We start from the raw sequence: 268,910 nt of genomic DNA on the forward strand, positions 1-268,910 counted from the left end.
AGGGTCTCTGGGCAGGAAAGGGGCAGACACAGGAGCAGGATGAGACAAAAAAGGGCTGGCTGGGTAGGGAAGAGAGTCCAAGGAAGACATGGAGACAGTGGAAGGGGACCAGGGAGACAAACAGGACGTTGAGACAGGGGGCGCTGCAGCTGGCTGCGGAGCCGGCGAGACAGGGGGCGCTGCAGCTGGCTGGGGAGCCGGCGAGACAGGGGACGCTGCAGCTGGCTGGGGAGCCGGCGAGACAGGGGGCGCTGCAGCTGGCTGGGAAGCCGGCGAGACAGGGGGCGCTGCACCTGGCTGGGGAGCAGAGTCTGTGGCAGGCTTGAGCTGTGGCGTGAGCCCTGGCAGAGGCTGATGTGGAGGACAGGCGATCCCCTTCTTCCTCTTCTTCCTCCGCGGCCATGGCGCAGATAGTGTGGCAGGTGAGGGGGATTCTGCCATGGTCATGGTGGGTGTGACAGGCTCTGTGGAGGACCCCTCAGACACCGACTCCCACGAGACCCTCCGCTCGCGTTTACCGCGGAGGCTGACAGGCTGGGACGAGCTCTCGGGAGCCGAAGTTGTGAGTGCCGGATCCTCTCGCGTCACCACTCCCATGACGCGACCCTCTGGAATAGAGGAAATAAGAGCTGCTGCCTTGGCTGAGACCCTGGGCTGAGGTCGGTTCATCAGATAGTTGATCATGTCCGGGAAGCCCAGGGGTCTTAGCATCCTCTGCTCACTGATCTTGAGGGGTTTGTTAAGGCAGCTACTAAAGATGACCTTCAGTTCCGCCTCTTTGAAGCCAGAGCCCCTAGCTGCCTTCAAAAAATCGAAGGCAAAGTCCTTGACTTCGGCCTCCCCCTGACGGAGACCAAACAATACATGAGGCTGGTGTGCCCGTTGTGCGGAGAGAGATGAGTCCATGCTGGCCTGTCTCCTGAAGGAAGTGCTATACTCTCTAGAAATCTGACCAATAGTCTTACTTTTGATATTGTCTGACTATCCAGGTCCCAGGTCAGGAAACAGACAGATCGGCTTACCCATCAGTCTGTTAGCTGCCTTGACATGTCAAGATCACATATATCCCAGCACATAGAGCCTTTTTTACCAGAGTACCAACACATCTCAACTGTGTATGTTCCTCGAACAAATTAATACAGAGCACCCTACCTCGTCTCGTACAAATCTTATTAACATAAAATTAGAACACAATACATTAACAGATGAAACTCAAATGTTAAAATTCGGCCTTCTTAACATTAGATCGCTTACCAATAAAGAACCTATTATCAATTAAATAATTACTGACCAAAACTTAGATGCACTCTCTTTAACAGAGACCTGGCTTAAAGCAGACAATTACATCAGTTTAAACGAATCCACCCCACAAGACTATTATTAGGGAGAGGGGGTGGTGTAGCTATAATATACAACAAAATGTTCAAAGTAAACCATAAATCCGAACTAAAATTTAATTTGTTTGAAATAATACTGTTAAATATGGAAATAACTGATCGTAACAACAAACAGCTTTCGTTCATTTTAGCTACCATATATAGGCCTCCGGGCCACCACACAGATTTTCTTAAAGAAATAGCAGACTTCCTATCTGAGCTTACAGTCACTGTAGATAAAGCTCTTATCGTTGGTGATTTTAATATCCATGTGGATAACTCAAAAGATGCATTAGGACGTGTGTTTATCGATGTTCTAAATTCTCTCGGTATTAAACAAAACGTGTCAGGGCCCACGCATCCTCGTAAGCACACATTAGACTTAATTCTGTCACTCGGACTCAATATTAATGACATCGAAATATCAGCCCAGAGCGATGCCGTTTCAGACTATTGCCTTGTGTCATACACAATACTTCTAGATAGGACCGCTCAGTCTACAACATGCTACAGATTAGCCAGAACAATAATTTCCACCACTAAAGATAGCTTTATTAGCACTCTTCCAGACCTGTCTCAAGTGAAACATGTAGCAGATAACCGTGAAGATCTGGATATTATAATAGAAAACCTGAACAACGTTTGCTCTAGCACGATGAATGCCGTTGCTCCCATTCGAAAAAAGAGAATCAAAGAAAAAACACCAGCTCCATGGTATGACCATCATACTGCAGCCCTTAAAAAAGTAGCTAGAAAAATGGAAAGAAACTACCGAAACACAAAGTTAGAGGTATGGCGTTCAGCATGTAAAGAGAGTGTTCAACACTACAGACAGGCTATTAAAACCGCCAGATCTACCTATCTCAGTACGCTTATTAAAGAAAATCATAACAACCCTCGTTTCCTGTTTAGCACAGTTGCGAAACTGACTAGAAACAAAGAACAAACAGAAACCAATAGTAAACTCCAACACATTAGTAACAACTTCATGAACTTCTTTACTAACAAAATTATGTTTATTAGGGAAAACATAGAAACTACGCAAGCAGCCACCACTCTACCCAATAGTACATTTACCACTAGATTATCATACGAACATCTTGAGTCATTTAAACCTACTACAATAGAAGAGCTCTCTAAATTAGTAACGTCATCTAAATCATCATCGGGTATATTAGACCCCGTTCCCACAAAATTACTAAAAGAGGTATTTCATGTAGTGTCAGACACGGTACTAAATATCTTTAACTCTTCGCTAGAATTAGGATACGTTCCAACAGAATCCTACTCAATAGACTAGAAAACTATGTTGGCATCAGTGGGCAGGCATTAGCCTGGTTTAGATCGTATCTAACCAATCGATATCACTTTGTTTATGTAAATGAGGAAGAGTCCTATCACTCCCCCGTTAAATACGGCGTACCTCAGGGATCAGTTCTAGGCCCTATCCTATTCTCATTATATATGTTATCTCTAGGAGACATTATCAGGAAACATAACATAAGTTTTCACTGCTATGTGGATGATACCCAGCTTTACATCTCATCACATCCTAGCGAAACACAGCAGTTTGCTAAGCTAACAGACTGCATTAGTGATATTAGGGACTGGATGGCACATAACTTTCTTATGCTAAACTTCAATAAGACTGAGATACTTAATATTGAACCAAATCGCTCCAAACATAATATGTCAGATTACAAGTTGCCCATAGATGGCTGCACGGTGATGCCATCTTCCACGGTTAAGAATTTAGGTGTAATGTTTGACAGCAATCTATCTTTCGATAGTCATATCTCCAACGTCTGCCGCACAGCATTCTTCCATCTTAGAAATATCTCAAAAATACGCCATATGCTGTCTGCATCAGATGCAGAAAAGCTTATCCATGCTTTTATGACCTCTAGAATGAACTATTGTAACTCGTTACTCGGGGGATGCAATGCAAATCAGGTAAACAAGCTACAGCTGGTTCAGAACGCCGCCGCAAGAGTGCTTACTCGATCTAAAAAGTTTGACCACATTAGTTCAATTCTGGCATCTTTACACTGGCTACCAGTTAAATATCGCATACAACTAAAAATATTACTAATCACCTACAAAGCTTTAAATGGCCTAGCGCCCAGCCGATGCGCGACCAACGACCACCGGCTGAACCAGTTTAATCCGCTTACCCGCTTCCTATCCCTACCGTGTCTATATATATAAATATATATTAATTTCTCCCTAGGGTTTTTTGTCCTTCTAGGAGTTTTTCCCACCGGGTTTTCTCCTAAGGGTTTTTTTTGTCCCAGGGAGAGTCAGCCAACTTTGGCTTAACTTAGCACTTTACTGTATGCGTTACATTATTAATACGCACGCTTGTACGGTTTATTCATAGCCGCTATATTCTACTTCTTATCCTATCTATTGATTTTCAGTGTCCTCCTCTACATCTACTCATGTAAAGCTGCTTTGCAACAATTAACAATTGTGAAAAGCGCTATATAAATAAAATTGAATTGAATTGAATAGATCATGGGTTGCTGCTCTAAAAAGCGCTCAAGCATTTCTAGTGCACTGTTCCAACGAGTCACCATATCAATTTTGAGCTTGTGTTCATTCAGTTGCAGTAGAAAAAAAGTAGAAATTATGTTTTTTTAAGGAAAACATTGCAGAATTTTTCTCATTTTAATGGACTTTAATAGAGCCCAACACTTAATACTTAACTCAACACTTAACAGTTTTTTTCAATGGAGTTTCAAAGGACTATAAACGATCCCAAGCGAGAAATAAGGGTCTTATTTAGCGAAACAATTGTCATTTTTGACAAGAAAATTAAAAAATATGCACTTTTAAAACACAACTTCTTGTCGAGGTCTTGTCCTGTGATGCGCCAGCACAACCTCATGTAAATGCGTAGTGACGTAGAGAGGTCACGTGTTACATATATGAAAGGCACATTTGCGGACCATTTTAAACAATAAACTGACACAAAGACATTAATTAGTATCATTCCACATACAACAACGTTGGAACAGTCTTCTTTCTCCACACTTGTAAACACTGGGGCGTATGTTTCACGTTCGTCCTCTGTGACCTCTTGACATCATGACGTATTGTGTGAGGTCGCGCTGGCGCTTTCAGGACAGGAAGATTTTAGCTGTTGCTGTTTATCTTGCTTTATTGTAATCATTATTAATTTTGGCATTCAATATATATATCATTCAACTATACAGAGGATGAAGCAGGAAAAATAAATACAGTTCCCAAAATTCATCTGAAACTTATTAAGTCAGCAGACGGAGAGCCCTATATTCTAGTTGTCAAAGGTTGCAACGCCCCAAAATTCGGCATGGCGTCATGGGCGCGGGAAGTGGGGGTGCTGCAGGGGCTGCAGCACCCCCTGGTGGCAAAGATTTAAAACTGCGATGACAATAAAATGATAGCTTATAAATATCTCTGATTGTTTGTTTCTGTTCCAAGACATTTTGTATGTCATGCTTGGGGTGTGTGATGAAGAGAAGGATAATTTTAGTAATTTTAAAATTATTTAATTTAATTCAGTGTTTATTAGCCAATCAGATTTGTTTTGACGACGTGATTGCGATTCAGCGCTGCAAAGAGACAGGTTGCACGGCAACATCATTAACTGGTTGCGCGCAACCGAGAGGCAGAAAGAAAAGATGTCCATTGCTGTGTCTGTAATGCCAAGGAGTTGTTGCGTGGGAAAATAGTACCAACAGAGTCAGTGCTGGGTACCTGATGTTAACATAGATGCGACTATTACGTTACTAGTCTAACATTATAATTCATACATGTATCACAGTAACACTGCAAAAATAAAGACAGAAAAACAGATCCAACTAAAATCAAGTTTTATTTATATACAAACAGTAAAGAACGCTTCAATAATTAAGGTTGTTGCAGTAGCGGATCAGCTCACCAAGCAGGCTTTCTGCCTCCTGGATGCGCGCTGCGCACCCTGTAATAAACCTGCAACCCACGAAACTTTGTGAGACTGGGTAGAAGCATAACAGACAAGCATGCACACTCAGAGCCACAATGACGAATGCATTTAGGCTATCTGTATCTATCAGCAATGTCTCAGAAGAGATTTTTGGATTTTTTCAATCACACAGCCCAAAAGTCCCGAGGACTAGCGTTATTTCTCCAACTGACTCCTCATCCTGCATATCAGAAAAAGGTCATCTTTTCAAAAACTATTTAAAAATATAGCCAAATTGTTTCGCGGTGTTTAACGCACATGTAAATGTTACAGAACATTTAAAGTAACATTTAAAGTAAAAAAGATTGAATTAAATGATTAAAATGACATGAAAGGAACTAAAGTGTAAAGCCTCTATGTACAACAAGGAATATGCGCATTTAATAAGAGTGGTGGGCATTTCAAAAATGTATATAAATTATTCCCATTCATCGATTTTAATGTTAAACATCTATAAATTCTAATGAATCTATATGGAATATATTCCGACAATTTAGGATATGATGTTCGAATTTTAAAGTCGAAAAATATCTTATTTTTACACCGCCGTGCAGGAGGCATGGCAAACTGAAACAAAAAATAACACACAAATATTACACTTACGTGTAAAAATAGAATTAAATGAAACCGGTGAATTAAAAGGTCCACTAATCGCCTTAACTCGAGTGATGTCATTCCATGTTAGAATTTAGAAATAGTAAAAACTTAAGCAAAGGAAAACAAAAAAGACATATAGGCTACTGGCACGAATGAGAATGTATACATAAACTGTTTCCATGCCTTCGACTTTCCTGCAAACTTGCTCAAAGTTAATTCTCCTGTTTTTCTTTTTTTTCTTTACATCTTTAAACTCCATGTTGCACTTAAGCTACAGAACAGCAGCCCCGGTGCGTGATGCGTGCCAGAGGAGACTCCGCACATGACTCGCGTTGCATTTTGTAACTTTTACAAAGCATTTTGTAATTTGTGTAACTTTTTGGACACCTTTGTTACTTTGGCCTAGTCTATATATAATATTTCTGATTATATGGCATAGCTTTCTCCCCACCCAATGAGACTAATAAAGTAATAATGAAAAATATGCTTAATCAATGGCCGGCTAGAGGATAGTAGCAGAAAATAACGACCCTGGCAGAGAATTAAAACTTTTCTATGTTGCAATAGGCTATATAGTTTGTATGCGCGGTCAGCTCATCTTTACTTTATGGATGGGAGGTGCGAGTGAGTTTTTAAAGAAGACATTTATAGGTAGAGTGGTCTGCAGAATAAAAAGCTTGTGAACAACTTTAAAATGTTATAACTCCATACCAACACCCCCTCCCCCCCGGTTGCATCCGCACCCCAGCACCCCCTACTGAAAATATCTTCCCGCGCCTCTGCATGGCGTAACACGAGGGCCCCCTGGTTGGGTCCCAAAGTTCCACGGCACTAGGCCGTTTCTGAGACTGTTTTGTCCTGGGAAAAAAACTGTTCCCTTTCAATACGGTTCACTTCGCATTGCGTCAGTTAGCTGATGCTATGGGGGGAAACTCCTGTTTACTCCGTGACTGAAGCCTATTGGTTAACGTCTGTACAAAGTACAGACCAATGACGTTTGAACCCGCGTGCGGGATGCACACGTCCTTATATAAGTGCGGTTCAATCGTCAGGAGCTCATTATTTTCTCCTTCAGCGCGAACCTCTCGCTGCTCCGAAGAAAAAGAAGAAGCCTTACCTCGCCTTTGACAAAGCCCTGCAGCGGAGTCCAGGCCTAGCGTCTTCCCCTGCTGTTTTCCGGCTGAGAACCGAAGATAGCAGAGTCCAGGTCTAGCGTCTTCCCCTGCCGCTTTCCGGCCGAGAACCGAAGATAGCCTTCGCTTGCTGTGGTACGAGCCCTGTGCACATGCCTGACGAGGTCTCCCCTGCGGCCGCCCGGTAAGATCAATATTTTTTATATAAAGCTATAAGCTAAAATAGCAGGCGCTGTTGTAATAGCGTCCAGCACAGCGGCTCGGTGAGCCTCTCTGCTATGAATTTCCTCCGAGCGCGTTACCGGTCTGGCACCTCCCACGCCGGGACCGCGCTTATATGCTTTGGTTGTCTTATCCATGTTTCGTGCTCCCCCTGCTGTTCCTCTCTCGCTGGGATGAACACACGGCGAGCCATGAGACTAGACGGATGCATAGACAAGCACACACGGACTACCCCCCTGTGTTCTGTCACACCGCAAACGTTCATGCTTACAGAGTCCCTTCGCTCCTCTCACATTCAGTGGCGAGATCTCTCGCACATATATTAATCCCCCGAATGCATCGGGTGATACCGTTCATACGACGCATGGCTGTTCTGTCTGTGTTGCTGCTCCCCTCTGCCGTTCCTCTCTTGTTGAGATGAACAAGCGGGGAACCGTAGAACTGGATGCATACGACAAGCAAACACGGGCGGTCTGCCCCTGTTCTCTGTCACAGCACAGCCACTCGTGCTCCACGCTCGCGGAGTCCCTCGCTCCTTTCCCCACAGTGGTGAGGTCTCTTAACGGCTTAGTTAGCACGCGGTTTTACGGCTCGCTGCCTCTAAATGCAGCTGTCTAGTGTTCAACGATTATAGAGCTTCATGCCCCTCCCCTCCTGGAGCGGCGCGATCTCATTCGTCTGCTCGATAGGGCGGATTCGCCGCTATTGGAGCACCAAGAACACTCATTATAAGAGAGCTTCATGCCCCTCCCCTCCTGGAGCGGCACAATCTCATTCGTCTGCTCGATAAGGCGGACACGCCTCTATTGGAGGGCTAAAACACTTATTATAGAACTTTACTGGCCTGAGCCTGTCTCACTTTGGATAGCTCACTGTTCGTCTGCCCGGTCATTTCTCTCTGGTTTAGACGGAATCAGAGGCAGAACGAATTTGTTTATCATATACTGAGGCCCGAATACCTCCCTTTATTCATTCCCGTCCTATATCAGTGCGCTGAATATTGGTACATTCTTATATACCCGGTTTTTCTGCCCTTTTAATAAACGGCAAAACCGCGGGCCTCATGGCAGACTTCCTCTCTGCGATGGGTTCAGTCTGACATTAAACCACGTAGACATACTGCTCTGCTCCATGAGCTGTTCGGTCACCTTCACTACTGAGGCTTGTGCACCTGAACGGCTGAGCTCTGGTCTCCGCAGCACAGCTGCATCAACAGAGAACGAAACTGTCTGGGAGAAAGGGTTAAGTCGCGCCTCGGCTGGACTGCCCTGAAATGTTGTCTGTGTGCTGTTTATCCAAACATACTGTGTAATACTGTCGGTTATGCGACCTCACTATAGTGGCGAACGGTATTTAATTCCTAAATTAAAAAGAGTAATTTCCGTGCTTACTATACTGTGTATTGACACCCACGGTTGTACAGTGTCTCTAAACACTTTATCGCCTTACTGACAAGCAATCAGTAATACGCACACACGGCCCGCTGTCCATAATTCTATCGACGCTTGCCGAAAAAACCCTGGTTTGGCCATATACTGTGTATTGACACCCCACGACTGTACGGTGTCTCTAACACCTTTCTGCCAAATTCGCTCGCAGCCCACCTCAGTTTCTCCGCTACGATGCTGATGGCGCAAACGAGCACGGTCTTACGGCTGTTATTCTCTCTTCCTAGAGAGACGTCAGCCTCAGACTTTTGCATGGCTCCAAGCGTTTGAATCGCGCCCTCTCCGGACGGCCACTCAAAGGCTTACAGCCAAGCGGTTTATGACGTTTTTCGGCCATATAGCTGATTTATATTAGCGGATCCGAAGACGCTCACACCTCCGCTCCAATACTCGGAGATATTAAGGGTAATATCAACCTCAAGTGAGCTTGCTACCCGCCACAATAAGTTTCAAAGCTCGCGCACAGTCAGACGCGCGCGGCATCTCGTTTAGGACGGGCACACGTACCCCTCTAACGAGCCTCAGAAAGCTGAATATCGTGGCATTCTGTTCATAAGTCCACTTCAGTTTGACTAAGCAAAGGTCCCGCCCCGAGCTGACGGCCGGGACGCTTATGCTTAAGTTACACACGGCTGCATGAAGTGCTGTCATTACGAGCTAGCCCAGCATCTGCTGTGGGTTGAACACGCTTTACGACGACAATCAGCCTTCGGCGCGTGGAACGCCGTTTGTCTCATATCAATCACCTTGTACTGCGAATACGGTACAATAAGGGGATGATTTAGCACTGCAGCACTCTCGACCGTGTTATTGTGATAATGCGGTCGGGCAAACTAGGGTGGTTTAATTATTTACCGAACCAGGCTGAGATCTCGCCCCCTGAACAAGCTGACGAGTCATCTCCTTTATAAACTCATTGCATCGCTTTATAAGCTATGTTCAATCAGAGTGATACGCATCTCATGCTTAAACTACCAAGATTCAAAATATTAACCCTTTACGATGGGCGTGCGGAGATGGCATCCGTGGGACACGACCTACATTACGTGCCTTATGACACATTGACACAAGCTGCTAGGACCCCTTTCACGAGGCGTCCTTATGCAAAGTCTGATTCATTCTGTCTAGTGACATTGAAAGTCTAAACCCCCCGCGAATCGTGGGTGGAACACTTTTCTCCTCACTACAGAGGCACGGCGGCTCTCTCCCCTACCTATATCTATGTGGCCGTGATAACAGCAAACCACGCTTTTACGACCGACCATTCATTTAATTCACAAGCCTGTCATCTCTCAGATACGGCGGCGGCAACAGCGAACCATGCTTTTATGGCTGGCCATTCACTTTATTCATAAGCCTGTCATTTCTCAGATGCGGACGGTGCCCGAGGCACAGCGCTCTGGAACTGTCCAAGGTCCTGTATGACAGATACGTCTGACGTACATCAGACGATCAGCTGTTCATCTGCGTCACAGATCACTCACTAGAGCACCTGTCAATACAGGTTAATTATGGATCGTTGACATTATCACCTCCCGTGACAATTATGCTCACTTGTCTTAGAGCATGGGCATGGTCTTAGAGGTTTCTCATTTGACAATTGTGACACGGCCGGCTGGTCCCCGCCGTCCACGTTGTCAGTTTACAGCTTCGACATCCCTGCTTCGCGCACTACTGAGGTTTGTTGCATTAAAGGTGCGCCCATTAGCTCACCTGTATGCACGATATGGTTTTTAATTATATGCGTCCACCGTGCGCTTAGAGAAGCTCACATGTACACGCTATAACATTTTGGTATACAATAAGATGCGCTTGGAAAAGCTCACCTGTATACACAGCTGTGTTATGCTTTGTGACACATACATTGTTGTTCATCTGTGTACGTTCACGGTGCGTTGGGTGCCCACCGTTACGTTCATCAATCATATCTATACACATCCACGGCGCGTTCTGTGCACTGATTTATCTATACGCATTCACGGTGCACTGAAGAGTTCACCCGTGTGCGCACAATTTATTATCAGAACACATGACGGCGCGCTCGAGAATCTTGCCGGCCTGTGCATTATAACACTCTGATTCATCTATATGCATTCACGATGTATTCAAGTGTTCACCTGTGCCCGTGCAATTTATAGTCAATACACATTTACTGCGCGCTTGGAAAGCTCACCGATCTGTGCACTATAATACTACCTATATGCATCCCGATGCGCTCGAGGGTGCACCTGGGTTCACACTATTGTGGTATCTGTATAATCCCACGCTACGAACCGTTCTGCCGCATATTATAGTCAGATCGGCCGTTCGTGAGCTTCGCAGATCACCCACTACGTATGGCTGTTGCTAACAGTGGTTATTTAGATGGATCGTTGAAACCATCGCACTGGCTCACGCCCCTCTATGTCCTATATAGAGCCCACTCTGTGCGAGTTTGGCTTCTTCATGAACTTGGTCTACAGGGGTATCTATATCTATATTTGATATCTGCTACGCGGCCGGCTGGTCTTCGCCGTCTACGTTGTCAGATTGTACAGCTTAGACGTCCCTGCCCTACGAGCGCAGGTTCTCTCGGCTCAATCATGCACGCTCATGCGTTTTATGTGTACACCACGGTGCGCTCAGCGAGCTCACCAACGTGACTCTGAATTTACTTATCTCGCACAGCTGCGGCGCGCTCGGTACCTCGCCGTCTTGTGCTATGTTATGTGCCCCCGGTGCGTTTAAAACCCCACCGTGTGCGCGTCAACAATTTATATGGTGCTTACACATTTGCTTTAAAGCTGTGAATATGCCGGGTATAGGGCCACACGCAGTGTCTCTCCGGTAAGGCACTTCAGTACGTTGTGTATGCACGGCGTGATGGGATTACGTTCCCCCATAGCGTCAGCTAACTGACGCAATGCGAAGTGAACCGTATTGAAAGGGAACGCTTAGGTTACTTACGTAACCCCGGTTCCCTGAAATAACGGGAACGAAGCATTGCGTCTCTTGCCGTGCTACAAACGTCTACGCAGCGAGTGTTATTCGGCTACGCGCTTCAGTCGAATAATAATGAGCTCCTGACGATTGAACCGCGCTTATATAAGGACGTGCGCATCCCGCGCGCGGGTTCAAACGTCATTGGTCTGTACTTTGTACAGACGTTAACCAATAGGCTTCAGTCACGGAGTAAACAGGAGTTTCCCCCATAGCGTCAGCTAACTGACGCAATGCTTCGTTCCCGTTATTTCAGGGAACCGGGGTTACGTAAGTAACCTAAGCGTTATGTATGTAAGCTTATGTGTTACTTCTGTGGACAATTTATGCTAACACCTTCAAAGCTGTTTAAACGTTCGTTCAGGTCTGCATCCCTCTCAGCTGTTACAGTACTACACTGAACACAGCACAAAACCATGAAGTTAAAAGACATATTCACACTTTTTGTGCATTACATTTATCTGGCAACTTGAGCCACATGAAGTTTGTGTAACAGCTCTTACTGTAGCAGAGCTCTGTTGTGTATCAGTTTCTAAGCATTGCTTGGATAAAGACCTTGTAAATGCCAGTCATGTGATGTTCACTTGAAACTGTTTTCCAAACTAGAGGTCTGCACTCCCGCGGGAGTCCCACGGGACCCGCGGGTCGCGATGCAAAACAGTGTGGCGCAGGACAAATTTTGAATGGTCATTGCGGGAGCGGGCGAATTATAGAGATGCACTAGTGCAGTGGTTTTCAAACTTTTTAGGAGCGACCCCAATTTTAAAAAATAAAAATTATGCGACCCACACTCTACCCCCCTAGTAAAATGAAGCATTGCGGGGCCGAAAGCCGTTAGATTGGAGTGAGCCCGGTGAAAGTGCACGTGCGCATCTGTATGTATATATAACTTACCTAATGAGCAGACCCCACGCCAGACACAAAATCACGGAAGGGAATTACATTTTTTCAGGGGGCACAATTGAGATCAACCTCGCTGCAATTCGTAATATCATTAATTATGATAATGGACAAAAAACGAGGAAGAACGTCTCGGTTACGTATGTAACCCTCGTTCCCTGAAGGAAGGGAACGGAGACGTCACGTCGTGACCGACGAATTGGGGAACCGCTCCGCGGGTGACCTATCTACTTCGAGAAACTATAAAAACGCCAATGAACTTGGCATGCAGGTATTTGCATAATGCCGGCGCCGCCCCGCCAGGTGCGTATATAAGCCGCAGGTGCACAATACCAAATTAGCTATATTATTGCTGAGAAGCCGAGCAACAGTGCCCGGCCTAAAAAACAGCAATGGAACAGCAAACTGTGGCGACGGGACGTGACGTCTCCGTTCCCTTCCTTCAGGGAACGAGGGTTACATACGTAACCGAGACGTTCCCTTTCAGTCGGTCACTACGACGTCACGTCGTGACCGACGAATTGGGAATCCCTACCAAAACGCCACTGCAGCTGAACCCTTCCAGTGTCTGTAAAAGCCCTCCGCCCTCCACGTAAGGGGCGGAACCTAAGGCGAAATGCAGAAGGCCGGTCACTACCTGTTCCTTAACCCACGATAGTGAAGCAGCGAACTGGGGAAGCGTCTAAACTGAGCGGAGCTAGAACACTGCGGAAGCCATCCCCTAAGAAGGTTGAATGGATGACATAAAATATGAAACAACCGATAGGTTGCTCATAAAAAGTCTCTGAACAAAACATAGTATGCAGAGAGATGCAGAGCAGGCTCTGCTAAGGAAAACGTGGAGGATTAGTACCCCACGGAGTATACACACAAATGAACCCCACGTAGGGGACAAATGTGGACGCCTAGCCTACACAGGTTTACAGAGAATACATCAGTGATAGGTTGACAGCGGATGCTCCGCAACACCAGCTATCAGGGCGGTGGAGGAGAGGCAAAAACAGTTTTTTAGACGTTTTTGCCCCGATGGCCTTCCATATTGGTGCAGATGTGCAGCACCAAAATAGAGGCTCCAAGCCGACACACGAGCCGACCCTCGGCATTCTTAACTAGTTAGTAGAAAGAACCCGAGTGGAAACCGGTTCGACACGAACACTATAGAATCTTGTGAACGTATTAGGTGTCGCCCAGCCTGCAGCTCTACAAATATCTGTTAGCGAGGATCCGCGAGCCAGTGCCCAAGATGATGCCACACTGCGTGTAGAGTGAGCACGTAAATTAAATGGACAAAGCACATTCTGCTTTTGATATGCAAGGGCTATAGTATCCACAATCCAATGGGACATCCTCTGCTTGGTGACAGCTTTTCCTTTCTGCTGACCACCGTAACAAACAAAGAGCTGATCTGAGGTCCTAAAACTTTGCGTCCTGTCTATATACACACGTAGTGCACGAACAGGGCATAACAAAGCCATGGCTGGGTCTGCCTCCTCCAAAGGCAGCGCTTGGAGGTTCACCACTTGATCTCTGAAAGGAGTGGTGGGAACTTTGGGCACAAAGCCGGGCCGGGGTCTCAGTGTTACGCTGGATGCAGCCGGCCCGAACTGAAGGCATGATTCGTCGACCGAAAATGCATGAATATCCCCTATCCTCTTAACAGAAGCCAAAGCAAGGAGAGTTAATGTTTTCATAGTAAGAAATTTAACACTCACACTATGCAGAGGCTCAAATGGGGCTTCCTGGAGTGATTTCAGCACCAAGGACAGGTCCCACGGAGGAATAGAGGGAGGACGCGAAGGATTCAGTCTTCGAGCGCCTCTGAGAAATCTAATGACCAGGTCGTGCTGACCCACTGTTCTACCGTTTACGGGTGAATGGTGAGCTGATATCGCAGCGATATCGACCTTAATAGTGGATGGTGACAGCCTATTCTCCAAACGACGCTGGAGATATAAAAGCACAACACTAATCGGGCATTCTCGGGGGTTTTCACTTTGGGAAGAACACCAGTCGACAAACAGGTTCCATTTAAGCGCGTAAGCCTGTCTCGTAGACGGCGCTCGCGCTGCAGCAATAGTGTTAGATACCTCTTGCGGTAAATCACTCAAATCCTCCGTGCCCCGTCCAGAGACCACACATGGAGGTTCCACAGGTCGGGGCGCGGGTGCCATAATGTGCCCTCTTGTTGAGAAAGAAGGTCCTTCCTCAGGGGAATCTTCCACGGAGGGGCTGTCGCGAGGAGAGAGAGTTCTGGAAACCAACTCCTGGTTGTCCAATACGGTGCCACCAACAGCACGCTCTCCTCGTCCTCCCGGATTTTGCATAGGGTTTGCGCAATGAGGCTCACCGGAGGGAACGCGTATTTGCGCATGTTTCGCGGCCAGCTGTGTGCCAATGCATCCACGCCGAGCGAGTCGTCGGCTAGTGAATAGAACAGGCGACAATGGGTCGTCTCTGGGGAAGCAAACAGATCTATCTGCGCTTTGCCGAAACGTCTCCAAATCTGCTGAACCGCAATGGGGTGGAGTCGCCATTCGCCGGGACGCGCAGCCCGAGAGAGCGCATCCGCCTCTACATTGAGCGCGCCCGGGATGTAAATGGCACGAAGAGACCTCAAATTCTTCTGACTCCAAGTGAGGAGATGACGGGCGAGATGCGACAGGTGACGCGAGCGTAAACCGCCTTGACGATTGATGTACGCCACGGTCGCAGTGTTGTCTGTGCGAACTAATACATCTTTGCCCTGTAACTCGTTGCTGAAACGGACGAGCGCAAGATATACAGCCCACATTTCTCGGCAATTTATGTGCCAATGCAGCTGGGGTGCCGTCCAGACCCCCGAAGCCGCAAGCCCATCGTACGTGGCCCCCCACCCCGTGTCCGAAGCATCTGTGCATACTATTGCATGCCTGGAGACCTGTCTCAGAGGCACACCGGCTCGGAGAAACGCACGGTCTGACCACGGAGTGAAAGTGCGACGACACGCAGGTGTAATGATAACACGGTGAATGCCGCGCAGCCACGCTCTCCTTGGGACTCGATCGTGAAGCCAATGCTGAAGCGGTCGCATATGAAGCAGTCCGAGCGGAGTTACAGCTGCGGCTGCTGCCATATGCCCCAGGAGCTTCTGAAATTGTTTCAGCGGGACCGCGCTCTTGCTCTTGAATGTATTCAGGCAAGTCAGAATCGACTGTACACGCGCTTCTGTTAGACGAGCTGTCAAATCGATCGAGTCCAGTTCCATACCGAGAAAAGAGATTCTCTGCACGGGGCAAAGCTTGCTCTTTTCCCAGTTGACCCGAAGACCCAAACGAGCGAGGTGTTTTAGAGTTAAATCTCTGTGATCGCACAGCGTCTGACGTGTTTGAGCTATTATGAGCCAATCGTCTAAATACGCGAGAATGCGCACACCTTTCTCTCTCAGGGGTTTTAAAGCCCCCTCCACTACTTTGGTGAATACACGGGGAGACAGAGAGAGCCCGAATGGGAGGACTTTGTACTGGTATGCTCGCCCCTCGAACGCAAAGCGGAGAAACGGCCTGTGCCGGGGGAGAATCGATACGTGGAAGTACGCGTCCTTCAGGTCGATGGATGCGAACCAATCGTTTGGACGAATGCATGGAAATATGCGCTTGGGCGTCAGCATCTTGAACGGCATTCTGTGAAGTGCACGGTTCAGCGAACGCAGGTCCAGGATCGGTCGCAAGCCGCCGCTTTTCTTGGGTACAATAAAGTAAGGGCTGTAAAACCCCGACCTCATCTCGGCTGGAGGGACCGGCTCGATCGCGTCCTTCGCCAGTAGGACAGCGATCTCCGCACGGAGGACGTGCGCATCGGCAGCTCTCACCGCAGTGAAACGAACGCCGGAGAATTTGGGGGGACGCCGGGCAAATTGGATCGCGTAGCCGAGACGAATCGTGCGTAAAAGCCAACGCGACGGGCTGGGAAGCTGTTCCCACGCCCCCAGACACCGTGCGAGAGGGACTAAAGGCACGATCGGTGTACCCGCGGCGGGCGCAACGGAGGTGATCGCCGGTGTGTGCGTATTGGCCGCACCGACAGCAGTGTTGTGCATGATAACACTCACCTGAGTCCGCTGCTGGGTGGGTGAGTAAGGGAGGCTCTGCTGAAGACACCTCACGCCACTCGATGCACCCTCTGGCGAAGGGGGAGGAAGACGATGGGTTATGAGCCCGTGATTGTCTTCTTTCCCCTGAGAAGTCAGAGAGCGCGATGGGGTTATGAGCCCGTGCGTTGCTCTCGTACTCCTCTGATGAGTCGGAGAACGAGGGGGGGTTATGAGCCCGCTCGTGTCTCCGGCGCTCATCTGAAGACCTAGAGATGGAAGTGGAATTCGCTCTTTTTGTGGAATTGTGGGTGCCGACTGAAAAGTCGGCGGAACAGAAAATTGAAACAAAGGATTCCCCAACCGGCCCTCCTCCGGTGGGGGGAGTGGTGCTTTCACCATCTCCCGAAGAGCGATCCCCTCCATCTCTAGGTCGCCCGTCTCAGGGCCGCTTCGATTTTCTTTTTCCACCCTTTGAAGCGGGCTGAGCGGGCGGGGCGGGCTGCTGACGACCGGTTCCTCGCTTCTTAGAAGAGCCCCGGGGAGGAACGGAGGCGGCCGCCGCAGGACGCCCTCGGCGAGGAGCAGGCTGAGGTGCCGACGTGGACGGGGCAGGCGCAGGACGCTTCCGACGTGGCATGATCTGAGCGATGGCCTCAGTCTGCTTCTTGGCCGCGGAGAATTGCTGGGCAAACTCCTCGACCGTCTCGCCGAACAGGCCGGTCTGGGAAACCGGAGCATTCAGGAGCCGGGTCTTATCAGCATCCTTCATGTCCGCCAGACACAGCCAGAGATGGCGTTCCTGGACTACCAGGGTAGACATCGCACGCCCGACGGCGCGTGCGGTGACCTTGGTCGCACGGAGCGCCAGATCCGTAGCCGCACGCAGTTCAGAGAACTCCGCCGAGTCGTGACCTCCCGCGTGCAGGTCCCTCAGAGCCTTAGCCTGGTGGACCTGCAGCAATGCCATGGCATGCAGGGCAGAGGCTGCCTCCCCACAAGCCTTGTAAGCAGCACCGGACAGCGCCGAAGACTGCTTACAGGCCCGTGAGGGGAGAGTAGGCTGGTCCCGCCAGGAGGAAGCGACACCGGCCGGACACAACTGCATCGCGACCGGCCGCTCCACTGACGGGATACCAGTGTACCCCTTGGCATCTCCACCCTCGAGAGAGGTGAGGGGTGAAGGCTGAAACGGTCGGTTCCGGGCGGAAAACGGGGTTTTCCACGACCGCGTCAGCTCTTCATGCACCTCGGGGAAGAAAGGCACCGGGGGCGAGGACTGAGAAGCCCTGGCACCCCCGAAGAACCAATCATCGAGGCGGGACGGTTCAGGTGGGGGAGGTTTAGTCCACTCCAAGCCGACCGCCTCCGCCGCCCGGGCGAGCATGGCTGCCATCTCGGGGTCGAACGCAGAAGCCGCAACCTGGCCCGAAGGCGGGAGCGGATCCGGATCGACGTCCGAGGCTGACAACCCCCCTTCCGATGTTACGGTGGACATCGCGTCGGGTGGAGGCTCGACAGAGCGCGAGGACACCGTAGAACACGGGCCGCTCGTCTCCATCGGGACCTCCGCTGGCAACGGATCAGGGCGCTGGGAGCTGCTGGACGAACCAGCAGACCGACCCAGCACCGTTATACGGAGATCATCCTTCGCAAGTCTGGTAGCTGCGCTCTTAGCAGCACCAGACTTGGAAGGCGGGCGCCGTTCCCGGAGAAACGACACCCGTCTCCGCAAATCCGCCATAGTCATGCCCTCACAGATGGAGCATGAACTATCACGCAACGCTGCCTCTGCGTGCTGGAGCCCCAGACACGAAAGACAACGCTGGTGGCCATCCCGGGGGGCGATGAACACACCGCATCCAGAAACCGAACACGGACGGAAATCCATCTTTAAAAAGACGACCCCGACCGTGACACGAATGAGTGGCTGTCTTTAAAAAGACACAAAGCTCAAACGTGCTGCTCTTTTAGGGAAATCACTCTTTTGTGCGAGCTGGTGAAACACACAGGGAGAGGCAACGCACTCACTCGAACTCAAGTCCTAAATTAAAGAGACAGAGAGAGAGAGAGAAAGGGTGGAGAAAAAACACTGCGAGCCTCCGCTGAGGTGTCTTTGCCCAACCAACTTCAGCAAGCTGAGATCTTATTTTCTTCCCTTCCAGAACAGGATCTACGAAGATCAGATAGAAAGCTTCTCGAGAGCAGATGTCTGCCGGCTTCGAAGCAATAAAAGCTAATTTGGTATTGTGCACCTGCGGCTTATATACGCACCTGGCGGGGCGGCGCCGGCATTATGCAAATACCTGCATGCCAAGTTCATTGGCGTTTTTATAGTTTCTCGAAGTAGATAGGTCACCCGCGGAGCGGTTCCCCAATTCGTCGGTCACGACGTGACGTCGTAGTGACCGACTGAAAGGGAACTGACATACGGAACACAACGGAGGAGTCGTAAAGATTGGACCTAGCCTATACTGAAGCAGTCTAAAAATCACGTCGCAGGGCTCTACATCAACACTTGTCCGCTTATCAGGGACAAGTAACGTTAGATTAAAACGCCAATAACAATCACCAAAACACGATAATGATTCTGCATCCTTTAGTCTCTATGGCAACCGAAAGTGCATAATGTAACAACGCTAAGTTAAACAAATAAGCGCAGCAAACACAAAGTGAGCTAACAGTGTGTTAAGAAAGTGTGTTAAACATACTGCGGTAAAAATGTGAAGTTTTTAATAACATGATACAGTTAAGCAGCATCACATCACGGTTGAAAATTTACAGATTTCATATGACAGTTCACTAAACAAGTAATTAATATTTAGTCACTTACATTTTAGACGCAATGTTGACTGTTTTTGTTGTTTCAGCAGCGAAAATAGTTCAAAGATAACAGCAGAACCATAACGTGTCAATCTCTCTGCAACACTCAACCGTGTCTTAACAGGGGCACTATGCTTAGCAAACAACTAAACATTTCCGTGCTCACTATCGACAAACCAATCAAATACATTAAAAATATATATTTTTTAAATCAGACCAAACACATTTTTTTATTTAGGAGTTTTTATTTCCCCTGCATCTTTTAAAAAATGTCTGTGACCCCATGTGCCATTTAATACAGTAAACTGTTTAATATAAGTGAGTTGTTTGTCATTGTAAGCCTACTATTTATTTGGTGTTGAGTTATATATATATATATATATATATAAAATATATATAATGAATAATAATGAACAAACATTTAACAAATTTATTTTATTAAGAAATGGAAATATTTAATAATCTAACATTAAATATCAAATGTAGCCTACTACAGATTTTAAACTTCTTTGCCAAATATATTTTCGTTTAAAATATGCAGTGGGTTTAATAAGTTTAGAAGGTGAAAAAAAATCCTCACCTGCATATCCCTAAATCCAACACATCTTTATAAGAACGTAAGTTAAGTGTCCATGTTATTTTTACATTCTGACTTAAAAGAACAATTTGGAAAAAGAGATCAGAGCAGAGGAGTGTGTAAATGCTGCAATGACACTTGCTCTGACGGCAGCTTATTTTGAAATGACGCTGTATTTTATTGCTCTATTCGCCAAGTGTATTTTAATTGGCCACACTATGAAATGTATATATAAATTCATAACTTTTTAAAATATTATTCAATTAAACTTATTCAAGAACTACTGAAAGGAAATAAATGTGTTTGTTTAAATTTTTTTAAATGGTGGGTCTTGAGATTACCTGTTGGGTTGAAAAAGTTTGCAAACCCCTATACAATACAAAAGCAAGATTGATCAAAGCTTTATCAAATCTTTTTAATTTTTTTATTAGTAATTATATCATGTTATTCGTGTATATAGGTAAATAACGTCGTAAGACAGGCATACTTTGTGTCCAAAAAGAATAAATATAGTGGAATTTTTTTTTACTTGACATCATATATAAAACTTACTTTATTTTCCAATAAACTGATGAGTTTTGCATCAAATAGATTTTTGATACTCTTGCAATAGACTATATATGACGATTCACAGACGATTCATTGTTACATCTATGACTTAAAAAATTAAGATTTTTATATCCTTTTCTTTTTAGAGACCGTATCACAGATGCGGGTGGGAGCGGGACAAAAAATTACAAATCTTTGGGGGAGCGGGCGGGAGTGGAACTGAACATTGCGGGTGCGGGCGGGAGCGGGACTGAAAATTGTGTCATGCGCAGACCTCTATTCCAAACTGACGCAAATTTGTCTGCTAAATGTTTGTGTAAAAAATGTACATTTGAATCCTATTAATTATATTTAATTTTATTGTACACTATTTTGTTATTAAACTACAAGCAATGTTTTTTTCTCTTAAGTCTCCTGAAATTCATTCTAGCACAACTTTAATGAAACTGTCTGTGTTTGCCCTGTGTTTCTGTCTGCCGTTTTTTTCCCCAGTTGATTGTTTGCACCGCCCACTTGTTTGTTGCCATGGACATTCATTAGACTCATTCATTCCCTCTTGTGTGTTGTCATAATAACTCATTGTCACTGCTTTGTGATTGGTTGTTGCCCTTTAAATCTACTCTGTTTGTTCACTTCCCTGTTGCTAGTCGTTGTTTAATGTTGTCACCAGTTAGCGCTGTGTTTTGCCTTTGTTTGCTCTGCCTTGTTTTGCCTGCCTGTTTTTGTGTAATTTGTTACTTTATTAACATAATTTACTTTAAAATGCAAACATGTACATACATGTTACTCACATATTATTTTATTTTAAATATAAGAGCATGTCAAAACCTCTGCCAGTGTCCCAAAATGGTCGGACCCCATGGGGTTAATCAAGTGACCGTCCTGAAATAAAAATAATGCAAAATGATATCTACATTTAGACATGCTGTTACCGGAAATGACTGAGCTGCATTGAGAAGAATGAGGAAGAAGCAAGTAGTCAATTGCTGCTTACTTTATTGTGTTTAACATTCACCTTCATTAAAATTAATTATATATAATTTAATTAAACATTACAGAAGAATCAAAAAGTGTAGAAAGAAAAAAATAAGTAAATTAAGTCAGTTAAGATATGTTAAACGAGTACAGTTTAAGCTATACTTTTAAGCATTATCTTTAAATTTGCAAATCATTTTTTTAAATTATAACAGAATCATGTTCAAATCTGAAATAATCAATGCAAGGTCTGATAGATAGCGAAATAATCTGTTATCTGGTCTTCATGTCTTCAACACTTGGTTGGAGTACATTCACAGCTGTCAACGTAGATGTATTTGTGCGAGATCACTTTGTTATCGGGACACTTCAGCTTCACCTCTTTAATGCTAGTTTTTAGCTCCCGGCAACAAGAACAGACGTGCATTATTGAGCCTTGCTCCATTGAATACCTGTGCCCAAAAAAGTTTAAATGAGTTTATAAGTGACTCCCATTTTTGGTTGGCGACCTGAAGTGTACAGCTTATTAAAATATAACATTTCATGCATTCTTACATTGACTTGGTACCACATTGGCCACTGCAGGACGTCATTTCTATAGGATCGATGGATATGCAGTTGTTTGCGCTCACTTTCTCTGTGGTCCTTACGACTGCACAGTTTTTACGATCACCTGAATAAGATAAGCAAGAGATAAGCGTTGGCCATTCAGACATTGCCTAGAATAAATCATCATTTTATGATTTATTTGATTAATCTGATATCTTATTTAAAGCAATGGCATTTTTGCATTTTTAAATGTCCAAACACATCTTGTCCATTGACTAGTTCATAGTCTGCTATAAACTTGAATGGTCAGAGAAAATATCTTACAGATTTTGCAGCATCCATTTTCATCCATTCTCTCAGTCCCCTATATGAAAACAACGCCTTATTACATCAGAGCCATACAATTTGTCTCAGGGATTAGGGGTACAGACTCGTACACTTCGCACAATATAAAAAATATAATGTTTATACAGATAGTGTACTTACTGGCACACAATCAACTGGATTAAAGGCCGGGCAATGCATTATTGACTTTTCAATCAAATACACTCCATCAACCTCCTGGCAGACCACCTCCTCGCATGCAGAACTGTGTATTTCTCCAACCTAATAAACGACAGATAGGGTACTGAAAACCAAGGATTTTTTTGGATTGGTGAAATAGAAGTTTGAAGAAAGACGCACCTTGAGAATTTGTGAGATGTTGTTTGCGTTTTTGTACAAACATCCTGTTGGCTTACATTTTCCACAACACTCTCCTTCAACCTTTACCTCTTCAAAGCCCTTTGGAGCAAAAAAAGGCAAGTTTAAAGGGTCAATAGACCAATGTCAACTTGATTCTTGTAAATCCATTGAAATATCATTGGATCTGTAACTCTTACATACTACTCAAACCTTTAATATTGATTAAACCTTCACTATTAGTATGTTAGATATTACCTCTCCACAGGGTTCACATTTTATTGGAGAACATTGCATAATATTTAGGTTAGTCTGTGGGTTCTTGTCCATTCCACATGTGCAATAGTTGCATGAATCTGTTGGGATTTCAACACCAGGCTAAAGAAAACGACAGAATAATTAAAGAGAAATGTTTGATTTGTGTGTTAGTATGCCAGTTGTGCATTTTGTGGTGTTATGATGTAACGTTCTTGTACTCACCTTGTACTCATTGTCATTGTAAACACAGACATTTTTGGGCACTGATCAGAAAAAATAAATGGAATTAGTGATTGATTGTTTAATAAAATATATTTAGAAAATATGGTCTTACAAAAATGATCAACACTGTTAAGGTGCTGTGTGTACAATTGCGTAGACCTAAGAAAAATGTGTATTAAATGTTCTAGTAAATGATTGTGCAACTTACCACAGGCTGGACAGCAGCTGTCCTCAGATTTAGTTGTTGCTAACTCGTATCCAGTGTCACATTTCTTCATAAGACACAGCTCCATATTGCATTCTGAAATGAAAAAAGAGGACAAGCTTTTTAAAAATGATTGTTGACTGTTATGGTCCATTTTAAAAAGGTTATGACATTTAGTTAAAAAGAGGTTGCATACTCATATAATGTATGATCTGAAATCATTGCATGTGGTAAAGATTGTGCATTTCAGTCTGAATATTTTTCATTTTCCCTGCACAGCTTAATCATCATGGGTCAGCGTACAATGTGGAATATGCAGTATGTAGGCCATGAGAGGTATATGCACATGCATTAAACGTCACCGCACACGTACGAGTCAAATTAACTATAATTTGCGTTTGACTATGCATGTACTCTCGCGTATGCGTACAAAACAGACTACACCCAGATCTTATGACTAAGAATGATTTAGAAAGTATGATAATTGTAAGTTCGTGTTTGTTTTATTTTTGTCTGCTAAGTCTAATTCTTCATTTTAAATTAAGACAATTATGTGGAATCAAGTGGCAATATACAGTACTTGCTTCTTATTTAGTTTATTACATTAAGATGTCAGACACAGAATATCCAATACTGAATTATTTACAATGTAATCATCTGTTATGATAAATCCTATAGGAGTTATCTGACATATCTAAGAGTGTCTTTGGTGCATTTGCTGAAGGTTTCTACAAAAGGGAGGCCGGGCAATTTGGGAAACCACTGTCTGTATTAGTTGTCTTGTACTGATAACTCACCACATGTTGGACAGCAGTTTGTTATAGTTGTTTTGTATTGTTCGCCACAGGGCTTTGTTTCTGGACACTTAACAGGCTCTTGCACAACACCAAAGCTCTCACTGGAACACCTATATGTTGTACAGTTGATGGTCCATGAATCCCCAGGCTACAGGAGATGAATATGTTGATGATAGTTAGTTATTGTAATGTTAATGTGTAAAGTTAATCGTATGAATGATTATAAGCCTGTTTAAATGATTCTGTGAAAAACACTTTAGTTATTTATTTCATGTAATTGTTATACTCCACTGTACTGAGACTGCAGAATTACTCCTATGTCAGAGCTACGGCTCAAGAGTTAAGGCCACAATCTCAGGAGGATATGACATGTAAATCATACCTGTCTAGATAATCCATCGGGGCCAATGCAATCTACAAGCATGGATTTAAAACACATCAACAAAAAATATTACATCAAAATGCATTAATCTTACAAACAGGGCGAGTAAATACAGTAACACTTCTTACCGCAGTTAGCTGTACATTGATCTGACGTTGAACTAAGTAGATATGTGTTATCTGGACAGAAACAGCCTTCCATATACTTTGGATCTTGGCATTCATTGTGGACAAACATTTCGTTGTATCTGGTTTTAGGTAATAAAAAGAAAGATGTTTCAAATGTGTTGAATACAGTACATTGAGGAGCATTGCAGGATTACATGTATTTAAACTCTCAGAAAGAAAGCTACAAAAGTTGTCACTGTAAAGGTACCTTTTTTTAAGGTCCTAATATGTACCATTATGGTAGCTGTATGTACTTCTAATGTGTACACCAATGTGTACCTTTAAGTTACCAATATGCACCTTTTAGGTACCAAAGTGTACTTTTTGATCTTTTAGGTACCTTCTTGAACCTTTATTTCTGAGATGACTTATTTTCGAATAGAAAGATTACCTTGTACTGCAGGTTTTTTCCACCTTTGGTCCACATGCCTTGTAGACTTTGTGATCGGCGCACTTGTAGTCTATTATGGAAATCAAAAGAAATGAAGACTATTATTGGCCTTCTTATATATAACATGCAACCATAAGTGTATGTTCATATTTTTATTAAAATGTTTTGCATGTTTGGCACAGTTTGGGTTGGTAGATTTTTGTGCTATTTAAGCTTCGCTGTATTAGGGAATGGATTTCCAGTGCCCAGCATACTTTGCATGGTCTAAACTGGAAGATTAAATATTATGTTATAAAATTAGTAAATTTTTAAGTTTTAACTAGCTGTATTGCTGTATTGACTAGCAATGAGTTGCTGCAACATATAAAAGTAAAGTTAACATAATGACTTGATTGAAATGACTTGTAAATCCTAGTTAATTTAACTTAAAACTGTAATTGTGAGAAGATTATGAGTACCACATATTAAACGTTTCTTTACTTAATGGGTGTTTTGTGGTAATGGACTGACTATTCTTTGATTTTTTTATTTGGTACATTTAATATGCTATTATGCATGAATTAATTAAGTTTATTCATCAAAAAAGATTTTTTTTAATGGACATAGGCTTTATGTACAAACAAAGTAACGCATTGGATTCTTCATGTTTTCTTACCGCATAGTCCTTTAGGTTCAGTTGAGTTCCTCCAGTCAATACAGATAGACGCCTCACCACACGTCCGTGCATAGGCCTCCAGACTGGTACAGGCCATTGATTCACTTTTCTTGTTGCATATGTCATATTTACATGCGTCATAGTAGCTTTGATAGGGCACCACTGCATGGCAACTCTTGAACAAACTGTATTAAATACAAACCATTGGGAATGAATAGATGTGAAGTGTATTGTGGTTTAGGCCTTAAAAAAGTCAAATGAGTGATTGTGTGGTTGTCTGTGGCTTACTCGCTTTTGATGAGTTCACAGTTTTGTGCATTGCAGCTGGAGCCTGTAGATGGTGGTTGTGGAGAGGCTTGACATTCTGGGCTGTCTGCCCACAGTTGTGCCATATTCCCACATGATTCGTCCGTTTGTCCATCGGGACGTCTGCAGTCATTTGCAGGGTTGTTGTCACAGACCCCTTGAATTAGCAATAAAATCGAAAATTTTATATTAACTTAAACACTTCGGACCTGCCAGCGAGTCCAAAACTGCATCATCAATGTTTTTTTTAAATATTGTTGTTTTTTAAATATTAAATACAAGTTGTGAAGCACAAATAAGACCATTTTTTTTAGCAATTTACTCCCAAGTATGCGAGTAGATGACTTTTTAAATTCAGGCATGCCCAATTCTGCGAAAATGTTAATTATATTGCAGAGTATAAGAATATTGAGGCACAGGCAACATGGAGTGAAACCCTGTCGTAGTCTCATCCACAAATAAATCAGTAAAATAATATTTTTGTCCCCTTATTAATGATTGTGGCATGAGAGATCTAATATATACTCACCACACTGTCCTTCTGTATTACCACTAAATTGAGAAAATGGAAGTTTGACCTCAAAACCATGATGATTAACTAAAATTTCTGCTTTAATTTCAGGGATGCTCAAAGTCACAGCCATTCCAGACGTGGTGATGGTAAAGTCTTCATTACTATATGTTGGGATCTTCACATCATTATTGACATAGACCTGTGGGTAAAAAGTCATAATAAATATATATTTTTATATTAAAATGTTATTTCGAACACAAATCTCTACATGGCATATGGATGTGCATTTTGTGTGCCCAGGATACACTGCAGGATTTTTGCAGTCCTATAAGATCATTACTATATCACACTGTGCAACATGGATCATTTTAACTTGGGTACGACAAGCATTTGGACTATATGATGATGACACCTATTACATCTAAAGGTACATTCACATTATAAACAACGTGCAGTAGTAGAGCGATGCAATCTCATTGATTTCAATGGTAGCTTTCCTTTTAGTAACTTTGCTTAACAAGTATGTTTGAACAAACTTGTCTGTATTAGTCCTGAAACTCACCTGAATATCCTCACTATAGCTTGTCATCTTGATATTATAGGATTTGTAGTTCACAATCACATACTCCGGGCAAGCAAAATTTTTTGCAGTGTTACAGTAATAGTTTTTAACGTGGACATTGAAATCATATTTAGGAACAATTTCTTTGACCAACACAAAGGAACAGTTTCCTTGGAAAGCATAATATGTTCCATCAAATGTTTTGTAGTGAGGGTCACCCCAGCCACTGCATTTACCTGTTGTTTCAGAAGAAAAAAAAATTAAATATATACTAAAGACAGTGGATAATAGAGTTATCATTTCTATATAAAACGGTAAACTTACATTGGCATTCATATTTAGAGCAGCAGCCATTGTTGTAATACACTTTCTCAGGTGTTAGTCCATTAGCACACGTAGGTACCACGGCATCATTTATGTCACACTGTACAGGGGTGGAGGTCACCGTCCCTTCTGTGCACGTTTTCGTCATACATTCTTCAGTCCACGATTCTCCATTCTGTTACAAATAATTCAAATAATATTGTTTGCCCCATTTTAAATGAACTTGATTTTTCATACACCAATTGAAACTGTACATATCAAATTCTGTTTGTTTTACTTTTTTTAGATTACCTTTCGGTTGACATCATTACAATCTTTTGGAACTGTTGAAACTGGAACTGTAGTAGTTTTATAACACGGGTTCTTCGTTACTTCAACAAAACAACTTGAGTTGCAGTAAGCAGTGTAGCACCAGTCTGCTTTATCAGTTTGGTTGTATATGATAGACCCTGGTTATACATGATAGATAGCACAGAGTTAAAGTTAACATACTAATAACTATTATAAATGGTTAAACAAACTGTCACATATAGACATTCTTCACACTTTCAGTCCAAATTAGATTTTTCCACACATTTCATCATATTTATGTGTCAATGGCAAAAAAACCAAAACAAATGTAATCTGATTTTTACTAATCCTTCATATGTGGTTTGAAATCTTATTCAAATCGCATTTCTGATTTTGCATAGCTTTTTACATCTCTCATGATGTAAATGTAAGCAATTCAGACATGGTTGTGTCACAAGCAAGGTTGATGTGCATTTGGAGAAGGCAGGAAGGAATAAAATCTTGTATGCCAGGATCCTATGTTCCTGCCACTGCTTAATTAGCCGCAGTAGTCTTGAACCGCAGCTACACATTGTCATATTGTAAGACAACCTGAAGTGTTTGAATTTATGTGGCACTGCGAAGACAGAGCGTTGTATGACATCAACGTAAGTCACGTAAGGGTGACTCGAAAACATATTGCTTTCATGCTAATTTGATGAGACATACCGATCAGTTTGCACTAGTTGTGATATGGATCACAAAACTCACGATTCATATCACATTACGGTTTTTAAAACACGGATCGGATCCATTTTTCAAATCAGCAAAAAGTGGTTGGGAAAAAAATAATAAAAAGAAATAAAGAAATTACAAGAATATATATAAAAAAAGACAAAGTTGCACATTAAGTGAAATATCGTTACAGGACACACAAGTTGGACCTGAACGCTGTGACACACAGTCAGTCATTCAAATCGGATATGCACAAAAATCTGATTTAAACTGATAGTATGACAAAACTCTGTCAGTGAGAAATTAACATGAATGTGTGTTTTACCTGGAGGGAATGTTTCATTTGCGAATGTGCAGTGACAAATTGTTATTTGGGGTAAAATGGAAGGAGATGTTCTTTTAGTTGATATTGTGAAGACTGTAAACTTTGTTGAAGTTTCTGTCACTGTAGTAGATAATGGTTTTGATGTTGTAGCAGTAATGGTGGAAGTAGCAGTTTCTTTTGTTAATTGTGTAGTTGGTTGTGTTGTTCCTGTTGACGTTCCTGCAGTTGTGGACGCACCAGTGGTTTGTGTAGCTGTTGTTGGTTTTGTTGGTGGTGGTCCTGTTGTTGTGGACAAACCAGTGGTATGAGAAGTTGTTGATACTTGTGTTGTTAATTGTGATGTTCCTGTTGATGGTCCTGCAGTTGTGGACGCACCAGTGGTTTGTGTAGCTGTTGTTGGTTTTGTTGGTGGTGGTCCTGTTGTTGTGGACAAACCAGTGGTATGAGAAGTTGTTGATACTTGTGTTGTTGATTGTGCTGTTCCTGTTGATGGTCCTGCAGTTGTGGACGCACCAGTGGTTTGTGTAGCTGTTGTCGGTTTTGTTGGTGGTGGTCCTGTTGTTGTGGACAAACCAGTGGTATGAGAAGTTGTTGATACTTGTGTTGTTGATTGTGGTGTTCCTGTTGATGGTCCTGTTGTTGTGGACAAACCAGTGGTATGAGAAGTTGTTGATACTTGTGTTGTTGATTGTGGTGTTCCTGTTGATGGTCCTGTTGTTGTGGACAAACCAGTGGTATGAGAAGTTGTTGATACTTGTGTTGTTGATTGTGCTGTTCCTGTTGATGGTCCTGCAGTTGTGGACGCACTAGTGGTTTGTGTAGCTGTTGTTGGTTGTGTTGTTGGTGGTCCTGCAGTTGTGGACATACCAGTGCTATGTGTAGCTGTTGTTGGTTGTGTTCTTGGTGGTCCTGTTGTTGTGGACAAACCAGTGGTATGAGAAGTGGTTGATAGTTGTGTTGTTGATTGTACTATTCCTGTGGATGGTCCTGATGTTGTGGACATACCAGTGGTATGTTTAGCTGTTGTTGGTTTTGTTGGTGGTGGTCCTGTTGTTGTGGACAAACCAGTGGTATGAGAAGTTCTTGATACTCGTGTTGTTGATTGTGGTGTTCCCGTTGATGGTCCTGCAGTTGTGGACGCACCGGTGGTTTGTGTAGCTGTTGTTGGTTTTGTTGGTGGTGGTCCTGTAGTTGTGGACAAACCAGTGGTATGAGAAGTTGTTGATACTTGTATTGTTGATTGTGCTGTTCCCGTTGATGGTCCTGCAGTTGTGGACATACCAGTGGTATGTGTAGCTGTTGTTGGTTGTGTTGTTGGTGGTCCTGTTGTTGTGGACAAACCAGTGGTATGAGAAGTTGTTGATAGTTGTGTTGTTGATTGTGCTGTTCCCGTTGACGTTCCTGCAGTTGTGGACGCACCAGTGGTTTGTGTAGTTGTTGTTGGTTTTGTTGGTGGTGGTCCTGTTGTTGTGGACAAACCAGTGGTATGAGAAGTTGTTGATACTCTTGTTGTTGATTGTGGTGTTCCTGTTGATGGTCCTGCAGTTGTGGACGCACCAGTGGTTTTTGTAGCTGTTGTTGGTTTTGTTGGTGGTGGTCCTGCAGTTGTGGAAGCACCAGTGGTTTGTGTAGCTGTTGTTGGTTGTGTTGTTGGTGATCCTGCAGTTGTGGACATACCAGTGGTATGTGTAGCTGTTGTTGGTTGTGTTGTTGGTGGTCCTGTTGTTGTGGACAAACCAGTGGTATGAGAAGTTGTTGATACTTGTGTTGTTGATTGTGCTGTTCCCGTTGATGGTCCTGCAGTTGTGGAAGCACCAGTCATTTGTGTAGCTGTTGTTGGTTGTGTTGTTGGTGGTCCTGCAGTTGTGGACATACCAGTGGTATGTGTAGCTGTTGTTTGTTGTGTTGTTGGTGGTCCTGTAGTTGTGGGAAAATGAGTGGTATGAGAAGTTGTTGATACTCGTGTTGTTAATTGTGATGTTCCTGTTGATGGTCCTGCAGTTGTGGAAGCACCAGTGGTTTGTGTAGCTGTTGTTGGTTGTGTTGTTGGTGGTGCTGCAGTTGTGGACAAACCAGTGGTATGAGAAGTTGTTGATACTTGTGTTGTTTGTGGTGTTCCCGTTGATGGTCCTGCAGTTGTGGACGCACCAGTGGTTTGTGTAGCTGTTGTTGGTTTTGTTGGTGGTGGTCCTGTTGTTGTGGACAAACCAGTGGTATGAGAAGTTGTTAATTCTTGTGTTGTTGATGGTGCTGTTCCCGTTGACGTTCCTGCAGTTGTGGACGCACCAGTGGTTTGTGTAGCTGTTGTTGGTTTTGTTGGTGGTGGTCCTGTTGTTGTGGACAAACCAGTGGTATGAGAAGTTGTTGATACTTGTGTTGTTAATTGTGATGTTCCTGTTGATGGTCCTGCAGTTGTGGACGCACCAGTGGTTTGTGTAGCTGTTGTTGGTTTTGTTGGTGGTGGTCCTGTTGTTGTGGACAAACCAGTGGTATGAGAAGTTGTTGATACTTGTGTTGTTGATTGTGCTGTTCCTGTTGATGGTCCTGCAGTTGTGGACGCACTAGTGGTTTGTGTAGCTGTTGTTGGTTGTGTTGTTGGTGGTCCTGCAGTTGTGGACATACCAGTGCTATGTGTAGCTGTTGTTGGTTTTGTTGGTGGTGGTCCTGTTGTTGTGGACAAACCAGTGGTATGAGAAGTTGTTGATATTTGTGTTGTTAATTGTGATGTTCCTGTTGATGGTCCTGCAGTTGTGGACGCACCAGTGGTTTGTGTAGCTGTTGTTGGTTTTGTTGGTGGTGGTCCTGTTGTTGTGGACAAACCAGTGGTATGAGAAGTTGTTGATACTTGTGTTGTTGATTGTGCTGTTCCTGTTGACGTTCCTGCAGTTGTGGACGCACCAATGGTTTGTGTAGCTGTTGTTGGTTTTGTTGGTGGTGGTCCTGTTGTTGTGGACAAACCAGTGGTATGAGAAGTTGTTGATACTTGTGTTGTTGATTGTGGTGTTCCTGTTGATGGTCCTGCAGTTGTGGAAGCACCAGTGGTTTGTGTAGCTGTTGTCGGTTTTGTTGGTGGTGGTCCTGTTGTTGTGGACAAACCAGTGGTATGAGAAGTTGTTGATACTTGTGTTGTTGATTGTGGTGTTCCTGTTGATGGTCCTGTTGTTGTGGACAAACCAGTGGTATGAGAAGTTGTTGATACTTGTGTTGTTGATTGTGGTGTTCCTGTTGATGGTCCTGTTGTTGTGGACAAACCAGTGGTATGAGAAGTTGTTGATACTTGTGTTGTTGATTGTGCTGTTCCTGTTGATGGTCCTGCAGTTGTGGACGCACTAGTGGTTTGTGTAGCTGTTGTTGGTTGTGTTGTTGGTGGTCCTGCAGTTGTGGACATACCAGTGCTATGTGTAGCTGTTGTTGGTTGTGTTCTTGGTGGTCCTGTTGTTGTGGACAAACCAGTGGTATGAGAAGTGGTTGATAGTTGTGTTGTTGATTGTACTATTCCTGTGGATGGTCCTGATGTTGTGGACATACCAGTGGTATGTTTAGCTGTTGTTGGTTTTGTTGGTGGTGGTCCTGTTGTTGTGGACAAACCAGTGGTATGAGAAGTTCTTGATACTCGTGTTGTTGATTGTGGTGTTCCCGTTGATGGTCCTGCAGTTGTGGACGCACCGGTGGTTTGTGTAGCTGTTGTTGGTTTTGTTGGTGGTGGTCCTGTAGTTGTGGACAAACCAGTGGTATGAGAAGTTGTTGATACTTGTATTGTTGATTGTGCTGTTCCCGTTGATGGTCCTGCAGTTGTGGACATACCAGTGGTATGTGTAGCTGTTGTTGGTTGTGTTGTTGGTGGTCCTGTTGTTGTGGACAAACCAGTGGTATGAGAAGTTGTTGATAGTTGTGTTGTTGATTGTGCTGTTCCCGTTGACGTTCCTGCAGTTGTGGACGCACCAGTGGTTTGTGTAGTTGTTGTTGGTTTTGTTGGTGGTGGTCCTGTTGTTGTGGACAAACCAGTGGTATGAGAAGTTGTTGATACTCTTGTTGTTGATTGTGGTGTTCCTGTTGATGGTCCTGCAGTTGTGGACGCACCAGTGGTTTTTGTAGCTGTTGTTGGTTTTGTTGTTGGTGGTCCTGCAGTTGTGGAAGCACCAGTGGTTTGTGTAGCTGTTGTTGGTTGTGTTGTTGGTGATCCTGCAGTTGTGGACATACCAGTGGTATGTGTAGCTGTTGTTGGTTGTGTTGTTGGTGGTCCTGTTGTTGTGGACAAACCAGTGGTATGAGAAGTTGTTGATACTTGTGTTGTTGATTGTGCTGTTCCCGTTGATGGTCCTGCAGTTGTGGAAGCACCAGTCATTTGTGTAGCTGTTGTTGGTTGTGTTGTTGGTGGTCCTGCAGTTGTGGACATACCAGTGGTATGTGTAGCTGTTGTTTGTTGTGTTGTTGGTGGTCCTGTAGTTGTGGGAAAATGAGTGGTATGAGAAGTTGTTGATACTCGTGTTGTTAATTGTGATGTTCTTGTTGATGGTCCTGCAGTTGTGGAAGCACCAGTGGTTTGTGTAGCTGTTGTTGGTTGTGTTGTTGGTGGTGCTGCAGTTGTGGACAAACCAGTGGTATGAGAAGTTGTTGATACTTGTGTTGTTTGTGGTGTTCCCGTTGATGGTCCTGCAGTTGTGGACGCACCAGTGGTTTGTGTAGCTGTTGTTGGTTTTGTTGGTGGTGGTCCTGTTGTTGTGGACAAACCAGTGGTATGAGAAGTTGTTAATTCTTGTGTTGTTGATGGTGCTGTTCCCGTTGACGTTCCTGCAGTTGTGGACGCACCAGTGGTTTGTGTAGCTGTTGTTGGTTTTGTTGGTGGTGGTCCTGTTGTTGTGGACAAACCAGTGGTATGAGAAGTTGTTGATACTTGTGTTGTTGATGGTGCTGTTCCCGTTGACGTTCCTGCAGTTGTGGACGCACCAGTGGTTTGTGTAGCTGTTGTTGGTTTTGTTGGTGGTGGTCCTGTTGTTGTGGACAAACCAGTGGTATGAGAAGTTGTTGATACTTGTGTTGTTGATGGTGCTGTTCCCGTTGACGTTCCTGCAGTTGTGGACGCACCAGTGGTTTGTGTAGGTGTTGTTGGTTTTGTTGGTGGTGGTCCTGTTGTTGTGGACAAACCAGTGGTATGAGAAGTTGTTGATACTTGTGTTGTTGATGGTGCTGTTCCCGTTGACGTTCCTGCAGTTGTGGACGCACCAGTGGTTTGTGTAGCTGTTGTTGGTTTTGTTGATGATGGTCCTGCAGTTGTGGACGCACCAGTGGTTTGTGTAGCTGTTGTTGGTTTTGTTGGTGGTGGTGGTCCTGTTGTTGCGGACAAACCAGCGGTATGAGAAGTTGTTGATACTTGTGTTGTTAATTGTGATGTTCCTGTTGATGGTCCTGCAGTTGTGGACGCACCAGTGGTTTGTGTAGCTGTTGTTGGTTTTGTTGGTGGTGGTGGTCCTGTTGTTGCGGACAAACCAGTGGTATGAGAAGTTGTTGATACTTGTGTTGTTAATTGTGATGTTCCTGTTGATGGTCCTGCAGTTGTGGACGCACCAGTGGTTTGTGTAGCTGTTGTTGGTTTTGTTGGTGGTGGTGGTCCTGTTGTTGCGGACAAACCAGCGGTATGAGAAGTTGTTGATACTTGTGTTGTTAATTGTGATGTTCCTGTTGATGGTCCTGCAGTTGTGGACGCACCAGTGGTTTGTGTAGCTGTTGTTGGTTTTGTTGGTGGTGGTCCTGTTGTTGTGGACAAACCAGTGATATGAGAAGTTGTTGATACTTGTGTTGTTGATGGTGCTGTTCCCGTTGACGTTCCTGCAGTTGTGGACGCACCAGTGGTTTGTGTAGCTGTTGTTGGTTGTGTTGTTGGTGGTCCTGCAGTTGTGGACATACCAGTGGTATGTGTAGCTGTTGTTGGTTGTGTTGTTGGTGGTCCTGTTGTTGTGGACAAACCAGTGGTATGAGAAGTTGTTGATACTTGTGTTGTTGATTGTGCTGTTCCCGTTGATGGTCCTGCAGTTGTGGAAGCACCAGTCGTTTGTGTAGCTGTTGTTGGTTGTGTTGTTGGTGGTCCTGCAGTTGTGGACATACCAGTGGTATGTGTAGCTGTTGTTGGTTGTGTTGTTGGTGGTCCTGTAGTTGTGGGCAAACGAGTGGTATGAGAAGTTGTTGATACTCGTGTTGATAATTGTGATGTTCCTGTTGATGGTCCTGCAGTTGTGGAAGCACCAGTGGTTTGTGTAGCTGTTGTTGGTTGTGTTGTTGGTGGTCCTGCAGTTGTGGACATACCAGTGGTATGTGTAGCTGTTGTTTGTTGTGTTGTTGGTGGTCCTGTTGTTGTGGACAAACCAGTGGTATGAGAAGTTGTTGATACTTGTGTTGTTGATTGTGATGTTCCTGTTGATTGTCCTGCAGTTGTGGAAGCTCCAGTGGTTTGTGTAGCTGTTGTTGGTTGTGTTGTTGTTGGTCTTGTAGTTGTGGACAAACCAGTGGTATGAGAAGTTGATTGTGGTGTTCCTGTTGATGGTCCTGCAGTTGTGGACGCACCGGTGGTTTGTGTAGCTGTTGTTGGTTGTGTTGTTGATGGTCCTGTAGTTGTGGACAAAGCAGTGGTATGAGAAGTTGTTGATAGTTGTGTTGTTGATTGTACTATTCCTGTGGATGGTCCTGCAGTTGTGGATGCACCAGTGGTATGTGTAGCTGTTGTTGGTTGTGTTGTTGGTGGTCCTGTAGTGGTGGACAAACCAGTGGTATGAGAAGTTGTTGATACTTGTGTTGTTGATTGTGGTGTTCCTGTTGATGGTCCTGCAGTTGTGGACGTACCAGTGGTATGTGTAGCTGTTGTTGGTTGTGTTGTTGGTGTTCCTGTTGTTGTGGACAAACCAGTGGTATGAGAAGTTGTTGATACTTGTGTTGTTGATTGTGCTGTTCCTGTTGATGGTCCTGCAGTTGTGGACGCACCAGTGGTTTGTGTAGCTGTTGTTGGTTGTGTTGTTGATGGTCTTGTAGTTGTGGACAAAGCAGTGGTATGAGAAGTTGTTGATAGTTGTGTTGTTGATTGTACTATTCCTGTGGATGGTCCTGCAGTTGTGGATGCACCAGTGGTATGTGTAGCTGTTGTTGGTTGTGTTGTTGGTGGTCCTGTAGTGGTGGACAAACCAGTGGTATGAGAAGCTGTTAATACTTGTGTTGTTAATTGTGATGTTCCTGTTGATGGTCCTGCAGTTGTGGACGTACCAGTGGTTTGTGTAGCTGTTGTTGGTTTTGTTGGTGGTGGTCCTGTTGTTGTGGACAAACCAGTGGTATGAGAAGTTGTTGATACTTGTGTTGTTGATTGTGCTGTTCCCGTTGACAATCCTGCAGTTGTGGACGCACCAGTGGTTTGTGTAGCTGTTGTTGGTTTTGTTGGTGGTGGTCCTGTAGTGGTGGACAAACCAGTAGTATGTGAAGTTGTTGATACTTGTGTTGTTGATTGTGATGTTCCTGTTGATGGTCCTGCAGTTGTGGAAGCTCCAGATGTTTGTGTAGCTGCTGTTGGTTGTGTTGTTGTTGGTCCTGTAGTTGTGGACAAACCAGTGGTATGAGAAGTTGTTGATACTCGTGTTGTTGACTGTGGTGTTCCTGTTGATGGTCCTGCAGTTGTGGATGCACTGGTGGTTTGTGTAGCTGTTGTTGGTTGTGTTGTTGGTGGTCCTGTAGTGGTGGACAAACCAGTAGTATGTGAAGTTGTTGATACTTGTGTTGTTGATTGTGATGTTCCCGTTGATGGTCCTGCAGTTGTGGAAGCACCAGTCGTTTGTGTAGCTGTTGTTGGTTTTGTTGTTGGTGGTCCTGCAGTTGTGGACATACCAGTGGTATGTGTAGCTGTTGTTGGTTGTGTTGTTGGTGGTCCTGTTGTTGTGGACAAACCAGTGGTATGAGAAGTTGTTGATAGTTGTGTTGTTGATTGTACTATTCCTGTGAATGGTCCTGCAGTTGTGGATGCACCAGTGGTATGTGTAGCTGTTGTTGTTGGTCCTGTAGTTATTGACAAACCAGTGGTATAAGAAGTTGTTGATACTTGTGTTGTTGATTGTGCTGTTCCCGTTGTGGGTCCTGCAGTTGTGGAAGCTCCAGTGGCTTGTGTAGCTGTTGTTGGTTGTGTTGTTGTTGGTCCTGTAGTTTTGGACAAACCAGTGGTATAAGAAGTTGTTGATACTTGTGTTGTTGATTGTGGTGTTCCTGTTGATGGTCCTGCAGTTGTGGACGCACCAGTGGTTTGTGTAGCTGTTATTGGTTGTGTTGTTGGTGTTCCTGTTGTTGTGGACAAACCAGTGGTATGAGAAGTTGTTGATACTTGTGTTGTTGATTGTGCCCTTCCTGTTGTTGGTTGTGTTGTTTCCCCTGTTAATGGTTGTGTTGTTGATTGTCCTGTTTCTGTTGTTGGTTGTGTTGTTTCCTCTGTTAATGGTTGTGTTGTTGATTGTGTTGTTGGTTGAGTTGTTTCCACTGTTGATGGTTGTGTTGTTGATTGTGTTGTTGGTTGTGTTGTTTCCTCTGTTAATGGTTGTGTTGTTTCCTCTGAAAATGGCTGTGTTGTTGATTGTGTTGTTGGTTGTGTTGTTCCCTCTGTTAATGGTTGTGTTGTTGATTGTGCTGTTTCTGTTGTTGGTTGTGTTGTTTCCTCTGTTAGTGATTGTGTTGTTGATTGTGTTGTTTCCTCTGTTAATGGTTGTGTTGTTGATTGTGTTGTTGGTTGTGTTGTTTCCTCAGTTAATGGTTGTGTTGTTGATTGTGTTGTTGGTTGTGTTGTTTCCTCTGTAAATGGTTGTGTTGTTGATTGTGTTGTTTCCTCTGTTAATGGTTGTGTTGTTGATTGTGTCGTTGGTTGTGTTGTTCCCTCTGTTAATGGTTGTGTTGTTGATTGTGTTATTGGTTGTGTTGTTTCCTCTGTTAATGGTTGTGTTGTTGATTGTGTTGTTGATTGTGCTGTTTCTGTTGTTGGTTGTGTTGTTTCCTCTGTTAATGATTGTGTTGTTGATTGTGTTGTTTCCTCTGTTAATGGTTGTGTTGTTGATTGTGTCGTTGGTTGTGTTGTTCCCTCTGTTAATGGTTGTGTTGTTGATTGTGTTATTGGTTGTGTTGTTTCCTCTGTTAATGGTTGTGTTGTTGATTGTGTTGTTTCCTCTGTTAATGGTTGTGTTGTTGATTGTGTCGTTGGTTGTGTTGTTCCCTCTGTTAATGGTTGTGTTGTTTCCTCTGTTAATGGTTGTGTTGTTTCCTCTGTTAATGGTTGTGTTGTTGATTGTGTTGTGGGTTGTGTTGTTCCCTCTGTTAATGGTTGTGTTGTTGATTGTGCTGTTTCTGTTGTTGGTTGTGTTGTTTCTTCTGTTAATGGTTGTGTTGTTGATTGTGTTGTTGGTTGTGTTGTTTCCTCTGTAAATGGTTGTGTTGTTGATTGTGTTGTTGGTTGTGTTGTTTCCTCTGTTAATGGTTTTGTTGTTGATTTTGTTGTTTCCTCTGTTAATGGTTGTGTTGTTGATTGTGTTGTTGGTTGTGTTGTTCCCTCTGTCAATGGTTGTGTTGTTGATTGTGTTATTGGTTGTGTTGTTTCCTCTGTTAATGGTTGTGTTGTTGATTGTGTTGTGGGTTGTGTTGTTCCCTCTGTTAATGGTTGTGTTGTTGATTGTGCTGTTTCTGTTGTTGGTTGTGTTGTTTCCTCTGTTAATGGTTGTGTTGTTGATTGTGTTGTTGGTTGTGTTGTTTCCTCTGTAAACGGTTGTGTTGTTGATTGTGTTGTTGGTTGTGTTGTTTCCTCTGTAAATGGTTGTGTTGTTGGTTGTGTTGTTTCCTCTGTTAATGGTTGTGTTGTTGATTGTGCTGTTTCTGTTAATGGTTGTGTTGTTTCCTCTGTTAATGGTTGTGTTGTTGGTTGTGTTGTTTCCTCTGTTAATGGTTGTGTTGTTGATTGTGTTGTTGGTTGTGTTGTTTCCTCTGTTAATGGTTGTGTTGTTGATTGTGTTGTTTCCTCTGTTAATGGTTGTGTTGTTGATTGTGTTGTTTCCTCTGTTAATGGTTGTGTTGTTGATTGTGTTGTTGGTTGTGTTGTTTCCTCTGTAAATGGTTGTGTTGTTGATTGTGTTGTTGATTGTGCTGTTTCTGTTGTTGGTTGTGTTGTTTCCTCTGTTAATGGTTGTGTTGTTGATTGTGTTGTTTCCTCTGTTAATGGTTTTGTTGTTGATTGTGTTGTTTCATCTGTTAATGGTTGTGTTGTTGATTGTGTTGTTGGTTGTGTTGTTCCCTCTGTTAATGGTTGTGTTGTTGATTGTGCTGTTTCTGTTGTTGGTTTTGTTGTTTCCTCTGTAAATGGTTGTGTTGTTGATTGTGTTGTGGGTTGTGTTGTTCCCTCTGTTAATGGTTGTGTTGTTGATTGTGCTGTTTCTGTTGTTGGTTGTGTTGTTTCCTCTGTTAATGGTTGTGTTGTTGATTGTGTTGTTGGTTGTGTTGTTTTCTCTGTTAACGGTTGTGTTGTTGATTGTGTTGTTAGTTGTGTTGTTTCCTCTGTTAATGGTTGTGTTGTTGGTTGTGTTGTTTCCTCTGTAAATGGTTGTGTTGTTGATTGTGTTGTTGGTTCTGTTGTTTCCTCTGTAAATGGTTGTGTTGTTGGTTGTGTTGTTCCCTCTGTTAATGGTTGTGTTGTTGATTGTGCTGTTTCTGTTAATGGTTGTGTTGTTTCCTCTGTTAATGGTTGTGTTGTTGAATGTGTTGTTGGTTGTGTTGTTTCCTCTGTTAATGGTTGTGTTGTTGTTTGTGTTGTTGGTTGTGTTGTTTCCTCTGTTAATGGTTGTGTTGTTGATTGTGTTGTTTCCTCTGTTAATGGTTGTGTTGTTGATTGTGTTGTTGGTTGTGTTGTTTCCTCTGTTAATGGTTGTGTTGTTGATTGTGTTGTTCCTGTTGATGGTCCTGCAGTTGTTGAAGCACCAGTTGTTTGTGTAGCTGTTGTTGTTTGTGTTGTTGGTGGTCCTGTAGTTGTGGACAAGCCAGTGCTATGAGAAGTTGTTGATACTTGTGTTGTTGATTGTGCTGTTCTTGTGGATTGTCCTGCAGTTGTGGATGCACCAGTGGTTTGTGTAGCTGTTGTTGGTTTTGTTGTTGGTGGTCCTAATGTTGTGGACAAACCAGTGGTATGAGAAGTTGTTGATACTTGTGTGGTTGATTGTGCTGTTCCTGTTGAGGGTCCTGTAGTTGTGGACGCACCAGTGATTTGTGTAGCTGTTGTTGGTTGTGTTGGTGGTGGTCCTGTAGTTGTGGACAAACCAGTGGTATGAGAAGTTGTTGATACTTGTGTTGTTGATTTTGCTGATCCTGTGGATGGTCCTGCAGTTGTGGAAGCACCAGTCGTTTGTGTAGCTGTTGTTGGTTGTGTTGTTGGTGGTCCTGTAGTTGTGGACAAACCAGTGGTATGAGAAGTTGTTGATACTTGTGTTGTTAATTGTGATGTTCCTGTTGATGGTCCTGTAGTTGTGGACGCACCAGTGATTTGTGTAGCTGTTGTTGGTTGTGTTGGTGGTGGTCCTGTAGTTGTGGACAAACCAGTGGTATGAAAAGTTGTTGATAACTGTGTTGTTGATTGTGCTGTTCCTGTGGATGGTCCTGCAGTTGTGGATGCACCAGTGGTTTGTGTAGCTGTTGTTGGTTGTGTTGTTGGTGGTCCTGTAGTTGTGGACAAACCAGTGGTATGAGAAGTTGTTGATACTTGTGTTGTTAATTGTGATGTTCCTGTTGATGGTCCTGTAGTTGTGGACGCACCAGTGATTTGTGTAGCTGTTGTTGGTTGTGTTGGTGGTGGTCCTGTAGTTGTGGACAAACCAGTTGTATGAAAACTTGTTGATACTTGTGTTGTTAATTGTGATGTTCCTGTTGATGGTCCTGTAGTTGTGGACGCACCAGTGATTTGTGTAGTTGTTGTTGGTTTTGTTGGTGGTGGTCCTGTTGTTGTGGACAAACCAGTGGTATGAGAAGTTGTTGATACTTGTGTTGTTAATTGTGATGTTCCTGTTGATGGTCCTGTAGTTGTGGACGCACCAGTGATTTGTGTAGCTGTTGTTGGTTGTGTTGGTGGTGGTAGTGTTGTTGTGGACAAACCAGTGGTATGAGAAGTTGTTGATAACTGTGTTGTTGATTGTGCTGTTCCTGTGGATGGTCCTGAAGTTGTGGATGCACCAGTGGTTTGTGTAGCTGTTGTTGGTTGTGTTGTTGGTGGTCCTGTTGTTGTGGACAAACCAGTGGTATGAAAAGTTGTTGATACTTGTGTTGTTGATTTTGCTGTTCCCGTTGATGGTCCTGCAGTTGTGGAAGCACCAGTGGTTTGTGTAGCGGTTGTTGGTTCTGTTGTTGGTGGTCCTGTAGTTGTTGACAAACCAGTGGTATGTGAAATTGTTGATACTTGTGTTGTTGATTGTGCTGTTCCGGTTGATGGTCCTGCAGTTGTGGACGCACTAGTGGTATGAGAAGTTGTTAATACTTGTGTTGTTGATTGTGCTGTTCCTGTGGATGGTCCTGAAGTTGTGGATGCACCAGTGGTTTGTGTAGCTGTTGTTGGTTGTGTTGTTGGTGGTCCTGTTGTTGTGGACAAACCAGTGGAATGAAAAGTTGTTGATAACTGTGTTGTTGATTGTGCTGTTCCTGTGGATGGTCCTGCAGTTGTGGATGCACCAGTGGTTTGTGTAGCTGTTGTTGGTTGTGTTGTTGGTGGTCCTGTAGTTGTGGACAAACCAGTGGTATGAGAAGTTGTTGATACTTGTGTTGTTGATTGTGCTGTTCCCGTTGATGGTCCTGCAGTTGTGGAAGCACCAGTGGTTTGTGTAGCTGTTGTTGGTTGTGTTGTTGGTGGTCCTGTTGTTGTGGACAAACCAGTGGAATGAAAAGTTGTTGATAACTGTGTTGTTGATTGTGCTGTTCCTGTGGATGGTCCTGCAGTTGTGGATGCACCAGTGGTTTGTGTAGCTGTTGTTGGTTGTGTTGTTGGTGGTCCTGTAGTTGTGGACAAACCAGTGGTATGAGAAGTTGTTGATACTTGTGTTGTTGATTGTGCTGTTCCCGTTGATGGTCCTGTTGTTGTGGAAGTCACAGTGGTTTGTGTAGCTGTTGTTGTTTTTGTTGTTGGTGTTCCTGTTGTTGTGGACAAACCAGTGGTATGAGAAGATGTTGATACTTGTGTTGTTGATTGTACTATTCCTGTGGATGGTCCTGCAGTTGTGGAAGCACCAGTGGTTTGTGTACCTGTTGTTGGTTGTGTTGTTGGTGGTCCTGTAGTTGTTGAAAAACCAGTGGTATGTGAAGTTGTTGATACTTGTGTTGTTGATTGTGCTGTTTCTGTTGATGGTCCTGCAGTTGTGGACGCACCAGTGGTTCGTGTAGCTGTTGTTGTTTGTGTTGTTGGTGGTCCTGTTGTTGTGGACAAACCAGTGGTATGAGAAGTTGTTGATACTTGTGTTGTTGATTGTACTATTCCTGTGGATGGTCCTGCAGTTGTGGAAGCACCAGTGGTTTGTGTAGCTGTTGTTGGTTGTGTTGTTGGTGGTCCTGTAGTTGTTGACAAACCAGTGGTATGTGAAGTTGTTGATACTTGTGTTGTTGATTGTGCTGTTTCTGTTGATGGTCCTGCAGTTGTGGACGCACCAGTGGTTCGTGGAGCTGTTGTTGTTTGTGTTGTTGGTGGTCCTGTTGTTGTGGACAAACCAGTGGTATGAGAAGTTGTTGATACTTGTGTTGTTGATTGTGCTGTTCCCGTTGATGGTCCTGCAGTTGTGGAAACACCAGTGGTTTGTGTAACTGTTGTTGGTTGTGTTGTTGGTGGTCCTGTTGTTGTGGACGAACCAGTGGTATGAGAATTTGTTGATACTTGTGTTGTTGATTGTGCTGTTCCTGTTGATGGTCCTGCAGTTGTTAAATCACCAGTGGTTTGTGTAGCTGTTGTTGGTTCTGTTGTTGGTGTTCCTGTTGTTGTGGACAAACCAGTGGTATGAGAAGTTGTTGATACTTGTGTTGTTGATTGTGGTGTTCCTGTGGATGGTCCGGCAGTTGTGGAAGCACCAGTCGTTTGTGTAGCCGTTGTTGGTTTTGTTGTTGGTGCTCCTGTTGTTGTGGACAAACCAGTGGTATGAGAAGTTGTTGATACTTGTGTTGTTGATTTTGCTTTTCCCGTTGATGGTCCTACAGTTGTGGAAGCACCAGTGGTTCGTGTAGCTGTTGTTGGTTGTGTTGTTGGTGGTCCTGTAGTTGTTGACAAACCAGTGGTATGTGAAGTTGTTGATACTTGTGTTGTTGATTGTGCTGTTCCGGTTGATGGTCTTGCAGTTGTGGACGCACCAGTGGTATGAGAAGTTGTTGATACTTGTGTTGTTGATTGTGCTGTTACGGTTGATGGTCCTGCAATTGTGGACGCACCAGTCGTTTGTGTAGCCGTTGTTGGTTTTGTTGTTGGTGCTCCTGTTGTTGTGGACAAACCAGTGGTATGTGAAGTTGTTGATACTTGTGTTGTTGATTGTGCTGTTTCTGTTGATGGTCCTGCAGTTGTGGACGCACCAGTGGTTCGTGTAGCTGTTGTTGTTTGTGTTGTTGGTGGTCCTGTTGTTGTGGACGAACCAGTGGTATGAGAAGTTGTTGATACTTCTGTTGTTGATTGTGCTGTTCCCGTTGATGGTCCTGCAGTTGTGGAAACACCAGTGGTTTGTGTAACTGTTGTTGGTTGTGTTGTTGGTGGTCCTGTTGTTGTGGACGAACCAGTGGTATGAGAATTTGTTGATACTTGTGTTGTTGATTGTGCTGTTCCTGTGGATGGTCCTGCAGTTGTGGATGCACCAGTGGTTTGAGTAGCTGTTGTTGGTTGTGTTGTTGGTGCTACTGTTGTTGTGGACAAACCAGTGGTATGAGAAGTTGTTGATATTTGTGTTGTTGATTGTGCTGTTCCCGTTGATGGTCCTGCAGTTGTGGACGCACCAGTGGTTTGTGTAGCTGTTGTTGGTTCTGTTGTTGGTGTTCCTGTTGTTGTGGAAAAACCAGTGGTGTGAGAAGTTGTTGATACTTGAGTTGTTGATTGTGCTGTTCCCGTTGATGGTCCTGCAGTTGTGGAAGCACCAGTGGTTTGTGTAGCTGTTGTTGGTTGTGTTGTTGGTGGTCCTGTTGTTGTGGAAAAAACAGTGGTGTGAGAAGTTGTTGATACTTGTGTTGTTGATTGTGCTGTTCCCGTTGATGGTCCTGAAGTTGTGGAAGCACTAGTGGTTTGTGTAGCTTTTGTTGGTTGTGTTGTTGGTGGTCCTGTAGTTGTGGACAAACCAGTTGTATGAGAAGTTGTTGATACTTGTGTTGTTGATTCTGCTGTTTCCGTTGATGGTCCTGCAGTTGTGGAAGCACCAGTGGTTTGTGTAGCTGTTGTTTGTTGTGTTTTTGGTGGTCCTGTAGTTGTGGACAAACCAGTGGTATGAGAAGTTGTTGATGCTTGTGTTGTTGATTGTGCTGTTTCTGTTGATGGTCCTGCAGTTGTGGACGCACCAGTGGTTTGTGTAACTGTTGTTGGTTGTGTTGTTGGTGGTGCTGTAGTTGTGGACAAACCAGTTGTATGAGAAGTTGTTGATACTTGTGTTGTTGATTCTGCTGTTTCCGTTGATGGTCCTGCAGTTGTGGAAGCACCAGTGGTTTGTGTAGCTGTTGTTTGTTGTGTTTTTGGTGGTCCTGTAGTTGTGGACAAACCAGTGGTATGAGAAGTTGTTGATGCTTGTGTTGTTGATTGTGCTGTTTCTGTTGATGGTCCTGCAGTTGTGGAAGCACCAGTGGTTTGTGTCGCTGTTGTTTGTTGTGTTGTTGGTGGTCCTGTAGTTGTGGACAAACCAGTTGTATGAGAAGTTGTTGATACCTGTGTTGTTGATTGTGCTGTTTCTGTTGATGGTCCTGCAGTTGTGGAAGCACCAGTGGTTTGTGTAGCTGTTGTTGGTTGTGTTGTTGGTGGTGCTGTAGTTGTGGACAAACCAGTTGTATGAGAAGTTGTTGATACTTGTGTTGTTGATTGTGCTGTTTCCGTTGATGGTTCTGCAGTTGTGGAAGCACCAGTGATTTGTGTAGCTGATGTTGGTTGTGTTGTTGGTGGTCCTGTAGTTGTGGAAAAACCAGTGGTGTGAGAAGTTGTTGATACTTGTGTTGTTGATTGTGCTTTTTCTGTTGATGGTCCTTCAGTTGTGGAAGCACCAGTGGTTTGTGTAGCTGTTGTTGGTTGTGTTGTTGGTGGTCCTGTAGTTGTGGAAAAACCAGTGGTGTGAGAAGTTGTTGATACTTGTGTTGTTGATTGTGCTGTTCCCGTAGATGGTCCTGCAGTTGTGGACGCACCAGTGGTTTGTGTAGCTTTTGTTGGTTGTGTTGTTGGTGGTGCTGTAGTTTTGGACAAACCAGTTGTATGAGAAGTTGTTGATACTTGTGTTGTTGATTGTGCTGTTTCCGTTGATGGTCCTGCAGTTGTGGAAGCAGCAGTGGTTTGTGTAGCTGTTGTTTGTTGTGTTGTTGGTGGTCCTGTAGTTGTGGACAAACCAGTGGTATGAGAAGTTGTTGATGCTTGTGTTGTTGATTCTGCTGTTCCTGTTGAAGGTCCTGCAGTTGTTGAAGCACCAGTGGTTTGTTTAGCTGTTGTTGGTTGTGTTGTTGGTGTTCCTGTTGTTGCGGAGAAACTAGTGGTTTTAGTAGCTGTTGTTGGTTGTGTTGTTGTCGATGGTTGTATGGTTGTTGGTGTTGTTGATGTTTTTGTACTTTGGAAAGTAAATGGTGTAGCTGTTGTGACACAAGTTTCCATATATCTAATTATTGTTGCATTTGATCCACACACAGCTTTGAAACACAAGCCATTTCCATCTGTGGTGTGGTACACTTCTTCTCCAATCATGAACTCCTTCCCATCATATACACACGTAGGAGCACACTCTATCTCTGTGACACATTTTTGGGTTTCTTCCTTTAAAAATGGCCTGTCAGAAGGGCACTGAGGAAAACACCCTAAGAAGTAAAAAAAGGGGGGAATGATTAAACAGAAATGATATATTACTTTAAATTTTGTAACAGCCCATTGGTCAATTAATTTATAGAGGTTTAAAAAGTTTGATACCTTCTAGTAGAGGAATTTGATTGGAACAGGTCCCTTCTGGGTTTTTGCATGTTTTCATGCAGGCTGAACCACAGGCTCTGTAGTGCCACTCACAGTCTCCCACTGGGCCATTATAGTAGTCACAGAATAAAGCTGCAATGTAGTTCAGATATTGTAGTCACAACTTTAATAGCAGACAACATAAAATGTTCTAGACAATATTACTAAGTCTTTTATAGAAGATTAGGTAATATACAATGGAATTGTAAATGGAATTTAAGTTAAGAGCTTTCCATTTTCTGAGAAATACCCCTGTGTAACAAGCATTCCCATAACACTTACGACAAATATGTGGAGTCCGCCATGCAATGCAAGCCTCTTTCTTTCGGCATTCAGCCGCATAAGCAGCCACTGCTGTACAGAAACAATCACAGTCTCCACCAGAATCACATGCACAGGTGTCCCTCACACAGGCGTCATAGTATGGGGCAGAGTCCACCTATAGACAAGAAAATGTACAACTTTATAACAGAACAGAGTAGATTATTTTCTTCTATTTTAGATACAAATGTAACAATTCATTTAAATGATTTATATTAAACTAATACGTTCAAAACGTTTTGATATGTTTACATACATGTGCATGGCAGTCTTGAAAGACATTGCTTGTAATGATGCTGCATTGTTTGATAGCCCAGACACTCCGGTGAGGGTTTTTCTCACAAGGGTCTTTCAAACTGTCCACTTCTGGGCAGCTTGGTTTCACTTTCCAGCTATTCCCAAACACCACCGCATCAGTGACTTCTTCTCCATCGTGCTTTACAAAGTCGTTGTTTGCATTACCGTCAAAGTCTCCACACAGTCCACACACTTTGCCCTGTAATAGAGATCATGAAGTTGTTTAGGTGAGTGGGTGAACATGTAAAATTTATAGTTTTATGCATACCTTTATATGTAATTCATACCTTTAAGCTGGGATGGAGTTGGAGCGTCAGGGTTGTTTTGCCGTCATAAATTAAGTTTAAAAGCTTTTTGATCTCAATGACTTTGTAAATCCCCACAGAATTGATTTGATATTGGAAGTCGGTTCCATTGGTTTCAATAACCTTTACTCCATCCGCTTCAGATAAAACCACTTTGTTTCTCTAAAGGATTTGAATAGGAAGTTGCATAAAATTGTCCACGATACAAATGAATGTAGCTCGCTGCTAGTATTATCAGAAATGTTGAAAGTGAAACTTGTCACTGCTCTTTAAACAATAATTTCAGAGATACATTTAATTGTATGTTGCATTCATGTTGACTTGAAACACTTTAGTAGCCTCACCCCAAAGAAAAGATTGATAGATTTGGAGCAAATGGAGTCGGTGGAGCCACAGGGAATGTTTTCTGTAACAATACGTAATGAGTATTGACTCTCCCCCATGTTGCAGTAATCCTGGTGGGATTTCACAGAGAAATTATGTATCAGGTCAGATTCAGATATTTGGACTAATATAATTGCTGTCGACATTTTACCAAGAAATAGTTCAGCAAATATTTACACATATATGACCCTGCCTGTGAAATTCAAAGTATTATAATCTAAATATGGGATTAGGAGGATCAATCAATTTCAGTTGTTGACATGATTTTACTCAGTCAATATTAAAGATATAAAGATTATATTCACAGAATGTTCTTTACATACTTTTGTTAAAATCTTTCTGTACAATACATGAATGTGACCAGTGGCTGCCAAATTTAAAAAATCAAAATCACTGTGAATGTGCCATAAAGAGTAGTCTAACTTTTTTCTTAGTACATCTTGGTTGTGTTCACATAAACAACTTTGCAACTACATGTCAACTAACTGTCATTAGAGTATTAGTAGACTGTAGGGGTTAGGGTAAGGAAAGAGGTTAGGGTTAGTGGAATAAGTTGACATCCACCTGCAAAGATACTTATAGACAGTTGAACGTCTGTTGAGGGATTATCACAATAAAGTGTTAATAGATATTAACTCTTTCCCCGCCATTGACAAGTTATCATGTCAATTATGAGAAAACATTTGCATGAAAAAGTGTTCCTGATAAATTTTTATGTTAATCTGCAATACCCTGATTATCCACTAGATGCACTTACCCAATTTATGGAAAAACTGAAGCCAAAATGTTATTTACTAATTTTAAACTCTGTGTATGTTTTGATAATCATTGTGAATCTGATCTCTAACAAAATTCCTTCACAAAAAATACACTAAATATTTTTTTTATTTTTTTTACCCATATTAAAATGTTTATAAGCAGAAAAAATATAGATAGGATGAAAATGTTGTCCCGTTTGTTTATTGTTTGTGTGAAAGCAAAGGGTCTGTTCTTTATTGGCTATATTTGTATGTTTATATATTTTTAGAAGAATATTGTCCTGGAAGGCATTTTGTAAAACTTTTGTGAAAAATAACAAAAAATGCTGGCGGGCAACCTTCGAAAAAAAAAAACAGCTGACAAGGAATGAGTTAAGCAGACAGTCTACTAATAATGTAAAAATTGGTAGTTGATAAGTAGTTGCAGTTACTTATAATAAGTACAATTTCTAAAGTGGACTATAGAAATAAAGTGTTACCATAAAGGATGACAATTTTAACTAGTTATTTATTTGTTTAATAATCATGAAACTTGAAAGAGCTGTTAAAAACATACTTGTGCTAAGATGTATTCACAGGCTCCGTGGTAAAAATATTTTCTTCCATCGAAAGTCTTATAATGTCCTTCACCATAGATGGTACAGGTGCCGTAACAATTTTTATCAGTACAACTCCACATCCCTTTTGTGCATTTGCTAAAAAAAAGATTAATTGCAAAATGTTTTACTTTTTTGCAAACTTTGCAGATTTTTAGCAAGCACATGGCAAATCTTTGCATGCATCTGTTCATGTTTGTCATATTACTTCTTCACAGAGTGTTTACAGTACATTATAATCTTTGATACAATGTATGAATGGCTTACCAGGTGTTGCATTCGTCTTGAATCTCATCCCCAGGTAAATAAGTTAATCCATCGTGAAAACAGGGACAGTTTTCCTTCTCTATACAGCCACCTTGGCCATCGGCTAGCAGGTTATCTGGGCACATACAACCTGATACACAACCTGTGCTGACCTGCAGTCAAAATCAGAAAGGTAAAATGTTTTCTTCTATATACATTCACCTAACTACCAATACATCCACTCAAATAATCAGTCCATCCTTCATTTTCACCAATCCATCCACTAAACTACAAACTCATAAACTCACGCAGTTATTTGGATCTTGGTTCTGGCATGTCATTTGACACTCTGCCCCTGTTTTTCCCTGTTCATTAATCAAACATTTGACGTAGACCATTGGAGCCACACAATCTAAAAACAAAACAGGCACATGGATGAGGTTTGTATAACTTGTACACACCATGCTAAAGTAGTGTTGTTTCAGTAATATCTTATTTTTTCTAGTTGTGTTTTAGAGGTTATGGTTTGAGCTCACCTTCTGGACGGTCGCAGTTTAATTTGCCGAGGGTGCAGGTGCTGTAATATGACAAAATCATGAAAATCCACAATAAGAAGTTTCATTCATTGTGTTTGTTAATTATGTATGTCTGTTAAAGTCTGTGTAAAAAGTGTGTAAAAGTAAATTCAGATAATTGTTTAGAAACACATTATAAATGGTAGAAATGTATTGCATGACAAAGACTACATGTAAACCATGTAGTACTGAATTATGGAGTAACACTGTTAAACACTTTTTCACCATTTCTGAGTTCTGGATTTTTTGGGTGGGCCAGAAATTATGTCTCGATGATGCACTGAATGAATGGCCCGCCTCTAATACTATAGACAGTTTCAGCAGAAATAACATAAACAAACTTTTTTGTGGACTAAACGCAACTTCCGGTAAACTTCAACATAGAAACAATAACAACAATGCCTCATTTAAGAGTAGTTTATTTCTGATAATAATTTAAATAAATTCTTAGTTCATATATAATGTATAGCGCGTATAAACTATTGCCCTCAGCTTGCATTAATGTGTAAAATGAATGTATACAATGTTAACTACAGGTCCTTGAATTCTTGCCTGGCTGCCAAACCTCTCTGCACAGTTGTGATCCACGCTCGTTGTCTCCCTTCGTCTATGGCAAACCAAAACATTTTATTTTCGACAAGGTATTTGTTTTAGAGATCAGATTAGCCACTAGCCAGACCAATAAATACAACCCCAAATCAGAAAAAGTTGGGACATGTTTAGTGTCCCAACTTTTTCTCATTTGGGGTGTAAATACAGACCCGGAAGATCACACGTTCAAATGTGAAACGGCGCCACAGCACATGCATCTGATGAAACTATCTATATCAACTAGAGTGCATTAGCATGAACGGTTTGTCTACTCAATCCCGAGTTCCCATCATTACCCTTACTACAGCCTACAGTTTTCTAGCTAGCTATGCCTTGGTCGCATAAATGAATACTATCTGATTGCGATAATTTACAAAACAGATTGGCATCCTTATTTAAATTACCTAAACGCATTAATTAATGGATTAAGAACATTTAAGAGCAGGGTTGATAAGAATTGGGCTTCTTTAATACAGTCCACAGGTTGAAGTGACCCCAAAAATGTTATATTTATCCCCCCAGGAATGAGAACTTTAGTAGATGGTCCCTGTCAATTACACCTCAGCATGCAATTTTTAATGGACTAACCCCCCTCACAGCCCAATTTTGAGTAGCAATTTTGCTGTGAAAGCTGGCAACCTTGTTTGAAAAAGACAGTATCTTTCCTGGAAGTGGGCATGGTTTAAGTGCTGACAGCGGACACGCCCCCAGCGTTTGAGAGCAGAGAACCCTGTTTATTTTTCCAGGATTTTGATAATTAGCTTTCATTACTTGCCGTTTATCATTCAAATTTGTCTGGGTGGTTAATAACCAGACTGTAAAAAATATGGACGTAGTATCTGTGATGTCACCCATAGGTTTGTGAAGAGATTTTTTGAAGCCAATAGTTGGTGGGGCTTGCCGTCATCTTAACATCGCATCACTGTGCATCACTCACAGAAAACCGAAAATGGGTAAAGATGCGCCTAGCTCAACTCTAGTGACATCAGTGGCAGTTCACCCGTCACTCAAAATCACTTTTTATATCAGGCTGTAAACATATTATTTCCTGCTGTAAAGTTAGTCATTTTAACACGGTGAATATGGGAACTGACTCTCTTTTGGATCTAGCGGCCCGTCGATAAATTGGAGTTTAAATCACTTCCGTATTGGCTTCATCAGTGAGATCGGAAGGTTGCCCCTGATTAATGACACATTTTCCTGTGACAAACTCAGAACACATAATTAATATTGCATTACACAGACAATATGTTGAAATATTTTCTTTACCAGTTGGCACCATCAATGTTTATTGATCCTGATGGCTCTATGAGCAGGTTGTTATAGTAACAAGGACACTGGTCAGCATTCACACAGTCGCCTGCATCGTTTAGGTAAGTCCCTTCAGAACAAACACAGCCTTCCACAGGTGTAGACATTTTGCAGATGTAGTCGGTCTTAAAGTTAGAACGACAGGTTTTGCTACAACCGGTCACATTGTAGGAGTACTTCATATTTTCTGAACACTCGGACACTTTGTCTGTACAATCAAAGGCAGAAAAGCACTTTTAAAACAGAGCAATAAGTAACTTTAAGAAAAATTAAGAAACTAGACAGAAATTGTGTATATAAATTAAATCCTCACCACAGGGGTATGAATCCATCCATCCGTGGAGAATGATCCCTCTTGCGGCACATGCATGGGCATAGGCGGAGAGGGCAGCACACATACACTTCCCAATATCAGCACACTTACAGGTGTCATAAACGCAGTTCTACAGAAGATGATCGTAAGCGTGTTAATTATTTGTCCATGTACAGTAAATTTAAAGAGTAAAGAGTATTCTGTGAGGTAAAGACTTACTTGATAGTAAATGTCAGGAGTTATTTCTGAATGACACGAGGAGAAGATTCCATTTGGATCCGTCAGACGGGAACACCAGTCTTTTGCAAGTCTTTCTAGATAAATAAGAAAAAAAACTTCAACATTTCTATAAAGTTTACACGGTCTATTCCCCCAAAAATGAGAATGGGAGGTAAAATTTAGCATGAATTTATGACCTGTTTCCACTCTCAGACTGCAGGGGTTGTCAAATGTGTTTTTAACATCTCGACAACTGTATGGGTTTTTTTTCCAAAAGTTGACAAAGGATGTTGGTGTTCCCTCTGTAACGCCTGAATTTGTTTTAAAGTCATCTTTCTGGACACCGTTATAGTTCCCACACAGACCTGAATGAAACATAATGCACAGTAATGTAATCATTAATACACCTTTCCTTTTTTAAAGGGTGTGGAGTCATTACTGTAAAATTGTGGTGTATTGTAGCCTAGGTCAATATGCACCAAATGACAAAACTCACCACTCAATTTGCCTTTCTCTGAGGTGCTGGCTACAATATACACCTGCATGATTGGAGACCTTTGGATTTCTACACGAAAATTCTTTGTTTCAGCGATAATGAAGGATGATGAGGGCTGGTAGATGACCAGTTGCTCTGTCACAGAAATTGTGTAAGAAACAAAATAGATGATATACTTAATCATGTAAATTTCAGATGAAGGACATTTTCTCATATTTGATTACACACCTGTGATTAGTGGCAACATATCTGGACTGATTCCATTTAGCGTGACAGTCCCACTGGATGAAAAAGTTACCTGTTTTATAGGTAAAGAAAAGTTTGATCACAAATGAGAAACAAGACTAATTTGAAAGCATTTTCACACTTTACTTATACTGTAAATAAAATATGCACTATGTATACAAAGCTCTTTATGCTCTAAAGGATACCCACTTAACTAACACAGTCTCACCCCATTTCGTCAATATTTGACGACACTTGACCATTCGTCAATATGTGACGCGGAGGGTATACCTTTCGCGTCATTTTTTGACGAACTGGGGACTTCAATACTATTACGTCCGTTGCATTCTCTTCTCCTATTTTCTTACCAATTTCGCGTCGGTTTAGGGTTAGATTACGCAAAATTAAACCGTGTACGCGAAATTAAACAGTGCACGCGAAATTAAACAGTTGTCACCTGGCGTTGGGGTTAGAAACAGTTTTCACCTGGCGTTGGGGTTAGAGTTAGGTTTGGGTAGGGATGTCATTATGTAAATCTAACCCTAAACCGACGCGAAATTGGTAAGAAAATAGGAGAAGAGAATGCAACGGACGTAATAGTATTGAAGTCCCCAGTTCGTCAAAAAATGACGCGAAAGGTATACCCTCCGCGTCACATATTGACGAATGGTCAAGTGTCGTCAAATATTGACGAAATGGGGTGAGACTGGGTTGTAACAGACTTAACATACTACATTTACTAAAACCTCCAGAGAGCATGTTGCACAGAAAACAGCATCCATATGATGCAGTTGAACATAATTAGGGCACTTTTGATTATTGCCTGATACTTATTATGCATGCTACTTTTAAAAATTAATAGTTCAGATGCAAAACCCTCTAAGTGTGACAGTGCTTTTATCAGGCTTTTATGATTAGATTCTGTAATTTCACTTCATGCAATAAAAAGGTTATTAGTCAGTAATAAAAATTTGAGGGAGTGCAGTCTCCGGTTGTTTTAAGCAACTATTCTGTCACAATTTTGTCACCACAACGGAAGGCCCACACAGAGTTGCCTTTTTTTTAACTTTAGGCACTAAGAGCACTTCTGCAAAAACGCATGGTGCAGCACACTCTAAAAATAACCTGTGTTAAATAGTACAAAAAGTGGTTCACTGGCTTGTAATCATAGGGGAACAATTTTAAATCCCCATATGGTTCTTCGTAGGTGCTATATAGTTGCTAGTTTATAGCACTAAAAATGGTTCCCCTATGATTACAAGCTTTTAGTGCTATTTAACACCAATTTTTTTAGAATGCATACCTAAACAGCATGCATAACACTGCAAAACCCTCCAAGTACAAGCAAAGTTTTTTTTTACTCAGGTCTAATTACTCAGAAAAGACCCAAGTTTGAATTCGATCCATGGTCATTTCACATTTATCTTCCGTGCACTTTAAGGACTTTGACGTGCCGTTTAAAGGATTCTACCACCAAACCGGTATTTCTGAATGGCCTAAGGTGGAGATATTTAAAGCAGAAGTATTTGATGAACTCTATAATACGGTCAATATCATTATCTAATTTTTGACGGAGGTGCAGTTATGCGGATTTTGAGAAAATTTTTAAATATTCTTCTAGGCAACATTCTGTATGGCTTATACTGTGAAGTATTCAGTCAGCGGTCATTCTGAACATAGCCACATTTGGCTGAACTTATAAGCTATAAGAATGATTTTTAGTTAGTTTAGTATTTTACAATTATGAAATGCTAAAAATATTAAATGAGAAATTTAAACACTTACAGTGGTCACTATGGTCCCTGACATGATCAGAGTAACAGAATTCAAACACGTGTCTGTTCGGCTCGGCTCACACTTCAGATTTCCAACAACAGCGATACTGCTGTCATTAGAGTGCTGAAATAAAAAAAATGATTTATGATTTTATTGATTTATTTGGGTTCTTGTTGATGTACATTTGTTGTATTGACAGTCACTGACCTTAGTGAGGATGTAGTCACAGTTGCCATTAAAGCTGAAGGTTTTTCCATCATAGGTGGTGATGTGAGAGCCTCCCACAACAGAGCAGATTCCAGGACATTCCAGATCCGTGCAACTCCAGCGTCCAGCAGCACACTCGCTGTTACGGTACGACAGCAATGTTATCACAATAAAATCTGTTAGATTTGTGTTGACTGATGCATGTGTGTGACTTACCATTTTTTACACGCTTGCTCGTATGACTCTCCAGTCTGGTATATTGTGCCGTCGTGTATACATGGGCATTTGTTTGTAGGAACGCAACCACTGTTACCAATGTTGTCTTCCACAGTGCCTGTAAAAATAATGGGGGAATTAAACACTTTTAATGTCTAGGATTAATTAAGTTAAATCTGGCTATTTTGACCCTTCTCCACAAAAGTTTCATTGAAGAGCGAGAAAACAGTATTGTTTGAAACAAGGCCTTACCCTCAGGGCAGAAACAGCCATCTGTACAGTGATCTGTACACAGCAGGGCTCCATTTGGGGCGGAGCAGGTGTTTTTGCATGGGCCAGCACACTCCATGTATACCATGTTTAGTGGACATGTCTTTGCTGCTCCACAGAACAACACATAAATAATAAATCAGATACAATCTATGTTGTCATTGCTTCTCTGTGTAATGTAGTAATCATACTCACGACATAGTTTGTCTGTTCTCCACGTTCCGGGCCTGCCACCAGCATGTGTGCACTGTCGTGATATTTCTGTAAGCGTGTTGCAGACACAGTCTTGGTTGCCAGGACATTGACACAGGTCGTCTGCACAAACTTTCTCAAATGAACTCAGGTCCATCAGAGGGCGACAGTCATCAAACCCTGAACTCTCCAGATACTGCTTACAAATGTCAACCTGCGGGATAAAATTCGTGTTAGACACCCCAAGGCAAAGGTAGCAGTTTTTCAATACTTCAATACTTTTAACATTTGTCACTGTACCTGGTTTTCACACTGATCGCTGGGGGGAAGTGGAACTTTTTCACAGGGTTCAGCTGATATGGACACCTTCCACGTCTCTGGATCTGAGAGGAATATCACGTCATGCTAATCATACATGTGATTTATTTGTAAAGTTAACATATGAAAATGACTTTTGTCTTTAACTAACTTTGGATAAAAGTGTTTGCCAAATGCATAAAAGCTTAAAAAAAAAAACATTTACTTTAAAACAAGCAAAAAAAGGTGATTCCCTGATTAACCTGTTAAAATCACGTCATCATTCGTGTTGCCATTGAAGTTTCCACAGAGTCCACATGTCTGACCTCGGTACATCTCAGCAAGTTCAATCTGGAGAAATTATATATGTTTATTTAGCTTATTTATGGCTAAAATTTTGTTTAATATTAGCTAAAAATGCACTCTTAAAAAAGTAATTTCAACGCAACGTTGGGTCAAAAAGAAACAAGCCCAGCCTTCGGGTTAAATTAAATGTTTATATTTGACCCAACATTGATTAAAACCAGAGTTTTTCCATCTTTATGATTGCAAGAACCCCCAAATATAATGTAATAAACCTTCTGGGGGACCCCAGTTTGAAAACCCATGTGTAAAAACAATCCAGCATTTTGGGTTGAAACAACTTAGCACACAGTAGGTTAAATAACAACCCCATGGGCAGGGCTCGTTCCTTTTTGCCCCATTGCTAGGTTGAAAATAACCCAGCATTTTTTTCCAGCGATAATATAACAATATATTCCCAATTTAAATGCTATAGTACCCTTGGACAAAATTCGCATTAAGCTTTTGAAGCTAAATTTGTCATGGTTCTGCCATCTTGTCCTTTTGTTTGATCTAGTCTTGTGGCAGAATCATGACAGACCCATGTTTTGTGTGGGTTCACGTGGTCTTAGTATTGATTTACTGGACCACGTGTTCCCAGTGTCTTGTCTCTTTTACCCCGCTCCCTTGTCATCCTCCTCATTATTGTTTAATTCCTGTCACCTGTTGCCCTCATTAGTTGTCCTCTATTTAAGATCCTTGTGTTTGTTGTCCTGTGCTTGTGCATTGTTACCATACCTGTGAGTACTGTGTTCTGCTGTCAAGTCAAGTCAAGTCACGTCACGTCACGTCACGTCACGTCACGTCACGTCACGTCACGTCACGTCACGTCACGTCACGTCAAGTCAAGTGTTATCTATATCAAGTGTTTAGTCTAGTTTATTGTTAAGTGTCATCCTGTTTAGTGTTTCAGTGTAGATTTGTATCTTGTTCTGTTTAGTGTCCACTCCATCTGTTTTAGTATCTTGTTTATGTTGTTTTGCCCCCTCGTGGGTTTTGTTTTCTGTTTTGTTACATATAATAAAAGTCTTTAGGTGTGTTCGAGATCATCCGGCGCTGCGCAGACCGATCGGCGAGGTTTGCCGCTTGCAGTCGAGGGAGCAACTGAAGACGGAGCTGTGAAGCCGGACACCTGCTGCTTGCCGTAGTGACGTGTGCGCCGTGTTTCCTTGTTATTAATCGCGAATGAAGTGAATTAGATGCTGAATTTGATAAAAACAAACCTTTTAATAAAACGTTGCAACCAGAAACATTTTATATCGAATATTTTAATTGCTGCTTATACTGTATACCCGAAAATAACGGGAAACAAGCCTATATTATTAAAATACCAATAGAGTTTGTTATTTTCCTTTTTATTTTATTACACGACAGAATATAACATATTTAAGCATATTAAAGTGTTTTTTCCTGTTTTAAAACATGAATTTATAATGTTTATTAGTGGAACTAAAGGTTGGATTAAACTTGAAACGCACGTGATCGTTGTCATCAGTGAGGCGACCAATCACGTCAAGCTGTTACGTCATTACAACTCCGGGCAGCCGCTCTGGAGAAGCTGCACCAGCTGAGCTAGCCGGCTACTCTCGAAACGCTCTCGCGGTACTTAAAAACCATATGACACAGTCACGTGCATGCAGCGCCAGCTGAAGTCGGACAAACTTACTAACCGGAATGCACTGCTTCAAGTCAGCCGCCGATCGGTCTGCGCAGCGCCGCATGAAGTCGAACACACCTTTTAAGTTACCAGCTGTCTGCACTTGGGTTCATCCTACACCACCATCATGACAAAATTTTGCATCTTTAATCATTTCACTTTCTTCAATATTTGATTTAATGTCTAAAACCAATATCCTGCTTGATATTAGCATAATTGGCCTCATTACTGAGAGCAAACATGAGGATGAAAGGGTGTGTTTATGAGTGCAATTATTCCCTAGATCAAAATTGCATGACATATTACTAAAGAACCTGGGCTGTTCTCAGAAAGCAAAATCTGTGATGTAGCTTACCACCATAGAGTGATCTTCTTCCTCCCAAATGACAGTCACTCCATATTTGGAGACCTTAACACTCGAAGAGCTTCCCTCGATTTTAATTCCATTTTGACTCATGGGAATAGATACCCTGCAGGAAGAAATTATGAAAACATATATCTATATAGGTATAAACTAAATGATGTAACCCTACATTACATTATTTCTGTGATATATAGAAACAAATGCAGTGTAAGGCAAACAAATATGTAACAACATTAAAAAATAAAATTTATAACAAACTTTCATATGAATTATGCACAGTATATGTTGTTTTTTTGCCAAACATATTTGTATATAATTTTAAATAGTGTTTTTTTTTCAGGACAAACCCTTTATATGAATCCATTAGGAAAAGTGTTTTTAAGTATTTTAGTACTTTAGGTGTTGTTTTATTTTTAGGGCAAAATATTTTCTTCAAAATATATTTTTCAAGCTTTGTAGTTTATGTTTGTAGTTTATGAATAAGTAGACTCCTTAAGAATCACATTTCGTGAGAATTTACTTGCCCTCTACAATCTAAAAATGACTGGATTATTTTTGACCCATAGTGGGTTAAAATTGACACAATGCTTGGTTGTTTTAACTCAACTGCAGGGTTATTATACCAAATGGTTGCATAACAACAACCCAACATTGGGTAATATTTAACCCAGCATGTGTTCTGTCCAATATTTACCCATTATGGGTAAAAAAACAGCCGTTTTTAGAGTGTAGCCATCCTAGATGTGTATGACTTGTATATGCCCCAGTGACAGCTTGGGACCATTTTTTTCTGACAGCGCACAGTTATTTACTAAACAAGTAAATACCTTAGTTCAAATAATAGTTATAGAGTATCATCTACTAAACCATGCTAACATTACTGTATAAAATGAATATATACAAAGTTAGCTACATGTGTTCTTGCCTGCCTGCCAAACCTCTCTCATGACAACGCTAAGCTACCTTCTGGATATGCGGGGAAGTTTAAACTTGTACTGTTTTATTTACAGGTCAACTAGTGGTTTACAAATGTAAATTATAATCTTCGCTCTTATGACACAATGTATCTCTTTGTTTTTTCGGGTCTGCACAGAGTTTGGAAAATATATTTATTGAAAAAGTATACATTTTTAAACTTTTAATCTAATATTTAACTTAATATTTAATCCAACCCTAGTTAACAATGAGAAACCAATATTTTGAAAATCGGCCTATGTACTAACTCATTTAAAGGGAGGAGATTCCTTGTGTATGGATAATTATAGACCGATTTCCAAATAACCAATTTTGGCTAAAGTTTTAGAAACATTGCTTGGTAATCAATTAAAGGAATATCTGGTTTCCAATCATATTTAGTCTAACGTACAGTCTGGGTTTTCAAGACAGCATAGTACTACTACTGCTGCAATAAAGGTCATTAATGACATTTTTGGGGCGATGGACTGCAAAAACACTTGTTTAGCTCTTTCTTTAGATTTGGCCAAAGCATTTGATACAGTAGACAATTGCATTCTATTGGCAAAGTTACGTAATATATTTTTCTGACCATGCTGCTGATTGGTTTGCCACCTATTTTGCAGATAGGACCCAGTGTGTTTATTTTGATAATTGCAAATCAGCAACTCTGAGTGTAACTTGTGGTGTACCGCAAGGATCAGTCTTGGGCACAAATTTATTTGCTAACCATATCAATAATTTGGGTGATGGCATTTTTACAAGCAAATTTTTAAAAGACGCAGGCGATTCCGTTATTTATTGTAAGGCTGTGACTTTACACCAAACTTTTCCTTTATACAATCTGCTTTTAACCTAGTTCACATACAACTGTATCAGCTTAAAATAGTTAAAAAAAAAATGTTGATAAAACTAAGACTATGCTTTTCTCAAAATCAAAAAAAAAAAAAACATTGGATAGTCTTCCTAGTATTTTTACTATGCGTTGTCAGCAGATTGAACAAAGTCAAAATGTACAAATATTTGGGTATATTAATTGACGATCAGCTCTCTTTTAAGTTGCATATTGATAAATTGTACAAAAGCTAAAGTTAAAAATAGGATTTTATTTTAGAAATAACTAACAGGTTTTTTTTGAAAACCAGGAGGAGATTGGTTGCAGCTACAGTTTTTTAGTAGTTTAATGTTATTTGTTCATGTATGAACCTGTAATCGCTATTGTACTTTGTCTATGGTATTTGTTGGCCAGGTCACATTGATTTGCGGAGTCATTGCTTAATGCATTCATGGTCATAGTGTAATGATTGGTTAACCAAAATATTAATACAATTGTCTAAACACAAAATGTGCAAAACAGTAAAGGACATTTTTATTTACACCTTTCAAAAAGATAAACTCACACTTTGTTGTCCATGAAGATTTTGCCTTGACTAAATTTGATGGACGTCCCCTCCAGCTCTAATTTGACTGAGGTGAAAGTAACCGAGCCATTCACAATCGTTCTTTGCATTTGGATGTTAAAATCTGAGGCATGCGTGTCACACATCCCAGCCAGAATGTGGTTACATGTGTCAGCCATTTGATAGAAATGACCATCAAAGGTCCTGAAGTGAAAATTTCCCCATGTGCTACAGATGGTGGATTGGTGATCCGGATTCAGTTCTGCAAATTCAAGAGAGAACATTTATTAACGTTTGTTTTTGTAGTAGACAATTTTAGTAAACCAATATGCACAATGTAGTTTTCTAATGACTGTAAAACTGAAACAATCTATTTTTTTATTTTTAATCCCTAATGTTTTCACCAGATTTGGCACAGTGGGGAAGACTGAAATTAGAAGACAAAAGAAATTGTCAATGTAAAAAGAACAATTTGATAAAACACTGATCTTAGTCAATAGTTTAGAATCTGTTGTAGCTTTTGCTTGTTTTAAGAAGTTACAAGGGATGTGCCTGAAGCGGATAACGGCTGTAAAATGAAAAATGAATTCATCAGAATAACAGAAAAAAATATTCAGCCAGACACAATCACGTGTTTGCTGGATCAGCACTGAATTATAAACTGAAGATTACTATGACATAAATTGCAAATAACATAAAAATAAAGTAAATAAATAATAACTAAAACATTCTATTTGAATGTTTCTAAAACCTCATTGTTTAAAATCATTTTGCTTGTTTTGAACTAATGGTCAAAACTGATTTTAAAATAATAGAGCATACTGTTATTTGAAATGTTAAACAAATATCTGATTATTTATTTTTTAAGATGAAGATCAATGAGAAAGTTTTTTTTTTTTAAACAATTTGTTATGTTCACACAAATGCTGTATGGACATAGATAAGAATGAGCTCAGCAAGTTTGTTGTAATGCTTATTATGCTTTTGTGAATTCCTGTCAAAACAGACGTTTTTGATCTATTCTGTGTATATGTGTATATCGGTGCGCGCACTTGCGCGTCTGTGCATTTTGGATCTGTCAGTCAGTTTTGTCTTGTCGATCTTAATAACTTTTTAACATAAATCAGTTCCAGAACTTTATCTCTCTTAATAACTCTTTAAACATCAAGCAAGTCCTGCATTTTATTTTCAAATTCCTGCATGTATTTAAACTGAAACAAAGATGTGGATGAAGACGCATCTTTGTAGTATTAGGTTAATAATTTAGAACGGGGCACCTATCAGAAAACGTATAAATAAATATCATTTTAGATGTTTAATTACCAGAGTATTGAGATGCTAGACAAGGGATTAATGTAGGCTTTTAATTTTTTATGAAAACCTCATTTAGACAGCATAGGTCACATATGGAACTGTGCTGACAGACACAATAAATGTTTAAAGGTGATGTATTGTACAATACTGACTCCGCTGCACACCCCTAGTAGTTACCCATTGTTGGCAAAAAAAAAACCATCTAATTCTTCTGACCCTGTGTGCCCAACATCTTTCAAATATCTTTAAGATGAATTTACAATATTTTATATGTCAGAACAGTTGAGCTATTTATGAATTGAGATAAGTTTTTGTAGTCTACTAACCTGCATATGCAGACTGCAGGGCCAGTAGGACTATGGCCCATTCCAGCATCTTCATCTGGAACATCTTCACTGATCCCATAGAGATCCGTTCTGCTCGAGCTCACCCGTTTCCAATGGCTTTTGCTTTGTGATCAGAGGGTGGAATTGAAGGTGGAACTTAAATTTTGCCTTGGGTCAAGTAGATGCTGGGAACCCAATAAATGTTTACTCTTTGTTGGTGTTTGAGATTAAACAATCTATTTAAACGATGAGTAACACATTCTGTCAAATGATACATTTGTTATTTGTTTAAAATAAACAAGGATGTGACGCTTACCCAACATGAAATACATTTTTTCACAGGCCACCAATATAGCATCCTAAACATGCTGTGCTATTTCCTAGAAGACATGATCAGTCTTGTTTTTTTATCAGAATATCACACTTAAAATGCCAACGAATCCTATTCAATGAGATAAGATAAGAATTGTTTTTTAATTAAACCTATGGCAAAGTGGACACATCTGGCAAGATCGTATTTGGAGATTAAATTGATTGATACATAATTCAAACAAACACTGTAAAGCAACAGCACAAAAATATATTAAATATAATGTTAGCAGAATCAGTTGTAATGGGCTGTTCATTGTAAGCCTGAATGCTCAAATTAGAGTGAATTTAATTTTATAAAGATATTATTTGTTGCTATAAAATATATTATGATTGTGATCAAGCACCACTTAAATGTGTAATTTCACTGTTCCATATGTGTCAGCATTACACCCTAAGAATCTATCAAACCCAACCAATTTAGTTGTTATGCTGGGGCCTCCCAAATAAAATCTATAACATAAAAAAATCCAAACTTAAATTTAATATTAGTAGTGGTTTAGCCTTATTTTTCTGAGGTTTGATTACACAGAATTTATGATAAATTAATGTGTTTTATAAAATGTCAAAAGTATTGCCCCCTTGTCGGAGCCGATGGTGTAGTGGTCAGCGCTCCGACATATGGTGCAAACGCACTTACGGCGACCCGAGTTCGAATCCCGGCTCGATGTCCTTTGCCGATCCTATACCCCTCTCTCCACCCTCTACTTTCCTGTCGTCTCTAAAAATCTACTGTCTATCAATAAAGGCAAAATGGCCCAAAAAAAAAAAAAAAAAAACTATTGCCCCCTTTGGCAACATCTCACGGCTCCCAGTTTGAGAACCACTGGGATAAATAACAACCCCATGGGTTGGGTTCGATCCTTTTTGATGGGTTGAAAATTTCACAAGTACAAAGAGTTCATCCTATTTTGAGGGTTATAAAAATCACACATTTGACTGATTAGTATCAAAGATTATTAAAGAAACTAGCTGAGTTTAGTTAACAGGTTCTGGGGTTTATTAAATGTGTAGAAAAACTATTAGTAACAGCAACTTAGTTTTTTAAGGAATACAATGTTGCAAGATATGAGTTTGGGAAATAAAATAATGCAGTTGGTTTCCTCAGTTGAGTAAACTTAACATAGGTTGTGCAGTGTTTGATATCCAGAAAGATCTACAACTACAATGGACTCAGGGATAAGACAGCAAACATCTGTGGCAAGCGTTTAATTGTTAAACATGTTCCTTCCAGTTCCCTTTCAATACGGTTCACTTCGCATTGCGTCAGTTAGCTGACGCTATGGGGGAAACTCCTGTTTACTCCGTGACTGAAGCCTATTGGTTAACGTCTGTACAAAGTACAGACCAATGACGTTTGAACCCGCGCGCGGGAGGAACGCGTCCCTATATAAGCGCGGTTCAATCGTCAGGAGCTCATTATTTTCTCCTTCAGCGCGAACCTCTCGCTGCTCCGAAGAAAAAGAAGAAGCCTTACCTCGCCGTTGACAAAAGCCCTGCAGCGGAGTCCAGGCCTAGCGTCTTCCCCTGCCGTTTTCCGGCTGAGAACCGAAGATAGCAGAGTCCAGGTCTAGCGTCTTCCCCTGCCGCTTTCCGGCCGAGAACCGAAGATAGCCTTCGCTTGCCGTGGTACGAGCCCTGTGCAGCGGACACACGCCTGACGAGGTCTCCCCTGCGGCCGCCCGGTAAGATCAATATTTTTAATATAAAGCTATAAGCTAAAAGAGCAGGCGCTGTTGTAATAGCGTCCAGCACAGCGGCTCGGTGAGCCTCTCTGCTATGAATTTCCTCCGAGCGCGTTACCGGTCTGGCACCTCCCACGCCGGGACCGCGCTTATGCTTTGGTTGTCTTATCCATGTTTCGTGCTCCCCCTGCTGTTCCTCTCTCGTCGGGATGAACACACGGCGAGCCATGAGACTAGATGGATGCATAGACAAGCACACACGGACTAACCCCCCCTGTGTTCTGTCACACCGCAACCGTTCATGCTTACAGAGTCCCTTCGCTCCTCTTACATTCAGTGGCGAGATCTCTGGCACATATATTAATCCCCCGAGTGCATCGGGTGATACCGTCACGACGCATGGCTGTTCTGTCTGTGTTGCTGCTCCCCTCTGCCGTTCCTCTCTTGTTGAGATGAACAAGCGGGGAACCGTAGACCTGGATAGATGCATACGACAAGCAAACACGGGCGGTCTGCCCCTGTCTCTGTCATAGCACAGCCACTCGTGCTCCACGCTCGCGGAGTCCCTCGCTCCTTTCCCCACAGTGGTGAGGTCTCTTAACGGCTTAGCTAGCACGCGGTATTACGGCTCGCTGCCTCTAAATGCAGCTGTCCAGTGTTCAATGATTACAGAGCTTCATGCCCCTCCCCTCCTGGAGCGGCGCGATCTCATTCGTCTGCTCGATAGGGCCGATTCGCCGCTATTGGAGCACCAAGAACACTCATTATAAGAGAGCTTCATGCCCCTCCCCTCCTGGAGCGGCACGATCTCATTCGTCTGCTCGATAAGGCGGACACGCCTCTATTGGAGCGCTAAAACACTTATTATAGAGCTTTACTGGCCTGAGCCGATCTCACTTCAGATAGCTCATTCTTTGTCTGCCTGGTAATTTCTCTCTGGTTTAGACGGAATCAGAGGCAGAACGAATTTGTTTATAATATACTGAGGCCCGAATACCTCCCTTTATTCAGTCCCGTCCTATATCAGTGCGCTGAATATTGGTACATTCTTATATATATACCCGGTTTTTCTGCCCTTTTAATAAACGGCAAAACCGCGGGCCTCACGGCAGACTTCCTCTCTGCGATGGGTTCAGTCTGACATTAAACCACCTAGACATACTACCCTGCTCCGTGAGCCGTTCGGTCACCGTCACTACTGAGGCTTGTGCACCTGAACGGCTGAGCTCTGGTCTCCGCAGCACAGCTGCATCAACAGAGAACGAAACTGTCTGGGAGAAAAGGGGTTATGTCGCGCCTCGGCTGGACTGCCCTGAAATGTTTTCTGTGTGCTGTTTATCCAAACATACTGTGTAATACTGTCGGCTATGCGACCTCACTATAGTGGCGAACGGTATTTAATTCCTCTAAAAAGAGTATTTTCCGTGCTTACTATACTGTGTTTTGACACCCACGGTTGTACGGTGTCTCTAAACACTTTATCGCCTTACTGACAAGCAATCAGTAATACGCACACACGGCCCGCTGTCCATAATTCTATCGACGCTAGCCGAAAAAACCCCGGTTTGGCCATATACTGTGTATTGACACCCCACGACTGTACGGTGTCTCTAACACCTTTCTGCCAAATTCGCTCGCAGCCCACCTCAGTTTCTCCGCTACGATGCTGATGGCGCAAACGAGCACGGTCTTACGGCTGTTATTTTCTCTTCCTATAGGAAGGACAGCCTCAGACTTTTGCATGGCTCCAAGCGTTTGAATCGCGCCCTCTCCGGACGGCCACTCAAAGGCTTACAGCCAAGCGGTTTATGACGTTTTTCGGCCATATAGCTGATTTATATTAGCGGATCCGAAGACGCTCACACCTCCGCTCCAATACTCGGAGATATTAAGGGTAATATCAACCTCAAGTGAGCTTGCTACCCGCCACAATAAGTTTCAAAGCTTAAAGCGCGCGCACAGTCAGACGCGCGCGGCATCTCGTTTAAGACGGGCACACGTACCCCTCTAACGAGCCTCAGAAAGCTGAATATCGTGGCATTCTGTTCATAAGTCCACTTCAGTTTGACTAAGCAAAGGTCCCGCCCCGAGCTGACGGCCGGGAAGCTTGCTTAAGTTACACACGGCTGCATGAAGTGCTGTCATTACGAGCTAGCCCAGCATTTGCTGTGGGTTGAACACGCTTTACGACGGCAATCAGCCTTCGGCGCGTGGAACGCCGTTTGTCTCATATAAATCACCTTGTACTGTGAATACGGTACATTAAGAGGATGATTTAGCACTGCAGCACTCTCGACCGTGTTATTGTGATAATGCGGTCGGGCAATCTACGGTGGTTTCATTATTTACCGAACCAGACTGAGATCTCGCCCCCTGAACAAGCTGACGAGTCATCTCCTTTATAAACTCATTGCATCGCTTTATAAGCTATGTTCAATCAGAGTGATACGCATCTCATGCTTAACTACCAATATTAACCCATTACGATGGGCGTGCGGAGATGGCATCCGTGGGACACGACCTACATTACGTGCCTTATGACACATTGACACAAGCTGCTAGGACCCCTTTCACGAGGCGTCCTTATGCAAAGTCTGATCCATTCTGTCTAGTGACATTTGAAAGTCAAAACCCCCCGCGAATCGCCGGTGGAACACTTTTCTCCTCACTACAGAGGCACGGCGGCTCTCTCCCCTACCTATATCTATGTGGCCGTGATAACAGCGAACCACGCTTTTACGACCGACCATTCATTTAATTCACAAGCCTGTCATCTCTCAGATGCGGACGGCGGCGGTAACAGCGAACCATGCTTTTACGGCTGGCCATTCACTTTATTCAAAAGCCTGTCATTTCTCAGATGCGGACGGTGCCCGAGGCACAGCGCTCTGGAACTGTCCAAGGTCCTGTATGACACATACGTCTGACGTACATCAGACGATCAGCTGTTCATCTGCGTCACAGATCACTCACTAGAGCACCTGTCAATACAGGCTATTTATGGATCGTTGACGTTATCACCTCCCGTGACAATTATGCTCACTTGTCTTAGAGCATGGGCATGGTCTTAGAGGTTTCTCATTGACAATTGTGACACGGCCGGCTGGTCCCCGCCGTCCACGTTGTCAGTTTACAGCTTCGACATCCCTGCTTCGCGCACTACTGAGGTTTGTTGCATTAAAGGTGCGCCCATTAGCTCACCTGTATGCACGATATGGTTTTTAATTATATGCGTCCACCGTGCGCTTAGAGAAGCTCACATGTACACGCTATAACATTTGGTATACAATAAGATGCGCTTGGGAAAGCTCACCTGTATACACAGCTGTGTTATGCTTTGTGACACATACATTGTTGTTCATCTGTGTACGTTCACGGTGCGTTGGGTGCCCACCGTTACGTTCATCAATCATATCTGTACACATTCACGGCGCGTTCTGTGCACTGATTTATCTATACGCATTCACGGTGCACTGAAGAGTTCACCCGTGTGCGCACAATTTATTATCAGAACACATGACGGCGCGCTCGAGAATCTTGCCGGCCTGTGCATTATAACACTCTGATTCATCTATATGCATTCACGATGTATTCAAGTGTTCACCTGTGCCCGTGCAATTTATAGTCAATACACATTTACGGCGCGCTTGGAAAGCTCACCGATCTGTGCACTATAATACTACCTATATGCATCCCGATGCGCTCGAGGGTGCACCTGGGTTCACACTATTGTGGTATCTGTATAATCCCACGCTACGAACCGTTCTGCCGCATATTATAGTCAGATCGGCCGTTCGTGAGCTGCGCAGATCACTCACTACGTATGTCTGTTGCTAACAGTGGTTATTTAGATGGATCGTTGAAACCATCGCACTGGCTCACGCCCCTCTATGAGCTATGTCCTATATAGAGCCCACTCTGTTCGAGTTTGGCTTCTTCATGAACTTGGTCTACAGGGGTATCTATATCTATATTTGATATCTGCTACGCGGCCGGCTGGTCTTCGCCGTCTACGTTGTCAGATTGTACAGCTTAGACGTCCCTGCCCTACGAGCGCAGGTTCTCTCGGCTCAATCATGCACGCTCATGCGTTTTATGTGTACACCACGGTGCGCTCAGCGAGCTCACCAACGTGACTCTGAATTTACTTATCTCGCACAGCCGCGGCGCGCTCGGTACCTCGCCGTCTTGTGCTATGTTATGTGCCCCCGGTGCGTTTAAAACCCCACCGTGTGCGCGTCAACAATTTATATGGTGCTTACACATTTGCTTTTAAAGCTGTGAATATGCCGGGTATAGGGCCACACGCAGTGTCTCTCCGGTAAGGCACTTCAGTACGTTGTGTATGCACGGCGTGATGGGATTACGTTCCCCCATAGCGTCAGCTAACTGACGCAATGCGAAGTGAACCGTATTGAAAGGGAACGCTTAGGTTACTCACGTAACCCCGGTTCCCTGAAATAACGGGAACGAAGCATTGCGTCTCTTGCCGTGCTACAAACGTCTACGCAGCGAGTGTTATTCGGCTGCGCGCTTCAGTCGAATATAATGAGCTCCTGACGATTGAACCGCGCTTATATAGGGACGCGTTCCTCCCGCGCGCGGGTTCAAACGTCATTGGTCTGTACTTTGTACAGACGTTAACCAATAGGCTTCAGTCACGGAGTAAACAGGAGTTTCCCCCATAGCGTCAGCTAACTGACGCAATGCTTCGTTCCCGTTATTTCAGGGAACCGGGGTTACGTGAGTAACCTAAGCGTTTTCTGTGTACATAAAATGAGCATCCTAAAATATGATATTTGATGCGTCATTTTCTTTTTAATATAGTAAAGTAAACTGATACGAATGAAGTATGTGTTTATAAAACATGTTCTTTAAACAACAGACTACACCTTTTGGACAGGAACGCCTTAATATAATGATACACCTTAATATCAGTATGGTAATTTATACAGTGTTAGATGTAATTAGTGGGTGTGCAAACTAAACAAACATAAATTAATGAATAGATTTAACCTTGCAAGACCCAAATATGGAAAAAACTTTAAAGGAAAGGTTTCACCTTTTATATGTTGTTGTAAGAGTCTTATGCAGAAATAAATGGGTTTTTACATTTTTTACATTTTAGTACATTTTTATGAAAATCTAATATTACAACATTGGGCCTTTGGGGTAGCAAAATTGCTGTGATTTAACTCACGGTCTGAACAAATGTAAATAACATCTAAGAGTTCATTAGTACTGTATGGTGTACTGCTTATTTACCCCAATAACAGTATTGTCATGATTCTGCCCTCTTGTCCTTGTTTTAGTATTAGTCTTGAGGCAGAATCATGACAGGCCCATGTTTTGTGTGAAAGCACTGGCCTTGTTAATTTAGCCATGTGCTTTCTGTCTCGTCTCCTTACCCCGCCCACTTGTTTCCTCATTAATTATCCCATTATAGTTTGATTCATGTCACCTGTTCCCCTCTTGATTTGCTCCCCTATTTAATGCCCTTGTGTTTGCTGTCTTGTGCGGATTCGTTTTGTTCATACCTGTTCTCACATGTGTGAATTCAAGTCTAGAGTATTTTGTCAAGTTAATGTTTCCATTTGTATATCCAAGTCTAGTTCCAGTTTGTTTAGTAAAGTCTTGTTAATTTAGTCATAGTCATGTTTTACCCCCTCGTGGGTCTTTTGTTTTGTGTGTCTTGTTTAATAAAGTTTCTGATTTCATCTACGCCTGCGCCTGGGTTCGTCTCCTGTTCCTCACAAGTATCCTAAATATACATCACCACACAATTCATAATAACCAGACGAACCATATTTTATGAAAAATCATTTATTATACAAATATGCTCAGATTGTATTTACAAAACCAGATAAACTGAAAGAAAACTGGTATTTACTGTGTTTACAGACATATTCAGTGATAGTAGTCCCATTTTGTTGTTATGAAAACTCCTCCCTTTTGGAAACCATACTCATTTGTATTATCTGTCAGAGCCGTGATCGTGTCTTCTGACGTAAACCTTCTGAGGTACTCCAGTGATCTAGACTCATAACTACTGTAATCACAGAAAAAAATATTTTAGGCATTTTATTTATATTATTGTTGATCTTTTTTAGTCCAGTAAACATTTTCTTCGAGGCAGGTTTGCAGGTTTTGTAAGGTCACGGCCAGGTAAACAAACTTATCTACAAAGTCTACCATTCATAACCATTGCAGGGTTAAACAATATGACTTTTTAGTGGTGTAAATGTGATTCTAAAGAGAAAAAACATGTATAGGTATATTTTATTAGACCTTAAACTGATGTTTTAATATTCAAGTCCCTTTTTGCTCTTCTGCGCTTGGGTTTAATGTTTGGGAGTAGCTCGGTGACTAAATTCACACTCTTAGAACACCGGAGACCCGGGTTCAATCCCAGCGTAAGGCAGCCCTGTTACAATGACATTGTTTAAGATATCTTTGCTATGACAATTTGGCATAAGCCAATACATCATAACTTGTCAGGACAATTTGAAATTACCAAGACGTCATGTCAATGACATCAAAGATGTCAATCTGTCATAAACATGACATAACAGGTTAATTAAGAAACTACCTAGCTTAATGGGTTAACATTACATTAAAATGGTTTAAGGTTGGTTTTGAAATGGTTACACTTTATTTTGATAGTCCACTTTAGACATTCTACTAACTATAAATAACTTTGCAACTACATGTCAACTAACTTTCAACAATTTGCAACTATACGTCAACTAACTTTAATTAGAGTATTAGTAGACTGTAATGGTTGGGGTTAGGGAAGAGGTTTGGGTAAGTGGAATAAGTTGACATGCACCTGCAAAGATACTTATAGTCAGTTGAATGTCTATTGAGATATCATCACAATAAAGTGTAAGTAGATATTAAGCAGACAGTCTACTAATTCTCTAAAGATTGGTAGTTGATATGTAGTTGCAAAGTTACTTATAATTAGTAAAATGTCTAAAGTGGACTATCAAAATAAAGTGTTACCTAAGTGCATGTCGATTCCCGTGGCTCTGCACCTTTTCCTGTCCAAAAATGGCAACCGTAGGGCCCGGGGCCCCAAAACTTTACTCGTATTTCTCGTTATATTCCCCCAAGGTCTGACCTTTCGGATTTCAGGGGCCCCTGTGACCTTTGACCCTTTGTAATGTACAGCATCCCATCTGCCGCCTTAAAATATAAGCTGTATGGGTCTTTCAGTCTTTAGCCCCGACTCCACCTCCCCTCTGCCCCGTTAAAGAGTAACTAAACCCCAAACCAACTTTTTTTAGTTAATGATCTGTAAGAATGATGCTTTATTAGTGCTGTTCATTGATTTTAGTAAGTTTTTTGACATTTGGATATAAAGTGTTTCAATACTACAATATATGGTGTAAAAACGTCTGAGTGCTGCCCTCTTGAGGTTGAACGGTGGCTACTGCAGTTGAATTTTCCTATTGGATGTTGGGTCCAAGAAATGACTCGTGACGTAAGCAGGTTCAAGCTCACCACGCCCTTGTTACGATCTCACCACACACTTGATACGAGCTTAGTTCGTCCCCTCTATCTCCGTTGGGATCTGCCCACTTTTCTTGCATTTTTCAAATATTGCAGTGGGTGGAGTCAGCCTCTGACCAGGGGTTTAGTTACGCTTTAAGCACTCAATTGGCCCTGAAAGACACGAACAGGTTATATTTTAAGTGGTAACCGGACACGCTGTAACTCGGGTTAAAGGTCATGGGGCCTCGAAACTTGGTAAGGTGGGAGCCCAGGGGCCCCCAGACGAATGCCTGAAGTTTCGTCTTTCTGTGTCATTCCCAAGTATAATTTTTTGCATCTTAGCCATAAATTCAAACTTGAGCAAATTTGCCATTCAAAGGGGTCTTGAGTCCTTAGTGAGCAAGAGGCCTGTGTGAGAGATTTCTTTGTAAAATTAAAAAAATTTTCACCTCACTCCCAGGAAAGATCCCGGGATGCCCGCAACTTATACCATTAGGCAGGTGGGCTGTTGAAGGATTGGTTAGGGAGGCTCCAGGCCCCAAACTTTGAGTGTTCATCTCGTCACCGGCTCCCAAGACGAAGCACGTAGTTCGGTGTCCCCTCGGCCTTGCGAAGCACGTGATTGGCCCCGAAAGACACAAACAACCTATAATTTTAAGTTGCAGATGGGATGCCTTGGATTACGGGTCGGGGCCCCGAGTCCGGCAGCTTCGCAAGCTTCCCCGTATCAATACAGCCGCGTTAGGGCCCAGAGTACCGATACTCTGTCTCGGATGTTTGGCCCCAACAGCATGAACAGCATATATTTTTAGATTGCGGTCACAATGCTCCAGATTTTAGGGTTCAAAGGTCCTCTGTGTAAACACTTTAGAGTAGGAGGACATGCTTTATGATGCACTGGAGATATCACCGGTCAAAAGTTCAACGCATTGTGGGTGGTTCGGGTTAAAAGTTAGACGGCATGTGGGTGGTCCCAGTCAAAGTACCCTGTCGACAGAGTTTGTCTCAAAACCATCTCTCTACGTCAGGCTTGCGTGTTTAGAATCAAGAAAATCCGTTTTTAGGAACGCTGCCAAAAGCAATCATTCTGGGGATGGTCGATAACAATGAATTTACCGGAGCTTATGATAAAAACTCATTCACTGTCAATCATTAAGACTACGGGCCCTATTTTAACGATCTAAGCGCATTGTCTAAAGCGCACAGCGCAACGTCTAAATGGGCGTGTCCGAATCCACTTTTGCTAATTTAACGACGGGAAAAATGGGTTTTGCGCCGAGCGCATGGTCGAAAAGGGTAGGTCCTATTGTAATGGGAGTATTTTGGGCGTAACGTGCAGTAAACCAATGAGAGTCACAGCTCTCATCCCCTTTAAAAGCAAGTTGCGCTGGCGCTATGTCTAATCCCTATTTAGATGACGGACTTTGTAAACTGAAAAACTAAGCGGAGGAAGAAGATCCCCAGTTTAAGATTAATGTTAAATAATTGTGTTGTTTTTCACTTGTATTGAAATTGTTATTTTTTTATTAAAACCTTTAAAACCCGTTTTCTTTTAGTCATGGAAGTAAAAAGCAGGCTTGTAATTGCTTTAAATGTATGGCTATCCAATATCATCAAAAAATAATTTACAAGTAGGTAAGATAAGGTTTGTACTCTAAAAATACTTTATTTGTAACAAACAGGAGGTAAAGAATTTACAAACGGTTCTCCTCACGTTTCAGCACTTTGGACAGCGTTTTTTTTAAGCATTACTTAAAAATGTTTCTCATCTCACCATATCCACAGCTACAGAGTAATCATATACAATAAATCTGTGAGGTAGCATTAAAAAAAACATTTAAAAACAGACGAATTTGTTCAAAGCAAAGCATTTATTTACTTACCAGGCTGCAGGTGAAGCAGCTCTTTACGCCTTCTAACGTCTCATAATTAGTCCTCAATTATGTCCAAGAGACTCAATAATAATCTTTTACATTCAATCCTTTAATCTTTCATATTTGAAAACATTTTTGTGCTGCTGCGCATTCATGTACCTTGTGATAAGCAAACCCGCGTTGTCCTCCCGTGTATAGGCGCATTTTACTAATGCGCTCTTTAAATAACATAAAACACTATTGCGCCATTGACTTTAGACTTTAGACCAGGTTTTTGTTGGTCAATGGCGTAGTCTATTTTAGTTGCCTCAAAATAGCAACGCGCCAACAATGCGCCTGAACACACCTCGTTTTCAGACCAGAACGCCCATGGGCGCAAAAGGGGGCGCAAATGCATTTGCTATTTAAACAACGCGGCGCTAAACGTGAAAATTAGGGTGGAAACTAGCGAAAGACACTTGCGTCGCGCATTGCGCTGCATTGCGCCGGGTGTAAGATAGAGCCCTCTGAGTTTCTAGCCATCTATGCTGACGGTCCACAAATACCATCAAAACCATTGCAGCCGGATTTTGAATCGGGTTCTGCTGTGTGAATATTACCAACTGGTAATGTCCACCGGGAGACATCTGAAAAACCGCACTCTTGCGATCAGTAGAGAGGATTTTCTGGGCTGATATGCCCTGTATGCATTTAGCCTCATGCCCGACGTTAAGTGCGGACAACATCTTTCGCTGGTCAAGTCTGCTACCACATACCAATAATTGTTTATGCAGTGTTTTATTTGATCATACAAATTTCCAACCTAGTGTTAATTTTGTCGCCTATTTTTAATTTAGTCTTAGTCTTGTCCCAAATGTCCTTGTTAGTTTTAGTTTTAGTCAACTAAAACACTGCAAAAGATGACTTTCTTACTTAGTGATTGCAACTTTGTTAAACGTGTCTGGTTTTCTGATTTAAGAGACACATTCACAAATGATGTCAGCGCTCGTCACTTGTGTTCGCTATCTATGGGTGTTGTTCTGCTCTGTGTAGTTTCTTGTTGCAGCCAGAGGTGGGTAGAGTACCCAAAATCTGTACTCAAGTAAAAGTGCAAGTACTCATACAAAAATGTACTCAAGTAAAAGTAAAAGTATCAATCTAATTATTTACTTGAGTAAGAGTAAAAAAGTATTAGATGAAAAAACTACTCAAGTAGTTAGTTACTCGTTAATTCCGATCTGATAGAGAAGTAGTGCAAAAGCACTGAATTTCAGACTACTTGGAGGTTTTTCACAAACCTCTCCTTAAAAGTCACATAACGTGTCATTTGAGAAAAAATCTCAAACACACACACAGATGTTTTTCTGACGGTTAACTCTGTATTTTATTTCATGTTCACAACACAAACTTGTCAGCATCTGCCTTTAAACATGCAAACAGTAAACAAAAAAGAACGTGTATGTCTGTTTGTTATGTTTTTATATGAATAGGTTATTTTCATTGCCATTAAAGTGCAATTACTGAACATTAACAGGAGCTTAATAAAAAATATCATTTTAGAATTTCATATGGAACTTATCTGTTTGTGCAAATCAACTCTACATTTATTATAATATATAATACATGTTTCTTTAAAATCAAAATTTATTCATTTATTTTTATACTTTAGGAAGGATTTAAATAAAATACAATCCCGTTTTTATTTGAATGTATTTTCTACACATTGGTGAGGTGTCCGGATTTGTGTATAAATGCAAGACGTCCTTACATTTTGCTGTTCAGTTTGTTTAGTTGTGGGGAAATTATACGGAAATGTGCAGATGAACGTGCTTGTATGGTTTAACTTACACTAGGTTTTGTCATCGCTTGCACAAGAGTGCATATGGCAAAAACACATTAATAGTGTTCAAATAGTGTTGGGAGGCTGAAGCTAGCATTTTCCGATCTAATGGCGGATTCATCTGATATATGCTTTTCTGACCTGTCCTCACCTGAGCGGGAAGCTGTGGAGGAGTTGTTTCCCGGTTTTAGCAGATCCAAGGCGAGGTACAGCGCCCACTTCACCCTGCCTTCCGACGTCCACAAGCGATCGAGGCGCGCAACAAACGAGCATTCCACGCGATGCAGCTTCACGGACCGTGAACGACATGAAAGCGATCGGGAAGCTGTGGAGGAACCGCTGCCCGGCCTTCGCAGATTCAGCAAGCCAAACATCACCCTGGCCCCAGACGTTCTCAGGCGACCGAGGCGTGTCACACCCGAACACCCCACGCGATGCAGCTCCGGGGACCGCGTTCGGGTAAACGAAGACGCCATCGCCCAGCAAGAAAGCGGTAAGACTCCGCTTGTTATTGTAACATGTACTACTTGCCACATGTATAGTTTAGCTTCTGCTGTTAGCATAGAGGGGTTTACATGCACTAAGTGTATTGAAGTATTAAGGTTAACTGAGAAGGTTGCTGAACTAGAATCGCGCATCCGAACGCTAGTTGAGGATAGCAAAACCGCTAATGTTACTGTTGTAAATACTGTATCGAGCGAAAAGACTAATGGCTCGGTTCCGACATCAGATGCTAATGTAAACATTACAAATACTGTATCGAGCGCGCATAGTGTTCCGACATCAGATGCTAATGTTAACATTACAAATACTGTATCAAGCGCGCATAGTGTTTATCATAATACACATGGCTCGGTTCCGACATCAGAGTCAAGTCGGCGGTCTAACTGGGTGACTGTCAGGCGGCATAGTCATAAATGGCGTCCTTCTAAGACCCATAACGTTACGGCACTTTCTAACAGATTCGATCCCCTAAGGAATACACTAGCTGAAACACCTGTTAAAAGTGCCCTGGTCATTGGAGATTCTTTACTCAGGAACACTAACATTGTGGCACCAAACACTATAGTCGACTGTATACCGGGAGCCAGAACGTCTGACATTAGATCCAAACTTAAAGTGCTGGCTAATGCTAAACGGAAGTTTTCTAAGATTGTTATTCACGCCGGAACAAATGACACCAGACTCCGACAGTCGGAAATCACCAAAGATACTATTAAGGAGATGTGTGAAATTGCAAAAACAATGTCAGACAATGTAATATGCTCTGGTCCCCTCCCCGCCAACCGGGGAGATGAAACACATAGTAGATTAGTGTCTCTCAATGGCTGGATGTCAAAGTGGTGCCCTCAGCATAATGTAGGGTTTATAGACAATTGGAAGCATTTCTGGGGTAGACAATTCCTCCTAACCCGAGATGGCTATTAGAAAAAGTAGTGGCAAGCCAGTTACGCACATTCTTGACAAATAATAGTACGTATGAAAAGTTCCAATCAGGATTCAGGCCCCACCATAGCACAGAGACAGCGCTGCTTAGAGTTACAAATGACCTCCTGTTAACATCCGATCGTGGTGAAATCTCAATCCTTATATTACTAGACCTTAGCGCAGCCTTTGACACAATAGACCACACAATCTTACTCAATAGACTAGAAAACTATGTTGGTATCAGTGGTCAGGCGTTAGCCTGGTTTAGGTCGTATCTAACCAATCGCTATAACTTTGTTTATGTAAATGAGGAACAGTCATATCACTCCCTGGTTAAATATGGTGTACCGCAGGGATCAGTTTTAGGTCCTATCCTGTTCTCATTATATATGTTACCTCTAGGAGACATTATCAGGAAACATAACATAAGTTTTCACTGCTATGCGGATGATACCCAGCTTTACATTTCCTCACATCCCAGCGAAACCCACACGTTTTCTAAGCTAACAGACTGCATTAGCGATGTTAGTGACTGGATGGCACATAACTTTCTTAAGCTCAACTCCAATAAGACAGAGATGCTTATTATTGAACCGAATCGCTACAAACATAATATGTCAGATTACAAGTTGCACATAGATGGCTGCACTGTGGTACCATCTTCCTCGGTTAGGAACTTAGGTGTGATGTTCGACAGCAATTTATCCTTCGATAGTCATATCGGCAACGTCTGCCGCACAGCATTCTTCCATCTTAGAAATATCTCAAAAATCCGCCATATACTGTCTACATCTTACGCAGAGAAGCTTATCCATGCTTTTATGACCTCTAGAATAGACTATTGTAACTCGCTACTTGGGGGATGCCATGCAAATCAGGTAAACAAGCTGCAGCTAGTTCAAAACGCTTCTGCAAGAGTGCTTACTAGATCTAAGAAGTATGACCACATAAGTCCAATTCTAGCATCTTTACACTGGCTACCAGTTAATTATCGCATACAATTTAAAATATCACTTACCACCTACAAAGCCTTAAATGGCCTAGCACCCTCATATCTTAGAGAATTACTATCAGAATACAATCCATCACGTGCACTGCGTTCGCAAAACTCTGGTCTCTTAGTTATCCCTAAAATATCAAAAGTGTCTAAAGGTGGAAGATCCTTTTCCTACTTAGCCCCTAAGCTCTGGAATGATTTACCAACCGTTGTCCGAGAATCAGACACAATAGATACCTTTAAATCTAGACTTAAAACTTTTCTCTTTAACAAGGCATTCACATAATTTGTTTTAGTAATGGTACTCATCTCACAATAGATAGCTTGTACAACCTGATAAATAAATAAACTAAATCCTCATTTTCGTCAACATTTCAAAGCATGGTAAATGCTATTAATAAACTTAAGAAAATGTTTAATCTCTCCTTACTTGTTTACATATGTGCAGCAAACCATGGGCCGAGGCATAAACTTTCAAAAACAAATTTCACGTATAAAATAGAAAAGGCTACATATAAGGAAAAGAAACACTACTTTGTGCACATACAAACCACAATACAAGGCCAAAACTTCAACACTAGACCAATAAAACCCCGAATCGGGCCATTAATTGCCAAGCGCAGAGGAGTGATTGAAAATTATGTATGGAATTATGTTATCACTTGTTCGGCCCTCCACCTGAGGTTTCTGAGTCGAGTAGGGGAGTACTGTGAAGCCTAGACAGGCATCAGGGAGATGACTGGCGCAGTCACGTCCCCGTCTCCCCTTTACTCCCTTGCTCGTCCGGATTTTAATAAAGCTCGGTGGGTATAGATTTGTGGTGTTAAGCCCACTAGTCGGGGGCGGGACTTCAGTCCTTAAAAGGGCGTCACTGCATCCATTTCCTAAAAACATTCGCTGTCCCGTGCATTTTTCTCGTTCTCCCTAAACCGAACTGTGCAGAGTCTGTCACTGGGATGACGTATCTTCAATACGTATATGTATGTGTGTGTGTATGTATGTATGTATGTATGTATGTATGTATGTATGTATGTATAAGTATATATATATATATATATATATATATATATATATATATATATATATATATATATATGTATGTTTGTGTATATGTACATGTGTATACATATGAATGGCCCCTACGCTAATTGGGTTTTGTTTTTCTTTCTTCATGTCTCGTCCTCGTCTCCGAGGACACTTGAGACAAACAGACCCAGTTCCGGTAAATGTGAAAGTTGGCACACCTCTGACTCACCGGCAGACCGTCAACGTGATGCCCAGCTGATGCATGACCAACGACCACCAGCAGAACCCGCTTTACCTCCGCCTAATCTCCTTAATCGTTTCAATGTATATATAAATATATCTCCCAAGGGTTTTTTCCTCCTAAGACTTTTTTTTACTTCCCCTGCTGAGTCTGGGGTTTTTTTCTCATAGGGGGTTTTTCAACCCGGGGAGGCAGCCTTCTTGGGCTTTACTTAGCACCCTCTTCTTTACGTTACATTAGCAATACGCACGCTTATAATGTTGATTCATAGCCGCAGCAAATTTAGCTGCTATCGTGTATTATGTTGTGCTATCTGTCGTTTTTCTATGCTTTCCACTGCTTCTATTATTGTAAAGCTGCTTTGAAACAATCACAAATTGTGAAAAGCGCTATATAAATAAAATTGAATTGAATTGAATTGAAAATAGACAATACTGACACTTACTTCAGGTTGGATCTTGAATTCCTGTAAGCTGAGATGTCAGCTCGTTCAGTGAACAAAGCATGCATCGCATCATGAAACTATTCTTTTTGACCTCTTGGAGTGAAAACATAGACCGAACTTGAAGCCGCCATGCATGATCTGCCTTCGATATCTCGCACACGCGCCCTCATCTGCTTCTCTTACCATCTACGCGCGGTTGCGCGCGCCAAAGGGTGACCGCGCGGTCATGCGCACTAAAGGGTGACGCAGCCTGTCTCGCGAAACTTTCGAACACGCCCTATAAACTTTAAAAAATATATATATTCATTAATTATTACCATTTGAAAGTAGCACAGTAACGCCGCCGAATGTAGCGAAGTAAAAGTACAGTTTTTTCACTAGAAATGTACAAAAAAAGTAAAAAGTACCTATCCTTAAATTTACTCTAAAAGTACTAGTTACACAAAAAATTTACTCAAGTACATGTAACGAAGTAAATGTAATTCGTTACTACCCACCTCTGGTTGCACCACCCTGGCAGTAACAGAGTATGAGACCTGTACTTACTTGAGCAACACAATCACAAAAATCTTGCATTTTACCTAGTTTACCACAAGATTGTATGTACATATTTTGCATTTTGTCACAGCTAAATAAGAATTTAATTGTGTTAATTATGGAGATGTATTGACACGTGTCTGGCACTAATGCCTTTTCCCCATTCTTTCTAACACTATCTAATCTATGCCCAAGAAACACTTCTGTTGGCTTCTAAAAAAAAATTTGTCAGAAAAGTACTTAGTTAGTTTAAATGGTGCATCTATGGTACTAAACATATTTCTAGTACTCTCAAAATCTTCCATAAGTGCTTGGACTTCAATGTTGTCTTGAGGAACATCCAAGTTCCTTAGTAAAGTATTAGTCTTTTCTTGCATATGACCTAAGGCTAGATCAATGATTTCCTTTGTGCAGGTTATACTTTTCTGGACATCAATATAAGTTGTATTAGCAGAAGCATACATGCGTGCAGCAAACGCAGCAGCACAATCTGTTAGGCTTAAACTACTTTGAGGCACTAGCTCTGTTTCCAACATTTGGTCATCATTTTCAATTATTTGTCTTTCATCAATTTGACACAATCCTTTCATTATTTCGGTGTTTTCTGGCTCTACAGAAAAACCTGAATTCATGTTAGGATGAGCTCTGCTAAGGTGTTTAAAAAATGAATTAAAACTATGATATGTTCTGGGGCAACCATTTTGACTACAAACTAATGTTAAATCTTGCCAAATTAATGGCCTTGTTTCAACAGAATTTTTTCTAAACATTTTGGACAGGTATACATTCTAGTTAGTTCAAGTACGAGATTGCATTTTTGCAATCAACTCCATTACCCTTTAATCTTTGGAAGAGGACTTGGACAAGGTTAGGTCATAAACATACTCAAAAAACAGAAGACAGTTGACAGGGATACTGAAGGTTACACAGACAGTAAAATTTGAAAAGTCTGTCCACCGCACAGGTCAGATTGGCAACATCAAGTGGAAGGGCAAAATAATCATTTTTTGCTACAATTACATACTGCGCTCCATGTCCTGGAGAACCGATGGAAACCAACTGTGGCTAAGCTGACTTCAGAGACCCTTTCATCGATTCAGTTAGCAAAGAGGTCACGCTGGTACCAGCCTACAGAAATAAAACAAAAACATTAGGAAATGTTGTGTGATAAAAATGTTTTATCTATAACTTAATTTTATAAAAAGTTCAACTCTTTTCCCGCCATTGACGAATTATCTCGTCAATTAAGAGAAAACGCTTTTATGCCAATTTGGTATTTTTAAAGAAATCTACCCATATCAGTGTTAATTTTGACAGCCATTTTTGATTTAGTCTTAGTCTTCATCTTCAGACAAAAATGCATTTTAGTCTTGTCTTTCATAGTTTTAGTCTAGTTTTAGTCGACGAAAAGTATTTGCATTTTTGTCAACTTTTAGTCAGTACTTTTAGTCAAACTGCAATTACCAACATTACTTTTGGTAGCCATGTAGTCTTTACAGTCATAATTTTTCTCTATTTAGACCAATAAAATTCGGAGAAATTTGAAACAAAGTAACAGGCTGTTTAAAATTTTTACTCTTAGCAGCAGCACATGTGCAATTTTACATATCTCTTTTCCTTAGTTAGTTAGCCTATATGCTGTGATTTCTGCTAATTTATAAAGTAGGATCATACATTAAGGGTAGATAAAATAACCAAGTTAAAAACTATTATTTAGCTGTTGTGGAAAACAACATTTACAGTATTTAGAACTTCAAATAAAAGTGCAACGAATGAACACATGTTCAAATGCAGTCAGTGCTGATGAACATATTCCTGAGTCTGACATCTGAGTCAAGAGGACAGTACTTTAAACTATTGTTCTGTTCATTTAAGTATAGTTTTCAAACATAATGTGATACAAACATTAAGGCTGTACACATTGAACACAATTACATTTGAAATCTTAAACAAAAGTTACTATTGGAAAAATAAACCTTCCTTTGGAAAAAAATTGGATTCAGATTTGGATCCTACTACATGGATCAAAAATGTGCAAAGTTATTGGCAGAGGTATTAATTATTTAGCAAGAAATTACATGAACACAACACTTGCTTTAAGAAATAACATGAACACAATACTTGCTTTAAAGTCTTCTGCAGTGCTACAAATGAAAAATAAGTTTAAAGTGCACAAGTGCCAACAAGATAACGTGGCCTAATAACATTACCACGAAGTAGTGGTAACAAAATTCAGGCTACTGAGGTGGATTCATTTTTAGAAATGTGCTTCTTTCCAGGATCAACCTGGCGCGATTCCAACGGCCCTGACTCAGGTCACCTGTGATACTGAAAACTCTTTCAGCAAATGCCTGAGATGCAGGCACAGCAAGAAGATCTTGGGCCAGGGGTTTTAGGAGCTGGTAGATAGAGCAATGTGCAGCCCAAAAGTCAAAGGCAGTCCCTTCGTTTATGGGCTGTGACAGCTGCTCCTTGTATTTTTTAATTTCCTGCTTTACAGTGAGCTTTGTGTGGCTAGAAGATGGCCGGTTTGCACTTACTTTGTTACTTAGAAATCTAAATCTGGATCGCTTTGTCTGTGGCTCATTTTCCTCACATCTCTTGTCTTCTGCCTCCTTTTCAGCAGCTTCCTCCTGTATTGCAGGGTACATCATTTGAGCAATGTAATTTTCTGCTATACTCAGTAACTCTTTAATGTGTTCATCATCATTTTCAATGAGTGCATCAGCTGAGACCGTTGGATCGACAAAGCATGCAGCAATAGCGAGGGGTGAGAACTTTGAATCGCTGGGATTAAGGAAGCAACTGAAGCGTTGGTCGAGGTTGGCCCTCATCTTCTTTGCCAGAGGAGTAAAGTCCTTGTGACTAGTACCATTGGCCTGGGAAAACTCAGATAAGTGAGCACTCAGGTCCAGGAGGGCAGGCACCACCAGACATAAGGACATTGTGTCACTTTGGAGCATCTGGGTGTGCTCAGCAAAGGGGAGGAGCAGATCCCTGAGTGTAGTTATCCTTTGCCACTCACTTGGCAGCAGACAATCCCAGCCCATCCTATCAGCTACTTGAGTCAGTGGGTCCTTTAAATCAATAAGACGTGTTATTATCAGGTAGGTGCTGGATCATTTTGTAATGCAGTCTTTGATCAGAGTAAGACCAGACAATTTCAGCAGTTGCTCTGTTGCCATGGATGACTTGCAGAAGAGCCTAACAAGTAGTCGAACTCTGTCTAGGAGGCGTTTGACACTTGCTTCTTTTTGGATTATGTTCACCACTAGTTGCAATGTATGTACGACACATTGCATCCTCTCTAGGGCTCCAAACCTAGGTAAAAACAAAAACAGAGAAAAGGACAGACACTTTATTAATCTTCTACAGGAAACTTATTTGCCATGAACAAACATAATTTCATATATTAAAGCACTGCATACTGACAGACACAACAGGCTGGTACTGTGGTACAGTACTAATTCTGTGGTACTAGCGCCATTCTCAAAGTCTTCTTCACTGTCATCCTGGGATTCTTCTTCCTTGGTGCTACTGTGGTCATCCTGTTCACTATTTTTGAATGCTGCAACCTTGTTGCTTCCATTATCAGTTATTACTGTTAGAATCTTGTTTTTTGGTATTCCCCACTCCTGTGTGCACCTGTCAACACAAGTTTTTAATACAGTCTGCTGTGTGGAGATGGGACAGCTGAACCAGATTCAGTAGTATATGCTTCGCTTTTTCCTCCTGAGGACAAAAGTAGCATGCACTTATGGCTAGAAATGATGCTGTAAGGCCTCTTTTCGTCCATATGTCCAGCCCTAAGTTTATTTTGCGAGCTGTGGCAAGTTGTTCTCTGAATTTTAGTTTTTCATCATTGTAAAGTTGGTCAACTAAGTTGTTTATTTTTGCTTTTTTAGGCACTGCTAACTTCTTATCTATGCTCTCTATCATAAGGATAAAATCATCATCCTCGACTGTACGAGCAGGTAGACCGGAGCGTCCAATCCACTGGGCAATCATCTTTTCTTTAGAGATTTGTTCTGGCGAGTCTGCTTTATATTTTGCCACTGATAAGAATGCCTCTGTTATACAACCCCAAAACAGAAAAAGTTGGGACACTGTAGAAATTGTGAGTAAAAAAGGAATGGAATAATTTACAAATCTCATAAACTTATATTTTATTCACAGTAGAATATAGATAACATATCAAATGTTGAAAGTAAGATATTTTGAAATGTCATGCCAAATATTGGCTCATTTTGGATTTCATGAGAGCTACACATTCCAAAAAAAGTTGGGACAGGTAGCAATAAGAGGCCAGAAAAGTTAAATGTGCATATAAAGGAACAGCTGGAGGAGGACCAATGTTTAGGAATGGGAATGTTGTCCTATTCTTGTCTTATACAGACTTCTAGTTGCTCAACTGTCTTAGGTCTTCTTTGTCGCATCTTTCGCTTTATGATGCACCAAATCTTTTCTTTGGGTGAAAGATCTGGACTGCAGGCTGGCCATTTCAGTACTCAGATCCTTCTTCTATGCAGTCTTGATGTTGTAATTGATGCACTATGTGGTCTGGCATTGTCATGTTGGAAAATGCAAGGTCTTCCCTGAAAGAGACGACGTCTGAATGGGATCATATGTATCTAGAACTTGGATAAACCTTTCAGCATTGATGGTGCCTTTCCAGATGTGTAAGCTGACCATGCCACACGCACTCATGCAACCCCAAACCATCAGAGATGCAGGCTTCTGAAAAGAGCGCTAATAACAACTTGGGTTGTCATTGTCCTCTTTAGTCCGGATGAAATGGCATCCCAGTTTTTCAAAAAGAACTTCAAATTTTGATTCGTTGGACCACAGAACAGTTTTCCACTTTGCCAAAGTCCATTTTAAATGAGCCTTGCCCAGGGAAAACGCCTGTGCTTCTGGATCATGTTTAGATATGGCTTCTTTTTTGACCTACAGAGTTTTAGCTGGCAACAGCGAATGACACGGTGGATTGTGTTCACTGACAATGTGTTCTGGAAGTATTCCAGAGCCCATGTTGTGATTTCCATTACAGTAGCATTCCTGTATGTGATGCAGTGCCATCTAAGAGCCCGAAGATCACAGGCATCCGGTATGGTTTTCCGGTCTTGACCCTTACGCACAGAGATTGTTCCAGATTCTCTGAATCTTTGGATGATATTTTGCACCGTAGATGATGATAACTTCAATCTCATTGCAATTTTTCTCTGAGAAACTCAGAAAACTATTTTTCGCCGCAGCATTGGGAGATTTGGTGATTCTCTGCCCATCTTGACCTCTGAGAGACACTGCCAATCTGAGAGGCTTTTTTATACCCAATCATGTTGCCAATTGACCTAATAAGTTGCAAATTGGTCTTTCTACTGTTCCTTATTTGTACATTTAAATTTTCTGGCCTCTTATTGCTACCTGTCCCAACTTTTTTTGGAATGTGTAGCTCTCATGAAATCCAAAATGAGCCAATATTTGGCATGACATTTCAAAATATCTCACTTTCAACATTTGATACGTTATCTATATTCTACTGTGAATAAAATATAAGTTTATGAGATTTGTAAATTATTCCATTCCTTTTTTACTCACAATTTCTACAGTGTCCCAACTTTTTCTGTTTTGGGGTTGTAGTTGATTGTGTTTTTGCACCCTGTTGCTGTTTTTGTGCAGTCTTCTTTTGGACCTGGTTGAAGAGAAAAAATATTGGATTTGCAATTACTCCCTAAAAGCATATTCTAAAAGCTACAAAAGAACTGAAATAGGCTAATATTAATTATAGATTTCTATTATCTTGAAGTTGAACTGTATCTTCTCTGAAATGTCCATTACTTTCACACACTCACATATGATAAAAAAATTTGTCTAAGATAGATAAAACTAAGTTAGCTAACATTAGTTCAAATGTTACTTATCACGTTAATTCAATTTCTATGTATTTGTATAAACTAGCTCTTTTCATAAAACATGTTTTCAACACAGCTTTACAGAAGATGCATGACATGTATTATTAAATTAAGACATGCATCTTCTGTGAAGCAGATTTAAAAACCATTGAAAAAAGCGCTATACAAATAACGTTACATCTCAATTTAATTGTATTAACGTTAGCTAACAACACTAGTTAGCTAACTTAGTTATGAAAGCATTTGATATGAACATTTTACGTCGTAGTCTTCATTAACGAAATTAACACTGACCCATATTTGAGAGGTGATAAAAATAGAACAAATAAGATAGGTGTAATATCTTTTGGTACATAAAGATGTGTAGTCAGGGAGAAAGATTAATATAAATCTTTATTCATGTGCAGAGCGGACAACCTGCATCTTAACACGGTGCTCAGTTCCCTTTCAGTCGGTCACTACGACGTCACGTCGTGACCGACGAATTGGGAACTCGCTTAGAGAGACCAATCTGCTTCGAATACTACTAAAACGCCAATGAACTTGGCATTGAGATATTTGCATAATGCTGGCGCCGCCCCGCCAGGTGCGTATATAAGCAGCAGGTGCAAATAGGGAAATTAGCTTTTTTATCGCTTCGAAAGCCGGCAGTATCTGCTACTGAGAAGCTACTTTACTCTGTTGGGATCTGATTGCGGAAGTTGGTTGGACTGGCAGTACCACAGCGGACGCTACGCTTATTCCATGGCTCTACATCTGTTTGTTTGTTTTGAGTTTAGTGTGTGCGTTGCCCTTCCCTGTGCGCATCATCAACTGAGCATCTGAGTGAATTTCCCTAAAAGAGTGATACGAGAGAGCTTTGTGCCTTGTTAAAGGCAGCCACTCTCTCGTATATCCGGACATCAGCTTCCTTTTCAGGATGGCTTTTCGTCCGTGCGATCTTGGGTGCGGCAAATACATGGGTCTGAAGGACGGTCACGAGCGTTGTCTTTCGTGTTTGGGCATCGAGCACGCAAAGGCAGCGTTCGCTGGGGGTAAGTGTTCTCACTGCGAGAACATGTCCCTTGCGGATTTGCGGAGACGGTTGTCTTTCCTCCGGGAAAAGCGCAACCCTCGTCCTGCGAGTGCTGAACGCCGCCACGGTGCGGCTGTGAAGCTCTCAAAGGACGACCTCCGCATCACTGTGCTGAGCCGGTCGGGGGATTCGTCCTCCAGCTCTCAGCCTCCTCATCCACAGCCGGTTGATGTGCCGATGGAGACTTCAGCGTCGTGTTCTACGATGACTCTAGAATCCATTGTGCCTCCCTCCGGGTCCACCGACGCCGCAGCATCCGAGGGTGGGCCTCCTCCCCCTGACGTGGACCCCGACGCCCTTCCTCCCTCTGGTCGGGTTGGGACGCCGGAGTTCGATCCAGAGATGGTGGCCGTGCTCGCTCGAGCGGCGGAGACCGTAGGGTTAGAGCCCGAGCCGTCCCGCCTGTATGATTGGTTCTTTGGAGCTGCCCGGGTTTCACAACCCTCTCCACCGGTGCCTTTCTTCCCCGAGGTGCACGAGGAGCTGACTAGAACCTGGAAGTCGCCGTTTTCTACCAGATTACGGCCGTTTCAGCCCTCCCCCCTCACCTCCCTCACCAGCGGAGCCGCTAAGGGTTATACGGGGATCCCTCCTGTGGAGCGCGCGGTCGCGATGCAGCTGTGTCCGGCTAACGCTCCCTCTTGGAAGGACCGCCCAACCCTCCCCTCTCGTGCCTGCAGACAGTCCTCCGGTTTAACGGGCGCTGCCCACCAGGCATGTGGAGAGGCGGCTTCAGCCCTGCACGCTATGGCGTTGCTGCAGGTTCACCAAACGAAGGCCTTGAGGGATCTGCACGAGGGAGGACACGACTCGCCTGTCCTTTCGGAGCTCCGGGCTGCCACTGATCTGGCTCTTCGCGCTACGAAGGTGACAGCGCAGGCAATTGGTCGTGCCATGTCCACGATGGTGGTCCAGGAACGCCACTTATGGCTATGTCTGGCGGACATGTCGGATGCGGAGAAGAACAAGTTCTTGGACGCTCCAGTGTCCCAGGCTGGCCTCTTCGGTGAGTCGGTGGAGTCTTTTGCCCAGCAGTTCTCCGCCGCCCAGAAGCAGACAGAGGTGATCGCTCAGATCATGCCCCGGCGCAAGCGACCTGCATCTCGGCCTCCAGCGCCGGCGGGCCCGTCTGCTCCTCGCCGAGGGCGCCCTGCAGTGGCTGCCTCCACCCCCCCCCCCACTAGAACATCTTCCAAGCCACGGAGGGGGAACAGCCATCGGCAGCCCGCCCCGCCCGCCCCACCCGCTTCCCGTGGTAAACGGAAATCGAAGCGACTTGGATTTGGATGGGATCACTCTACGGGAGACGGTGATGGCATCGCTCCCTCCACCGGTAGAGGGCCGGGTGGAGAATCTTTGGTTTCGTTTTGTTTCTGTTCCGCCGGCTTCTCAGCCGGCACCCACAAAACCACAAAAAGAGTGCATTCCTATTCCTTCTCCAGGTCTTCAGAGGATCGAGAGAGATGTGAGCGGGCATTCACATGCTCTTCCTCCCTCTCCTCTATCGCCAGCGGGTGTCCTGAGGAGTCCCAGCTCTCCGCTGAGGAGACGGGACCACCAGCACCCTCATCGGAGTCTGTGCTCTCCACTGAGGAGACCAGACGACCGTCACCCTCAGCGGGCTCAGGTCAGTGTCACACACACACATACTGTAGATACTTATGCTGTCACAGCAGACGTACCGGCAGTTCCGCCTGTCCCGCCTCGCCGCCCCACCGCGGGTACACCGGTAGTGCCGTTAATTCCCCTCGTACGGTCCCTGGGGGCTTGGCTTCAGCTTCCCAACCCGTCTCGTTGGGTTTTACGCACTGTCCGCCTCAGTTACGAAATACAATTCAACCGGCACACACCCAAATTCTCGGGCATTCGTTTCACCACGGTGAAAGCGTCCGATGCACATGTACTGCGTGCAGAGGTCGGAGTCCTGCTGGCGAAGGACGCGATCGAGCCGGTCCCTCTAACCGAGATGAGGTCGGGTTTCTACAGCCCGTATTTCATAGTACCCAAAAAAGGCGGTGGGCTGCGACCGATCTTGGATTTGCGCGTTCTGAACAAATCTCTGCAGAAGAGGTCTTTCAGGATGATAACACCGAAGCAAATATTCAATTCAATTCGCCCCCAAGATTGGTTTGCGGCAATAGACTTGAAAGACGCGTACTTCCATGTGTCCATTTTCCCTCGTCACAGACCGTTTCTCCGGTTTGCATTCGAGGGACGGGCATACCAGTACAAAGTTTTACCGTTCGGGCTGTCCCTCTCTCCCCGTGTGTTCACGAAAGTAGTGGAGGCGGCGTTAAAACCCCTCAGAGAGAGCGGCGTTCGCATATTGGCTTACCTCGACGATTGGCTTATAATAGCGCATTCTCGACGGACGCTTTGCGAGCACAGAGATTTAACGCTTCGGCATCTCGCCCGTTTGGGTCTTCGGGTCAACTGGGAAAAGAGCAAACTCTGCCCCACGCAGAGGATCTCTTTTCTCGGTATGGAACTGGACTCGATCGATTTATCGGCGTGTTTGACAGAAGAGCGCGTCCAGTCAATTCTGACTTGCCTCGGTTCATTTCGAGGGAAGAATGCGGTCCCGCTGAAACAATTTCAGAAGCTCCTGGGGCATATGGCAGCAGCAGCGGCCGTGACACCGCTCGGACTGCTCCATATGAGACCGCTTCAGCGTTGGCTTCACGATCGAGTCCCGAGGAGAGCGTGGCGCGGCGGCATCCATCGTGTACCTATTACACCTGCGTGTCGCCTAACATTCCCCCCGTGGTCGGACCCCGCGTTTCTCAGGTCCGGTGTGTCCATGAGACAGATCTCCCGGCATGCTGTTGTACACATAGACGCGTCCGACACGGGCTGGGGTGCCACGTACGACGAGCTTACAGCTTCAGGGGTGTATACAGCACCCCAGTTGCACTGGCATATCAATTGCCGAGAGTTGTGGGCAGTATATCTGGGACTTGTACGCTTCGCTACGGAGCTGCGAGGGAAGGATGTACTAGTACGCACCGACAACACTGCGACCGTTGCGTATATCAACCGTCAAGGCGGTTTGCGCTCCCGTCACCTGTCGCATCTCGCTCGTCATCTCCTCCTTTGGAGTCAGAAGCATCTGAGGTCCCTTCGTGCCATTCACATTCCGGGCTCGCTCAATACAGCGGCGGACGCGCTTTCTCGAGCTGCGCGCCCCGGCGAATGGCGACTCCACCCCCAGACGGTCCAGCTAATTTGGAAGAAGTTCGGTCGTGCGCAGATAGACCTGTTTGCGTCGCCGGACGATACCCACTGTCGCCTATTTTATTCACTGACCGAGGGCAGCCTCGGCGTGAACGCATTGGCACACAGCTGGCCTCGGGGGATGCGCAAATACGCATTCCCCCCAGTGAGCTTAATCGCACAGACACTGTGCAAAGTCAGGCAGGACGAGGAGAGCCTTTTACTGATCGCCCCATACTGGACGAGCAGGAATTGGTTTCCAAAACTAATGCTCCTCGCGACAGCCCCTCCCTGGCGGATTCCCCTGAGGAAGGATCTTCTTTCTCAAGGAGGGGGCACATTATGGCACCCGCGCCCCGACCTGTGGGATCTCCATGTGTGGTCGTTGAGCGCGCGCAAGGTTTAGGTGATTTACCACAAGCGGTATCTAACACAATCGACGCGGCTCGAGCTCCGTCCACAAGACGGTCTTACGCGTTTAAATGGAACCTTTTCGTCACCTGGTGCTCTTCGCAATGCGAAGACCCCAGAGAATGCCCTATTAACATTGTGCTTTTATATCTTCAACATAGGTTAGACGGTAGGCTGTCACCCTCCACCATTAAAGTTGATATCGCTGCTATTTCTGCTCATCACTCACTTATCAACGGCAGATCAGTTGGCCAGCATGATTTGGTTATTCGATTTTTAAGAGGCGCTCGTAGGCTAAACCCCTCGCGCCCTTCTTCTATTCCTCCCTGGGACCTGTCCATGGTGCTGAAAGCCCTTCAGGCCCCCCCGTTCGAGCCTTTGCAGTCTGCGAGTCTGAAGCTTTTGTCAATGAAAGCTCTGACCCTGCTAGCATTGGCCTCAGTGAAGAGAGTAGGGGATTTACATGCATTCTCTGTTGACGATTCGTGCCTTCAGTTTGGTCCTGCTGCCTCGAGTGTAACATTGAGGCCCAGACCAGGCTACGTGCCCAAAGTTCCCACCACTCCTTTCAGAGACCAGGTGGTGAGCTTGCAAGCGCTGCCCCCGGAGGACGCAGACCCAACCATGGCTTTGTTGTGCCCCGTACGCGCACTGCGATTCTACGTGGACCGCACGCAAAGCCTCAGGACCTCAGACCAGCTCTTTGTTTTTACGGTGGCCAGCAGAAAGGGAAGGCTGTCACCAAGCAGAGGATGTCTCATTGGATAGTTGATACTATCGCCCTGGCTTATAATCTTCAGGGCATTCCTTGCCCCTTTAATTTGAGAGCGCACTCCACACGGAGCGTTGCCTCATCTTGGGCTTTAGCTCGTGGTTCCTCGCTAACAGACATCTGTAGAGCTGCTGGTTGGGCGACACCTAATACGTTCATTAGATTTTACAGTGTTCGTATCGAGCCTGTATCCTCTCGTGTTCTTTCCTCACCAGGGAGGGCACGGAGAACAGTCTCGCAGGTCGGCTTGCAGCCTCCAACTGATGCTTCATAACTGTGTCAGTATGGAAGGCCTTCAGAGCAAAAATGCGTAATGGTTTGAATTGTTCTTCCTCCGCTGCCTTGGCAGCCTTTGTTGCGGAGCATTGGCTGTCAGCCTTCACTAGCTGTATCCTCGCGGACCTACGTGTTGGCTCGGGCTCCACATTGTGTCCCACCGGGTTCCTTTGTGAGTATTTTTCCGTGGGGTTAATCCTACCAGCCCACGTTTCCCTTAGCAGAGCACTGCTTTGCTTACACAGCCACGGCTGTCTTTATTCTTATCGTCCACCATTAGCCCTTAAGAGGGGCGGTGGCTTCCGCAGCGTTCCTATCCCGCTCAGGTAGGGCGCTTCCCAGTCGCTGGCACTTCTGTGGGTTAAAGGAACATCTAGTGCCCGGCCTTTCTGCCCTATCCTATTTCTCCATTTCCCCGAGGGGATTTTGGAGGATTTTCTGCAGACACTGGAAGAGGTCAGCCCCTAGTGGCGTTTTGGTAGGGATTCCCAATTCGTCGGTCACGACGTGACGTCGTAGTGACCGACTGAAAGGGAACGTCTCGGTTACGGATGTAACCCTCGTTCCCTGAAGGAGGGAACGGAGACGTCACGTCCCGTCGCCACAGGTGCTGCCACCTGCTGTTACGGCCGGTCACACTTCCGGCTTTCTCAGCGAAAAAGAAGCTAATTTCCCTATTTGCACCTGCTGCTTATATACGCACCTGGCGGGGCGGCGCCAGCATTATGCAAATATCTCAATGCCAAGTTCATTGGCGTTTTAGTAGTATTCGAAGCAGATTGGTCTCTCTAAGCGAGGTCCCAATTCGTCGGTCACGACGTGACGTCTCCGTTCCCTCCTTCAGGGAACGAGGGTTACATCCGTAACCGAGACGTTACACATACTGACTCGACAACCCTGCTCTCACTCTAGTGTAGCAAGAGTAAAAAGGTCACATTAACAGTCCTATGCTGCCCTCTATTGGACAACTTAGTACATAGCATCCCATTTATTACATCCCCTTCCCCTAGATCAGTGGTTCTTAACGTTATTCCTGGAGGCCCACTGCCCTGCACATTTTGTATGTCTCTTTTGTCTGACAGACTCAGTTCAGTTCATGGAGATCTCTTCTAATGAGCTGATCATTTGAATCAGGTGTGTTAAATAAGGGAGACATACAAAATGTGCAGGGCAGTGGGCCTCCAGGAATAACGTTAAGAACCACTGCCCTAGATAACACTAGATTCAAACAGTTATCTACATTATACTTCATAACTTATTTACTTTAGCAATAAACATTTTTTTTTATGGGAAATCACTCATGTATCTACACATATATCAAATCGTGTTATAACAATTGAAATTTGTACAAATTTTTTTTCATATGTAAGACATTTTAAATATATGAATATGAAAACAACACAAAACTATGACATTTGTGCATTCACAAAACTAACTAGGGACTTCGGGTGGACTACCTCCGTCCCAGAAAGTTCCAGGACGCATTCTTGCCCTGTGGCTGGGGAACTCACTTCTAACTACTCATAATCCTGTAAGTAACTCGGCGTTTTCTTCTGTCTCGTTGATCTTCTTAACTCAAAATTGTCCTTAACCACAGGAGTTTCAGATTTTAACACCTCCTTAGTAGCTTCCTCCGTCTGCTCCATATTAGTGTCTTTAGAGGACGTGACACCCGAAATTGATGTTAACTCAACTCCCTCTGTCACGGATGTTTTCTCCAACTCCAGCGTTTCCTTTGAAGGCACAACATGTCTGTTCCTCACTTGATCTATGTGTCGGCGCACTATTTGACCATTTCCAAGTTCCACAGTACAAGATACCGGACCTGTCTGTTTCTGAACTGTCCCAGGAATCCAAATAGGCCCTGAACCAAAGTTCTTTGTGTACACTTGATCACCTTCAGTCACCTGTCTCTTTTTAGCATGTTGATCATGGTAAAATTTTTGCTTCAGCTGTTTGTCCTGTACCTGACTTTTAAAATCAGGATGGATGAGATCCAAGGTAGACCTTAATTTCCTTCCACATAACAGCTCCGCAGGAGATTTCCCAGTAGTCGACTGCGGTGTAATCCTGTAACTGAATAATGCTCTGGCAAGCTTTATCTCAATGGAATCTCCTGTGCTCTTCTTCATCAGACTTTTGAACGTTTGCACTGCTCGTTCCGCCAGTCCATTAGAAGCTGCATGATACGGTGCTGTGGTGATGTGTTTGATGCCATTTCAGGTCATAAACTCTTGGAACTCTGCACTTGTGAAACTACTGCCATTATCCGACACCACAATTTCAGGTATACCGTGTTGGCTAAAACTTTGTCTCAGGCACTGAATGGTTACAGTAGAGGTAGACTTATTTAGCGGGTACACATCCAGCCATTTAGAGTAGGCATCCACCAAGATCAAAAACATCCTTCCTAACCACGGACCAGCATAATCAATGTGGATTCTTCTCCATGGCAGATTTGGCACCTCCCACGGGTGTAAAGGTGCACAGGGGGGAGAATTTCTATTCTCTTGGGATGTGGCACAAGTTTTTACCATGCTTTCTATTTCAGCGTCCATCTGTGGCCACCACATGTAACTTCTTGCCAAACCTTTCATTCGTGTGATCCCAGGTTGATTGATGTGTAACTGTTTCAAAAGAGCTGCCCGGCCTGGCGGAGGAATGACCACGCACGCTCCCCACAGAACACAGCCTCCCTGTACACTGAGTTCCTCTCGTTTTTTGGTATATGCTCCAAAAACTGACTCATCCGCTCTCTTTGGCCATCCTCTGAGTACTGTACATACTCTCGTACTCGAGATAACACTGCATCTTTGTCTGTCCATTTTCTCACTTGTCCTGCATTCACAAGAGGCACATCATTTTCTTCAAGTAGGAGTACCCTTTCTTCCTCCACTTCAGTCTCTAATCCTTTCTCTGTTAAAGGCAATCTGCTTAGTCCATCAGCATTTTGATGTTCCTTTCCAGCTTTGTAAACAATGGAGTACTCATATCCCCCCAATGTCACAGCCCATCTTTGTATACGTGGCGATGCCATTTGCGGCACTTCTCTCATTTCATTAAATAATGAAATCAACGGTTTGTGATCCGTTACGATGGTGAACTGCCTCCCATATAAGTATGTGTGGAATTTCTTCACACCAAAAATGACAGCTAGACCTTCCTTCTCTAATTGAGAATAATTCTTCTCTGCTGCATTTAGCGTTCGTGACACAAATCCGATCGGCCGCTCTGTGCCATCCTCCATCCTGTGCGACAACACGGCTCCGACCCCGTATGGAGAAGCGTCACAAGCCAAAATGATAGGTTTCTTTATGTCATAATGCACTAGTATGGCTGACGACTGCAGAAGACTTTTTGACTTTTCAAAGGCTTCTTTTTGTTCAGAGCCCCATGTCCATTTTGTCTCTTTCCTCAACAGGACATGTAAAGGTGCTAACAACGTGGATAGCCTAGGCAGGAACTTATGATAATAGTTCAACAAGCCTAAATAAGCCTTCAGTTCACTCACCGACTGCGGTGTGGGCGCTTCCTGGATCGCTTTGACTTTTTCTGCGACTGGTTGCACACCTGTGGCACTTATTTTGTGACCTAGAAATATCACCTCCTCTCCCAGGAACTCACACTTGCTCCGTTTCAGCCTAAGCCCACTTCTTTTTAACCGAGACAATACCTCGTCCAGGTTTCTTAGATGTTCTTCCTCACTAGTTCCTGTGACTAGAATGTCATCCAAATAAACTGTGACATGTGGCATGTTTTGCAAGATTCCCTCCATGGTGCGTTGGAAAATTGCAGGGCTTGACGCTACTCCAAATGGTAGCCTACAGTAAGTGTACAGTCCTTTGTGTGTGTTGATGGTGACATATTTCTTGGCACTTTCATCAAGCATGATCTGCTGATAGGCATGGCTCATGTCCAGCTTTGAAAATTTCTGCCCTCCAGCTAACTGTGCAAACAAGTCGTCCACTTTAGGAATAGGATATTGTTCAACACTGGATGCTCTGTTTACTGTGAGTTTATAATCTCCACAAATTCTAATGGAGCCATCTGGTTTTTTCACAGGTACAATGGGTGCTGCCCATTCGGAAAACTGTACTGGTTCTATGATTTTCTCTTCCACCAGTCTTTGAAGCTCAGCCTCCACCAGGGGTTTAACTGCGAAGGGTAGACGTCGTGGCTTATAGAATCGTGGTTGGGCTTCAGTGTTAACATGAATTTTTGCTGTGGTGCCTTTAAGCTGTCCCAGCTCTTCTTTAAACACTTCCGTGTGCCTGTCTAAAACATCTGACAATTTTAGAGCTGAAGTCGCTGTTACCTTGTTCACCAGCTGTGGCAGCAGCCCCAAGTCTCTTAGCCAGCCACGGCCCAACAAATTTGGCCCTGCCCCGTCTACTACGACCATCAACAGTTTTTTTTCTACTGTCGGGCATGTCACGGTTCCTGTGACTTGTCCCAGCACTCCCATCTTCTCACCTGTATAGGTCTTCAGGCTCAGTTTGCATGAACTCCACTCGGGCATGTCTGTTCTCTTCCATAGCTTGGAGTATTGTTCCTTGCTGATTATTGTAACACCACATCCTGTGTCCACTTCAAACTCCACTTCCATGCCGTTCACCTTTAACTTTTGTGTGATAGGAGCCACTTTAGGTAAGTTTTGTGACACACTGTAAATTGTATTGATGTTGCTTGCATCCTCAGCATCACTCACTTCCTCCTCTTTGACTAAATGTGATCTCCTACCTTTCTCTTTTTCCTTCCTCTCCATTCTTGGTCCTTTGTACCGTGCTTTCGGTGAAAAAGCCCTAGCTTGCTTCGACTTGCATGCTCGTTTTATGTGTCCACGCTTCCCACATTTATGACAGAGTTCGTTCAAAAATCTGCATTCCTCGGGCGCATGATTTCCTTTGCATCTATAACACACCAAGTCTTTTATCGGGCTTTTCTTTTCTGATGAGTATACTCTCTGCACCGAAGTTTGTCCCTTTAGCATTCTCGTTGCCTGCGCTGTCTCATCTGTTAGCATTCCTTGCAAATCTTTTACATTTTTGTTCGCCGATTCCATTGCCTGACAGATGTTAAGTGCTTTATCAAAGTTTAAGTCCGCTTCCGACAAAAGCCGTCTCTGCATCCTGTCGTCATTCACACCACACACGAGTCTGTCCCGCAGCATTTGTGAAAGCGTTGCCCCGTACTCACAATGTTGTGCTAGCTTTTTTAACTCAGCCACATAGTCAGCAACAGACTCTCCATTCTTCCGTGTGCGTGAATTAAATTTAAATCTTTGAACGATTTCACTCGGCTTTGGATTGTAATGATCTTTGAGCACTTTTATCAACCCATCATAAGTTTTCTCCCCTGGAGTCATCGGGCACAGTAAACTTCTCAATAAATTATAAGTGGTTGCACCTACCCCACTTAATAGCACAGCTTTCTTTTTCCCAGCGTCTTCAATGCCGTTTGCTTGAAAGAAAAACTCCAACATTTCGATGTATTCCTCCCATAATTGTCTCTCACCGTCAAAAGGGCTCACCGTTCCTACCAGCGCTGCCATCGTGTTTATCTCTGCACGTGCTCTGTACTCCATGTACAATTTTCAGCCTGGTTTCTTGGTGCCTTTTTATCCTCGTCGCCGATTATGTAATATCTTTTGGTACATAAAGATGTGTAGTCAGGGAGAAAGATTAATATAAATCTTTATTCATGTGCAGAGCGGACAACCTGCATCTTAACACGGTGCTCAGTTACACATACTGACTCGACAACCCTGCTCTCACTCTAGTGTAGCGAGAGGAAAAAGGTCACATTAACAGTCCTATGCTGCCCTCTATTGGACAACTTAGTACATAGCATCCCATTTATTACAATAGGATGAAATGTATTCTTTTTTTTTTAAAGCAGTGGGTCTCATTAGATGTATTGTATGTTTATATATTTAAAGAAGAAAGTTGCAGCTGGCTGGCATCTTATTTTAAAATGCTAGCAGGGAAAGAGTTAAAAGTAACAAAGCCTACAAGCACCAACTCCACCAGGTATGCGACAGCAGAATTCACACAGCATTTACTTCCGGCAACATCTCCCCCAGATGGTGTGGGTGGAAGAACATGAATGAGTATCTTCAACATTGTATAACACAGCTCATCTAGGTGTAGTTAACATGCAAGTCACATGCAAAACATAAATAAAAACATTTAATTAAAATGATTACATTTATATAATACATTGAATGTTACATTTTAAAGCAACACTATGTAGTTTTTTTACCTTTAAATAATGTCTCTAAAATTATTTCAGTGATAGAACAACTTTTAACTGGACAAATTGTACCGTTTCTGCAACCTGAGCAGCCTCCTAGCTGCTACAAGCACACTCTGTAAGTGGCAGTGGAGGGTTGGAAACACAGCCCCGCCTGCAGAAGAGTGTCTGATACCAGGCACTGTTGCGCTTTTCAACCACATGGGGGAGCTGTAAGTCATTTTTACATGGGAACTACATAGTGTTGTTTAAATGTTATTTTCCACATTAAAAATTGCACATGCCACACAGAGGCAGAATATCATACCATCATGTTTATTGTCAGCTTTCTCTAATAAATGTCTGATGTCCATATTATTCTCCAAAGATGCGATTTTCCTGAGTTTTGGAATGATTGTGCTTTCCCATTTCCTGATAAACATGTCTTCTTTTCCATCTGTAAGCCTGGACAACTCAATGTCTACCTTCAGTTGATATAAAAAGAAAAAATAATATTGAAATTATAGAACAATTTGTGTAATGTTCTTTGCAGTTAAGTATTTGTATTACCAAGGCTGGCATGTCTATTTTTTATTTTACCTTTATTTAACCAGGGAATAAAATCACATTGAGATAAATATCTCATTTACAAGTAATCTACAAGTAATTAACTTAAAATCTGGGATATTGCTTGAAGATTTCACCAACAGTTGCTGACGTTGTTGTTATCCATTTCCTTCGATGATTGACGGTTTTGTCTACTGCATTCTTTATTGATAGAACATTCTCTGATGATGGTCGCATCCTATTTATCGGGGTCAACAACTCACTTGGAACTGTTTCTACTAGACTTGGTATTGAAGGTTGCGCCGTACAGTGAAGACGCTTCAAACTGTAGGTCCGCTGGCTCTGTTGAAGCTTCCGCCTGATGTTCCGTAGTATAATTTCGATAAATCCGCTGTGTGATGGCCCATCAAAAAAATGCTCCTATCATAATCAATGCAAAAGTAGTACAAAGGTAGAGTCAAATAAACTTGAACAGTTTGTATAAACATTTTCAAGTAAGTAATTTCAAACACATAACTATGTAAAAGCATCCTTACATGTCCCTCATTTTCACCAAATGGGACCGTAACCCTTAACGAGTGGAACAACACCACAATCTCCTTTGCGAGTGCCAGCTTGTCTTTACCAGATGGATAGCTGAAAATTTTATTTTAATATAAGCAGAACGATTCAGAAATGGTTATAGTAAAAAAAATAAAAAATCTTTGTCACAAAAAATGTAAACACCTTGATTTACACTGTATTACTGGACAATATTTAAAACTCAATAGTGCAAAAAAGCACTTTACAGCTGTTTAACAACCATATACCCACAATTCATGTTTCTCTACAAGGTCACTAACAGCAACTTTTACAAGTAACTTTCTTGATGAAATAGACAGCGTCTTGGTCTCTTCATGTTCCCTTAGGACTTAGGGGCTTTTTCCTTAAGCAGTGCCAGCAGGCCAGATGTGGTGAATTTCAAAAGTGAAGGACAATAATGGTTTAACGGTAATGACTGAACACTCCTTTTTTAAGGGACCCTGTGTGATGCTTGTAGTATAATAAATCTGGAATTTGTCAAACTCCCTCACTTCTGCATTCACATCAGTATCAATGAACTCTTAAAAAATCTGTGTCAAATTTTAATATTCTTTCAACAAATACTTGTTGAGACAATTTTGTTTTGGCTGAGTTGATCAGTTCCCCAACACTTCCGACTGTGAAAGGTTTTCTCTATGTTTCCTTTCCGTCTATAAAGACAGTTGCAAGCACTCTGTTAACAAATGTTAAAGTAACTGAGGTTTGGTCCTCGTCTTCCATTTCCTGGATAAAATATATTATAAAAATCAGCTATATCCATACAATAAAACATTCTATATTATCACATGTGCATACAATATGTACAAATTTACATTATTGCCTTTGCTGCATTATATTAAATAGTAGGGTAGCACAAAATGGCGCCCATTTTATTCTACAAGAATGTTGATTACGTAGTACTTTAGTCTTTCTGTAGGCATTAAGAGGTTCGAGAAGTTTGACTTTTACCATTGGGTCATTGACGTTACTCTCCTTAGTAACTTTGTCTTCCTAGTGCACTCCCTAGTGCGCGAGCAGCGGCGGGACAATAGAAACCATTATTATCAACTATGGCATTTATCCAGTATGGACAGCATAACTGATTAACAATGAATTCTACTTGTCTTTTGCACCATGTGCTTAACCAAACACGACGAGGCGTTGTAACAATTGATATTTTAAAAGGCATAATTTCTAATTGACCCATTTACGCTCGTGGTGTATTACCATCAGGTAATTTGTGTATATTTAGGACACTGTGTTAAGAGATTTAAAGTGCTGAAAGGTCTATATGTCATGGGGTGACCATGTACAGGAGGAACTAAAGTGTTCGAAATATTTCCGCCTGGGCCGTTTTTGGTGTAACACCTGGCTGGTTCCGGTCAACTCCGGGCAATGATATCACACAAAATATGCATTAGGTGTGTGAAGGGAACGTGGCGATGAGTGATTGGATCATTGAGAGGGAGGAGGACTTATATAAAGGGCTGTTTGATAAGCAGGAAGTGTGAAGTTTGTTCCGTGTGTGGTGGAGAGAACGGATGTTTGGACTTACAGGCTGTGGTGGAAAGAAGAAGGAGATTTATACATGAATCACAAAATAGATAAGTGACAATCCATTTGTCTACATTGTGCTTTCATGACTGTGTGGTGTGTCTTGGAGGAATACTGGATGTTTGGAGGACACAAAGAACGGAGTTTATTGGATATGCATTAGAAGAGGAGCGAAGTGGATCTGGTGGGTTAATGCTTTTGAACATTTGTCATGTATCATGAGAAGTGAAGTATGGATATTTAAAGGGACAGTCCGACATTTTGGGGAATTTCCCGTTTGTATACTACCACTAGTATTAGCGCTGATTTCTTGCCAAAAGCCCAAATCCTCCTACACAACGAAGGTATTGCCCTGTGTTACTTTGAACTGAGGTGAGGACAACTGCTGTTTGGAGGCGGTACAGGAGGAGGAAGGAGTCCCCAGTTCGCGACCTCAATACCCTCTGTGTCTGTCCCACGCCTAGACTGCACTATTGGCTAGGACTCGGAACCCGGACTGGATACGTATCACTGGCCTTATATCACCATGAGTGTGTGGAGTGCGGTGGGTGATTTCTTTTGAGTGTATACACAAGGAAAATTGCAGTGCTGTGCATTTATCAGTGTTTGTCAGTGATCGTGTTCTAGACCGAGGGAAGAGCTCGGCCTGAGAAGTGCAGAGCGCTGGTGCTTAACAGTATTCCAACACATGTCCATGACTGGGGGACTGGTCGATCTTCCTCATAGTCCGGTGGTGGTGCTGTCGCCGTGGAAGTAAGAGTTGGCTTTGATTTTTGTCTTTACTTGCATACTGCTGTTGGGATATCCTCTGGTTATCTTCACGTCTAACAGCTCTATTGTTGAGTGTTTCTAGATGCCAGTTCATGCTATGACGCCACGCTCAGCTGTCTAAGAAAGGAGATTGGATGTTGCTTGTCTGAGTTTACGTGTCCAGTTTCGTCGAGATCCAGACATGACATTCGAAGATTTGAGGAAAGAGGCTTTGGCCTTGGAGTCTGATCAGGCTGAGGTGGTAGATTCCCCTGTGTGTGCGGGGGTTAGCGGAGCAGCGGCAGCCGCTTCTGGACCGGTGGACTGGAAACAAACTATATGCACTAAACTCCTGAAAGATGTCTGGGAACAGATGACTGAGTTGTCTAAGACACTCTTAGAGGAGTTACGTCTAGGCTCACAGAACCTACTGCCTGCACCTCGAGAACGGTCTTGCTCGGACGGAGGTGGAGACCCAGGGAGTTGCCCAGTCTGGCCCGCCCGATCTAGATTCCAGTGGGACGAACAGGGACATCCGATTTGTAACAGTTGTGGAGAGCCCGGACATTATAGTTGTCAATGTGGTTCTCGACGGAATTCAGAAGGGGGGTTTTTAGGTCGACCGGCCATTGTGGGTCAAGTGGTCGGGAACCCCTAATTGACTGGGACGCCCCTAGCGACTGCCCCCATAGACCAGCTGATTGGGCATAGCCCCGTAGTGGAGGTACATATCCATGCCGTAAAGTATGTTGCCTAGTATGCAGATGACACCGCTTTAGTGAGTCTTTCAAATGATCGGGAGGTTGAACATGGGCCTGTTCTGGACTTCTTTATAATATGGTGTGAAAATTCAAATCTCTTTCTAAATATTTTAAAAAATAAGGAAATGGTTATCGATTTTAGAGAGAAACAGTTAAGTGAAATTCATCCTACACTAATAAACGGGAGCAGATGCAGTTAGTAACAAATTATAAATACCTTGGTGTAATAATGGACAGTAAATTAAAGTGTGATGCGTGGTCAGGCTGTGTAAGTAAAAAGCTACAACAGAGAATGTACTTCTTAAAGAAATGACTGATTTTCAATGTCCATTGTAGAATATTGTTGATGTTTTATGAAGCTTTTATTGAAAGCATTGTGTCATTCTGTGTGAACTGCTGGTATGGTAACGCCTGTGAGGCACAGAAGAGATCATTGGGGAAGTGGTAGTAACTGCAAGTAAATTATTAGGAATAAAGTTAGAGAGTATAGATAGTATATATAAAGTAAGAGTGTTAAATAAGGTAATCGTCATTGTGAATGATAAGAGGCACCCTCTTTCCAATTCTATTAAACTGCTACCATCAGGTGACGATATATTGTTCCCAAATGCTCAAAAAATAGGTTTAAATTCTCTTTTATACCCAAGCAATTAAGTTTTTTAATTCCTCTCCTCCCAGTGGTAGTTGATGAATAGTCTCCAGACTACATGCAAAAATTAAGTTTTTTATTATTTTTTTATTTTTGTATTATTTTTTTACATATGTGTATGTGTGTGTGTACATTAGGCATGGGCCGATTACCGGTTTCAAGGTATACCGAGGTTTAAAACAGTCAAGGTTTCAAAACCACTAAAATGTTCTGTGATACCGTCTCCAAGGTATGAGCTGTGTTTATACAAAATTCATTAAATCATGAAGTCATGTGATTGATTTGATGTTTACATTTAATATACATTACGAAAATATTATATGTGTTGAAAGCATATTATAATTTAAAGGCTTTATTGTACCTGGCTTTTGAAAATAACACATTTTAGTGTTGCAATGGCAAAACCGCAACACCGTGAAACCGTGGTATTTTTGCTAAAGGTTATCATACCGCCAGAATCTTATACCGGCCCATGCCTAGTGTACATACACTCACCAGCCACTTTATTAGGTACACCTTACTAGTACCGGGTTAGACTCCCTTTTGCCTTCAGAACTGCCTTAATCCTTAACAGATTCAACAAGGTACTGGAAACATTCATCAGAGATTTTGGTCCATATTGACATGATAACATCACGCAGTTGCTGCAGATTTGTCGGGTGCACAACCAGGGCACGAAACTCCCGTTCCACCACATCCCAAAGATGCTCCATTGGGTTGAGATCTGGTGACTGTGGAGGCCATTTGAGTACAGTGAACTCATTGTCATGTTCAAGAAACCAGTCTGAGATGATTTGCGCTTTATGACATGGCGCGTTATCCTGCTGGAAGTAGCCATCAGAGGATGGGTACACTGTGGTCATAAAGGGATGAACATGGTCAGAAACAATAGACGATCCTCAATTGGTACTAATGGGCCCAAAGTCTGCCAAGAAAATATCCCCCACACCATTACACCACCAGCAGCAGCCTGAACCGTTGATACAAGGCAGGATGGATCCATCCTTTCATGTTGTTGACACCAAATTCTGACTCTACCATTTGAATGTCGCAGCAGAAATCAAGACTCATCAGACCAGGCAACGTTTTTCCAATCTTCTATTGTCCAATTTTGGTGAGCCTGTGTGAATTGTAGCCTTAGTTTCCTGTTCTTAGTTGTCAGGAGTGGCACCCGGTGTGGTTTTCTGCTGATGTAGCCCATCCCCCTCAAGGTTAGACGTGTTGTGCATTCAGAGATGCTCTTCTGTATATCTCGGTTGTAACGAGTGGTTATTTAAGTTACTGTTGCCTTTCTATCAGCTCCAATCAGTCTGGCCATTGTTCTCTGACCTTTGGCATCAACAAGGCATTTGCGGACTCAGAACTGCCACTCACTGGATATTTTCTCTTTTTCTGACCATTCTCTGTAAACCCTACAGATGGTTGTGTGTGAAAATCCCAGTAGATCAGCAGTTTCTAAAATACTCAGACCAGGCACCAACAACCATGCCACTTTCAAAGTCACTTAAATCACCTTTCTTCCCATTCTGATGCTCGTTTTGAACTGCAGCAGATCGTCTTGCCCATGTCTACATGCCTAAATGCAGTGAGTTGCTGCCATGTGATTGGCTGATTAGAAATTTGCATTAACGCACAGTTGGACAGGTGTACCTAATAAAGTGGACGGTGAGTATATATGTACATATGTATGCCAATGTGAAAATTGTCAAATGTCTGGGTGAGTGTTTCGCTGCAATCCAAATTTCCCTACGGGGATAAATAAATACTGAACTGAACTATATCGGTTATCTAGTTACAGATTTGAAGATCCATGGGATCACCGTGCCCCAGAAGGGGGTGGTTATTGTCCGGGACCATTGCCTGGGGACCCATCAAGCCCTTCTAGGTATGAACGTAATTTCAGATTGTTGGGAGGAATTGTTTCAGGCTAGGCCTGTGAAGACCATACCACCAGCAAAGAAACGAGAGTGGGAGCGGATTGTGGCTGATTGTCACCGGGTTCACACGGCCAGTGTTTGGAAGGGCCGTGAAGACATTGGCCAGATAGCTTGCCGGTACGCGTTGTCCATACCAGCCAGGAGTGAGGCTATCGTCTTGGCGAGAGTGCCCCTGCATGATTATGGGCCCGAAGGCTGGGTGTTGGTCAAACCCCATTTGGACTGTCAGAATGTGGAAGTGGCCCGAGGGCTGGCCGTAGCCCGTCGAGGCCAAATTCCAGTGAGAGTACGGAATGAGAACCCTTACCCAGTTAATCTACATCGTCATCAACGGCTGGCCCGAGTGACCATGGTAAACTCCCACCAAGTGAGAGAGGGGAGAGACGTCAGCTTTATGTCCTACAGTGGTGGAAGTGGTTTTGACCCAAACAAGCCCGCCCTTGGATAAGGCGAGGGAAGGGATGCCGGGCCATTTGTTAAGGGAGTCTCTGCAAGGAGAAGGGCTGGAAGAAGCCCAGACACAGCAATTACAGGAACTTCTGATGAAGCGGCAGCATATATTCTCCGAGCATGACGAGGACTACGATTGCACCAATGTAGTGAAACATGGGATCCCCACCGGCGATGCTGTGCCCAGTGGAAAGAGGTATTGCCCAGTGCCACCCACCCTGTATTCAGAAGTCCGCACCCTATTGCAAGGGATGCTAGACAGGGGGATCGTTCTGGAGAGCAGCAGCCCAGCAGCCCACGATTGTCCTGGTACAGAAGAAAACAGGAGCTTGGAGGTTTTGTGTAGATTATCGGAAACTGAACCAGGTAACCAAAAAGGACGCATTTCCGCTGCCTCGGATCGAGGATTCCCTTGCCAGCTTGACTCTGTCAGCATGGTATTCCAACTTGGATCTGGCTAGTGGGTATTGGCAGGTAAAGGTAGAAGAGGCGGACCGGGAGAAGACTGCATTCACAACTCCCTTTGGACTGTTTGAGTGGGACCGGATGCCCTTCGGCCTTGGCAACGCACTGGCCACTTTCCAACGGCTAATGCAGTGGTGTCTGGGCAGCCAGTTGATAGACAGAGGACCTAAGAAGTGTCATTAAAACCTGAGAAGTGTCATCTATTGTGTGAGTGCCACTGGAGTCTCTGTAGACCCGGAGAAAGTGTCAGCTGTGCAGGAGTGGGGTATACCCAAGACAGTGCGGCAAGTTAGGTCTTTCCTGGGCTTTGTAGGATATTACCGGCGCTTCATCAAGGATTTCTCTAAGATCGCCAAACCCCTTAATCAACTTCTGGCGAGGACAGGGCGCCTCCGGGGCCGTGGGTCCCCTTCTATTGCTTGGGACTCTAAGTGTGATCTGGCCTTTCAGAGGTTGAAGCAGGAGTTGTTGCCGGCCCCGATCCTGGCCTACGCAGACTTTACGCAACCCTTCATTCTGTACACCGATGCCAGCAATCTTGGCTTGGGGGCAGTGTTGGCCTAGCGGCAACAGGGAGTGGAGCAAGTGATAGCCTACACCAGCCGAAGTCTCCACCCAGCTGAAAGGAACGACTCCAATTATAGTTCATTCAAGTTGGAGCTGTTGGCCTTAAAGTGGGCTTTGAGTGAGAAATTCAAAGACTATCTATGGGTTGCTAAGGTACAGGTGATGACTAATCTACTGTAAGTTTCATCAGATTAAACTTACAGTAGATTAGTGTCTCTTCACGACTGGATCTCAAAATGGTGCCCTCAGCATAACATAGGGTTTATAGACAATTGGAAGCATTTCTGGGGGAGACCTGACCTGCTAAAGAGAGATGGCCTCCATCCGTCTCAGGAAGGAAATGTTATACTCTCTAGAAATCTGACCAATAGTCTTACTTCTAATAAAGTCTGACTATCCAGGGCACAGGTCAGGAAACGTGTCTGTTAGCTGCCGTGATATGTCAAGATCACTTATATCCCAACACTTAGAGTCTATCTTACCAGAATATCAACACATTTCAACTGTATCTGTTCCCCAAATAAACAAATACAGAGCACCGCTTGCCACATCTGGTACAAATCTGATTAACATAAAATTAGAAAACAATACATTAACAGATGAACCTCGAATGTTAAAACTTGGCCTTCTTAACATTAGATCGCTTACCAATAAAGAACTTATTGTTAATGAAATAATTACGGACCAAAACTTAGATTCACTCTGTTTAACAGAAACCTGGCTTAAAGCAGACGACTACATTAGTTTAAATGAATCCACCCCACAAGACTACTATTATAAACACGAACCTTATAAACACGAACCTCGATTAAAGGGGAGAGGGGGTGGTGTAGCTACAATATACAACAAATTTTTTAAAGTAAACCATAAATCTGAACTAAAATTTAAATCATTTGAAATAATGATGTTAAATATGGAAATAACTGATCGTAACAACAAACAGCTTTCTTTTGCATTAGCTACAATCTATAGACCTCCGTGCCACAACGCAGATTTCCTTAAAGAAATAGCAGATTTCCTGTCTGAGCTTCTAGTCACTGTAGATAAAGCTCTTATCGTTGGTGATTTTAATATCCACGTTGATAACACATAAGATACATTAGGATTAGCATTTATGGATGTTCTGAATTCTCTCAATATCAGACAAAACGTGACAGGGCCCACGCATACTCGTAAGCACACATTAAACTTAATTCTGTCACTCGGGCTCAATATTAATGACATCGAAATATCACCTCAGAGCGATGCAGTTTCTGACCATTGCCTTGTGTCATACACTGTACTTCTAGATAGGATCACTCGATCCACAACATGCTACCGACTAGCCAGAACAATAATTTCCACCACTAAAATAGCTTTATTAGCACTCTTCCAGACTTGTCCCAAATGAAACATGTAGCAGATAACCTTGACGATCTACTTTAGATATTGTAATAAAAAAACAAACAATGTCTGTTTTAACACGCTGGATACCGTTGCGCCCATTCAAAAAAAGAGAACCAAAGAAAAATCGCCAGCTCCATGGTATGATCATCACACTGCAGCACTTAAAAAGGTAGCTAGAAAAATTGAAAGAAATTATAGAAGCACAAAGTTAGAGGTATGGCGTGCTGCATTTAACACTAGAAGCGCCAGAATTCCAAGACTACTAGAACAGCCGTTAGCGGTCATTCTGACCGCTAGATTATAAACTCTATTGTCTCTAATGATAAATTCCCCAAATGAGAGATTAATGTATTAATTGTGTGAGGATATATTTTAAAAAACCAAATAACCCCAACATCTACATTTTTTATTTAGTTAAAAAGATAATTATACATTTATAAATATTCACACCATCTCATAAAGTAAAAAGTAATTATTGCATACGCTATATTCAGTATTTCTCTGTATTTATTTAACATAACTCGGAACAACAAAATAACAAATTAAAGGATCTATTTGACTATGAAAAAATGTGTTTTAACATTTATCATACACTTATAACACAGAACATAAACGGAAAAGCTGAAAACAAGCTGCTATAAAGTAAACAAAAAGAGCCACGAACAAAGTTTAGAACCATAAAACAATTAGGCTACAAATTTTATATTAAATAAACAGATCAATACCGTGCTCGGCTATTTAAGCTTCACAGTCAACACAAGTTACTTTTGTTCTCCTCGCACAATTTCCGCACAAGGGTTTGTGGCATCGTCAAACAAACACAGAAAGGCCGTGAGCGCATCTTCGATGTTGCGCTTCGTGTGCGCAGTGGGGCCAGCAGCTTCAGTCAGGACAAGGCTCTGCCTTCTCCCTGGATGTTCAGTTGACTGAAAGACGGTCCTAATAATAATAATAATAGTAATATTCTAATAATAATAATATGACCAGCGAACTAGTGAATATAACTTTCGCAGAGCAGCACTCGATAGGACAGCGGTGCATAGCGGAGAGCAGGGCAGCCGCAAGCTTGTCAGATGTGAATGAAACATCTGGATCCCTAATCTCCGATGAAGGTAGCCGCATCTTTTTCCTTGGTAAGGACTCTGACTCATTTTTTGATGAGGATGAACTGTTGTCTTGCACCCAGGAAAGGTTGCTGTCACAGCAGTCATATTTCTCTTCATTCTATTATTTGTATCACATTTCTAAAACGCTCCCTATAAACTCTTTATAAACCTATTTTTTAAAAGGCAATAATAATTTGTATTCCAATAATTTGCATTTGTAAGCAAACAAGCATATGCTAATAGTACTGCAGACGCTGACAGAGACAATAAACCGCAGGAAAGGACAATAGAATTGCGCGAAATTTAGAGCGGTCAATATGACCGCTATGGCTGAAATAGGTAGAAATGGTCAAATTTTCTTTGCCTTTTGTGTAATTTATATAAAATCTATTGTAAGTAAAAATACAAACACTTTTAGGAAAAGTCACAAACCAGCAAGATTGTATTTTTTTAATTAACAAAGTTATTGTAAATATAAATTTCAAAACGGTCATTTTGACCGTCATGGCTGTTCTAGTGTTAAAGAGAGTGTTCAACACTATAGACAGGCTATAAAAATCGCCAGATCTACGTATCTCAGCAATCTTATTAAAACAAATCATAATAATAAGTTGCGAAACTGACTAGAAACAAAGAACAAACAGAATCCAATAGTAAACTCCAACACAATAGTAACGACTTCATGACTAAGAAAATTGTGATTATTAGGGAAAACATCGTAGGTACGCAAGCAGCCACCACTCTACCCAATAGTACATTTAACACTAGATTACCAAACGAACATCTTGAGTCATTTAAAGCTACTATAATAGAAGAGCTCTCTAAATTAGTAACGTCATCCAAATCATCGCCCTGTATATTAGACCCCGTTCCCAGAAAAATTCAAAAAGGTATTCCCTGTAGTATCAAACCCAGTACTAAATATATTTATCTCATCACTAGAATTAGGCTACGTTCCAACAGCTTTCAAACTAGCAGTTATTAGACCGCTCATTAAAAAAACCACACCTTGACCAGGGAGATCTTAATAACTTTAGACCAATCTCAAATCTCCCTTTTCTTTCTAAATTATTAGAAAAAATAGTGGCATGCCAGCTACGCACATTCTTAGCAAATAATAGTACGTATGAAAAGTTCCAATCAGGATTCAGGCCCCACCATAGCACAGAGACAGCACTGCTTAGAATTACAAATGACCTCCTCTTAACATCCGATCTTGGTGAAATCTCACTCCTTATATTATTAGACCTTAGTGCAGCCTTTGACACAATAGATCACACAATCTTACTCAATAGGCTAGAAAACTATGTTGGCATCTGTGGTCAGGCGTTAGTATCTAACCAATCGCTATTACTTTGTTTATGTAAATGAGGAGGAGTCATATCACTCCCTGGTTACATACGGCGTACCGCAGGGATCAGTTTTAGGTCCTATCCTGTTCTCGTTATATATGTTACCTCTAGGAGATATTATCAGGAAACATAACATACGTTTTCATTGCTATGCGGATGATACCCAGCTTTACATCTCCTCACATACCAGCGAAACACACCAGTTTTCTAAGCTAACAGACTGCATAAGCGATATTAGTGACTGGATGGCACATAACATTCTCACGCTAAACTCCAATAAGACAGAGATACTTATTATCGAACCAAATCGCTTCAAACATAATATGACAGATTACAAGTTGCCCATAGATGGCTGCACTGTGGTGCCAACTTCCACGGTTAAGAATTTAGGTGTGATGTTCGACAGCAATTTATCCTTCGATAGCCATATCTCCAATGTCTGCCGCACAGCATTCTTCCATCTTACAAATATCTCAAAAATATGCCATATGTTGTCTGCATCGGATGCAGAGAAGCTTATCCACGCTTTTATGACGTCTAGAATAGACTATTGTAACTTGTTACTCTGAGGATGCCATGCAAATCAGGTAAACAAGCTTCAGCTAGTTCAAAACGCTTCTGCCTGAGTGTTTACTCGATCTAAGAAGTATGACCACATAAGTCTAATTCTAGCACCTTTACACTGGCTACCAGTTAAATATTGCATACAATTTAAAATATTACTAATCACCTACAAAGCCTTAAATGGCCTAGCACCCTCATATCTTAGAGAATTATTATCAGAATACAATCCATCACGAGCACTGCTGTCGCAAAATTCTGGTCTCTTAATTATCCCTAAAATTTAAAGTGTCTAAAGGTGGCAAATCCTTTTCCTACTTAGCCCCTAAGCTCTGGAATGATTTACCAACCGATGTCCGAGAATCAGACACAGTAGATACCTTTAAATCTAGACTTAAAACTTTTCTCTTTAACAAGGCATTCACATAATTTGTTTTAGTAAGGGCACTCATCTCACAATAGCTAGTTTGTACAACCTTATAAATAAATAAACTAAATCCTCATTTTCGTCAACTCTTCAAAGCATGGTCAAAACTCCAAAACTAGACTAATAAAACCCTGAATCGGGCTATTAATTGCCAAGCACAGAGGAGTGAAAGTTGAGAGGCAAGTTGGCATAATGTTATCGTTTGCTCGCCCCTCCTCCTGAGGTTTCTGAGGAGGAGGGTGGCGAGTAAGGGAGTACTATGAAGCCCAGACAGGCATCAGGGAGATGGCTGGCGCAGTCTCGTCCCCGTCTCCCCTTACTCCCTTGCTCGACCAGATTTTGATGGCGCTCGGTGAGTATAGATTTGTGGCGTTAAGCCCACTGGTCGGGGGCGGGACTCCTTGTAGTCCTTGTAAGGGAGTCAGTGCGTCAATCTCCAAAAGCATGGGCCGGCCCGTGCATTTTCCACGTTTTCCCTAAACCAAACTGTGCAGAGTCTGTCACAGGGGGTGACGTTGTATCTTCAATACCTATATCTCCCAAGGGTTTTTCCCTCCTAGGACTTTTTTATTTCCCTGGCTAAAAAGTCCGGGGTTTTTCTCCTAGGGGGTTTTTCAACCCAAAGCCATCTTGGGCTTAACTTAGCACCCCCTTCTTTACGTTACATTAGTAATACGCACGCTTATAATGTTGATTCCTAGCCACAGCAAATTTAGCTGCTTGTGCACTATGTGTACTATGTTGCGCTATCTGTCAATTTTCTTTGCTTTTCACTGCTTCTATTAATGTAAAGCTGCTATGAAACAATAACCAATTGTGAAAAGCGCTATATAAATAAAATTGAATTGAATTGATAACAACCCCTTGGCCACGTACAGACAGCGAAGTTGAGAGCAGTGGAGCAACGGTGGGTAGCACAATTGGCCAATTATGATTATCAACTTCAGTATCGGCCAGGCTGAGAACATACCAACGCCGATGCACTGTCAAGGCTCCTGGAGATCGGGAACCCGGGATGTTCACAAGGGCCACTGGTGGACCAGGAAGAGGGACTCACAGTGGGCATAGTGGAGGTACCGGGAGCGTGTCCCAGCGAGTTGGGGTTGGGACCCACAATGCTGGAAGGAGCGGCAGGAGGAGGACAGTTGCTTGAGAGCACAGAGTCTTTGGCTGACACAAGGTAAAGGGCCAGCGAGGGCGGAGCGACAGGCCCAAATGCATACTGCGAGGAAACTATCTCGGGCAGTGGATGAAACTTCAACTGAAGGATGGAGTGATATGTAGGTCCATCAGAGATCTGGGAGCTGGGAGACAGAATCTGTCAGGTGGTGGTACCAGAAGGTCAGGTGCAGGCTCTGTTGAGGGCATACCACACCCAGTTGGGGCACCAGGGGCATGAGAAGACAGTGTCACTGTTGTGAAGGCATTTCTACTGGCTGGGGATGGAGGCATCTGTAAGCTTGTTTATTCAGGAGTGTCCTTGTTGCACCTTGTTCAAGTCCAGGAAGGAGGTCAGAGCCCCGATGGTCCTGATACAGGCCAGGGCTCCTCTTTACATCGTGGCCATGGATTACCTGACTTTGGGCCGGCCGATGGACCGCAATCAGAACATCCTGGTGATCACGGACTTGTTCACGAAGTATGCTTGGGCCATCCCGACCCTGGACCAGACTGCCAACACCACTGCCACTGCTTTGTGGAGGGCTGTGTTTCAACCCTTTGGGTGCCCAGAGTTTCTACACACCGATCAGGGACCTAACTTCGAGTCTAAGGTGATTGAAGAATTGTGCCAGATGTATGGATGCAAGAAGACCCATACTACGCCATACCATCCTCATGGTAATGGGGGATGTGAGCGCTTTAATCAGACCTTGCTGGGCCTGCTGGGCACGTTAGACCAAGAACACCAGAATGACTGGGTAAATAACCTTCCTGCATTGGTACAAGCGTACAATAACAGTGTGCATAGCACCACGGGGTATGCCCCGACTTACCTTTTGTTTGGGAGACACGTGCGGTTGCCCACCGACCTGGTGTTGGGGAAGGCTGTGACTGAGCCTGAAGGAGTGGGTGGGTCACCACCTTCAGCGCCTCCATTTCGCATACGAGAAGGTTGCTTGGCGGATAAATGCCGCCGCAGCCAAAAGTAAGAGGCTCTACAACCGGATGGCCCGAGAGGCCCCCTTGTTACCTGGAGAGAGGGTGTTGGTACGGGACAACCGACGTCAAGGGAAAGGTAAATTGAGTGACGGGTGGGAAGCCATCCCGTATGTGATATAGGGCCAGCAGCGGCCTGGACAGCCTGTTTATACGATCCGCCCAGAGGGAAAGGCTGGACCAGAACGGGTGATACATAGGAACCTAATTTGTCCATGTCCAAACTATCCTAGACCTGTGGAAGAGGCTCCAACGGCTCCTGTGACTCGGGTCCCGCTGATGGAAGGGTGGGCTGCAGTTCCGAGGGGTCCAGACAACGTGCCTGGAAGGCTAGACCCTGCTTCGCCACCACGACGGTCCCAACGGGAAAACCGAGGACGACCCCCTGAGAGGTATGGAAGCTGGGCCGTAGGCCCACTTCTAGGGACTAGAACGGATTGGCGGGGGAGGATGTCATGGGGTGACCATGTACAGGTGAAAATTAAGTGTTGGAAATATTTCTGCTCGGGACGTTTTTTGTGTAACAACTGGCCCGTTCTGGTCGACTCCGGGCAATGATATCACACAAAATATGCATCAGGTGTGTGAAGGGAACGTGGCGATCAGTGATTGGATCATCGAAAGGGGCGAGGGCTGTTTGAGAAGCAGGAAGCGTGAAGTTTCAATGTGATGCCCAGCCGATGCGCGACCAACGACCACCGGCTGAACCAGTTTTATCCGCTTACCCACTTCCTATTCCTACCGTGTTTATATATATAAATATATATTAATTTCTCCCAAGGGTTTTTGTCCTTCTAGGAGTTTTTCCCATTGGGTTTTCTCCTAGGGGGGTTTTTCGTCCCCGGGAGAGTCAGCCAACTTTGGCTTAACTTAGCACTTTACTGTATACTTTAATGTATTGAAGTATTAAGGTTAACTGAGAAGGTTGCTGAACTAGAATCGCGCATCCGAACGCTAGTTGAGGATAGCAAAACCGCTAATGTTACTGTTGCAAATAATCTATCGAGCGAAAAGACTAATGGCTCGGTTCCGACATCAGATGCTAATGTAAATATTACAAATACTGTATCGAGCGCACATAGTGTTTATCAAAATACACATGGCTCGGTTCCGACATCAGAGTCAAGTCGGCGGTCTAACTGGGTGACTGTCAGGCGGCATAGTCATATACGGCGTCCTTCTAAGACCCATAACGCTACGGTAATTTCTAACAGATTCGATCCCCTAAGGAGTACACCAGCTGAAACACCTTTTAAAAGTGCCCTGGTCATTGGAGATTCTATACTCAGGAACACTAACATTGAGGCACCAAACACCATAGTCAACAGTATACCGGGAGCCAGAACGTCTGACATTAGATCCAAACTTAAAGTGCTGGCTAATGCTAAGCGGAAGTTTTCTAAGATTGTTATTCACGCCGGCACGAATGACACCAGACTTCGACAGTCAGAAATCACCAAAGATACTATTAAGGATATGAAACACATAGTAGATTAGTCTCTTTCAATGGCTGGATGTCAAAGTGGTGCCCTCAGCATAATGTAGGGTTTATAGACAATTGGAAACATTTCTGGGGAAGACCATTCCTCCTAACCCGAGATGGCCTTCATCTGTCATCGGAAGGAAGTGCTATACTCACTAGAAATCTGATCAATAGTCTTAATTCTGATATAGTCTGACTATCCAGGGCTCAGGTCAGGAAACAGACGGATCGGCTTAACCGTCCGTCTGTTAGCTGCCGTGATATGTCAAGACCACTTATATCCCAGCACTTCGAGTCAATCTTACCGAAATATCAGCACATTTAAACTGTATCTGTTCCCCGAACAAATAAATACAGAGCACGCTTGTTACATCTGGTACAAATCTGATTAATATAAAATTAGAAAACAATACATTAACAGATGAACCTCGAATGTTAAAATTCGGCCTTCTTAACATTAGATCGCTTACCAATAAAGAACCTATTGTCAATGAAATAATTACAGACCAAAACTTAGATGCACTCTGTTTAACAGAAACCTGGCTTAAAGCAGACGACTACATTGCTTTAACCTCTCGACGCGCACTAGCTCGTGGACGGAAAGACGTCAGTTTTTTTAATGCTGCTAACAATATATATATAGCCTACTGTGTACAAACAACAATAATAATAACACTACTATACATCGTTTAAAAGGTCTAAGGGTTTAGCATCAGTGTATGGTGTCCGTTTTGAGATTCAATTGCTCTAGCATCATAAATATAGTATTTTGTTACAGAAGTGCAGATAACAACATGCATAATATAAACTGACTCCTTACCTTTGTGCTGGTATAAGGAACGCGAATCGAATCCAGTCTGTTTCAGATGTGTGAATAACCCATAAAAACTCTCCAACAAAGTACATCCAATGACCATTTTTGTCCACAAATGCGTATAATCCGTGAAATATAGATATATTATCCATTGTTTACATCAGATTTCAGATGCACGTCTTGTAATATATTATAATATACAATCTGAGGACTATTTACATCGTAACACTTGTATATGAGATCACACTCGCGTTCAAAACCAGCGCTAAAACTTGATTGTACAAGTAGGCGGGAGTATAATACATAATATCCAAACAGCGTCGTCAAATATCGTGACGTCATCTGACTCGCGCGTTCCTCCAATGACTTCATGGAAAATATTGATAGACAGAACGTGTAGCCATTTAGATAACGAATTCAACGATCTTTGTGTGAAGCTTTATTTCCTGGTGTGGATACGGCATTTTATATGCTTATATAAGGATAAACAATAAAAAGAACGAACGTGTATGCATGTAAACAAAATACTTTTATTTTGTGGCTGACTGGCACTTAGAAAAGGCACTAGTCTTACAAAAACTCTTGCAAGAACCTCATTTTTGGGTCTATTGACTTCAAACGTGAAATATAACTTCTTTAGACTTGTGGCTTTGGCCTCATTGCATTTCTAGGTTTCACACATATATTTATCATTAAGATTTTTAGTGTTAAAAAAGATGTTATGCAAAAAAAAAAATGTATTACAATGTACTTCAGCCTCTCTAACTTTTAAATTTTTTATCTTAAAATAATTTTGAAACATGGAAAACGAAGCTCAAAGTGTCTTCTATCTAATGATACCACAGTTATGCTTATACTATAAATCAGGGGTCGGCAAGTAACTTTGGCCGCGGGCCAATATTTTTTTTAGTAGATGGCGGGCCAGCTGATTTTTTTTTTTTTTTAATTTAAATTGTGTTTTTATTTCCTATTTAAAAGACGAAAGACGGCATTAAAAATTGCTTAAATTCTTGTTGTTCTGCTGTTTCTTTGTCTGTTTGCACCCACAATAGGCCTATAATCATGGAATATGATGGGTCCGTGTATCATTCGTTCAATCGTTTTTTCAAATTAAAAACAAAAAGAAAAAAAAGAAAAAACAACAACTTGTTTTTTCATTATTTATTCCTGAACTTAACACCTTTATAGGCATATATCAATGAAATCATTTTAAGCAGATCAAGTACTATAGTGGTAACATTTTACAGGCATTTATGCTCCCATAAAAGTCTCTTACAGTCCGGCTTTTGAACTTTATTCCATTTTTAATTATCATTTATTCGGGACACACACATACACACCTAAGTGTCATGGTCCTGTCAGCCATGTATGTCTTTTATGTGTTTCATGTGACAGGGTCATGGCAGCCCTCACTGTTGTCTTGTTTTGTGTAGGGATGGCTGACGCGAAACAGTCGTTCCGAAGCTTTGCGAGATCCCGAAGCGCAGATGTGTCGAAACACTGATCCGAAGCGTGATTCAAAACACCCATGTCACGTGACTATGACCAAACGAAGCCTCGAAGTGTTTCATTAAATGTTTCATCAGGTGTGGTCTGCCGAATCAGCGTTTGATTGGCACGGTCGGGAACAGACAACACAATCGCACATCTGTATAAAAGTGAAATAAACGCATATTGACCTTGTGGGTTTTTGTGAGAGGAGTTTTTCAAAGGCTGGAGAAATTATCTGTAAAAAAGAAGTAGGCTAAGTCCTTCCACACACAGCAGATGTGACATGGTGGCTTGATATATTTTATTAATTTTTTATTGTTTATGTGGTATTTATCTCTATTCTATTTATTTATTAAATAGACCAGCTTATAGTTATTGACAAAGATGAGCCTAAAAGCTCATGTAGTTGTCAAACAGATGTTAAAACAACAACAAAAAATATGTAACTTAATTGTGACGACGGTAATAACAATGCGTTTCCCGGGGTTCGATCCAAAGGGCTTTTGCATGAGAGTCTAGGACACTATCCACTCTCCTACCTGATCACTTATATCAATTTCACAACATGTGGGATACAATTTGTCAGTGCTCGTCTAAAACCTTGTCAAGGCTGCTCTATGGCAATACGTGCAAATGACCACTAGGTGTCACTGTGGAGGCGGTTTCGATCCATGTTTCGAAGCCTCGACACAATTGATTCAACTGTTTCAGTGTTTCACGAAGCCTCGCTCTGCCCATCACTAGTTTTGTGTGGAGAGTCACGTGACGTGTGTTATGTGTAGCACGTGCTCTCCTGTCTGTAGTCTTAACCTTACCCTCCTGTTTCCTTGTTAAGTCTTGATTAGTTTATTCCCTTCACCTGTTTGTTATTGTTCCCTAGTTTAGTTCTCCCCTATTTAATGCCATTCTGTCTGCTGTCTTGTGCTGGATCATTGTGTGTCACGTGTGACATCGTCAGGAGTCCTTGTCTTGTTTTTGCCCTGTCTTTTATTTAATTCTTGTCTTGTTTACCCCCTCGAGGGAGTTTTTGTTATATAATAAAAGTCTTTTGGTTGAGAGCTGTCTGCACTTGGGTTCTATTCTCCACCATCCCTGACAGAATGATCCAGCCATTCTAGAACCCAGCAGACGGCTCTGTTTTTGTTTTACCAAGTTTAGTTTCGTCTCCGTCTAGTGTTCCTGCCTGTCAGTCCTGTTCCTGATGTCCGTCTAATGTCTTGGTGTCCGTTCAGCGAGCTCCGCGGGAGTGTTCCTGGTCGGTGGCCTTGGGGGAGTGTTCCTGGTCGGTGGCCTTGGGGGAGTGTTCCTGGTCGGTGGCCTTGGGGGAGTGTTCCTGGTTGGGGGCCTTGCGGGAGTGTTGCCTGGTCGGCGAGCTCCGCGGGTGTGTTCCTGGTCGGCGAGCTCCGCGGGTGTGTTCCTGGTCGGCGAGCTCCGCGGGTGTGTTCCTGGTCGGCGAGCTCCGTGGAGGTGTTCCGGTTGGCAAGCCCTGCGAAAGTGTGACCGGTCAGCGAGCCCCGTGAGAGTCACTGGTCGGCGAGCCCCGTGAGAGGGTTCCTGGACGGCAAGCCTAATGTCTGGTTCCTGGTCGGCATGCTGAGCAGTGCTGGGTCCTGAGCCCGTCTCTTGTGCGGAGACCGTCCGTCCCGCTTCTTGTCGTGGGGGTCCGGATCTCCAGCACTGTCGGCCCTTCTGGACTTTGTCTTTTTTGTTGTGTTTATGTAATGTTTAGATGTTACCTGGGGACGCCTGGAGGCGTCCCTTAAGGGGGGAGTACTGTCATGGTCCTGTCAGCCATGTATGTCTTTTATGTGTTTCATGTGACAGGGTCATGGCAGCCCTCACTGTTGTCTTGTTTTGTGTGGAGAGTCACGTGACGTGTGTTATGTGTAGCACGTGCTCTCCTGTCTGTAGTCTTAACCTTACCCTCCTGTTTCCTTGTTAAGTCTTGATTAGTTTATTCCCTTCACCTGTTTGTTATTGTTCCCTAGTTTAGTTCTCCCCTATTTAATGCCATTCTGTCTGCTGTCTTGTGCTGGATCATTGTGTGTCACGTGTGACATCGTCAGGAGTCCTTGTCTTGTTTTTGCCCTGTCTTTTATTTAATTCTTGTCTTGTTTACCCCCTCGAGGGAGTTTTTGTTATATAATAAAAGTCTTTTGGTTGAGAGCTGTCTGCACTTGGGTTCTATTCTCCACCATCCCTGACACTAAGGTTTAAGAAGGTCTGCGCGGGACTATTTTTTTTTGTCCAGCTCCCAAGTTTTTATTCAGCAATGCTTAAAATACACTCTGTGTTCACACACTTTATTTCCCGACCTGACGGGTCCGCAAAACCTAAATCTCGTTTCTAGAATCTCAAATTCAAATGTCTCTAACTGAAAGAGAGAGATTAAGTAGCCTATAACAATTATAAATGCTATACAAAAATTGTGTTTGTGTCAATATAAATATTATTTTAACATTGTACTGTCAGCAGAGAAAAAATGTCACAGAAAAAATAATGAAATATAAATAATATAAATTAAATAGGACAAAGCCTATAACTCAAATATCTAACCAACATAAACGGAAACCATATTGCCCTACTTACAAATGAAGTAAGCTATTTTCTTCCAAACTATTTCAAACATACTTGCACAAAAATAATGTTGTTGGCTGACAATGGTTTCAGTACCAAACAGCTCCTAAAGTTGTACAGGTGGTCAGAATGAAGTGCGGATACGCTGTCACAGGAGGGCTATTGTCAGTCAGACCACACGCTCCGTCCAAAGTATAGGTACCCCAGAGTTCCGCTACCGTCTTTATACTTTAAAATTTCATCATGCGCCGCATGAATCCTTTTGGGCGTTTCATACAGTATGCAGCGGGGAAATCGCCGCGCGGCTACGGCTTTTCTCAAGTAGGCTAGTGGAAGAGTTTTGTGCAGCATTTAGTGCAAATATGTTTTATCAGGTAATACATATTATTTATTACGAATAAATAATAATGAAAAAAGTTCAAAAGTCGGACTGTAATAGAATAAAACTGGCGCATGATTGCTATTTAAACCATTATTAAAACGGCTGTAATCTGTTACCACAATAGTACCTGATATGTTTAAAATTATTTAATTGGTATATGTCTGCTAAGGTGTTAAATAAAAATTAGTCTTAACCAGTTTCATTAATTTTTTCTATTTTTGATCTGAGCGCACAATCAGAAAATCGGAAAACGAGTCGTTAGGCCTATTTTTTTATTTTTTTTCATTTTAGTTCAGAAAATAAATAATAGAAAAACAAGTCATTTTTCTTTATTTTCTTTTTGGTTTAAAAAAAAACGAATGAAGGAATTATAGGAGCCATATTTGTAAACTGTTATTGTAAAATAAAAATAGTCTGATAAAAAAACTGACTTCCAAAATAATCCAGCGGGCCAGAAAATTTTGCTTTCGCCTGTTGCCGACCCCTGCTATAAATGGTTTAGTACAGCCCTTTTAGTGAAAGTAGGTATTTTCATGGTTTCGGGCCAAAATGGGGGTGCTTTTCAAGAGGTTAAATGAATCCACCCCACAAGACTATTATTATAAACACGAACCTCGATTAAAGGGGAGAGGGGGTGGTGTAGCTACAATATATAACACAATTTTTAAAGTAAACCAAAAATCTGAACTAAAATTTAAATCATTTGAACTAATGTTGTTAAATATGGAAATAACTGATCGTAACCACAAACAGCTTTCTTTTGCCTTAGCGACAATCTATAGACCACCGGGCCACCATGCAGATTTCCTTAAAGAAATAGCAGATTTCCTGTCTGAGCTTGTAGTCACTGTAGATAAAGCTCTTATCGTTGGTGATTTTAATATCCATGTGGATAACCCAAAAGATGCATTAGGACGTGCGTTTATGGATGTTCTAAATTGTCTCAATATTAGACAAAACGTGACAGGACCAACGCATACTCGTAAGCACACATTAGACTTAATTCTGTCACTCGGACTCAATATTAATGACGTCGAAATATCACCTCAGAGTGATGCAGTTTCTGACCATTACCTTGAGTCATACACTGTACTTCTAGATAGGATCACTCAATCCACAACATGCTACCGACTAGCCAGAACAATAATTTCCACCACTAAAGATAGCTTTATTAGCACTCTTCCAGACCTTTCCCAAATGAAACATGTAGCAGATAACTGTGAAGATCTAGATATTGTAATAGACAACCTAAACAATGTCTGTTCTAACACATTGGATGCCATTGCTCCCATTCGTAAAAAGAGATTCAAAGAAAAACCGCCAGCTCCATGGTATGACCATCACACCGCAGCCCTTAAAAAGGCAGCTAGAAAAATGGAAAGAAATTATAGAAGCACAAAGTTAGAAGTATGGCGTGCAGCATGGAAAGAGAGTGTTAAACACTACAGACAGGCTATTAAAACCGCCAGATCTACATATCTTAGCAAGCTTATAAATGAGAATCATAATAACCCTCGTTTCCTCTTTAGCACAGTTGCGAAACTGACTAGAAACAAAGAACAAACAGAAACCAATAGTAAACTTCAACACAATAGTAACGACTTCATGAACTTCTTTTCTAACAAAATTTTGGCTATTAGGAAAAACATCGTAGCTACCCAGGCAGCCACCACTCTACCCATTAGTTCACTTAACACTAGACTACCATACGAACATCTTGATTCATTTAAACCTACTACAATAGATGAGCTCTCTAAACTAGTCACATCATCCAAATCATCGTCCTGTACATTAGACCCCGTTCCCACAAAACTACTTAAAGAGGTAGGGATGCTCCGATCAATGCCGATCTCCACTAATAATACGTGGCCGATCACTATTCTGAATCGGACAGCCGATCTTATTACAGGTATTTCATGTACTACGGCTTTTGATCAGTAAGTCCTTATCGATCTGAAATCACTGTTAGTTTAAATCGTTTATAACATGCATTTGAAAAAGCAACACTCGTCAAACATAATTATTAAACATATTCTTTATTATCATGAAAATACCTGAAACGGTTTGAAGAACAGCAATATAAATATATCCTTAAGCCATTTCATGGAGCTGCGTGTCATCACAGCTGCGTGTGTATTGTTCTTCGTCTACAGCGCATTTTGAGTTTCTGCACGAGAGCGCCCCCTGGCTTTTGGATGTAGCGGAATTTCACCATAATTCATTGAGAAACATAGCAAGCATCATCGGCCGATCGATCGGAGCATCCCTATAAAGAGGTATTCCCTGTAGTGTCAACCCCGGTTCTAAATATCTTTAACTCATCGCTAGAAATAGGATACGTTCCAACAGCTTTCAAACTAGCAGTTATTAAACCGCTGATTAAAAAACCACAGCTTGATCAAGGAGAGCTTAATAACTTTAGACCAATCTCAAATCTCCCTTTTCTTTCGAAAATATTAGAAAAGGTAGTGGCAAGCCAGTTACGCACATTCTTGACAAATAATAGTACATATGAAAAGTTCCAATCAGGATTCAGGCCCCACCATAGCACAGAGACAGCGTTGCTTAGAGTTACAAATGACCTCCTATTAACATCCGATCGTGGTGAAATCTCAATTCTTATATTACTAGACCTTAGTGCAGCCTTTGACACAATGGGCTCTATTTTAACGATCTGAAACGCAAGTGCGAAGCGCAACGCGCAAGTGAGTTTGTGGGCGGATCTTGGGCGCTGTTGCTATTTTCCCGGCGTGAGAAATAACTCTTGCGCCGGGCGCAAATCAATAAGGGGTTGGTCTGAAGTAGGTTCATTATTCATAGGTGTGGTTTGGGCGTAACGTCAAATAAACCAATCAGAACGCTAGCCAACATTCCCTTTAAACGCAAGGGCGCAAATTCCATGGCGGGTTGCTATTATTATGACGGATTTACCAGGCGCACGCCAGGAGCGATTCACAGCCGAGGAGACCGACGTCCTTGTACGGGGGAATCCCACGCTTGCCAGCATAAATCGGGCACGCCGTGTAACGGGAGGGGGATCTGCCTCAGGACTTGACGCCAGCAGAGGACATCGCTGCGTCCACCCTTACCGCTGAAAGGGTTTGGGGGCTTTGAAATCGGACCCAAGAAACGCAAGCAAGGTCCAACCCCAAAGTACTCTTACAAATCAAGTTCATATACATTAAGGTTTCTTATGAAAACATTTTAACTATTATTTACATAAAATAAACGTAATACAGCCACACAACAAAGTTATGAAAATATTTTAATCGTTATTTGATTGAGAATAAATAAAAACTATCACCACAATGCTCACCACTATGATTCCCCTTATCTCGTGTATTAATATTTTTAAGTGTAACAATTTATGATTTGCAAAAATAACTGTTGCATCTGTGTAGATTAGATAAGCAAAGTGTATGCGCGTTGTGCACGCTATACATTATGGTCAAGCATGCGCCCTTAAAATAGCATAATGAACCACGCGCAACGCGCCACTGACTTTAGACTAGTTTTTTTTGGTTAGTAGCGCAATTGTTTTTTGAAACTGCAAAATAGCATAAGAGATGGTTTGCGCCGCAACACGCCTCCTTTTTGCGCTGAACCGCCCAGGGAGCGCAAGTTCATTCCCTAGTTTGCTGACGTGCATCTGTGGAGGGAAAAACCCCGCTGTGCGCCGGCGCAAAATACGAATGATACATGCGTCACTGACAAAGTCAATTGCGCTGGGTGCAAGATAGGGCCCAATAGATCACACAATCTTACTCAATAGACTAGAAAACTTTGTTGGTATCAGTGGTCAGGCGCTAGCCTGGTTTAGGTCATATCTAACCAATCGCTATCACTTTGTTTATGTAAATGAGGAAGAGTCATATCACTCCCTGTTTAAATACGGTGTACCGCAGGGATCAGTTTTAGGTCCTATCCTGTTCTCGTTATACATGAATGTCTGCCGCACAGCATTCTTCCATCTTAGAAATATCTCAAAAATACGCCATATACTGTTTACATCTGACGCAGAGAAGCTTATTCATGCTTTTATGACCTCTAGAATAGACTATTGTAACTCGCTACTCGGGGGATGCCATTCAAATTAGGTCAACAAGCTTCAGCTAGTTCAAAACGCTTCTGCAAGGGTACTTACTCGATCTAAGAAGTATGACCACATAAGCCCAATTCTGGCATCTTTACACTGGCTACCAGTTAAATATCGCATACAATTTAAAATATCACTAATCACCTACAAAGCTTTAAATGGCTTAGCACCCTCATATCTTAGAGAATTACTATCAGAATACAATCCATCACACACTACGGTCGCTAAATTCTGGTCTATTGATTATCCCTAGACTATCAAAAGTGTCTAAAAGTGGAAGATCCTTTTCCTACTTAGCCCCTAAGCTCTGGAATGATTTACCAACCGATGTCTGAGAATCAGACACAGTCGATAATTTTAAATCTAGACTTAAAACTTTTCTCTTCAACAAAGCATTCGCGTAATTTGTCTAGTAAAGGTACTTAACTCGCAATAGTTATTTTTACGGAACAAAGCACTCACGGTCATAACACAGACCAACCAAATAAATAAATAAAAACCTTTTCTGCATGAACACTTAAAAATGAATTGCATTAAATAGTTTTCCACTGTTTGCCACTGAACCTGCATTAACAACGACAGTGGGGCCCCGGCCTTAGTCAAACGGTTTGGCACGTATGGTCGGGTTGCGATTTTGGCGCTATCGTAAGTCTTGTGAATAGTATGCCATACAGACCCGTTTGGCACTGAACCTGCATTAACGACAACAGTGGGGCATCCAGCCTTAGTCAAACGGGTTGGCATGTGTGGTCGGGTTGTGTTTTTTCGCGCTTTCGTGTGTCTTGTGAATAGTATGCCACACATACCCGTTTGCCACTGAACCTGCATTAACGACGACAGTGGGGCTTCCGGCCTTAGTCAAACGGGTTAGCACATATGGTCGGGTTGCGATGTTTGGCGTTTTCTCGTGGTCTTGTAAATGGTATACAATATAGACCCGTTTGCCACTGAACCTGCATTAACGACGACAGTGGGGCTTTAGGCCTTAGTCAAACGGGTTAGCACGTATGGTCGGGTTGCGACGTTTTGCCGTTTTTCTCCTGGTCCTGTAAATGGTATACAATATAGACCCGTTTGCCACTGAACCTGCATTAACGACGACAGTGGGGCTTTAGGCCTTAGTCAAACGGGTCGTCAAATTTCATTTTCTCTTAAAGATCGGAAGGTGACCCTTATTTACTATACCTTCGCATTGGGCCCCCAATTTGCTAAATCCTCAACTGTGGATAATATAATTATGCCGCAAGAGTTAGTCTGTCTGGAACTAAGCTGAGTTAAACCACATCACTGTGTAACACTTCAATATATATGAACGGCTGCTACGCTAATACGATTTTGTTTTTCTCTCCCTGTCTCGTCCTCGACCCCGAGGACAACGAGACAAACAGACCCAGTCCCGGTAGATGTGAAAGTCGGCACACCTCTGATCTACTGGCCGTCCTTCAACGTGATGCCCAGCTGATGCCTGACCAACGATCACCGGCAGAACCTGCTTAATCTCTGCTAAATCTCCTTATCCGTTCTCCCAAGGGTTTTTCCCTCCTAGGAAATTATAATATTGAGTCATAGGCGCAGCAAATTTAACAGCTTATGCTATCATCTATTTTGTTGTGATATCTGTCGTTTTTCTGTGCTTTTCACTGCTTCTATTTATGTAAAGCTGCTTTGAAACAATTGACTTTTGTGAAAAGCGCTATATAAATAAAATTGAATTGAATTGAATTGTATACACATTATTAATACGCTCGCTTGTACGGTTTATCCTTAGCCGTTATATTCTACTTCTTATATTATCTATTGATTTTCTGTGTTCTCCCCTACATCTACTCATTTAAAGCTGCTTTGCAACAATTAACAATTGTGAAAAGCGCTATATAAATAAAATTGAATTGAAGTTTGTTCCGTGTGTCTGCCGGGAGCGATACGGAAGTAGCTGGTGTGGTGGTGAGAACGGATGTTTGGACTTACAGACTGTGGTGGAAAGAAGAAGGATATCTATACATGAAACACGGAAGAGATAAGTGACAAGCCATTTGTTTACATTGTGCTTTCATGACTGTGTTGTGTGTCTTGGAGGAATACTAGATGTTTGGAGGACACAAAGAACAGAGTTTCTGGTGGGTTAATGCTTTTGAACATTTGTCATGTATTATGAGAAGTGAAGTATGGATATTTAAAGAGACAGTCCGACATTTTGGGGAATTCCCTGTTTGTATGCTACCACTAGTATTAGCGCTGTGTTCTTGCCAAAAGCCCAAATCCTCCTAAACAACAAAGGTATTGCCCTGTGTTACTTTGAACTGAGATGAGGACGACTGCTGTTTGGAGGCGGAAGAGGAGGAGGAAGGAGTCCCCAGTTCGCAACCTCAATACCCTCTGTGTCTGTCCCACGCCTAGACTGCACTATTGGCTAGGACTCGGAACCCGGGCTGGATATGTATTACTGACCTTATATCACCGTGAGTGTCTGGAGTGCGGTGGATTTATTTTGAGTGTATACACAAGGAAAATTGCAGAGCAGTGCTTTTATTATGTTTGTCAGTGATCGTGTTATAGACCGAGGGAAGAGCTCGGTCTGAGAAGAGCAGAGCACTGGTGCTTTACAGTATTCCAACACATGTCCACGACTGGGGGACTGGTCGACCTTCCTCATCGTCCGGTGGTAGTGCTGTCGCCGTGGAAGTAAGAGTTGGCTTTGATTATTGTGCCTTGTGTCAGGAGAGCGAGTGTCTTTACTTGCATACTGCTGTTGGGACTCTGGTTATCTTCACGTCTAACAGCTCTGTTGTTGAGTGTTTCTAGATGCCAGTTCATGCTATGACGCCACGCTCAGCTGTCTGAGAAAGGAGATTGGATGTTGCTTGCCTCCCTCAACCAGTAAGCCGAAAAGTTAAAGCCTCCACCCTTACCTGCATATCGCTGTGTCTCCTCTCATTGCTACCAGCCACTGGTCTGTATGTTTGCCTGTACGCTGAAGAGCTAAAGCTCCATGTTCTTACCTACCTCCTCGCCCGTATGCCGAAGTGCTAAAGTGCTGAATTTTACACTGTATGTCCATCCGAGTCAATACTTGTGTACTCACATGTGTGTCTTCTACCAGCCTGTATGCTAAAGAGCTAAAGCTCTGCATCTTTACCTGCCTGCCCTCCTGAGCGTCTAAGGGCCAAAGCCCTGTGTACTCACCTGTGAGCGAAGAGTTAAAAGCCTTGTATTCTTGCCTGTACGTCCTCTCCAGCCACCTGGAAGCAGAAGAGCTAGAGCTCTGTGTCCCCACATGCACGTCCACCTGTAAGTCAAAGAATCAAAGCCTGTGTACTTACCTGCATACCCACCTGTACGCCCAAAAGCTAAAGCCCTGTGTACTCACCTGTATATCCACCTGTACGCCCAAAAGCTAAAGCCCTGTGTACTTACCTGTATACCTACATGCAAGCCCAAGAGTTAAAGCCCTGTACCTACCCGTATGCCCACCGGTGAGCTGAAGGGATAAAGCCCTGAGTATTTATCTGTATGCCCACTTGTGAGCTGAAGAGATAAAGCCCTGAGTACTGATCTGTATGCCCACCTGTGAGATGAAGAGATAAAGCCCTGAGTACTTATGTGTATGCCCACCGGTGAGCGAAGAGATAAAGCCCTGAGTACTGATCTGTATGCCCACCTGTGAGCCAAAGAGATAAAGCCCTGAGTACTTAGCTGTATGCCCACCTGTGAGCTGAAGAGATAAAGCCCTGAGTACTTACCTGTATGCCCGTCTGTATGTTGAAGAATGAGAAACTCTGCATTCTTACCTGTACGTCTACCTGTGAGAAAAAGAGTTAAAGCCCCGTGCACTTACCTGCACCCCCACCCACAAGTCAAAAGGTTCACGTTTGTGTTCTTACCTGGGGGCTGCCTCTACCAGCTGCGTGGAAGCCGAAGCACTAAAGTCTGCACCCTTGCCCGCAAGCGGAGGAGTCACCGCCCAGTGCACATTGTGTCTTTCAGCCTGGCCACAGCAGATTTTAATTATTTAAATTCCCCCCTCCCTTTTTCTTTTTAATTCAATAAAACTTTGTTATAATTTTATTCCTCTTATCTGTTTGCTCATTGGGGTGTTTCGGGAACTCCTCGGGGTGGAAATAGAGGGAAGAGCGCAACCCACAATATTGGTGGTCCGCTCCGACCTGTGACAGATTCATACTAAGTTAACCCGTAGTCCAATGTGCCGTAGCCTTTCTTAAAACAATGTTGGTTTATAATCCTCCGAACATAGCTTTCCAAAACTGCACCAAACACGCGAGCTCAGCATCAGACATGTTGACAGAATTAACCATAAGTTTAAATGAACAGTCTAGGTTTCCTGTATATACAGTATGCACAGTTAATACAAAATTTTCCTAGACTATATAAAAACATATCATATTATAACTGTAATTTTAAATTTTATTCCTTACCTGAGGCAGACAGCAACATCCTTGACTGGAATGATGCGGTCGGAAAAGAACGTCACAGCGCAGGTGCAAAACAATGTGATCTGTTTTTTTTTTTTTCAAAGAAACAAATACATAAAAGACTACCCAAAGGTCTATAATAATGATTATACAGTTCAATTATTATTATTCAATTATTTATACAACGCAAAAAAAAAAAATTACAATAATGCGTTGCTTCCTGTAAAACGTCATCAGTAGCTGACTCATGTAAACTTATGACAGTCATCAATGGAACAGAATGCCTGCATAATGTTCGAAATATTACTCTTATTGTGTCACAAAATGTAGTTTTAAGAGCTATTCAGGCGAAAATGTATGTCTAAAAAGTTCAAATGTGTGGTCGGTTAACAGGGGCGGATATACCGGGGTAGAGGATACCAGGGCTGGGGTGGCATATGGGGTGGCAATGCTTTTATTTAGGGTGGCAACTGCCACCCCATATGCCACCCCAGCCCTGGTATCCTAATATATATAATATATACCCGAGTAGGCTCTTTTAACCAGAAAGGCAATGTCATTTTTTCTCTGTGTGTGTTTAGGGGTGGGAGACACATATCTGAACATGATTGGTGTGTGTGTGTGTGTGTGTGTCTTAGAGGGGGTGGGACAACCACATAGCTGATGATCATTGGCTTAATTTCCATCGTTAGCCAACCAGTGGCAGCAGAGTTCATACACAAGCTCGAACAGTCAGTCCGAGTAGAAAGTCTTTTACAGTGTAAAAAAAGTCAGCGCAGTTTTGCCAACTTGTCAAACTTTTTAGACCCCTTTAGCGATTTTATTAAAAAAGCGACTAGGACAAATCTATCGATCTTTTCTGGCGTGGTTGGAGGCTTTTGGAAACTGCCGTGAAAGGATGCATCGCCCCATCCAAGGCACTCACACGCAGCCCTGTTCTCGCGCTTCAGTCCATCCCTTCCAAGTCGCACAAACCCGCAACAACAGAGCGATTGCAAGTACAACGATCTCAAAACAAAGGTAGCGGACGCAAGCACAAAGTATAAAAAGAACAAACGTTACTTTTCCATCGTTGAGGTGAAAGGCAAGAATGATTATGAACGTGCAACTTATGCCCATGAAGAAAGTCTCTTCACATCTGTAGCAAGTAATTCTAATCTAATGAAGCACCTCACATCATCACATGCTGGCAAAAAAATTAGTGGTTTCTCTTTAGTGTCTTTAATTGATTAAGTTGAGCATCACATCAGCAAATCAGAATACTGAATACTGTCATATTTTACAGATAAATGTTGCATCAGGATAAAAATACAAAAAATAACCCTCTGGAGTCCGACCATTTTGGGACACTGTCAGAGGTTGTGACATGCTCTTACATTTGGTCTTTTTTCAGTTGCTTTAAAGGGGCGGTGAATTTGTCGATTTTATTGTTTTATACTGTTGCCTGATGTCTACTTCTGATGTCCGCGTGGTTTTTACATTCAAAAACATCAAAAACAATAAGTAATAAGCTATTTTGTAACATAGATTAGTGGCTGTCTGGAGAAATGGTTCGTTTGAAGGGGCGGGCCGCATTGAAGACCTGGACGTAAACACCCACTGCTATGATTGGACGGCTTCATTCCCCGTCATTACATGTGGGGAAATGTTTTAAAAACATTAATGTGATAAAAATAGCAGCCGAACACAAATATGTTTGAGCCACAAAAGATTCTGGGTGCTAAATATGATACACATAAATGACAATACGTACAGTCTTGTTCAAAATAATAGCAGTACAATGTGACTAACCAGAATAATCAAGGTTTTTAGTATATTTTTTATTGCTACGTAGCAAACAAGTTACCAGTAGGTTCAGTAGATTCTCAGAAAACAAATGAGACCCAGCATTCATGATATGCACGCTCTTAAGGCTGTGCAATTGGGCAAGTAGTTGAATTAGTTGAAAGGGGTGTGTTCAAAAAAATAGCAGTGTGGCATTCAATAACTGAGGTCATCAATTTTGTGAAGAAACAGGTGTGAATCAGGTGGCCCCTATTTAAGGATGAAGCCAACACTTGTTGAACCTGCATTTAAAAGCTGAGGAAAATGGGTCGTTCAAGACATTGTTCAGAAGAACAGCGTACTTTGATTAAAAAGTTGATTGGAGAGGGGAAAATCTATAAAGAGGTGCAAAAAATGATAGGCTGTTCAGCTATAATGATCTCCAATGCCTTAAAATGGAGAGCAAAACCAGAGAGACGTGGAAGAAAACGGAAGACAACCATCAAAATGGATAGAAGAATAACCAGAATGGCAAAGGCTCAGCCAATGATCACCTCCAGGATGATCAAAGACAGTCTGGAGTTACCTGTAAGTACTGTGACAGTTAGAAGACGTCTGTGTGAAGCTAATCTATTTTCAAGAATCCCCCGCAAAGTCCCTCTGTTATAAAAAAGGCATGTGCAGAAGAGGTTACAATTTGCCAAAGAACACATCAACTGGCCTAAAGAGAAATGGAGGAACATTTTGTGGACTGATGAGAGTAAAATTGTTCTTTTTGGGTCCAAGGGCCACAGGCAGTTTGTGAGACGACCCCCAAACTCTGAATTCAAGCCACAGTACACAGTGAAGACAGTGAAGCATGGAGCATGATATGGGCATGTTTCTCCTACTATGGTGTTGGGCCTATTTATCGCATACCAGGGATCATGGATCAGTTTGCATATGTTAAAATACTTGAAGAGGTCATGTTGCCCTATGCTGAATAGGACATGCCCTTGAAATAGTTGTTTCAACAAGACAATGACCCAAAACACACTAGTAAACGGGCAAAGTCTTGGTTCCAAACCAACAAAATTAATTTTATGGAGTGGCCAGCCCAATCTCCAGACCTTAATCCAATTGAGAACTTGTGGGGTGATATCAAAAATGCTGTTTCTGAAGCAAAACCAAGAAATGTGAATGAATTGTTAAAGAATCATGGAGTGGAATAACAGCTGAGAGGTGCCACAAGTTGGTTGACTCCATGCCACACAGATGTCAAGCAGTTTTAAAAAACTGTGGTCATACAACTAAATATTAGTTAAGTGATTCACAGGATTGCTAAATCCCAGAAAAAAAATGTTTGTACAAAATAGTTTTGAGTTTGTACAGTCAAAGGTAGACACTGCTATTTTTTTGAACACACCCCTTTCGTCTAATTGCCCAATTGCACAGCCTTAAGAGCGTGCATACCATGAATGCTGGGTCTAGTTTGTTTTCTGAGAATCTACTGAACCTTCTGGTAACTTGTTTGCCACGTAGCAATAAAAAATATACTAAAAACCTTGATTATTCTGGTTAGTCCCATTGTACTGCTATTATTTTGAACAAGACTGTATATTAAAGTAGAAACAAAACTCGACGTGACTAAATTACCGTATACAACACAGTAAGCGCGCATCAGAATCTAAACTGCGGCTAATAAATCCTTATCAATAACTTTGTATAATTCGATTGTGCTTGTGAGGTTGCTTTTACATTCACGTAATGTTAAATACCACAGTTATATGATAAAAAATAAGCTTTGTTGAGTGTTTGACCTTTCAAACGTAACTCGCCTAAATTACCGTATACAACACAGTAAACGGGCATCAGAATCTAAACTGCGGCTGATAAATCCTTCTTTATAAATAACACTGTATATTTCTACCGTTAAATTACAGTCGTGTTGTTAAGTGGTGTATCTTTATTAATCGTTTAATGTTTTTAGTACATTAAAACAGTCAAACATACGTGTTTAGACACGGATGTTACAACAGACATATCAAGCGATCTCTTCTAATAAAGCAATAGTGAAACGCAGTAACTTAAATAAAGTAAAATGTCTTACTGTGTATAATGCTGTGTCATTGTTGTCAGATCCAATATAAGTGGTGCTTTTAATCACAGTCTCTCTGCAAATCCAGCATCGACTTCTTTCCAAATAAATCCGTGTACACAAAGTTAACAAACACTCCCCACACGAGCTGGAACTTCTTAAAAAGCAAACTTTTTCCAGGCATTTAATGTTATGTTCCAAGCCTCCGAATTAAAGTATTTAGCTTCTGTGTTGTTCCCACGCGGAAAATGCGTTTCCAGTCTATCATAACAGATCACCGCGTCAAAATAAAAGTCTCTCAGAAAAAATTTATTTAAAAGTCATTTTGGTTACATTTGTCAATCTTTAAAGACATGTTTACTTGTTGAGACACACGTGTGTCACGCGAAGCTGTGGGCGGGACTTCAAAAGTGGTCCTTGTATTTGGCTTCAATTCTACTTTGACGTCATAGATTTCCGAATTCCACACTGGCTTGTTTTACTGGCTTGGTGCCAAAAACGGTTATATTTCAGTAGCACGGACGTTTTCAGATCTGAAACTTGCAGGATTTTCATTTAAGTATGATGACCTCTTATATAACAAATTATCAAGTTAAAATTGAGTATTTGATTCACCGCTCATTTAAAGCATAATACTGGCAAGTGTCTCATAACACTGCGTTCAGCACAAACTGGCTACAATATTTTATGAGCTACATGTATGTACATGTTTGTATTTTTGAGAGAATAATGTTTATGCGTGGTTTTTAAAAAAGCAAAATCTTTAAGTCACTGAGACTTAAAGACTTAATGTGAGAAGGAACTACAGTAAAGAATGTGAGGACAGATAAATGTATACATGTTTGTTTGTAGTTTATTAAGAAGTTAACAATATAATCAAAATAGAAATGAAGGTCAGTAGGACATTTTCTGTTAATTTGGAAACAAACCCTATTCAAAAACTTAACTTGTATAAGAAACTGATAAACAATAGAGCTGTAAACTTCATGTGGCTCATGTTACCATATAACTTTATGTCCAAAAAGTGTGAATTTGTTTTTCCACTTCATAGTTTTGTACTGATGAGAGGGATGCAGACCTGTAAGAGAGTTATAAACAGCTGTTAGCATAAATTGTCCACAGAAATAACCTTACATACATAACTGATGGGTAAATTTAGCACTTCATTCAGATAAACTATCATGTACATTTGGACTAAATTCAGAACATATCAGATAAACATCTGCAGTGATTAGTTTTATAAAAAGCTGTTTTCAGATGGCTTCTGTTTATAACGCGTTTCTGTATGAAGCATGTATGAACTTTAAAAACACATCTCATATGGCGTCCATGTATGCGAGCTCGAGTCTCCGCGTAAACAACGCTCATAAAAAAGGTGTCGCGTGTAAAGTGCAATATGGAATTGTAAACAATATATGGATCATATTACAGCACATACTTAAAAGATCCGGCAGTGCAGCCTAACTGAAAGTTGCCATGAAGAAAACGAAAGTGAATAAATGCATGTAGATCCGCCATTACGTGACAATCACGCGTCCTTGTTTGTAAACAATGCAAGAGTTTTCAATCATAAGCGTGCAGTCTGCTGAGGTCGCTTGTGTAGGCTGAACTGCACAAGCCATAAGCATATTACATGATAGCAAATATAAATGAAGACAAATGACTTACAGTTTCTTTAGGAATATATCCTCCTCCATGGCGTCTTCCATTGTTCTTCTTCTTAGGTAACGTTAAAGATAAACACTTCTCTTCCTCAATGTCCAGACATAAATGAAGATATTCCTCATATGTGTGTAAAGTTTATCATCCAAACATGCTGTAAAGTCTTTAAATCTGATAAAACTTTAGGCTTTGCTTGTTATGGTTCGAACTGCTCGTCTGTTGATTTCCATGTCAACAGTGTGTACCGCCTCTGGGCGTGACCGCATTAAAGATAATGAAGTCAGCCAGGAAAAACTGTACTCTCTTTACTTCAATGCAGAATATATAAACAGGCAATATTCGTTTTCGATTATAATTAGCTTGTTTAAAAGTAGACATTTCAGGCTTTCTTTGGATATGTGTATCATGTTTGTGTGACGAGAATTCGCGGAGTTTCAACTGATTTTTGTAACGTGTTTTGAGAGACAGCTGGCGGAGACAGAAATGTCTGAATGCACACAGTGTTTATTTTCTTTATTTAACAAAAACACAAAGATCTCTTGTTATTGTGAATGTACACAAATTAAAGAAGACCCTTCACAGTTTCAAATGATGTCAAACACGTAAGTGTATGATTATTAATGATGGAGTATTTTAAGTTGATTCTGCTATGATAAGGAGAAAACACGTCAAAACGCGTCGTAGCGTTTTTGGACCCCTGGGGGTTAAGCTGCATAGTTCCTTTAATAATTGGATACAGTGTGCTAGCAAATGGTGAAGCAACAGGGGTGGTTGGGGCTGGAGTGAGAGCTGTAAAGGGAGGGCGGCTTTCAAAGAGAGTTGTAAAGGGAGGGCTGTTTGTGTGTGTGGTAGAGGATTGAGGGAGGCAGAGGCATTGGGCAGTGCATAGGGCAGTGCTTAACTGTCTTAGTTACTACAGGTAATTGGTTTGCAGTGTCTAATTGCTGTTCTAGCAATCTTGTATTTTCTGTTCTTTCGTTGTGCTTTGCCAGCTCTTGAGCTCTGACCTCTCCTCTATCAGCCATCACGCTTTCAGCTTCCTTACTCCAGCAACCTCTAGTTTTTTATTCTTGGTTTTCAACTCCTGATTAGCTTTGTAATTACTCATCCAATTGTTCATACTCTTTGTTTTTTCTTTATTCCACGTTCCCTGTTCTGGCCAGTGAAAGGGAGGCTGCTCTTCTTTCTTATACTTGTTACTTCTGGTATACCATTTTATATCATTACACCACTTAGCTAATGCTTTAACATCAAAGCCTTTGTCTAGTAAGTTACACCATTCTACCGGAGCCACAGTGAAAGCACGCTCTAATTCTTTGGTTGTTGCTTCCATTTTACACTGAATGGTTGTTTGCTTTACTTATTTAACAATAAATCAATGCACTTCTCTGCACTATAAAATGTTCCATTAAGGCGACTGGAATAAACCACAAAGGTTCCCACAAGTATGTAAATAATCTCATTTACACCAATCACTTTATCTGTCACACAACCACTTTTAAGGTTTTATTCAAATTTAAACTTAGCACTTACAATGCTCAGTTCTTTAAATCCCACAATTGTCTTTGACACATACATTTTACAACTGGAAAAACTTCTTATCTCAGGCCAACTAAAACTAACAAAAAAGATCCCTCTGATTAATTTAGCTATTTTGCTAAAATGCTATTTTAAATGCAGACATAACTGTAAGACTTGATCTCAGAGTCTTCTGTTTTACTTGCTAAACTTCCTTCTGTTAACTTTTCTTTTGTTAAATCAAATACACTCAATAATGACTTTTCAATATAAGATAAAGATTTCAGGTTCCACCAAAACTCAATCTTTTCACTAACAACTGTCATTTAATCATGGACAATATTTTCACACAGGATAACTCTTACCCCTAATTTTCAAAATCAAACTTCTCATATGAGTTGAATAAAATGCAGAAATCCTCTTGGGACGCTTTAAAAAAATCATTTATGGTAAATCCTTACCATGCAACAATTAATAAACACTTTCTTAACTTTAAGTTGAACCGAAGCTTTTGCGGCTGGCCAGCCTTAGCAGTTTGACACCCACAAAGACAAAACAATCACCCCATATTTCTAAACAACACATCAGATATGGTAAAATGAAGGAGCAATATAGGATTCTCATTGCCTTATAATTTAACATAAATTTGACTTTACTCAAAACAGCAATATTTTTACAAATTTTATTTCTTACATATGCTATATGTGATATGTGATTTTATTCAAATGTTTCAGTTGTCATTTACTTAATTTTATTATGTTAATTGCAATTCATATCATAGTAATCTTCAGTTTAAATTGTGCTTTTAAAATGTTACATTTTCATATTTTTATCTATTTACTTATTTTTTTTTATTCACCTAGATTGACAATGAAGCTTCTTTAACTTGAAGTAATTAAAAGATCATCTGTGACCAAAGTCACATTAACGAATATTTTATTATCAGAGTGCAGCATTTTATCAAGGTTTTCTGGTCTTGTGTAATTAAATAAAACAAAAAAAACTAAAAGGGTCATTTTTTACAGTTGGGTTAAAAGAAGTTTGATAATTAACAGCGTTTTTAAGATTTTAAACTAATTACAAAACAGCTCGCGTTTCTAAATAAGGGACGCACAGTAAATGTCATTCATGTCATTTTATAGATTGCACTAATTCACTTCACACATATACCTGCTTTAGGTGGTTTATAATTTAGCGCTGTTCCAGTAAACACGTGATTATGTCTGGCCGAATATTTTTTCTGTTATTCAAATGAATTCGTTATTCGTTTTGAAGCCATTATCCGTGCCCTTCCGAATAACGTATTCGGCTTAGGGCACATCCCTACTCCTGATATACAATACACAAGCCAGATTTATCAAGTATGCAGAGGAAACAGATGGAAAAATAAAAAAACTTATCTTAATTTTTAGTACTTAGATCATGTACACTGCCAAATAACGTAATAACGCCAATCCAGGCCTTTTATATAGTGATCCAATAGCCCTCCCATTCTTTCACTCTGTTCTGTCCCAATGCTCAGCAGACTCCTACCTTCAGGCCCCTTAACTCCTTCTCCTAACTCATAACAAACTGGTTGGGCTATACCTTTATCTCTATAACTTTCAAGAAATACATAAATCCTCCCACTGATGGTGAAACACAGTGTCTTTGTTAACACATCATACAACTATTTCGCTATTCCCATTAGGGTTGCCACCCATGTCTGATAAAAAACCTGGACATATCGATGATGACCCGGCCAATTGGTTTGCTCACAAGCCGCCATCCCCCCCCCCATAGCATAATATTTCTATAGGCCTATGCCATTATTGGCAACACTTTACAATTCTCTTTTTTTTTCAATTCTTATTTGTTAACTAACCGTGAGCAGTACATTTGTTACTGTATTTGTTAATCTTTGATAACGTTAGTAAATAAAAATACAGCTGTTCATGGTTTATTCATGTTAGTTCACAGTGCATTAACTAATGTTAACAAGATTTAAATAAATGTATTATTAACATTAACAAAGATAAAAAATTGCTTTATGCTATAAGTGCAGTTTATTATTAGTTCATGTGTTAACTAATGAACCTTATTGTAAAGTGTTACCCAATTATTTGTTCATTATGTTAAAATATGTAAATCAAGTTTACAATTTATTAAAGCTGCTTATACTATTTATGTAAACTGTTTTTATTTATATTCCATTGCAACTCTAAACAGGTCTAAATAGCATCTAGCAAATATGCACATGAAATTAAACTTGTTGAACTCACCTCAACATGTATTTTACAATCATTTAACCCGCCATGGGTTAAGCTGAAGTCACTGTTACAAACTCTACACCATGCAAGATTTTAACTCTTTTAAGACAGGGATACACTTTTGTGTAGTCTAGTGTAAAATGTGTCTTATATTTTCGCTTTTGGGGCACTCTCCCTCTGCCATGGCGCTCCTGTTTCTAGATACACTGATTAGTTTGGTTCGGGAGAAGAGATAAAAGCCCGCCCACACTGACAATTGATTGGTTGATGTCCTGAAACAGGCCAATCAGGATGCTCTCTGTCTTACATGCGCTAAATGAGGCAAACACACACACAGACGCAAGGTCTCCCTCTCTGCCGTGCGCGCGCTAAATTTCATATTCACATAGCTTTTCGAAAACCGGGACATTCAGTGTCCCGGGAGAGTTGATAAATTTCCCGGGACAGGTTATTAAAAAGAAGGACAATCCCGGTAAAACCGGGACAGGTGGCAACCCTAATTCCCATCAAGGTCACCCGTATCTCCTCCAGGCCCAACTGTGGAAAAACACATTCATGTGTATCAGTTTCTTAGCATTGCTTGGATAAAGACCTTGTAAATGCCAGTCATGTGATGTTCACTTGTAACTGTTTTCCAAACTGACAAAAAATTGTCTGCTAAATGTTTGTGTACATAAATGTACATTTATTTTATTGTACACTATTTTGTTATGAAACTACAAGCAAAAAATGTTCTCTTTAAGTCTCCTGAAGTTAATTCTAGCACAACACTACAAGTTGAGGCATTAGGGGGTTGGGTCTTTGACCCTACCTTGCATATTGCCTTTACACAACAAAAGTGTCTTAAAAAAGTTAAATCAATATATTTTTCATGTAAATGAGTGGGTAAAATGTTTTTTTTACATCTCTACAAGATCAGTACTTTTTTGTTTGTGAACAAATGTTTAGTATGTATTCCTTGGTCTTATTTCAGCAATTTTTTTACTAACCACGCAAAAACATAATTTACTTAAAATACATACATGTACATACAGCTTGTGCTGAATACAGTGTTATGTGATATTAGCCATTAATAATGTTTGAAGCAACTGAAAAAAGATGGAATGTAGAGCATGTCAAAACCTCTGCAAGGGTCCCAAAATGGTCAGACCCCAGGGGTTAATCAAGTGACTGTCCTAAAATAGAATATAATGCACAATGATATCTGCATTTAGACATGCTGTTACGGGAAATGACTGAGCTGCATTGAGAAGAATGAGGAAGAAGCAAGTAGTCAATTGCTGCTTACTTTATTGTGTTTAACATTCACCTTCATTAAAATTAATTATATATAATTTAATTAAACATTACAGAAGAATCAAAAGTGTAAAAAGAAAAAATAAGGAAAATTAAGTCAGTTAGGATATGTTAAACCAGTACAGTTTAAGCTATACTTAGAAAATATTTTAAGCATTATCTTAAAATTGCAAATAATTTTTTTTAAATTGTAACAGAGTCATGTTCAAATCTGAAATATTCAATGCAAGGTCTGATAGATAGCGAAATAATCTGTTATCCGGTCTTCATTCCTCACACTTGGTTGGAGTGCATTCACAGCTGTCAATGTGGATGTATTTGTGCGAGATCACTTTGTTATTTGGACACTTCAGCTTCACTTCTTTAATGCTAGTTTTCAGCTCCCGGCAACAAGAACAGACGTGCATTATTGAGCCTTGCTCCATTGAATACCTGTGCCCAAAAAAACAAGTGTAAATGGGTGATGTTTATAAGTGACTCCCAGTTTTGGTTGGCTTGCGACCTGAAGTTTACAGCTTATTAAAAGATAACAAATCATGCACTCTTACATTGACTTGGTACCACATTGGCCACTGCAGGACGTCATTTCTATAGGATCGATGGATATGCAGTCATTTGCGCTCACTTTCTCTGTGGTCCTTACGACTGCACAGTTTTTGCGATCACCTGAATAAGATAAGCAAGAGATAAGCGTTGGCCATTCAGACATTGCCTAATTTAGATTATATTTGAGGATTTATTTGGTATCTTATTTGAAGCAATGACATTTGTGCATTTTTAAATGTCCAAACACTTCATAGTCTGCTATAAACTTGACATGATTATTCAATTTTAACCCTTTTAATGGTCAGAGAAAATATCTTACAGATTTTGCAGCATCCATTTGCATCCATTCTCTCCGTCCCCTGTATGAAAACAACGCCTTATTACATCAGAGCCATACAATGTTTCTCAGGCATTAGTGGTACGCAGTCGTACACCACACAAAATATAAAAAAATATAATGTTTGGCCTACATGCTAGTGCTACAGATAGTGTACTTACCGGCACACAATCAACTGGATTAAAGGCCGGGCAATGCATTATTGACTTTTCAATCAAATACACTCCATCAACCTCCTGGCAGACCACCTCCTCACATGCAGAACTGTGTATTTCTCCAACCTAAAAAATCCCCAGATAGGACAGATAAGTACTGACATTTTTTTTGGATTGGTGAAATAGAAGTTTGAAGAAAGACGCACCTTGAGAATTTGTGAGACGTTGTTTGCGTTTTTGTACAAACATCCTGTTTGCTTACATTTTCCACAACACTCTCCTTCAACCTTTACCTCTTCAAAGCCCTTTGAAATGCAAAGACAAGTTAAATGGGTCAATTGACCAATGTCAACTTGATTCTTGTAAATCCATTGAAATATCATTGGATCTGTAACTCTTACATACTACTCAAACCTTTAATATTGATTAAACCTTCACTATTAGTATGTTAGATATTACCTCTCCACAGGGTTCACATTTTATTGGAGAACATTGCATAATATTTAGGTTAGTCTGTGGGTTCTTGTCCATTCCACATGTGCAATAGTTGCATGAATCTGTTGGGATTTCAACACCAGGCTAAAGAAAACGACAGAATAATTAAAGTGAACCCATTACTGGAAAATTAGAAATGTTTGATTTGTGTGTTAGTATGCCAGTTGTGCATTTTGTGGTGTTATGATGTAACGTTCTTGTACTCACCTTGTACTCATTGTCATTGTAAACACAGACATTTTTGGGCACTGATCAGAAAAAATAAATGGAATTAGTGATTGATTGTTTAATAAAATATATCTAGAAAATATGGTCTTAAAAAAATGATCAACACTGTTAAGGTGCTGTGTGTACAATTGCGTAGACCTAAGAAAAATGTGTATTAAATGTTCTAGTAAATGATTGTGCAACTTACCACAGGCTGGACAGCAGCTGTCCTCAGATTTAGTTGTTGCTAACTCGTATCCAATGTCACATTTCTTCATAAGACACAGCTCCATATTGCATTCTGAAATGAAAAAAGAGGACAAGCTTTTTAAAAATGATTGTTGACTGTTATGAAATTTAACAAAAGGGTTATGACTATTTATAGGTTGCATACTCATAATGTACTTTATGATCTGAAATAATTGCTTATGATATATGTTTGCGTTTTTTATTTTCCCTGCACAGCTTAAAATTTATCAATAAAGGCCAAAGTATTGTGCATTTTTTATGCATATGTGCAAGGGTCCATGTACAGTGTGCGTGACTCAATTTTTGTCTTCAGAATTCTTAAAACCCCACTGCAAATTGTCGCAATCCTATAGGAGTTATCTGACATATCTAAGAGTGTCTTTTGGTGCATTTGCTGAAGGTTTCTACAAAAGGGAGGCCGGGCAATTTGGGAAACCACTGTCTGTATTAGTTGTCTTGTACTGATAACTCACCACATGTTGGACAGCAGTTTGTTATAGTTGTTTTGTATTGTTCGCCACAGGGCTTTGTTTCTGGACACTTAACAGGCTCTTGCACAACACCAAAGCTCTCACTGGAACACCTATATGTTGTACAGTTGATGGTCCATGAATCCCCAGGCTACAGGAGATGAATATGTTGATGATAGTTAGTTATTGTAATGTTCATGTGTAAAGTAATTTGTATGAATGATTATAAGCCTGTTCAAATGATTCTGTACTTAAAACATACCTGTCTAGATAATCCATCGGGGCCAATGCAATCTACAAGCATGGATTTAAAACACATCAACAAAAAATATTACATCAAAATGCATTAATCTTACAAACAGGGCGAGTAAATACAGTAACATTTCTTACCGCAGTTAGCTGTACATTGATCTGACGTTGAGCTAAGTAGATATGTGTTATCTGGACAGAAACAGCCTTCCATATACTTTGGATCTTGGCACTCATTGTGCACAAACATTTCGTTGTATCTGGTTTTAGGTATTAAAAAGAAAGATGTTTCAAATGTGTTGAATACAGTACATTAAGGAGCATTGCAGGATTACATGTATTTAAACTCTCAGAAAGAAAGCTACAAAAGCTGTCACTGTAAAGGTAACTTTTATTAAGGTCCTAATATGTACCATTTTGGTAGCTGTATGTACTTCTAATGTGTACACCAATGTGTACCTTTAAAGTACCAAAGTGTACTTTTTAAACTTTTAGGTACCTTTTTGAACCTTTATTTCTGAGAATGTAGGACTTATTTTTGAATAGAAAGATTACCTTGTACTGCAGGTTTTTTCAACCTTTGGTCCACATGCCTTGTAGACTTTGTGATCGGGACACTTGTAGTCTATTGTGGAAATCAACAGAAATTAAGACTTTTGATGCACAGTTAAAATGCAACCATGAGTGTGTTAATATGAACAAGTTTACAAATTGTTTGGCACGATTGGCACAGTTGTATGTTTGAGTTGGTAGATTTTTGTGCTGTTAAAGCTTCGCTGTATTAGGGAATGGATTTCCAGTTCCCATGATACTTTGCATGGGACTAGACTGGAAGAGTAAATATTATGTTATAATATTAGTAAATTAGTGGATTTCAAGTAATTTAACTGTATTGACTAGCAATAAGTTGCTGTAACGTATAAAAGTAAAGTTAACATAACTAAAGCAAAGCATAACTAAAGCATATCTAAAGTGGTAATGGACTGACCTTTTTTTATTTGGTACATTTAATATGCTAATATGCATGGTTTTGAATTAATTAAGTTTATTCATCAAAAAAAAAAAATATATATTTTTTTTTTAATGGACATAGGCTTTATGTACAAACAAAGTAACGCATTTGGTTCTTGCTGTTTTCTTACCGCAGAGTCCTTTAGGTTCAGTTGAGTTTCTCCAGTCAATACAGATAGACGCCTCACCACACGTCCGTGCATAGGCCTCCAGACTGGTACAGGCCATTGATTCACTTTTCTTGTTGCATATGTCATATTTACATGCGTCATAGTAGCTTTGATAGGGCACCACTGCATGGCAACTCTTGAACAAACTGTATTAAATACAAACCATTGGGAATGAATAGATGTGAAGTGTATTGTGGTTTAGGCCTTAAAAAAGTCAAATGAGTGATTGTGTGGTTGTCGGTGGCTTACTCGCTTTTGATGAGTTCACAGTTTTGTGCATTGCAGCTGGAGCCTGTAGATGGTGGTTGTGGAGAGGCTTGACATTCTGGGCTGTCTGCCCACAGTTGTGCCATATTCCCACATGATTCGTCCGTTTGTCCATCGGGACGTCTGCAGTCATTTGCAGGGTTGTTGTCACAGACCCCTTGAATTAGCAATAAAATCGAAAATTTTATATTAACTTAAACACTTCGGACCTGCCAGCGAGTCCAAAACTGCATCATCAATGTTTTTTCAATATATAAGTTGTGAAGAACAAATAAGACAATTTTTTAGCAATTTACTCCAAAGTATGCATGCAAGTAGATGACTTTTTTAAATTCAGGCATGCCCAATTCTGCAAAAATTTTAATTATATTGCAGAGCATAAGAATATTGTGGCACAGGCAACATGGAATGAAACCTTGTTGTAGTCTCATCCACAGATAAATCGGCAAAATAATATTTTTGTCCATTTATTAATGATTGTGGCATGAGAGATCTAATATATACTCACCACACTGTCCTTCTGTATTACCACTAAATTGAGAGAATGGAAGTTTGACCTCAAAACCATGATGATTAACTAAAATTTCTGCTTTAATTTCAGGGATGCTCAAAGTCACAGCCATTCCAGATGTGGTGATGGTAAAGTCTTCATTACTATATGTTGGGATCTTTACATCATTATTGACATAGACCTGTGGGTAAAAAGTCATAATAAATATATATTTTTCTATTAAAATGTTATTTTGAACTCACATCACTACATGGCATATGGATGTGCATTTTGTGTGCCCAGGATACACTGCAGGATTTTTGCAGTCCTATAAGATCATTACTATATCACACTGTGCAACATGGATCATTTTAACTTGGGTACGACAAGCATTTGGACTATATGATGATGACACCTATTACATCTAAAGGTACATTCACATTATAAGCAACGTGCAGTAGTAGAGCGATGCAATCTCATTGATTTCAATGGTAGCTTTCCTTTTAGTAACTTTGCTTAACAAGTATGTTTGAACAGACTTGTCTGTATTAGTCCTGAAACTCACCTGAATATCCTCACTATAGCTTGTCATCTTGATATTATAGGATTTGTAGTTCACAATCACATACTCCGGGCAAGCAAAATTTTTTGCAGTGTTACAGTAATAGTTTTTAACGTGGACATTGAAATCATATTTAGGAACAATTTCTTTGACCAAAACATAGGAACAGTTTCCTTGGAAAGCATAATATGTTCCATCAAATGTTTTGTAGTGAGGGTCACCCCAGCCACTGCATTTACCTGTTGTTTCAGACAAAAAATTAAATGTATTAAAATATATACTAAACACAGTGTATACTATTTGTATGGAAAGAAGAGTTATCATTTCTATATAAAACAGTAAACTTACATTGGCATTCATATTTAGAGCAGCAGCCATTGTTGTAATACACTTTCTCAGGTGTTAGTCCATTAGCACACGTAGGTACCACGGCATCATTTGTGTCACACTGTACAGGGGTGGAGGTCACCGTCCCTCCTGTGCACGTTTTCGTCATACATTCTTCAGTCCACGATTCTCCATTCTGTTACAAATAATTCAAATAATATTGTTTGCCCCATTTAAAATGACCTTGATTTTTAATACACCAATTGTATATATCACATTCTGTTTTATATTTTAAGATTACCTTTCGGTTGACATCATTACAATCTTTTGGAACTGTTGAAACTGGAACTGTAGTAGTTTTATAACACGGGTTCTTCGTTACTTCAACAAAACAACTTGAGTTGCAGTAAGCAGTGTAGCACCAGTCTGCTTTATCAGTTTGGTTGTATATGATAGACCCTGGTTATATATGATAGATAGCACAAAGTTAAAGTTAACATACTAATAACTATTATAAATGGTTAAACAAACTGTCACATATAGACATTCTTCACACTTTCAGTCCAAATTAGATTTTTCTACACATTTCATCATATTTATGTGTCAATGGCAAAAAACCCAAAACAAATTTAATCTGATTTTTACTAATCCTTCATGTGGTTTGAAATCTTATTCAAATCGCATTTCTGATTTTGCATAGCTTTTTACATCTCTCATGATGTAAATGTAAGCAAGTCAGACATGGTTGTGTCAAAAGCAAGGTTGTTGTTGATGTGCATGTGGAGAAGGCAGGAAGGAATAAAATCTTGTATGCCAGGATCCTATGTTCCTGCCACTGCTTAATTAGCCGCAGTAGTCCTGAACCACAGCTACACATTGTCATATTGTAAGACAACCTGAAGTGTTTGAATTTATGTGGCACTGCGAAGACAGAGCGTTGTATGACATCAACGTACTGTAAGGGTGACTCGAGAACATATTGCTTTCATGCTAATTTGATGACACATACCGATCAGTTTGCACTAGTTGTGATATGGATCACAAAACTCACGGTTCATATCACATTACGGTTTTTGAGACACGGATCGGATCATTTTTCAAATCAGCAAAAAGTGGTTGGGAAAAATATAATAAGAACAAATAAAGAAATTACAAGAATATATATAAAAAAGACAAAGTTGCACATTAAGTGAAATATCGTTACAAGACACACAAGTTGGACCTGAACGCTGTGACACACAGTTTGGACAGTCAGTCATTCAAATCGGATATGCACAAAAATCTGATTTAAACTGACAGTATGACAAAACTCTGTCAGTGAGAAATTGACATGAATGTGTGTTTTACCTGGAGGGAATGTTGCATTTGCGAATGTGCAGTGACAACTTGTTATTTGCTGTAAAGTGGAAGGAGATGTTCTTTTAGTTAATTGTGTGAAGACTGTAAACTTTGTTGATGTTTCTGTCACTGTTGTAGATAATGGTTTTGATGTTGTAGCAGTAATGGTGGAAGTAGCAGTTTCTTTTGTTAGTTGTGTAGTTGGTTGTGTTGTTCCTGTTGATGGTCCTGTAGTTGTGGACAAACCAGTGGTATGAGAAGTTGTTGATACTTGTGTTGTTGATTGTGGTGTTCCCGTTGACGTTCCTGCAGTTGTGGATGCACCAGTGGTTTGTGTAGCTGTTGTTGGTTTTGTTGGTGGTGGTCCTGTTGTTGTGGACAAACCAGTGGTATGAGAAGTTGTTGATACTTGTGTTGTTGATTGTGGTGTTCCTGTTGATGGTCCTGCAGTTGTGGACGCACCAGTGGTTTGTGTAGCTGATGTTGGTTGTGTTGTTGGTGGTCCTGTTGTTGTGGACAAAACAGTGGTATGAGAAGTTGTTGATACTTGTGTTGTTGCTTGTGCTGTTCCTGTTGACGTTCCTGCAGTTGTGGACGCACCAGTGGTTTGTGTAGCTGTTGTTGGTTTTGTTGGTGGTGGTCCTGTTGTTGTGGACAAACCAGTGGTATGAGAAGTTGTTGATACTTGTGTTGTTGATTGTGGTGTTCCTGTTGATGGTCCTGCAGTTGTGGACGCACCAGTGGTTTGTGTAGCTGTTGTTGGTTGTGTTGTTGGTGGTCCTGTTGTTGTGGACAAACCAGTGGTATGAGAAGTTGTTGATACTTGTGTTGATAATTGTGATGTTCCTGTTGATGGTCCTGCAGTTGTGGACGCACCAGTGGTTTGTGTAGCTGTTGTTGGTTTTGTTGGTGGTGGTCCTGTTGTTGTGGACAAACCAGTGGTATGAGAAGTTGTTGATACTTGTGTTGTTGATTGTGGTGTTCCTGTTGATGGTCCTGCAGTTGTGGACGCACCAGTGGTTTGTGTAGCTGTTGTTGGTTGTGTTGTTGGTGGTCCTGTTGTTGTGGACAAACCAGTGGTATGAGAAGTTGTTGATACTTGTGTTGTTGATTGTGGTGTTCCCGTTGACGTTCCTGCAGTTGTGGACACACCAGTGGTTTGTGTAGCTGTTGTTGGTTTTGTTGGTGGTGGTCCTGTTGTTGTGGACAAACCAGTGGTATGAGAAGTTGTTGATACTTGTGTTGTTGATTGTGGTGTTCCTGTTGATGGTCCTGCAGTTGTGGACGCACCAGTGGTTTGTGTAGCTGTTGTTGGTTGTGTTGTTGGTGGTCCTGTTGTTGTGGACAAACCAGTGGTATGAGAAGTTGTTGATACTTGTGTTGTTAATTGTGATGTTCCTGTTGATGGTCCTGCAGTTGTAGACGCACCAGTGGTTTGTGTAGCTGTTGTTGGTTTTGTTGGTGGTGGTCCTGTTGTTGTGGACAAACCAGTGGTATGAGAAGTTGTTGATACTTGTGTTGTTGATTGTGGTGTTCCCGTTGACGTTCCTGCAGTTGTGGACACACCAGTGGTTTGTGTAGCTGTTGTTGGTTTTGTTGGTGGTGGTCCTGTTGTTGTGGACAAACCAGTGGTATGAGAAGTTGTTGATACTTGTGTTGTTGATTGTGGTGTTCCTGTTGATGGTCCTACAGTTGTGGACACACCAGTGGTTTGTGTAGCTGTTGTTGGTTTTGTTGGTGGTGGTCCTGTTGTTGTGGACAAACCAGTGGTATGAGAAGTTGTTGATACTTGTGTTGTTGATTGTGGTGTTCCTGTTGATGGTCCTACAGTTGTGGACACACCAGTGGTTTGTGTAGCTGTTGTTGGTTTTGTTGGTGGTGGTCCTGTTGTTGTGGACAAACCAGTGGTATGAGAAGTTGTTGATACTCGTGTTGTTGATTGTGGTGTTCCCGTTGACGTTCCTGCAGTTGTGGACACACCAGTGGTTTGTGTAGCTGTTGTTGGTTTTGTTGGTGGTGGTCCTGTTGTTGTGGACAAACCAGTGGGATGAGAAGTTGTTGATACTTGTGTTGTTGATTGTGGTGTTCCTGTTGATGGTCCTGCAGTTGTGGACGCACCAGTGGTTTGTGTAGCTGTTGTTGGTTGTGTTGTTGGTGGTCCTGTTGTTGTGGACAAACCAGTGGTATGAGAAGTTGTTGATACTTGTGTTGTTAATTGTGATGTTCTTGTTGATGGTCCTGCAGTTGTAGACGCACCAGTGGTTTGTGTAGCTGTTGTTGGTTTTGTTGGTGGTGGTCCTGTTGTTGTGGACAAACCAGTGGTATGAGAAGTTGTTGATACTTGTGTTGTTGATTGTGGTGTTCCCGTTGACGTTCCTGCAGTTGTGGACACACCAGTGGTTTGTGTAGCTGTTGTTGGTTTTGTTGGTGGTGGTCCTGTTGTTGTGGACAAACCAGTGGTATGAGAAGTTGTTGATACTTGTGTTGTTGATTGTGGTGTTCCTGTTGATGGTCCTACAGTTGTGGACACACCAGTGGTTTGTGTAGCTGTTGTTGGTTTTGTTGGTGGTGGTCCTGTTGTTGTGGACAAACCAGTGGTATGAGAAGTTGTTGATACTTGTGTTGTTGATTGTGGTGTTCCTGTTGATGGTCCTACAGTTGTGGACACACCAGTGGTTTGTGTAGCTGTTGTTGGTTTTGTTGGTGGTGGTCCTGTTGTTGTGGACAAACCAGTGGTATGAGAAGTTGTTGATACTCGTGTTGTTGATTGTGGTGTTCCTGTTGATGGTCCTACAGTTGTGGACGCACCAGTGGTTTGTGTAGCTGTTGTTGGTTTTGTTGGTGGTGGTCCTGTTGTTGTGGACAAACCAGTGGTATGAGAAGTTGTTGATACTTGTGTTGTTGATTGTGGTGTTCTTGTTGATGGTCCTGCAGTTGTGGACGCACCAGTGGTTTGTGTAGCTGTTGTTGGTTGTGTTGGTGGTGGTCCTGTTGTTGTGGACAAACCAGTGGTATGAGAAGTTGTTGATACTTGTGCTGTTGATTGTGCTGTTCCCGTTGACGTTCCTGCAGTTGTGGACGCACCAGTGGTTTGTGTAGCTGTTGTTGGTTTTGTTGGTGGTGGTCCTGTAGTTGTGGACAAACCAGTCGTATGAGAAGTTGTTGATACTCGTGTTGTTGATTGTGGTGTTCCTGTTGATGGTCCTACAGTTGTGGACACACCAGTGGTTTGTGTAGCTGTTGTTGGTTTTGTTGGTGGTGGTCCTGTTGTTGTGGACAAACCAGTGGTATGAGAAGTTGTTGATACTCGTGTTGTTGATTGTGGTGTTCCTGTTGATGGTCCTACAGTTGTGGACGCACCAGTGGTTTGTGTAGCTGTTGTTGGTTTTGTTGGTGGTGGTCCTGTTGTTGTGGACAAACCAGTGGTATGAGAAGTTGTTGATACTTGTGTTGTTGATTGTGGTGTTCCCGTTGACGTTCCTGCAGTTGTGGACGCACCAGTGGTTTGTGTAGCTGTTGTTGGTTTTGTTGGTGGTGGTCCTGTTGTTGTGGACAAACCAGTGGTATGAGAAGTTGTTGATACTTGTGTTGTTGATTGTGGTGTTCTTGTTGATGGTCCTGCAGTTGTGGACGCACCAGTGGTTTGTGTAGCTGTTGTTGGTTGTGTTGGTGGTGGTCCTGTTGTTGTGGACAAACCAGTGGTATGAGAAGTTGTTGATACTTGTGCTGTTGATTGTGCTGTTCCCGTTGACGTTCCTGCAGTTGTGGACGCACCAGTGGTTTGTGTAGCTGTTGTTGGTTTTGTTGGTGGTGGTCCTGTAGTTGTGGACAAACCAGTGGTATGAGAAGTTGTTGATACTCGTGTTGTTGATTGTGGTGTTCCTGTTGATGGTCCTACAGTTGTGGACACACCAGTGGTTTGTGTAGCTGTTGTTGGTTTTGTTGGTGTTGGTCCTGTTGTTGTGGACAAACCAGTGGTATGAGAAGTTGTTGATACTCGTGTTGTTGATTGTGGTGTTCCTGTTGATGGTCCTACAGTTGTGGACGCACCAGTGGTTTGTGTAGCTGTTGTTGGTTTTGTTGGTGGTGGTCCTGTTGTTGTGGACAAACCAGTGGTATGAGAAGTTGTTGATACTTGTGTTGTTGATTGTGGTGTTCCCGTTGACGTTCCTGCAGTTGTGGACGCACCAGTGGTTTGTGTAGCTGTTGTTGGTTTTGTTGGTGGTGGTCCTGTTGTTGTGGACAAACCAGTGGTATGAGAAGTTGTTGATACTTGTGTTGTTGATTGTGGTGTTCCTGTTGATGGTCCTGCAGTTGTGGACGCACCAGTGGTTTGTGTAGCTGTTGTTGGTTGTGTTGTTGGTGGTCCTGTTGTTGTGGACAAACCAGTGGTATGAGAAGTTGTTGATACTTGTGTTGTTGATTGTGCTGTTCCCGTTGACGTTCCTGCAGTTGTGGATGCACCAGTGGTTTGTGTAGCTGTTGTTGGTTTTGTTGGTGGTGGTCCTGTTGTTGTGGACAAACCAGTGGTATGAGAAGTTGTTGATACTTGTGTTGTTGATTGTGGTGTTCCCGTTGACGTTCCTGCAGTTGTGGATGCACCAGTGGTTTGTGTAGCTGTTGTTGGGTTTGTTGGTGGTGGTCCTGTAGTTGTGGACAAACCAGTGGTATGAGAAGTTGTTGATACTCGTGTTGTTGATTGTGGTGTTCCTGTTGATGGTCCTACAGTTGTGGACACACCAGTGGTTTGTGTAGCTGTTGTTGGTTTTGTTGGTGGTGGTCCTGTTGTTGTGGACAAACCAGTGGTATGAGAAGTTGTTGATACTCGTGTTGTTGATTGTGGTGTTCCTGTTGATGGTCCTGCAGTTGTGGACGCACCAGTGGTTTGTGTAGCTGTTGTTGGTTTTGTTGGTGGTGGTCCTGTTGTTGTGGACAAACCAGTGGTATGAGAAGTTGTTGATACTCGTGTTGTTGATTGTGGTGTTCCTGTTGATGGTCCTACAGTTGTGGACACACCAGTGGTTTGTGTAGCTGTTGTTGGTTTTGTTGGTGGTGGTCCTGTTGTTGTGGACAAACCAGTGGTATGAGAAGTTGTTGATACTCGTGTTGTTGATTGTGGTGTTCCTGTTGATGTTCCTGCAGTTGTGGACGCACCAGTGGTTTGTGTCGCTGTTGTTGGTTTTGTTGGTGGTGGTCCTGTTGTTGTGGACAAACCAGTGGTATGAGAAGTTGTTGATACTTGTGTTGTTGATTGTGGTGTTCCCGTTGACTTTCCTGCAGTTGTGGACACACCAGTGGTTTGTGTGGCTGTTGTTGGTTTTGTTGGTGGTGGTCCTGTTGTTGTGGACAAACCAGTGGTATGAGAAGTTGTTGATACTCGTGTTGTTGATTGTGGTGTTCCTGTTGATGGTCCTACAGTTGTGGACACACCAGTGGTTTGTGTAGCTGTTGTTGGTTTTGTTGGTGGTGGTCCTGTTGTTGTGGACAAACCAGTGGTATGAGAAGTTGTTGATACTCGTGTTGTTGATTGTGGTGTTCCTGTTGATGGTCCTGCAGTTGTGGACGCACCAGTGGTTTGTGTAGCTGTTGTTGGTTGTGTTGTTGGTGGTCCTGTTGTTGTGGACAAACCAGTGGTATGAGAAGTTGTTGATACTTGTGTTGATAATTGTGATGTTCCTGTTGATGGTCCTGCAGTTGTGGACGCACCAGTGGTTTGTGTAGCTGTTGTTGGTTTTGTTGGTGGTGGTCCTGTTGTTGTGGACAAACCAGTGGTATGAGAAGTTGTTGATACTTGTGTTGTTGATTGTGATGTTCCTGTTGATGGTCCTGCAGTTGTGGACGCACCAGTGGTTTGTGTAGCTGTTGTTGGTTGTGTTGTTGGTGGTCCTGTTGTTGTGGACAAACCAGTGGTATGAGAAGTTGTTGATACTCGTGTTGTTGATTGTGGTGTTCCTGTTGATGGTCCTACAGTTGTGGACACACCAGTGGTTTGTGTAGCTGTTGTTGGTTTTGTGGGTGGTGGTCCTGTTGTTGTGGACAAACCAGTGGTATGAGAAGTTGTTGATACTCGTGTTGTTGATTGTGGTGTTCCTGTTGATGGTCCTACAGTTGTGGACACACCAGTGGTTTGTGTAGCTGTTGTTGGTTTTGTTGGTGGTGGTCCTGTTGTTGTGGACAAACCAGTGGTATGAGAAGTTGTTGATACTCGTGTTGTTGATTGTGGTGTTCCTGTTGATGGTCCTGCAGTTGTGGACGCACCAGTGGTTTGTGTAGCTGTTGTTGGTTTTGTTGGTGGTGGTCCTGTTGTTGTGGACAAACCAGTGGTATGAGAAGTTGTTGATACTTGTGTTGTTGATTGTGGTGTTCCCGTTGACGTTCCTGCAGTTGTGGACGCACCAGTGGTTTGTGTAGCTGTTGTTGGTTTTGTTGGTGGTGGTCCTGTTGTTGTGGACAAACCAGTGGTATGAGAAGTTGTTGATACTTGTGTTGTTGATTGTGGTGTTCCTGTTGATGGTCCTGCAGTTGTAGACGCACCAGTGGTTTGTGTAGCTGTTGTTGGTTGTGTTGTTGGTGGTCCTGTTGTTGTGGACAAACCAGTGGTATGAGAAGTTGTTGATACTTGTGTTGTTGATTGTGCTGTTCCCGTTGACGTTCCTGCAGTTGTGGATGCACCAGTGGTTTGTGTAGCTGTTGTTGGTTTTGTTGGTGGTGGTCCTGTTGTTGTGGACAAACCAGTGGTATGAGAAGTTGTTGATACTTGTGTTGTTGATTGTGGTGTTCCCGTTGACGTTCCTGCAGTTGTGGATGCACCAGTGGTTTGTGTAGCTGTTGTTGGGTTTGTTGGTGGTGGTCCTGTAGTTGTGGACAAACCAGTGGTATGAGAAGTTGTTGATACTCGTGTTGTTGATTGTGGTGTTCCTGTTGATGGTCCTACAGTTGTGGACACACCAGTGGTTTGTGTAGCTGTTGTTGGTTTTGTTGGTGGTGGTCCTGTTGTTGTGGACAAACCAGTGGTATGAGAAGTTGTTGATACTCGTGTTGTTGATTGTGGTGTTCCTGTTGATGGTCCTGCAGTTGTGGACGCACCAGTGGTTTGTGTAGCTGTTGTTGGTTTTGTTGGTGGTGGTCCTGTTGTTGTGGACAAACCAGTGGTATGAGAAGTTGTTGATACTCGTGTTGTTGATTGTGGTGTTCCTGTTGATGGTCCTACAGTTGTGGACACACCAGTGGTTTGTGTAGCTGTTGTTGGTTTTGTTGGTGGTGGTCCTGTTGTTGTGGACAAACCAGTGGTATGAGAAGTTGTTGATACTCGTGTTGTTGATTGTGGTGTTCCTGTTGATGTTCCTGCAGTTGTGGACGCACCAGTGGTTTGTGTCGCTGTTGTTGGTTTTGTTGGTGGTGGTCCTGTTGTTGTGGACAAACCAGTGGTATGAGAAGTTGTTGATACTTGTGTTGTTGATTGTGGTGTTCCCGTTGACTTTCCTGCAGTTGTGGACACACCAGTGGTTTGTGTGGCTGTTGTTGGTTTTGTTGGTGGTGGTCCTGTTGTTGTGGACAAACCAGTGGTATGAGAAGTTGTTGATACTCGTGTTGTTGATTGTGGTGTTCCTGTTGATGGTCCTACAGTTGTGGACACACCAGTGGTTTGTGTAGCTGTTGTTGGTTTTGTTGGTGGTGGTCCTGTTGTTGTGGACAAACCAGTGGTATGAGAAGTTGTTGATACTCGTGTTGTTGATTGTGGTGTTCCTGTTGATGGTCCTGCAGTTGTGGACGCACCAGTGGTTTGTGTAGCTGTTGTTGGTTGTGTTGTTGGTGGTCCTGTTGTTGTGGACAAACCAGTGGTATGAGAAGTTGTTGATACTTGTGTTGATAATTGTGATGTTCCTGTTGATGGTCCTGCAGTTGTGGACGCACCAGTGGTTTGTGTAGCTGTTGTTGGTTTTGTTGGTGGTGGTCCTGTTGTTGTGGACAAACCAGTGGTATGAGAAGTTGTTGATACTTGTGTTGTTGATTGTGATGTTCCTGTTGATGGTCCTGCAGTTGTGGACGCACCAGTGGTTTGTGTAGCTGTTGTTGGTTGTGTTGTTGGTGGTCCTGTTGTTGTGGACAAACCAGTGGTATGAGAAGTTGTTGATACTCGTGTTGTTGATTGTGGTGTTCCTGTTGATGGTCCTACAGTTGTGGACACACCAGTGGTTTGTGTAGCTGTTGTTGGTTTTGTGGGTGGTGGTCCTGTTGTTGTGGACAAACCAGTGGTATGAGAAGTTGTTGATACTCGTGTTGTTGATTGTGGTGTTCCTGTTGATGGTCCTACAGTTGTGGACACACCAGTGGTTTGTGTAGCTGTTGTTGGTTTTGTTGGTGGTGGTCCTGTTGTTGTGGACAAACCAGTGGTATGAGAAGTTGTTGATACTCGTGTTGTTGATTGTGGTGTTCCTGTTGATGGTCCTGCAGTTGTGGACGCACCAGTGGTTTGTGTAGCTGTTGTTGGTTTTGTTGGTGGTGGTCCTGTTGTTGTGGACAAACCAGTGGTATGAGAAGTTGTTGATACTTGTGTTGTTGATTGTGGTGTTCCCGTTGACGTTCCTGCAGTTGTGGACGCACCAGTGGTTTGTGTAGCTGTTGTTGGTTTTGTTGGTGGTGGTCCTGTTGTTGTGGACAAACCAGTGGTATGAGAAGTTGTTGATACTTGTGTTGTTGATTGTGGTGTTCCTGTTGATGGTCCTGCAGTTGTAGACGCACCAGTGGTTTGTGTAGCTGTTGTTGGTTTTGTTGGTGGTGGTCCTGTTGTTGTGGACAAACCAGTGGTATGAGAAGTTGTTGATACTTGTGTTGTTGATTGTGGTGTTCCCGTTGACGTTCCTGCAGTTGTGGACGCACCAGTGGTTTGTGTAGCTGTTGTTGGTTGTGTTGTTGGTGGTCCTGTTGTTGTGGACAAACCAGTGGTATGAGAAGTTGTTGATACTCGTGTTGTTAATTGTGATGTTCCTGTTGATGGTCCTGCAGTTGTGGACGCACCAGTGGTTTGTGTTGCTGTTGTTGGTTTTGTTGGTGGTGGTCCTGTAGTTGTGGACAAACCAGTGGTATGAGAAGTTGTTGATACTCGTGTTGTTGATTGTGGTGTTCCTGTTGATGGTCCTACAGTTGTGGACACACCAGTGGTTTGTGTAGCTGTTGTTGGTTTTGTGGGTGGTGGTCCTGTTGTTGTGGACAAACCAGTGGTATGAGAAGTTGTTGATACTCGTGTTGTTGATTGTGGTGTTCCTGTTGATGGTCCTACAGTTGTGGACACACCAGTGGTTTGTGTAGCTGTTGTTGGTTTTGTTGGTGGTGGTCCTGTTGTTGTGGACAAACCAGTGGTATGAGAAGTTGTTGATACTTGTGTTGTTGATTGTGGTGTTCCTGTTGATGGTCCTGCAGTTGTGGACGCACCAGTGGTTTGTGTAGCTGTTGTTGGTTTTGTTGGTGGTGGTCCTGTTGTTGTGGACAAACCAGTGGTATGAGAAGTTGTTGATACTTGTGTTGTTGATTGTGGTGTTCCCGTTGACGTTTCTGCAGTTGTGGACGCACCAGTGGTTTGTGTAGCTGTTGTTGGTGGTGGTGGTCCTGTTGTTGTGGACAAACCAGTGGTATGAGAAGTTGTTGATACTCGTGTTGTTAATTGTGATGTTCCTGTTGATGGTCCTGCAGTTGTGGACGCACCAGTGGTTTGTGTAGCTGTTGTTGGTTTTGTTGGTGTTGGTCCTGTTGTTGCGGACAAACCAGCGGTATGAGAAGTTGTTGATACTTGTGTTGTTGATTGTGATGTTCCTGTTGATGGTCCTGCAGTTGTGGACGCACCAGTGGTTTGTGTAGCTGTTGTTGGTTTTGTTGGTGGTGGTCCTGTTGTTGTGGACAAACCAGTGGTATGAGAAGTTGTTGATACTTGTGTAGTTAATTGTGATGTTCCTGTTGATGGTCCTGCAGTTGTGGACGCACCAGTGGTTTGTGTAGCTGTTGTTGGTTTTGTTGGTGGTGGTCCTGTTGTTGTGGACAAACCAGTGGTATGAGAAGTTGTTGATACTTGTGTTGTTGATTGTGATGTTCCTGTTGATGGTCCTGCAGTTGTGGACGCACCAGTGGTTTGTGTAGCTGTTGTTGGTTTTGTTGGTGGTGGTCCTGTTGTTGTGGACAAACCAGTGGTATGAGAAGTTGTTGATACTTGTGTTGTTGATTGTGGTGTTCCCGTTGACGTTCCTGCAGTTGTGGACGCACCAGTGGTTTGTGTAGCTGTTGTTGGTTTTGTTGGTGGTGGTCCTGTTGTTGTGGACAAACCAGTGGTATGAGAAGTTGTTGATACTCGTGTTGTTGATTGTGGTGTTCCTGTTGATGGTCCTACAGTTGTGGACGCACCAGTGGTTTGTGTAGCTGTTGTTGGTTTTGTTGGTGGTGGTCCTGTTGTTGTGGACAAACCAGTGGTATGAGAAGTTGTTGATACTTGTGTTGTTGATTGTGGTGTTCCCGTTGACGTTCCTGCAGTTGTGGACGCACCACTGGTTTGTGTAGCTGTTGTTGGTTTTGTTGGTGGTGGTCCTGTTGTTGTGGACAAACCAGTGGTATGAGAAGTTGTTGATACTTGTGTTGTTGATTGTGGTGTTCCTGTTGATGGTCCTGCAGTTGTGGACGCACCAGTGGTTTGTGTAGCTGTTGTTGGTTGTGTTGTTGGTGGTCCTGTTGTTGTGGACAAACCAGTGGTATGAGAAGTTGTTGATACTTGTGTTGTTGATTGTGCTGTTCCCGTTGACGTTCCTGCAGTTGTGGATGCACCAGTGGTTTGTGTAGCTGTTGTTGGTTTTGTTGGTGGTGGTCCTGTTGTTGTGGACAAACCAGTGGTATGAGAAGTTGTTGATACTTGTGTTGTTGATTGTGGTGTTCCCGTTGACGTTCCTGCAGTTGTGGATGCACCAGTGGTTTGTGTAGCTGTTGTTGGGTTTGTTGGTGGTGGTCCTGTAGTTGTGGACAAACCAGTGGTATGAGAAGTTGTTGATACTCGTGTTGTTGATTGTGGTGTTCCTGTTGATGGTCCTACAGTTGTGGACACACCAGTGGTTTGTGTAGCTGTTGTTGGTTTTGTTGGTGGTGGTCCTGTTGTTGTGGACAAACCAGTGGTATGAGAAGTTGTTGATACTCGTGTTGTTGATTGTGGTGTTCCTGTTGATGGTCCTGCAGTTGTGGACGCACCAGTGGTTTGTGTAGCTGTTGTTGGTTTTGTTGGTGGTGGTCCTGTTGTTGTGGACAAACCAGTGGTATGAGAAGTTGTTGATACTTGTGTTGTTGATTGTGGTGTTCCCGTTGACGTTCCTGCAGTTGTGGACGCACCAGTGGTTTGTGTAGCTGTTGTTGGTTTTGTTGGTGGTGGTCCTGTTGTTGTGGACAAACCAGTGGTATGAGAAGTTGTTGATACTTGTGTTGTTGATTGTGGTGTTCCTGTTGATGGTCCTGCAGTTGTGGACGCACCAGTGGTTTGTGTAGCTGTTGTTGGTTTTGTTGGTGGTGGTCCTGTTGTTGTGGACAAACCAGTGGTATGAGAAGTTGTTGATACTTGTGTTGTTGATTGTGGTGTTCCTGTTGATGGTCCTGCAGTTGTGGACACACCAGTGGTTTGTGTAGCTGTTGTTGGTTTTGTTGGTGGTGGTCCTGTTGTTGTGGACAAACCAGTGGTATGAGAAGTTGTTGATACTTGTGTTGTTGATTGTGCTGTTCCCATTGACGTTCCTGCAGTTGTGGATGCACCAGTGGTTTGTGTAGCTGTTGTTGGGTTTGTTGGTGGTGGTCCTGTAGTTGTGGACAAACCAGTGGTATGAGAAGTTGTTGATACTCGTGTTGTTGATTGTGGTGTTCCTGTTGATGGTCCTACAGTTGTGGACACACCAGTGGTTTGTGTAGCTGTTGTTGGTTTTGTTGGTGGTGGTCCTGTTGTTGTGGACAAACCAGTGGTATGAGAAGTTGTTGATACTCGTGTTGTTGATTGTGGTGTTCCTGTTGATGTTCCTGCAGTTGTGGACGCACCAGTGGTTTGTGTCGCTGTTGTTGGTTTTGTTGGTGGTGGTCCTGTTGTTGTGGACAAACCAGTGGTATGAGAAGTTGTTGATACTTGTGTTGTTGATTGTGGTGTTCCCGTTGACTTTCCTGCAGTTGTGGACACACCAGTGGTTTGTGTGGCTGTTGTTGGTTTTGTTGGTGGTGGTCCTGTTGTTGTGGACAAACCAGTGGTATGAGAAGTTGTTGATACTCGTGTTGTTGATTGTGGTGTTCCTGTTGATGGTCCTACAGTTGTGGACACACCAGTGGTTTGTGTAGCTGTTGTTGGTTTTGTTGGTGGTGGTCCTGTTGTTGTGGACAAACCAGTGGTATGAGAAGTTGTTGATACTCGTGTTGTTGATTGTGGTGTTCCTGTTGATGGTCCTGCAGTTGTGGACGCACCAGTGGTTTGTGTAGCTGATGTTGGTTGTGTTGTTGGTGGTCCTGTTGTTGTGGACAAAACAGTGGTATGAGAAGTTGTTGATACTTGTGTTGTTGCTTGTGCTGTTCCCGTTGACGTTCCTGCAGTTGTGGACGCACCAGTGGTTTGTGTAGCTGTTGTTGGTTTTGTTGGTGGTGGTCCTGTTGTTGTAGACAAACCAGTGGTATGAGAAGTTGTTGATACTTGTGTTGTTGATTGTGGTGTTCCTGTTGATGGTCCTGCAGTTGTGGACGCACCAGTGGTTTGTGTAGCTGTTGTTGGTTGTGTTGTTGGTGGTCCTGTTGTTGTGGACAAACCAGTGGTATGAGAAGTTGTTGATACTTGTGTTGATAATTGTGATGTTCCTGTTGATGGTCCTGCAGTTGTGGACGCACCAGTGGTTTGTGTAGCTGTTGTTGGTTTTGTTGGTGGTGGTCCTGTTGTTGTGGACAAACCAGTGGTATGAGAAGTTGTTGATACTTGTGTTGTTGATTGTGATGTTCCTGTTGATGGTCCTGCAGTTGTGGACGCACCAGTGGTTTGTGTAGCTGTTGTTGGTTGTGTTGTTGGTGGTCCTGTTGTTGTGGACAAACCAGTGGTATGAGAAGTTGTTGATACTCGTGTTGTTGATTGTGGTGTTCCTGTTGATGGTCCTACAGTTGTGGACACACCAGTGGTTTGTGTAGCTGTTGTTGGTTTTGTGGGTGGTGGTCCTGTTGTTGTGGACAAACCAGTGGTATGAGAAGTTGTTGATACTCGTGTTGTTGATTGTGGTGTTCCTGTTGATGGTCCTACAGTTGTGGACACACCAGTGGTTTGTGTAGCTGTTGTTGGTTTTGTTGGTGGTGGTCCTGTTGTTGTGGACAAACCAGTGGTATGAGAAGTTGTTGATACTCGTGTTGTTGATTGTGGTGTTCCTGTTGATGGTCCTGCAGTTGTGGACGCACCAGTGGTTTGTGTAGCTGTTGTTGGTTTTGTTGGTGGTGGTCCTGTTGTTGTGGACAAACCAGTGGTATGAGAAGTTGTTGATACTTGTGTTGTTGATTGTGGTGTTCCCGTTGACGTTCCTGCAGTTGTGGACGCACCAGTGGTTTGTGTAGCTGTTGTTGGTTTTGTTGGTGGTGGTCCTGTTGTTGTGGACAAACCAGTGGTATGAGAAGTTGTTGATACTTGTGTTGTTGATTGTGGTGTTCCTGTTGATGGTCCTGCAGTTGTAGACGCACCAGTGGTTTGTGTAGCTGTTGTTGGTTTTGTTGGTGGTGGTCCTGTTGTTGTGGACAAACCAGTGGTATGAGAAGTTGTTGATACTTGTGTTGTTGATTGTGGTGTTCCCGTTGACGTTCCTGCAGTTGTGGACGCACCAGTGGTTTGTGTAGCTGTTGTTGGTTGTGTTGTTGGTGGTCCTGTTGTTGTGGACAAACCAGTGGTATGAGAAGTTGTTGATACTCGTGTTGTTAATTGTGATGTTCCTGTTGATGGTCCTGCAGTTGTGGACGCACCAGTGGTTTGTGTTGCTGTTGTTGGTTTTGTTGGTGGTGGTCCTGTAGTTGTGGACAAACCAGTGGTATGAGAAGTTGTTGATACTCGTGTTGTTGATTGTGGTGTTCCTGTTGATGGTCCTACAGTTGTGGACACACCAGTGGTTTGTGTAGCTGTTGTTGGTTTTGTGGGTGGTGGTCCTGTTGTTGTGGACAAACCAGTGGTATGAGAAGTTGTTGATACTCGTGTTGTTGATTGTGGTGTTCCTGTTGATGGTCCTACAGTTGTGGACACACCAGTGGTTTGTGTAGCTGTTGTTGGTTTTGTTGGTGGTGGTCCTGTTGTTGTGGACAAACCAGTGGTATGAGAAGTTGTTGATACTTGTGTTGTTGATTGTGGTGTTCCTGTTGATGGTCCTGCAGTTGTGGACGCACCAGTGGTTTGTGTAGCTGTTGTTGGTTTTGTTGGTGGTGGTCCTGTTGTTGTGGACAAACCAGTGGTATGAGAAGTTGTTGATACTTGTGTTGTTGATTGTGGTGTTCCCGTTGACGTTTCTGCAGTTGTGGACGCACCAGTGGTTTGTGTAGCTGTTGTTGGTGGTGGTGGTCCTGTTGTTGTGGACAAACCAGTGGTATGAGAAGTTGTTGATACTCGTGTTGTTAATTGTGATGTTCCTGTTGATGGTCCTGCAGTTGTGGACGCACCAGTGGTTTGTGTAGCTGTTGTTGGTTTTGTTGGTGTTGGTCCTGTTGTTGCGGACAAACCAGCGGTATGAGAAGTTGTTGATACTTGTGTTGTTGATTGTGATGTTCCTGTTGATGGTCCTGCAGTTGTGGACGCACCAGTGGTTTGTGTAGCTGTTGTTGGTTTTGTTGGTGGTGGTCCTGTTGTTGTGGACAAACCAGTGGTATGAGAAGTTGTTGATACTTGTGTAGTTAATTGTGATGTTCCTGTTGATGGTCCTGCAGTTGTGGACGCACCAGCGGTTTGTGTAGCTGTTGTTGGTTTTGTTGGTGGTGGTCCTGTTGTTGTGGACAAACCAGTGGTATGAGAAGTTGTTGATACTTGTGTTGTTGATTGTGATGTTCCTGTTGATGGTCCTGCAGTTGTGGACGCACCAGTGGTTTGTGTAGCTGTTGTTGGTTTTGTTGGTGGTGGTCCTGTTGTTGTGGACAAACCAGTGGTATGAGAAGTTGTTGATACTTGTGTTGTTGATTGTGGTGTTCCCGTTGACGTTCCTGCAGTTGTGGACACACCAGTGGTTTGTGTAGCTGTTGTTGGTTTTGTTGGTGGTGGTCCTGTTGTTGTGGACAAACCAGTGGTAAGAGAAGTTGTTGATACTTGTGTTGTTGATTGTGGTGTTCCTGTTGATGGTCCTGCAGTTGTGGACGCACCAGTGGTTTGTGTAGCTGTTGTTGGTTGTGTTGTTGGTGGTCCTGTTATTGTGGACAAACCAGTGGTATGAGAAGTTGTTGATACTTGTGTTGTTGATTGTGCTGTTCCCGTTGACGTTCCTGCAGTTGTGGACGCACCAGTGGTTTGTGTAGCTGTTGTTGGTGGTTGTGTTGTTGGTGGTCCTGTTGTTGTGGACAAACCAGTGGTATGAGAAGTTGTTGATACTTGTGTTGTTAATTGTGATGTTCCTGTTGATGGTCCTGCAGTTGTGGACGCACCAGTGGTTTGTGTAGCTGTTGTTGGTTTTGTTGGTGGTGGTCCTGTAGTTGTGGACAAACCAGTGGTATGAGAAGTTGTTGATACTCGTGTTGTTGATTGTGGTGTTCCTGTTGATGGTCCTACAGTTGTGGACGCACCAGTGGTTTGTGTAGCTGTTGTTGGTTTTGTTGGTGGTGGTCCTGTTGTTGTGGACAAACCAGTGGTATGAGAAGTTGTTGATACTTGTGTTGTTAATTGTGATGTTCCTGTTGATGGTCCTACAGTTGTGGACGCACCAGTGGTTTGTGTAGCTGTTGTTGGTGGTGGTCCTGTTGTTGTGGACAAACCAGTGGTATGAGAAGTTGTTGATACTCGTGTTGTTAATTGTGATGTTCCTGTTGATGGTCCTGCAGTTGTGGACGCACCAGTGGTTTGTGTAGCTGTTGTTGGTTTTGTTGGTGTTGGTCCTGTTGTTGCGGACAAACCAGCGGTATGAGAAGTTGTTGATACTTGTGTTGTTGATTGTGATGTTCCTGTTGATGGTCCTGCAGTTGTGGACGCACCAGTGGTTTGTGTAGCTGTTGTTGGTTTTGTTGGTGGTGGTCCTGTTGTTGTGGACAAACCAGTGGTATGAGAAGTTGTTGATACTTGTGTTGTTGGTTGTGCTGTTCCCGTTGACGTTCCTGCAGTTGTGGACGCACCAGTGGTTTGTGTAGCTGTTGTTGGTTTTGTTGGTGGTGGTCCTGTTGTTGTGGACAAACCAGTGGTATGAGAAGTTGTTGATACTCGTGTTGTTGATTGTGGTGTTCCTGTTGATGGTCCTACAGTTGTGGACACACCAGTGATTTGTGTAGCTGTTGTTGGTTTTGTTGGTGGTGGTCCTGTTGTTGTGGACAAACCAGTGGTATGAGAAGTTGTTGATACTCGTGTTGTTAATTGTGATGTTCCTGTTGATGGTCCTGCAGTTGTGGACGCACCAGTGGTTTGTGTTGCTGTTGTTGGTTTTGTTGGTGGTGGTCCTGTAGTTGTGGACAAACCAGTGGTATGAGAAGTTGTTGATACTCGTGTTGTTGATTGTGGTGTTCCTGTTGATGGTCCTACAGTTGTGGACACACCAGTGGTGTGTGTAGCTGTTGTTGGTTTTGTGGGTGGTGGTCCTGTTGTTGTGGACAAACCAGTGGTATGAGAAGTTGTTGATACTCGTGTTGTTGATTGTGGTGTTCCTGTTGATGGTCCTACAGTTGTGGACACACCAGTGGTTTGTGTAGCTGTTGTTGGTTTTGTTGGTGGCGGTCCTGTTGTTGTGGACAAACCAGTGGTATGAGAAGTTGTTGATACTTGTGTTGTTGATTGTGGTGTTCCTGTTGATGGTCCTGCAGTTGTGGACGCACCAGTGGTTTGTGTAGCTGTTGTTGGTTTTGTTGGTGGTGGTCCTGTTGTTGTGGACAAACCAGTGGTATGAGAAGTTGTTGATACTTGTGTTGTTGATTGTGGTGTTCCCGTTGACGTTCCTGCAGTTGTGGACGCACCAGTGGTTTGTGTAGCTGTTGTTGGTGGTGGTGGTCCTGTTGTTGTGGACAAACCAGTGGTATGAGAAGTTGTTGATACTCGTGTTGTTAATTGTGATGTTCCTGTTGATGGTCCTGCAGTTGTGGACGCACCAGTGGTTTGTGTAGCTGTTGTTGGTTTTGTTGGTGTTGGTCCTGTTGTTGCGGACAAACCAGCGGTATGAGAAGTTGTTGATACTTGTGTTGTTGATTGTGATGTTCCTGTTGATGGTCCTGCAGTTGTGGACGCACCAGTGGTTTGTGTAGCTGTTGTTGGTTTTGTTGGTGGTGGTCCTGTTGTTGTGGACAAACCAGTGGTATGAGAAGTTGTTGATACTTGTGTTGTTGATTGTGTTGTTCCCGTTGACGTTCCTGCAGTTGTGGACGCACCAGTGGTTTGTGTAGCTGTTGTTGGTTTTGTTGGTGGTGGTCCTGTTGTTGTGGACAAAACAGTGGTATGAGAAGTTGTTGATACTTGTGTAGTTAATTGTGATGTTCCTGTTGATGGTCCTGCAGTTGTGGACGCACCAGTGGTTTGTGTAGCTGTTGTTGGTTTTGTTGGTGGTGGTCCTGTTGTTGTGGACAAACCAGTGGTATGAGAAGTTGTTGATACTTGTGTTGTTGATTGTGATGTTCCTGTTGATGGTCCTGCAGTTGTGGACGCACCAGTGGTTTGTGTAGCTGTTGTTGGTTTTGTTGGTGGTGGTCCTGTTGTTGTGGACAAACCAGTGGTATGAGAAGTTGTTGATACTTGTGTTGTTGATTGTGGTGTTCCCGTTGACGTTCCTGCAGTTGTGGACGCACCAGTGGTTTGTGTAGCTGTTGTTGGTTTTGTTGGTGGTGGTCCTGTTGTTGTGGACAAACCAGTGGTAAGAGAAGTTGTTGATACTTGTGTTGTTGATTGTGGTGTTCCTGTTGATGGTCCTGCAGTTGTGGACGCACCAGTGGTTTGTGTAGCTGTTGTTGGTTGTGTTGTTGGTGGTCCTGTTATTGTGGACAAACCAGTGGTATGAGAAGTTGTTGATACTTGTGTTGTTGATTGTGCTGTTCCCGTTGACGTTCCTGCAGTTGTGGACGCACCAGTGGTTTGTGTAGCTGTTGTTGGTTGTGTTGTTGGTGGTCCTGTTGTTGTGGACAAACCAGTGGTATGAGAAGTTGTTGATACTTGTGTTGTTAATTGTGATGTTCCTGTTGATGGTCCTGCAGTTGTGGACGCACCAGTGGTTTGTGTAGCTGTTGTTGGTTTTGTTGGTGGTGGTCCTGTAGTTGTGGACAAACCAGTGGTATGAGAAGTTGTTGATACTCGTGTTGTTGATTGTGGTGTTCCTGTTGATGGTCCTACAGTTGTGGACGCAACAGTGGTTTGTGTAGCTGTTGTTGGTTTTGTTGGTGGTGGTCCTGTTGTTGTGGACAAACCAGTGGTATGAAAAGTTGTTGATACTTGTGTTGTTAATTGTGATGTTCCTGTTGATGGTCCTGCAGTTGTGGACGCACCAGTGGTTTGTGTAGCTGTTGTTGGTTTTGTTGGTGGTGGTCCTGTTGTTGTGGACAAACCAGTGGTATAAGAAGTTGTTGATACTCGTGTTGTTGATTGTGGAGTTCCTGTAGATGGTCCTGCAGTTGTGGACGCACCAGTGGTTTGTGTAGCTGTTGTTGGTTTTGTTGGTGGTGGTCCTGTTGTTGTGGACAAACCAGTGGTATAAGAAGTTGTTGATACTTGTGTTGTTGATTGTGGTGTTCCCGTTGACGTTCCTGCAGTTGTGGACGCACCAGTGGTTTGTGGAGCTGTTGTTGGTGGTGGTGGTCCTGTTGTTGTGGACAAACCAGTGGTATGAGAAGTTGTTGATACTCGTGTTGTTAATTGTGATGTTCCTGTTGATGGTCCTGCAGTTGTGGACGCACCAGTGGTTTGTGTAGCTGTTGTTGGTTTTGTTGGTGTTGGTCCTGTTGTTGCGGACAAACCAGCGGTATGAGAAGTTGTTGATACTTGTGTTGTTGATTGTGATGTTCCTGTTGATGGTCCTGCAGTTGTGGACGCACCAGTGGTTTGTGTAGCTGTTGTTGGTTTTGTTGGTGGTGGTCCTGTTGTTGTGGACAAACCAGTGGTATGAGAAGTTGTTGATACTTGTGTTGTTGGTTGTGCTGTTCCCGTTGACGTTCCTGCAGTTGTGGACGCACCAGTGGTTTGTGTAGCTGTTGTTGGTTTTGTTGGTGGTGGTCCTGTTGTTGTGGACAAACCAGTGGTATGAGAAGTTGTTGATACTCGTGTTGTTGATTGTGGTGTTCCTGTTGATGGTCCTACAGTTGTGGACACACCAGTGATTTGTGTAGCTGTTGTTGGTTTTGTTGGTGGTGGTCCTGTTGTTGTGGACAAACCAGTGGTATGAGAAGTTGTTGATACTTGTGTTGTTAATTGTGATGTTCCTGTTGATGGTCCTGCAGTTGTGGACGCAACAGTGGTTTGTGTAGCTGTTGTTGGTTTTGTTGGTGGTGGTCCTGTTTTTGTGGACAAAACAGTGGTATGAGAAGTTGTTGATACTTGTGTTGTTAATTGTGATGTTCCTGTTGATGGTCCTGCAGTTGTGGACGCACCAGTGGTTTGTGTAGCTGTTGTTGGTTTTGTTGGTGGTGGTCCTGTTGTTGTGGACAAACCAGTGGTATGAGAAGTTGTTGATACTTGTGTTGTTGATTGTGCTGTTCCCGTTGACGTTCCTGCAGTTGTGGACGCACCAGTGGTTTGTGTAGCTGTTGTTGGTGGTGGTCCTGTTGTTGTGGACAAACCAGTGGTATGAGAAGTTGTTGATACTCGTGTTGTTAATTGTGATGTTCCTGTTGATGGTCCTGCAGTTGTGGACGCACCAGTGGTTTGTGTAGCTGTTGTTGGTTTTGTTGGTGGTGGTCCTGTAGTTGTGGACAAACCAGTGGCATGAGAAGTTCTTGATACTTGTGTTGTTGATTGTACTATTCCTGTGGATGGTCCTGCAGTTGTGGATGGTCCTGCAGTTGTGGATGGTCCTGCAGTTGTGGACGTACCAGTGGTTTGTGTAGCTGTTGTTGGTTGTGTTGTTGGTGTTCCTGTTGTTGTGGACAAACCAGTGGTATGAGAAGTTGTTGATACTTGTGTTGATGATTGTGCTGTTACTGTTGATGGTCCTGCAGTTGTGTAAGCACTAGTGGTTTGTGTAGCTGTTGTTGGTTGTGTTGTTGGTGGTCTTGTAGTTGTGGACAAACCAGTGGTATGAGAAGTTGTTGATACTTGTGTTGTTGATTGTGCTTTTCCTGTTGAAGGTCTTGCAGTTGTGGATGCACCAGTCGTTTGTGTAGCTTTTGTTGGTTGTGTTGTTGGTGGTCCTGTAGTTGTTGACAAACCAGTGGTATGAGAAGTTGTTGATACTTTTGTTGTAGATTGTGCTGTTCCTGTTGATGGTCCTGCAGTTGTGGACGTATCAGTGATTTGTGTAGCTGTTGTTGGTTGTGTTGGTGGTGGTCCTGTAGTTGTGGACAAACCAGTGGTATGAGAAGTTGTTGATACTTGTGTTGTTGATTCTGCTGTTCCTGTTGATGTGGACAAACCAGTGGTATGAGAAGTTGTTGATACTTGTGTTGTTGATTGTGCGGTTTCTGTTGATGGTCCTGCAGTAGTGGAAGCACCAGTGGTTTGTGTAGCTGTTGTTGGTTGTGTTGTTGGTGGTGCTGTAGTTGTGGACAAACCAGTTGTATGAGAAGTTGTTGATACTTGTGTTGTTGATTCTGCTGTTTCCGTTGATGGTCCTGCAGTTGTGGAAGCACCAGTGGTTTGTGTAGCTGTTGTTTGTTGTGTTGTTGGTGGTCCTGTAGTTGTGGACAAACCAGTTGTATGAGAAGTTGTTGATACTTGTGTTGTTGATTCTGCTGTTCCTGTTGATGGTCCTGTAGTTGTGGACAAACCAGTGGTATGAGAAGTTGTTGATACTTGTGTTGTTGATTCTGCTGTTCCTGTTGATGGTCCTGTAGTTGTGGACAAACCAGTGGTATGAGAAGTTGTTGATACTTGTGTTGTTGATTGTGCTGTTTCTGTTGATGGTCCTGCAGTTGTGGAAGCACCAGTGGTTTGTGTAGCTGTTGTTGGTTGTGTTGTTGGTGGTGCTGTAGTTGTGGACAAACCAGTTGTATGAAAAGTTGTTGATACTTGTGTTGTTGATTCTGCTGTTTCTGTTGATGGTCCTGCAGTTGTGGAAGCACCAGTGGTTTGTGTAGCTGTTGTTTGTTGTGTTGTTGGTGGTCCTGTAGTTGTGGACAAACCAGTTGTATGAGAAGTTGTTGATACTTGTGTTGTTGATTCTGCTGTTTCTGTTGATGGTCCTGCAGTTGTTGAAGCACCAGTGGTTTGTTTAGCTGTTGTTGGTTGTGTTGTTGGTGTTCCTGTTGTTGCGGACAAACTAGTGGTTTTAGTAGCTGTTGTTGGTTGTGTTGTTGTCGATGGTTGTCTGGTTGTTGGTGTTGTTGATGTTTTTGTACTTTGGAAAGTAAATGGTGTAGCTGTTGTGACACAAGTTTCCATATATCTAATTATTGTTGCATTTGATCCACACACAGCTTTGAAACACAAGCCATTTCCATCTGTGGTGTGGTACACTTCTTCTCCAATCATGAACTCCTTCCCATCATATACACACGTAGGAGCACACTCTATCTCTGTGACACATTTTTGAGTTTCTTCCTTTAAAAATGGCCTGTCAGAAGGGCACTGAGGAAAACAACCTAGGCAAGTAAAAAAAAAGGGTAGAATGATTAAACAGAAATGATATATTACTTTAAATTTTGTAACAGCCCATTGGTCAATTAATTTATAGAGGTTTAAAAAGTTTGATACCTTCTAGTAGAGGAATTTGATTGGAACAGGTCCCTTCTGGGTTTTTGCATGTTTTCATGCAGGCTGAACCACAGGCTCTGTAGTGCCACTCACAGTCTCCCACTGGGCCATTATAGTAGTCACAGAATAAAGCTGCAAAGTAGTTCAGATAATGTAGTCACAACTTTAATAGCAGACAACATAAAATGTTCTAGACAATATTACTAGGTCTTTTATAGAAGATTAGGTAATATACCATTGAATTATAAATGTATGCTTGTTTTTCAAAGGCACATATCTTAATGTTTGTGTTAACTTATTATCTATCAGATACCACACAAATTTCATATTAGAATTGTAATTTCAAGGATTGATATCACAATAGTTATTTTAAGTTAAGAGTTTTCCATTTTCTGAGACATACCCCTGTGTAACAAGTAGCCACAGCATTCCCTTAATACTTACGACAAATATGTGGAGTCCGCCATGCAATGCAAGCCTCTTTCTTTCGGCATTCAGCCGCATAAGCAGCCACTGCTGTACAGAAACAATCACAGTCTCCACCAGAATCACATGCACAGGTGTCCCTCACACAGGCATCATAGTATGGGGCAGAGTCCACCTATAGACAAGTAAATGTACAACTTTATAACAGAACAGAGTAGATTATTTTCTTCTATTTTAGGTACTAATTCAACAATTCATTTAAATGATTTATAATAAACTAATACGTTCAAAAAGTTTTGATATCTTTACATACATGTGCATGGCAGTCTTGAAAGACATTGCTTGTAATGATGCTGCATTGTTTGATAGCCCAGACACTCCGGTGAGGGTTTTTCTCACAAGGGTCTTTCAAACTGTCCACTTCTGGGCAGCTTGGTTTCACTTTCCAGCTATTCCCAAACACCACCGCATCAGTGACGACTTCTCCATCGTGCTTTACAAAGTCGTTATTTGCATTACCGTCAAAGTTTCCACACAGTCCACACACTTTGCCCTGTAATAGAGATCATAAAGTCGTTTAGGTGAGTGGGTGAACATGTAAAATGTATAGTTTTATGCATACCTTCATATGTAATTCATACCTTTAAGCTGGGATGGAGTTGGAGCGTCAGGGTTGTTTTGCCATCCCAAATTAAGTTTAAAAGCTTTTTGATCTCAATGACTTTGTAAATCCCCACAGAATTGATTTGATATTGGTAATCAGTTCCATTGGTTTCAACAACTTTTACTCCATCCACTTCAGATAAAGCCACCTTGAATCTCTAAATGATTTGAATAGTAAATTGCATAAAATTGTCCACGATACAAATGAATGTAGCTCGCTGCTAGTATTATCAGAAATGGTGAAAGTTAAACTTGTCAATGCTCTTTAAACAATAATTTCAGATACATTTAATTGTATGTTGCATTCATGTTGACTTGAAACACTTTAGAAGCCTTACCCCAAAGAAAACATTGATAGATTTGGAGCAAATGGAGTCGGTGGAGCCACAGGGAATGTTCTCTGTAACAATACGTAATGAGTATTGACTCTCCCCCATGTTGCAGTAATCCTGGTGGAATTTCACAGAGAAATTATGTATCAGGTCAGATTCAGATATTTGGACTAATATAATTGTCTGTCGACATTTTACCAAGAAATAGTTCAGCCAAATATATTTACACATATATGACCCTGCCTGTGAAATTCAAAGTATTATAATCTAAATATGGGATTAGGAGGATCAATCAATTTCAGTTGTTGACATGATTTTACTCAGTCAATATTAAAGATATAAAGATTATATTCACAGAATGTTCTTTACATACTTTTGTTAAAATCTTTCTGTACAGTACAGTACATGAATGTGACCAGTGGCTGCCAAATTTGAGAAATGACAAAAATAACTGTGAATGTGCCATAGAAGTGTAGTTTAACTTTTTTTGTGAGTACATCTTGGTTTTATTTACATAAAGAACTTTGCAACTACATGTCAATTAACTGTCATTAGAGTATTAGTAGACTGTAGGGATTAGGGGCGTCATGCACCAACCTTTTTAAAGGGGGCATAGTGTGCACAGCTCACAGAAATTTTGCATACACAAACATCAAACAAAATATTATAGAGCTTTCAGTCTTTTCCATGGCACTTACATTTCTAACAATCTGAACATCGCTGCTTTCATGCAAAAACCACCAAAATAAAAGTGTTGGCTAACTTTCATATCAAATACTATTCAATCGAAACAATGACATATTGGCATCATATTTACACCTGAAATTGCATGTTTTATTAATTTAAGTTTTAATAAATTACTTGTTTAATTGTGTCATTAATGCATTTTGCACAACAACTGCATTATCCTTTAAATTAAAATTATTTTAAATCCATAAAGTAGCCTATATAAACAACGAAAATGACATAACCTATAGCCACATGATTGATTTTAATGGTCAATAATGATTTATTAGATAAATTAATAAATTATTAGAAGAACGCATTATTGCATCAAATTTTACCTCATGTGAACATGTGTGATTCCGCGTTCCCGTGAACTCTGGCGAACTTTGGCGTTGTACCAAGATGAATCTAGAAATCTACTTTCACATTCCCTATATAACGTCTAGACTGTCACATTTTAAACCATACATTTTCTACACCGAGGAGGGTAACTGCACATTACCGTACTGGGGTTTGGAAATGTTGTGAGCGTTTTATACACGTAACACGTTTTAATTCCTCAGATAGCAAAATGCAGCAGCAACAGCAAAGCTTGTGAGCGCGCTCAGATGCTGATGACATCTGCGACTGCGCTGACTGCAGCGCCTGCCGCCAGAATAAAGTAATGTAAAACGATCAAAACACTATCAAAACAATGAAAATCTCCGAAAAGGTACCAGGATGCAGCACAGAATTGATAATATTGTGCATATTAAACAGTTTAAAAGTCAAATAACAGATTAATGAACGCTTCTTTGATTTTGAGATTGCATGCAAAATCCATTTGGCTCAAAAAAAACCAAGGTGGCATATGCCCCCTCAGTTTGAATGGGCATGATACCTCTGTTAGGGGTTAGGATAAGGGAAGAGGTTAGGGTTAACCAGTGGGGAACCTTCAGGGCCTTCTACGCCTTCAGAGAAGGCCTAAAAAAATTAATAAAATTTTTTTTTATAATAATAATACAAATAAATAATATAGTATTCAATAAAAATATGTTTTTACATTTTTAAATTTCTATTTAATTAAATTTAATACAATACATGTAATATATTTTCTCTCATCTATGTTCTAACGTTAAGCTTACTGTCAGGTTCATGTCATAAAAACATCCAATCCAATCAGAATCGTCTGTCTCTATTAAAGCCCGGTTATCTGGCTCATTCATTGGTTAGGACTTCATGAATCCCAGGGAAGGCCAAGCTATGTGTTTTGGTGTGGAGAGTGACGGGCAAATCGACCAATCACGTTTTGATTTCAAGTGGGCGGGTTAAAAACAAAACATTGTAAGCCTTCATGAAGTCCTAATCATGCAACAAACTGAATGCGAGCTGCCGTAACACCAAAGAAGAAGATCATAGACCGTTAATATTAATACAGTCTAATGGCCCGAATCTCTGCGGTGAGAGTGGTTGAGGTAAATGGCGGAAAACGTGATTGACGTTGTGGTTAGCTTGATTGGGCTGAGGAAAAACGAAATTACTTAAGCGGGTACACGTGAAGAGCACAGCCGGGAGAAGCGCGTGCAGAGGAGCCTGTGTATATGACGCGAACACGAGTAAAATAAAGGGTTTAATTATACTTTTACTTCCTGACAGTTTCACTTGTTACGTGAGGAAAGTAATGACTGACAGACGTCGCCGAATTCCATACAATATAATTTCCTAACTAAATCTGACAGAATGCGAAAACAATCAAATATTTTTTTCCTCGCTTTACCCAATGGGCAGGGCGGAGATACATTTTGGTAGCCCGACAAGAATTCGCAATATCCCCGGGACCTCGGGGCACGGGCTAGCGATTTTGCGAGCCCTGGATATCTTATAACAACAGTTATAAGCCACAGGGAGGTGCACTGAGAACGCAGGGTGCTATATTTCCCTTATGAAAAAGATTAACAAGGTATCCTACAGCAAAATATATATTTCCAAAAAATAAAAAATAAATTAAAGAACATAATTTAAGTTTAATAAATGCAAATTTACAGAGCCCCTGTCATTACAGAGCAGCAGAGTCTGTATTTGTGTTTATCAGTTAGATTAAAGTAATTTTAAACTTTAAAACTGCATTTAAAGGCAGACAATGCCCATTCTGTAATTTAACTTTGCGTGCTCAGAATTTTTTAACGTTCACTGTATGATTTAACGAAATACGAATAGCCTAGTATTATGGATGGAGAGGCATTTGCACTTCATTGCATATTTTGAAGGCCCAGCTGAAGTACCCACGGTTCACCACTGGGGTTAACAATAAGTTGACATGCACCTGATACTTATGCTGCGTTCCAGGCAACCCGTAACCCGTAACTCACGAGTTCAAAACCACGCCTCACGACTCTGAACTGGGAGTACATCGATCTAGTACGAGTTCACGGGTGGGAAGTCACGGGTTTGACTGCCGTTCCAGTGCACTTTCACCGGTAGAAGGTTGTAAAAACACGAGTTACGGGCTGCCTGGAACGCATAAGGTCGTGAGTCGTGGTTTTGAAGTCGTAACTCACGGGTTTAAAAACCTGCCTGGAACGCACCATTATAGACGGTTGAAAGTCTGTTGAGGAATCATCACAAAAAAGTGTTAATAGATATAAACCGCCATTGATGAGTTATAATGTCAATTAAGATAAAAAAGTTGCATAAAAAAGTGTTCCTGATTAATTTTTATGAAAAAAACTGAAGGCAAAAAGTTTTTTTTACTAATTTTAAATTCTGTGTATGTTTTGATAATCGTTCTGAACAAAATTCCTTCACAAAAATACAATTATTTCAGCTTTTTGTGAGAAATATATATATAAAAAACATTTAAAAGTTTATAAGCAGAAAAAAATATAGATAGGATTAAAAAAACATTTTTTTCCTGTTTTGTTTGTTTATTTATTGTTTGTGTGAAAGCAGAGGGTCTGCTCTTCCATTTGATATACAGTATTTGTATGTTTATATATTTTTAGGAGAGAATGTTCCTATAAGGCATTTTGTGAAACTTTTCTGAAAATCACAAAAAATGCTGGTGGCCAACTTTTCAACAAATTGCTGGTGAAGAATGAGTTAAGCAGACAGTCTACTAATACTGTAAAGGTAGTTGATAACTAGTTGCAAAGTTACTTATAATAGGTAAAATGTCTAAAGTGTTACCGTTAAGGATGACAATTTTAACTAGTCATTTATTTGATTAATCATCATGAAACTAGAAAGAGATGTTAAAAGCATACTTGTGCTAAGATGTATTCACAGGCTCCGTGGTAAAAATATTTTCTTCCATCGAAAGTCTTATAATGTCCTTCACCATAGATGGTACAGGTGCCGTAACAATCTTTACCAGTACAACTCCACATCCCTTTTGTGCATTTGCTAAAAAAAGATTAATTGCGAAATTAAAAGTTTGCAAACGTTGCAGATTTATAGCAAGCACATGGCAAATCTTTGCATGAATCTGTTCATGTTTGTCATATAACTACTTCACGTAGTTTTTACAGTACATTATAATCTTTGATACAATGGATGAATGGCTTACCAGGTGTTGCATTCATCTTGAATCTCATCCCCAGGTAAATAAGTTAATCCATTGTGAAAACAGGGACAGTTTTCCTTCTCTACACAGCCACCTTGACCATCGGCTAGCAGGTTATCTGGGCACATACAACCTGATACACAACCTGTGCTGACCTGCAGTCAAAACCAGAAAGGTAAAATGTTTTCTTCTATTTACATTCACCAAACTACCAATACATCCACTCAAATAATCAGTCCATCCTTCATTTTCAGCAATCCATCCATCCACCAATCTACAAACTCATTCATCCTCCATTCATCTACCAAGAAATATTTTCATTTCAACTCACGCAGTTATTTGGATCTTGGTTCTGGCATGTCCTTTGACACTCTGTTCCTGTTTTTCCATGTTCATTAATTGAACATTTGACATAGACCATTGGAGCCACACAGTCTAAAAACAAAACAGGCACATGGATGAGGTTTGTATAACTTGCACACACCATGCTAAAGTAGTGTTGTTTCAGTGATATCTAATGGTTGATCTTGTCTAGCTGTGTTTTAGAGGTTGTGGTTTGAGCTCACCTTCTGGACTGTAGCAGTGTATTTTGCCGAGAGTGCAGGTGCTGTAATATGACAAAATCATGAAAATCCACTATCACAATACATTATTTTTGTTAATTATTTATGTGTTAAAGGCTGTGTAAAAGTGTGTTAAAGTCAATTTAGAGAACTGTTTCGAAACACACTATAAATATTAGAAATTTATTGCATGACAAAGACTACATGTGAACCATGTAATACTGAATTGTGGAGTTACACTTTGTAACAGTTTTTTGCCTTTTCTGAGTTCTGGATTTTTTGGATTAGCCTGAAATCATGGCTCGATGATGCACTGGAGCACAGCCCTTTCCCTAAGACAATTTCAGCAGCAACAACATAACCAAACGTTTAATAACGATTAATTATTAATAATACATTACCTTAGTTCATATATAATATCTATCATGTATCAACTATGACCCTCAGCTTACATTACTGTGTAAAATTTATGTACAAAATGTTAGCTACAGGTCCTTGAATTCTTGCCTGGCTGCCAAACAATAATCACGTTGATAGAAGGAGAAAATTCAAGAGAACGTTACTACATTTTTCAACAAACATGGTCCACCACACCGTGGTAACCAGAGCAGAACACGAGGCTTATATGAAGTCTACTTTTAAACTGTGCCCATTTTGTGGGTTCACAAACTCCATTTCCCACATGGTACATATCCATGTCGGTAGACATTTTGAAGCCGCAGTAAAATATAAAGATTTCCTCATTGTCAAATGCAGCGGCAAGTGCCGAGAGAGAGCACATTTTCACTGCTGCTTTTGTGAGAAGACCGTTATTAATAGGTCACAATTACTGACTCACATTTCAATGCACAAATCTCTGCACAGTTGTGATCCATGCTCGTCGTCTCCCTTCATCTTTAGTAAACCAAAACATTTTATTTTCGACAAGGTATTTGTTTCAGAAATTACTTTAGCCACTAGCCAGACTGATAAATAAATACAGACCGGAAGTTCACTTCTGTTTAGGTGCTAACAGCGCCAATGCGTCAGATTTCAACTAGAGTGCATTAGCATGAGCGGTTTGTCCGCTCAATCGCGACTTCCCAACATTACCTTCAGTTACTAAAGCCTACAGTTTTCTAGCTAGCTATGCCTTTGTCGTGTAAATGAATATTACCTGATTGTGATCATTTTCAAAACATATTGGCATCCTTTCCTAGTTTCCCAAATTTCCTAAAAGCGATGATATGAAGAAGAGGTGGGGAGCAGGGTTGATAAGAATTGGGCTACTTTAATACTGCCCACAGGTTGAAGCGACCCCAATAATGTGATATTTAGCCTCCCAGAAATGAGAATTTTAGTAGATGGTCCCTGCCAATTACACCCCAGCACACGATTTTTAACAGAGAACCCCCCTCACAGCGCAATATTGAGCAATTTTGCTGTGAAAACTGGTAATCCTGGTTGAAAAAGACAGCATCTTTCCTGGAAGTGGGCATGGTTTAAGTGCTGACAGCGGACACCCCCCCTGTTTTTGAGAGCAGAGAACCCTGTTTATTTTTCCAGGATTTGATCATTTGCTTCCTTTACTTGCCTTCCTTTACCCTTTATCATTCAAATTTGTATGGGTGGTTAATAACCTTAGACTGTAAAAATCACAGATAACATAAAATGGGCAAAGAGGTGGGACGTGGGGGAAGCTGGAGTGGCAGGTTGCTAAAACCACACCCGCCTAGCTCAACTCTAGTGACAGCAGTGGCAGTTCACCCGTCATTCAAGGTTCCACGCCCTAAAGTTAACCAAATCACATTTTGTACCAGGCTGTAAACATATTATTACTTGCTGTAAAGTTGGTCATTTTAACACGGGGAAATATGGGAATATGGGTCTCTTACGGCCCGTCGATAAATTGCAGTTTAAATCACTTCTGTATTGAATTCAATCGGAGATATCGGTAGGTTGCCCCTCGTTAATAACACATTTTTCTCTGACAAACTCAGAACGCATATTTAATATCACATTACACAGACTTTAACAATATGTTGAAATATTTTCTTTACCAGTTGGCACCATCAATGTTTATTAATCCTGATGGCTCTATGAGCAGGTTGTTATAGTAACAAGGACACTGGTCAGCATTCACACAGTCGCCTGCATCGTTTAGGTAAGTCCCTTCAGAACAAACACAGCCTTCCACAGGTGTAGACATTTTGCAGATGTAGTCGGTCTTAGAGTTAGAACGACAGGTTTTGCTACAACCGGTCACATTGTAGGAGTACTCCATATTTTCTGAACACTCGAACACTTCGTCTGTACAATCAAAGGCAGAGATCCAATTTTAAAACAGAGCAATCTTAAGAAACTAGACATTTAACCAAATTAAATCAAATCAAATCCTCACCACAGGGGTATGAATCCAGCCATCCGTGAAGAATAATCCCTCTTGCGGCACATGCATGGGCATAGGCGGAGAGGGCAGCACACATACACTTTTCAATATCAGCACACTTACAGGTGTCATAAACGCAGTTCTGCAGAAGATGATCGTATGCGTGTTAATTATTTGTCCATGTACAGTAAATTTAGAGTAAAGAGTATTCTGTGAGGTAAAGACTTACTTGATAGTAAATGTCAGGAGTTATTTCTGAATGACACGAGGAGAAGATTCCATTTGGATCCGTCAGACGGGAACACCAGTCTTTTGCCAGTTTTTCTATATAAATAAGAAAAATATATTTGACACATTTTCTCAAAGTTCGCACGGTCACAAAAAATGAGCATGGTAGGTAGTTTAAGTAAAATTTGGAATGAATTTATGACCTGTTTCCACTCTCAGACTGCAGGGGTTATCAAATGTGTTTTCAACATCTGGACAACCGTATGGGTTTTTTTTCCAAAAGTTGACAAAGGATGTTGGTGTTCCCTCTATAATGCCTGAATCTGTTTTAAAGTCATCTTTCTGGACACCGTTATAGTTCCCACACAGACCTGAATGAAACATAGTGCACAGTAATGTAATCATTAATACATCTTTCCTTTTTTAAAGGGTGTGGAGTCATTACTGTAAAATTGTGATGTATTGTAGGTCAATATGCACCAAATGACAAAACTCACCACTCAATTTGCCTTTCTCTGAGGTGCTGGCTACAATATACACCTGCATGATTGGAGAAATTTGGATCTTTAGACTAAGACTCTTTGTTTCAGCGATAATGAAGGATGATGAGGGTTGGAAGAGGACCAGTTGCTCTGTCACGGAAATTGTGTAAGAAACAAAATAGATGATATACTTAATCATGCATATTTCAGATAAAGGACATTTTCTCATATTTAATTACACACCTGTGATTATTGGAAACTTATCTGGACTGATTCCATTTAGCGTGACAGTCCCACTGGACGAAACAAGTACCTGTTTTATAGGTAAAGAAAAGTTTGATCACAATTGAGAAACAAGACTAATTTGATAGCATTTTCCACCTTTACCTATACTGTAAATAAAATATGCACTATGTATACAAAGCTATTTATGCTCTAAAGGATACCCACTTGACATACTACATTTACTTAAACCTCCAGAGAACATGTTGCACAGAAAACAGCATCCTATGATGAATTATTCACTTTGGAAGGCTCACTTCTCCCCTCATTTGATTGGACAACGGAAAAATGCTAATGACATTAGGTATTTTTCAGCATCAGGAGCTAAGAGCACTTCTGCAAAAATGTGTGGTGTGGAACACTCAAAAAATAAATGGTGTTAAATAGTACTAAAAGTGGTTCACTTGCTCTCAATCATAGGGGAACCATTTTAAATGCCATATAGCACCTATGTAGCACCTGCGTAGAACCAAACAGACAAATATTATGAAGGGTTCCTGTTTTAAGAGAACACTTTACTTTCTGTTTTCTTCAAAACAATGACATCGTAATAAAAAGAAAACGCGCCCGAGCTCGGATCGCTCAAAGTACAGTGTGAATGCATGATTATGGGGGAGGAGGGAGGGGAGACAAACACGCTTTTTATCAATTTTACACAATTTTATCCATGATCATTTCACATTTATCTTCTGTGCACTTTGAGTACTTTGGCGTGGCGTTTAACAGATACTGGCAAAGAAAAAAGGACTTGGGAATGGCCTGAGGCAGAGATTAGCCAGATTTGAAGTGAAAGTATTTGATAAATATACGCTATAAAACGGTCAATATCATTATCTTATTTTTGACGCAGGTGCCGTTAAGAGGCTTTTGCATATGAGCTCTTCAAATATCCCACACAGCAGGAGACTCCTATGCGGATCCGCGTTCAAGTTGCCAAACCCGCGTGACTGTCAGATTCGTTTTGGAGCCGCGCAGAGGATCAGCTCCGCCTCCGGCAGCGCGGTAAATTCTACTGTCAAACAGCGGATCCTGAACGGACCCATGTCGGATCCTCGGATGCGCCTTTACTGAACGGTTAAACGATGCACACCTGTCAATCGAGATTTTCTTGCTGGGACACGGTTCAGCTGAACCCTCTTTTGAGTAAGTATTGATATAATTGTGCCAGTAAACATTGTTTTTTAATCATACTAATGATTGGAATGACGTTGATATTAGGAAAACTTTAGCATGTTCACTCGTGGATAATGGCCCTAGCTGTGCATTATTAAGTTTACATGTTGGCAATTTTGGTGTAGTGTATTTGCCATCTTCTTTATAATGAAAATTAATCTTTGGCAATTTACTCATTGTTTGACTCGGTTCAGACTCACGGTCACACTGCAAGATGCCATGTGACCTAATCAGTGACTAAATGAATGCAGGTGTCAGTCAAAACGACTGTGTGGTTGGTAAAGACAATCTTCTCGTCTGTTATTTTGAGCGGCTGTTAACAGGGTGATTTAACCAGAGGTGTGTAACGAATTCCATTTACAGTTTTGGGTAACTAGTACTTTTAAAGTGATTTTTAAGGATACATTTACTCAAGTACATTTCTAGTGAAAAAACTGTACTTTTACTTCATTCGGTGGTGTTATTATGATAAGCATATGACTTTGGATGCTACATACCAATATCTGTCTGTTTGATTACAGGTGCTGTGTTCAACCTGGCAACAGATCGGGCAACAAGGAGACGTGTAATGGGAGAAATGATTAAATAATAAAAAAACATTTTTGTTGAACAACTTGTCTTTCTCCAGTTATTCATTGTCAGATGTTTTAGCTGTGCATAGTGCAGCATTTCATTGAAGTTGTAGCCTAATAGATCAAGTATTTTATGTTTGCATTGACCTGGGCCTATAAAGCACAAAATTAGGTTTTGACCACAAAAATAATATATTTTAAACAAAAACAGAATATGCTATAACTGTCCATAAATGTAAATGGCAATTTTATATTTCCATTGAGTAGTAATTATTTTGTACATTAAATTGATATATTTTAGCGAAACTTTTCTGTTATACCTATTTACAATATTGTTAGGTTAAAAATACAAGACAATGCAGATTTTAGGTTCTATATTGCTGCAGTGGCCAGGTCTAGTGATAGTTTTGGTTTTATCCTTTAGTTTAGTTTATCCTATTTTATCCTACAGTAAGAAGGGATTTTGAATTTGAAAGTGAGATGAACGGGTCCAAAACGGACCCGGTCCTGATAGCAATAAGCTTTGGAGCGGATTCGTAATGGAACCGCTCCGGTAGCTCCGGTCTGCATCCGTTGCGGATCCGTCCCGGAGCTTATTTCAGAAATGAGTCAGTTGCGGGTCCGCGGCGGATATATGAATGAATTTGCGCCACGGATGCGGAGCGTATGCAGCCCGAGCGAGGCCACGGCGGGTCCGCGATCCGCCTTCATTGCAGATCCGTCACTGCGCGCAAGTGGACGCCGACACGGGTCCGTTTCGCGGGTCCGTTCCGCAAGCCGCGATACCCCCGCGACTGATCCGCCACGGAGTCCTTTTGCTGTGTGGGATTCTTCTAGGCAACATTCTGTATGGCTTATAATGTGAAGTATTAAGTGAGCAGTCATTCTGAAAATAGCCACATTTGGCTTTACCTATAAGCTACAAGAATGATTTTTAGTTAATTTAGTATTTAGACAACTATGAAATTATCACATGCTAAAATTATTGAATGAGAAATTGAAACACTTACAGTGGTCACTATGGTCTCTGACATGACCAGAGTAACAGAATTCAAACACATGTCTGTTCGGCTCGGCTCACACTTGTCCAGATTTCCAACAACAGCGATACTGCTATCATTAGAGTGCTGAAATAAAAAAAGATAATTTGTGATTTCATTGCTTTATTGGGTACCTGTTGAGGTACATTTATTGTATTGACAGTCACAGACCTTAGTGAAGATGTAGTCACAGTTGCCATTAAAGCTGTAAGTTTTTCCATCATAGGTGGTGATGTGAGAGCCTCCCACAACAGAGCAGATTCCAGGACAGTCCAGATCCGTGCAACTCCAGTATCCAGCAGCACACTCGCTGTTACGGTACGACAGCAATGTTATCACAATAAAATCTGTTGGATTTGTGTTGACTGATGCATGTGTGTGACTTACCATTTTTTACACGCTTGCTCGTATGACTCTCCAGTCTGGTATATTGTGCCGTCGTGCATACATGGACATTTGTTTAAAGGAACGCAACCACTGTTACCAATGTTGTCTTCCACAGTGCCTGTAAAAATAATGGGGGAATTAAACACTTATAATGTCTAGGATTAATAAAGTTAAATCTGGCTATTTTTACCCTCCTTCACAAAGATTTAATTAAAGAGTGAGAAAACAGTATTGTTTGAAACAAGGCCTTACCCTCAGGGCAGAAACAGCCATCTGTACAGTGATCTGTACACAGCAGGGTTCCATTTGGGGCGGAGCAGGTGTTTTTGCATGGGCCAGCACACTCCATGTATACCATGTTTAGTGGACATGTCTTTGCTGCTCCACAGAACACATAAATAATAAATCAGATACAATCTATGTTGTCATTGTTTCTCTGTATAATGTAGTAATCATACTCACGACATAGATTGTCTGTTCTCCACGTTCCGGGCCTGCCACCAGCATGCGTGCACTGTCGTGATATTTCTGTAAGCGTGTTGCAGACACAGTCTTGATTGCCAGGACATTGACAAAGGTCGTCTGCGCAAACTTTCTCAAATGAACTCAGGTCCATCAGAGGGCGACAGTCATCAAACCCTGAACTCTCCAGATACTGCTTACAAATGTCAACCTGCAGGATAAAACTCGTATTAGACACCCCAAGGCAAAGGTAGCAGTTTTTCAATACTTCAATACTTTAACATTTGTCACAGTACCTGGTTTTCACACTGATCGCTGGGGGGAAGTGGAACTTTTTCACAGGGTTCAGCTGATGTGGACACCTTCCACGTCTCTGGATCTGAGAGGAATAACACATGTGATCTATTTGTAAAGTTGACATATGCAAATGGCTTTTGTCTTTAACTAACTTTGGATAAAAGTGTTTGCCATATGCATAAAAGCTTTTAAAAAGGTAAAAAACATTTACTGTATTGAAAACAAGTAAAAAAGGTTATTCCCTGATTTACCTGTTACAATTACGTCATCAGTCGTGTTGCCATTGAAGTTTCCACAGAGTCCACATGTCTGACCTCGGTACTTCTCAGCGAGTTCAATCTGGTGAAATATATATTTTTTTTTAAATGTGTTTTGTTTTAAGATTTTTTTTGTTGCTAAAAATGCACTCTTTAAATGCTGAGTTATTTCAACCCAACATTGGGTCAAAAAGAAACAAGCCCTTCCATTGGGTTAAATTAATAATGTTTATATTTGACCCAACAATGGTTAAAACCAGAGGTTTTTAATCTTTATGATGGCAAGAACTCCCAAATATAATGTAATACACCTTCTGGGGGACCCCAGTTTAAAAACCCATGTGTTCAAACAATCCAGTGTTTTGGGTTAAAACCACTTAGGACACAGTAGGTTAAATTACAACCGAACGGGCTGTGCTTGTCCCTTTTTGCCCCATCGCTGGGTTGAAAATAACCCAGTATATTTTCAAGTGATAATATAACAATGGATTCCCAATATAAATGTTATAGTATGCTATAGGACAAAATTCAGATTAAGATTTTGAAGCCACATTTTGCATATTTAATCATTTCACTTTCTTTAATGTTTGATTTAATGTCTAAACCAATATCCTGCTTGATATTAGCATAACTGGCTTCATTACTGTGAGCAAACATGAGGATTAAAGGGTGTGCTAATGGGTGCACTTATTCCCTAGATAAAAATTGCATGACATATTACTAAAGAACCTGGGCTGTTCTCAGAAAGCAAGATCTGTAATGTAGCTTACCACCATAGAGTGATCTTCTTCCTCCCAAAAAACAGTCACCCCATATTTGGAGACCTTAACACTCGAAGAGCTTCCCTCGATTTTAATTCCATTCTGACTCATGGGAATATATACCCTGCAGGAAGAAATTATTAAAAAATATATTTATATAGAGATAAATAAAATAATTTAACCCTACATCACATTATTTCTGATATATAGAAACAAATGCAGTGTCATGCAAACAAATATGTAACAACCTTAGAAATAATATTTATAACAAACTTTCATGTGAATTATGCACAGTATATGAAGAGTTTGGTTCCAAAACGCAATAAATCCATTTTGACAAATTTCGGTAAAAACGTGTTTTCTATACCAAGAAAGTGACAAGATGAAAACCACTATTTTCTGTTACAAACTTTCACATAGCATCGTTAGGTTATAAAAACATAAAAAATTCAAATCCATAACTTGATTTTCAACAATTTATTATAAAAACAAATAATTTTTTTCCACAAAACGCAATAAATCCATGAATCCATAAATCCAAGTTTTTTTTCAAAATTCTATAAATCTATTCAATCAATGTATAAATGTGCAATAATTTTTGCCATTTTATCTTCATTTAGTTGAACAGTTGTACACACTAATTAAAAAAATAAACATTAATGGCATTAATCAAAACACTTACTTTGTCATATTAAGAACACTGCTGCGCGGTTATACTTGACGTTGTCGCTTAACATTTTTCACAGCGATCAGCTGTGATTTTCGTTGACTTTGAGTAAAATAATGGAACGTTTTTCATAAGATCCACTGGGGTCAATGTGTAAGCACGAGAGAAGCTTGATGCTGTTGGGAGAATAAGTGATCGTCTCCCGAGTGCCTCTCGTGTACAATTTTAGATGTTGATGGCTTACGTTTCTTTGCCGTCACAGAAAACCATCACAGGCCTATCAATGCTATTAAAGTATTATTTCGTTTTTGTTTGTTTGTTGATCACGAATTACAAAGTAGATGAGGAAAACTAGGACTCTGTGTACTCAAAGCGCCGCCATTGTTTGTTTACATTGCGTGGAATGGTGCACTGTAATGTGTGGACAGGACTTATTGCATTCTGTAGAAAGAATGGCGTTTATTGTGTTTTGGGAAAAAACTGAGAAAAGATGACAGAATAACACTGCGGATATTGGATTTTGCGCAAAATTAAGAATTTACTTTTAAATACTGACCTGATATAATACAGATTTTGGCAGTAACTCATTTGTTTCAAAAATGGCGTTTATTGCGTTTTGGAACCAAACTCTTCATATGTTGTTTTTAACCAATTTTTTAACATCTGGATTAACCTTTTATATGAATCCATTAGGAAAAAGTGTATTTTAGGTGGTGTTTTATTTTATTTATGGATAAAAATGGCAAAAACAATTCTGTAAATTGAAGTTTTACAGTTTATGAGTAAGTGCATTCTTTAAGAAAAATATAAATTTTTAGCGGCTTTTACTACACAGAGCCGTATTTCACCAAGAAGCTCGTCAAAATCGCACACATTATTGGAGGCAATTTTTCAAGCAATTTTGCCTAGCTTCTTTGTAAAATATGGATCTGTGTAGTAAATGCCGCTCCAGTTGAAAGCAGGTGATGACGATTCATACTAATCACGAAACCGGTTTTACTGTTGAATTACGCATGAGAATCGATTTATCGCCCACCCCTAAGACCTATTATCCTGGACTATATAGCTCTGGGTTATATGAATGTTGCAGTACAATATCTTAAAAAACTTTCATAACTGGTTGGTGTTATGTATGACAAGGCTAAGCTACCTTTAAACTTTTAACTAGTACTGTTTTATTTACATGTCAACTAGTGGTTTCACTATTTATTTGTCTTTCAGCTTATTTATTACAAATGTAAATGATAATCTTCGCTCTTATGACATGTTGTATCTCTTTGTTTTTTCGGTTCTGCCCGGAGCTTGGAAAGAAAGACATAAGTATAACGCTTCTGTTGCTAACGCTACAAAGGATTTCCCTCATTAAGCAGGTTTCAGGTACCCTGGTAAAAAACAATGAATCGATATTATACTTTGTCTTTGGAAATTGTTGCTGTTCTATTTGCCAGGTCACATTGTTTTGCGGACTCATTGCTCAAGGCATTAGTGGTCATGGTGTAATGATTGGTTTAACTAGATATTAATACAATTGTCTAAACAAAAAAAGAGGCAACACAGTAAAGGAAAATCTTATTTACACCTTTATAAAATTAAAAGATAAACTCACTCTTGGTCGTCCATGAAGATCTTGCCTTGACTAAATTTGATGGACGTCCCCTCCAGCTCTAATTTGACTGAGGTGAAAGTAACCGAGCCATTCACAATCGTTCTTTGCATTTGGATGTTAAAATCTGAGACATGTGTGTCACACATCCCAGCCAGAATGTGGTTACATGTGTCAGCCATCTGATAGAAATGACCATCAAAGGTCCTGAAGTGAAAATTTCCCCAGGTGCTACAGATGGTGGTTTGATGATCCGGATTAGGTTCTGCCAATTCAAGAGAGAGCATTTATTTATGTTTGTTTGTAGTAGTACATTTTTAGTAAACAAATATTCACAATGTAGTTTTCTAATCACTGTAAAAACTGAAACAGGCTATTTCAGCGTTTTGAAAATGTATTTTCTATTTTTAATACCTGATGTTTTCACCAGATTTGGCACAGTGGGGAAGACTGAAAATAGAAGACAAAGAAAATTGTCATTGTTTTGCCATATAAGCTATACACTCTAAAAAGACAAAAGTTGGATTAATTTTACTTCAGTTGTTAACAAAAAATTCAACTCACATTTTCTCACTTTAAGTAAAAAAATTCAATTGGAAATGTTTAAATATTTTAGGTGTTAAAGTGATTGTATAAAAGTTTTTTCACCTTAAATGTTTCACTTAAAGTAAGAAAACACCATTTTTGAGTAAGTTTTTAAGTGTAGTATCTTTTTTACAGTCTATAAATGATAATAAGATTATTGAGTATTCTTGTAAATAAATCAAACATATTAAGTAATGTATGTATTAGTTGACAAGTTAATTTGTAGAAACAGTTGAAATGACCCATCAGAGTTTATGAGGTTTACTCAACAAGTAATTTAATGTTTTTTAAATTACAGTTTGTTAGTGAATTTAAGACATATACAGTGGGATCCAAAAGTCTAAGACCATATAAAATTTTTATTTAAAACATGAAACAGTGAATTTGGTGGAGCATTGTGTGAACAGCGCAAAAGCACATGGGTCTGAACTCACACATACTGACAATTTTTTTTATGTATACCTTATATGCACTGTAAGTCAATTTAGATAAAAACATGAATTGAATTTTTTTTTGATGAAGCAATTTTCTAATGTAAAAATAAATTTAATTTGATAAAACACTGATGTTAGTTAATCGTTTAGAATCTGTTGCAGCTTTTGTTTGTTTCAATTTAATGAAGTAGTTACCCGTTGTTGGCAAAAAAACATCCGATTCTTCTAACCTCCGGTCCCCAACATCTTTCAAATATCATTGAGAGAGACAGAGATGAATTTACAATATACAATATAAGTGTATGTCAGAACAGTTGAGCCATTTATCAATTGAGTTGAGAATGAGATCAGTTTTTTGTAGTCTACTCACCTGCATACGCAGACTGCAGGCCCAGTAGGACTATGGCCCATTCCAGCATCTTCATCTGGAACATCTTCACTGACCCGATAGAGATCTGTTCTGCTCGAGCTCACCTGTTTCCAATGGCTTTTACTTTGTGATCAGAGGGTGGAACTGAAGGCGGAACTTAAATTTTGCCTTGGGTCAAGTAGATGCTGGGAACCCAATAAATGTTTACTCTTTTGTTGGTGTTTGAGATTAAACAATCTATTTAAATGATGAGTAACACATTCTGTCAAACAATGATACATTTATTATTTGTTTAAAATAAACAAGGATGTGACTCTTACCCAACATGAAATACATATTTTTACTGGCCACCCAAATATAGCACCCTAAACATGCTACTGTATTGCTATTTCTTAGCAAGCATGATCAGTCTTGTTTTTTTTTTATCAACAGAATATCATTATTAAAACGCCAAAAAATCATATTCAATCAAATGTAAGTTACAGAAGATTAGCATTGTTTTTGAATGAAACCTATGGCAAAGTGGACACATCTGGCAAGATTGTATTTGGAGATTGAATTGATCCATAATCCAAACATATACTGTAAAGCAGCACACAGTTCTATTAAATATAATGTTAGCAGAATGGCCTGTTCATTGTAAACCTGAATGCTCAAATTAGAGTGAACTAAATTTTATAAAATATATTATTTGTTGCTATAAAATATATTATAGTTTTGATAGAGAGGAAAGGTCTAATTGTTCAGGAGATCATAATGTAGGAAGTGGAAAACTAGCTGTGAGCCAATCCCAGCAAGGGAAATGGGAGGCCTGGGAGTCCATAATCAACAGGACCATTACCAGGGCCGACCTGTGGAAGCTGCCCCAAGCAAGGTTAAGTTTCTTAATCAGGGCCACGTATGATACCCTCCCAAGCCCCCAGAACCTACAACGCTGGTACGGCACAGAAGAGTATTGCCAGCTCTGTGGCCACCAGAGCCCCAGCCTTCAACACATACCCTCTGGCTGTATGACGGGTCTGACTCAGGGCCGGTATGGGTGGCACCATGACCGTGTCCTAGGGAAGCTAGCAGATGTCATTGAAGCATGCAGACTCGAAGTGAACAAAGCCAGCATGTCAACATCATACCAGTGTAGTGATTTTGACATGATCAACAATTCATTTAGTGATTTTGACATGGGCAACCATTGATAAGTATGCCATACGCTATGGAATAAATTTCCCGCCTAATGTATTGAGGTCACGGATTAAAAAATAATATGCATGAATAAAATAATAATAAGCGCAAATCAGAACTTTAAACAGATTTAAAGTTATATTGCACAAAACTGAAAAACGAATGCAAAGTTATCCAAATTGCATACAAAATGACGTTTTCTTTGATTATATTTTTCATTTTTTTCTTCTCTCTAATATATTCTGCTCATATTAATTTTTTTTGTATGCTTGTGCTGTTTTTCCCTTGCTCTTATTTCCACACTCTGCGCTTGCTTTTCCAAAAGTTGCAGTTAGAGTTTCATGCAAATCAGGGCAGACTTTAAGTGTCGCCATTGGTCCGCTAGTTTTAGATTGACAGCTCCTCCTCTAGCCAATCAGTCGAAGAGAGGGTGTTGACGTCACTTCGGTGCGACTCAAAGCAGGCGATCGTGCAGGTGAAGATGGATAACCGTCAGATGGGCTTTGATAATTTCAGATAACTTTTTGTATATTCACAGGTAGTGAAGTATGCATGTACAGTTTCTTTAAATATAATTATTGGCATTTATAGAGTCCGTTTTGAGAGAAAATTGAATTTTTCTACTGTTATTGAGCTTATTTACACTTAGCGGTTAGCGCTTAGCGTATTTACCTCAAAGTTTACTTCAGTAATATTACCTTTATTTAAGTAATAATAGTACAGTTTGCATATCAATCCTGCTTCTTTATGTTTATTCATAAATTTATGCTGTTATGTGAAGTCATGAGAGCTATATTTATTGTAATACGAGACATTAAATGAGGTTATATGAATACTTTTGCTTTTAATGTGCTCATTATACACTCACAGTGGCATTTTTGTGCTGGATTTAAATGCATGTTTATATATTTGTTTTTACGTTTATATTGCAAACGTTTTGGCACAATATTACGTGGTCTTATTATTGCAACAGGTCCTATAAAACTGTACACTGTACACGTGCCTTCCCGTGTACAGTTTGAAACACATGTAGCCTTTCTACAACCCTGCCTGTCACCTAATAATCTTAATATAATTTGTGGAGATACATAAACCTTTGCACTAAATCTGGCTACTTTGATCCATTTCTGTGTTCTGGCTCTGACACACCAAGAGACATGCTGGAGATTTTAAACATCTTTAAACCAATCTCCTTATGTCCAATATTTATATATGTCCAATATTTAAAGTATATTATGTGTATCTATTTATTCACACACGTCATATGCAAGAAAGTAATGCAGTGTTTTTAAACTTATTTTCTTTGTATGCTGTCAGAATATGAATATTGGCTCAATAAAGGACTATTAATGGAAATTCACAATTCAGAGATTGTATATATTTAGTTTTATTTTGTGCAGCTTACTGGATTGGAGCTTAAAGCATCAGTTTATAATTTATGTAAATTTAGCATACAGTTATTTTAATTTGTGTCATTTAACTCGGTTATGCAGTTCCTAGCACAGATAATAAACAAAGCCTTTTCTGTTTTGTTGAGTTGTATTATTTATTATTTATTTGTATTAATACAAATAATGTAATGCCCGAGTAAACACAATGGGTCTGAAAATAAAACAAAAGCAATTGGTTTGAAAATGCTTTATTTCTTATCAATATTGGGAAATCCTCTACAGTAGTGTTAAACACAAAGCTTCCTTTTATAACATGTTATAACTACTGTACATTTATTCAAAATAAAAACCTGAAGCACCACACTGATATTCAGGCCGTTTGCTATTATGTTTTTTTTTTGTCAAGATCGTTCAGATGTACAACTTGGCTACCAATGGTAATTTCATAAATATATTTGTCCTAAAAACAGACAGCCATCTATGAAAGGTCTGAATGCTTATGATATCCTAATATTTTTTGTTTTATACTGTATACGTTTGCACATAACTTAACTATTATCACTTTATCATTATAGTGTACTACTGAGCATAGAATGTGTAAAGCCAATGTATGTAATTCATTTTAGCCTTAAACTGCAAAGATTCACTCCACTGCCTAAACCTAAACTAGCTAAAAGGATTCGTGTTAACAGACTATCATTTACTTGGATGACACATTATCTTAAAGAACTGACAAAGAGTACTCACAACAGACATAAGTGTATTTCTGTCAAACACTAACAATATTTTGTTTAATGATATTTAATTGTCTAATATTTGCCAGCTGACGGTTATCCATCCTCTCCTGCACGACTATGCAGCCGGGAGTCGCACTGGAGTGACGTCAACTTCCTCTTCAACTGATTGGCTAAAGGAGCTGTTAATCTACAACTAGCGGACCAATGGTGACGCTTAAGTCCGCCCTGATTTGCATGAAACTCTAACGGCAACTTTTGGAAAAGCAAGCGCAGAGTGTGGAAATAAGAGCGAGAATAAAAACAGCACAAGCATACAAAACAAATAAATATGAGCAGAAAATATTAGAGAGAAGAAATAAAGGAGTAATATAAACAAAGAAAATGTCATTTTGTATGCAATTTGGATAACTTTGCATTCGTTTTTCAGTTTTGTGCAATTTAATTTTAATTCTGTTTAAAGATCAAATTTGCGCTTATTATTTTTTCATTCACGCATATTATTTTTTGAACCGTGACCTCAATACATTTGGCGGGAAATTTATTCCATAATACGCCTCTATGGCTAATTTATAAGACATATCACTGAATCAGTATCTGTTGTTTTTCTTGTTAATTGAGTCTTTTTGGGTAGCCTATCTTATGCCTAGAATTAGTCAAGGAGGTTGAGTCTTCCTTCAAAGTTTGATCAATTGTGCATAATGACACGGGGAACAAATGCATACAGTGTGTCAGACTCATAGATTTGCATTTAAGTTCAGGTTTTAAAATTTGGGTCAACCTGTGGCACAGCTTTAAAACTGAAACTTATAAATTCCCATCAGAGGTCCAAAATGTAATTTAAACACACCAGTGGCTTTGCTTTCATCAGGATTAAACATGTTACCCCTCGAACCCCCCCCTCCCAACAAAGCCTCCCCACAAAACAAATTCCAATTAAACCCCTGTACATATATACTATATATATATATATTCTCATTATTTTTTAACACATCTATAGTTATGCGCTGGCACAGAGTTAGACCCTTTTGACTCCACACAGAAACAGCAATGCGTGCGGGTCTGTTTTTTCACTCTTTATTCTTTTTTAATGTATTATAGAAGTATCGTATCAGGATTCGGTATCGGCAGATACTCAAAATCAAATGACTCAGACTCGAGGGCAAAAAAACCTGATTGGGACATTTCTAATTTATTTATGCAATACATGCAATTGCAATTCATGTCATAGTTATCTTCTCTTTAGATTTGCTTTTTAAATGTTACATTTTCATATTTTTATCTATTTACTTATTTATTTTATATTCACCTAGATTGACAATAAAGCTTGCTTCAAGTCTGTAATTATTAACGAATATTTTATTTTCCGAGTACAGCATTTTATCAAGCTTTTCTGGTCTTGTGTAATTAAATAAAATGAAAAGGGTATTTTTTACTGGTGGGTTTAAAGAAGTTTGATATTGGCATCGATTTAAAGATTTTTAAATTAATTCCAAAATAGCTCAGATTTTTTAAATAAGAGACACTCAGAAAATGTCATTTATGTAATTTCATAGATTACACTCATTCACTTCACACACATATTATTTAAGCTTTAAGGGGTTTGTAAATTAGGGCTGTTCCAAACAAAACGTGATTGTGTCTGGCCGAATATTTTTCTGTTATTCAGATTAATTCTTTATTTGTTTTGAAGCCATTATCCATGCCCTTCCGAATAACGTATTCGGCTTCGGGCACATCCCTAGTGAGCAGTGTTGGAAAAAGTTGCTTTTAAAAGTAATGCATTACAGTATTAAGTTACTCCCTAAAAATGTAACGAATTGCGTTACTTAGTACTTTTCATGATAAGTGATGCTTACGTGTCTCTTTCAGGCCTTGCAGGTGTTGTTTATGACTGAAAAGTACTGAATTCAGAAAGTGGTCATCACAAAAATGTTGAGCTCTGGTCTGCCATCTTAGTTTCTGACTAAAACTGTTTTCACACAGGTGTGTACGCACAGAGTGCATAATGTAACATAATATGACATAATGTGACTATGTTCAGTTTAATTCAGTACATAATTTTTTATCAAATTAATTAAACTAAAAAAGTAACTAAAATATTTATGTGTACATTTAAAAAGTAATGTGTTACTTTACTCGTTACTTCAGAAAAGTAATATTATTGCTAATGCACTACTTGTAATGCGTTAACCCCCCAACACTGGAGGTGAGTGGGACTTAAGAGCTGATCTTGGTCGCCAACCAAAGTTCCCACAGCAGATTATCATAACATCTCTTCAACATGACATTGTAATCTTGTACACCTCCAGAAGACTGTCATCATGGCCAAGCTAACTGTGCCATGGTAAAATGGGATGGAGGCAGCATTTCATAGGAAAAGGGAGAGGTATGCAAAGATTGCATGCACACAAGCTGGGAGGAGAGCATATAGCTTTCCAGTGGAGGTGGTTGCAGGGGATTCACCGGAACCTCGGGGAAATGAGTGTGAAATGAGTGTCAACACTTTCCTTAAGACTCTGGCAGAGGAGGCAGAGCTTTTGGCTCTGGCTATGCAGAAAAAACAAGGCATGGGGGAGAGACGGATCCTAGGGCAGCTGCAGGGGGTGGCAGGGAGACGTCCTCACCTAGAGTTGTTCCAGGATTAAAGGAGCGAAACATCAAGGATATGTGGCTTCTAGCTAATGACCTTGCAGCTGCCCAACCGACAATGGCGGAAATAATAATAATAATTAACCCTTTTAAGTATGCCCGCAGCATATTGGAAGAGAAAAAACTGTGACTCTGTATATTACCAAGCAGGAGCTGTAAAACCTCATCAAAACCCAAAGCAGCAACCGCCTCCAAGAAAGTCCTCTCAGTCCACTAGGATACAACTCTCAGCCGCCAGGGCCAACCTCACAGTTTGATACCACCACTCCAAAATGACCTGAGGTCAATCGAGTTGTACAGCGAGCAAGAAGCGCATCAGCAGCCAGACCAAATGGCATTCCTTACAAAAACTGCTGTTGAGGCTGATCTGTGTTGCCTAGAAAACCAAAGCCATTCTTACAGCTGGATGTAGGGAAGTTACTGCATTCATCCCAAAGAGAAAGACTTCTGCAACATCTGCCAATTTAGAGGCACTGCGCTTCTAAATGTGGAAGGGAAGATCTTTTTCTCAGTGATGGCTACACGCATGACCAGTTACCTCATAGCAAATCGGGACTTTAAGCAACAGCTGGGAATGGAACGGCTACGGCGACCGGAAGTATGCTGTCACACCGTCGTAGCCAAGAATGTAAAAATCACTAAGCAACCGTAAACAGGACAGTGCAACGCGGTATTAATTCATTTTTTTTTTCACAAATATCTTTATTGAATTTTAAACGTTTTCCAGACATACAAATACACATACAAAAAGAAACAAACAAACTCCCCCCACACTAAAAAAAAAAAAAAAAAAAAAAAAAAAGAAGAAAAAGAAAACAAACAAACAAACCCCTGCTCACTCCAACAGAAAGTATAGTTTACATGTCACATGCTTTCACAATGCGCAAAAAGGGTAACCACATGCTTTTAAAATCTTCAAGTTTTCCTCTCACAATATAGGTCAGTTTCTCAAGTGCCAGGTTATTAGCCATTAGTTTTATCCACTGGTTTATCTTTGGTCTGTCTGTGTTCTTCCAGTTCAGAGCGATTGCATGTTTGGCTTGCAATAAACAGAAACTAACAAGCTTCCTCTTTTTTACGGTTCCTTCAAAACCATTTGGAAAAATGTGTAGTAAACAGAGTTTACCATCCATAGGCATGTTACATTCAATTAAAGAGGAAATAAATGTAGTAACCTCTTTCCAAAAAATCTGGAGTTCCGGACACTGCCATATACAATGAAGAAGAGTGCCCTTATCCACACAACATTTTACACATACATCAGGAATTTTAGAATTAAAATGGTTAAGTTTTACAGGAGTAATATAGGTTCTAAATAACCATTTGTACTGCAGCAATCTAAGCCTGGTGTTAATAGTTTGCTTTTGTGCCATCAGGCAAGAATTGCTCCACTCATCATCTGTAATTTCTGTTTGTAAATCTGCTTTCCATGCTTGTAAATATGAAAGACTACTTTCTTTTGAAGAAAGTAGTAAAATGTTATAAAATTTGGAAAGCAGGCCTCTACTCTGATGATGGTTAACAGCTATGTTCTCTATAGTGGAGAGTGGGGGTTTCACAGTAGACTTTAGTTGGGTAGTGATAAAACTTCTGACCTGTAAATACTTGAAAAAGTGTTTTTTGGGCAAATCAAACTTATTTATCAATTGCTCAAAAGACATCAATACTCCTTCACTATAGAGGTTCCCAATTGTACTCAAGCCTTTATTCAGCCAAATTCTAAACCCCATGTCTGCTCTTCCTGGTTTGAATTTATAATTTCCCCATATTGGCGATAAACATGAGAGCTTAGATACTTCCGACAAGGCAGCATGAGATTGGTGCCAGATTGATATAGTGTTTTTGAGAAAAGGATTTTTCGTGTTTTTTAATAATTGTTTAATTTCGGCTGCATAAAGATAAGATGTTAAAGGTAGCTTCAATGTATTGTTCTCAATGTGTATCCAAGATGGAGTATCAGTTATAGAGAAATAATAAGTAGCAGCACAAAGTTGAGCTGCCCAATAGTACAGCTTGACATTAGGCAATCTAAGCCCCCCTCTGTCAAAGGGCAGATATAGAAGGGAGAGTCGCAGCCTGGGACGTTTACTATTCCATATAAATTTGGTAAAGGTTTTGTTCAAAGAGGAAAAAAAGGAGGCTGAAATGTGTAAGGGGATGGACTGGAAAAGATATAAGAATTTTGGGAGAATGGACATTTTAATAATATTAATGCGACCTATCATAGAAATTGGCATCCCACCCCATCTTTCTAAGGAGTCCATTACCTTTTTTACTAAGGGATCATAATTAATAGATACAATGTTCTTTATGTCAGGACTTATTTTAATTCCTAGGTAGGTGAAACCTTCATAGGTACACGTAAACTGTGTATGTATTGTGGGGTTATTTTTGTTCAGCATTAACAGGGAGCTTTTCTTTTGATTAATTTTATACCCTGAAAATTCACCAAACGTCTTCAGAATTTGGCCAACAGCCTGGACAGACCTCCCTAAATCAGTTAAAAACAAAACAACGTCATCTGCAAAAAGGGACAAGCGATGTTCTTTTCCTCCGATTTGAATACCAGTAATTTCAGGGGACTTGCGTATCGCCATAGCGAGTGGCTCGATAGCAAACAAAAAAAGAAGGGGAGATAGTGGGCATCCTTGTCGTGTCGATCTACCCAGGCTAAAGGATCTTGATAACTGACTGTTTGTTACAACTTTGGCTATGGGCTCTGCATATAGTAACTGAATCCATTTCAAATATTTTTCTCCCAAGCCAAATCTTTTGAGTGTTCCGAAAAGATAACACCATTCAATCCTGTCAAACGCCTTTTCGGCATCTAATGACAGAAAGGCGTGATCTATGGCTAATTGTTTTTCGTATAATATATTCAATAATCGGCGGGAATTGTGAAAAGCTTGGCGGCCAAGAACAAACCCATTTTGGTCGTTCGAAATTAAGATAGGAATATGTGATTCAATCCTCCGAGCCAGAGCCTTGCATAATATCTTGGTGTCACATGACATCAAGGATATTGGCCTATATGAGCCCATATCTGTCGGAGCTTTACCTGGTTTTAACAGAACTGAAATGGATGCCAATCTTAAGGATGGGGGTAGAATACCCTTCTCATAGGACTCATTATACATTTCAAGTAGATGAGGTAGTAATTTATCTGAAAATCTCTTATAAAGCTCAATAGGCAGGCCATCAGGGCCAGGGGCTTTGCCTATATTCATATGGGTGAGTGCCTCTTTAAGTTCTTGAATGCTCAGTTTTCCATCTAAATCATTTTTTGTCTCCTCTGACAAGGTTGGGAATTGGAGTTGGTCCAAAAACTGATCTTGTTTGTCCATATTATCTGGATATTGGGATTTATATAAATTTTCATAATAGTCTGCAAAAGCATCATTTATACATTTTGGATCCACTAAATTATCTCCATTGTCAAGTACAATTAAGTTAATAGCCCTATTTGTCTGTATTTTTTTAAGCCTCCAAGCCAGGAGTTTTCCTGCCTTCTCACCCTGATCATAGTATGACTGTTTCAACCACAGTAAACTAGTTGCTATTTTATTGGTGGTGAGTTCATTGTATTCAGATTTTAGTATGAGAAGCTTTTTATATTTTTCAGTGTCATCACAGTAATACAGCTGGGCCTGCAGATCCTTAATTTGCTCTTCAATTTCCTTCAATTTATTTAAATGTATTTTGGTTTTATGCCTAGTGTAGCTCATTATTTCCCCCCTTATATAGGCTTTAAATGCTTCCCATTTTATTGATGCACTGGTCTGGTCTCTATTGAAATTAAAATACTCCGTTATTTTTTCTTCAAGAAAATTTTCAAATTCTACGGACTTCAACCATTTAGCTTGAAACCTAAATGGTAGTGGAGATGAATAATATTTAGGAAACTTAATTGATAATATGATTGGGGCATGGTCAGAGAGTACTATAGTCTCATACCAGCAATTCTGAATCATAGATACCAGGCCAGAGGAGACCAAAAAGTAATCTATCCGAGAATACGTTTTGTAGGTTGCAGAAAAACATGAATACTCAATTTTACTCGGGTAAAGTTGTCTCCAAATCTCCACCAAGTTAAGATCTTTCATAAACTTTCCAATCGTTTTCCTAGCTTGTTGGTGGGATGTGTCGGAGCTGTTTGAACGATCTACTGCAGGATGCAACACACAATTAAAATCTCCTCCGATGATGCAGTGGCCCCTATAAGTTGACATAGTTAAAAAAAAGTTTTGGTAAAAGGCAGGATCATCCCCATTGGGGGCGTATAAACATACCAAGTTGACTAGTGTAGAGATTATAGTTCCACTAAGTATAATAAATCTCCCAGATGGATCCAGATATTTATCTTTTAGATCAAATGGAACTGATTTATGAATCAATATTACGACCCCTCTTGCATGAGTTGTAAAATTAGAGGAGAATACCTGACCAGGCCACCTAGATCTAATCTTTTTCACATCTTCATCTATCAAGTGTGTCTCTTGTAAGAAACACACTGTACTTTTCATTTGTTTAATTCTGCCCAGCACCTGTTTAAGCTTTACAATTTTGTTCAGTCCTCTTACGTTCCAACTAGACACATTTATGACTGAGGTATCAAACATAGGTTTTTCTTAATTTCAATTTCATGCCATGTAAAGTCTCTAAACACCCAACAACAACAAAATGGAGTGAGCCCCTTAACACAAAACCCCACACATTTCCCCAAACGAAATGTGATGCTAAACCCTGTAAAACTAGGAACTTGGGTTATAGAAAACGTTTCATCCACATAGTGGGTAACGTGTAAATCTGTACACATAATAACATAGCCATACGTGGGCTAGCTATAATATAAACGTTGGACCATAATAAAACTTGACGCACATAAACGTGTACTCACTCAGTGCGTAGTAAATAAAAATATAAGACTGTATCAATAACACAACAAATAAAAAAGGGTATACTTTAAGAAAGCATGCCAGTAACGTGTTCTAACCATAGGGCGACTTATTAAATTACCCGTTGAATTTTGTCAGTTTTCATTGCCATAACTGGTCGATGACTCCATGCAGGAGAAAAGAAAACAGCAGTGAGTACAAGGCTTAGTTTAAGTCTCGAAGTCGCCACCAGTCTGCAAGCTTATTTTCTTAACGTATTCTTCAGCCTCAGCAACCGATTTAAAAATCCTGCGTTTGTCATTATGTGTGATTATCAGATGGGCTGGATACAACATGCCATACCGAATATTCAGTGCACGGAGCTGGGTTTTCACACCGTTGAAGCGCTGCTGCAGTTTGCGTGTCTCCGTGGAGAGGTCAGGAAAAAAGGCGATCCGTTGATTCTCATAGCGTACCTCTGTCATCTTCCTGGCTGCTCTCAGGGTTGTTTCCCGGTCCCGGTAGTTCAGAAACTTCATTATCACCACCCGCGGCGATGTAGATTTAGGATCAAACGGCCCGATCCTGTGTGCTCTCTCTATGATAGGGCACACGGTGAAAACTTCACCTAGTGTATGTCGGAGCCACTTCTCCAGAAAGTTACACATATCTGAGCCCTCCGACTTTTCGGGTAGTCCAACCAGTCTCAAGTTGGAGCGTCTGCTCCGGTCTTCTTGTTCTGTAATTTTGTCGCAAAGAGTCTCCACAGTTTTCATCAGTATTTTAACTTTGCCTTGAAGAGAGGTTACATCATCTTCTGTTTGCGAAATTCGCTCCTCCGTCATATTAATTCTTTGAGAGTGTAGCTGTAGGTCCCCTTTTATATCGTTAATTGCTTTCAGCATATCTGTCGATTGTTTAGCCATGTCACCTTTCATTGACAGGATTTCCTTGAGAATATCACTGTTTGTCGGATTTAGCGTCTTCAGCGTTTCTGGTGTGTCGGGTGCCTCTGGAGTCTCCGGTGCCTCCCGTGTGTTGGTTTCGTTGAAGATATCCAGCGGTGTTTTGCTAGCATACGACATGTCTACATTAGCCCCTTTGCCTTGTGAAGCCGTTTTACTCGGTTGTTGGCCAGTTTTAGCATTTTTTGGTGGCATGTTGTTCTGTAGAAGTGCGTGGGTCAAGGACAAGAAGAATTATGTTTATTGGTCCAGGTTGAGGATATTTTGAAAGGATTTAATAGCGAGCCTCACGCACGTGCAGCCTCTAACTAAGACGCCATAACCGGAAGTCGGTATTAATTCATTTATTGAGAAACAAAAAAATGTCATTTAAAAATGCAAGAGAAGGGTTGGTTTTGTCATTAAATGACAATCTTTTGTCAGAAGATGAGTTTTTACTATTGTATGATGTAAATAAGTCTAAAAACCTAGATTTAAAGCAACACTATGTAGTTTCCATGTAAAAATGACTTACAGCTCCCCCATGTGGTTGAAAATCGCAACAGTGCCTGGTATCAGACACTCTTCTGCAGGCAGGGGGAGGGGCGGGGCTGTGTGCTCTACAGTAACAGCAACTTAGTTTTTAAAGGAATACAATGTTACATGATATGAGTTTGCGAAATACAACCCCAAATCAGAAAAAGTTGGGACACTGGAGAAATTGTGAGTAAAAAAGGAATCGAATAATTTACAAATCTCATAAACTTATATATTTTATTCACAATAGAATATAGATAACATATCAAATGTTGAAAGTGAGACATTTTGAAATGTCATGCCAAATATTCGCTCATTTTGGATTTCATGAGAGCTACACATTCCAAAAAAAGTTGGGACAGGTAGCAATAAGAGGCCGGAAAATGTAAATGTACATATAAAGGAACAGCTGGATGAGGACCAATGTTAAGGAATGGGAATGTTGTCCCATTCTTGTCTAAAACAGGCTTCTAGTTGCTCAACTGTCTTAGGTCTTCTTTGTCGCATTTTCCTCTTTATGATGCACCGAATATTTTCTGTGGGTGAAAGATCTGGACTGCAGGCTGGCCATTTCAGTACTCAGATCCTTCTTCTACGCAGTCTTGACGTTGTAATTGATGCAGTATGTGGTCTGGTATTGTCATGTTGGAAAATGCAAGGTCTTCCCTGAAAGAGACGACGTCTGAATGAAGGCATATGCTGCTCTAAAACTTGGATAAAAATTTCAGCATTGATGATGCCTTTCCAGATGCGTAAGCTGCCCATGCCACATGCACTCATGCAACCCCAAACCATCAGAGATGCAGGTTTCTGAAATGAGCGCTAATAACAACTTGGGATGTCATTGTCCTCTTTGGTCCGGATGAAATGGCATCCCAGTTTTTCAAAAAGAACTTCAAATTTTGATTCGTCTGACCACAGAACAGTTTTCCACTTTGCCAAAGTCCATTTTAAATGAGCCTTGGCCCAGAGAAAACGCCTGCGCTTCTGGGTCATGTTTAGATATGGCTTCTTGTTTGACCTATAGAGTTTTAGCTGGCAACAGCGAATGACACGGTGGATTGTGTTCACTGACAATGTTTTCTGGAAGTATTCCTGAGCCCATGTTGTGATTTCCATTACAGTAGCATTCGGGTATGTGATGCAGTGCCATCTAAGGGCCCGAAGATCACAGGCATCAAGTATGGTTTTCCAGCCTTGACCCTTACGCACAGAGATTGTTCCAGATTCTCTGAATCTTTGGATGATATTATGCACTGTAGATGATAATAACTTCAAACTCTTTGCAATTTTTCTCTGAGAAACTCAGAAAACTATTTTTTGCCGCAGCATTTTTGGGAATTTGTGATTCTCTGCCCATCTTGACTTCTGAGAGACACTTCCACTCTGAGAGGCTTTTTTATACCCAATCATGTTGCCAATTGATCTTATAAATTGCAAATTAGTCCTCCAGCTGTTCCTTATGTGTACATTTAAATTTTCTGGCCTCTTATTGCTACCTGTCCCAACTTTTTTTGGAATGTGTAGCTCTCATGAAATCCAAAATGAGCCATTATTTGGCATGACATTTCAAAATGTCTCACTTTCAACATTTGATATGTTATCTATATTCTATTGTGAATAAAATATAAGTTTATGAGATTTGTAATTTATTCCATTCCTTTTTTACTCACAATTTTTACAGTGTCCCAACTTTTTCTGATTTGGGGTTGTAAAATAATGTAATTGGTTTCCTCAGTTGAGTAAACTTAACATGATGGGTTGTGCAGTTTTTGATATCCCTGAGTTTATTGTAGTTGTGGATCTTTCTGGATAACAAAGCAAACATCTGTGCCAAGTGTTTGATTGTTAAACATGTCCCTTCCAAATTTCTGTGTACATAAAATGAGCATCCTAAAATATGATATTTGATGTGTCATTTTCTTTTTAATATAGTAAAGTAAACTGATACCTATGAAATATGTGTTTATAAAACATGTTCTTTAAACAACAGACTACACCTTCTGGACAGGTACGCCTTAATATAATGATACACCTTAATATTACTGTATGGTAATTTATACAGTGTTAGATGTAATTAGTGGGTGTGCAAACTGAACAAACATAAATTAATGACTAGATTCCATTTGTCTTTTAAATGATATTACATTATAGGAAACTATTTTGTTAACAAACCTATATACTGTTGTACTGTAGGCAAGTCCTTTTGCCAGGATTCCCAAATATGCTGTTGTTATTGTAAAGCATCTGATGCAAGTGACATTTTTCTGATTTTTTGGGGGAAGAAAGTTTTATAATTATACCTGCTAACACAACTAACAATTATTAACATACAAATCAAACAAACCTGATTCTTTACATTCTCAGTGTTTGGTACTGATCATAGAGGCTGGTATTAAAGGGATAGTTCACTTTAAAATGAAATTTCTGTAATCATTTACTCATCCTCATGTTTTTCTAAACCTGTATGAATTTCTTTTTTCTGATGAACGCAAAAGAAGATATTTTAAGAAATGATGGTAAACACAAAGCAGATAGTGACTATTGAATTCTATAGTAGGAAAAAAATATTTTGGAAGTATTGTGATAAATGACAAAGAAAATATTTTGATAAATGATGGTAAGCACACAGTTGACGGTACCCGTTAAATTCCATCATATTTTTTTGTTCCTACTATGGATGTCAATGGTCACTATCTGCTGTGTTTACGATAATTTCTTAAAATATCTTCTTTTGTGCTCATTTCACTAAATTAATGTTTGTGAATTATGCACTACAATCGCTAACATTAATTTTTAATAGCTTTCTTATTCAACAGATAATGTTTAAATCAACAGTAATCAAGTCAAAAACTGACAGACATTTTATGTGAGAAGTATTCTAATCTATGCACTTTGTTGGTGTGCATTCACAGCTTTCAGTGTAGCCGTAGATGTACATGATCTCGCTGTAAGATTTGGAGAAGTTGTGGCCATTTGAATGTAACACATTAAAGAAAGAGAATGCCGAGAAAATAGAGAAAGAAAAGTTAACACTTTTCCCTGCCGGGAGAGACAATAGGGCTCATTTACATCTCATTTAGCTAAGCCATATCACCTGTAAAGCCGTTTTGAGATACAGATGTTCTAGGATCATACGTAGTATTTTGTGACAGAAGTCCGGATGACAACATGCAAAAATAAACAGGACTTTTTACCTTTGTGTTGATCACAAGTCGTATCCAGTCTGTTTCAGATGTGTGAATCATCCAATGACCATTTCTGTCTAAAAATGCGTATAATCCGTGAAATATAGATATATAGTCTATTGTTTACATCAGATTTCGCATGAACGTCTGGTAATACAATATAATATACAATCTGAGGACTATTTACATCGTAACATGCAAGGGTATATGAGATTACCGTAATTCCTCGAATAAAAGCCATTATTCAAATAACGCCGGGCCTCTGATAGTGGCCAGGGCCGTGATTATCGCGGACAAATAAAGGCAGATCTCAAATTAAGGCCGGGGAAAGATGAGTGCCGGGGGAAATGAGTGAGAGCTTACTCACTCCCCGTGTGAATGCTCTGTAAAAGCCTCGTCCGTTTGGTGATATGCACGCGCGGTCCGCGGAGGCTTGTGTTGCGGACCAAAGCAAGAGTATAAACAAAGCTTCAGTTAATATTTCAAAGCTTTTTAGGCGCAGTGTGAGTGCAATCGCGACAGAGCGCATTTCAAAAGGAGAGACGTCAACTGCGTGAGCACTCACCTTCATCTGCCTTCCTTAAAAACTTTTAACGCGCGCAGCAGGGCTAAGTGAATATCTATGGTGCACACGCGACAGATCAACTGCGATATCATAGGCATGTGAGAGGGCTTCATACGACTCTGAATAAAAAAAACACAGACTTAACATTACGATGGGTTCCAGTGTTAAGAGAGTGCTTTACCTCCTGCTTTGCTCAAAACAAATGCATTCTAATGATGAAAGCTCGCCCGAGCTCAGATTGATAAAAGTACAGTGTGAGTGCATGCATGGAGTGGGGGGGGGGGGGCGATCACGCTGGGGCATGGTTTTGGATATTGTGAGCACGGTGTTATCTCCTAAATGCATTCAAGTTCATCATAATGCACAGCTGCCAATAGATGGCAGTAGCTACATTGGATGGGTCTCATTTAATGCTAGAGACGGACTTTTCAACAAAAATGTACAGTTAAAAAATGAATGATCTCTATCCACTAGAACGCTATCACTTTTAATTTAACAGCTAATTTAAAAAAATTATTTATCAAACAGATGGATTTTGAAATAAAGGCCTGTCTCTAATAAAAGCCTGCTTCAAATAAAAGCCTGTTACCTGTGGCAGTTTAGGTAAATAAAGGCCCCGGTCTTTATTTGAGGAATTACGGTACACTCCACTAATTTACGTTCTGTAGTACTGGATTATAATTCATCAACTTTAAGTTTATTTATGAAGAGACACTATAAAACAATTAAACCTCACATGTTGTTGCTAACCCAAATTTGACTCTTAGGTGAAACTGTTTACAGATATGCAACTCTTTGTTTTTCTAATCTCTTCATCACAAGGCGTTTGCATTGTTAGCCTTCGGGCTCACATCACTGGGTATCTGCTGAAATATGTGATGTAATGTATACATATTATGTGGTTTGAAGATTGTATTTTATATTCATGTTGAGTATGATTTAAAGGTCATGGTGCGATGAGTAAAAAGGTCTAATTTCTATTAAGTCTAAGATAAGATGGAGCAAGGTTCTATAACTTAGGATAGAAAATGCATTTCTCTTAAAGGTGGGGTTTTTGCCAGAATACTTCTGGCTAGTTTGACCAGTTGCCTTGATACTCCTGGCTGGTTTTTCACCAGGTATCTTTTAGTATCACTTGGTACAGGTCAAACTGGGTTTTTGTCCAGATGTCCTTTAGTATCACTTGTTACAGGGCAAACTGGATTTTTATGTCTTTGTTCTGGTCAGTATTTAAGGGACATTGGCAAAGGACTCAAGGAAGCTTTTCTGTAGTCAGATCTTCCCGCACTGCTGTGTGTCTTGAATTGCCAGGTATGATTTTATTTTATGTGTACTGTTTATTTTTCTATGCTGATCTATTAGTGAATGTTTTGATATATTTGTGATTGGTTGATTTGAATAACCAAATGATTGATTTAAGTATAACCTGCCTGGCAAAAATAAATTGTTAATCTTTATTCATTCTAAAACTTGTCAAATCTTTATTATATTTTCAGGGGTTAAGTTAGATGTATTGAAGGGGGCATAGATTAGGAGAATTGCCTCTATTGAAAATATTACTGGAGTAATTGCCTCCCCGTTTTAAGGTTAGATGGAGTAACCTCAACCTAAAACATAGATGGATCCTCTTATTTTCAATGTGTTTGGAGAAACCTCTAACTTTAACTTAAGTTAGAAGGAGAATGCCTCTATGCCCAGCTGTATGGAACTGCCTTAGCACCTTCAGAATTACACCTTATTCCCTATGTGAATATAATTCACTCTAAATAAATATAATAATAATTTTATAAATTATGATCAGCATCAGAATAGTATTGGTAACTAAGAAATTGGAGTCAGATTATAATTTAACCACAGAGGTCAAAGAAACAAATTAAATAAATGGAATTACTCTTCTAGAAGCGCTACGGAGGGAAAGGACACGTTATTCCCTTCACCACGCATTGGACTTCGACGTTGGGCCAATTGGGTGGCGTCTTACAGCTTGGTGATCCCGACGTGATACGTCATACGCTGAAACTAGTGACGTGTACACCAGAAAGAGTGACGCGAGTCTCCAGCGCGAGGGAGTAACGTCACACCAGCGCGACATTCCATCCAAAGCGAAGTATTCCATTCATTCATCGCGGAGTATGAGGTTTGATCTTCCACTTCTTTGTCTTCAGCTGTGTTGGTAAGTTGATTTTCTTTGCCTTTTAGAAGTGTTGAGGGAGAGCATAAGTGCACCATATAGACACATTTGTAGAACGGGACGGTTTTCCCAGTGATAGACCGGAGACCGTAGAAATCCGGTGGGGCATAAGTTTTTAGAACAACAACAACATGGCTTTTCAGGGTGATGATAGTGGCAGTGTAGATAAGGAGATAATGAATTCCCTTGCGGTGCGAATCAAACCTCTTCTCTTGCGTTTACACTCAGAAGGAGTGGATATGAAGTGGACTAATGACCAAATTTTGTCATGGTATTCCACAAAAGGACGTAAATTAGAGAATAAGCGTAAATTCAGGAAAATTCCCATGGCGATTGTTTATTTGCTTCGTCGAAACGATCTCGCAACTATATCGGAAACCGGTAAAGTATTAGCAAATATCCGAGAACTAGAAAAAGCCCGGTCGGAGGAATTGAAAAAGCTTCGTGCCCAAGTCGATGCTTCCCTATATGATAAACAAACCTGGGTAAGACAGGGCGACGCGTTAGAAACACAGATTCAAAAACTTGAAATGAAACTTAAACTGGACAAAGAATACACGAAAGCCCTCGAGGATTGTTGCGATGGCGCGGGATTTCCACTCGCTGCGGTAAAACAGGCGGTAATAAACTCTGTTAATGGAAACATACAAGATGATAGTGATGACGAGGACGTTGCATTAATAGAAAATTCGCACGGTCGAGTAATAATGCAGGAGCCAACACAGAGAATACGAGAGCTTTCTCCGGATGCTGCAGTAAATGTCAGAGCTCACGAACGAAGAGGCCGTAGTCCCATAAGGACGAGAATTAAAACAGGCACAATCTCGAGTAAATCAGTAAAGGTTGCAGTGCTCAAAACAATGAAAAATGCGGACGATGAGATAACAACAATCAGTCGCCCTTTAACATGTGAAGAATGTGCTAGGCACAAGGAAGTAGTCGGTACGATGCCAAGAAAAGGCCCATTTCAGCCCTATTGGGATAATTTAATGCTGCAAGCCTCGGTGTACAACCTAGAGCTTCGTGATGTGTGGCAGGTAGCTCTGCTAACTATCCCAGCTGAGCTGAAAAATAAAATGCCTGACAATTTAAGAACTGGAGAAATCATAGTTAAAGGGGAGGAAGAAGAAATTGAAGTATATGAGAGATTAAAAACAGCATTGTTGGAGTTAAGAGGTCCAACACATGCAGAATGGAATAGGATAATTGACATAAAACAAAGCAATAAAGAACCATTTGAAGTGTTTGCAGAGCGTATGTGGGTAGCATACAAAGAACATTCAGGAATGGAAAATGCAGAAAAAGATCAGGAAGTTTTGTTACAATTCCTTAAAAATAATTCAGGCCCACATATACAACAGGCATTGATCCATGGGGCGGAGCCTTCTGAAAATACTTACCGAGCATTGGTAGACTGGGCCTCAAAAATAGAAAATAGGCTAAAACAAAATAAGACTCGACAGGTAGCCACAACTCAATGGTTAACAGAAGGAAAAGGCGAGGCACAGCCCGAAACAAAACTACAATTTCGGTATAATTACTGTAGAAGAAATAACCATACTGCACGCAATTGTTTAAAACTAAAAGCACTGAGTAATCCAGGAAGGACAACCAATAATGATAGGGAGACAGTAGAAAAACTCAAACAATTACTCGAGCAAAACAAACCCTCCACTAAAGCTTCCAGGCAAAATGAAATGCAGCCCCCGAGCGGAAATAGCCCATATGCGGATTTGTGCACAGAGTTGCAAAACATGCTGACAAAATATCGAGATGAAAAATAGGGGTGCGTGGCCTCCGCTACTGTAGGAAGCATTATCAAAAGCGGAAACCGAATTAAAATAAGAGCTAATTTAGGAGGCCAGTTAGCTAATATCCTTATTGATACCGGTGCTGCATGCTCCTGCACAAACATTAACTTTCCTTTAACCCAAGAAACCATACAAATCAGAGGCATAGGTGACACGTTAATGACAGCAGTCAAAACACATCCTGTTTTGATTGATTTAGGCGTGACAGTTTTGCAAGAGCCATTTTGGTATTTGCCAAATAACAGTGAAGGGACTGTGATGGGTATGGACATTATGAAAAAGCATGGATTTGTAATTCATTGCTTTGAAAAACAAATTGAATTGCAAACAAACAAAGCAATTAAAAATTGTGTTAATGTCAGCAATGCCAGTATAGTGTCCATTTCCACTACAGATCCAATTCAGCTGTTGATTGACAAACACAAAGATGTGTGGGCAAATCATGAACATGATTGTGGTTTAATTGATTTTGAAGTTAGCATTGAGGGTGAACCACCCCCACCGCAAAAACAATATCGTATAAAACCAGAAGCAGAAGCAGCCGTTCATGAAATAGTGAAACAACTTGAGATGAGAAAAATTGTTCGGCGATGCAGTTCAACCACTAATTCCCCGTGTCTGCCAGTGCCCAAACCTAATGGAAAATGGCGATTATGCATTGATTATCAACGACTTAATCGAGTCATACCCAAAGCTACCGCTATAGTGGCTAATCCATCCACTATTTTGACACAAATTTCAACAAGCGCTACGTGGTTTACTGTACTTGACATTAAAAATGGATTTTGGTCTATTAAAGTCAAGAAAGAGGATCAATGGAAATTTGCCTTTACAGTAAATCAAATACAATATACCTGGCTTCGAATGCCTCAGGGATGGCATAACAGCCCTTCCATTTTTCATAGAGCGGTCGCAGATGTGCTCAATCCCTTACTGGGGAGCGGCCAGGTAGTGCACTATGTTGATGATATACTCATTGCTACTGAAGGTTCGCTTGAAATTCACTTAAAAGTGGTGGACAAAGTCCTGCAAACGCTAGGCGATGCAGGCTTTAAACTAAACAAAGAAAAAGCTCAAATAGCCCAAAAAGAAGTGCACTACCTAGGGTACAATCTCACTCAAAGTCATCGGGCATTGACAGACGACAGAAGGAAATGCATTGCTGAACTGCCTCGTCCGCACACTTTAAATGCGCTTCAAAAGGTGTTAGGGACTGCTAATTATCTGAGAGATTTTATTCCAGACTTTGCAGACATCGCCGCACCATTGTACGTTCTTTTGAAAGGTAAAACCAAACCATCAGATGTTCTTGAATGGACTGAGGTACATGAAAAAGCATTTACAAACCTCAAACAACGTCTGTGCTCTGCGCCCGCCCTGGGCTTACCCAACATTACCAAACCGTTTCACGTCCAAGTTGATGCGTACGAAAATACATTAAGTGGTGTATTAGCACAGGAACATGGAGGGAAATTGCGTCCAATTGCATATTACAGCCGGAAAAAATCACCAGTTGAACAGGGGTTTGATCCATGCACACAACATGTACTGGCTGTCCACTGGATGTTAAACACAACAGGACCCATCGTTGGTTTTCAATCAGTGATAATACATACAGTGCACACGCCAGTACAAATGCTGCTGCAAGGCAGAATAAAAGGAGTGTCATCTCAGAGACTTGCCAGATGGTTAGCTGATATACAGTCACGTGACATAACCACAGACAACACACGCATTTTGCCACACATACTCGGGGACATAGATGGTCATCCGCACACATGTTTGCCTGAGAAAGAGATATCCAGCCCTGTGTTTGATCGGGAGGTTCCTGGTCAGACACAGGTGTATGTTGATGGATCCAGGTTTAAACAAAATGATAATTTCTATACTGGATGTGCGGTATGGACACCTAGTCTTCCCGAGTCAAATGTACTACGGCAGATTTTGATAAAACTACCATCAAACATGTCTGCTCAAGAAGCCGAGCTCGTCGCATTACTTGAAGCTATTAAGGCACATTCTGAGCCCGTGTGTATTCATACGGATAGCCGTTATGCCTTCGGCGTCGTGCATGATTTTATGACACAGTGGCAAATGCGAAAATTCCTCACATCTGCAGGAACCCCAGTGAAACATTTCAATATGATAAGTGCAATATGGAATGCTGTAACAACGCGTGAATCTCCCATTTCTGTCGTTAAAGTGCGTGCGCATATAAACAAAAACCCGAACGTGCATGAACAAAACAACAACATTGTGGATCAGCTAGCTAAATTAGCAGCTGTAAAGGGTGACATATGGAATGAAAAACCATCTGTAAACATAAATGCAATTCAAACGACACCAATTGACCTTAAACAATATCAGCAAAGCTTGTGGGTTTCTGAGGGAGAACTAATGTCACCTCTAAAGGAAGATCAGCTAATTACTGTCAATGAAGGCATTGTGTTGAGAGATGGAAAATATGTGGTTCCTGAAGCTTTACAGAAACCAATAATCAAATTGTATCATGATTATTCCCATGTGTCTTCTGAAAAAACATTGCAGTTGATAAGAAGGCAATTTTGGTGGCAAGGGATGACAGCTGACATTGACAGATGGTGTAGTACATGCATTGTGTGTGCCACAGTAAACCAGGGCAAGCCGGGCCGTACAAATTTTTGCAGACCAGAACCACCGAAAGGGCCCTGGGAGTCTTTGCAGTTGGATTTCATTGGTCCGCTGCCAAGTGCCAAGGGGGGATATCGTTATTGTCTGGTCATAATTGATAAATTTTCAAAATGGGTAGACGCTATACCTACAAGAAATAACACTGCAGTTACAGTGGCACGGTTGTTAGCGAACCAAATCATCCCCCTCTGGGGAGCCCCAATTCAAATTGAATCTGATCAAGGTACTCACTTCACTGGTCAAATAATGAAAGACATGAGTAAAACGCTGAATATTAAGCAGAAGTTCCACATTCCATACAGACCACAAAGTTCTGGTATGGTCGAGCGTGCAAACCGCTCGATTAAAGAAGCTATCACTAAACAGATAGTTCAACATCAAAACAAATGGATTGATGCTCTGCCCACTGTTCTAACTGTTTTGCGAGCAACACCATCTAAAGCTACAGGTATTAGCCCATATGAACTTATGACTGGAAGGGTGATGAAATTGCCTATTGATCCAGAAATTTCTCCAGCAGATCTGGGCCATCTTATGGTTGCAACACAGCAGACTGTGCTAAAACAACTGCAGGAAAGACTGAAAGTATTGCAAGCTCAGGCGGGGCTGAGACAACAACAGTCAGACCTGAATAATGATGCACATTTCAATCCAACATTTGAAACAAAATTTGCAGAAGGAGACATGGTGATGATACGGGTCTTTGTAAAACAAAGCACATTTGCTCCTAGGTGGCATGGGCCCTATGAAATTAAAGCGACTTGCAATAGCGCTGTGGCCGTGTCCAGGGGCGTGTCTAGAGGGGGGGCATGGGGTGGCACCGCCCCCCCTTGGAATATGATTGGCCCCCCCTGGTGCCCCCCCTCCAATCTCATTGGGCCAGCTAGATTTACTGTCAACCTGAAAATGCCCACCGCACCATTGGACCAGAGAGCTGTCAATCACTGTTTGATTTGAGACTCGCGCGAAGACGAAGCGAGCAGAGTAGTTGCGCGTTTTTAAAACAGGAGGAAAGAGACACCATGACACCCACCACACCATTGGACCAGTTGTCAGACACCCACCACACCATTGGACCAGTTGTCAATCACTGTTTGATTTGAGACTCGCTCGAACGCGAAGGCGAAGCGAGCACAGTAGTTGCGCGTTTTTAAAACAGGAGGAAAAAGACACCACGACACCCACCGCACAATTGGACCAGTTGTCAATCACTGTTTGATTTGAGACTCGTGCAAACGAGAAGGAGGGCGCCCCGCCACAGACTCAACAGCCGCCACAGACTCAACACTGGCACAAATCAAAAAGATTTTCCATGATTACCATTTACATTTTATTTTACTATTTAAAACGGCTTCATGTGCTTTTGCAAGCGCTCAGCAGCGCCTCTCTCTCTCTCTCTCGCGTGCACGCTTTCTCACTGCTGCGTGCGGAACCTCGACAGTGCCTCTCTGACACTGAGTGAGGGAGTTAAAAGTTGGCGGTGTTTCCACCTGGGTTCCTCTGTTGTCTTTTCACGTAAAAGTTAACAGCCAACAGATGTTACTGACAGAGAATACGGTTGATCGAGTATTATGACTTAACGAAAGGTTAGTGTTTTCCCACACAGACACACACCACTTCTCTGTGTACGAGCACTCTCTCTCCCTCCCTATGGTGCTTTATGCGCGCGCACGCTTAACAGTATTCTCTGATATTTTTGAATTTGCGCTGAATTGCTATGCGCGATCTACAATAAAACTATCACTCGCATTTAAAATTAAAAGCGCTCATAAACACAATCAGATGAGAAGAGCAACCTTGCATGAGACACACAGGTAATCCGAAATCACCTCGTATCAGCTCTTCAATGTAAATTGTATCAGACAATGTCACATTTAAATTAGGATTTTAGCAGTATAAAGTAACAGCTGGTTGGATTAAACACGAGGTGTTATTGGGTCGTGTTAGTCACTAGCTTAAACTCTTTCTTGTTGTCTGACAACAGAACAGATAATATGTAAAAAATAGCATTCAGTTGTGTTAAAATACAATGTAGGCTAATAAACAATGAAAGTCAGATCAGACAGAGTAGAAAAACAAAATCCTGATATGTCAGAATGTTAACTAATACCAGCTACACGCAATGTACTTAAAGGAACAGTTCACTTAATTTAAATGGTCATATACATAAACTTGTTTCAAACCTGTATGAGTTTCTTTCTTCTGCTGAACACAAAAAAGAAAAGAGTTAAGAATGTCTGTAACCAAACTCAGTTGATGGATCCCATTGACTTCATAGGAACAAAATAACATGCAGTCAATGGGGTTCATCAACTTTCTGGCTACTAAGATTCTTCAAAATATTTTATTTTGTGTTCAGCAGAAGAAAAACTCATACATGTTTGAAATAAGTTTAGGATGAGTAAATTATGACAATTTATTTAAAGTGAACTATTCTGGAACAGAACTGTTGTTTAATCCATGCAAAATACAAAAAATTAATACCATCTATATTAGAGCACGTGGCATTGCACAAGAACCATGCTTAATATTTTCTAAACCAGTATTTATTTTCATTTGAATTTTTTGATTGGCCCCCCCTGACTGGTTCTTGGTCCCCCCTGTGCCCCCCCATTTATAAAATCCTGGAATCGCCCCTGGCCGTGTCCATCAAAGGAAAATTAAGATGGTATCACATGTCTCAATGCAAATTGTTCAAAGGATTGAAAAAATAAGTAACTATGTTGGTGACTATATCTCATTGTCTCTGTTTCAGGGTGGTCACAGCGATCCCATGGAGACCGGACACAAGGAAGGTGTCAGGCCCCACCTGCATCAACTTGGGCCAAAGGGTATTACTTGCACACACCCTGAAATGTGGGAGATGGGTCTGGAGGTATAACAAGGGGCCATCCACATCTTATATCACAATTCCGCCTAGAGAAGTAGTTACATGGCCTCCCGGTTTAACATCGGAACCAAATTGCGCAACAAAAATCTGCTGTAAAATAGGTTCCAACCATCCTCCCATATTGAACATTTCAGGAGACACCCCGGCACGCATATATTCACACAATATAACAGCCTGGTATCAACTTAAACTTGAACCAGGAGCAAAAGTCGGGGGTTTGCGCACCCTATATGAGAAAATTAACAATGGTCTAGATCCTAAAATTTGTTATTTTGTGAGAGATCTAGAGCCTGCTGTATACAGGTGCACACATACTGAAACAATCAACAGCACACATATGAGTTTTGTAGATTACAAGTTCAACATCACTTCATATGTACCGGATGATAATGATCCAAAAACTTTTATTTGGACTAGCCGAAAAGAAGGAACATATTGTGTGGGCAAATGTGAACCTGATGTAAATAGTTATACTAGCCCAGAAAATTGTACATGGACTTTAAAGCATTGTTTTAATCTAACCACTTGTGGGTATAGTAAACCCAAGCAATGTCCAAAATTATATCCAATCCCTCCTGGTGGTTTTATTAAGGGAAATGTTAACAAGACTTTGCTACATGATGTTAATTTGGTAATGACTCACGTAACATATAATATTTCTAATATTTTGTCTGCTTATGTGAAACATTGTAGTGCTGATGATAAAACATACGCATGGCTACAGTCACGAATCGATGATTTAATCTCTGATTACAAAAGTAGACTTGCAGTCCAGATTCCACCTGTCCGTTCTAAACGAGACCTGCTTGGAAATGTAGCAGGTCTTTTTGGCTCAGCTAATTCACTTGCCAACACGTATAAAATAACTGGACAATCACAATTTTCAGCATGGTTGGCAAACCAGGTGGCCACTGGTTTTCAGCATCTCACCAATAGTAATGAGAAAATTATTAAAGCTGTTAGATCTGAAGCGCAGGCGCTTCTATTGACCAGCAATTCTTTGTTCAATCAGACCCGTACCATCGAACGTGACTTAGCTTGCAGATCATATGCACAAGATTTATTTACTATGGCTAGACAAGAAATTTTAGACTTACGTCTTCTCAAAACACCTAGACATGCTCTAAAGGATTTAATAGAAATTTTGGATTTACATAGGTGGGTTACATCTGAAAAGATGAAAGATATTAAATATTCAGAATTATTATCAACATTAATGTTATATACTGGAAATGAATGTACTGGTTGCATTGGATTCTTTGCCAATTTTCCTTTGATACACCCAGAACAAGTGTTTTTTTAATTCCACTACTATACGCTCTATAGGTACAGTAGTGAAGAATCAGATTGTTAAATGGGACCATCTTACAGGATATATGACTCTAAAGGGAAATAAGACCTTATTTACTACTCGCACCTGTTGTCATGAAACTGCAAGTTATGTGATTTGTACATGCAATACTTTACAACCATTTTCTCCGAATGATACTAAACTCATCAGTGTTCAGTCATTACATGGTCATGCTGATGCAATACAGGTTTCGCACACACAGTGGTGTGTGGTCAGTGAGATGAATTCCTTCACCTATGGAGGTCTGACCTGTCCTGCAAACCATACCTTTTGTCTTGAGGTAACGGAGGATTTTACAATGGGTCAGATAAATATCTTGGGAAGGATTCCACTAGACATTGATGTCTCTCCCTGGTGGGAAGACACGTTCTACGAACACAGCACACAGTCATTGACTGACACCATGAATTTGGTGCAACAGATGCTGCAACAGACTGAGTATCATCTTAACCAGGCTCAGGTAGAAACAAACCTGGCCAAAGGAACAGCAAAAATTTTGTCAAGTTCATCGATTCGTTCTGCACAGTATGTATACACTTGGTGGGACTGGATGTTTCGTGGGTGTGTGATTGGCAGTGGACTTGTGTTTATGTTCTCTTTGCTTCAATGCTGGTATTTCAGATCCACAATTCGCTCGTTACGGACATCTGCCAATGCTGCTATCACCCTAAGTCCCCTACAAGTGCCCGCCATACAGAGACTGTTACAATAATTAAAAACGCACAAGGATTTGAATGACCAGTAAATGGCCCCTAGGGACGATTCTGAGATTGCCCCAAAAGGGCCAGGGAAGGACTGTAGTACTGGATTATAATTCATCAACTTTAAGTTTATTTATGAAGAGACACTATAAAACAATTAAACCTCACATGTTGTTGCTAACCCAAATTTGACTCTTAGGTGAAACTGTTTACAGATATGCAACTCTTTGTTTTTCTAATCTCTTCATCACAAGGCGTTTGCATTGTTAGCCTTCGGGCTCACATCACTGGGTATCTGCTGAAATATGTGATGTAATGTATACATATTATGTGGTTTGAAGATTGTATTTTATATTCATGTTGAGTATGATTTAAAGGTCATGGTGCGATGAGTAAAAAGGTCTAATTTCTATTAAGTCTAAGATAAGATGGAGCAAGGTTCTATAACTTAGGATAGAAAATGCATTTCTCTTAAAGGTGGGGTTTTTGCCAGAATACTTCTGGCTAGTTTGACCAGTTGCCTTGATACTCCTGGCTGGTTTTTCACCAGGTATCTTTTAGTATCACTTGGTACAGGTCAAACTGGGTTTTTGTCCAGATGTCCTTTAGTATCACTTGTTACAGGGCAAACTGGATTTTTATGTCTTTGTTCTGGTCAGTATTTAAGGGACATTGGCAAAGGACTCAAGGAAGCTTTTCTGTAGTCAGATCTTCCCGCACTGCTGTGTGTCTTGAATTGCCAGGTATGATTTTATTTTATGTGTACTGTTTATTTTTCTATGCTGATCAATTAGTGAATGTTTTGATATATTTGTGATTGGTTGATTTGAATAACCAAATGATTGATTTAAGTATAACCTGCCTGGCAAAAATAAATTGTTAATCTTTATTCATTCTAAAACTTGTCAAATCTTTATTATATTTTCAGGGGTTAAGTTAGATGTATTGAAGGGGGCATAGATTAGGAGAATTGCCTCTATTGAAAATATTACTGGAGTAATTGCCTCCCCGTTTTAAGGTTAGATGGAGTAACCTCAACCTAAAACATAGATGGATCCTCTTATTTTCAATGTGTTTGGAGAAACCTCTAACTTTAACTTAAGTTAGAAGGAGAATGCCTCTATGCCCAGCTGTATGGAACTGCCTTAGCACCTTCAGAATTACACCTTATTCCCTATGTGAATATAATTCACTCTAAATAAATATAATAATAATTTTATAAATTATGATCAGCATCAGAATAGTATTGGTAACTAAGAAATTGGAGTCAGATTATAATTTAACCACAGAGGTCAAAGAAACAAATTAAATAAATGGAATTACTCTTCTAGAAGCGCTACGGAGGGAAAGGACACGTGATTCCCTTCACCACGCATTGGACTTCGACGTTGGGCCAATTGGGTGGCGTCTTACAGTTCCATTAAACACATGAACCCGCCTTTAAAGTTTGTATTTAAAATAGGGAGGTAGTATAATAGGTAATCCAAACAGCACCATCAAAAACGTGACATCCTTTAGGGATGTATCCAATTGCTCGCTCGTTCCTCCATCAGCCAATGACTTCATGGAAAATATTGATAGGCAAAACATGTAGCCAATTATATAACGAACTCAATGATCTCTTTGTGACTTTTTTGTGTGTGTTTGACTTGATGCTGCACTGCAAGAACTGACAGACAAATGACGTCAAAGTACCGTGAGAGGGAGTCAAAATTAAACTACTCCGTAAGATTTCTTGAAGAGCTCTCACGGTACTTTGACGTCATCCGACTGTGGTGCCGCATAAAGTCGAACATGCCAGTGACTGACATATGACGCGGCTGACTGTTATCTGTTCCACCCCAGCTTCTTTTTTTTTTCTTTTGTTTTGTGCGCCTGACCTTCATTTACAGTTTGGGGAGAAGCACGCTATAAGTTTGATAAAAAAAATTTAGCAAACATGTCTGAGGAACAGGTCAGCCACGTCACTACAGTCACGTGACTTCACAACAGAACCGAAAGAGAAGACAATGCTGAATAAAGTCGTAATTCTTGCTATTTTTGGACCAAAATTTATTTTCAATGCTTCAACACATTCTAACTGACCCACTGATGTCACATGGACTACTTTGATGATGTTTTTATTACCTTTCTGGACATGGAAACTGTACATAGATTTTCAATGGAAGGACAGAAAGCTCTCTGACTAAATCTAACGTTAAAACATCTTAAACTGTGTTCCGAAGATGAACGGAGGTCTTCAGAGTTTAGAACGACATAAGGTTGAGTCATTAATGACATTATTTTCATTTTTGGGCGATCTATCCCTATTAAGGAGCCACGCTTTTTCCTTGGGGGGCGGAGGCAAAAACAACCGCTTATCCAGTATGTAAATGTCACAAGGTGATGATCTTTTCAGGGGCGGAACCAAAATAGGGAAGTTTGGTTCCGCCCGGAAGTTTCCACTCGGACCGGGAAAGATAGACACCGGACTTCCGGTAGTGCCGCGAGAGAAGAAATCAACAAATCGAGCACAGCTGTGTGCAGTTAGGAGGAGCGGCTGGCGATTGGAGGACACGCTAAACAGGGCAGTACTTAAGACCAGTTTAAATCACAGTTTGGGGTTCAGTTTTTGGTGTGTTGAAGCGCTGTGTTGTGCTCGTCTGGTGCGCTGCTGGTGGCTGTCTAAACTCTCTCTCAGGCTGAAGTTTGCATGGTTGTGAGGACATCGTGAACCTTAAAGGTTGAAGAGTGAACGGAACACGTTGTAAACCAAGACAAAACAAAAAGAGCCGAAACAGCGTTGATGTGAGTACATACCTGTGGGAAAATTGTGAGTTACCGGAAGTCGCAGTATAACCCGGTCGGGGAAAGAGTCGCCCCGTCAGTGTGGTTGGAGTGTTTACAGCGTGAACTGAAGCAGAGGATAGTGGGACGAAGAAATTGCAACAGTCCTGAGTACCAATATTCAATTGAAAACGTATTGTATACTAACCTGCCTTTATACCAGATACCTCCAGGAGAGGGAGGGCGGCCCTACCCCTAAGATAACGTGGTGGGTGAGCCGAAGGAACATTAACTGAAGCAGTCACAGCGACGAAACTATCAACTAGGCCTTATTATTCATCGCCAGATCCGATCCGAGCGAAGTGGAGGAAGACGGGCGTCCTTTGTGTACACCTGAGTGTGGTGGGTGAGTCCTTGTGCTGTAAAAAAACCTTTACTTTGACGTGGTGCTGTGTATTGCTGTGTATTGCTGTGGATTGCTGTGTGTCTTGTCAGACAAACCCCCGCCTTCACACACTTCGTCGAGAAAGGGCGAAGAGGCTGCCGGTCCTAGAGAAATCAGTACATTATATGTTGTGAACGTGCTTCAGGTCTAAAATAACGGTGTGGTGCCCCGGAACGATTTTCCCGTCTAGACATTGGGCGGATTGGAGAGTGGCGGTGAAGAGCAGGAGAATTGGCAGATGTGTGAGTACGATCAGGGGCCACCATTGTTGATGCTTTCATCTGTGTAGTAATTGCTGTTGCAGAGAGAGAGGTGTAGGAATTTCGCCGTCCCGAGGCCTCTACAAAGGGGCGCCCCTGTCCAGTGTTCGATCACCCAACGGGTAGCGAGGAGAGGGCAGCGCTCGGCCCGGCGAGACGGTGCGACGTTTCACCCCTCTGCAACCATCGAGTTCGTCGAGAGGGTTCGCCCCCGACGCCACATAGGAACTCCTTACCCCATCTGACACATCGTAAAGACAAATTGTCGTAAGTCCGCCACCTTGTTATATTGAATACCTACCTCTTTAAGCCCGTTGATTGACAGAGATGGAGAACGCACTGTACACGATCGACACGTGAGGAGCACCACGAGAGGAACCACCGTTGTCAACCCCGTACTTACTGTACATTGCACCCAGTGGAGAGGTGAGAAATCGAACAAATCCAATTAACTGCGCCTTTGTGTCCCAGTCGCTGCCTGTGGAGAAAGAAAGAGAGAGAGTGAATGACACGAGAAGGAACTGAGTGAACCCTGTACTTACGGTACGCTGTGTCCAGCAGAGAGGTGAGAGCCATTCAAATCCAATTAACTGCGCCTTTGTGTCCCAGTCGCTGCCTGTGGAGAAAGAAAGAGAGAGAGTGAATGACACGAGAATGAACTGAGTGAACCCTGTACTTACGGTACGCTGTGTCCAGCAGAGAGGTGAGAGCCATTCAAATCCAATTAACTGCGCCTTTGTGTCCCAGTCGCTGCCTGTGGAGAAAGAAAGAGAGAGAGTGAATGACACGAGAATGAACTGAGTGAACCCTGTACTTATGGTACGCTGTGTCCAGCAGAGAGGTGAGAGCCATTCAAATCCAATTAACTGCGCCTTTGTGTCCCAGTCGCTGCCTGTGGAGAAAGAAAGAAAGAGAGTGAACGCCACGAGACGGAACAGAGTGAACCCTGTACTTACGGTACGCTGTATCCAGCAGAGAGGTGAGAGCCATCCAAGTCCAATTAACTGTGCCTTTGTGTCCCAGCTGCTACCTGTGGAGAAAGGAAGAGAGAGAGTTACCTGTGAGATAGAGGAACGTCGTGACAGTTATTTTCCCCGACGTATGCACGGAGGAGGAGTCTGAAAGAGAGAGGAACACTGAAAGGACCCTATAGGCCCAACACTCATTTATTTCATTTCTGCCTCCAGGAGGAAGAGGAGGGCGCCATGGACAACGGAGGCCAGGCAGGAGCCCGAGTCGCACACCCCCGGTCTGCAGTGCTCCGGACCCCTGTTGCCCCCCCGTTCCCTTCTTCCCCTGCTATTCCCCTGGGCCACGGCCTACCTGGAGGGCAGAGCCGAAGAATTAGTTTTAATTGCCCCTTTCCCAATTCCCAAGTTCATTTTAAATATTTAACTAAATAAAGTCTTGTTTTATACTTACCTGTTACTCTTGTTGTCTGGTCATTGGGTTGGCTTTGGGGACCTCCTCGAGGTGGAAGTTAAGAAGGGGCGTGGCTTTAGGCAAATAGCAGCCAGCCCCTGGGTGTGACATAAATATACACAGACAATGACGCCCCCCACTGCACGCTAGAATCTTCAGAAAAACAATCCGATTTCAACCGCAAAATGTACACTTTTAAATATACAAAAACTGCTATCTCAAACATGGAGAAGTTTCTTCGTGATCTCAACTAACAAATTCTGCAATAAAACGAAAATCAAAAATTTTGAAATTTCGAAAGTTGTGCTGCCGACTTGTGTCACTGGTTTCCGTGACGGGTCACATATATGTGATAAGAGTCTCAACACTAAGAGGTTTATTGGAGAACTCATAAGACTTGTTGTTTTTTTATTGACTGGGGGAAAAGACGAGGCACAGTTTTGACTATGCAGTAAAGACATGGCGTGGGGGAGAGACGGATCCTAGGAGAGCCAGTGGCGGAGCTAGACTTTTAAAACTGCGGTGGCAAAGGGGTGGCAAGGTATTATTTTGGGGGGTCACTATACAAAGTGTTCAATTACACTAAAAATCAATTATTTTCCACAAAATGTATATAGATTAAAGTTGTTTATTTTCCTAAATGTACACAATTATAGCCTATATGTATTAAGTATACAGCAAAGATAGAACAACTGGGATCTGTTTGGCCCTGATTTGCACCTTACTTTTGCTTCTTTAGAAAGAAGTTGGTTTTTCTCTTCATTCTGCTGTCCCTAAAGGAAAACTTGGTTACACACCTCACGAAGAAACCAAAATTTGTACCAATTTGCTTGTTTTTATTTACCATAAGTACACCGTTACTAATAATACAAATACTAAAGTAATACATTACGACAAGATCTGATTATATTGAGGTCTAGCATATTTGACAACACAAGGAAAATTGCTTAAAGACATCTAGACATGTTATGTTAAGGGAGGAGGGAACGAGTTTCCGTAAACTTTAATGTAATGAAGTAAATAGACTTCTGTCCCTCACATTAAGCTATGGAATGGCTTCAGATGACTTTGTGAAATTATAATCCAACCCTCTCAGACCCAAGTCACCCAAACTGACGTGAAAAAAGCGTGAGGCACCGAAAAGCGCGCTGTTTACATCCCTGTACTATCTCCACGGTGGCTTTATTAAGTTCAATATGCTGCATTACACGTGCCAATATGAATAAGCCTACCTAATTTCTTTGATTGTTGCTGAACATTTGCTAACGACATGTTTTTATTGTTTTAAGCATCTTCACACAGGCTTGACAGTATTAGTCAGTTTCACAAGACTAGTAATGCTCATTGAAGTATTAATGCTAAGCACTACAGTGCAAAGTCTCCCTTCCTTCCCGTTAAAACAGTACTATGTTTAATTTAATACCAATAAAAGCCGTTACATACCAGCAAAACGCTCTTCATTGATCCTGTGTGTGCTGCTGCGTTATGTTTTGGAGCACGAAGGAGCTGCGTGTCAGCTTAAAGGAATAGTCTACTCATTTTCAATATTAAAATATGTTATTACCTTAACTAAGAAGAGTTGATACATCCCTCTATCATCTGTGCACGTGCACGTAAGCGCTGGAGTGCGCTGCGACACTTCGATAGCATTTAGCTTAGCCCCATTCATTCAATGGTACCACTCAGAGATAAAGTTAGAAGTGACCAAACACATCAACGTTTTTCCTATTTAAGACAAGTAGTTATACGACCAAGATTGGTGGTACAAAATAAAACGTAGCGCTTTTCTAAGTGGATTTAATAGAGGAACTATATTGTATGGCGGAACAGCACTTTTGGGAGTACTTCAACTCGCCTGAAAAATCCGCTCCCCTTCTCCCTCTCATAATGGGAGAGGGAGGGTGTTACTGCGCCAAGTCGAAGTACTCCCAAAAGTGCTGTTCCGCCATACAATATAGTTCCTCTTTTAAATCCGCTTAGAAAAGTGCTACGTTTTATTTTCTTACCACCAAACTTGGTCGTATGACTACTCGTCTTAAATAGGAAAAACGTTGATGTGTTTGGTCACTTCTAACTTTATCTCTGAGTGGTACCATTGAATGAATGGGGCTAAGCTAAATGCTATCGAAGTGTCGCAGCGCGCCCCAGCGCTTACGTGCACGCACTAAGATGATAGAGGGATGTATCAACTCTTCTTAGTTAAGGTAATAACATATTTTAATATTGAAAATGAGTAGACTATTCCTTTAACCAATAGGCTTGTTCGACTTCAAGCGGCGCCTCAAGAATCGACAGCCGGATTACGATTCGCGAAATCATATGGAGGAGTTTGCTTTTATGTCGCTCTCGTGGAACTTTGACGTCACCGGCTGTCGGTCCTTGCGGCGCCGCATGAAGTCGAACAAGCCTAATGAAAAGGGTAGCAGCGCATTCACGTCCGCTGGGAGATTTGAGAAATGTTCGTAAAAATCAAACAGTGTAATGTTTTCAGCGGGGTGGCAACAGGGGTGGCAAGGACTTCGTCTGGGGTGGCAATTGCCACCCCAATTACCCCTCTGGCTCCACCACTGAGGAGAGCTGCAGGGGGTGGCAGGGAGACGTTCAGGGATAAAAGGAGCGAAACATCAAGGATTGTTTCAGCATTACACACTAAGAAATGATCAAACCCAACCAATTAAGTTGTTATATAATCTATGCTTAGTTTATCCCTTTTTGACACAAAACTGGGGTCAACCCAGCATTCAGTCAAAAATGGATGAAACCAGCCTCCTGGGTTGTTATTGAACATATGATTGGTTGTTTCAACCTAAAATGCTGGGTCAAATATGAACATTTAATTTGAACCCAGCTGCTGGGCTCGTCCCTTTTTGACCCAATGCTTGGGTTGAAAATAACCCAGCATTTTTGTGCATCTGTGTTAAGTCATACCCAATAAATGTATAGTTCAACTTGTATAATTTAATGAATTTAAGCAAGTTAATTTGACAGCGTTTAATCCCAGCATTGGGTCTAAAAGGGTCGAGCCCAGCATAGGTTAAATCAGTAGTTCTCAAACTTTATCAGCATGGTTTCCCGGTCAGGGACTATTTTATAAACCAGGACTAGGCCTTAGATTAATTAGGAAATATCACTAGTTTTAATAAACATGCCTTACTAAAAACATTGCTTGTGTGCATTTTAAGGCCAAACAAAAGGCACTGATGTATTTTAAGATATGTCATGGCAAGTTGTTTTCAATTTGGACAGCTCCATTTATTTTAGTCTAGGGCTAGTTTAATATATTGTCTGGGAAACCACCCCTTAGTATATAAGTGCTATTCTATTTCATCACTACTGACCGCCAAAGGCAGTGCTTCAGCACTGAATGATCCCTCTCGCGCATGCGCAGGTGGAGTGTTTATACCAACAAAGCCACCCTGATGACTATGGAGCGTTTATTTCTTCCGGTGACATCAGAGGATCTGTTCCTTTTCATCTTCTCTCTTGGCAAGTTGTATCACCCCGCTAGCCAAAGACTAAAGGATCTTGCTACATGTTTACACTCGTGTATCATTCGTTGCTGGTGGCCTTGTGACATTTTTTTGTCGGAGCTGCGAGTTGCTCGCCCTCCAAAGGCCGCAAAGGAATCTACCGAGAGGTTTGTTACATGCTTGGGCGAATTTTCCTCAGCTGGGTGAGATACATACTTTCCATATAGCTGGTTGTTCATTTGTTTGAATATTGTGTCGGTGCATTTGTTGGTGATGGTGTCACAGGTCGGAGCGGACCTGAGTTAGCTAAAGTGTCACACCCCTTCCTAGTTTCCCCCCTCGAGGAGGTTCCCGAAGCCACCCCAATGACCAGACAGACAGAGTATACTAAGTTTAAAACACAACTTTATTTAAATAGCTAAAAGGTAAGGGGGAAGGGGAAAGGGCAAATTAAACCAGCTCTATCTTCTCGCCCCCAGGACTGGACTTCGTATGAGCGGGGAGTAGGGCTCCTTTCCAGGGGCTTCCTTTTATCCGTGGCGCCCTCCTAAGTTGTACACAGACCGGGGCTTTCTTTCTTCTTCACAGGTGTGCTGAAAGCAGAGGTAAGTTGCACTTCACAAACATGAGTTATGCACAGACTGGGGCTTTTCGTTCTTCTTCACAGGCGTGCTCTAAGCAGAGGTAAGTTACACTTCACAGACATAAGTTATACACAGACTGGGGCTTTTCGTTCCTCTTCAAAGGCGTGCTCTAAGCAGAGGTAAGTTACACTTCCCAGACATAAGTTATACACAGATTGGGGCTTTTCATTCCTCTTCACAGGCGTGCTCTAAGCAGAGGTAAGTTACACATCACAAACATAAGTTTTACACAGACTGGGGCTTTTCGTTCTTCTTCACAGGCGTGCTCTAAGCAGAGGTAAGTTACACATCACAGACATAAGTTTGATCTTATCTCACCTAACGCTTCTCCCGGGGGCAGTGGACTTACAGGGCAACGGCTGGCTGGGCGTACGGGGCCGAACGCTTCCCTAGCTCCCCCCCTCCGATCTGGTTCCAGGGGTGCTGAACTGGGGCGAACTCCTTGAAGAGGCTCCGCACGCAGATGCTTAGTATAAGTAGCTGTACACAACAATGGCCTTCGGCCCAAACAGTAGATATCCGTCGCTTACTCCCACTGGTGCACAAGTATGATTCACCACCGCCCTCTCTCAGGATCGGCGAAGGTTCACGTTGTCACACTGAAGATCCTAATATTTGATTCCCTTCGCTTGCACTGGTCTGGCCTCAACGTGTTGGTATCCTCGCACGAATTCACTGGACTGAGAGCGGCTTCTGTCGCTAAAAGCACAGCACCACACTGCAAGCTTTAGTGTACACACACACAAAATAAAGATCAAGACTCACCCACAGCATCTCGTACACACTTCGTGAAATAAGGATTTGGCCTGCTCTGTCCCAGGTCTCTCGTGTGACTCGTCGGGCGTGGTTTACAGCACAAAGGGAAAGGTGTTTAGAGGTTGTCGATGGATCTCCTGTCCGTTCCCACTACGCGTCGTTCGGCTCACCCACGCTTCTCTCACCAGTGGGGCCGAAGCTGTACAACAACACTCACAACACACTTCAAGCAATTCCTCCTTCTCAATGTTTGTATAGTACTCCAAACGTTACTCACATGTCAATACATCCGTGAATCCACACTGTTTATCCTTTTCCTCTCAACCCAGTCGAGTAGTGCAACGGTCTTCTTTTCACCCAGTCACCTTCAATATGAGTTTCTCCTAGCTGGAACTATTAGCAAGCTTCCACTTCTTTCCCCAAGGGAACGGTTTCGTCACACACACCAGTCTGTAAAGCAGCAGAACAAAGCACAACAAAAAGCACCTTCCAGTGTGGTGCTCCTTTAACTCCCACCGCTCCGTCCTTTTCGCCTCTTTTGGCTGCCGCACTCTTTCCTTATGCTATAAGCGATTTGCGGATCAACGGCGCCCTCCGGCTCCTCCAGGGACGGAGCGTGTGGTTTTGTCTGCCCTAGGCATAAAGGAGCTCACGCCCGAAAACAACTCCTGCCCGTTGTGCTTCTCTAAACCTATTTATATGCCTCATCTTCACTCCCTCCTCCAATCGTGGGCTGCTGCATTAAATTGTCACACCTGTAGCTCGTTCACTCCTAATTTATGTTGTCAGGGAGACCAGGAAATAAAATGGTGTTTTAAAATCGGGTCCGGGCGGAAACCATCTTCAAGCGGAACCTTTCTCCGCCACTTTTGGTTCCGCCCTACCATAGTCACCCGGTGACAATGGCTGTGTTTTTGCTCCCCCTGCTGACATTTGTAACCTACCATTTATATTATTGGATTAATCTGTGGGCGCTTGCCATCGATTTATTGTTTATTTCTTGTAACACAGAGGCGTTTTCTGGTTGATTGTTCAACTGTGCTTTGTGTACTTTATGCCAGCTCGGTTGTGCTGGTTTATTTTGTTAAATGTTTCGGCGCTTTAACTGCCCTTTGTGTACTTCGTGCCAACTCGGTTGTGCTGGTTTATTTTGTTAAACGTTTCGGTGCTTTAACTGCGCTTTGTGTATTTCATACCAACTCGGTTGTGCCATTTTTTTGTTACTAGCACTTACCCCTTAACTGGTTTCACAACATTTGCGGTGACAGTTGTGCTTTCGCTCCCGCTCCTGGCACCTGTATTGCATTTAGTGTCTTCTTTTTGTTGGGATAGTTTACCCTTAGCTGGTAAGGGGAGTGCTTTCGCTCCTGCTCCCAGCATAAGTGTGCCCCTGTGACTAGATTGGTGGCAGCGCCCCCGCTGAGGCTACCTTTTCTTTTTTCTCAGTTGCCAGCATGGTTGGCAACCACTCCTGCTCGGCCTGTATGGCTCCCCTGCAGCTTGAGGATGGCCATGATTTATGCCCCTCATGTCTTGGCTTCGAAAAATTTAAAGGAGGGTCTTTCTGACGACCGCTGCATTTTCTATAGTGTCATGCCTCGGGCTTGAGAGCAGCTAGACTGGCTGAGGTGGAGCAACTGTTGGGCTCTACATCGTCACCTGGACATTTGACGCCAGCGCAGTGACTGGCTTTGGATTAGACTGGGCAGTCTAAACGTCAGGCTGCTGAGACCGCAGGCCCCACAACCGCAAAAAAGGTTAAGGGGCCCCGGCTTGCCTCCAAAGTGGCCCAATTAACAGCAGAGCTAAATACTATGAAGTCCCTCTTCCTGGTCTTCCAGTCCGGGACTGGAGCAGAGCTTGCCAGATGATTTTGTTCCTTCGGCAGCCTCCTTGGAGTCGGAGGACAATGTGCTTTCCATTGCAGCATCAGCTGGCCAGTTTAATGACGTTGAGCCGGAGGTACTCCCACAGATGGGAGCCTCCCAACCCTCTGCGGCCGGCTCCCATTCTTCAACCCATAGCTCTACTGGTGGTGTTGAGGAATGCTCTATGGGAGCCAACATTTGTATGGCTCTAGCCCGTCTTCAGTCAGACGTGCCACAGGCCAGTGCCGGCCAGTGCTTTTTTCAGACGTGTCCCAGCCTCCGTCAGCTTTACTTTGCCCCCATCGGAAGAGTATCTGAGGGAATTGCAGGCATGCTGGAGGGATTCTAGAGCACTCTCTCATGCAACGTCCAATGGCCGGACCCTGGCAGCCATGCAGGATGCACACAAGTTTGGCTTGGAGTTACAGATGACCTACTTTGTAAGGCCTATGATGCAGCGGCAAGCATGGGACGCATGGGTAACTCCATGTCCCACATGATCCTTGCTTTGTCATCATCCCTGCAGGGGGCTGATCTGGATGCTTCTGTCCTCAATTTTATGTTGTCTACTCTTGTGCAGGCTCGTCGCCATGTTTGGTTGGCACAATCTCCTCTCACTGAGGCCTGCAGGAGAACCCTCTGCAGTGTTCCGGTGGAACCAGGGGAGCTGTTTGGTTCCGCAGCTCTGGAAGCGCTTGAGCGCACGGTCCAAGCCGGACGGACTCGACAGCAGCTGTCCGGGCTACAAAGGAGTGTGCCTCCTCCTAGCAGGCCTAGAGGTCCTCCAGCTGTCCCACAGCGCACCACTCATCCACAGGCCCACCCCAGGGGCTACCTTCAGTCCGTGCGCCCACGTCCACAGCCTGCTCAGTAGCAGGCACAGACCTTTCGGGCACCTGAGTGACTGCCTTCGGGGCAACCTCAAGCCTTTGCTGCCCGTCGTACCTCCGTGCCAGCTGCTCAAAATGATCATCATATGCGACCCAGCAAAACCTTAAGCCCTCACCCGAGAGTTGTCTGCCCTCCTGGACAAGGGTGCCATCAAGCTGGTAGATCCTCTCCGGCTTCATCCGGATGTGGTCCTCCGCATCTGGGACATCTTCGGCAGGGCAGGGGTGGATCTCTTTGCCTCAGAGGAATCGACCCATTGACCCCTCTGGTTCTCCAAGATGGAGGAGAGCAGCCCTCTGGGCCAGGATGGCATCTGCAATACCATATTGAATGCAAGGGCGCCTTCTACCCTGTGCACAGTTCAGTTCCAAAGATTTTAGAGTTCCTCCAGTCACTTCTGGATGGCGGCCGGTCCCCGGCTACCTTGAGGGTATATGTGGCAGCCATTTCCTCTCGACATGCTCGGGTGGACACATCACGGTGGGGTGTCACAGATTGGTGTCCCTTTTTCTGAAGGGTGCATAGCGGTTATGCCCCCCACAACCACAACGTGCCCCAGCTTGGGATCTGCACCTGATGCTCAATTTTTTATGTTCACTTCCATTGAACCCCTGGCTCAGGCAGAGTTGAAGTGGGTCTCTATTAAGACTGCCTTTCTTCTCGCTATCACGTCAGTGAAGCATGTTGGGGAACTTCAGCTCTCTCTGTGAGTGACTCATGTCTAAGGTAGAACTCCGATGGCTCGGGGTTACCCTGTGGCCGAACTCAGCTTTTCTCCTGTAGGTTCTGTCATTGTCAAACCTTAACCAACCTATCCACCTGGCGCAATTTACTCCCCCAGAAGGGGAGGACAGATTACAACTGCTGTGTCCCGTACGGGCTTTCAGAACCTACGTGGGCATGACTGCGGGTATTAGGCAGTCAGATCAGCTCTTCCTCTGCTATGGTGGTCCTAGGAGGGGCTGTGCTCTCTCCAAACAACGGTTGTCTCATTGGGTGGTGGCAGGGGCGCCGCTAGCAATTTTGGGCCCTATGAACAAATAGGGAGTCAGGCCCCCCCATACCCATTTCGTACCAAACATACAATCCAACCTACTGTAGCTATTCAAAATCTTTGTCTGTAATTTAATAATACAGAACTATTTATTTTGCTATTGTTTTGACCACAGTTATCAGTATTTATAGATACCTAAAATGTCTGCAGCTAGGATAATTTATTGTGCAATGCAAATTTAATTGAAAAATACAGTACATTAAATCAAATATTCAGAGAAAATGCAACATTCTTAAAGATTAAAGATAAATGTGACCATGCATGTGAAAACCCAGCTGAAGTATTTCTTTGTGATTTACTGTTTTCCACATAAAATCATCCTATATAATGTAAAGAACTTTTGTGAAAATATAAACTTGATATCTTTAATATTGACTGAGTAATGTCATGTCAGCGATTGAAATCATAGTGAAATTAATGCTTGAAATTAAACTGTGATGCTTTTTATCTCACAATAAGATTTGAGGCTTTAGTCTGATTTTCAGAGACAGTCTTAGTGACATACTGTATACTTGAGCTGTTACACACACAACATTGTAACATTTAAAAATGGCGAACAACAACAATGCAACTTTTCTATGTACATTCTGCCTGAAATAAGACTGGGTCAACAATGCTTGACCAAAGCGGCGTGGTGAGCTTGAACCTGCTTACATCACGAGGCATTTTCTGGACCCAACATTCAATATGAAAATTCAACTGCAGTAGCCACCGTTCAACCTGAAGAGGGCAGCACTCAGACGTTTTTACACCATATTTTGTAGTATTGAAACACTTTATATCCAAATGTCAAAAAACTTACTAAAAATCAATGAACATCACTAATAAAACCCCATTCTTACAGATCATTAACTAAAAAAAGTTGGTTTAGGGTTTAGTTACTCTTTAAGAAAACAGCCATGCTGTTATTAAATGATTCTTCAGACTGTTTTTTAATCAACGGGGCTCTAAAATGAAATGAATGACAACTATAGCAGATTACAACATAGATTTCCATTGATTTCTTAACCCTGTTGCAAGTTGAGAAGCTTTAATATACATAATTTGACTAGTTTAGCCTTAGTTGCATTTCAGTTTTATCACAACCAACTCGATTTACGACTGCATAAAAATACTTCCTTGGCATATTGCGTTACAAAACAAAACAGTGTGTAACCGATCGCATTTCTAGTTTATGTTAATTAGCTTATACGGGCTATGTTAATTAAAACAGCTAATAAGGGCTGACTTCGCGTTAGAATCGTAACATAAAACAGGAAACGTAAATCACCTTGTGTTTTTTTAAACTGGGGTGAACAGAGCGAAGACTTTACAGTAGAAAGAAAACTACATTTTATTGCTCCAGCGTCACATTGTGTAAACTGCATTTATAGTAAGGAAGTGCACATATGCAGATATCATAGGAAATAGCAGTAAATACACACACCTTGTTCTCTTCTGAAGTTCACGCGCACTGTGAGACCGTGGATTAAAGACGGCGCTAAAACGCAGAGTAAAGACGGGGCGGAGCTAAGAGGGCTCAGCTTAAGGGGGTTGCGTGTGCGGCACAGTCCTTGGCTGGGGCCCTCAAAAGTTCATGGGCCCTTAGAATCGTCCTAACTTTTCCCCCCCTTACGGCGCCCCTGGGTGGTGGATGTCATCACCCAGGCATATAAACAAGGTGGTCACCCCCTGCCATCTGGGGTCAGATTCCACTCTACCAGGGCAGTCTCAACTTCATGGGCGGCCCTGCTCAGTGTGCCCTTGGAGCGTATCTGTGAGGCGGCATCATGGGCATCACCAAGTACCTTCTCCAGGTTTTACCGGGTGAATGTTGCCACTCCCCATCCACTGGAGGTGGTCCTGTTGAGGACTCTATGCTCTCCTCTCAATAAGGTACGTGTTAAATTCCTCGTGACTTTTTTGGTATGAGTCATCCAGTGCGAAAGCACTGCCTCTGGCGGTCAGTAGGGATAAAATAGAACGAGAGTTACGTATGTAACTAGATGGATTATTCAGTGGTAAAACACCACCTCTGGCGGTCATCCGGGTTTCCTATAACTACAGTTAAATACGTAACTCTTGTTTTATGTTTCTCAGAAACAAAGGTTTCATGTTCATTCGTTGGAGATTTAGAAGTGTGTTAATGCTGGTACTGAGATCAGTCTCTTTGTACTTGCTCATCCTATTTTGAGGATTATAAAAATCACACATTTGACTGATCTGTATCAAACAATATTAAAGAAACTAGCTGAGTTTAGTTAACAGGTTCTGGGAGTTTATTAAATGTGTAGATTAAGTAAATTGAAATGAAGATGTACAAGTGGATGTAAGCCTAACAATTAGTAACAGCAACTTATATTTAAGGTATCCCTGAGTTTTTTGTAGTTGTGGATCTTTCTGAATAACACAGCAAACATCTGTGGCAAGTATTTGATTGTTTAAACATGTCCCTTCCAATTTTCCAGTGTACATAAAATGAGCATCCTAAAATATTATATTTGATGTGTCATTTTCTTTTTAATATAGTAAAGTAAACTGATACATTTGAAATATGTGTTTAAACAACAGACTACACCTTCTGGACAGGTACGCCTTAATATAATGATACACCTTAATATTACTGTATGGTAATTTATACAGTATTAGATGTGATTAGTGGGTGTGCCAACTGAACAAACAGAAATTAATGACTAGATTCAATTTGTGATATTTAATGATATTAAATTATAGGAAATTGTTTGTCTAACAAACCTAAATACTGTTGTACTGTAGGCAAGTCCTATTTCCAGGATTCCCAAATATGCTGTTTTTATTGTAATGGCATCTAATGCAAGAGACATTTTCCAGATTTTTTGGGGGGAGAAAGTTTTATAATTGTACCTGCTAAGACAACTAACAATTACTAACATACAAATCAAACAAACCTGATTCTTTACATTCTCAGTACTGATCATAGAAGCTGGTATTAAAGGGATAGTTCACTTTAAAATGATAATTTCTCAAAATCTCTTCTTTTGTGTTCAACTGAAAAAAAAATCATACAGGTTTAGAACAACATGAGGATGAATAAATGATGACAGAATTTTTATTTTAAAGTGAACTATCCTTTTAAGATGCGTTTTGACAGGTGACAAAGACAGACGTAAACGTTTTGAGGTCGTCCACTTTGGACCACATCCAGAGGTAGTTGAAAACGCATTCAAAAGACCACCTAATCTCTGCCTATTGGTCTAATTTTGATGTACCAGGCACAAATGTTTTACCATCGGACCTGACTTCTTGCACGAACCCACTGTGTTCGGCATGGCCTTTAGGTTTTCATTGATAAAACTAAAGCAACTTCTTTCTGCCTCTGTTCATTTGTGTCTCATTTTGCGAGGATGTGACAGTTGCGTGGGTTTATTTCACCAATTGCTCTAAAATAATAAATAAATAAACCTGTCATTTCTCACGCTATAGTGTTTTTACGACTCGCCCACAGACCATTCCCTCACAGTAAAATTGGACGCAGGGGTCGAAAGTGAATAGAAGAGACGGATTAAAACACCAGGTGTGAACGGGAATGTGTCTCTCTCGTACGTTTGTGATCCGATCGGCCAAAACACATCTTAATACCAGGTGTAAACAGCCTCATACTCTAGGGTCTTGATGTAAAAATCTTAAAATACATTACACTTTCCTGTCTATTTTAATTATTTTTTTTTAAATTTTTATTAATTATACACACAAATACCAGAGAATTTAATTTTTATGAAAAAAAATGTTTACTTAATCGAAGAGCCACTCAGGAAGATTTTAGCTGTTGCTGTTTATTTTGCTTTATTGGATTCATCATTCATTTTGCCATTTAATATATATCATTACACTATAGAAAGGATAAAGCAGGTAAAAGAAATACAGTTCCCAAAATTCCCTTAGCACCCTATTAAATTCAAACTACAAACCGAAAGCTGTATAGTGGAATTTTTCACCAAAGTAATGTTTGTGAATTATGCACTACAATCGCTTACATTATTTTAATAGCTTTCTTATTCAACAGATAATGTTTAAATCAACAGTAATCAAGGCCAAAACTGAAAGACATTTTATGCTAGAAGTATTCTAGTCTATGCACTTTGTTGGTGTGCATGCACAGCTTTCAGTGTAGCCATAGTTGTACGTGATCTCACTGTTATCGGGACACTTCAGCTTCACTTGTTTAGTGCTGATTTTACTCTCTCGGCAACAAGAGCAGCTGTGCATCATTTTGTTAGCCTCCATTGAATACCTGTGCGGGTTTAGAAATAAAAGACAGTCAAATTTGTGTAAACAGATGTCATCTTATTTAGTGGTCTAACAGGAATAATCCCATAATTTCATCAGCTATTAACATGTCAGTGTGTTAGGGACTACATATAATGTGAAATGAGTGTCAATACTAAGGGCTCTATCTCACACCCGGCGCAATGCAGCGCAATGTGTGATGCAAGTGTCTTTTGCTAGTTTCCATGCTGCGCAATTATCATTTTCACGTTAAGCGCCACATTGTTTAAATAGCAAATGCATTTGTACCCCCTTTTGCGCCATGGGCGTTCTGGTCTGAAAACAAGGTGTGTTCAGGCGCATTGTTGGCGCGTTGCTATTTTGAGCCAACTAAAATACGCCATTGACCAACAAAAACCTGCTCTAAAGTCTAAAGTCAATGGTGCAATATATTTTTTTTGTTATTTAAAGAGCGCATTAGTAATATGCGCCTTTTAACGGGACGACAACGCGGATTTGCTTATCACATTTGCTTATCAGCAGCACAAAAATGCTTTTAAATATGAAAGATTAAAGGATTTAATGTAAAAGATTATTATTGAGTCTCTTGGACATAAATGAGGACCGATTATGAGACGTTAGAAGGCACAAAGAGCTGCTTCACCTGCAGCCTGGTAAGTAAATAAATGCTTTGCTTTAAACAAATGCATCTGTTTTTAAATGTTTTTTTTTAATCCTTTCTCACAGATTTATTGTATATGATGACTCTGTACTTGTGGATATGGTGGGATGAGAAACATTTTTAAGTAATGCTTTAAAAAAACTGACGCTGTCCAAGTGCTGAAACGTGCGGATAATCGTTTGTAAATTCTTTATCTCCTGTTTGTTACAAATAAAGTATTTTTAGAGTACAAACCTTTTCTTACATACTTGTAAATTATTTTTTTGATGATATTGGATAGCCATACATTTAAAGCAATTAAAAGCCTGCTTTTTTACTTCCATGGCTTAAAGAAAACAGGTTTTAAAGGTTTTAATAAAACAATACCAATTTCAATACAAGTGAAAAACAGAAAAACAACACACAATTAGTTAACATTAATCTTAAACTTGGGATTTTCTTCCTCCGCTTAGTTTTTCAGTTTAAAAAGTCCATCATCTTAATAGAGATTAGACATAGCGCCAGCGCAACTGGCTTTTAAAGGGGATGAGAGCTCAGGCTCTCATTGGTTTATTCCACGTTTCGCCCAAAATACTCATTAAAAAAGGACCAACCCTTTTTGACCATGCGCTCGACGCACAAACCATTTTTTCGGCCATTAAATTAGCAAAAGTGGATTCGGACACGCCCATTTAGACGGTGCGTTGTGCGCTTTAGACAATGCGCTTAGATCGTGTAAATAGGGCCCTAAGAGTTTTATTGGAGAACTCATAAGACTTGTTGTTTGTTATGGAACAGGTGCGTGGGTGTCACATTGACTGGGTGTCACAGTGGCCACTGCAGGAAGTCACTTCTATAGGCCCAATGGAGGTGCAGCCATTAACAAGGATTTGGGTCGTATTCCTCACTCGAACACAGTTACTGTGCTCACCTGACAAGCAAAAAACATGTAAGCTTGTGTAAGCTTGTGTTTATGCATAAAATCATCTTCTCATTAAAATTAATATAGTTAGATAATATAGTCATTTATTGTCTTACAGGTCTTGCAGCATCCATCTGCATCTGATGTCTCGCTTCCCTGCAAGGACACAAATAGAAGTTTGTTCAGACTTCAGCATGACATGTTTACACCCAGGTGAATTGTCATTTCTGTACTGCCAGCAACACTAATGGAATCTGATACACTACCACCCAATGACTGTAAATAATTACAGATAGCCCCACCCTTTGTTTACAGTATGTCAATGGTAAAGTCAGCAATGTTTTGAACGCCCAGAAAGTGCTTTAAGTGTTTACACTAATTTGGAAAAGTAAACATTGAATTTTTTTGTATAAAGATGCTTCGTGTTAAACTGGTGTTAAGGTAAAGTATTTTGATATTTAAAAAGTGATACATGTCCCATTTAAAGGGAACTTACTTCAACTTTGAAGGCTTGTTTTAATACTTTTGCCTTCAAATAAAATTCATAAATTTGGTGCCTGTTATTCGCCTCATAGGAGCCAGTTGCTCCTTAGTGGATTTTTTGTATGGAGCCCTGCCTTAGTCGGTCAGTATTAAAGGGCACCTATTATGCAAAATCCATTTTTACAAGGGCTTTGTATTAACACTGGGGGGATGGCGCAGTGGAAAAGACACGCGACTTTGGTGTGAGAGACTCGGGTTCGAATCCACTGTGACACACCATTGTGTCCCTGATAGAGATGCGCGGATGGGCTATTATTTCATCCGCAACCGCATCACAAAACTCATCATCCGTCCGCCATCCATCCGCACCAACGTTTCTGACCAGTTTTCAAAACCGCACCCGCCCGCCATCCGGTGACTGGGCGATGTGATGACAGCCGCGAGACTAGAAAGCTCTAGAATATCAGCAGTGAACAGCAGTCTCCGATCGGCGCACACGGGACAAAAATAAATAAATAAATCAGTAATGCCTAAATTAAACGCACAAATTACATAGTCTGCACTGGTGTCATCCTGATTTACCACTTGTAAAACTTATTCCAGGCAAACCTTTTCTGACCTTCTATTTCCTTTGTTTTTAATTCTCATTTTTTGAGGCGTTGATAAGAGCTATGTCAAAATGCGTCCTCATTTCTCTGCGCTGTTAATGATAGAACGAATGGATTCTTAACATGCCGAGGCTATCCCAAACAATTAAAACCTTTATTAAATAAAAGTGTATTAGAAAACTTTTTCTTGTCACTGTTTTAGTATTATAAGTTATGTTTTGTGTTAATATTATTCTGTTTATGTTGCGTATATTTGCAACATAAGGTTGATTATTTGATATACTGTTGAATAGTTTAATCTACATCAATGTGTCATATTTTCTAAAATAAATTAATATTTTTGATTACATATTTATTTTAATAAGTCAGAAATGTCTCGTTCGATGTCTCGAAATGTTTTCTGCTGACAGGCGCGGTGGGGGCTACTGGGGGCGCGTGCAACAGGTGACGCAAATTATGGGTCCTCAGAAGCCTAGACCGTCTCATTTCAGTTCTCTTTGAGAACTTCTGAGGCTGCCACCCTGAAAGACAGAGTGCTCACCTTTTAAGGTTGCATGCTTAGAAGGACACAGCTAACAAGCAGTCGATCCGCCACCCGCCCGAATCTAATTAAAATATTATTTTTCGTCACGTCATCCGCCCGATCCGCGGTTTATCCGCGGAGTCCGCGGCTGTAACCGCCAACCGCGCATCTCTAGTCCCTGAGCAAGACACTTAACCCCTAGGTGCTCCAGAGGCGTGCAGCATCTGATATAGCCATTGTAAGTCGCTTTGAATAAAAGTGTCAGCTAAATGAATAAATAAATAAACACAACAACCCTTCAATGAAAAATAAAGCACAGCCCTGAATGAACAGTTCACATTAAACCAAAGCATTATTTTGTTAATGTGATGTCACACAGATAAAGACCGTCTTCAGCCACTACATTACCATAGTTTCCATCCTCAGTAAGTTATATGCTGTCCACCATATCAAAAGTGAGATAGTATTGTCTAAGTCTGTATTCACAGGAATCAGGTATATTTTTAACCAAAAGCGCTCGTTGTTTCTTTTGTTAAAGAAGTGAGGAGCAGTATCTCATTTGCATTTAAAGGTACAGACACAAAAACTGCATGATTTGGCTCCCACCTAAATAGAGGCATTTTAGACATCCTATAATAAATTATCTGTGGTTTATTTTAAGCAGAAACTTTACAGACACATAGTGGGCACCTCAGAGACTTATATTACATCTTATACAAATGGGCCCTTTAAAGTTATCAAGGTTATATTTATAGTTGTGTTTTTTAAATCCCTAAAAAAATACTTCAGCTAGGTTTTGTCATGCAGGCAGGGTCACATGTCTTGTAAGTTACAGATATTTACTCACAGGGACACATTCATTTGAATTGTATTCAGGGCAGGTTTTCACGGCCTTCACCGGCACAAACGTGTCATTAATTCGCTGGCAGGAAATGCTCTCACATTTCTGTGTGAGCACTTCTCCAACCTAAATTGTAAGAATAGACAAAAACACAAAATACTTTATATGGTCAATTCAATTAGTAAAGAAATGTGTACCTGGATAATCAGTTTGGTGTTGTTTGGTGCATCGTATATGCAGGCTTTTTGCTTACATAATGCACAACACTGTCTTTCCACGTTTACCTCTTCAAAGCCCTTGGAATGCAAATACACTTTAAAATACAGCACTAGAAATCTACATATTTATGTATATTAGAAGTTGATATTATAAAGCAATCATAATATATTGATCGCAAACATAAATTGTAATTATTACCTCAGTACAAGGTGTGCAGGTTAGATCAACACAAGTCACCGTATGTAACTTTGTATTTGGATCTTTATCCATTACACAGTTACATTGCTTGCAGGGATCTGTTGGGATGTTAACCGCAGGCTAGAGAAAAGGAAAGTAAAAGTCAGAAACTGACACCTAAAGAATCTCTGTTTCGATACAAGGGGTTTCCTTCATCTCACTTTATTAGCAATGTAAATGTCCATAAATGTTCATGTCCATTAATTTAATAAATCGTCTCGGTTACTATCGTAACCTCGGTTCCCTGAGAAATGGGAACGAGACATTGCGTCAGTAGCTGACGCTACGAAAGGGTCCTCCACTCTTCCGATTCTGAAGCTTTTTTAAAGAACAACGCCAGTGTACTGGCTAATGCCTGTCATGACGACGTATAGAGGCGTGGCTTTCGCCGCTATATAACGACCGTCTCTAAGGCATATCGACAGATCATTTCGACTGAACAACAGAAGAGCTGATCTGAGCAGTGACACAGCAGCATACGCAATGTCTCGTTCCCGTTTCTCAGGGAACCGAGGTTACGATAGTAACTGACGCTATGGGAGACTGTATAGAACTGCGCCGTGAGAACAGCGAAGAGCAGCCCCAGTGGAGTTTACTCAAACCCATGCACCACAACGCTTAGCAGTAGCACATAACACAGTCCTAGCCCAGTCGGCGTAAGCCAACGTGAAAAAGACTGGATGCCTCTAGGGACCCAATCAGAAACTCGCCCTGACCCAGGGCAGAGTACATACAGACGCAGCCAGCATATAGATCTTATCGCTGCACTACCCAGGGCAGCAGATATGTCACGGCCGGGGGCGGACCCAAAGGTAACTAAAAGGCCACGCCCCTCTCTAACTTCCACCTCGAGGAGGTACCCAAGACCACTCCAATGACCAGACAGACGAGTATACTACGGTTAAAAGTATAACTTTATTTAAATAGTTAAAAAGAAGAAAGGGGAAGGGGCAATTAAAACTAATGAGGATCTTCTTGTCTCCAGGGGCACCCCTGGATATATTGTGTGCTGTGAACTAGCCGTGAGGAATGCAGGGCAGAATGTCACCGGCTGTACAGTGACGCTGTGAACTCCCAAATTGTACTGCACAGTGCACAACGTGGACGTGCATGACAAAGTAGGGGAGTAATCATCCGTAGGGCGTATGCATACGTGTTTAGGTACACAGTGTAAAACCATAACCACAAATAATCATGGCTATGACACCAATGTTTCAAACACCCATGGGTAGTATAGTAATTATGGCTTGGTGATATTAAACAATACACCATAAGACCATGGATAACCTTTACTACAACTTCGTAGGGGTAGGGTCTGCAGCCATACGCTGCTTGACGGGACAGACCCAGCACTCGGAAAAAGGAGAGACATCTCCTTTAACACAGAAACACTTGCAACAGTTGGCACGCGCACGCAGGGTGCCAGTTACGCATGTTTTTGCAGGGTGACCATTATATCACAAGCGCGTGAGGTAAAATATCGCCGAATTACGGGGACATTGTTTACTTCACCTACTTCATGCATCCTGCACCGACGTGCAATACATGGCAGCAACCCGCTGCTGCACAGCTGGGGCATAGCGCTTTAAAAATATGCATCCGTATCAGCTGGTACTAACTAGACCCAGAGCGAGGAGAGAGAATATCTCTCTCCTCGATGCAAGACTACATAACAGTTACCCCCATTGATAAGTAGCCCGTGTGACGGGCATATTTGCGAGTAGGGTTTAATGTTATTTATTAAACATCGGAAAGGATCGCTACGCTGGGCGAGGGATCACACTCGATATAATTTGCCTTTTTTCTCTCCGTAGCGCGTGTGTAACGGGCACAACGAGAGCGATGCCGGGCGCTATGCGCTGTGTTTGTCCGCAGGGGGTTATAAATCGTATATATTATACATATTGGTTCCCCACGTACACATAGTGAACTGAATAAATGCTGCTTGAATCTACGACGGTCCGCTGTGTTTCAGCGGCCATCAGACGCAACACATCAGAGCCCAACAGCTAACACGAATTCCCGTCGTCACCCGGAACAGCCAGGGGGACGCGAAGAATTCCAGTGCATTGCTGCATGAACCACACACGCTGAGGGCAATGTTCACTCTCTATTCACGCTGTTCTTAGCTGATAGCCAATTTGCAAGCAGACCCCTCACCGTATTACGTCACGCTCGACGGCATACGTAGTCTGAGCGCGCGCAAGGAAAGCATGTGCTTCGCAAGGCAAACCGCTATGAACAGGCTCATTTTTGTCCGAAACCCGTGAGAATCGGCCAAAGTGCGCTTTATTGTACAAGCAAGACACCAAAAAATGATGCTTACTCTAGTAAACAGCCACGGCGCAGCGCTTGTACAGGCAAAACGACTTGTGAAAGGGTTTTGCGATGTACAAGGGGGCGCGCGCGCGCCGTGCTCGTCCACGACAGGCCCCGCTGAAATGAGGTCTGTCATGTCCGAGCAGTGACCGTAGCGCTACGCGCAGGGAAGCGGCCAAAGCACGCTGTGTTAACATAAGACAGAAGAACCCCGGGATTTAGTTTATTGTGAATGTATTGTGCACACTGTGGCATATTCCGCACTGCATATGTGGGGAAGGGATGCTTATGCACGTCGCCGCCCCGCTTCCATAGCCTCAGCTCGGGGGAAGCTTATAGGGCGGGGTGTCTCACACTGCTCGGTCTGCCCTTCACTGTCTGCAGCTCGTGTGTGACGAGCACATTCGAGAGCGGGCTGAGAGCTGTGTGCTGAGACGGGTCGTCGACTCACCAGAGGTTTGGGGGGCACTTGGTGTTCTCTCCAGGTTGGCTGCGACCCACCAGCTGGCGGTCCGCGGCCGAGAACACAGTCACGTGCGAAAACCTCCGGCGATTCTCTTCGCTTACCTGTTTTCTCGAGGAGCGAAGCAATATATCCACGTAAATGTCAGCCGGAACGCGTATACGGGTGCGATACTCAACAGCAACACTTCAGTATCACGAAGTAAAGAGAAATGATCGGTCGATATGCCTTAGAGACGGTCGTTATATAGCGGCGAAAGCCACGCCTCTATACGTCGTCATGACAGGCATTAGCCAGTGCACTGGCGTTGTTCTATAAAAAAAGCTTCAGAATCGGAAGAGAGGAGGACCTCTCCCGTAGCGTCAGCTACTGACGCAATGTCGAGAGACCGTTCTCGAAAAGGAACCAGCTGTTTACTTTCCAGGTACTCAGTGTTGTTATACACACAAACATCTTTAGGCACTGATAGAAAAATACATTTATAAATTATTTAATTTAATCACTTTATATTTCACCAAATTGCAAACTCAAAATACGTTCTCTAAATATTATAGATTGTAAAACAGGAATCTGAGGCTTACCACAGGGTGGACAGCAGCTGTCATTGGTTTTATTTGCTGCCAGCTCATATCCAATATCACATCTCTTCTCAAAACACTTCTGAGTATCACAAACTGTATATGAAGAGTGGATAGGGAATCATTTCAAATTATGTTTGAATTTAATATATTTTTTAGATGTATATGAATAAATAAGCTTTCTATTGATTTATGGTTTGTAAGGGTAGCACAATGAGATATTGCCTATAAATTTGTCCAAAGTAGCCACACATATTACTACTAAATATAAATACAGTACATTATTGAGATATTAATGGTAGGAAATTTACAAAATATCTTTTATTTTTACTCAATATCCTAAAGATAATTTGATAATTTTGATAATTGATAACAATAATTTGTTATTTTGAAGCACACTGAAAAATATCCTTCTTTAATCATCTTGAATTTACAGTTTATTTCAACTTTCTTGACAAGTGAGTTGCTATAAATTATTAAAAAAAATGTACAGTGCACTGTAAAGTTAAAGTTGATCTCCTTAAAAATTACTTAAATTGGTAATGCTTAAAATATTTAAGTTGAATCAACTTAAATGTTCTTACTTTAAGTAAAAAAAATTAAAGGTGAAAAAACGAAATACCTTAATTGGTAACATCTCACTTACTGAGAAAATGTAAATTGAATTTACCAATTGAAGTAATTTTGGTTAATCCAACTTTCACTACAGTGTATATTCAGGTTTGTTTTATATAATGGGTACATATGCAGATGAGCTATATTGTATAGTGGATTGCAATTTTGTTAAAGAGCAGATTTAGGTCCAGTCCAAGCATACAATCCAGATATATAATCATTATGGGTGTAATTTATTCTTGGTGAAGTGGCCCCCTTTTTTAATAATAAAATGAATTTCACCACATTATGGAAGAAGTTTTTTTAACTGTAACTCACCGCAGGTTGGGCAGCAGTTTTCAATAGCTGATTTGTACCCATTAAGACAGGTAATATTTGGACACTTCATAGGTTCTGACACAATACCAAAGCTTTCATTGGAGCATGTATATGTGTTACAGCTTGAATTCCACGTATCTCCGGGCTACAAGAAAATAAAGTTGATTGTTATTTATTATGAGTTCTTAATGCTAGTATGAAAAATGGAAATTGTGTTTTTAAAATGTGAATAAGACAGCAGCGTTTCCCATACATTGATTTATCTGTGGCGGCCCGCCACAGAGTCAACACTGGCCGCCACAAATAGATTTTTCATGATTCCCATATACATTTTTATTTTACTATTTAAAAGTCATTGTAGCGAGCGCTCAGCGTCCGCGTACAACAGCACATATATAAAAAATATTTAGACAGGACACTCCAATACAAACAATTATACAAAGGAAATAGACAACATTTGCACACAAACTATCGTTTTTCTTCTTAAATTTTTACTTCTTCCTAGAACAGAAAGCTGTGGAGCATGTTCGTTACCATAACGCATGATTCCTGTTCTTTGTTGTCTTGTTGTTTGTTCTAAGCTGTGTTTGCAATGGTGGATCAGCTACTTTTCATCACCTATCCTTATGTTTTAATGTACTGTAAATGTCGGCAAATCAGTGTAGCCCTGACAGCCTGTTAGCGTAATAATTTGAATAAGAAAACATTTGTATTGCGTATAGTGTTGAACGCGGCCATCCGCGTGTAGCCGCAGGGAGTATACTTGTGCTCGAACCTGACGTGGAAAAAAGGTATACCCCGGCCTTAACAGTGAAAAGTATTTTAACTCTGCGTTCCTCCATGTACTTTCTTTTTGACAGAGAAGACGGATGATGGAGTTCATCATGACTTGACGAAAGGTTAGCAGTAGTGTTTCCCACACATACCCGTATTCTTGGTGTGAGCCTGTGTGCAAGCTCTCTCCATACCTATGATGCCGTATGCCTGCGCATGTGTTCTGTAGTCGTAACTCTACAGTAAGTCTGTGTAAAAGCAACAGTGTATTCTCTCATATTTATGAATTTGCACCAAATTGTCTGCGCTATACGTGATATACAATAAAACTACCACTCGAATTAGAAATAAAAAAGCGCTCATAACGCAACTACACTGATGAGAAGCGCAACATCAGTACGGCCTCAACACAAATGTATGGTGATTTTGTCAGATGATGTCCCGTTTTTAGCAGCAGTTAAAGAAAGAGCTGGTTGGATTAAACAAGGAGTTACTGTCGTAGGTCGTAACTGGGTTGTGTTTAGTCATTATTTTATAGACAACAGAACAGATAATATGTAAAAATAGCATTCAGTTGTGTTAAAATGCAATATAATGTGATAGATCAAAGAGTAAAACACGACACAATGATGTCACATATATGCTAGTCGGCGTGTGACGTCATCACTGCCACAGTCTCTTAAAAAATCACTGAACGGCAACTGGGAAACACTGGACAGCAATAAGTCTTAGAGTTTGTTTATATTAAAGTTGTATTAAAGTTAAAACTGTTTTCAGTACAAGGCTGCAGGTTCAACCTTACAGCAATACCAGAGTAAAGTTATTAAGGCTACGCTACACTCTTGCTTTTTCACTGGTTGCTAGACTACATACCTTTCTAGATATCCCATCAGAGTCAATGCAATCTATAGATGGAATGAAAGTCAAATAAATTATATACAGTAATAAAAATGATACAGTATGTTGCTAAACTATAGGAATAGGGAAAAGAGGTAAAATTTCTTACCTCAGTAAGGTGTGCATTCTCTGTCATCGAACTAACCAGATATGTGTTATTAGGACAGAAACAGCCTTCCATGACCTCTCGACAGTCCTTATTATGGCATTCATCCTTTGCAATTTTATCATTGTACCTAGTTGTAAGTGCACAATGGAAGCAGAGAAGTGGTGAATTTTCAACACTTTACAATTTCAGCACTTTATTTTACAATTAAAGAGTTACTGATGCAGTTTAGACTTTTACCATGTACTGCAGGTTTTTTCCACGTTAGACCCACAAGCCTTGTATACCTTGTTACTGGGGCATTTGTATGCTGTTATGAAAAACAATGACAGTCAAAACATTTAGGGTCACCTCATATACAGTATGGCACTGAATGACAATGAATACGTTCATCGTGCAGTCTTACCACATAACCCTTGAAGATCTGCAGAATTTCTCCAGTCGATACAGGCAGACTGCTGACCACAAAACTTGGCGTAGGCCTCCACGCTCTGACAGCCAATAGATGTATCCTTCATGTGGCACACATCATATTTGCATGCCTGATAAAAGCCATCTGGAGGAACGAACTGATGACAGCTTTTGAACAAGCTGTGAACAAAAAATCAAAACACCGACTTTACATTTTCGACATGCTGATTTTTAGAAGGAAAGAAAAAACTATGAACAAATTCACACTTAATGCCGACTAAACTTAATGGTGATGAATCAGTAAAACAGATTCCCCACTAGTGATGACAACTTTCTACTTTTTCTTACTTGCTCTTGATGACATCACATATTTTTGGTTTGCAGTTGGGAGTTGGATGCTTGTGGAGGTGATGGGGTTGTGCAAGTTGGTTGTACTGCCCACAGTCCTGCCATGGACTCACACGATTGGTAAATAGTTCCATTAGGAAGTCTGCAGTCATTTGAGGTACTGTTGTCACAAACTAGCCTGGCTCCGCCCTCCTATGTGCTTCCGCTTATTTTTCATTTCGCTTCAGCAGTACGTCTGGGATGGCTCTATAGAGTTTCGTTTTCTCCTGCAAAAATCTGCAGGACCAATCAGCGAACAGATGGGGGTGGCTAAGAACGATGACGTTGAGGTCGTGCGTCAGTTTGAGTTGTAGTTCAGTAATTATTATTATTATTATTATTATTATTTATTTATTGCCAAAGATTTATTCCTTGGAATTTTCTTGGTGAGCTCATCCACAATAGTGTCAAACATTTAAATACATTGAAATACATTGTTACATACACATACATATACAACTGTATATATCTAAACAATTATAAGGAATGAAATACAGTTGCAGAAGAGTTGAGAGCATGAACAATCCTACAATAGGTACTATTCAAAAAACGTGTAGTCTTAGTTTTAATTGCTCTAAGGCGTCTACCTGAAGGAAGGGGCCTAAGGAGGTGACTAGCTGGATGTAGGGGATCTTTCAGGATCATTAATCCCTTTTTCTCCAAACGTGAAACATAAATCTCATCAATAGAGGGAAGTAATGGCAGCGGAGAAAGACGTGAGAAAAGCTATTCGGTCCGTTGTTGCAAAACTGCTGAATATACAGAAGTTAAAGCCGGAGCAAGAACCAGGTTTGCTAACTTTTGTTTGTCTGATTATTCTGACTTGTTGTTTCCGGACGGTTTCGGTGCATGATATACGTCACGACCACATGTTAGCGATTGGCTTTGGCAGATCCTGAGTGTAAGGAACATGTGATATGCTTATTTGTTTTCCACCAGTTTTGACGCGTATCTTGCTTTCTTGTATATATCACTAAAAGTCCTTATTCCTTTACAGTGATTTATTCTTCTTCCAAATTTCAATAAAGACTCACATTTGCAAATACAGCATAATCCAACGATGCTTTCTCAACAACTTATTTGAAGAGATCGATAAACTTAAATATGCTATATAACAAAATAATGAGATGATAGTGAGACGGTCAAAAGCTTGTGTTCTTCCACTAATTATGAGCACATATAGCCTGTGCGTCGACAACTCTTTTAAGTGAACTACCAAAAAATTACGTAACTGCACATGCGCAGTAGGAACAAATATAAACCAGATAAATATAATATACACAACAGGAACTGACTTATTAACAACCTTATTGTACTAAAATTACATAATAAAAAATATGAAAATAATAAATTCTCAATATGGATTATGGCTCTTACATACCCGCCTCTAATTGACAGGCAAGCAGACTGACAATTATTTATTTTTTTAACAAAAATGATAGAGCCATGCTAAAGAAATATGTACATTATGCATCACGTTAAAGACAATAAGTGTCTATTATCAGTCCTTTAAGGCAGAGGAACACTCCTTTATGTTTGAGAAGTGTTAACAGTCCATTTCACAAATAAGGCACAACTTGTCAACAGGCCTTTCCAAGGTATTGGTCTTAGTTTTAACCAACACACGTCTTACCAGTCCTTTGTTATCTGGGAACGTTTTCATGATTCTTCCACAGATCCATGAGTATCTTGGTGACGAGTCATCTATTATCAAGACAACATCTCCAACTTTAAGGTTTTTCTTTACCTGAGTCCATTTTTGCCGCTCCTGAAGCAAAGGCAAATACTCACGCACCCACCGCTTCCAGAATAGGTCAGCAAGATATTGAATTTGTTTCCACTTGCGACGTGCGTAAATGTCTTCTTTTTTGAAAAGTCCAGGAGGTAAGGCTTGTTGTCCTTTCATTAATAACAGGTGATTAGGTGTTAAAGGTTCTGGATCAGAGGGATCATCCGTTGAAATGGTAAGTGGTCTGTCGTTTATTATTGCTTCCACTTCAAACAGTAAGGTATGCAAGCTCTCATCAGTAAGCGTTTGTTCTTTCAGCACAGATTTTAGGATTTTTCTAACAGACCTTATCTGTCTTTCCCACACTCCACCGAAATGAGATCCAGAGGGTGGGTTGAACATCCACTGTATTCCCTTTTGCAAGAGAGTGCTTTCAATTTTTGATTGATTCCACTGCTGAATGGCTTTGCGCAATTCAACTTCAGCACCTACGAAATTAGTGCCATTGTCACTTCTCATGATTGACACTTGGCCTCTCCTGCTTACAAAGCATCGGATGGCATTTAAACACGAGTCTGTGTCTAAAGTATGTGCAACTTCAATATGCACAGCTCTTGTTGTTAAGCAGGTAAACAGCACCCCATATCTTTTAACATTACTTCTACCTTGTTTGACCTCAAACGGTCCAAAGTAGTCAACCCCAACGTTGGTAAAGTGTGGTTGATCAAGTATGATACTGTCAAGTGGCAGCTCTGACATTTTCTGCTCTGCAGCCTTTGCTCTGATCTTTCTACATGTCACGCATCTGGAAAGAAGTTTTCTTACAATTGAGTTTGCAGAAGGAAGCCAGAATTTTTGTCGCAACTTTGAAAGCATGTAGTTCCGTCCACAATGTCCAATTCTCTCATGAATGTCTCTTAAGATTAAAGTCGTGACATGTGAGTCTTTGGGTAAAATGATGGGATGCTTTGAATGTTCAGACATTGCAGATCTACCAAGACGACCTCCAACTCTTAGCAATCCATCCTGAAGTGTAGGATCCATTTTAGAAAGGCAGCTGTTCTTTTTCACAGATGTGTTTCCTTTTTGCAACATTGACATTTCTTCCTTGAATCTTTGGTTTTGAATGAGCTTGATGATCTCATTTTCAGCTCGTGTTAAGTCCTGCATTGTTAGAGCTTTGCAGTTTTCTGCTGTGGAATTTGTTTTACAACTCAGGCCTTTTTTGTTGATGCTGTGTTGTACGAAGCTGTCTTTGAATCTAAGGATCCATGCCATGGCTCTCTTTAACTTGTACCAGTCAAAGTAATAGTTGATCAATTTGTTCACAGCATCTGTGCCATCCACTGCATACACAAGATTTACTGAAGCTGAGTGTTTAACTTCACTGTCAACTACTTTTGTTGATAGATCACAATTTGACTCAGGCCAGTTGTTTTCTGGTTCTTTGAGAAAAGAAGGACCATTGATCCAGCTCACGTTTTTCATGAACTTTTCACAAGTAAGTCCCCTTGATGCACAATCTGGTGGCAATTCTGTTGGCAACAAACGTTTTGAAGCGAAGACCTTCATTGTCAATATATATCAAAACAGTGGTGCTGTCAGTCCAGAACACAGAGTCATATAAGTCTAGTTCCAGTTCTTCTTTCAGCATCTTGTCCGTTTTAACAGCAACGACAGCAGCAGTCAACTCCATACGTGGAATGGTGGTCTGCTTTAATGGCGCCACACGAGATTTCCCCATTACGAAGGCACAGTGTGTGAGTCCATTAGCATTCAACAATCTGAGGTATGAGACAACTCCATATTCTACCTCACTTGCATCCGAGAAGTGATGCAGTTGTGCAGAGGTGGGCACTCCAAAGTCCACTGGTTTTATACACCTTGTTACACTGAAGTCAGTGTAAGAAAAAATGATGACGTACGTTGAAGGTCTTAATCAAAAAGTAGTTTATTCAATCGAAGCAGTAGCAAAGTACATGAAGCACTCTGGGTTCATCGGAGTTGGAGTGAACCCTGAACAAAGTCAGTCTTAACATTTTATACAGTTTGAAATCTGTTTCCCCACCCCTAATGCTAATGCTGTTAATACAGATGTAAATGGTTCAGTTCCTTACAGTAACCAAAGGAGTACTTAATGGAGTGGAATCTGTTTAGAGGCAGTCTGTAATTCTTACAGTCCCCCCTTTGATGCTCTTGGATCAAAAGAAGCATCACATCCACTCCATTCATACAGATTACACCTCCCTTAGTATTTGGGCAGGTGCCCAGTGGCGGCGACGCCCTTGCTTAGGTTGTCCTCCTCTGGCCACTGGAGAATCTTACCCTTCATTGGGTCATCACCTCATGCACACTGGTTATCGCTTCATCCAGTTAGGCAAGATTATCATAGCTTGTCTGTTCTCAAATTTGGCAATATGAAAATGTTTTCTTGGGTTTGGGAGAGGAGCACTCGAGAACCACAACAGTAAATGGGACTATGTAACTTCTGATCAAATATATACAAAATACGAAAACATCAATCAATATGCATCACGGTGTGTGTGTGTGTGTGTGTGTGTGTGTGTTCATTTTGTCAAATGCGTTGTGTCCATTTTCTCTGTGTAGACATCCTTTATCCACCTATGCGTTCAGCATTAATCAAGTTAGCATGTATCTGGGCACTTTTTGTAGTGTCATGTGCATGTTCAGAGTTTGTGGTTTTGTGCATTTGCTAGTATGGGCATGTCCTTTGCCCACTTGTTTTCCACCTTGGTGGAAAGACTGCTGTCCATACTCTCTGGAAATTGTTTGATCTCTCCTATCGATTGTCCAATCTTTTCAATGTGGCAACCGGGTTCTTCTAGATGAAGTATTCATTGCTGTTCCAATCTATGCCATTTTAACATTTCCGTCCATCCTGTGGTGTGTGGAGTTCCTGGATCTTTTTAGGTCCGTAGCTCTGGATCTTAGCAGGATTGGAATTTTCTGGATTTTCCACTCTAGTTGTACATCCAGGTTCCAGAAGTCATGGCTGATCAAGCTGAAGTCTTTTCCCATAAGGAAGTTTCTTGGCTTCACTAATCCAACTGGCCCTCACATCCTCTCGATGATTGGCCGGATTTCTCCAGGGGGTTCTGCATTTCAAACAAACATCTCAATGCTTTTTTTCTGAAATGAGAAATAAAAGAAGAATAAGAACCTTCACACATTCAAATCATCAAAGTCATACAAGTTTAAATACAGAACATCAATTATGTTTAAGATAATTCATTTTCAAATTAATGCCATTTAGATATTTCCCATAAATAAAATTTACATATCTATGACATTAAAACAATTTCTATAAATTATCACAAATTATACAGAATCACCCCCCTTTGATTGTAAACATATTTTCCTAAAATGTGCTACTATCATGAAACATTTCTCTAGTTCACATCAACCTCTGCTTGTGACTGAGTTACAGTCATGTTGTCCACACAATGATATGTCTGGCAAGGTTTCTACCTTCTGTCCTTTCAACAGTGCTAACTGGGTTTCTAGATTGCCTATTTTCTTAAGCAAATCATGAAAGCCCATCTTTCTGTTATGTGAAAAGTGACACTGTCTTGCCTTGTGTCCTGTCTTTCCACATCTAAAGCAAACAATTTCCTGATCTTTCCATCTTTTCTCTGAACAATGCATAGCAATGTGACCATCTTTTCCACATGCATGACAGACAAAGTTTCGATATCTGTCTTTATCTTGACAATGTCTAGCAATGTGACCGGCGTTTCCGCATGCATAGCAAAGAATAACACCTTCTGAATTTATTCCTGCAAATCTCCTTTGTCTATGATGGAAGCCATCAGTTAATCTAGAATATTCTGTTCTGCCAAAAGCAGCCACTGGATATCTAGATTTGGCACTTTTCATTTGAGTATTGACATTATTGTTGTAAAACTGTGTCATTTTAGCAATAATGTCATCACATTCAGAGAAAGGCGTCACAAACATTGACACAGCAGAATGAGTGAGTGGATCACATTTGTTAATCAAGGCAGACTTGAAAGTGACATCATTCTTAGTAATATCAGGATTGCCACTGAAAGTTTTAAATGTCTCCAGTAATCATTCTGAAAACGCTGCTGGGTGCTCTCCTTTCCTCATCTGCATCTCAGATATTTTGTCCCAATCAACTGACATCATACCCAAAACTTCAAGAAGTGCCTGTTTTCTCTCTGACTTATTTGCAGTTCTGTCCTTTACTTTCTGAGTTAAGGCTCCAGACAAAGTATCAGGCAGACACATTTTTAGCACAACACAGGCATCACCATCAGTAAAATTATACAGATCTGCATATTGTTCCAGATTCTTTAGAAAATCTAATGGATCCTGCTTGGCAGGATCAAATTTCCCAATGTTCTTGATCACAGTTTCTAGTTCAGTTGGATTAAATGCTCTAACCATGGTAGAGGTCATTTGCTCTCCCCTTCCTTCACTAGCACGCATAGTTGTAGTCACATGAACTGGTGCCATCGGAAATCTAACTGTAGAGTCAGAGTACACACAATGTTACATCTAGCAATGTCTTCCTAACATTTTTCTCAGTTGTGCCATTCATTATCATACATTGACAAGCTGTCTGTGCTTCCTCCAAATTGTTGGCCAAAATTTCCACAGATGATTTAAGCATGTCCTTGTTAGTTCTGAGGAGTGCAATCTCATTCTGCATCTTGACCTTTTCTTCTTTCCATATTGTTTCAATGGCCTGGTAATTTTTTATAGAAATTACCTCAACACTAAGTCGTTCATTTTCAGCTTTTAACTTATCTACTCTCTTCCTAATTATGTTGTACGAAGCAAAAATCGCTTGAAGCGCATTGGCAATCTTTCCTTTTTCATTTTTAGGCATTTTAGAAGTTTCAAACTTAGAGATAGCCCATTCATATGGCTTATCAACAAAGTTCTCTATCCCGTCAAACATTCCCTGTGATCCATGCTTGTTAATGTATTTAACAATCAGCTTTTCCATTTCAAACGTCTTACTGAATTTTGTGCTATAATTCAATAGGTATTTACAACTTACACTTACTATGACTACACGTTATCTAGTTGCTTTAAGATATTCGTTAGTCTGGTTGTTCATAGTTCCTGTACGTCGGACACTTATGAATTACAACACAATATGTCGGGCCTCTGAACCTGAAAATTCCTGCTTCAGACATGGCCACAGTCCATCGTACCTTAAGTTAATCTACACAAATGCTCACAAACAGTTTAAAATATAACACTGTCACAATACGTTGGACACACCACACTGTATTATATTTTACAACAGTATACCTAGCTGTAGCAAATCAGGTTATCAAGTTTAAAACACACCTGCAATACCTCTAGCAAACCCACACTGGTTCAGGTTTTTGTTTTAAACTTCACAGAGCCACGGTGCGTTGGGCTCTCTACACAACAATTTCAGTTACTTTAGGAACTTATTTGTTATAATTCTGCCACCACACTATATTAGGTTAATTCAATTACTTTAGAATCTTAACAGAAATTATAACAATTCCAAACCAAGTTTCTTTTAACTTGAAAGTCTCACTACTTTGGAGGCCACACTCCTTTGGGCCTCAAACTCTGCTTCACCAATACTCACAAAATAGATTAAAATTTAACACTGTCACAGTACGTCGGACAAAACCACACTACGTCGGGCTTCTGTGTTATATTTTAAAACTATCTAGCCACAGTACTTCGGGCTTACAACACTATATGTCACGTTTAAAACTCTGCTACAGTACGTCAAGCAAAACCACCCTGCTTCGGGTTTTTAGTTTTAAACTTCACAAAGCCACCATGCGTCGGGCTCTCACTACAAGAAGTTTCAGTTACTTTAGAAACTCTTTTGGTATAATTCTGCCACCACACTACGTCGGGTTGATTCAGTTACTCTAGAATCTTAACAGAAATTATAACAACACAACACCATGTTTCAGTTACTTTAGAAACACACCAACTTAAACACTTTACTTCAATTACGTTAGAAACAAAAATTCCAATACAACTCTGCCACCACACTGCGTCGGGTTAATTCAGTTTCGTTAGAATCTCAAACAGAATTGTAAAGAATAGGCTTAAGAACTCCTCCTGCTAAATTAAACAAACTAAATTCCTTCCTCTCCTTACAATTTTCTTTTCTAGATTTTTTTAAACGAGGGGGTTCCCCAAAACAAAAATAGCATTAAAGAAGAAATCCACCTTTCTTACCTTTCCCCGCTTTTTTTTCCCGGAAATCCCTCGCTGGTTGGCTCGCCAATGTAAGAAAAAATTATGACGTACATTGAAGGTCTTAATCAAAAAGTAGTTTATTCAATCGAAGCAGTAGCAAAGTACATGAAGCACTCTGGGTTCATCGGAGTTGGAGTGAACCCTGAACAAAGTCAGTCTTAACATTTTATACAGTTTGAAATCTGTTTTCCCACCCCTAATGCTAATGCTGTACCCTTTGAAATGTAAAGCAAGAATACCCATGTAAATGGCCACTCTCACTCTTTGTACTCATTTCCAAATGCTAATGCTGTACCCCTATAACATATGAATACAGATGTAAATGGTTCAGTTCCTTACAGTAACCAAAGGAGTACTTAATCAAATGGTCGAATTGATCTGATTAGGCTACAGTGCTCACCCAAGTGATCGGATGATGTGTGAACAGATGTCTTTAATTATCATAGACCCCACTTTGACTTGTGTTGGTTCTCAAAGTCTCACTTTCGCTCCCATACTAGAATTAGGTTAAAATACATTTAGATTATATTATCAGTGTATTGCTTGGACTGAGATTACCTCTATAATAATCAAACCTTTTAGGGGGATGAGCTTGTTTTAATACCTAAGTTGGAGTGGAATCTGTTTAGAGGCAGTCTGTAATTCTTACATCAGCTAACTGATTTAACCCTCCTAACAAAGAAGTCCATCTTTTTGCACACTGTTTTGGAATGTCCTCATCCCATGTGAGTTTTTCTTCGCACAACTGTTGCATTAGAATCTTTGATGGCAATATTACAGGTGCTAGGAAGCCCAAGGGGTCATAGATGGAGCTTGTGACTGACAGGATTCCTCTTCTGTTTACAGGCTTTTCTTTCAAATTAATCTTGAATTTGAACACATCTGAATTGGCACACCATAACACTCCTAATGCTCTCACTGCAGTAAGTGCATCTTTACTCAAATCCAAGTCTCTGACACCTGCAATTCTTTCACTTTCTGGAACAGAGGCCAACAAGGCACGACTGTTGCTTGCCCATTTATTAAGATGAAATCCTCCACTTGCACAAAGTTTTGTGAGGTCACTGTACAGAGCAACTGCTTGAGAAGAACTTGAAACAGACTTTAAACAGTTGTCTACATAAAATTTCTTGAGAACTGTATTGACTGCTTCGACCGATGACCTGGTACGATTGTCTTCTGCTGTTTTCCTAAAGGCTAAATTAGCTACACTAGGAGAAGACTTGGCTCCAAAGAGGTGGACAACCATTTTGTATTCATCCAAGTCCTGATTTACATCTCCATTTGGCCACCATAGGAAACGAAGCATGTCACTATCCTTTTCAGGAACTCTCACTTGGTAGTACATAGCTTCAACATCTGCAATCATGGCAACTGACTCTTGTCTGAAGCGAGTAAGCACTCCAATAAGTGAATTTGTCATGTCTGGACCCTGTAGGAGCTCACTATTTAAAGACACTCCTTGAAAACTGGCAGCACAGTCAAATACCACTCTTAGTTTCTTCTTCTGAGGATGGTATACACCGTGGTGAGGTATATACCAAACTTGACCGTCTTGACAACTTAAGTGTGATTTATTCACTTTAACTGCATAACCTTTGCTTAGCATGTCATTCATGAAACTTGTGTACTCTGCATGAAAGGAGGGATTTCTCTGAAATTTCTTCTTGATATTCAGTGCTCGCTGAATAGCAGCATTTCGATTGTTAGGCATTTGGGGAACAGTTTTCCTGATAGGAAGGTCATTGTAATAGTGGCCATCATAAAACTGCACTGAGTTGGACACAGATTCCATAAACTGGTGATCCATCTGCGACAATTCAGCTTTGTCATCACAGTCTCTTTCAGGAAAATCGTGGTTGTACTGTTGTATCAGCATCTGTTCCACACTCTCAATGGAGATTCTGTTGACTGTAATGCTTGCTTGTGCATCTCCATGCATGCTTTCTTCAACAGGTTCTCTAAGAGGTCCGTTTAAAATCCATCCAAGGGCAGTTTTCACTGCATACGGCCCATCATGCTTACTGTTAATTACTTTCCAAGGCTCTAGAAGCTTGAACTCTTTGTTTCCTATGAGGATTTCCACTTCAGCATCAATGTGAGGCAACTTCACTTCGCTGAGGTATGGCCATTTGTCAACATCATGTTGTTGTGGAATGTTTTCCTTTGACACTGGTATGCTCATTTGTGTAAACACTTTGGGAAGCTCAATGAAGTTGTTCTCTTCCAATCCACTCACCTCCAAGTCAGTGAGTACATAACTTTCCACTCGTTGCTTTGAGTTCATAGTGCTTAGCATCATGTCAATTTTTCTACCCTGGACATTCAATCGTCTTGCTAGTGCATCAGTACAGAAAGTGGCCGAGCTGCCTGGGTCCATAAAGGCATACACTTCCACACACTTATCACCCTTTCTGGACTTTATCTTGACCGGTACTATGGCAAGAACACAATTTTGACCCGTCACGGAAACCAGGGACTCAAGTCGGCAGCACAAGTTTCGAGAAAATGAGAAACAAAGTTTTTTTTTCGAAATTTGTGATTTTCGTTTTATTGCAGAATCTGTTAGTTGAGATCACGAAGAATCCTCTCCATGTTTGAGATAGCAGTTTTTGTATATTTAAAAGCGTACATTTTGCGGTTAAAATAGGCTTGTTTTCCGGAGATTCTAGCGTGCAGCGGGGGGGCGTCATTGTCTGTGTGTATATTTACATACTGTATAAGCTTGTGTTTTCGCCTCCGCCCCCAAAGGGAACAGCGTGACTACTAAATAAGGATAGTTCGCCCAAAAATGAAAATAATGTAATTAATGACTCACCCTTATGTCGTTCTAAACTCGGAAGACCTCCGTTCATCTTCGGAACACAGTTTAAGATGTTTTATCGTTAGATTTAGTCCGAGAGCTTTCCCCTTCATTGAAAATCTATGTATGGTTTCCATGTCCAGAAAGTTAATAAAAACATCATCAAAGTAGTCCATGTGACATCAGTGGGTCAGTAAGATTGTGTTGATGCATCGAAAATACAGTTTGGTCCAAAAATAGCAGAATTACGACTTTATTCAGCATTGTCTTCTCTTCCGGCTCGAGCGTGAAGTCACGTGACGGTAGTGACGCGCTGCCCTGTTCCTCAGACATGTTTGCTAAGTTTTTTTTTTTTTTTTCAAACTTATAGCCTGCGTCTCCCCAGACTGTAAAGCTCGGGCGCACAAAACAAAAGAAAAATAAAAGAAGCTGGGGCGGAACAAATAACAGTCAGCCGCATCGTACGTCAGCCGCGTCACTGACTTTATGCGGCGCCGCAGTCGGATGACGTCAAAGTACCGCGAGAGCTCTTCAAGAAATCTTACGGAGTAGTTTAATTTCGACTCGCTCTCGCGGTACTTTGACGTCATCTGTATGTCAGTTCTTGCAGCGCAGCATGAGTCCAAACACACAGAAGTTACACAGATATAGTTGTATTCTTCATATAATTGGCTACATGTTTTGTCTATCAATATTTTACACGAAGTCATTGGCTGATGGAGGAACGAGCGAGCCATTGGTAACCTCTCTAAAGGATGTCACGTTTTCGACGGCGCTGTTTGGATGATCTATTATACTACTTCCCTATTTTAAATACAAACTTTGAAGGCGGGTTCATGTGTTTAACGGTGTGTAAGCTCATATACCCTTACATGTTACGATTTAAATAGTCTTCAGATTATATATTATATTGTATTACCAGACATTCATGCGAAATCTGAGGTAAACAATCTATATTTCACGGATTATACGCATTTGTGGACAAATGTGGTCATTGGATAATCTGAAACAGACTGGATTCGACTTGTGATCCCCACAAAGGTAAAAGAGTCATGTTTATTTTTGCGGGTTGTCATTTGGTCATAAAATACTACATATGATGCTAGAACATCTCAAAAAGGGTTTTACAGGGGGCATGGCTTAGCTAAATGAGATGTAAATGAGCCCTATTGTCTCCCCCCAGCTGAAAAGAAGAGTCCCTTTCGTCTCGATTTTCTCGGTTTGAGTATTTCTGAGTTCCTATATTCAAATGGCCACAACTTCTCCAAATCTTATCAGATTTCCATGTGTTACACATCGTTGGAAAGCTTAGAAACTGCACTTTCAGAATCTGTGAATAACTCAAAATGCCCAGATCCGACTTGTGTCCCTACTTTCCGTGACTGGTCACAATTGTCTTCAGACCCAGTGCAGGCACTTGTCTCATGACTCACTGTGGCAGGTAAAGTGTTAACTTCAGTCTTTTCAACTTTTACAATTTCCTTCTCAGGAATCTTGTCTTGTGTGGTTAAGTGTAACATGCTAGGATGTTTCTTTGCGCACAGCTGACATGTACTTCTTCTGTTACAATCTTGGCTTAAGTGTCCTTTAACTAAGCATCCAAAGCAAAATCCACTCTTTCTTAAAAAGTCCAGTTTGTCTTTATATGCTTTAGCACCGAACTGGTAACATTGCTCCAAGGTATGGCTTTTCTCACAGAAAGCACAAGGTTTTGTGAAGGCACTGATGACTAATGTGCTGTTGGCTTTTATCGCAGTCGTGTCCTTTTGAGTTTCACCAACCTGTTTGATGTCAGTTACAAAACTGCTGCTCTTTCTTCCTTCTCTTTTTTGCTTGGTTCCTTTGAAGAAACTTGTTAGTGTGTTTTTTATCACCTGCCAAAGCATCCAGATCTCCAAAAAGTGGGTTTGATATTACCTTTGCTTGTCGGGCAACAAACTCCACCAGCTTAATGAACTTTGCTCTTCTTTTGTTGTGCTCCTCATACTCGTAAGCATATGCTCTCCATCTTTCGCGCAACTTGTATGGTAGCTTTGAGATAATAATCCTCATGTTGGTAGGATTATCCAACTCATCCATATATTCAATGTCCTCCATTACATTGCGACAAGTGATTAAGAACAATGAAAATGCACTTAAAGACTTTATTTCAGGCCATTTTAATGTTTTTTGCATTAAGGCTGTTGCAATTTGTAGTTCATTTCCAAACTTCTCATGCAAAAGTTTCATTGCTTCTGCGTAACCACGGTCATCTGGCATATGCTGACAACTTTTTACAAGATCTCTGGGCTCACCTCTAGTATACTGCTCCAGGAAGTACAGTTTGTCAGCACTGCTGTCAGCTCTGGAGTCAACAGCATGTTTGAACGCTTTCATAAAAGACCTGAACTCAAGTGGATCTCCATGAAACAAAGGAACATCACGTTGAGGTAGACAGGACATCTGTTGGTTCTTCACTAGCATTGCTGTGATATCTGTCTGACGTTGCATCACTCTTTGAAGTTCTGATGTTTCATCATTATGGCCATATACTTCATTGACTTCTGCTGACTTTTCCTTAGAAGTATTTGTTTTCTTAGGTCTGACACTTACAGGCATACTTTGGTATGTTACCTCATGATGCGGTGACTTTTTGACATGTCTTGATGATACACTGTATTTGTCACATTCATATTGCTCCAGTTTTGGAATGCATACAGCAGCTGCTTGGATAGCCTCATTTTGACCTGAATACTGTTGCTGATCTTCACAATCTTGATACACTTTAATTTTAGCTGAAGACATTGCAAGAGCTGTTTCTATTTCCAACTTTTCCATTTCAGCCTTTAACTTTGCCTCTTTCATTTCCAACTCCTGCCTTTCCTTCAAAGTGGCTGCTTTAGCCAACAAAGCTGCTCTGTTAGCTTCTTCCTTAAGACGAGCTGTGGATGCATTAGATATTGAGGATTTTTTGGAAACAGAAGTTGCTTTACTTCCTGACTTACTAGACGTGTTTGACTTGCAAGACATCATTGAAATACTGTCCATAGCTGTGACTTAATTGTCACAAGTTTGAGATGTCTTTAAACTTGTCTTGGTTTCTTTAATCCACAAGTCCACTTTTTCCATGAATTTTTGGCAGCATAATAATTTAGGTTGAAACCAGAAATTCTGATCTTCATGCTCTTCATCAACTAAATACAGCAACACTGATTCATTAATTTCAACAAATTCTTCAAACAACTGTTTGTAGACTTTAAACTGTATGTTTTTCACATCAAGTAAATTGCAAGCATTCTCCATGAGCAGTTCAATCTCGTTTGATTTTGCAGTTAATTGTCTCAACTTGCTTCTTCTGGCATTTATCTTTAAGTGGAGTTTCTCTTCCAAACCCTTGACGGTTGGTGCCCTCGTGCGTTGAGTCTGTGTAATTAAATCTTCATCGTCGTCTTTGCCGTCCGCCATTATAGCACACTTCAACACGTGCAAGTTAACTTATGAATTAAGTTGTTCCTCAACACTTCTTGCATGCAGTAATATGATCGATCTCCCTTCAATCATAACTTCACTGAACACAACATTGCATGACATGATCCGTGGCAAATGAGCCCTTCTGACTCCACGTGCACGGTCTTCTAACGTGCTCTATAATGCGCACTTGCAGTAATTTCTTTTTGCTTAAACAACGTAGAAAGCTTTTGACTTACATGTAAGGAACATTTGATATGCTTATTTGTTTTCCACCAGTTTTGACGCGTATCTTGCTTTCTTGTATATATCACTCAAAGCCCTTATTCCTTTACAGTGATTTATTCTTCTTCCAAATGTCAATAAAGACTCACATTTGCAAATACAGCATAATCCAACGATGCTTTCTCAACAACTTATTTGAAGAGATCGATAAACTTAAATATGCTATATAACAAAATAATGAGATGATAGTGAGACGGTCAAAAGCTTGTGTTCTTCCACTAATTATGAGCACGTATAGCCTGTGCGTCGACAACTCTTTTAAGTGAACTACCAAAAAATTACGTAACTGCACATGCACAGTAGGAACAAATATAAACCAGATAAATATAATATACACAACAGGAACTGACTTTTTAACAACCTTATTGTACTAAAATGACATAATAAAAAATATGAAAATAATAAATTCTCAATATGGATTATGGCTCTTACACTGAGTGACTCTGGGCATATCCAATAGTTTTAAACTTCAACAATGGACCCTCTTTAACTGAAGTAACGCTTTGCAATGGAGCGTGGCCAGACTCTCTGTACAAATGAAATGAATGTACGAGAGTCTGGTTATACCAGGCTAGTCACAAACACCTAAAATGTCAAAAATGGTTAAGGTTTAAACCAAAATATAGTTATTTATATTAGGACATTTAAGAAATTTTTAAAAACTAACCTTATAGAAAACTGGTGTTCAACAAAAAATAGCACTGATATATAATATACGTCAGTGCAAAATGTGCTTAAATTATGGCAGCCCAAACATGCATTTTAGTCTGGGACTAGGATAAGCCCTGTCCGGGAAACCACCCCAAAGAGTCTTACTAGGCACACTAGAAACTTTTTGGCAGGTGTGCTGTGGCAAGTTGGAGCTAAACTCTGCAGGACACCGGCCCTCCAGGACCAAAGTTGCTCATCCCTGTCCTAGACCATCAGAATCTAGTGATTCTTCTTTCTTAATAAATTAGTTGTAAGGCTGATTTTTTTATGTTGTACAAAAAGCAGAATTTCGTATGTGACATTTGATTTTGTAACAGACTTAACCAGTAAGTTGGAGTTGATTTGAATTTTACGCGAGACTGAGTGCATTTGCATTGTGATCTGTGTGCAATACATTTTTCCCTCGGGGCTCGCCGTAGATGGCGTGTGGGCATGCGCACTGAAGGGTGGTGTGTGTGTACAATGTGAGTTCCGGGTTGAGCACCACGTTGGTGTGCTCCAATAACAATAATAAAGAGAAGGAGTTAATGACCAGACGATAAACCTCCGTTTCTTATTTTCTTATATTTCAGTTTAGGCGAACCCGAAGTTAAACTCTTGGTTACACTGGTGGCAGCGGTTTTGTTTTGTTGTTGCGCTCACGTGGTACAGTGTTGCGACGGATGTTTTAATAGTTAGCGTAGCTTTCAAAGTTCTAGAAAGTTAGGGTCCACCGCCGTTCTCCGGTGATCTAAAGCAGAGTTTTTTATGCTGGGCTCATCAGTTTGAGGTTGTGGTCAGAGCGCTCACGGAGGATGATGGCACTGCATCCTACAATTATGAACTGGCGAGAATTCTGCCGACATGTTTGACCAGTGCGGCATTTCTGCTGTGGGACAGCCTCCCTGGTGCTGTTCAGTCGGATTACACAGCTGTTAAAAATAAAATCAAAGAGGCATTCATATAAAAACATGATAACAAACAGACACACACGTTCTTTTTTGTTTACTGTTTGCATGTTTAAAGGCAGATGCTGACAAGTTTGTGTTGTGAACATGAAAATAAATGAGTTAACCATCAGAAAAACATCTGTGTGTGTGTTTGAGATTTTTTCTCAAATGACACGTTATGTGATGTACCCATTGCTGAGACTAGATAGGACTGAGATAGGCTGCTTCAATTGTATATAAACAGAACACTGAGACTTTTAAGGAGAGGTTTGTGACAACCCTCCAAGTAGTCTGAAATTCAGTGCTTTTGCTCTACTTCTCTATCAGATCGCAAGTAACGAGTAACTAACTACTTGAGTTGTTTTTTCATCTAATACTTTTTTACTCTTAAATAATTAGATTTGATACTTTTACTTGAGTACATTTTTGTATAAGTACTTGTACTTTTACTTGAGTACAGATTTTGGGTACTCTACCCACCTCTGCATATTACAGACGCTTTGTCAGAGACTTTTCAAAATATGCTGCTCCACTGAATCAGCTTGTTGGTAAGAATGTGTCCTTTGTGTGGTCTACTGAATGTGACAAATCTTTTAATTTCCTGAAAAATGATTGTCATCTGAGCCTATAGTGATTCTGCCTGACTTCAATGTGCCATTTAAAATCCACACAGATGCATCCAATCTGGCTGTCGGTGCTATGCTCACACAGGATAGAGACGGCTTGGAGCATGTTGTCGCCTATGCTAGCCGGGCATTGAACGCCACACAGAGGCGTTGGTCTACTTTCGATCGGGAGCTGTGGGCCATTGTGTGGGCAGTAAGAGAATTCAGACATTACATTGGACTTTCTTCTTTTACCATTATCACAGACCCCCTGTTGGCTCTGCCCCGTATGTCTATTGAGGACGACCCAACAGGACGGAGAGGACGATGGATTATGGAACTCGACCCACTGAATTGGGTCATCATTCACAAGGAAGGGAATCAACACAAGAATGCGGACGCGCTGTCTTGTCGCCCGGTAACACCCGACACGGTGGGCACAAAGTCTAGTAGTAATTGGATGTCAGAAATCAATGTGGTGAGTTCAGGTCAGCCGGGTAGTGACAATTCATGTCCCTCTGCAGTTGTTAGGTCTCCAAGGGATGGGACTGCAGCACACCTATGACTTTCCTGATTTAGATACTGTTTCCATGAACACTCTATCTTTCAATACACTGGACATTAGGGCCTTGCAGCAGGCTGATCCTGACATTAGAATTGTTTTGAATTGGGCAGAGCAGTCACAAAGGCCTTCCAGGAGACAGTTAAATGGTGCCTCTCAGTGTTTGAAAAAACGTTCAATTCGCTCACTGGTGATACTATATTACAAATTGTTGTACCCACTGCTATGACTCCTGATATTCTTTTACAGCTGCATGGGACCCCAGCCTCTGCCCACTTCTCTTCTGAACGGGTGTGGGATCAGGCAAGAAAATTCTGTTACTGGCCTTCCATGTACAGGGACATCAAAGCATGGTGCGAGCAGTGCACAGCATGTCAGACACGTCGAGGTCCTGTTCCGTCCCATCGAGCACCTATGGGAGGTTCCCAAACCATCCGTCCTTTTGAGAGGGTGGCTATGGACATTCTAGAGCTGCTGGTGATCACTAAGGGCAACCGGTATGTGTTAGTGGTTGAGGACTATTTCACAAAATTTGTCAATTTGTATGCATAACCTAACCAGACAGCCGCAACTGTTGCGCGCTGCCTCTTTGAGGATTATATTTTGATTCATGGTATTACAGAAACGTTGCATTCCGATCAGGGCCGGCAGTTTGAGGCAGAGGTGATTCAGAGCCTCTGCCAATGGCTAAACATTAAAAAGACCCGCTCCACTCCCTACCACCCAAAGTCGGACAGTATGGTTGAGCGCTTTAACAGGACATTGATTGACCAGTTGGCTAAGATACTGCTAATCAATGTTCCCTCTAAGCTGCGCGCGAGCGCCCGCGCAGGCCAGTCAAAGTGGCCGCGCAATAGATTTGTCAGACCGCGCACATTTTTCAGACCGCACATAAACATTGATGCATTTGCTGTTGTAAAAGAATTAAGAGAGAGAGAAGGCGAGTGTTCTAGAAGGAGAAGAAACTTTCAACCAATCGTCGATCTTGCTACGGTGACAGACGCTTTTATGAGCCAATGGTAGCAGCGCATTCAGTTCACACAGGTGCTGCTGCCAGAGTGAGAGTCAGATGAGCAGCTGCACGGGGCGATCTCAAGAAACTAAAATACTTATTAAGAGGAAAAAGTGATTCAAAACAGTGATTTAAAACAAATTATTGGATTCCTGAAGTGATGCGATAACTTGGAAAAGCTGTCGCTAGAGTGAGGAGAGAGCAAAATAGAGAATTAGAACGGAGGCAGATGCAGAATCACAGAGCATCAAAACACTGCGAATGAACTTCTTCTTTTAAATAAGAAGTTAAAATGTATGCTTTGGTGAGTTATATTCTAAATATTAACTTGACATTATGGCATAAGTGTTGCAAATTTGGCAGCAAACTATGAGTTTTATTAGTTTGTTTACATTGGCCGTTGGTATATCCCAGGTGAAAAAGAAATATATTTAAATAGTATTTTTTGGGACATACTTAATATATTTAAAAGCTACTATACTAAATGCATATTAAATGTATTATATTGAACCCACTTCAAATATATTAAATGCATTTCAAGATATATTTAAAGTCAATTTTAATCTATTTTCATTATATTTAATATATTGAAATTGTGTTAAATTGGAACAACTTCAAATATATTTAGTGCAATTAAAGTGTACTTCTTTAAAATTCATTTGAAATGCACTTCTCATACACTTAAAAATACAGTTAGAATACATTTAAAGCTTAATTTAACTGTGCTTTAAGAACACTTTAATAGTACTTCAGCATATTAGAAATATACTAGCATTACATTAATAGAAATGTATTAGCATTACACTACTATTTTATTATAAAGCTGTTTTTAATATTTAAAATGTTATATTAAAATCATTAAATATTAAGACACATGCACATATTTTGAATACAGAACAATTTAATATACTTCATATTGTGTTGTGTACATTACAAAAATATCTAAAGTAAATTAATCAAGCACAGAGACATACATAATCTCTTGACCAAAGAGAAACATATAAAACAAATATCAGAGAAATGCAATTACAGAGCTACTTTTATCAAATTGTACAACATTAACATTAAATGTATTAATGAAAAGTACACTATGAATATGCAATCACTAAATATTCATAAGCAATGATTATATAATAATCATAATGTAATTCTCTGCATAAAAAGTTAATGAAAAAAAAATGTTTAAGTGCAATTTAAAGACGGAGTGCACAACGTTTGAAAAACGCTTTGGAAAAGGAAATTGGGCCGACTACCAAAACACTTTGTAGCCAACCAGCAGTAAGGGGCGTGTCTACTAACCGACATCCTTGCCGGGGTTGCGTATGTGTGGGGCGGGTCTATCAAAAGAAGGTCCAGATTCTATTGGGGTAGAGACATGTTTGTTTAGGTAATTTCAAATGTTAACATTGGCTTTCAAAAATAGGGCACTCTGCCTTAAACCAACTTAAGATAAACCTATAAAAAGCTGAACTAAAACACAAAACAGTTTAGATGTCACATGTTTAAGTGGAGGGTGACTTCTTCTTGCAATTCAGACACCGTAGTAATTGAAGACTGCTTTATCACACGGGCTGTGAAAAGGAAACAGAATATACCAATTAACCAATAATGAATGAACATTCGGATATCCATGTTTAAAAAAAATTGGCATAGATATGCATGTATGGAAGTTTTGTTAACTTCTCAGTTTACCTTTTAAAGCTTGACTGTGTCCTCATCAAGCGTGTCAGTTTTATCTGTCAGAGCACTCTACAAGTGGGAATGAAGATAGGATTAGAACAGGCTCATGAAATAAAGCAACCTGTGTGTATTACAGGATATGTTTTACATTGATAATTGTGTTTTATTTGAACCTAGATCATTTTCCATTGTTTGTCTATTGTGGTCTTGCAAACTTAAGGTTCACCTCTGTTTAAGGAGATTTAAGGAAATCAGAAATGATGCCAAACAGGGCTCCAGACTGCTATCAAATGGTGGCATTTTGCCACCTAAATTTGAGAGTGTGCCACTGAATTTTACATCCGGTCGCACATGTGCGACCAGCAAATTTGACAATTTTTTGTGATATGACCACTGATCTATATAAATGACTGGATTGCGCATAGAACGCTTGACGTAACTGCGTGAGGTGAATCCAGCGCAGAGTTCGAGCCGCCATCTTGGTATACCCAACCGGCAGAGAGCGTCATTGACTTCCATTCAAAATCATGATCAAAATTTACCCCCTTTACAGCGTATCAGTTACACAAGGTTAATTTTTAGGATATGTGTACGTTAATTATTTGTTAATTCTGGTGTTATTTGCAATGTTTATGTTTTAATCGGGCAGGATAATGGATTTATAAAAAACCGTTAAGGTGAGTGTGTCTGCTGCATTTGCTAATGACACGGGTATAAATAAAGTTTTTTTTGACATTCAGCTACACTGTGACGGTCAGCGTTATATCTCTAAATAAGTTTAGGTAACTTGTAAGTTAAGATAACATAATTACAAAACTAGCAAATTATTGCATGCACATACTGTACAAAGCATGATTATTTATTTAGATTTCAGAATGAGCACGTTTATTGTCATTAATACTAAATATGCTGCGGTCTGTCTGCTGATCTGATACTGTAATAAAGATGAATGTATAATAACTGTTTAAAACGCAAAATGTACAACTTTCAGTAAATAACTATTTACATGCTTTGGACGTTTGTGTTGTAATAATGTACAGGGTAACTTCAGATATAAAAACGAAGACGAGTAAAGTGATGTTTTATCATTAAAATCTGATAACGTCCATTGATTAAATAGAACGTTTGGGTATACCAACATGGCGGCGTGGTGGCTTCACAAGTGTGACGTCATGCGCAATCCAGTCATTTATATAGATCAGTGGATATGACACTAATCTGAAACAGCACATTGTACTTTCTGAATCTATAATTAAAGTATTTATTAGTAATACAGTCTAAATTAGTAGACATGTGAATATTTGGTTAGCATGTTGTACCGTGTGTGCCCCTAAATTTTCTGGTTGCGAACCTAAAATTTTCAGTTGGGGGCCACTGTGCTCCTAGTAAAAAAAGTTAGTCTGGTGCCCTGCCAAATGGTGCAATGATGACTAGGCCAAGTCCCTTACAGCTTTACAATAAAAAAACGTTTTTTACAAGAATAATTCAAAAGGACAGAAATTAGCCACCTGGAATGGATGTGTTGCAAACGTTTTTCTTCACTCCACATTTGCCCCGATTCAAAAATGTCAATAGCAGTTGATCTGAAAAACAACAGGCAGGTAAATGATGATTAATGATTTGTTTTCGTTTTAAGATTTACTTACCCCGAGTACAATATATTAAGACAATATAATATAATCAAACTCAGCCTCGGCAGTTTTACAATCTCTCATAAAAGTATCCCTTCTTACAATGTCATTTTTGTGTCCATATGTAATTAGAAATACATTTAAAAAATATACAAAAAGACAATAAGGTTGTCAAGATTGAACTGATATAAACATTAGCCATTGAACATTACTGGAGTTATAATAACCATATGGTCATATCATGGTATTTTCAGGTAAGACAGCTCAAACATTCATTTTAAACTAACGTTAGCGTTGCAAGAGAAACATTAGAAAAACTTAAACGTGAAATCAAATAGCAACAACAAACTTACCACCAAGAATAAGTCTTTCTATGCGCTATATCTTCATTTGTTCCTGTCTACTTGGGATCTGGTTGGTCATATTTATGTCGCTGTGCTAAAAAAAATGAAAGGTTTTAATGATTTCTGAAATGCTTAAGAGAAATGCCTAACGTTAGTCAGAAAATAAAGATGTTCCAATTACCACACGCAACACAGACATAACGTTACATAAAGAAGCTGGGTTAAATGTAATGTAATGTTTTACTTATTTAATAGTTAACTAAATAAAGAAACGTGAAAATCTGTCATCACTTACCCTCGTGTTGTCTCGTTCATCTCCAAACAAAAAGCGAAATACTTTTTCCCTCAACGTCAGATCCACTAAAACTGCTCATATTTTAAATCGAGTTGTTTTATCTTAGTCCTCTGGTGAAATACGATCGCCGATTAATTAAATAAATACGTTTAATGCAGAGTCGCCATCTAATTTAACAGTTTATACGTTTAATGCAAGCAACCGCATGCACCGTGAACAACTGAACTAAACTGAACAAGTTTCAAATAGCACCGTGACGTGTTACTATGACAACAACCAATCAGGTTTAGTCACGTGTGTCACGTGTGTTGTTTGAAATTAAACACTAGCAAACGTAAGATTTTAAGCAAATCTTTGAAAAAATAGCTTATTGTGCAAAAAAAACAGGACTATACTTAAAATGTAATTAAGTATATATTTATTACCAATGTACTTCTAGTACACTTAATATAAATACATTAAAAATATTCTTAAGTTTAGCATATTTCTTAAAAATGTAATTAAGTATATATTTATTACCAATGTACTTCTAGTACACTTAATATAAATACATTTAAAATATTCTTAAGTTTAGCATATTTCTTAAAAATGTACTTAAGTATAAATTTATTATAAGTGTACTTCTAGTATACTTTTAAAAAATATGTTTAAATGCAATTTAACGTATTTTTAATACACTTCAAATAAGTATGTTGGAAATACAAATGTATTATAAACATACTATTTGTATTTTAAGTATATTTTTAATACATTAAATACTACGTCTTTTTGACCTGGGGTACTATACCAGTAAACAACTTGGGTAGCACTTTATTTTACATTACGTGTACTTACCTTGTACATATGTGGTAAATAAGTTGTACTTACTGACAAATGTGTGGTACTTACTTTTAGGTATCTACATGGTAATTAACTGGTATCATTACTATTACCAGTGGTACATGCTTGGCAGTTATTATTTAACTCTAGATAAGTACTGGGTGATAACAGATACATACTTATTGTGTAGGTATACTGTCACTAACGAGAAACATTACTGTACTTACAAATAAATGTACAATTTAATTATTTAGGATTTACAGGCAAGTTAGGGTAAATGACAGGGATTTATAGTGTAAATATATCAACCTGGTCTCATGGGAAATACGTACCTCTGCACACTTTTTTGCAGCGCCACAAATATGTACCAATAGGCACGTCTTGCTACAGTTTTGAAAAACAAACGTCCACTGGGGTCGCTAAAGAGAAGAACTCCATGTGACATTACATTAGGAGTTGCATTTCATTACATCGCGAGATTTAACAACGCACTGGTAAGTTAAGTGTCTTTAATTTGATATAAAGTTTATTACTCTATATAAATCAGGTTAAAAGTGTTCAATTCAATCGCTGTTTTATATCTGTCAGTTAGGCTTATTGTATCTCAAAATGATTTTAAATCAGCACATCGTAACTAAAGCGATTAAATGCCATCCTCAGCTTTAACGTGACGCAGATTCGATCAGTTAATATTAGGATAAAGGTAACGCGATACGCGTCGATTTTACCATGCTTTACCACAGTAAAAGTTTATTTCGGCTACTGCGTGGTAAAACTCGAATACGCGTCGATTTTACCATGCTTTACCACAGTAAAAGTTTATTTCGGCTACTGCGTGGTAAAACCCGAATACGCGTCGAATTTACCATGCTTTACCACAGTAACAGTTTATTTCGGCTACTGCGTGGTAAAACTCGAATACGCGTCGAATTTACCATGCTTTACCACAGTAACCGTTTATTTCGGCTACTGCGTGGTAAAACCCGAATACGCGTCGAATTTACCATGCTTTACCACAGTAACAGTTTATTTCGGCTACTGCGTGGTAAAACCCGAATACGCGTCGATTTTACCATGCTTTACCACAGTAACAGTTTATTTCGGCTACTGCGTGGTAAAACTCGAATACGCGTCGAATTTACCATGCTTTACCACAGTAACAGTTTATTTCGGCTACTGCGTGGTAAAACTCGAATACGCGTCGAATTTACCATGCTTTACCACAGTAACAGTTTATTTCGGCTACTGCGTGGTAAACCCCGGCCCGAATACGCGTCGAATTTACCATGCTTTACCACAGTAACAGTTTATTTCGGCTACTGCGTGGTAAAACCCGATACGCGTCTAGTTTACCATGCTTTACCACGGTAACAGTATACTCTCACCTCAGTCCCCCCTCCCAGAATGTTTTAGATGTCTTCATATATAAAACACCTCCCTTACGAAAATTAACCATGGTTTTATTGTGGTAAAAGTGTAGTAACCATGTTTTTTTGGTGTATTGATTACTATGAGCAAAACCATGGTTTTACTACAATAACCATGGTTAAACTATGGTTTTTGAAAACCATGGTAACTACAAAATAACCATGGTTTTGTCTTGTTCCAGAATGTTTAAAACGTTCCTTAATTAACACACTTACAAGCTAATGAACTGAATCAGCCCTTACAAAATTTAACCATGGTTTTACTACAGTTAAAACCAAAAAAACATGGTTACTGTAGTAACTACAATAACCATGGTTTAATTATGGTTTTTGAAAACCATGGTAACTACAAAATAACCATGGTTTTGACAACCATGGTTTTCAAAAACCATAGTTAAACCATGGTTCTTGTAGTTACTACAGTAACCATGTTTTTTTAAACTGTAGTAAAACCATGGTTAATTTTTGTAAGGGCTGATTCAGTTCATAAGCTTGTTAGTGTGTTAATTAAGGAACATTTTAAACATTCTGGAACATGACTGATGAGTGGAATCAGGTGTTTCATATAAGGAGACATTTAAAACATTTTGGGAGGTGGACCTTGAGGACTGAAGTTGGGAACCACTGACCTAAAGGATTATTAGGAACACCTGTTCAATTTCTCATTTATGCAGTTATCTAATCAACCCATCACATGGCAGTTGCTTCAATGCATTTAGGAGTGTGGTCCTGGTCAAGACAATCTCCTGAACTCCAAACTGAATGTCAGAATGGGAAAGAAAGGTGTGGGCTTGGATGAGCTTTTGCTCGATTCTGACTCTCTCTATGCTCTCACAGCTGCACCACACACGCTCGCTCGATCAATATGACTTTTGGGTCTTTGGGGGCGGGACATTGACTGATGTCTTCGTGCCTATGATTGGTTGGTTGATTTAACCAGTGGGTGAAAAGCTAGTCACGTTATGTTAGTCACCATTAACATAACGTGACAGATCCTCGATCATTTTATTATATTCATATTTTTGGAATTAACTACCAATGTACTTCTACTGTGGTATTTTGTGTTCATAGTACACAAATCGTACCATGTTTTTACCGCAGTTAGTCTACTTCTACTGTGGTGTTTTGTAGTACAGTAACAGTAAACCTTATGCTTTTACCACAGTAGTTCAGCCTTTTTATACATGGTAAAAAACAGTAACAACAACACCATGCTTTTAATACATTTGATGTACAATTCAGAAATCTTTAGACATTTAGATCTTTCTTTTTGGTCAGTTTTATTCTTTTGCCGTTTTATTTATTTGTTTATCTTATTATATAGTCTTATGATAGTGGGCGGATCTTGGGGTTTGTTGTAAATAGTTATATACATACAATGTTTAGTAAATAAAGAATTAAAAAAATATCCAAAATTTGTAATTCACATTTTTT

At 41.2% G+C, this 268,910-nt stretch overlaps 2 protein-coding genes, 1 long non-coding RNA gene and 1 pseudogene across 4 annotated transcripts; 1 reads left to right on the forward strand and 3 right to left on the reverse strand.

Annotated features, from left to right (window-relative positions):
- Nucleotides 1-21,637: 21,637 nt before the first annotated feature.
- On the reverse strand, nt 21,638-62,231 carry LOC135781185 (uncharacterized). Its single transcript, XM_065291531.1, has 44 exons — nt 62,105-62,231; nt 60,465-60,726; nt 58,102-58,216; nt 56,011-56,098; nt 55,751-55,833; nt 55,454-55,664; nt 55,241-55,366; nt 54,989-55,106; nt 54,773-54,911; nt 54,575-54,688; nt 52,793-52,862; nt 52,565-52,699; nt 52,266-52,433; nt 52,069-52,163; nt 51,850-51,979; nt 51,495-51,744; nt 49,596-49,636; nt 49,368-49,471; nt 49,081-49,232; nt 48,774-48,912; nt 47,420-47,530; nt 47,058-47,237; nt 46,730-46,969; nt 46,435-46,591; nt 46,114-46,245; nt 28,977-46,004; nt 27,938-28,095; nt 27,647-27,821; nt 27,323-27,558; nt 26,776-26,959; nt 26,229-26,403; nt 25,941-26,125; nt 25,286-25,355; nt 24,856-24,974; nt 24,728-24,759; nt 24,346-24,493; nt 23,552-23,644; nt 23,344-23,384; nt 23,122-23,241; nt 22,867-22,965; nt 22,669-22,788; nt 22,507-22,546; nt 22,189-22,306; nt 21,638-22,085 (listed from the first exon to the last, which is right to left on the reverse strand). The coding sequence occupies exons 1-44, from the start codon at nt 62,181-62,183 to the stop codon at nt 21,926-21,928; spliced, it is 22,740 nt and encodes a 7,579-aa protein (XP_065147603.1). The 5' UTR covers nt 62,184-62,231; the 3' UTR covers nt 21,638-21,925.
- LOC135781184 (uncharacterized) lies at nt 21,638-186,169 on the reverse strand. The gene is made up of 48 exons (XM_073813403.1): nt 186,106-186,169; nt 185,931-185,981; nt 185,131-185,166; nt 184,720-184,981; nt 182,456-182,570; nt 181,680-181,767; nt 181,428-181,510; nt 181,132-181,342; nt 180,922-181,047; nt 180,670-180,787; nt 180,454-180,592; nt 180,253-180,369; nt 177,459-177,528; nt 177,231-177,365; nt 176,937-177,104; nt 176,735-176,829; nt 176,518-176,647; nt 176,177-176,426; nt 174,141-174,181; nt 173,906-174,009; nt 173,578-173,729; nt 173,276-173,414; nt 169,314-169,424; nt 168,954-169,133; nt 168,626-168,865; nt 168,331-168,487; nt 167,887-168,018; nt 151,933-167,774; nt 145,884-151,875; nt 144,838-144,995; nt 144,558-144,732; nt 144,213-144,448; nt 143,666-143,849; nt 143,140-143,314; nt 142,852-143,036; nt 142,265-142,334; nt 141,851-141,969; nt 141,723-141,754; nt 141,464-141,611; nt 140,950-141,042; nt 140,742-140,782; nt 140,499-140,618; nt 140,246-140,344; nt 140,046-140,165; nt 139,867-139,906; nt 139,550-139,667; nt 139,178-139,433; nt 21,638-21,828 (listed from the first exon to the last, which is right to left on the reverse strand). Exons 1-47 carry the CDS (start codon nt 186,167-186,169, stop codon nt 139,268-139,270), a joined length of 27,627 nt encoding a protein of 9,208 aa, XP_073669504.1. The 3' UTR covers nt 21,638-21,828; nt 139,178-139,267.
- Nucleotides 186,170-211,612: 25,443 nt separating this feature from the next.
- Nucleotides 211,613-213,874, forward strand: LOC135781762 (uncharacterized; annotated as a pseudogene).
- A 48,843-nt stretch (nt 213,875-262,717) lies between these two features.
- Nucleotides 262,718-265,542, reverse strand: LOC135781178 (uncharacterized). Of its 2 annotated transcripts, XR_010545085.1 has the most exons (5): nt 265,231-265,542; nt 264,945-265,029; nt 264,469-264,543; nt 262,973-263,029; nt 262,718-262,851 (listed from the first exon to the last, which is right to left on the reverse strand). It is a non-coding gene; the product is annotated as an uncharacterized lncRNA (long non-coding RNA). The 2 variants fall into 2 exon arrangements; XR_010545084.2 differs by lacking the exon at nt 265,231-265,542 and having other exon boundaries at nt 264,945-265,185.
- Between the last annotated feature and the right edge of the window lie 3,368 nt (nt 265,543-268,910).

The sequence above is a fragment of the Paramisgurnus dabryanus genome, chromosome 23 (genome assembly GCF_030506205.2).
Source record: "Paramisgurnus dabryanus chromosome 23, PD_genome_1.1, whole genome shotgun sequence".
NCBI lineage: Eukaryota > Metazoa > Chordata > Actinopteri > Cypriniformes > Cobitidae > Paramisgurnus > Paramisgurnus dabryanus.

Coding starts and splice junctions, on each gene's coding strand:
- LOC135781185 (XM_065291531.1), bottom strand. CDS start 62,183: ATGGGATCAGTGAAGATGTTCCAGATGAAGATGCTGGAATGGGCCATA. Junction 55,107..55,240: donor TGGCTGTTTCTGCCCTGAGG/GTAAGGCCTTGT, acceptor TTATTTTTACAG/GCACTGTGGAAGACAACATT. Junction 51,980..52,068: donor CTCCTGACATTTACTATCAA/GTAAGTCTTTAC, acceptor CATCTTCTGTAG/AACTGCGTTTATGACACCTG.
- LOC135781184 (XM_073813403.1), bottom strand. CDS start 186,169: ATGTTCCAGATGAAGATGCTGGAATGGGCCATAGTCCTACTGGGCCTG. Junction 142,335..142,851: donor TGAACCTAAAGGACTCTGCG/GTAAGAAAACAG, acceptor TTTCCACAATAG/ACTACAAGTGTCCCGATCAC. Junction 140,166..140,245: donor ACGTCTCACAAATTCTCAAG/GTGCGTCTTTCT, acceptor GGGATTTTTTAG/GTTGGAGAAATACACAGTTC.